General features: G+C 42.3%; 5 protein-coding genes and 1 pseudogene across 25 annotated transcripts; 4 read left to right on the top strand and 2 right to left on the bottom strand.

Moving 5' to 3' along the window:
• The first annotated feature begins 64,226 nt into the window (after nt 1-64,226).
• Nucleotides 64,227-69,565, top strand: LOC147620814 (protein PHR1-LIKE 2-like). Of its 14 annotated transcripts, none has more exons than XR_015270010.1 (10): nt 64,227-65,806; nt 66,258-66,462; nt 66,681-66,757; nt 66,895-66,952; nt 67,057-67,129; nt 67,227-67,296; nt 67,441-68,023; nt 68,150-68,365; nt 68,546-68,685; nt 68,794-69,020. XR_015270010.1 is itself a non-coding variant. In XM_086825083.1 (8 exons), exons 1-8 carry the CDS (start codon nt 65,738-65,740, stop codon nt 68,281-68,283), a joined length of 1,272 nt encoding a protein of 423 aa, XP_086681209.1. In that variant the 5' UTR covers nt 64,227-65,737; the 3' UTR covers nt 68,284-68,536. The 14 variants fall into 14 exon arrangements, 4 of the variants coding, with proteins under 4 accessions (XP_086681209.1, XP_086681206.1, XP_086681205.1 ...); XR_015270009.1 differs by having other exon boundaries at nt 67,054-67,129; nt 68,538-68,685; XR_015270006.1 differs by having other exon boundaries at nt 67,441-68,365; nt 68,794-69,565.
• A 9,494-nt stretch (nt 69,566-79,059) lies between these two features.
• On the top strand, nt 79,060-80,489 carry LOC147620813 (nuclear transcription factor Y subunit B-2 pseudogene; annotated as a pseudogene). 2 transcript variants are annotated; one of them, XR_015270059.1, is made up of 2 exons: nt 79,060-79,219; nt 79,715-80,489. The product of XR_015270059.1 is annotated as a nuclear transcription factor Y subunit B-2 pseudogene, transcript variant X1 (transcript). The 2 variants fall into 2 exon arrangements; XR_015270060.1 differs by lacking the exon at nt 79,060-79,219 and adding an exon at nt 79,272-79,443.
• An 18,907-nt stretch (nt 80,490-99,396) lies between these two features.
• On the top strand, nt 99,397-102,377 carry LOC147620812 (uncharacterized). Of its 2 annotated transcripts, XM_086825466.1 has the most exons (6): nt 99,397-99,874; nt 99,952-100,019; nt 100,108-100,599; nt 100,678-101,068; nt 101,150-101,551; nt 101,665-101,990. In XM_086825466.1, the coding sequence occupies exons 1-6, from the start codon at nt 99,415-99,417 to the stop codon at nt 101,844-101,846; spliced, it is 1,995 nt and encodes a 664-aa protein (XP_086681592.1). In that variant the 5' UTR covers nt 99,397-99,414; the 3' UTR covers nt 101,847-101,990. The 2 variants fall into 2 exon arrangements, with proteins under 2 accessions (XP_086681592.1, XP_086681591.1); XM_086825465.1 differs by having other exon boundaries at nt 101,150-102,377.
• Nucleotides 102,378-103,802: 1,425 nt separating this feature from the next.
• Nucleotides 103,803-110,341, bottom strand: LOC147620811 (uncharacterized). 2 transcript variants are annotated; one of them, XM_086825084.1, is made up of 12 exons: nt 109,680-110,341; nt 108,442-109,490; nt 106,286-106,549; nt 106,047-106,115; nt 105,857-105,958; nt 105,518-105,741; nt 105,285-105,413; nt 105,043-105,207; nt 104,735-104,872; nt 104,550-104,643; nt 104,332-104,433; nt 103,803-104,243 (listed from the first exon to the last, which is right to left on the bottom strand). In XM_086825084.1, the coding sequence occupies exons 2-12, from the start codon at nt 109,264-109,266 to the stop codon at nt 104,154-104,156; spliced, it is 2,202 nt and encodes a 733-aa protein (XP_086681210.1). In that variant the 5' UTR covers nt 109,267-109,490; nt 109,680-110,341; the 3' UTR covers nt 103,803-104,153. The 2 variants fall into 2 exon arrangements, with proteins under 2 accessions (XP_086681210.1, XP_086681211.1); XM_086825085.1 differs by having other exon boundaries at nt 106,286-106,498; nt 108,442-110,341.
• A 10-nt stretch (nt 110,342-110,351) lies between these two features.
• LOC147620810 (aspartokinase 2, chloroplastic-like) lies at nt 110,352-155,099 on the top strand. Of its 3 annotated transcripts, XM_086825086.1 has the most exons (13): nt 110,352-111,013; nt 111,540-111,622; nt 111,702-111,742; nt 112,020-112,174; nt 112,298-112,447; nt 112,552-112,647; nt 127,020-127,136; nt 127,255-127,374; nt 127,467-127,559; nt 127,685-127,801; nt 152,220-152,336; nt 152,440-152,502; nt 152,633-152,978. In XM_086825086.1, the coding sequence occupies exons 1-13, from the start codon at nt 110,432-110,434 to the stop codon at nt 152,723-152,725; spliced, it is 1,827 nt and encodes a 608-aa protein (XP_086681212.1). In that variant the 5' UTR covers nt 110,352-110,431; the 3' UTR covers nt 152,726-152,978. The 3 variants fall into 3 exon arrangements, with proteins under 3 accessions (XP_086681212.1, XP_086681214.1, XP_086681213.1); XM_086825088.1 differs by lacking the exons at nt 152,220-152,336; nt 152,440-152,502; nt 152,633-152,978 and adding an exon at nt 154,949-155,099; XM_086825087.1 differs by lacking the exons at nt 152,220-152,336; nt 152,440-152,502; nt 152,633-152,978 and adding an exon at nt 127,912-128,275.
• A 17,144-nt stretch (nt 155,100-172,243) lies between these two features.
• On the bottom strand, nt 172,244-235,053 carry LOC147620809 (protein IN CHLOROPLAST ATPASE BIOGENESIS, chloroplastic-like). Of its 2 annotated transcripts, XM_086825089.1 has the most exons (11): nt 234,731-235,046; nt 206,200-206,283; nt 188,721-188,798; nt 187,949-187,991; nt 187,772-187,829; nt 185,106-185,267; nt 175,361-175,423; nt 175,063-175,157; nt 174,305-174,386; nt 174,053-174,163; nt 172,244-172,621 (listed from the first exon to the last, which is right to left on the bottom strand). In XM_086825089.1, exons 1-11 carry the CDS (start codon nt 234,867-234,869, stop codon nt 172,475-172,477), a joined length of 1,062 nt encoding a protein of 353 aa, XP_086681215.1. In that variant the 5' UTR covers nt 234,870-235,046; the 3' UTR covers nt 172,244-172,474. The 2 variants fall into 2 exon arrangements, with proteins under 2 accessions (XP_086681215.1, XP_086681216.1); XM_086825090.1 differs by lacking the exon at nt 206,200-206,283 and having other exon boundaries at nt 234,731-235,053.
• Nucleotides 235,054-288,358: the final 53,305 nt, after the last annotated feature.

Genomic DNA, 288,358 nt, shown 5'->3' with positions numbered 1-288,358 from the left:
TTTGTAACTGTTTATAAATGCTGTTTGTAAATGACTGTTTTATGTCAAGAATGCTGGGAAAGCATTTTGACCATCTTGTGATTAAGGTCGTGGAGACCTAACTGATAAAGTTGCAACTGCTGACGGAGAGTCAATGGAGGACGTCTCGCGTAGCAAGGTCGACCGAGGTCTTGACCAGCCTCGGTGCGATTAAAATGGTGAGCTTCCGGTACGGTGGATGAGGGACCAAGGAAGCGGCCTATGAGTGAAGCGCTAAGTCACCTGCGAAGGATCCTAGAGGGTGCTGACCATACGGTGCTCGGGCTCTGGGTCACCCAGGATACCCACGCGTGCGTCGAGGAAGATATTGGAACAAGGAGTAAGAGTTGTTTTTCTGAAACCGGGCATGGATCTGGTTGATTGACCTTGCTGGTCTTCAATGGATGAGTCCATGGCTCTTTTTATGGATCTGTTGGTTGATCTTGCTGATCTTCAACAAGAGTCCATCTTGATTTTTATAAGTGATTATATTGCCGAGTATTATGGGCTAGGAACTATTGAAAAGGCCCCTGTGTGGACAGGTGGTGAGCGTTCTAGTTGCCAATGATGCCATAGATACTCTCATGAAGAAATGACGGGAAATTATGAATCAACCGGATAAATTGGAAGATTGTGATCAGTGGTACTATGGTTTCATTAAAGGATTGTTTTAAAGTTAGCTGATGCTAAGAAAAAGGCAATTTCATATTGGGTGTGTAAGTGGTGTGGCTAGTTTTATGTTTGCATGAACTTCCGGCTAGGGGGCCTTAGAACTCTTTTCCTTGGTACCCGGGACAAAACCTAACCAAATTCCAAATTGGATCCTGTCACTACAGTGGTTGGGCGGTTGGCTAACCCATGGGATTGGATGGGGTTAGGCTGGACTGATGGATCCGTAAATCGAGACTCAATTTCTGTTATTATGATAGATAAAGTAAATCCCGGATAGTAATTGTTCTATGGATAGGAATCAACGGCTGTGCCTCTTGATGGGGAAAAAAGCGTTGATCCCAATGATCCAAGTGCAAGTTTCTTCCTTGATCCGACCGAGTATCTTTATAGGTGCAGTCGGATCAGCATGATCAGTAATGATCTTGACTACGTTAGAGTAAAAAGTTATCTTGGTGGAATCGTCCGTGCTTTCCGGGTAAGGGAAGTTTTTCCGGGTTCGGTTTTGGAAAAACCGACGGATTAGTCTCTTGTCCGGATATCCGTGGACGAGGCCCCGAGTGTGGGTCCCTGCCCCGCGCATGAAGTGCTACTTCCGCTGCTAGTACCCCGAATCCGTCGCATGGTGGGGACAGGGATCTCACAAAGGTCATGTAAAAGGGTAGGAGAAGGGTGTGTGTGTGAAGGGACTTAAGGTCCACTAGCTTCACCTATTTAAAAGACTAAGGTCATGTAAAAGGGTAGGAGAAGGGTGTGTGTGTGAAGGGACTTAAGGTCCACTAGCTCACCTATTTAAAGGTGAAGCTAGTGGACCTTAAGTCCGTTCACACACACCCCCTTCTCCTACCCTTTCACATGACCTTAGTCTTTTAATAGAGAGTGTGTGTGTGTGTGGAAGGAGGAAGAGAGAGAGAGATAGAGAGAGAGAGAGAGAGTACGGTGGTGGGGGGAAGAGAGGGAGAGGGAGAGAGTGTGTGTGTGTGTTGTGTGTTGGAGAGAGATAGAGAGAGAGAGAGAGAGGATGTACGGAGAGAGAGAGAGAGAGAGAGAGAGAGAGAGAGAGGATGTATGATGATAGGGAAGAAGAGAGGGAGAGGGAGAGGAAGAGAGGGTGTGTTGTGTGTTTGAGAGAGAGTGTGTGTGTGTGTGTGAGAGAGAGAGAGAGAGAGAGAGAGAGAATGTACGGTGGTAGGGAGGAAGGGAGGGAGAGGGAGAGAGAGTGTGTGTTGTGTGTTGGAGAGAGAGAGAGGACGTATGGTGATAGGGAAGAAGAGAGGGAGAGGGAGAGAGGGTGTGTGTTGTGTGTTAGAGAGAGAGAGAGAGAGAGAGAGAGAGAGAGAGAGAGAGAGAGAGAAAGAGAGAGGGAGGGAGGGGGTGGGGCTAGGCAAATGGTTGGGGAGGTGGATGGGGAGGGGAGGATGGAGAGGGCTGAAATTGTAGAGAGAGAATAAAGAGGGAAGGCTTGAGGAAAAAAGCTCACTCAAAGAAACCCGCTCCATGCCCACATCCATGTTACTCCTAGGAAGAAAGAAGAGATCTTGCTACAACTTAACCAAATTTATGAAATAAGACTCCTGAATATTACGCATTGATGTCAAAATGCCACAAGAAATGCTCACCCCATGAATGCTTAGGTGTTTTGAATGCACATCAAGAGTGCGGAGATAAGCATTAGGCTTGTGTGTAGGTGAATCTCAAAGTTGCTATGCACCGCAAGTTGGAACCTTAATAAGGTTTTATAGCTATACAAGGTAGGAGGAGCATTAGTGGTAGAAAAAAAGCTGCGAGCTTCTTGTACAAAGGTAAGGTATACATAAGGGGAGGTGACTACATCAAGTGGTCAATGGGATTTAAAGGGGATACTAGCACAGAATTACCATGCTAAGAAGACACCCGTTTGACATCATAGATACACACTTTGATAACTCCTACATAAGGTTGGCCAAAGCTACTCTTTCCTCATAATAGAACCTGCACAACTCAAATGATACAACTCAACTTCCCTACTTGGATTATAGTTCCAAGCACTTGTGTTTTGATGGTTGTATCCTCGTTCTACTTGTATCCTCATTCTACTAGAATCCCCTCTTACCACTTTGCTTCACTTACTTCTGACCACTTCTAACCTCTACACCTATTAACATTCCTTACTAACCTTTAATGTCAATGAGCCTAAAGCATTGTTGATCCACTAGTGAGTAATTATTCAAAAACTAAGAATTTAGAAACTCATGGTCCTAAAAGAAAAAACAAAAATAATATACTCATCAATAAACTTTGTTGTAGTACGAGCATCAACTTTAACTGTGGCTTTGGCTTCCGCCCATTTTGAACAATAGTCCATTGCTATAATTATATATTGTGCCCTTGTAGATTTTTCTACTGGACTTATAGGACCAACAAAGTCCAAGCCCCATTTTTGGAACAAACCATAAAAACAAAGAGGCAAACTGATATATTTAAAAAAAGAAGGGAAAAAAATAAAAAAGAAGTTTTTTTAAAAAAAAGAACATGATTATCTAGGGAAGTGCAATCACATTTTAAGCCTTTGAAGGCTTTCTTGAAGCGCTTTCCCCTTCACTTAATTTTGAAAAGTCATATAGTGTCCCATTTATATATAAAAGCAAACTTAAAAAAAATAGCTACAGTTTTACCCTTCAAATGAAAGAGGCGTGAATGTGAGTTTGGTAACAAAGTGACTCGAGCAAAGAAAATGAAATATGAGGCATAAAAGTTCAAACTTATTTACTAGTAACCCATATTAATGATGTTCTACCACCCCCCATTAATTAAAAGTTCAAACTTATTTATTAGTAACCCATATTAATGATGTTCTACCACCCCCCATTAATTAACATTAGGGTTTAATCTTTGTCAAGGCATAAACCTTAATGGAGCAACGGTGTCTGGAGATTCCTCTTTACCTTTGTAGCCTGCTTGATCCCTCCTGATTATCATCACCTCTCACTCCACTACACTCCATTATTGCTTTCTCTCTTAATGTGTTGCCTAGTACCCCTAATCGTTACCCTCATGCAGCCATCAACTTTGGGACTTGATCATACCTTTGCGCCAATTGTTCCCTTCATCTATTGTGCCATTTTTCCCCACCCCACCACAGTTCATACATAAGTTTTTTCTCACCTTGCTCCATCTCCTCACTTAGCTCATGCTCTCCCTTCTAATCTAGAGAGAGAGAGAGAGAGAGAGAGAGAGAGAGAGAGAGAGAGAGAGAGAGAGAGGGAAACAATGAAGCATAGAGGAGTCCTCAGAGAGCGAGAGGAGATCGGGCAAAATACATCCCCCCACACTTACAGAGAGAGAGAGATACAATGGGGCATAGAGTAGATCCCGACCACACTAAGAGAGAGAGAGAGAGAGAGAGAGAGAGAGAGAGAGAGAGAGAGAGAGAGAGAGAGAGAGAGAGAGAGAGAGAGAGAGAGAGAGGGAAACAATGAAGCATAGAGGAGTCCTCAGAGAGTGAGAGGAGATCGGGCAGAATACATCCCCCCACACTTATAGAGAAAGAGAGATGCAATGTGGCATAGAGTAGATCCTGACCACACTAAGAGAGAGAGAGAGAGAGAGAGAGAGAGAGAGAGAGAGAGAGAGAGAGATCAAAATCCCTCCTAGGCCATAGACCCACCCTCCCTGCCTTTCTTATGCTAACAACCATTGCCTACTATGAGCCAATATAAGAGCACTAAAGTACAAGTTACAACACGATTTTCTTCAAAGATAAAGAGAGAGGCTCCTACATAGGTTGTAGAGAGAGGGGGGGTCATAGATGTTGCAAACATATATCTTTTGTGTAGGTGAATATAAAAGTTAATGTGCACCACAAGTTGGAACCTTGATAGGGGTTTGTAGCTATGGTACGAGGAGAACTATTGGTAGAAAAAAAGCTGCAAGCTTCTTGTGCAAAGGTAAGGTGTACATAAGGGGAGGTGACTACATCAAGTGGTCAATGGGAATTTAAGGGGGTACTTGCATAAGATTACCATGCTAAGAAAAAATCCCTGACTTGTTCAAACGTGCAAGGAGAGCTTGATAGGCACCAACTTTGTATATGCATTGATTAGTTGATTAGTTGTACCCCCATGAAACATTCTTATGGTGGAATTTGGGATACTTGTAGGACCTTCTCACAAAAGAGCATGACCCAAAGTGATATATTTGTGCATGTTAATGGAGACGAGGCCTCACAAGACATGAATATTTGTGCATGTTAATGGCGAGGAGGCTTTTGTTAGAGAGGCACAAAGGATCGATGCTTCGTTCTATAACATTAGATAAGAACTCTCTATTTATCTCTCGTAATAGTGAGGAAGCCTGGTGAGACATGAATATTGAAGTTTTTGTTGGAGAGACACAAAGGCTTCGTCTATGAGAGCTCTCTATTTATCTTTCTTAGTATACTATTATAGAAGTATAAATCTTGGCATCTCTTTAACTAGATTAATAAACACTGGCCAAGAACTCTCTATTTATATTTCTTAGCATGTTACTAAAAAAGCATAAATCTTGTCATTTCTTTAACTAGATCAATAAACAATAGATGTTTGTCTAATTCATGGCATAGTAGGAATGTGCTTGATTTTTATATAAGAAATAGAGGTTAGAAAGATGTTGAATCGGTTGATCCCGAGAATCATTAGCATTCAAGTTGAAATTGAGCAATTGTAAAGAGACCCCATGCAAGAGTTGTTATGTACTTATGGAAAACAAGATCTCTTGAGAGGCATTATAGTCTAAAACAAATTGATTTGTCTAAATATCAAATTACATAACTTTGTAAAGATTATATTAGTGAGGTGGTCCTAGGAAAGATTTTTAAATACTAGGTGAGTGCATATTTAACATTGTAGTGATCACAAGGTGGCGATCAATATTCACCCTTACTAACAGAGAGGAAACTTGAGAATGTTTAATATTAGGACTCGGACACAAGAAACATCTTTAGTAATAGGGAAGACATATGGTAATCCTAGAAAAGGTTTTTAAATGCTAGGTGAGCACATATTTAAACTTTGTAGTGATCATGAGGTGGCTATTAATATTCACCCATACTACGAAGAGAAACGAATGTTTGATATTAGGACTTGGACACAAGAAACATCATTAGGAATAGGGAACACATTTGAGGGAAATTGAATCTCTGTCTCCATATAATTATTTAAAACATTAAATATGTTACTTGGGGATGGGCATGAAGCAGGCTTCTCCGAGCGGGCTTTGGAGTGGGATTTTTTTGACAACCAATCTCTTTCTATACCCATGCCTTCTCTCTCTTCTCCCAACTCCTCCTCCCTACTCCCAACTTAGCCCAGCCCACCTCCTCCCCCCTCCAACACACTGCAACCAACTCCTCTCTCTCATGTCCACTATCTCTCTCTCTCTCTCTCTCTCTCTCTCTCTCTCTCTCTCTCTCTCTCTCTCTCTCTCTGATGCCCCCTCCGCCATGTCAAAATATATTCCTCGTCCCTTTTCCCTCTCCCTCTCCCTCCCTCTCTATCTATGTATATAAATATATCTCTTGAAGAGTTTCTTATGTACTTTTCTCTTTTTTAGCAAATCTCGTAATCCCTTCATGATTTTTGTTCCACCATGTGAGCAAAAACGTTCTTATGTCTATCCCTCTTTGGTAGGATGCATTCTATCTACTTGGCACAAAGATTACTTGTTAAGAAACAGTGTAAACTTGTCTTAGGTGGCCAATAATAATAAAGGAGTGTTGGTTTGCTTTTTATTTATTAAAGTGCATATGTGATGAGCCACTCCAGAGATTAAATGGGTTCTTAAAATTTGAAGAAATTGCTGAAGCACTATTCTTTGACAAGGGTGTAGATACAATGATGAGGGATGTCACAACTGGGAGAGTTGTTTAGCATAGTACGGGGTTGATAGTGAAAGTAGACTAGATGGTTACTTAGAGTGTGAGTTTAGATGCTTCAAGTTGGCCTTGCAATCAACCTTTAGTTTAGATTGCTATAAGATGGTTACTTAGAGTGTGAGTTTAGATGCTTCAAGTTGGCCTTGCAATCAACCTTTAGTTTAGATTGCTATAAGATGCACGTGGGATGCATGGCATCATGTCACACATGGGATTAGGTTAAAGAAGAGGGTGATCATGACCAAGGTATAGTTGATGGGAATTTATGCATAAGGATTTGGCATACACAAAAGAATGGTAGAATATGCTACCTCTTTGTCAATCCAATTGGGGATGCATGGGTTGACACTTTGGTTGATCGTTTGTTGATGCAAGAGCTAGCTCCCACTTGGGGTGGGGGAGGCTTTGAGGGTGGAAGGCTTTGGTAGGCAATGAGTTTGGGTTCTCCTCGAAAGAGGTTTTGAGTAAGACTCCAGGTCATTTTCATGCATTATCTACAAACAATCTTTTTTTTCCACCTTTCTTTCTTTCCTCTAGCACTTTTTGTTTTCTTCGATTGTTTAGTTATAGAATCTTTAGATTAGAGTAGTCCTTTTGAGGTGTGGAATAAAACCATACTACCTCAGTAAGAAAATGACTCCAAAGGTCAAAACTTGCATTGTGTGGATGTTGACAGCTTAAGGATAAATATTAGAGTAGACTTCGAGTTCAGGTTGTCAATGAAATCGAAGTGTTGCTCTGAGGGCGCGATGATTAAATGAGATGGTGGATTCTTGTGGTGATACATAACTTATGTTGTAGGTTCTTATGGTGCCTATGGATGGACTAGAGGGCTTGTTAACTCCACTTCTAGGAGTATGGAATGAGTGATACTAATTGATCTCTTGCTTTCCCTTGTGGGTTCTTGTAGGTTCTTGTGGTGCTACCTATGGATGGACTAGAGGGCTTGTTAACTCCACTTCTAGTAGTGTGGAATGATTGATACTACTTGATCTTTTGTTTTCCCTTGTTAGTGCAAGTCGGTTCTTGTGCCTTGCCAATTGTGGGAAGAGATTCTTGTGATTTTTTTCTTATGAGATTCATATGGCCACCACCACACCATTTGAGTTGAAGAAGAACAATCTCTTCCCAATTGTGGAAAGAGATTCTTGTGAGTTTTTTCTTGTGAGATTCATATGGCTGGCACACCATTCGAGTGGAAAACAATGGAGACTCCTTAGAGGAATGCTGATGGCTCTTGGGTTCCATTGTTTGAGCTTCTAAAAGATGTTTATAAATTTTTGTCGAGTAATGGGAGCTCATTATTGATGAGGTTTCTTGGATTTATTATTAACTTCATACTGGCTCGAATAAAAGGTGGTGATGTTTTCTTTGGATAACCAAGTTGGGTGTTTCCCTTATGGAAGTTTTGGGCTTCAAGCAAATGTTTGGGCTTGTAGTATTCATGGCCTTTGATGCATTATTTTAGGGGTCACTTGAGATGTTCGCACGAAGGTGCACAACTTTTGTTGACTTGGTCTTTGAAGATGACACTCTTGGTGTAAAGGGAAGCAATTGCGTTAGCATTTTAATATGCTTCCCAATAGCTTTATCACTTGAGATGGGTGCACAAAGGTGCACAACTTTTGTTGACTTGGTCTTTGAAGATGACACTCTTGGTGTAAAGGGAAGCAATTGTGTTAGCATTTTAATATGCTTCCCAATAGCTTTATCATTTAAATATTCTTCCCAATAGCTCAATCCAATTTTCTACCTCTTTTAAATTAGGTAGTGGTGTCCACTTTTTTGTTAACATGCTCACCCTCCAAGTGCTTATGTTGCAAGTTTGATAGATGTGGTTCTAGCAGTGGTGTTAGACTCTTGGACTACTATGAAGGTCCTTTAGAGTTTGGTTTCTCTTTCTAAGGTAGATGTGGCATGCATCCTAAACATGCACTAGCTTGGCCTCTCATGTAGCATTTATTGTCTATACAAATTGAGTACAGAGGCAACAATGATTACCAATCTGACAACAACCCTTTGCTTGATAAATATACATCCGAGACACAATATTGCCTAGATAAATGTATTAACTTGAGCCCAAACCCAAAAACTATGCCAAGTCAAGGAAGATGTTCAACTATGGGCTTCAGACCCTAAACTCAACTAGAGAAGACGGGTTAAAAAAGTGGGTACATGACGATCGAGTGAGATGAGTACAATTAATTCCCTCATATAAGAGGGAGACACAAAAGGCCCAAATAAGGCTTGAGCACTATAACCAAGAAATGTTAGGAAAAATAGGGAAGCTTGATTTGTGAAGTTGGTCGATGGAGAGTGTCAGCAACACCTACGCGTGTCTTACAAAACAATTGAGATTAAATATCTTCTTGTTTCATTATCATCACACCTTTGTGGTGATGAACTTCTTGTGCCAACAAGATACATATGATTCAACACAAAATAAAAAACTATATTTGTCTTTTTTAATGTTATTAATAAAGGTATCTTTCCTCAAATTTTGGCACGACAATAAAAAATGTATGTATTTGAAGGAGATATACATTGCACAATATAACCCAAAACAATGAGATAGACATTGCTCAACATTCACAAACGTTACCTAGATTCCAAAATACTGAAGGTCAACTAATTATCCTTACATTCAAATGTCTAAATTAGGGTATGTTCTCCTATGAGACAAGGCATTGTAAAGCTCAAGGTTGGATAGGATAGGTTGATGGATGAACATATTCTCACTCTGGCTTAAGCCTAGCACACGTAAATTAATAAAGTAAAAGTGTTTGCATGCAAGGTACGGCTTCTTCTTGGCGTCTCTATGTGCAAAATCTGGACATGTACAAGACGGTTCATCTTTCACATGCACATCATATTTTCCCATGTGTGTATCATCCGCGTGTGATTCCATCCTTAAAACTTCATACTTGTGCTCCACTCTCTGCACTTCTTCTACCATCATAGCTTTCATTTTCAAAGCGGCCTCTATTTTCTTGGCTGCTTCCTCTGATAATATCGACGTGTTGTACTTGACTCTTTTGCCATTTCGCATGCATGAGCCACCAACCTCTATGTTGGTAGTGGACCTATATGGTGGATATTTTGAAGTTGCAGTTGTAAAGAACCTTGAAGCCCCACTGCTACGTGATGGGGTGGGCATAACACCTTTTGCATTCTTGCTCTCCACTTGGTATCCACTTTCCCACAATGAATATACCTCCTCGTGTGTAAGGTTTGTTTCTATAGCAACTGGCCATATCTTGGGTGGTGGATTGGGCTTTGGGTCTATGTTGTTGTCCACAATGAAGCACATGGTCAGGGCAGAACCACATCCATTGTCTAATGAGACCATTAGGATGGACTTCAAAGGAAGGTGCAAGCACACCCTTAGCATATCTGACTATGTGTTGCCCACACCTCTCACCCCCACGAGGTGTTCCGCTGCATGTGACCTTGCTGCCAATGCATGTCCTTTGGATTGCCCACATTTCTTCATTCACCTTGCGCTCAATGACATTGCCCTCTGTGACTTATGCAGTTCTTTCTGGAATACTGCTTGTATTATGTTATGTGAAATTGATCTTTCGTGGCCTCCCAGAATACTTGCAGTCTCTTACATGTGTGTTATACTTTGGTCATTAGGTGGCCTCATCTTCAATATCAATTACCACCCTTGACAATCTCTTGTAACGTGCACTTTCTTTGTCACTAGTGAGAGGGGTAGGTGCCCTTTACATGGGTGTTCCTTTAGTTGCTTGATTAATTGTTCAGACCACTTGGGCAGGGCTTGTAGAGCATAGTTATTTTAGTTTCTCCAAGCTTGGGCCTCTCCCTATGTGCTTTCCTTGAGTGTAAGAGACTGCCTTTGTGCTTTGCAAAATTGCATTCACCATATCGGTAGTATATGTATCGTAAAGAGAAATCTTACGTCTATTTAAAGAGAAATCTCACGTCTATATCCTTTCCTTGCCAGCCAACTTCCATGCTTGCTTTCTGCTAGGTTTGTTCTTGGGGTATTTGTACCATCATTACTTCTCTCTATCATTGTCATGACTGAACCCCAATGTGCTATGCGCACCTCCCACTAGCTCAACCAAGAGTCCATTGCTAGCAAATTCCTATCCATCACATGACCATTGCGCCACTATTGACGTATCAATCGAGCCTCCACTGATGCAGCTTCACTGGTAGAAGCCATGCACCACTTCTCACACATTGCTTTGTGCTCACCTTGAGATGTAGCACACACATACTTTGTTGTGTGGGAAACCATGATCTACTCCCAATGAAATAGGCAAGACCTCTCCCTATCTGTCAAGACATTGTTTTTTCCACCATTGAACACATGTCGAACTGCATTCCAATTTGCCTGAGCCTTGTCTACCATGAAACTATAGAAATCCGCCCTCTCACAACCATGGTTGGCCATCACTTCATTAATGCATTTCCAGAACAGACATTGGGCCTCCATATCCTCCTCTTTCATTTCACATGTTGCAATGGTGAGAAGATCTTGCATGTTGCGTGAAAACGATAGTCATTTAAGAGGTGAGATGTTGTACAATTAGCCTGCTCTAACCACCTAAATAATCTACATTGGTAATTTGCTACCTTGGATCATATACATGACAAGCCATGGTCACCGAATCTGATATTCATTGGGTGTGATCAAACTGTATCCACGCATGTCGCAGGTCACCAGAGCTAGTCTGTCGCATTCGATTCACCAAATCCAATCATGAAGAGGGTCCAATGGTGGACATCTTGAAAACATAGCACTTCTCACCTGAGGACCCTTGACCTGGGAGCCTGTTTCTATGGAAGAAGTCGTAAGTGCACTCTCACTTTAGCTTCAGAAGTGCATCTAAGACAAAGCTCTCCTTTGAAGGCCCTAGTCGGGCTCTAGTGATTGACCTCTGAAACGTAAAAAATAAATTGTTCAAATATTACAATTTACTTATCTAGATTTTAATAACTCTTTCACACAAACCTAATTTCCCAACTAGATTAGCCTACCAGTTGTCTTCCACTAGTGGTCCCATCTCCTTTGTAATGTTGACGAACTCTTGTTCCCCAATGAAATGTGAGGAACCACCTTCTTGCACTAGTGCTGCCATTACAATTTCTTTTACCACACACATTTGTACCTTCCTTGCCCCATCATTATGATCCATCCCTAGCACCCTGGGCACCATTTGCCTTGTCCTATATTATTTAGTTCCTTTGATGTGCCTACATGTACATTATGTTGATGGGTGTTGATGTGTATCATTAATCTGATCATTGTCTCGTCGGAGGGAATCACATAATAGATGTAGCAATGCACATCGCTCTGGAAGTGAGCAGTAATTGTGGCAAAGGAGCTTCCAAGATGCATTATTGCACTCCTCTCCCCAACGGTTGGTACCTTTAGCATGCTTCCAATAAAATGTGATGTATTTGATACCTTGTGGTTCTTTAAATGCAAGCAAAGTTCATCAACACACTTCAAACTACCTAGGCAATGGCTTCGTCGGCATACTCCAAGGAAGGCGATGTTAGAGGTTTGCGGCTTTGACAACCAGTAGGGATCATACTTATGCTCCATGGAGTCTATTCCTAAGCGTGTTTCTATGGTCAGTGGGAACTCAAATGCAATATCACCATTATATTGTCTGGGAATCTCCACGGTCTTAATAAACTCTTTGATATTTCACAAAATCTTTGTTAATTTGTTTTCCTTCTTCATGCTGAAAAGGTATTCTAAAATTCTCTTACCATGTCCTCTTGCAACATTGGATAAGCGTGATGCATCGGTATCCTTGTTATCTTGAAAGGGGCTGCATAAATCTATCACATTCTTTTGAGTTGGAAGACCTCTGGGCCGGGCTATCTAAGATGGCTATTGGCTGTGGATTTGAGTTCATTGAAGAATCATTTGTTACCGAGTAATTGGCTGATACAGAGTCCTCAGGTATATAGAACTCCTCTTCCTCCTCATGATTAGAGGTTGCCTCGAGAGGGATGTGCAACTCTTGGGTCCCAATACTTACAATGGCTTGCAATCCATAAAATGAGTGGGGAGCTACTTGCTCATGCAAAAACTTTGCACTCACCACAACCCGTCCATTGTTGAAACTCAGTCTTTCTTAGAAGATGGGAATGTGATTGTACAACTCATTGTAAAGAGGAGCAAAAATGAAGTACACAAGAACAAAAAATAATGGCACAATAGGTAGGGAGTACACAAGTACTGGATGGTGATTAACACCCTTAAAAAAGTTGGCCGTTTTTAATTCGACCGTTATAATTTAATTATATTTTTAAAATAATTTTAAAAAATCTAAAAATCTAAAAATCTAAATATATATTATACATATATATAAATATATTCTGAAAATTAGCATCCGTATATCTCTCTCCCTCATTTCTCTTCTGTTTCTCTCCTATCTCTCCTTCATCATGGTTTACAAGATGAACATAAAAAAACATAACCATCATTAAGCTATAAAAAACTAGACAAATACATTAAAGAAGTTGGCACTATGAAGTAGTGTCAACATTATTACTACATCAAAGAAGTTGGCATTATGAAGTAGTGCCAACATTATTTACTACATCAAAGAAGTTGGCATTATGTAGTGCCAGCATTATTACTACATCAAAGAAGTTGGCATTATGAAGTAATGCCAACATTATTACAAACCTCGATACTTAAGAAACACACTCATTAGGCTCTATGATGCACAACCATTGATTGGGCTATATTGGTCATGACGCATAAAAGACACAGAAGTGGGTATCTGCACGCTAATGGAAAATAAAGAGAAATTCGGCCTTGATTACCTGCAGAGTGATAAGAGAGGGGGAACTTGGAGAGGGTGATAGGAAGTGGGCGTCTGCACACTAATGGAGAATAAAGAGAAATTCGACCTAAATTACTTGCAGTGATAGGAGAGGGGGTGCTTAGAGAGGGTGATAGGAGAGGGGGCGCTTGGGAGGAGGTGGAGGGGGTGCTTAAGAGAAGGTGGAGGGGGCGCTTGTAGGAGATGGCTCTTGGGCCCTCCTCCAGCAGCATGGCATGTGGCATGCATGCCATGCTATAGGCTACTTGCATGCCACCGGCCACGGCGAGTGGCTGGTGGCATGGCTGCATGGCATGCGTGCCATGTAGCCATGGTTGCCACGTGTAATGCCAGAGTGTGGGCATTAAACGTGGTGCTAGTTGGCATGTGGTTGGCGTCATGTGTTTCACAGCCACGTATGTCACCATCAGTGACACATGTGGCATGCCACGTGTAATGCCTGAGGTCGGGCATTACACGTGGAGTGGCCACATAGACTATTTAGTCCATGTGGACTCATCCATGTGGCTCATGGCTAACCAGGTGGACTTAACAGTCCATGTGGTGTCGTGGCTAGCTACATGGACTATTTAGTCCACATGGTCGTGCCACGTGTAATGCCCAAGTATGGGCATTACACATGGCAAGGCCATGTGGACTAAATAGTCCACGTGGCCACTCCGCTTTTAATGCCCTTACGCGGGCATTACATGCGGCATGTCGTGTGGCCTTTGCTGTGTGCGTGGCAAAGGCCACAGGCTACACGGTTGGCTTGCATGTCTAGCCGCATGGCCATGTGGCTGTGGCTATGCAACGGCTTTTAAAGCCGTCACACAACCAACATTGAGGGCTCACAACAACGAGCCCTCAACAATCACCTTCTCTCTTTCTCTCAACCCCTCAACAGTCGCCCTCTCTCTCTCTCCCACAAAGAGCTGCCTCTCTCTCTCTCTCCCACAAAGAGTCACCCTCTCTCTCTCTCGCTCTGTCTCTCTCCAACTCTCTTAACACTCGTGGCCTCAACGGTTGGAAGCGACCTCAATGCCCTTAAGTGGTAGCCGTCCTCACTTGCCCTCAATGCCAAAGAGTTCTCAATCATCCAAATTCTCTAGGTAAACTTGTTTTTATTAATATAAATGGCATAATAATTTCTAAAATTTTAGAGATAGTACATCACATGTAATTGGGATAAAAAAATTAATGATAATTAAAGACTAATTTAAAATAATTACATCACATCTTAATGGCAAAAGACTAATTTAAGAACTATTCTTAAATATGGATGCATATTCAAGACAAAATACTTCCACACACTCGTTTGCAAATCGAAGGGGTTCACCGGATCACAAGATGAGATCGCTCTCTCGCAAGATGTGGGCATATCACAAGTGGTCACATCAAGCGAGGTAACAAACACCTCACAATTGCAGTTGACTATGGAAGCTGGTTCTTCAATGCTCGCCGACAATCATGTGGCCAGCAATAGTGCCACAATTGTAGAAGAAGAGGAGTCTGTGAAAGAAAGTTTTGGCCAAGTGGTTGATCGACATATCTCTACGAATTGGGTGGAGGACCACTTGGTCGACAACCAAAAGCACCTTCCTAGAGTGCCACTTTGTTGTCTCCTTGCAAACCTAGCAATCCGCATGAATGAGGATTCTATCGAGGGGTTTATCAGAAGCATCAAGGAGAGCAAATATCAATTGACAATGGTGGCATTCATTGTCTCAGAGGGATTCCTAGGCAAAGCACCCATTCCATTCGACTGTCAAAGTGCAACCGGCCATGACCTATCATTGTCAGGTGAATTTGACACGATATTAGAGAAGACCGAAAGATAGCAACACATGGTTGGGAAGATATTTGTCGTTTGGGATGGCAACCATCGACTTAAAGCTTGGTAAGAATGGGTGAATACCAATCAAGTCGAAAAAGAGAGGATTCCAAAGGTGAATTGCAGAGTGGTCCGGTTTCTTGATGAGGAAGAGAAGGCATAGTTCTTGTTGGTGCTGCGCATGATCAACAAGTAAGTGCATTGTACAATGCTTTTTTTTTGTTTATAAAATGAACAAACATTGTGTATGTCATCATTTGCCTTGTTTAATATGCATGCAAATTTTTTAGGGTCACTACCATTTATGTGTCAAACACAATGGCACATGATATACTTATGATGCAGCATGTGGGTCTAGTCGATCCACAATCGTTGTTATCAAAGTTTAGTGACGCTAATCGTGCATGGGCCCAGAAAGTGCTTACTCATCGGGGACCAAACAGTTCCAAGTGGTTGAAGCTTCCCATGGCACTCTTGTCCATAATTAGTTTTCAAGGTGTGTGCACATTGCAGTATGTTTTGATTTTGAATTATGTTTCTTAATGTTTTGATTTCTGAGTATGTTTCTTAAACAAATATAAACACATTGTAGTCGGACCTCAATGCCACATTCCAGGCCAAGATCAGTGGCTTGCCTGAGCGAGGGAGTAGAGAAAACATGATGAATGTAGAAATGTTAGACAAGAACTATAGTGATGCCCTAAAGGAGACGGAGGCACTTTTCACTAAAAGGGGACATGAGCTGGCACAAATTGCCAACCCCGGCTATGGGAAACAGTTCTTTAAAAAAGTGATCTCGTACTAAGGCTGGGGTGAAAAGGCTAGCAAACTCACTACTCTGAAGCTAGCAGAGATTGCTTGAGCACATGTTTCAAATGAAAAGTAAGATCTCCAGCTCTCTTGATGCATTACATTAAAAAAAAAGTAATTAGAAACTTAATGCTTGTTTACAATGTAGGAAATGTAGACTGTTTGACATATTGGCTGGTGGCGAGTTAACTATGAGGGATGCACAGATTTCACCATTCAATAGAGCCTTCTTTATGTGGATCCATCGTCATGTGTACTGGTTCCAATTGGCTAAGTACACACTAAAATTGTACGCGAAGCTGGAAGAAGCGGGCTCACTTGTAGTAGCCGGCATGCACGAAAGAGCCACAATAGACTTAGGAGTAGGTATCACGGATGCCCTGAAATCTTACAGGAAGCCTCATTTTGAGAAGGCATTCATTAGGTTGAAAGGACAATTGCGTGCCACCTTGGATCCTAACTAGCAACAACCACACCTACCGTGCACAGCACGATGCCTCTTGTATAGGTATAAAGTACCACAACTCTCTTTTTTCTACCTTGCATGGTAGAGAAGTTGTCATGCCTTTTGTATTGGTTTCTTAGACTTCTTTAATGGTTATGTATTAGGTGGTGGAGAAGTAGTGTACATGATTGGGTCTATATTCCTGAGCACCCTTCAAACGCATGGGTGCTTTCTGGAGGTAGAGGAGACATGATTGTACCCTGAAGAGTGGATCGACGAGCTTTGGGCCAAGGACACATGGATACTTTGTCCATGGTGGTTAGACTACCCAGAGGGGGAGTTTCCTCTCGAGGAGGTAGAGCAGTTTCAAAGTATGTTTCCTTGTGTATAGTATTTAACTTGTACAAAGTATGAAGCTTGTTTTTTGAGAATTTAAAGTTCTCATGTTGGTTGAATGTAGTGGCCACCAAAAAGGGCAAGAAGCTTGTCATCGAGCAAGAATTGATCCCCAAGAAGAAAAAGGGTAAGAAATCCACGCCTCCATCGTCCTAAAAAAGGTCACGGCCAGAGTGGGAAGGGGATGACTTAGATGAGGAATTTGAGGACAACCATTCCAAGGATGATGAGGGACAGTCCCATGTGCAAGGCGAAGAGTAGGTGACCCCTTTGCACGGTCAAACCCAAGAGCAAGGGTCGAAGAGTTTAAAAGATGACGAGGTGGGCCTCATGGGATCTAGTAAGTAAACTTAATATGTTTGAGCATTCATTAGATTATTTATTCATCCACGCTCTAACATGTATTTGGTGTTGTGTAAATGAAGACTATCATCCCATTGTGGTGGACCCCCTGCACTTAGTTTTGAGCTCCAACATTGATCATCTCCATCTCGCGCTTTTGGGAAAGCAAAAACACAGGTACGATCTCTCAAGCGTGAGAGTGACTCTCTCCATTCATCGTCACTATAGTGTTTGCACTCCCCTTACATGCTTTGTTGTTCTAGGAATCTTGGTGTCATTCATGGGATCTTTGACGAGGTGGTGAAGCATGGACGCCTTCAATGGCCTTGGAGGCGTGCACTTGTGTGGGCTAATTTTCCTATAGATATGTGTCTCCACAATGGCAATTTAGTGGTTCCTTGATGGGTTGGGAGGTACTTGTGGAGTCGGCTTTTGTGCTTACTATAGAGTTCCTACATGCCGATGGCACTATGGTATGCACTCTACATGTGGAGCAACTAGGGATTGCTATGCGGGAGGTAGGAACTTGGAACTTCACATTGCGAAGAAGGACTTTGTTCTTGCGTGTCCCGTGATATTTGTATATCATGTCAGAAGATGGCCAAGAAGAGGTGAGTGCAGGATTCTTTGGTTTTTAACAAAGTGAAGCTCAATGATTTCCCTCCCTAACGTACTTACTAGTGTGTGCAAGTAGGTCTCTGCTTTGGTCATCGCTACCTTCATGCACCCCAATGAGAGTACGTCTAGTCATCTAAAGTATGATAGGCGGGGAGGCGAGGTAGCTGCAGATTGTGGAGGTTTTGAGGTGGGCGATGATATCTTCCTGGAGCTGAAAGCGTAAGAGGAAACCTCCCCATACCACTTGGATGTAGACGAGAATCCCATCCGATATACTTGAGCATAGCGAGCCTTTTGTAAGGTAATTAAAGCACAATTTGAGTTGTGAAATCGTTATATAATCATTGTCTTAAACATTGTCATCCATTTGTACATATGGTAATTGTGAGCTTCTACTATGACAAGTGGTTACTCGGGACGTTCACACTAATCGCGGGGATGTAGTCCTAGATTGCGAAATCGTTATATAATCATTGTCTTAAACATTGTCATCCATTTGTATATATGGTAATTGTGAGCTTCTACTATGACAAGTGGTTACTCGGGACGTTCACACTAATGGCGGGGATGTAGTCCTAGATTGCTTTGCTAATACTGGGACCATGGCTAGAGCATGCAGGATACTACAATGACATTGCATCACCATGGAGAGCGACGAGGTGTGCCTTAGTTCATGTCTACGACCACTTTTCACTGTGCACAATGATTTGGGTAACCAATTTTTCAGGGGTAAGGTCAGTGAGGTTGCTCAACGAGAGCAACAGATGGACGTGGGGGCACCATATTCTCTAGTCCTCCCAGTACCCACATGAGCCCCAACACAGTCTAGTGCTTCATCATGGCCACCTAAGGTTCTAATGGAGCCCCAATATCGACATTTCATGCCACATACATCCCCCCTAGGTTCATTTGCAGTTCCCTTATGGGCACCACAGCTTGATCTTGCAAGTCCACTTTTTGCACTTGCATCATTTGGTAGAGCTAACTACCCCATACCACATTCCTTCTTCCACTGGGGAGTGCGGCATCCGTAGTGATGTATTTTAGTAGCTTGTAATGCCCGAAATATATTGGTTTTAGACATTATTGTTATTCACTCATGTTATGACAATGGCTTTGTTTTTTGCTTCTTCCATGACATTGATTTTTGACAGAGATGTAGCAATTGGAGTGAGATCTCAACAACACGAGAGAGAGAGAGAGAGAGAGAGAGAGAGAGAGTGTGTGTGTGTTTGATCGAGACATTAAAATAATAACAATTGTGCTTAAAGTAGTTATTCTTATACTTAAAATAAGATTTCTAGTGTTAAAAAAAGTAAATTTTTATTCCTTTTAAAGTTATAAAATAGTAGAGATTGCCATGTTCCAATACTCTTCTTCTAGACACATCCCACACCACTCTCCCCTTATATCTTCATATTGCAATAGAGTCCTTGTGAACTCTATGGTTATGGCTTCATCTAGTAATCCCTCTAATAGTACTATGTTTGCAACCATCTTAAGTAAAGCTCTTGAATCTTTCATGCAACTCAAAGAAAAGGAACCTAGATCGGATGCCATTTTTAGAAGCATGGACAACAATGTCTGAAGTACATGAGCTCTACAAGAAGCTCAAAACATGCCAAGCAGTAGACCTTGTAGACAAGAACATGGACAACAATGTCTGAAGTACATGAGCTCTATAAGAAGCTCAAAACATGCCATTTTTAGAAGCATGGACAACAATGTCTGAAGTACATGAGCTCTACAAGAAGCTCAAAACATGCCAAGCAGTAGACCTTGTAGACAAGAACATGGGGGGGTGAAAGAAGCTTAGGCCATTGGGATATAGAGAGCTTTCAACATGGTTGAAGAGGAAAAGGAGGATCCTCTTAGAGTTAAAGTTGCCACCTTCCTTCACAAGTTAGGGTAGATGGAAAAGGCAAAGATGATAGTTGAGGCCCAAAATGTTTTCATATGGTGTCTTTGTAAAGAAGTACAAATGATTGTTTCATGTCGTAGGTGTTTGTCATGTAATGCTATGGCTTTGTAAGTTTGCTAGGGAATATAATGGAAGTTTAAGATCATAATATGGTGACTTTGTAAACGAGTTGTAATGGTAGTTGTAAACGAGTTGCATTGATAGTTGTAAATGAGTTACAATGTGTATAGTGCTCTTGTATTCATATATTCCTCTCCTCTACTATCACCATGAGTCGCAATGTGCAAGACAATAGAGGGAAGGAAGTGTAGAGAGAGAAACTGCTCGCCTAAACACCAAAAAGTGCTCGCTAAAAAATGCTCACCAAAAAAATATACCCATGCGAAGGGTCAAAACTACATTGCACAATGAAAGCCCAATTATCATGTGCATAGTTTGTAGCTTTGTTGTTTTCTACATTAGATGTTGACGCATCAGCTATAGCCGTACTTAAGTCTTTCTTTTTCTCCTTCTCCAGCCACCTCCTACACTCATTAATGTAGCGACCAAGTTTCCTACAATAGTTGCATCTGCCCTTTTTCTTTATCTTGTCACCTTCCTTGTTTGTAGGCTTGCCTCATGACTCTGATTTCATCTTGTAACTACCCTAATGAAAATATTTGCCTTTACCTCTTTGTTAAGTGGGCATCAACACTCGCCTAACTGTTCCTTAAAATCCTTGGCTTTTGTAAGATAAATGCCCATAGAGTCTCCCTCATTTATATGCTTTGACTCTAATTGCTTGCGTAGATAAGCAACACGTGTCTCATTATGTACATGGTACAATGACGCAAGTGCATCCCAAGCATGTTTAGCAATCTTGCATGACTAAATGTGAGGAATGATACTCGTCGTTGACTGACTAGGCAAGCAACACCTATGCATCTCTTCCATCCCACTTTGTTTGCTTTTACATAGGACTAATGCTATCCTCTAGTAACGTACCATGTGAAATCGATTCCATGTCTATAGATGTGTCTTCTACAACATGTTCATAAGAGGAACTAAGATGTTTCTTAGTACCAACCACAATAGCGGTGGTCCCGTCAAGCTTATCCTCCTCAACGGATAACATCCAAAATACATTGTTGTCTGCCATTTCTAATAATACCCAAGTAAGTAATCACACAACCTACAAGTGCTAAGTGATCCTTTAATGCAACCAAGGTGGTTATTACTAATAAGGCTGCTGACACAATGGGGACTTGCAAGGTGTATGTAAGAAATGCAGAGTAAATTGAGTGGAAATTTTACTCGTAAGATGTAGAGATCGATGTCGTTGAAGTGTAGCTCATAGACAAGATCCGGTGTGATGAGTGTCTGATGATGCTTTTACGTGTATCTGCATACCTGTTTGTAGTAGATCTGATAATACTAAATCATAAGCCTGTGAAGAATAATGCAAATATGGTCCCCCAAAGATGTGTGTAGAAAGACCAAAAATCGCGTGAATGGCCCCTAAAACGTGCTCCACAAAACCTCAATATAAAGTACTCCACACTTCAAGGTCCTCTTTCTTCTCCCAGAAGGGCTCCTTAATTCGATTTAAGAAGACAAGTGACTCGAGGTGAAGGGTAGGCAACATCAGGGGTGAGGAGCATATGCTCTGATACCAAATGTTGGAAATAGGGTTGCAGGAATGCACATACACACAGTGGAGAAGCTCAAGGGAGCACATAATGAGATAATAGATAAATAATGAATGTGTGCTATATACAACGTTGATAAATATACCCCAAGATGATAGAACAGGGGAAAAAACCTCCTAAAGAGGGTAAAAGTGCCATAGCCAGTCCTAGTGTGTTCACACAAATCACTACCAAATATGGCTACAAAATCTCTACCTTGATAATGGTGTCAAACCATGGAAACAAATCACATAGTCATCGTTGTGTAGCAATGTTGACTACACTTCAATGGTGTTACCCTACTTCATAATAATGTTGAGATGTTAAACTCAACATGAGCTCACACTCACGAGGCGCTTGCATGACCGTTCGACATTTACGTCACACTGGCGGTTTTGGTAGATGGCACCGACATATCTTCTCAAGAGATTCTACAGTTGGACTACACCGACTAGTCCACACCTACCCACTCCACTTAGCGTGTTCACATTATGGACCGCTTGTATATACTCTATTATGTGTTAGTCACTTTATCTTCTTTGTAGACCTCTTGTTATGTGAAGAAGAAGAAGAACTTTCAGCCTCTCACCTTGTGTGTTCTCTTCTAGGGTTTGTGTGACTGTGTGTGTGATTGCAAGAGCTCAAGCTCTTTTATCCCCTACATCTTTTCAAATAAAACACTGGAACGATGCGATGAGATTACCCTAGAGAAGCATAGTGACCTACTTCGACTCACCAAAATTTGCACCATCCTCACGGATTGAGTAGCTATAAAGAGTTCAATAAGATGGGGTTAAGGGAGGTAGCCCAACACCTAACACCTGGCAAATACAGAGGTAGTGTGGAAACCTTCCTACCATGCCAACAAGGAGTTGATTAAGATAAGCGAACTAATGAATAACATTATGTGCCAACTCCTCATAAATAGGTTGGTACCACCCAACCTCAATGAAGTAACTAAGACCTTGAGTGAAGATTCCATGATTGATGATGATAAACAAGTGCAGATAATGTAGCTAGCATGGAATAGAGGGGAACCAAGGATGTTCACCAACATAGGATGTTATTGCATCACAAGATGCTGATGCCGAGGATGCATGCAAATGGGAAATCCGAATTAGTTTGCCTTCTCACCAACATTTACATGAAAAGTAATAATGTGACACTTCTTCAAAAAATATCCAACTACATCCAACCTACATCTAGCCTCATATATGGAACATATGGTTGTATGGATGCATCACTGTAGTCATTGGGTCAGGCAAATTTGATGTAACCCCCTACAGTCATCTTCTTCCACCTCTTGCCCGCCAGGGATACCTCTCACACATGCAATAATGGAAGGACACTGCAAAAAAATGGAGATTTCTTTCAAATATCAACATAGGTCGAGGCCACCTACATGAAGAATACCTTTACCATATGCATGAACTCATACTACTTAACACTTTTTTCATCCATATCCCATCACCATTACTCCAATCCCTTCACCTCATCTTTCGATCTTGCTTACCAAGGGCTTATGTAAGAACTCACATTAATGCTTTTTCCACAATGTCTTTAAGCAAGCAAGAAATGTAATTCCAATGCTTGAAAAAGCACAAACCCTAAGTATGCTTGTAACTAGTCATAGCCATGTACATGAAAGGCATGCTAGGGTTGCTCATAAGCAAGAAATGCTTTCCAAGTGCATGAAAGGCATGCTAGGGTTGCTCATAAGCAAGAAATGCTTTCCAAGTGCTTGAATATCTTGCCAATAGCTTCAAGGAATATGTAAATGCTTGCTAAAACTCTTAAGAAGTGCAAGGAATATGTAAATGCTTGCTAAAACTCTTAAGAAGCACAAGAAAAATGCTTGCAAGCATGAATGAAAGCATTGATCTTGCGTAAACCTTAAAATCCCTATGCTATGAAAGCTAGGGGTTTCAGAACTTGAAAGCTATAAGCTATGGAAGCTAGGGTTTCAAGAGTTTTGGAAAAAAAACAAGAAATAAGCAAGAAGTCCCTATTGCTAGGGTTTGACTAGAAACATGAGTGATGTGCAAGAAAATGAACTAAAATCACCTCAAATCAGGCCATTAAGACTTGAGCATGAAGCTTCAATGTAAAGGTAAACAATGGTCATTGGGTCCATGGAGGTTACCTTTTTTAAAACAATGCTTCCATGTGTAGAAAATGGTCATCGCCTTGCTCTCTAGGGTTGAAATGTTCTCCACAACTGCTCTTCCTAATTTTGGGTAAGCATGTGGTGAGTCTAGGTTTGCAAAACTCCAAGAAAGCTTGCTTTCTTTTGCTTCCATGTGTAGAAAATGGTCGTCGCCTTGCTCTCTAGGGTTGAAATGTTCTCCACAAATGCTCTTCCGGATGTTTGGGTAAGCTTGTGGTGAGTCTAGGGTTTGTAAAACTCCAAGAAATCTTGCTTTTTTTAAAGTGTTAAAACTTAACACAATTAGTCTTTTCATTGAGGTGGTATTGTACATGTAACATGATTTCCATGAGAGACATACTTCATGTATATGTGGATGGGATCCATGAGTCATGATTATGGACCAATTTTATGTACATAGACATAATATGGGCCTAGTCCATAGCCTTGGGCTAAGGAACTTGTAAAAATAAGTGTGATGAAAAGGCCGGGAAGTATATAAGACAATGGAAAAGGCCCTAATCATAATTAACAATTGCTAATTATTTTGATAATACATCTTGCTAAGACCAAGCTTCCATGGCAACCTTGCCCATGTGTAACTCCATCTAAACAAGTTCACTCACTCTCTCACTCTCTCACTCTCTGTCTCATCAACCTTCCTTTTAATGGTATTAGAGCCTTGTCTTTGATCCTTTTATCTTCACTATATCCATCATTTCTTTCATTTCCCATTAGGGCCAAAAATGAAAAAAAAGGGTTGTGTAATGATTGGATTAACTTTGTTAATCAAAGTGATTTAACTAAAATAGTAGAGATAAATAGCTAGATTAAATGTGTCCCTTTTACCTGTATTTAGAGGATAGTGTCCCTTTTACTTGTATTTAGAGGATAGTGTGTCCCTTTTACCTGTATTTAGAGGATAGTGTCTTTAATATGTCATCCATCACATAACTATAGTGTCTTTAATTCACCTATACTTGGCGGCTATCTTACCTACTTTAGTATACTCTTGAATGTTTTCTAAAATAAGCTTATTTTAAATATTTGAATTCATAACATATTTCTCTCTTCCATAGGGAATGATGCGAGTTTTTACCTCTCTTTTCTTTTTACTATCTTTTTCTCCCTTCTCGCCATCTCTTGCTTTCTCTTTGAATCTTCATCATTTTGTGTTGAATACTACTTTCTTTCCTCTTCTTGCTATGGCGACATAAGGGGTTGACCCACACTCAAAGAAGAGACACATATCAACTTGGTTCTTGACAAAGACTATTGCACATGGAGAAGTATTCATCACAAAGCTTTACATGATGAGGTTGAGACTACGTGTAGAAGGGAAGAAGCATGTAGATTTGTGGGTTCAAGGAGGTCTATACCCTCTTGACCTATCAACTGGTAAGCCTCCATCATTTAGCACTTTGCATGATCTTGTTCGATTCATTGGGGATGATATAGAAGGTTTATTTGGATATTGCTCAAGGTTGAACAATCAAGCTACTATTTCCCATTATTAACACACACTCATGACTAAAACTGTGCTCGGTGTGTACAAGCAATCTATTAAAGGGCTAGAAGACATTGTGATCTCACAAACTCAGCGTGTAAATGAGTTAGAAAGACTACGTCAATCATCTCAGTAAGAGATAACAGAGCTTAGACAAACTAACAAAAAATTGGAGGAACATACACTCCAAAAAACCTAACTAAAAAGCACTCCTTTTGGGTTAAGAGCGAGATCTACACAATTTAAGAGTGTTACATGCCCAACAACACATGGGGGTGCTAGGAAGAAACGGATGAGGCTTGCTCAAAGCTACATGAATAATGTGGGAGGTTTCTGCTTGGATAATTCTCTAGATAGAATTGCTATAATCAACTCTACTACTATTAGAAACAATGACTTGATTAAAATGCTCAACCTTCGGGCTTCGAAGGAGGGTAGTCAAGGAGTGTGCAAGGCTTCGAAGGAGAGGGTAGTCAAGGAAGTTTGCAATCACTTTCATGACTTGGTCAAGACTGATGAGGTGTTGGAGGCTTGTGACAAGGTTTCAATAAGAAGGAAGGGATATAGATTCATATCAAAGCTACTTATCCAAGGTATGAAGCCTCATTATCTTCGTGTGTTCGGCTTACCATGACCACTTACCCTGGATGGGGTAGGAAACTTTATAGTAGAGTGGCATATGAGTGCCAACTTGAAAGCATTGAAGTGCATGTACGGGATGTGTGGTGGTCCTAGATCAGCAAACCCATGCCTCTATTGCATGGTGGGCATGAACAGTCCGGAATGATATAACCCTACAATGGATTGTACAAAGCCTTCATTTAGAGACAAGACAAAGGAAGTAACTCGTGATGAAGACCAAACTAAGGCTAAAGGGGAAATTAAAGACCGAGATCAAGGGAAAGTCAACAAAAAAAGCTGAAGTCAAGGGTGAACCATGTATTGTGCTTAAGGATCCCAATTGGGATGTTGTCCTTCCTGTAAAGCTAGAGAGAGTTCGCATTTGTACTTTACATGCAAAAATTAGAATATTGGATAAGTTATTAAAGCTTCATCTTGACTATGCTCATTCTATTTTGCCATCAGAGCTATTGGATGAATGTTTAGAGCAATGTGAGATATTAATTTCTAGCATGGGCTTTCATGGTGGAAATGTGCAACTTAAAAAGGATGACAAACAATTAGGTACCAGTGGTGATGTTCTAGTAGATGTGTCAATGGGAGGAGCCAAAGCTGGGATGTTCTTATCAAACTATGAGAACAAACAAGTTAAAACAGTATGGGAATGTTGGAAAGCTCTATGCAAGCACACAACTAACCAAGCTAGTGATCCAAGGATGGCAAAGCTTCACATGAGAGTCTGGATAGAGCTTGATAATTTTATAAAAATATTACGTAAGCAAACGACTGAAGGTGATTACGCAAGTCAGTTTGAAACAACAATCAAGATGCTTATGAAAACAATTGTAGCCACCCTTGGGGAAATAAGGACATAACCTTCTACTTAGTAAGATATTTTGATTCATGTAAACTTTCATACATTGACTAATTAATATTACATAAATTTATTATTAGTATGTTCATTTTTCTATGTGAAGCATATTTTGTTTGCACATGGCCCATACATTGACTAATTAATATTACATAAATTTATTATTAGTATGTTCATTTTTCTATGTGAAGCATATTTTGTTTGCACATGGCCCATACTTTGTCAAGAACCGAGGTCCTTAAGGCATGGAAAAATTGTACTATGCCACTCATATCAATTATTTTTATAGAACTTGACACCATAGTGGAAATAAAAACAAATGCATTATGAGAGCTCTTCAACACATTCTAACGAAGGCAAATGCAGTGATACAATGTAATTCTTAAAAGCCAGGTTAGTTTATACCATACAAAAATATAGCCACTATTATTAACATCAATATATTATAAACGTTCATCATGTTCATATATGCATATCTTTATGTAGGATAGAGATTGAGATGGAGAAAAAGTCGTGGTGACACAAATCTTATAAAATTTTGAAGAAAGTCTTTGCTTTTAAATGAGCAGCACACATTAGTCATCAACCTTATTTGGATCTATAAAGTCTAAAGTAACTTGACAACCATCTTCTGTTAATCCAAGGCAATAGTCTTCTCTTAAGTCAAGAGCTTCTCAATATCTATGAGAAGTACAAAATTTTTATCGTCCTTGAGTGGAAGGATGGTAGGCATGGGAGAGTAATCTCCTTCTCTGAAACCTCTATAGTAACATCCTTTTCCTCTGGCACAATTAAGCTTGCCTTGAAATCAGTATAATAACATAAAAAATCCTTGTTCAATATTTCCTCCTACACCTTATCCAAAACCATTTCTACATCATTCAGTTCTTCTTGATTTTTAATATCCCCTAAAAATGCTAGACTGCACACCAAAAGTGTTAGGATTATTCTTTCCAGCATCCTCAATGCTTGCTTGTGATTGCACATAGAAAAGCAAGGCTACATTATGCTAAAGGAGTGTAGGATCCCTGTCCCTGACGCGCAACAAATTCAGGGGTGCTAGCAGCGAAAGTAGAACTTCTTGCGCGGGGCAGGGTCCCACACTCGGGGCCTCGCCCACAGATATCCGGACAAGAGACTAATCCATCGGTTTTTCCAAAACCGAACTCGAAAAAACTTCCTTTGCCCGGAAATCACGGGCGATTCTACCAAGATAACTTTTCCCTAACGTAGTCAAAAGCCTTAACTAACTGAGCTCATCTGACCGAACCCGTAAGTCCCATAGTCAGATCAGGGAAAAGGACTGTACTTGGATCATAGAGACCAACGCTTTTTTCCTCATTGAGAGGCACAGCCGTTGATTCTTTTCCATAGAACAATTTTTGTCCGGAATTTACTTCATCTATCGAACTATACAGCAATTGAGTCTCGATTTACGGATCCATCAGTCCAGCCTAACCCCATCCAGTCCCATGGGTTAGCCAACCGCCCAACCACTGTAGTGATGGGATCCAATTAGGAATTTGGTAAGGTTTTGTCCCGACAGTGCGGGTACCAGGGAAACGAGTTCCCAGGCCCCCTAGCCGGATGTTCATGCAAACATAAAACTAGTCACACCACTTACACACCCAATATGAAATTGTCTTTTTTCTCAGCATCAACTATCTTTAAAATAATCCTTTAATGAAACCATTGTGTCACTGATCCCAATCCTCAAAGTCTCTAGTTGAATCCTTATTTCCAATCATTCCTTCATCGGTGTACTTATGGCATCATTGGCAACTAGAACGCTCACCACCTCTTCACCCATCAGGCCTTTTCGATAGTTCCTAGCTCATAGTAATCGGCAATATATTCACATAACAAAATGGAATCTCCGTGGAAGATCAGCAAGATCAACCAACAGATCCATATAAAAGAGTCATGGACTCATCCGTTTTGAGGACCAGCAAGGTCAATCAACCAGCAGATCCATACCCGAATTCAGAAAACAACTCTTACTCCTTGTTCCGATATCTTCCCCGACGTACTTGTGGGTATCTTCGGTGACCCAGAGCCCGAGCACCGTATGGTCAGCACTCTCTAGGATCCTTCGCAGGTCACCTAACGCTTCACTCATAGGCCGCTTCCTTGGTCCCTCATCCACTGTACCGGCAGTTCACCATTTTAATCAAACCAAGGCTGGTCAAGACCTCGGCCGACCTTGCTACGCGAGACGTCCTCCATTGACTCTTCGTTAGTAGTTGCAACTTTAATAGATAGATCTCCACGACCTCATTCACAAGACGGTCAAAATGGTACCCCAGCATTCTTGACATAAAACAGTCATTTAAAAACAGATTTCACATACAATTACAGTCCCAATAGTATTTCCATCTTTTCTCAATCACTCCACATCCTTACATATTAGTCCCCATCTTTTCTCATCTTACCACAATTTTACTTTATCGATCCCTATCACATCACATCATTCCCACATCAATTCACATCCAATCACATCATCCACACGTCAATCCACATCATCCACACATTCATTCACATCAATCCACATCATCCATACATCCATCCACATCAACCCACATCATCCATACATCCATCCACATCAAACCACATCATCCATACATTCATCCACATCAAACCACATTATTCATACCTTCATCTACATCAATCCACATGTTAATCCACATTATTCATGCATTCATCTACATCAATCCACATTCATTTCATAAGCATTCCCTATTTTTTATCTAATCACATCTTTTTCTATTTCATCACTTATTTCTTCATTTATCCTCATCAGATCTCATCCACTTGTATCTACCCATATATCTCATCACTTCTCATACATTAACATATATTCAGTTTACATTGCATCTTATCACATTCACTTCACATCACATTTCATTCATTCACATCTCGATTCACATGCTAACACATTCATTCACATTCCTTATTGTTCATTCACATCCCGATTCACATCACATCACATCCATTCACATCCCTTTTCATTCATTCACATCCCGATTCATGTGTTATCATATTCATTCACATCTTATATCATTCATTCACATCCCTTATCATTCATATCTATCCAATTTACATCACATCTCATCGCCTCTATTCTCGTTCGTATCCATCACATTCACATCCACATATATTCTTCTACATACATCCACATCCATACTTATCACATACACATACATCTTTCCTTTCACATAGATCCTTCACATACATCCACATCCATACTTATCACATACACATACTTCTTTCCTTTCACATAAATCCTTCACATACATCCACATCTATTCTTCACATGCGTCCACATCAATCCTTCACATGTATACATTTACATCCATTCTTTTACATACATATATCTACATTCATTCTTTCACATACATACATCTCCATCCATTCTTCGTTCATTTTCATCTATCTGATTTATTTCACATCATCATATCTATTTATAGAATACAAGAGAATTCTTATTTTTGATATAAGATTTCTTTACGCATCTATTTATGCATAAATTCCATTTTAAGGAGAATAACACTTTCGAAATAAAAATCAATCTTTTCTGCATCTTCCTATGCATAAATTCATTTTAAATGAGAATGACACTTTTGAATTAAAAATCAATCTTTTATGCATCTTCCTATGCATAAAATCAAAATTGATGAAAATAACTCTTTTGAACTAAAAATAGATTTTTTTATGCATCATTCTATGCATAAAATCAAAATTGATGAAAATAACTCTTTTGAAATAAAAATAGATTTTCTTTATGCATCTTTCTATGCATAAAATCAAAATTGATGAGAATAACACTTTTGGATTAAAATAAATTCTTTATGCATCTTTCCATGCATAAATCCAATTTAGTAGGAATTACACTTTTAGAATAAAAGAATTTCTCTTATGCATCTAATTGATGCATAAAATCCATTTATGATGAAAATCACACTTTTAATATATAAAAAATCTTTTATGAATATAAATCATTTATGATGAAAATCACTCTTTTAATATAAAAGAATTTCTTTTATGCATAAAAATCATTTATGATGAAAATCACTCTTTTAATATAAAAAAATATCTTTTATGCATATGTTTATGCATACAAATCATTTATGATGAAAATCACTCTTTTAATATAAAAGAATTTCTTTTATGCATACATTTATGCAAAAAAATAATTTATGATGAAAATCACACTTTTAATATTTAAAAAAATATCTTTTATGCATATGTTTATGCATACAAATCATTTATGTGATGAAAATCACTCTTTTAATATAAAAGAATTTCTTTTATGCATCCATTTATGCATAAAATCATTTCTGATGAAAATCACACTTTTAATATAATTTTTTAATCTTTTATGCATATGTTTATGCATACAAATCATTTATGATGAAAATCACTCTTTTAATATAAAAGAATTTCTTTTATACATCCATTTATGCATAAAATCATTTCTGATGAAAATCACACTTTTAATATATAAAAATTTATCTTTTATGCATATGTTTATGCATACAAATCATTTATGATGAAAATCACTCTTTTATGATCAAAATAAAAATTTCAATATGCTTTCTTCCATAAAATATTTTTAGTAAGCATTTTTCTATACCTAGGATGAAAAATAACACTTTAAGAATACATATATGATGGGAATTACTCTTTTTGAATAAAAAAAGTAAAACTTATTTTTCACAATTTTAGAAAATTTTGCCATAACGTCCTTTGTATGGCTGACCATTTTTCAAATTTTAACTCTCTAAAATTAATTAGAAGTTCACCAAGAGTATTTAAATCATTCTAATGTAAACATTTTCTACTTATCAAAGGGAAACATTATGAAAAACTTGATTTTATCCATTAATCATTCATCTAGGATAAAGAATGGTTGGATTTACTAAAGAAGAGAGGGGAATGCCTTTTTTCAATGAGGCATAACATCATATTCATTTTAGAGAAGACAAAAATCATAAAAAAAACATAAAATGAATAGAAAAGAGAAGAATCTCCAACTTACATGGAGAATTTGAGAGCTTTTCTTTGGCTTGATGGTTTGAGGGATCTACTCTTGTTTGAAATAAGAGTGCCCACCAATCTTTAGTAGAGGGAAGGTCAAAAACTAATGAATTATGAGTAAATTCACAGTTTTTGGCTCTTGGGAGAAGTAGGGTAACAGTGTAAAAACACTATTAAGCTTTAACAAGGGGTAGGCTTCTATTTATAGGAAAAAGTGGGCCTCAAACCAAGCAAACTGATTCTAGAATTTTTCAGATCAATTTGGTCAATTTTTGACCATTTTTAGGTCAGTTTAGCTTACTTTTTGGAACTAGACTTGAATTTGGAGAGAGGAGAGATGAAATATCTCAATTTTTGATAATTTTAAAACTCCGCCACACATGTGAAGTAGGCGCCTCCTTCATGAGGGGGGATCCCCATCTTGAGGTGTCAAAAATTCATCATTTCACTAAATATCTCTTCTTTCTTAACTAATATCCTTGTCCTTAGTCAACTCTTCATCTTATGTGAGTATTTACTCATTTTTGGGAAGATTTTCTTTATTTCTTCCATTTATCTCCTCCAGACATTTGGATGAATCTGATTGGCCCCTCAAAACCTTAATTTAAAATTTTCAAAAAATCTGGACCCCCAGGATAAGGCCTTTTGAACAGATTATAATTTATTTCAAACTTCTGAAAATCTTTTTGAACTTCTGTTTCGGGGGAACTTATTTAAATACAAAGAGAGATTTTTCCATCCAAAAATATCCAAAATCTGAATAACCTCTCTCTAGAATTTTTTTCTCTCTATAGGCCAAAACAGGTAGAAACAAGATCTTTTATATTTCTGAAGAGGGATTTGACTACAGGGGAAGATACTGGACATCTTGAGAGGCTGGGGAGGAATCTTACATTCTACCCCACTTAAAAAATGCGAGATGTCCTCATCTCGTAGGTGGAGTATGATCTCTTGCATCTTCTTCTTCTTCTTCAATCACTTCCAGCGTTACTACCTTGGAAGTGGACGGTCGATTTGGGAACAACTCTCTTTGACTTCCCCTATTCTAAGGTGGAGGTCTTGCATTACTTTGGATTGAAACTGCAGGTTGGATAGAGGGTCTACCTCTGAGATTTCCCTGATTTTGGCAGATAGAACCCTGATTACTCTGGATGGAAGGGGCTGGAGTTTGGAATCTTGATCCCTGATTTTCCTGCTCTAAAAACCTTGATCCAAAAGGAGTTAGGCAATCCATGCTGCGATGTCCAAACCCTTGATAGTTATAGCATTTCACTCTCTTGTTCAAGGGTGGAACTTCTGAAGTTGAAATCCATGGGATTGAGTTTCGGAAAAAGGACATTTCTTCCATTCTGGAACTTCCCATATCCTGGGTTTGACCCTGATATCTCTTAGGCGGAGGAAGGTTGGAATCATCTTCTGGGAATAAAAACCTTTTAAAAGGTGATGGTGCTGGCTTTGGCGGGACTTTGATATCAAAGGCTTTGGCGAAATCCTTCGCCATCCGAACTGCTTCAGCCATGGAAACTGGCTTGGCATTCTTCACTAGGATACTCAAAGGTTCGTTCAGTCCCCGAATGAACCTGGCCATCAGCTGTTCTTCATCCAGCGGAGGCGAGTATCTGAGGAGGAGGGCGAATGCTTGGTGATATGCTTCAATAGTTCTACTCCCTTGGGTTAACTCTAAGGATTCGTTCATCTTTGTTTCTAAAAAGCTGGGAGGACAGAACCTCGTCCTTAGGTAAATTTTGAGATCAGTCCAGGCTTGGGTATTTCGGACGGTTTGTCTCGCAGTGGTTTCTCCATGCCACTCTAGCTGTTTCCACTATCTTCAGCCTTGCAAGAGCCATTTTGCTCTTCTCATTGTACCCGGTGACATTGAAGTATTCTTCCATTGATTTGATCCACTTCTCCACAGCCTCGCCCAAGTTTTTTCCTTCACCCTTGAAAGGTCCAGGCTACGAACTATGGAGAGTTTTTCGAACATCTAGGTCGAGCTCTTCTTCCTCGAGTTGGGGGTTAACATTTCTACCACGGCGACCTCGATCCATGTTCCTATGAATACGAAAATTCTTGTTAAGTCTCATTATTTATGATTCAATCCGATTTTTGATTCAACTGATTACGGGGTTCTCTAAATAGGTCGGCTCCCCACAGAATCAAGGGATAAAGATACTCATATAGAATGCATTATCAGTTAACAATTCATTCAGAATATCTCATTCATATCTTTAATACAATAATGGTCCATCAGACTAATTTTTTCCATCTGAACAGTCCTCCATGGGGATTTCAAATTGTCAGATTTTTAATTTGTCATCCCTTAACTTGATCCACTGGACAAAAGTTGACAGTAACAATTTGCCCCAGCACAATCCACTAATCTCATAGTGATTGGCTGAAGTTATTAACGTCATTCCAGTTAAGAACATCATCACAGGGACTCGTCCCATCATCACAGGGACTCGTCCCATTCATCCTCATTGCGGTTTCGCTCAGCTTATTTCATTTCAACCAAATTTCAGGGATCATCATTTTTCAATCAGAATCCAAATCAACTCATCAGTTCTCAACCAGAATTTAAAAATCATATCAACCACATTCGAATTCATCATATGGATAGTATTAATGCTTATAATTTCAAGTCTTAGATTTACTCGTATATACTGCCAGAGTAAAGAGCTGCAGTTATACCCTCGGTATATATAGGTAGTCAAGGTTCTTGGAACTATAAGGTAAATACCATCATGTCTAGGCCTCAAGCAAGTCAGGGATTCCATACAACTGCGGTACTTCCATCTGAAGACCCAATTACCAATTTACGAATTTCAGTTTGAATATCAAATTGTATGAATTTTATCACACAATTACAACCTTTTAGTGCTTCTTGATAAATTTTTGACGTATTTGGCTTCTCGATTGATCCTCATTAGCCAAATAGCTCTGATACCAACTGTAGGATCCCTGTCCCCGACGCGCAACAAATTCAGGGGTGCTAGCAGTGGAAGTAGCACTTCTTGTGCGGGGCAGGGTCCCACACTTGGGGCCTCGCCCACGGATATCCGGACAAGAGACTAATCCATCGATTTTTCCAAAACCGAACTCAGAAAAACTTCCTTTGCCCGGAAAGCACGGGCGATTCTACCAGGATAACTTTTCCCTAACGTAGTCAAAAGCCTTAACTAACTGAGCTCATCTGACCAAACCCGTAAGTCCCATAGTCAGATTAGGGAAAAAGATTGTACTTGGATCATAGAGACCAACACTTTTTTCCTCATTGAGAGGCATAGCCGTTGATTCTTTTCCATAGAATAATTTTTGTCCGAAATTTACTTCATCTATCGAATTAAACAGTAATTGAGTCGATTTAACGGATCCATCAATCTAGCCCAACCCCATCCAGTCCCATGGGTTAGCCAACCGCCCAACCACTGTAGTGATGGGATCCAATTAGGAATTTGGTAAGGTTTTGTCCAGGCGGGTACCAGGGAAAAGAGTTCCCAGGCCCCCTAGCCGGATGTTCATACAAACATAAAACTAGTCACACCACTTACACACCCAATATGAAATTGTCTTTTTTCTCAGCATCAACTATCTTTAAAATAATCCTTTAATGAAACCATTGTGTCACTGATCCCAATCCTCAAAGTCTCTAGTTGAATCCTTATTTCCAATAATTCCTTCATCGGTCTACTTATGGCATCATTGGGGCAACCAGAACGCTCACCACCTATTCACTCAGGGGCCTTTTCGATAGTTCCTAGCTCTAGTAACCGGCAATATATTCACATAACAAAATGGAATCTCCGTGGAAGATCGGCAAGATCAACCAATAGATCCATATAAAAGAGTCATGGACTCATCCGTTGAGGACCAGCAAGGTCAATCAACCAGATCCACACCCGAATTCAGAAAACAACTCTTACTCCTTGTTCCAACATCTTCCTTGACGTACTTGTGAGTATCTTCGGTGACCCAGAGCCCAAGCACCGTATGGTCAGCACCCTCTAGGATCCTTCAGAGGTCACCTAGCGCTTCACTCATAGGCCGCTTCCTTGGTCCCTCATCCATTGTACTGGAAGCTCACCATTTTAATCAAACTGAGGCTGGTCAAGACCTCGGCCAACCTTGCTATGTGAGACGTCCTCCATTGACTCTCCGTCAGCAGTTGCAACTTTAACAGATAGATCTCCACGACCTCATTCACAAGACGGTCAAAATGGTACCCCAGCATTCTTGATATAAAACAGTCATTTAAAAACAGATTTCACATACAATTACAGTCCCAACAGTATTTCCATCTTTTCTCAATCACTCCACATCCTTACATATTAGTCCCCATCTTTTCTCATCTTACCACAATTTTACTTTATCGATCCCTATCACATCACATCATTCCCACATCATCCACACGTCAATCCACATCATCCACACATTCATTCACATCAATCCACATCATCCATACATCTATCTACATCAACCCATATCATCCATACATACATCCACATCAAACCACATCATCCATACATTCATCCACATCAAACCACATCATTCATACCTTCATCTACATCAATCCACATGTCAATCCACATTATTCATGCATTCATCTACATCAATCCACATTCATTTCATAAGCATTCCCCATTTTTATCTTTTTCTATTTCATCACTTATTTCTTCATTTATCCTCATCAGATCTCATCCACTTGCATCTACCCATATATCTCATCACTTCTTATACATTAACATATATTCAGTTTACATTGCATCTTATCACATCCACTTCACATCACATTTCATTCATTCACATCTCGATTCACATGCTAACACATTCATTCACATTCCTTATCGTTCATTCACATCCTGATTCACATCATATCACATCCATTCACATCCCTTATCATTCATTCACATCCCGATTCATGTGTTATCATATTCATTCACATCTTATATCATTCATTCACATCCCTTATCATTCATATCTATCCAATTTACATCACATCTCATCGCCTCTATTCTCGTTCGTATCCATCACATTCACATCCACATATATTCTTCCACATACATCCACATCCATACTTATCACATACACATACATCTTTCCTTTCACATACATCCACATCCATACTTATCACATACACATACTTCTTTCCTTTCACATACATCCTTCACATACATCCACATCTATTCTTCACATGCGTCCACATCAATCCCTCACATGTATACATCTACATCCATTCTTTCACATACATATATCTACATCCATTCTTTCACATACATACATCTCCATCCATTCTTAGATTTCTTTACGCATCTATTTATGCATAAATTCTATTTTAAGGAGAATAACACTTTCGAAATAAAAGATAATCTTTTTTGCATCTTCCTATGCATAAATTCATTTTAAATGAGAATGACACTTTTGAATTAAAAATCAATCTTTTATGCATCTTCCTATGCATCAAATCAAAATTGATGAAAATAATTCTTTTGAACTAAAAATAGATTTCTTTATGCATCATTTTATGCATAAAATCAAAATTGATGAAAATAACTCCTTTGAAATAAAAATAGATTTCTTTATGCATCTTTCTATGCATAAAATCAAAATTGATGAGAATAACACTTTTGGATTAAAATAAATTCTTTATGCATCTTTCCATGCATAAATCCAATTTAGTAGGAATTACACTTTTAGAATAAAAGAATTTCTCTTATGCATCTAATTTATGCATAAAATCCATTTATGATGAAAATCACACTTTTAATATATAAAAAATATTTTATGCATACAAATCATTTATGATGAAAATCACTCTTTTAATATAAAAGAATTTCTTTTATGCATCCATTTATGCATAAAAATCATTTATGATGAAAATCACTCTTTTAATATAAAAAATATCTTTTATGCATATGTTTATGCATACAAATCATTTATGATGAAAATCACTCTTTTAATATAAAAGAACATTTATGCATAAAAAACATTTATAATATAAAAAAATATCTTTTATGCATACATATCATTTATGATAAAAATCACTCTTTTAATATAAAAGAATTTCTTTTATGCATCCATTTATGCATAAAATCATTTTTGATGAAAATCACACTTTTAATATAAATTTTTTTAATCTTTTATGCATATGTTTATGCATACAAATCATTTATGATGAAAATCACTCTTTTAATATAAAAGAATTTCTTTTATGCATCTATTTATGCATAAAATCATTTCTGATAAAAATCACACTTTTAATATATATAAAATTATCTTTTCTGCATATGTTTATGTATACAAATCATTTATGATGAAAATCACTCTTTTATGATTAAAATAAAAATTTCAATATGCTTCCTTCTATGCATAGAATTTAATTCTAAAGAAAGTAACACTTTTTTTAATAAAATATTTTTAGTAAGCATTTTTCTATACCTAGGATGAAAAATAACACTTTAAGAATACATATACGATGGGAATTACTCTTTTTGAATTAAAAAAAGTAAAACTTATTTTTTACAATTTTAGAAAATTTTGCCATAACCTCCTTTGTATGGCTGACCATTTTTTAATTTTTAACTCTTCAAAATTAATTAGAAGTTCACCACGAGTATTTAAATCATTCTAATGTAAACATTTTCTACTTATCAAAGGGAAACATTATGAAAAACTTGATTTTATCCATTAATCATTCATCTAGGATAAAGAATGGTTGGATTTACTAAAGAAGAGAGGGGAATGCCTTTTTTCAATGAGGCATGACATCATATTCATTTTTGAGAAGACAAAAATCATAAAAAACCATAAAATGAATAGAAAAGAGAAGAATCTCCAACTTACACGGAGAATTTGAGAGCTTTCCTTTGGCTTGATGGTTTGAGGGATCTACTCTTGTTTGAAACAAGAGTGGCCACCAATCTTTAGAAAAGGGAAGGTCAAAAACTAATGAATTATGAGTAAATTCACAGTTTTTGGCTCTTGGGAGAAGTAGGGTAATAGTGCAAAAACACTATTAAGCTTCAACAAAGGGGGAGGCTTCTATTTATAGGAAAAAGTGAGCCTCAAACCAAGAAAACTGATTCTAGAATTTTTCAAATCAATTTGGTCAATTTTTGACCATTTTTAGGTCAGTTTAGCTTACTTTTTGGAACTAGACTTGAATTTGGAGAGAGGAGAGATGAAATATCTCAATTTTTGATAATTTTAAAACTCCGCCACACATGTGAAGTAGGCGCCTCCTTCATGAGGTGGGATCCCCATCTTGAGGTGTCAAAAATTCATCATTTCACTAAATATCTCTTCTTTCTTAACTAATATGTTTGTCCTTAGTCAACTCTTCATCTTATGTGAGTATTTACTCATTTTTGGGAAGATTTTCTTTATTTCTTCCATTTATCTCCTCCAGACATTTGGATGAATCTGATTGGCCCCTCAAAACCTTAATTTAAAATTTTCAAAAAATCTGGACCCCCAGGATAAGGCCTTTTGAACAGATTATAATTTATTTCGAATGCACCTTCTGAAAATCTTTTTGAACTTCTGTTTCGGGGGAACTTATTTAAATACAAAGAGATATTTTTCCATCCAAAAATATCCAAAATCTGAATAACCTCTCTCTAGAAATTTTTTCTCTCTATAGGCCAAAACAGGTAAAAACAAGATCTTTTATATTTCTGAAGATGGATTTGACTACAGGGGAAGATACTGGACATCCTGAGAGGCTAGGGAGGAATCTTACAAGGAGCTTGCATTTTTTATTATGTAACCTATATTGGTCAATAGTGATTTGACATGATTAGGAAGTGCATCATACTTCTTTTACAACTTGGCATTTTCTAAAGAAATATTTGCCAAACTAGTAAGATGATAAAACCTTATACCTTTAAAATCCAAAGGATCATCATCTGTCAAGGCAAGTAAAGCTTCCATTTCTTCCTCATAGTACTCTTTGAAATGATTAATAAGTGAAGACAAGTCAAAAGCCACATTGAAGCATTCCCTATAGGAGATAAACATATCCTGTGCACCTGCTAATTGCAAAAAATCAAAGAGCTTCTCTATAAGTGTTTCCTCTACCATTGGTATCCCGTCATCACTTGAATCCATTAGACCTAATTGGGAAGATACCTACATGCTATAAGAAAGCCTCGGTAATACCTTTGTAGGGTCTGGAAGGATGGCACGATATGGTGAATTTGATGATGTCCACCACCTTTTTTTGTGTCATCTTTCTACCACACTAAACTTGTAAAATAAACACTTATTCGATGTCTTGGGATTAGCTCTATGTCATGCTCCACGAGATATAGTGACATGGATCTACTTGGACACCTTTATCTATTAATTGATGGGGGCTGCTTAGCAAAATGAGTGAATGGCTGAACAAATCTAGGTGGGGGCTTGGGGTCAGGAATTGCAAAATGAGTGGATAGCTGAACAAATCTGGGTGGGGGTTAGGGTGGGAAGATAGCTTCTTGGAATGGTAGGTAGGTGCGTGGAAGTTACAATAAAAATTATTAAAAAATGACTGGAATCAATTTATATAACCAAACAAAAATACCATTAGAGTATGGACCCACGTGGCAATCATACAATTGCCACATGGCCGTACATCCACATGTGCAAGCAATGTACATTCACACGTGTGAGCAACATACATCCACACGTATGATGCTAACGAATCGACATGTGGTAGTGCAGTCACACGTGGCAACAATGTCATTTTTTATAACTTCTTGAAGGAGAGCAAGGAAGTAAGGTTGACTCTTATGAAATAGAAGAGAAGCTACTCATTCTAAAGAAGAACCTCAAGCTAAGAAGGGAGATACAACAAGCTAATAGAGAGGTGTATAGGAAGGGATTCTTATAGCCACACTATGAAAAGCTCAAAAGATTGTTGAGATATCAAGCTCAACTAGTGCTATGATGAGACGGACATTGATGACCCGCCTGGGTGATAGCTTCCGCACTTATGCCACTGGCATGGTTGGTGAGATTATGGTTAATATGCTGCCAGTGGATGAATTGAGAGTTATACTCATAGAAAGACTTGAGAGCTTGCTTGAAAGTGACCCTTGGGTCACATCTGGTTAGCACATATTACTTGTACTAGCACATGTGACTATACATGTTGGCATGACGTGTCTCCGCGATCTATTAATACCATGCATGTGCTGATTTTTTTTCCACACATGGAAGGACGACGCGAATAGCCCATAAACGTAACGAAGAGAGAAAGGAATCGCGCCATCATTCTATTTGTCCTTAGATTCTTCCCTTTTTCATATCCTCAAATTCTTGCCTTTTTCAAATCCTTATCACCTCCTTTTCTTCCAAGAAGCACTCAACTTTTAGGATCTAACACTTAGTTTTCAATATCAGAATAATCTATGGGGGCACTATTCTGATATATGTGGGAGCACACTGTCTTTAAATATCTTCATAGTTATCTTCAAAATATCTTCATAGAAACACGCGCAAATACAAGAACCGTGTCATCTTTCCATCTGGCCACAAGGTTCATTTTTTATACCTCTTTTTGTAATTTGGACATGAAATTACTGTCTACTTACATATTCAGCATTAGATTTCTTGCCTGCTTACATATTAAGCACTTTGGAAGAATGGCACGATTTAATCGAAAGGCTTTTCCTAAATTTCTTAAATCATGCCATCCTTCTTTGACATTAAATCTACATTAACATCTAGTTTTCTTGTGTTTGATGGTGGCTAGAACAAAGAAGATAGCAAGGATGGTTGGATTAGGTTCAGGTTTGGCAGAGAAAGCAACAAGTGAAAATAAAGTAAAGTGAAAGCAACAAGGATGGTTGGACCAGGTCCAAGTTTGGCAGAGAAAGCAACAAGTGAAAGTCAAGTATCAAGAGAGAGCTGAAGAAGAGGATTAACCAACATATGAATGCCCTTAGAGAAATAAGGAAGGCCCAAAGACATGTTGATCTTCTCATCCCTAGGCTTACATTCATGAGAATTGTAAGATATATTTGTGAGATTGGAAGCTTGGAATGAGATGGGCCTCCAATGCCATATGTGCCATTCAAGAGGCTGCATAAGATGTTATTATAGACTTTTTTATTGACAGCTATATTTGTTATGTCCATGCCCATAGGGTCACACTTGTGGATACATGCACACATGTAGACTTATAAGATGTATATTTGAAAAGATCTTACATCCTATACCACTGAGTGACTATAGGGCATTTGATATTTTGAATGTGCCACCAGCTAGGAAACCCAAAGATTGAAGATATTACACATGAGCAGGGATTTCATTCACGTGATCACGTTAACCGCGAAGTGGTAATAACACTAGTTAATAACACTCTCACACACTTGTTAATATCATAGATATTCACACAACCGGGAGAAACCTGCTATCCCGGTTTTCCCGGCGGGCTACTAGCTTGGCCCGGCGGGCCACTATTTAGCCCGGCGGGCTGCTTATCTAGCCCGGCGGGCCTTTTTTTGCGCCAAAAATTTCGCCGTTTTGGAGAAACCTATATAAAGGGTTTCCCCTCACTTCCAAATGTACTTTACCAACGTACTTGGGTGGCTCACCTCCTGCTAAAAGACAGAAGAGGTGAGTATAAATATTCTGGATTTTTGTTTGAAGCTTGTTAATAATATTTTGTATTTTATAAGATTTTGACTGTAAATGGTTTATCGTATTTGTTACGTGGACTAGCAATGTCTCCTCTTGGGTGGTCTACTCGAGTGCCAATTGGTCTGGGTAGGAGCTTCCCTAGAGGAGGGTATAGGTGGTGAGATGTTCGGGACATCATCTCTATCTAGGGATGGATTGCCTCAAATGCATCTCACCAAACGTTTGGTTTCTTTAGGTCGACTAGCAATACCTCCTCTTGGGTGGTCTACTCGAGTGCCATTTGGTCTGGGTAGAAGCTTCTCTAGAGGAGGATATAGGTGGTGAGATGTTCGGGACATCATCTCTATTTAGGGATGGATTGCCTCAAATGCATCTCACCAAACGTTTGATTTCTTTAGGTCGACTAGCAATTACCTCCTCTTGGGTGGTCTACTCGAGTGCCATTTGGTCTGGGTAGGAGCTTCTCTAGAGGAGGATATAGGTGGTGAGATGTTCGGGACATCATCTCTATTTAGGGATGGATTGCCTCAAATGCATCTCACCAAACGTTCGGTTGCATTGGCAAGAAGTGGGTTTTAGACTTTATAATTGCATATTTTGGTTTTACTCAGGCTGTTTTGGATCTCAAATCGTGCATGATTGTTGTTTAGGTGTTACAATGGTTGCTTCTAATTGCGGCACATCAACCCAACGAAGCAACAGACCATTAGAAACTAGTGGAGTTTCCTTGCAACGAGATATGACAGCACAAACTTTGAATGTTGCGTCTCAAAGTGGCAAGAGGAGGAGCGGAGGAAAATCACCGGGACCTGAATGGCAATTTGCTTCCAATCTTTCTAGATTTGTCGAATGGAAGTGTAATTTTTGTGGCTTGGTAAAATCTGGGGGTGCTCCCAGAATAAGGGAGCATTTGCTTGGCACTAACACAAAAAATCCCGGAGGTAAATGCAAGGGTGCAGGAGCTGATGATGCTGCAAAGCGCCTTAGAGCTTTGATAAGTAAACAAGTATCACAAAACAAGAGGCCCAATCTCTGTGCAAGAAATCACCAATCGCCGAATTTGGCAGCATCAAGTGGAGGGATCTCCAACCAAGGAGTGACTCCAACACATACTACTTGCCAAAATGACACCCAAGGTCCAGATGTCTCAATACCGATGGATGCATCTCCTGAGTTTCAGGTGGGTATGTTTCGTACCAGACAAACTAATCTAGTTGACAGCTTTCGTGCCACTGCTTTAGAGGATGCTCAACTTGCATTAGCGAAAGCGATCTTCTTTACTGGTTCTTCATTGTCTATGGTCACGAAAGATTCATGGAAGATGGCTTGGAAGAAGATTGGAGAATATGGACCTGGGTTTTGTCCACCAACTTATCACCACATGCGAAATCAATTACTTGACAAGTGCTATGACAACACACGGGAAAGCGTTCAAAGACTCATAATTGACACCACAAATCAGTCTGGATGCACAATTGTCAGTGATGGTTGGTCGAATGCCCAAAGACGTCCATTGATAAATGTAATGTTGGTATGTCCTCGTGGGGAATGCTTTATCAAAGCTGTTGATACCTCCGGGGAAGTTAAATCTGGTCAATTTATCGCCGATATCATTGGTGATGCTATCGACCAAGTTGGGTCTGAAAATGTACTTCAAGTGATTATGGATAATGCAGCTAATTGTCGAGCAGCAGGTCATATGTTGGAATCTCGATTTTCCAATATCTATACATTTGGTTGTAACACTCATAGCCTTAACTTGGTGTTACAAGATTGGTACAAAAATGCTGATACAGAGTGGTTCAAGGAGATTATCGATAGTGCAAGTAAGATTGTCAAATTTGTGCTCAAACGGCAACGTGTTTTAGATATGTATCGTCAACGCATGGAAACTATGCTAAAGTTGCCTTGTGAAACCAGATTTTGCACTAATTTTTATATGCTTCAATCTCTCCTAAGAAATAGGAATGCAGTGATGGAAACCTTTGTGTGTGCTGGCTTCTCTGAGTGGGAGGTTGACCAGTCCGAAAAGGTTAAAGAAAAGGTGAGGTACATGCGATCTTTGATATCGGATCGTAGTTTATGGGAGGAAGCAGCAGATTGTTATCATGTTATGATGCCAGTTATGCTTGCTTTGCGCCAGTTGGATTCTAGATTGCCAAATATCGGGAAGGTTTGGATGGCGTGGTGGTCCATTCAAGAAAGCCTCGCAAACCCAGAGGAGCCCACTAAAACTGTTGTCAAGCATTGGAGTCCTCCATTCACCAGAGCAAGGAGAAATATCTTGGCCAAGTATGTAAGCGCTCGGTGGGTAGGAGCACATAGTCCATTGCATAGTGTTGCATATTGTCTTGACCCAGAATACTGGCATATGGACGTGAATGCCCTAGATGAGGAGGTAATCGATGATTTCTATGATGTTGTGGAGCGATTTTATGAAGGTTCAGATGAGCAAGCAACAGCGGTAATTGAGCTAACCAAGTATAAATTGAAAGAAGGTAGATTTGCCTTGGAGTTTGTGCAAAAGCTTGCTAAGGAACAGCCTGCTTGGAAATGGTGGATGTTGAATGGGGGAAGTGTTCCAACTTTGCGACGCTTAGCTGTGAGAGTGCTTGCGCAATGTGCTTCAAATTCTAGTTCTGAACGTAATTGGAGCAGTTACAAGTATGTGCATTCTATTAGCAGAAATCGTTTATTGAGTGATAGAGCTGAGAAGTTGGTGTATATGTATTGTAATGATAAATTGGTGAAGTCAATTGAGTCAGATGATTACAACGAAGAGATGCCTAAGTGGACATATGACATTACTCAGTATGAGTATGATGCAGTAGAGAATGGAGATGTAGAGCCTAATGTTCCACATACGAGCGATAACTTGTGCTTTATTGAAGAGATAGAAGAAAACTTGCAACCCGATTTTGGTGTTAGTAAAGCCACCCGCAGACGCTCGTCACGTTTGATGTAATCATGTTAGTTGACACACTCCAATGTAATCCGTCTTGCAACAATTGGATATCAAACATGTTGGTGAACATTTTAGAGAGAATGGTTTTTAGTCTTGTCATGTTAAACTTAGAATACGAAATCATGTTAGTTTTGACACACTCCAATGTAATCTGTCTTGCAACAACTGGATATCAAACATGTTGGTGATCAATTTAGAGAGAATGGTTTTTAGTCTTGTCATGTTAAACTTAGAATACGAAATCATGTTAGTTTTGACACACTCCAATGTAATCCGTCTTGCAACAACTGGATATCAAACATGTTGGTGATCAATTTAGAGAGTATGGTTTTTAGTCATGTCAAATTAAACTTAGAATACGAAATCATGTTAGTTTTGACACACTCCAATGTAATCCGTCTTGCAACAACTGGATATCAAACATGTTGGTGATCAATTTAGAGAGTATGGTTTTTAGTCATGTCAAATTAAACTTAGAATACGAAATCATGTTAGTTTTGACACACTCCAATGTAAACCGTCTTGCAACAACTGGATATCAAACACGTTGGTGAACATTTTAGAGAGAATGGTTTTTAGTCATGTCATGTTAAACTTAGAATACGAAATCATGTTAGTTTTGACACACTCCAATGTAAACCGTCTTGCAACAACTGGATATCAAACATGTTGGTGAACATTTTAGAGAGAATGGTTTTTAGTCATGTCATGTTAAACTTAGAATACGAAATCATGTTAGTTTTGACACACTCCAATGTAATCCGTCTTGCAACAACTGGATATCAAACATGTTAGTGTCAATTTAGAGAGTATGGTTTTTAGTCATGTCATGTTAAACTTAGAATACGAAATCATGTTAGTTTTGACACACTCCAAAGTAATCTGTGTGCATGTGTTTGTGTGTGTGCGAGAGAGAGAGAGAGAGAGAGAGAGAGAGAGAGAGAGAGCATTGGAAATCTTTTGAACAAAGTTGCCGAATCTTGTTAAATTCCAGGGTTGCATTTAAGAGAGAGATAAGTTTAAATGCGGCTCTAACTCGTCCATGTGTCGTACATTGGTCAACCGATCATGGTCGGCACCCAATTTAAAACATATATACAAATTTTTGTGAAATTCTTTGCCGCACAAAGCACACGTAGTACTGTTGACCATATGTTGCAAAAGACAGGTCAAGTGGTACATGTGCCCACATGGGACAGTGTAGTGGCCAGACCATGAGTGAAAGAAACTATAACAAATAGGGCATGGTCCGCCACTTTCGTGCCCATGTAGAGGTGGTTGCTCCAAACTATTCGGGTGTTCAAATGCCGTCATAGGAGAGTTTGCATGGCCTTGCTCCTCCATTTGCGTTATGCGTCTCTTCAAGAGCTTGTTCTCTCTTAGTATATCTCTAGCGCTTGAACTTTCAGGTGCTTGCCCGCGCTCTGGTGCTGCTTCCGTCTGTTGAGGGCCTTGGGTGCCTCTAATTTGGTTGATTTGAGTTTGAAGCTCATCAACCGTGTGATGAACTTCCATTGAGGCTCCAAGAATGGCCAGTTGCAACTCATCTCGAGGCATAGTGATTGACTCACTCCGAATGTCTTCCACATGTAGATGAGGAGGTCGAGAGCTAAAGTCTACAACTGAATTCTGCACAAATTGTGCATATAGCATTTTAGCAAACCAGAAGGGACAGTCACCGTGATGCATGGGTTGGGCCATGACATCCACAAAAATGCGCTCCGCATGCTCGATAATTAAAGGAACACTACATTGTGTCAGCTTCAAGCGCCCTTTTTTTATGGCATCATTGGAGACGTCAGGCCAGATGCTCTTGACCATCTCTTTGGACACATTCTTGTTTACTTGGGCATACTGTAATCCATGGGCCGGTGCCCATTTGGAGGTGCGTCCGGCAATACGTGCCGCATCATTCACAGTGCCACTGCTCGAGATTTGCTTTAAGCGTTCAAATGCCTTCTTTGCGGCTTCATTATTATCAGCCATCTGAGAAAAAGTATGTACACTTTAAGTTTATAGAATCAATGTTAATTAAGGAATAGCTTTAAAGTTATTTTCAGATGTTAGGTATAAGTTTATAAAATCAATGTTTATTTACTGCAAACTTGTTATTTTCAAATATTCATAGAGAGAGAGAGAGAGAGAGAGAGAGAGAGAGAGAGAGAGAGAATTGGGATCAAAACAATATTTAACAATTGGGACCAAAATAGTGTCAGTCGATTAAAGGCAGGTCATGGAATAGATAGCCAACCAAAACATATCATTTACAAGAGGCTTTATAATAAGTGTGGTGTCATCTCAGATAGTGGACGTAAGCATGCAGCAGGTGACACTTCCAAATTCTTCAATTGCTCCTCAAAATCTGCCATGGTCTTCCTATCTTCCTTTGATGGCGTCATATAGGCAGCCGTCCATTCCTTAATCAAATTTGTGTGGATGGCAGTTTTACCCACCCACGGCACTTTGGTCATTTCTGCAAACTCAGCACAAAATAATGTAAACTTTTCAATCACCCAAGCCAAGCAGAAGACATCTGATGCCTTGCTCCATGGACAAGGGGACCTTACATCTGCGAGCTCAGGGGCTCTCCAGGGGCGTTGATCGTGCTCTGCTTTGTTGGCGATATTTGTGGGTTTGAACTCAATCCCATCCCTCAATGCAAGACCCCAGTCAATGATGCCTACCCGTGGCACCCCTTCTTTGGTGAAATCTATCATTATATTCCAGGGGTGGCAATCATTGTGGATGATCCCTTCAGCGTGTGCAAAGGCCATGGTATTCACAAGGGCACAGATAAGCTCGGGAGCATGAAAAATCAAAGACTTGTATCGCTCCATTTCATGAGGAGCCACTTGTTTTTTCTTGTATCTGTTGCCTTTGTCTGCAGCAAGCATGGAACTGAGGGTCCCCTTAGGAGGCGGAACACACTCCATTATATCTCCAAGACTTCCCCCATTAAAGAGGGGGAAGAGCAGTATCCATGGCTCCTTCCTTGTGTGCCCAATGGCGCGCACTATGCCCCTGTGGGTTAGGTCGATTGAAGCCTCCTGAGCAAAAGACTTCAATTGAGCCCTTCGGCTACCAAGGAATTGCTTTGCACAATAAGAAATGCCTTCTGGAAACCAGGAGACACCTTGAATATGGCATTTATGTACAACGCCGTACGATCCAGAGCCCATCTTCTTTTCTGTGATGATGGCCTCTGCAGGCAACCCAATTGTCATGCTGCAGTTAGTATTATGCATTGTGCGCTGCAAGTGGGTGCCTTTAGAGACCTCACGTGCACTAGATGATAAATCTTCTTGTTCATCAGCAGGCCGGTCCAGCTCTTTGCGAGCTCTCTTGCTCAGGATAGCTTGGGTGTCTATGGCCTTTGCACGCTTGGACCTCTCTTTCTCTACCTTCCATTTTGTGTGGAAGTGCTCCAGCTTGGATTCATTTGTTTCCGCTGGTCTGTCGTCACCTAGGTCAACAGCGCATCTAGGCATATTGCCCACAATGCTAGTAACAAAATGCTTGATGGCTGCTCCATCAGCACCCTCATGGATATTTTTCACTGCGCGGACAACCTCACCTAATATTTGCTCAAATCGATTCCTATCAGACACAATACCCTCGATGTGATTAGGTGACAAGCAACTAATGAGGGTAACGAGTTTGATACGAATTGATTTCTTGATTTCAGGAGTAAGCGTCGCCATCAATCTGCACAATATAATTGACAAATAGTTGCAACATTTATAACCACAAAAAATGCTATTTGTAAGCTAACTAAGAGATTTCTACATCCAACACACTTATGACTCATGTCATGCAAACTAAATAATCACAGTCATCGTCAAAAACAAACACAAAACACAAGTTTACGACTTAACTTGACGTCAGCAGACCTAGTCAGTATACCGACCATCTGCAGATATCGCATTAAGATGAAAACTATGGCACAAGTTAAATGCTTTGACACATCGTCAGCAGACCTAGTCAGTATACCGACCATCTGCAGATGACTATCAAACCAAATAACAAAAACAAACTTCACCACATAGCTTGGTGTCAGCAGACCTAGTCAGTAAACCGACCATCTGCAGATACCGTACTAAGTAGCAAAGCATCACACATGTCAAATGCTACGAGCGCACATCAGCAGACCTAGCCAGTAAACCGGCCATCTGCAGCGGGCTCTCAAAGCATTTAACAAAAACAAAGCCGCATTGTAACTTGGTAACTGCAAACCTAGTCAGTAAACCGACCATTTGCAGATACCGTGCCACAACGAAAACTTCTACATAAGTTAAATATTAAGAGTGCACATCAGCAGACCTAGCCAATCGCTCGGCCATCTGCAGCGGGCCTCTTAACATTTAACGACACATGCACATGCATCACAAACAACCTTAAACTTAAGCATATGCAAAAAATTAAATGACACCAACACTTTCAACTTAAAAATTACCTCAAATAGATCACACTAGCACCACTGACACCAAGTACAAGGAAGATTCTGTGAACAGTGACCCCCTGGACCACTCTTTTATACCACAATATGGCCCGCCGGGCCGGGAGTCGGGCCCGGCGGGCTTCTGCGCGCCCGGCGGGCCCGGCGGTCCAGACTTGTAGCCCGGCGGGCCAATTGTGGGTTACCAGGTCATCCCACCCTCTAGGATTTGAGAACTGTGAATTTTGTGAACATTGAGATTTGTGAACAATAGCTGTGATTACAAGAAAAAAGGCTGTGATCACGTGAATATGAAATCCCTGCACATGAGAGGGATACTAGAATTGCAAATCATGCAAAGGCTGATAAGGGTAAAGATAAGATATCTTTTGAGGAAGATAAGAAAATTGAAGAAGAAAGAATAATGGAAGAGGAGCTGCTAGATCTTCAGAAGAAGAACCTTCAAGATTTGAAGAATGTACCTGGACAACTTATTGTTCAAGTGAAAGATTTTGCTGATGCTTTAGAGTACCTTGATATAGCACCATCAGATACATATATGTTAGTAGATAGAAATAGAGAAATAAATGATATAGTGATCCTGATATCTCTCGAGTATGCAAGCTATCTTTTTTGTGAATGTTATTATTGTAGTTTTTTTAATATAATACATTAATTTATCCAGTGATTTGTTCTTTGTAGGCTTCTTCTAGCCACCCTACCCCCAAAGGTCTATTATCCTCTTTTTTTGTTAGACCCTATGGTATCTGTTTATGTAAGACACATAAACCCTAATTTTAATACTCAAAGAATGGTTGACAAGATGCAACTTTGAAAAGGTGCAATATGTAATTGTACCTTATAATGAGAAATGAGTATTTTGTTTTAAATATGTCTTATTATACTTCTATATCAATGATCATTTTCTTCTCTTTATATTGTATAGGAGCCATTGGAGTGTGTTTATAATTAATCTAAAGAAAAGAAAGACTTCTTTCTTGAATTCCATGCTTGGTATGCATGGAGAAGAAAAATTGTATGTTTTAATATGGTGGTTGTGTTTATTTTATCCAAATGATATTAGATTGAATAATCTATGTGGTTTATTATTTTGCAGGGCATCTAAATGGATAATAAGCACATTAGAAACCCTCCATCCTCCACTCATTCTACAATAAAACTCCACATCAGTTTTTCATTTTGCCAGTACGTTATTAGAGTATCAATAACAACTTTTAAATTTGTAATAGAGCTTTTGTTGAGAGTTTTAACAGGAATTGTTACTGCTATAGGTTCCATTACAAACTAATGGAAGCTCATGTGGATGGAGAGTAGCCGAAATACATGGAGATACATACAATCAAAATTTCCAATAGACATATCAAAAAGAGTAGTTGTGAGTATACATGCAATCAAAATTTCCAACAGACATATCAAAAAGAGTAGTTGAGTAATATATACATTTTTCTTAAACTTTCATATTGTACTAATATGCACTAAGATTTATGTCATAATTCTTTGTAGTTTACAACTTCATGTTATATAGACATATACATATAGTGGGTGAGAGGAAAGACAATTAGATTAATGCTTGACAATTGTGTAGATCTTCTCGCAGATCCAGATTCACCACCACTAGCAATCCCACCTAAGATGACAAAGAAGCCATTGAAAAAGAATGGATTTCCCACAATGTCTCCATTGAAATTCGGGTCCTCTTTAAAGAACAAAACGACAGACACAGAGAAGAAGGGAAAGGCTTCTCAAAAACACAAACAGTCTAGGGAAAAAGAGGCCAAGTCAAAGAAAACTAAGTCCAAGAAGTCGGAGTCCCAACCGACCAAGGAATTTGAAGAGACTAAAGCTTCTATGGATGCTGACTAGCAAAAGCAAGAGCTTTGGGAGTAGAAAGTATTTTTGTTCTCATGATTTGTATCCAACCAACTCGTATAGATACCATTGTAAATAAATATATATATGAAATTAATATTGAGTTCACTTTCTCGTTTAACATTGGTCATCTTGTCTTATACATCCTAAATATTATTAATAATGTTGAATAACAATTTTACAAAATGAGTCCACAAGACAAGATAAATGGGTGTAAAATTATATTGTATTAAGAAAAATTCAAAGATTAAAGGGGATAGACATTTCATACAACCAAAAGTATTTTCAGATCTTCTTCTCACCATAGTACCATCTACCTTAAATTTGAAGTCTGATGGCATGGCATCTAATAGAAATCCCAAGGACGTGCGCACATCCCTTAATGTTCATTTTACATTCACATGGATAACTCTGCTTTAATCATCACTCAAGTTGATCGTTAGGTCATACTGCACAAATTTTTCCTTTAAATCCAATGGCATCCATATCCCTCTACTCTTTTTCCCTCGTTTGTACTCTAAGCTGATGTACAAGGTTTGTATGCCATCACCACACAGAATCAATGCAAGCATTACATTTGATAAAATCACCCCTATGGATGACTTTAGTCACTTTCCATTCTGTTGCTACATTATCCAAGTTAGACTCAGATATATGTGTAGACAGCCACATTGCTTTTGTCCTCTTCATGTTTCCTTCTCGAAAACATGCCACAAATACATGGAGAGGTATAAACCATGATAGCTTCATCTTCTTAGAAATCCTTCCTGCTTTCATATACTTTTGAATATCTAAGACAATCTTGGATTTAAATGCTAATAGAGTACCTTTGTAAGGAAAATCCCAATCTAAAGAATTTAGGCTTGGTATATAGGCAAACTCTCTAGTCTTCCATAAGCTTATGGTCTTGCACAACATACAATATACTTAGCGTTATATAAAAACATCTTCTTGTTGTTAATGAAAAATGAAGATGGTTGATTGAAAAATAATCTTCTCCCAAGATCAGCATGCATAGCTTCGAAAGTCCCAGTGAATGACTTGACATGTTGCCACTCAATGCTTGTTGATGGATAAACATTTATCACATATCCAATACATGTGAATATACTTAGCGTTATATAAAAACATCTTCTTGTTAATGAAAAATGAAGATGGTTGATCGAAAAATAATCTTCTCCCAAGATCAGCATGCATAGCTTCGAAAGTCCCAGTGAATGACTTGACATGTTGCCACTCAATGCTTGTTGATGGGGATAAACATTTATCACATATACAATACATGTGAATAAACCATAGAATCATAAAGAATTGTAATGTGAATAAACCATAGAATCATAAAGAACATAAATTAAATTACAAAAAATCTTACAATGAGAATGCAATGTACATGCTGGAGTAGAAGGTGTCTCTTGTCATGTACACATGTTGCACCTTTGCCTTCCACCCATCTTTTGCTATCTTGAATTCCAAGATACGCCCCTTCCAATGGTATTGTAGTAAGCCTCTTCTTTACCTTTTTATCCTATGAGGACTTTTGTATGATGGTTACATAGTCACCCAATCGTTTAACTTGAAGTTTATACTTTTCCACCACAGACACTGAACATCTTTAACATTGTGAAGGATGCATGATGAAATGGAATTATGAGTGCGCTTGGGTTAGACTATTGTCTTGACATTGTTTGATGATGAATAGAGGTGAGGTTGATGTAGAAAGATGATGACAAAGAGGTGCAACTGCGCTAGACTAGGGAATTTGAAATGTATTTACTCAAATGTACAACTCATTTTCGAGGGAACCTAATTTTCAAAATTTTATTTTCTTAGGTACTGACATTTGGTACGTGTGAGTAGGTTTTGAGGTTGAAACCCCCACAAATAGCCATGCCAGATTACATTAAGTGGTGATAACCCCCTAAAATAGCCAAAACTAGTGAAGTTAGTGAAAAGTAGATATGACACCCAATGTCATATTATTGGTTGAATGTCGCATTTCTATTGGTCCAAAGCTTAATCCAAATCCGGTACAAGTGTTTAAAATGTGGCCCTTTTTTAAACGTTTTTGGCCCTAATGCCTATTTTCTAAATTTTTGAATTTTCCACAAACCCTTCCTACTTGATCTCCTAGCTTCCATTAGGAAAAATCTAGTAGTAAAAGGGGTCTTGGTAGCATTTTGGGCAAGGTTTTAACTTCATGGAGCAAGGCTGTCTCAACACTATTCCCAACAAGAAATTTCTAGTGCAAGTGGTGACTATAGGTGGGCTAATTAATGTTGAAGTATCGAGCTCATTTAGAGATAGAGTTATAACTTATCAAATATATCCTAGCCGATGGAAAATACAAACTTAGTAGTCTAATTCTTGAGTGTTAGGGTTGCTACTGTAACACTAATACCTTTCTCCAACCATTTTTCAATAAGAAACTCCAAAGTGCAAGTAGTGAATGTAGATGGGCCAAATAAGTTTAATGCATCAAGCTTATGTAGAGACAGTTTTATATATCATAGCCTTAATATACCAACTTAGAAACAAACATCCGAATGTTGGCACTGCTGCACCCTAGTATCATGGGGTGAAAGTATTTATGCACTTGAGTGTGAAGGGCAATGGAAAAATAAGATGGACCAACTAAATAAACAATGGGGATATTTAATATTGTATGTGGAGCTATCCCAACTGTGTAAACAGCATGAGTGCTCATAAATGGGGGATATGCTAATGAATTGGCCATTGGTTTGCGCATCACGTGCACTAGGTGGGTGAAAAGGGGAAGGGGGGGCGTGGGGTGGGGTGGGGTGGGGTGGGGGGAGTTATATCTAGAATCATGTAAGATCCCCATCCCATGCTCTCTCCTTAGGGACATTATGAGAGTCGAAAGCTTTCCTATCCCATGCCACTCCAACATTACACACTCCACAAAGATAGTTATACCTTTACTAGTGCAACCATATTAAACTAAAGTGACAAGAAGAACATGGATCCAAGGTACGATGATGCAAACAATAAGTCAACATTTACTAGTAGGCTCATGTGATTATATCCTAAGAAAATAGCCTAGCACCTTCATGGGTGGGGGCTTTAAGATAGCATAAGAGTTCAAAAGAAAGGATATGTGAAACATACAAAAAGGGTTTTTTTAGGTTTCTAATATCCTTAGCACCATGAGCTTAGGGCTAATTAATTGACATGATTAAATGGAGTGAGAGTGCATGTGAAGGTTTGCTTCTTTTTCCTTTCAATTTGAAGGGTAATTTTTTTTTCATGCCTTCATTTAGCAAGGCCCCATCTACTATAACATCTTATAATACATGTAGAAGCACGCCTTAAGTTTAAAACCTAGGCGTAGGTTTTGTATTATGAGACATTTTTAATATTTTGGACGTCAATTTGCAACCTTGTGTTTTTATTCATGCTTTGTTGGCCAAAAGATCTCAATCCTACCCAAAATATGTTGTGGACATTTGTCTACTTAGAAGTTGGTGCTAGTGAACTTTCATTTACAAATATGTGTGTGTGTGTGTGTGTGTGAGCTTACTTTATTCCTCTGGTCTACATACTACTACATAGTGCTTGGTGTGTGTGTGTGTATGTGTGTGTGTGTGTGTGTGTGTGTGTGTGTGTGAGAGAGAGAGAGAGAGAGAGAGAGAGAGAGAGAGAGACTTTACGTTATTCCTTTGGTCTACATACTACTATGTAGTGCTTGATATTGCTTTCACAAGTAACATTTACGACTCTCAACTTGTAAGTTATATGTGTTAACATGCAAAGTACATTGTCATTTGCTAGACTAACATTTATGACTCTCAACTTGTAACATTGTCATTTGCTAGACTTAACATAAGTTATGTTAGCATTTACGACTCAACTTGTAACATTGTCATTTGCCAGACTAACATAAGTTATGTTAGCATTTACTACTCAACTTGTAACATTGTCATTTGCTAGACTAACATAAGTTATATGTGTTAACATTTACAACTCTCAACTTGTAAGTTATATGTGTTAACATTCAAAGTACATTATCATTTGCTAGACTAACTCACACATGACACCCATGGGCCATGGGTGCACACACACGCAGATATACCCTATCTCATGAAATGTATACTCACTTGGGCTTCATTTCAACACTTGAGCATTTTTAAAAGGTGCAACCTTTGCACTCTTTAAGCCTTAAATGAAACCCAAAATGCTTGTGAACTAGGCTTAACAAACAACCTTCAAAAATAGACCTTGTGAGTCCGATAAACCTTGTGAGCATGCCACGTCATGGTTATGGCCTTCGACACGATGGGCGTGTCTCAGTGATCTCATGCCACACCATCCACATTAGTCGTGACTCGTGGCCGTGGGCACGTCTCGTGTAAGAAAACCTAGTGCCCACCTCTCATGGTCATGGCTTCATTTTGACACTTTAGGACTTTGGAAAGGTGTAACAATGTAATGACAAACAACCTTCGAAAATAAACCTTGACCTGGGCCTTGGTGCCGTGCCACGTCATGGTCATGGCCTTGGGTATGTCTCATGATCTCATGAGCCATGTGTAGTCATGGGTCATGGCCGTGCGCAATGCGCATGTCTCCTTGAGCGAGAGAGAATCTACTGGAATGCCACGTCATGGTCATGTGGAGACATGGCCGTGGACACCGTGGACACGTGACAAGACGGGCATGTCTGTGTCCTGCCGCACGCACCGAATATTCGCCCACTCATTGACAGCTATCCCATACCGTCTCTAGCGGCAGCGAATATTCTCATCAATCGCCGTGTCCCGTCACGCCACGTGCATGACCCAGACCTGCACGAGCTTGAGCCACCAACTCTTAAATACCATAAAATTTGATGACAAAAATTGATTTTCGCTCCTCCTTTTATGTGATTGGAATCTTTTGACCCATTCCATTGTCCAAAGTCCACCTCACTCCCTTTTATCGACATAGGGTCTGTTTCCACGTCTAGTGAAGTTGCTCCCCCGAATCTTGAAGGTGAGAAAGATTTATTAAGGTCTTTTTGCGGTATGTATCCCTAGGGTCCATTTCTACACAAGCGCCGAGGCAATTAGGTGGCAACCAAATCTAGTCCCCAAGGAATGTGAGCCACTTTAAATAGTGGTGGCATGCCAAAAAAGAAAATTGAACCCTTTCTCACATTTTTGACACTCTTGAGTACCATATATATATTTCCAATGCACTTCTCCTTCTCAATAAAGTTATTGGCATGTGAACTAGTTGCCTTTGGTTGGTTGCTAGAGTGATTTTAAATAAAATCCATTGTGCCAACCTCCCTGGAAACCACTGCTAACCTCCCTGGAAACCAATGATGGGGGTTTCTTGCATGGTATATACCATTTAAGCACTCAATTGAGAAGGAACTTGACACATAAACAATCACGTGCCTGCCATCCTACAAAGGTAGTTGCAATGAGTCTCCTCATGTGGGTTTGCACAATATATTTTTCTCGTCCAAGCTCTATAGATAGCCAATATTCTCACATTTGATAAGCAAAAGGGTGATTTATAAACTCCCCCAAGGTTGGGTGCACAAATCTTCTTGGTCAAAGTACAAGTTCTATGTACACAAATCTTCTTGCCCATTTAAGCCTAGAGTGTTATTGTCCTCCCATTGCTTGATAGGTGGCATGTTTAGTAATTGCTATATGTTAAGCCGTATGTGCTAGACTTCAAACTTGAAGGCCTAGAAAGCACCTTAACTTTTGAATGAGACCCATTACTCTACTTAAGGTGATAATCTTGACAAGTAGCCCTTAAACCTATATGGGGAAAATTGCTTGTCCAAGCTCTCTAGGCAATCTACGTGAGGTTTCCTTCCTTTGAAACCCATTTTCTTCTTTTGAAAGTTAAAATGGGCTATGAATCCTAGTGGGTTTTTTAGCTCAACACAATTGATTGATGATCTAGGTACTTGACTTAAGGGCAATGTTAGAGGATGTAAGCGTGCTAAAGGGAGTGTGCTAAAATGCACAAGGGATAATGAAGTTGCATTTGTTACATGATGACAAATGAGAAAGGGTGCAAGTAATCCAAAAAGGAACCAACCTTTTCACGAGCCAGCTCTCGGAGGTATAGATTCGAGACATAAACCTCCACCAAGTGTGACATGAAGCCAAGGTCATAAAGGACATTGAAGAACTCTTTACAAATATATTCTATCTTATTATAAACTTGCACTTTTCTCATAAATTCTCTTATTATAAACTTACAGTATTCTCGAAAATTCCCTTACAAGTAATTATTATTCTCTAGCCTTTTTATTTCTTAACATCTTCTTAGCCATTTTGGGAAGGATTGTCAGCAAACTAAGTGAGCTCCATGCTCAGTCAATGGTTTTCTAAAATTAGGCTCTTTTAAAAACTTAAACTCGTGATTGAGTTTCATGAGACCAGCAAAATTTTGAGATCCATGAGACTATCAAAATTTTTCCAAATCATTATTCACCTTAGTTAACCTTTTAAGAGTTAATGACTTAAAAGGACCTCTTGTTTTAGAAAAGGACCAATTTTATGGGATGAATAAGAGGTGGGCCATGAGAGAGGGAAGAGGAGAAGGTACATTAATAACCTAATAACCTTACTTAATGATATGAGACCATGCTATAGATGCGCTCACCATCATATTGTGTCTATGTGGCTTGGATGGTGTCTAGCACAAGAAGAGAGCAAAAAGTGGTGGGTGGGTCATTTTTAAGGCTGATAGCATAATTTTTTACGTATTAGGGTCATTTTAAGGTTCAATGTGCATTTTCAAAGGAGAAAACTTGGGAGAAGCCCTCCATTACATGACATGACTTGGGAGAAGCCCTCCATTATAGCTTTTGAAATTGAAGAAGGGAGAATGAGATGAGGATAGAGTCAAAGTAATAAGAGCACGATAATTCCATTGGGTAAAAGGAAAGTCTTTTCTATAAATCTTCAATCATTCTTATAGAGATTAAACATTGAAAGAGGGCTACCAAAAGTTTTAGTTTGAGATAAACCAAGTAAAGGAGATATGCCTCTTTAATTAAGGAGATGGAATTATGATTGAATACATCTTAACTTCTCATGCTTTTCTATAATTCTTCAATTAAGGAAATGGAATTATGTTTGAATACATCTCAACTTCTCATATTAAACATTGAAAGAGGGCTACAAATTTTTTAATGTTTGAATACTTCTCAACTTCTCATATTAAACATTGAAAGAGGGCTACAAAATTTTTTAGTTTGAAATAAACCAAGGAAAGGAGATATGGACTCACAAGAACAATTAATTAGAGGAAGCAAATTTGTCATGCTTTCTTTAGAACGGGCCATAAAGGTTCTTTATGGTGACTATATCAACACAAATTCATCCCACATGATGAAGTAATAAAATTGACAATAGGTGTTAAGGCATGCATGGTTTTATAGAAATTCGGCTTGGAGGGCTTTATTGAAGTCTTGTGTATAGGCCCTAAAAGTAGGTTATGCAGACCCTCAAGCAACCTATATGTGTAGGTTCTAAATAATCAACTTTATTTAAAAATATACATGCATAAACAAAGGAGATCAATAGCCCTTGAATCTGCATTTTTCTTCAAGAATTCTTTCCATATCATTGATATATACTTATGTAAAGAAAAGTTTGTTGTGTTTTTTTTGTTGAGTTTGTCATCATTGAAAATAATAAGAACCTTCAAGGCAAACATGTGTAGGGATGTTGGTGAAGGAGATCAATAGCCCTTGAGTTTCTTCAAGTATTCTTTCCATATCATTGATATATACTCATGTAAAGAAAAGTTTGTCGTGTTTTTTTAGAGTTTGTCATCATTGAAAACAATAAGAACCTTCAAGGACAAACGTGTGTAGGGATGTTTGTGTTATCCAACTTCCAATTTTTGGTATGCCCACAACATCAAAAGCGTTTTTTTTCAAACCGCCCTATAGAAATTTGATAGCCAACTATGGTGATCCCTCGGATTTTCAACCTCAAGGTAACCTATAACAATTCTTTGCTTGAATTTTTATGACTTAGAGAAAATCCTTAAAAAGATGCTCACTTGGTTAGGCACTTTACTCTTGTAAATTAGTATAGTTTATACACTATAACATCATATACGTTCAAAAATTTGTATACTTCTATATACCAAAAAAAAAAAGGTTTTGCAAACCCATATGGTCAAAATTACTAGGTGATAATGACCCTAGGCAACCAAGTATCATTTTGGGAGAAATTTTATGATGTCATTATCTATTGCCTATTACATGTTATAATTTTTTTCCAAAAAAAATCACCAAAATTTGTTGGTGTTATTGACAATTGGGCATGAAAGGTCAAGGTTACAGCCCAAATCCAATGAGGTTCATATCTTTAGCCATATTTCCTTGCCCAAAGTTGTCTTTTATTTGGGTTCACTTTGTAAGGATCTATCATCTTGATAAACTCTAAATTCTCTTGCAAAACACCAATTATATGAAGAAAGTATAGTGTACAAAAAACTTGGAATTAATGAGGGTAGATAGTAGTGTTGTTGAGATAGACCTATTTCTCCACCATAGCATAAGCACTCCAAGGATAATGCCTTGGAATACCCTTATACATATTTTGTGGACCTCCTTAATCAAATTCTTTCATGTATACTTGCCTACTTGATATTAATTGATCAATGGAATCAAAAAATCTTGGTTGGTAAAAAATGTTTGACCTCCTATCAATATTTGCACCCAAGATTTGAATTCTATATGGGCAAGGCCTAGATTATAATATTGGTTATTAATTCTCACGTACTACCTATTGAAATAACCATGTGCTTCTTTTTTTTATTTTTGATTTTTTTTGGTAGAAAAATATTACAATTTAGTAGTAATAGTGCACTAGATGCACTATCACAACCTTTACATACTTTCAATTGGAAATTTACAAGTAGTTCTAGGGAGTGGTCTCCCATTCCCACTAGGGTTGGTATGGCACTTGACATTTTTAGTACATGTGGTGGAAGGAGATACCTAAAATTGGTGGATGCACCTCTATCAACATGGTGTCCAAGCTTTGAAAAGAATAGTAAAACCATGTCAAAAAAATGTAAGACCATGGTGTGTCTAAGCCTTGAACAATGTTAAAAAATAGTAAAACGATGTCAAAAAATGAGTGATGGATGTCTTTATAGGAGGCAAAAGAATAGTAAAACCATGGTGTCCAAGCCTAGAACAATGTAAAAGAATAGTAAAACCCTGTTAAAAAATGAGTGATGTTAGTTTGAGGAGGCAAAAGGAGCATCAATGATCCATTGGGATTTCCATTTTCCAAACTACTTGAAGGAGCAAAAGCTTTCAAAAACTCAGAACTCACTTTAGGGCATGCAAAACCCTACTACTTTGAAATTGCCTTGATTCACCATAAAACTAGATGCAAATGCAAGGAGATTGAGTGGATTTTCTATGTGCTTTTGTTGTACCTCATCTATGTGCATTTACTCCTCCACAACCTTAGTGATTAATTCAAAATAGAGTCCTCATCGCACTTGGAATTTGGATATTTGCATGGCTTCTTCCCTTGCACAAATAACTCCATGGAGTTACGTGCAAAATAGCTTCCACGAGTGTACTAAATACTATGCCACCTTTCATCACCAAGGAGCTAATTCATTCATTGACTTTGCTGCATGGTTCTAAGCTTAGGCAACTCTCATAATTCATGCATTTTTTACTAGCATGAGCATGATCTTATAGGCTCTCCATGGTATAATATCACCAATACAAACTCTAGTGTATAATGAGTGTAAACTATATAACTTCCCTAAGATCGTCTCTACTTTGCATACATCTCCCACTACCTTTTTCCACCCACCCCATTACCATTGCTTGCACGCTTCTAGATGCACACATGAGAGAGAGAGAGAGAGAGAGAGAGAGAGAGAGAGAGAGAGAGAGAGAGAGAGAGAAGAGAAGACGAAGAAGAAGAACAAGAAGAACAAGAAGAAGGTGGGGGGTGGTGGGAAAGATCTACGGGCACCATATAATAGTGAAAAAGTTGGGTAGAGGAAGGAGGATATAGTTAAAAGCTAGGTGGTAAGTCACCTTACTTAGACTTGTTTATTTATTTAAGGCAAGAATTTTGAGTTAATTTTGGTGACTGCAATAGACTTTTTAAACAGCTCTAGGATTAGATGTGTTAGGAATGTATAATTTAGCTATATATTTAATCTAAATCGACTTTCAAATACACTCTTTAAGATGCTAATTCTGTGTGTCACATAATTTTTCTCAAAATTATACACATTAAAAAAAAGGTCATGCTTTCTTGAAGCAAGGAAAGCCAAATGTCTTAACATTTTCATAGAGTTTGGGCATAAGCTTACCTATTTCATATCTAGTGGAAAGGAAAGCAAAACATGTCACTTAACATTTTTTATAGAGTTTGGGCATAAGCTCACCTTTTTCATATCTAGTAAAAAAGGAAAGCCAAATGTGCCACTTAACATTTTTATAGGGTTTGGGCATAAGCTCACCTTTTTCATATCCAGTAAAAAAGTTGGGTGGAGGAAGGCTCGATATAATGGATAAAGCTAGGTGGACAAAAGCTAGGTGGACGCCGCCTTGCTTAGACTTGTTTATTCATTTGAGACAAGAATTGTGAATCGTTTTTTGCAATTATGAGATAGACTTTCTAAATAACTCTAGGCTTAGATATATTAGGAATGTAGAATTTATTGTAACATACTTACTCCACATCTCCTTTTGAAGTCATTCACTATAAATTTGCTCCAAATTGACTTTCAAAAATACAATCTTTTTTGAAATCAAATGTGAGCTTGTAGCACATTTTTTCTAAAAATTATATACATTCTAAAAAAAGGTTATGATTTCTTGTAACAAGGAAAGAAATGTGTCATTTAACATTTCATAGAGTTTGGGCATAAGCTCACCTTTTTCAATCTCAAGAAAGGAATGCCTCTTTATTCTCTTGTTAATTGTAGTTCTCCTTTTCTTGTTGGTTTGATGAATGAAAGTGGTCCTTTTGGGCAATGAAGGCCAAGAACATGTTTAAAGAATGTGGCCTGTCAAATTTTAATGTTTTTTTAAGTATCTCTTGATTCTTAGTACTGTGAGGTGTTAATAATCATAATTATTATTACTTCAAAGTAGTAGAACATTGACTCAACACTCAAGGCCTACTCTTGATAACAAGAACAATTAATACAAGAAGAACAAGTATTATGATAATTCTTTATGTCATGAATTGTATCTATCATAAAGTACTATCATACAAAATCTCTTTTTAAGATTTCAAGTTTATTCTATGCTCATCTAGATCATCTAAAATATCATGAGAAGTACCTACTATGCATGCAAATCATCAACATATAGGAAGAAGGCATGTTACAAAATCATGGTTTATAAGTAGCAATATTGTGATAAGTAAAGTCTCTTATACTTTTTTTCATAGGCTTAACAAAAGAAAACTAAATGTTTTCATTTAGACACATCTACAAACCCATTTCTTTAATTTTATGTCTAACATGCTTAAACATAACTATCATGATAAAAATATGAAATCTTTAATAATATTACTAAAAAAGATCTTCTGTCTTTTGATTATCTTATGACATGTATCTTGTGATTCTCTTAGTTTGTGATCACACAATCTCATCTACTTTTGAAGATACCAATTAACCATAAAGGTTGGTTGACCATGAATTATATGTCTCTCCAGTGTGATCATCATAATAAAAGAAGATTCGATGAGATACAATCTTACCTTTTTATGTGGTTGCTCATTATTCTATATTCTAATCTATCATTTGACATACACAATTTCTATGCATTTTTCAATGCAAGTGCAAGCTAGTAGGAGAAAGTGTGTGCTTTAAACATATACCTAAAGTATATTGTGGTGTTACCCAGAACCATTACCTATTGATGCACTATCTCCTACATATAAGCGATCATCAAACATCAACTTTGTGCTCATGGTATAGTGCTTCCTTATGTAGGGTTTCTTGAACTTTGCACAACCATATGCACTCATTAAAAGCACAGCTTGGCATCCATCATTGTTGATGGTAATGCCACAAACTTTACAATTCGTATGTTATTGTAACAATGCACAAGAATATCATTGTTTCTAAACCAAGTCTTTAGGTCCTTGTTTCCACAAACACATAAAGATTACAAAATGTGCCTACCTTGAAAAACTTCAATTTGTATTTGTAATTTATATTAAAACACATGTAGCATTGGTGTGTGCTATGAGTGGAATCTTGAAAAATCATGCTAAGCGAGTACAACACATCCATGACAAAGGCATTCACTAATGGAGGAAAAGTACAAGGGATGCATAGCTTCATTGCAACATTTGGGTAAAGATTCCTTGGGGGGGTGATCAAACAACTTTTGAACGAATCTAAGGACAATGCCCCCACATAGAGAAAGAACATTAAAAGGTGGGTGCTCTTGGGCAATAAGGGAGCTAAGGGGCATGAAAGAGGGGTAGAATACCCACATTGAATTGTCTCTCAAGCACGAAAAGCTTTTTAAAAAAGTGAGGGAATATTCTAACAAGATAAAGCCAAGAAGTATGTGGGACGTACACAAACATGTGAAAATACATAGGATGTATGTACAAGAATCTAGATTCTAAGGTGTGAGAGGAGAATCTTTTTTTGTTGTTGGTGGAGTGAGGGGGACTAAGGTATCTTAGTACAAAGAACCGCCCGAAGGAGGGGGGGTGTAAAGGCCATTCATTATGTAAAGCATTATATGTGTATAAAGTGCTGAGAGGCATCATGGTATTAAGGTTGGTTAATTTTGAGATGTATGTGTAGTGATTGTTTAAGTAGTTTAACCATCTATCCTTCTACATTTTTATACTTAGGCATACTTGAAGAGGTATGCATGGTCAAGTGTAAAGGACTACATAGGCTCTAGGCCCCAGGGTGTTAACAAGGGTTAGGTGATAGGGTGGTTCACCCCCCAAGGGTTGATTGCTCCAAAAAAGCATATTTTTCAACTAGACGTTACTTTAAAGTTGAAGGTGATTAGTTAGACTATCTTTAAAAAGGTAGAATATTATAATGATATAAAATTATATAAGATGTTTATCTTTGTAAAATTCAAAAATAAAGATAACTTCAAATTTCAATGGGGATTTTGTAGTTTTATCAAAAAGAAAATACACTAACCGTGAAGTGCAGCACATAGAGGGGGAGGGTGGTTAAGGGGACGATTAGGTTGTAAAGGTTATGATAACGAGGATTATTAAGGGCTCCATTGAGAGGTGATTATGATAATGATGGTGGTTTGAGGATATGATTAAAAGATTAGTTATGATAAGGAGGATAGTTAAGGGGTCCATTAAGAGGGTGATAAAGGGGTGGGGACAATTGTCAGGTGGTTAAGGTGACGCCCTTCTCCTCCCAAGACACATGCTCAATTTTGGCCACTCCTCTTCCACTCCACAAAGGGGTGTGAAAGAGAGTGTGTATGTGTTCCTCTTGAGGAAAAAAGAGAGAGGAGCAAGCTTATATGAGGTGGTTAACTATTCAATTAAGAGAAATAAGGATATGATTAAGGACTAGATTTTAAGAGAAATGTGAAGGGATTAGCTATGGTAATGAGGGTGGTGAAGGATGGATGGAGGGATTAGTCATGATATTTTTTTCGTTAAACCTAGTCCTGAGACTAGTAAAGAGAAACTGAGACTAGAACATAGAAACGCTTTTGTCGTTAGTTATGATAATAAGTGTGGTTAATGAGTTTGTGTCATTAAAATACCACGCACACATAGTGAAGTGCCAATGGTATAGTTAACGAGGTGATTAAGAAGGTGGTTACAGTTAATTAAGAGGGATTATGGATTAATTGAGCATTGTGTCTTGAATTGCGCAAGAGCATATTCCGAGCTTGCGGGATACAAATTTGCCCACTCTGGACTCTATCCGTCGCCTCTCTTCTTGTACCTGTCTTTTTTCGCCCCCTCTCTCTTCGTGTGCTCTGTCTGTATAGTTTAATCCGTTTGATGAACTTTGATTCTTGTTGGCCTGGCGTGGTTGTCTATGTGTATGGTCGGGGGAGAGGCTGTTTAGGGTTTCTCTTTTAGGATTAGGGTGAAGGTTTCTGAGCGAGAGAGAGAGAGAGAGAGAGAGAGAGAGCGCATCATCGTCCTTGGCTACAATGCTTCTCACCTCTTGGCCGCCATCTCCATTACGCTTACCACCATTGCTTGCTCTATGTACCTGAGCTTCCGCCATATCCAGCTTCTTGCAGAGAAAATTCAGAAGCCTTCCCTCTCCAGCAAGGTATATACTTGGATTGCAGGTCATTTTACATCAGGGCTCTGAATTTTTATGCGTATTCTGATTTTAGGTCTTTTAGTGTGAGTTCTACTCTTCTGGTTAGGGTTTCCATTGGATTTTAAGTCTGATTAGGTATCTGACTATGGTTTTCAATGAAACTCTAGGGTTTACTGATCTCATAGCTCTATTTATAGGGTTACCTGATGATGTTGTCAGGCTTAAGAGCCTGAAATGTGTATTTTAGGGCTGTCTGGTCAAGGTTTTGTATATAATTTAACACCTTTTATCTTGTTTTGGGTTTTACAGTGTAGTGTTTAGGGTTTCTGATTCACTGGTAGTTAGTTTCTCTGTTCAATTCGCCGGAGGCTTGCGATGGTAGGTCAGGGTTTGAGTGTAAGGGGCCACTTTGTGTGCTCACTAGTCTTGAATGCAAACAGTTTTTGGTTTTCTGCAGAATATGTATCAGAGCGAGAAATGCATAGCTATGGCGGGTGGTTTTCCGCATCAAAAGCAACCCTTTGCTGGGAAAATTCAGGGAGGTAATCTCTCTGGGGATGGTGCAGTGGTCCTTTCAACAGATCCGAGGCCACGGCTCCGCTGGACAGCAGAGCTTCATGAGAGATTTGTTGATGCCGTTACTCAGCTAGGAGGAGCTGATAGTAAGCCTCCTGCAATCGTTTCCGGCTTGTATACAATCAATTTCAGTGACTCTTACATGCTTAATCACTCATATCAGCATATCAGAATGCTTAAAACATTAGGATTTTTTGCTGTGGCCACGCCTAAATTGGTGTTAGATAAATAATTTGATGTTTATCACATGATTAATTTCATAAACTGGTTTTTGGGGTGGCTAACAAGTGAGGGTTTTGTGCAGAGGCCACACCGAAAACTGTAATGAGGGTAATGAATGTCAAGGGCCTGACATTATTTCATCTCAAGAGCCATCTTCAGGTGAGCATTTGGGTTTAGAGTCGTGGCTTTGCATCCCTTTTGAGTTTATAAAGGTAGTTAAAAGATGCCCTAAAGGGGCCTCAAATGCCTGGATATACAACCTTTCTAACCTAATGATGGGTTGGCTTTTCTGATAGAAATATCGCCTTGGGAAGCAGCCGCCCAGAGAAGCTACCCCTGAGGTGGGGAAGCCTGGTAACAATACATACTAGCCATCATTCCAGTAGTTTGAATCTTGTAGAATTATAGGAAGGCTTGTGTGTCCTGCCTAACTTGCTCCAACTTGATGAGATCAGCAGATGTGGGCGCTTCTGAAGGTCCTGTATCTGCTGCTTCTACATCTGCACACATGCCAAGCCAAGATAGCTCTGAGTAAGCACATGTTTCTTCACATCAATACGCTGTTTTTTTACTTGTTGCAACAACTACGGCAACCCTCTGAGCTAATACATCTTCAGGTTTTCATCAGGAATGTGCAGATTACTGAAGCATTAGGACTCCAAATGGAGGTACAGCGAAAGCTTCACGAGCAATTGGAGGTAAGCAATATCTTCTACACAATGATGTAACTGACATGCGCACGCACAGCTTTTATCTTTACATGTACCCATGGTTCCATACCTCATCTTTACAAGTAACCTGTGGTCCTGCACCTTATCTCCTGGTCCTGGAATACTTTTCAGGTGCAAAGACTCTTGCAAGTGCGCATTGAGGCACAAGGCAGGTACTTACAGTCCATCCTTGAAAAGGCACAGCAAACCCTTGCTGGCCAGACAGTCGCAAGCATTGGACTCGAAGCAGCCCGGGCAGAACTCTCGGACTTGGCCACCAAGGTGTCGAACGAATGCTTGAACTCTAACTACTCTTTGGTGGTGGCCGATTTATCTGACGGTGGTGCAGAAGAGTGCACTGTTCAACGTGCTCAAGAAATAGCGGAATGTTCTCCTGAGAGCTGCCTTACACACCTTGCTTCTAATGAGAGATCTGAGACTAATGGCAATGGAGACTTTCACCTTAGCGGTAAGAAGAGACCAAGGTTGTTTTTTGGGGATTTTGATGGACAGCTGGACCAGAGTGGTGATGAAGAGGATGTGAAGCTGAATGAGGGTACTATCAAAATGGATGGATGCTCATTAGATGAGAGATTATCGAGCAGTTCATGCGTTTGGAATGCGACGGACAGAGAGATGGCTATGCATGCAATGCATCAGAGGCGATGTGGTGAAAATTACAGAGGGGATGAACAAGGGAGAATTAAAGAAGAAGGTGAGAAAGCAATTAGAAGTTTTCACAGTGTGGAAAGGCCAGCACCCAGGAGAGCCGGCTTGTCTGCAGAACAGGTCATCAGTTTGGTTTCCTCACATGAAAATGGTTTGACTGTTGAGATGGCAGGACTTGTGAATGGGCTGCCTACCTGCACTTCACACTACAAGATCAGAAAGGGGCTGGACCTAAATATCAACGGTGATGGGAGCGTAATTCAGCAAAGGGAGTTTGATCTGAATGGCTATGGAGGGAGCAGATGAGCTGGAACAACCGGATTCTCTTTTTTTCTGCTGCTGGCTTCCCAACTGCTGTATTTTTTTACTCGGGCAGTGCCAATGGAAGGTGCAGATAACTGTTTTTGTCTGGATTTTGTAGCTTGTGTTACAGGCAAAGCTCTAGTGATGAATGCCATATTTTACTTTTTCCTGTAATTTGATATAGGGAATAGTTTAGGGGAAAAGACCTAGACATTGTACTTCTTTGCTTTTGAATGTAAACTTCAGTGTTACATTAGCTTTGCAGCCATCAGGTCTTGTCCAGTGGTCTGGAAGCATAGCTTGTTTGAGCTCGTAAGGCACCACTTTGTTTACTTGGAAGCTGTATCAACATGAAGGGATGGATACAGAAGGGGTGGGACAATTACATCAGGGGATCGGCAGCTGGTGGGCAGCCTTTTTTGTTTCGAGAATGTGTTGTTGTTGTTGTAGCTCCACAATTTGCATGCTGTTCTTTTACCCTTGTCTTCTCGCTCTCTTATTGTCATCTACCAGTTGCTAGTTGCTGTATGCAAGGAGGCGGCCCGCTCATTACGTGGAGTAGACAACATGAGTGTTGATCATCATCCTAGTTCTCGGTCTCTTATTGTCATCTACCAGTTGCTAGTTGCTGTATTCAAGGAGGAGGCCCGCTCATTACGTGGAGAAGCTCATGATGGATTCTTGTGCCATACGCATCAAGGTAATGTGTATTCATAAAAGATATCAAATGGTTCCTTTACGACTATGAGCCATTGTCTTATTATATACCTTGGTCCATTTCACACTCAATTATTATGTCCATGCCCGTAAGTCTAGTCCCCAAAGCCCAACATATGAACATGCCCATGAACCCAGGGCCACCACCGCATTACAAACCATATTGCGTCCTCAAAACATCTGCGGCTTCATTGGTATGAGGATGTCCACCATATACATGTAGATGCACCATGTAGCAAAATTGTCCAAAAGTGTCCAAGAGAGCATAGCCATGCTTGAGAGCTTCATAATCTCATGTAATGCTCTCCGAACAACCACCAAAACATAGCATTATGTGATATACACTCTCCATGAAGTGTATATATCAATAGCATCCCAATTGAGCATCATATTAGCCTCCAAATAGAGAATCTCAGAGAATTACATCAAGCATATTCATTGTTACATGGCTCAATTCTCCCCATCGGATGTATTCAACAAGTGCTCATGTCCTTCCAATAGGTGGGCGGGTTGCCATGTAGCTTCCTCTTGAGGTAATCCCTTCCATTTAACAACGTATTCGTGCAAAGAACGATTGCAAAGTACCCTTTCTCTCATGTCCAACACTCTTTCGAGAATATATTCCACCACGCCATTCTCATTCATAGGAGGTTGCTCATCCAACACTTGCATGTCCGGTCCAATATATGCCTTCAAATAAGATGCATGAAACACATTATGAATTCTTGTAGTAGATGGAAGTAGCAATTGATAGCTCACTTCACCAACCCTTCTCACCATCTTGTATGGACCATAGAAATGGTGTGCAAGCTTTGTGTTAGTGGTGCCCTTGAGAGAATCATAGCGTGTCTTAAGAATCCTCAAGAATATATAATCTCCCTCCTTGAATTCCAATGGTCTCCGATGTGCATTTGTATAATGCTTCATCTTCTCTTAAGACTTCTTGATATTCTCTTTGCATGTTTGCAAGAGAGCTTGCATTCTTTCCACTTCATTCTTTGCATTGGGATTCACATTGTCATTCTTGAATGCTACAATTGGCACTAACTGGCAATGGCTCAACTACACGCCCACCAGCACCATGTTTAAACCTGGTTGACAAAGCTGACTCTCTTCTCTTTACGAGCCAGCTCGTGCCTCTGCATTCTCTTCTTCCACTGTTCCGTTGCCAGTCTGACTGCGTCAACATAGGAGTTCGGGTGTTTTTAGTTCAACTTTATCCTTTATGACTCCATGCAACAACTCTATAAACCCATCTTTCTTTAGAAAATCAGGAGGTACTAGATTTTCTCCCATTACCCTTTATCCTTTATGACTCTATGAAGCAACCCTATAAACTTGTCTTTCTTTAGAAAATTAGGAGGTACCTGATATTCTCCCAACACCCTCACTACTTTCCTCCAAACTCCCTCAAATCTGTTAACAAAAGCAACAATTTAATCTTCCTCCCCTTGGTATAACCTGCTGAGCTCCTTCCATAGCTCCTTTGGATTCTCAATCCTCCCATACTTCCTCCTTAGTGCATTCCTCAAATAATCCCAACTACCCCTTTGCTCCTCTGTCAGCACATCTTCATACCACTCCGTGGCTGCCCCTTCTAGAAGCAACCCCATCATCCTAGCCTTATACACATCATCATCCTTGTTATTTCTCAAGGCTGTCAACTTAACCCTTCTTAAGAATAGAGAGACATCTTCACCTCTCTCACCTCTAAAGACATGATATGTAGAATTAGCCATTTGTATTGAGTTGATCTACTAGTGATCTCTAACCTACAAATTAAAGCTTTAAACAAGAGCTTTCTGGTCGTCAGTGGACACCAAAGCATGTGTGGTGGCTAGGTGATGGCCTCTATGACACCACCAACAGCAAACACTTAAGAGGAAAATGTGTAAGGATTAGAACTTGGGGACTCTAGAATCCTAGCTCAAATGATAGCAAACAGCTCAACTCTATTCCTTGACCTTTGGTGGGGGCTGACACAAATGGGCACCTCTACACCTTTCTGTTCAACTTGGTTGCTACCTCCAACTATCCTCCACCGTTAGACCTAACCTCCAAGACTTCATACCTACTGACCTAAATCTCTTCCAACTGCCCCAGACAGATTAGATAATGACTATTTCCTGAATTAGACATCAACTGATGACTATTCACCAATATCAGAACGCTTCAAAAACTTGTTTCAGAACTCCATCGCACTCATTAGCATCCTTCTGCTAACTCGAATTCACTTCAACTGATGTAGAAATGAGAGAAAACCGCCTTTGAAATCCTCCTTTATGTTTCCAGTCCAAAATGAGTCTTTCTGGATCCTCTGCGATTCTCCCGCTTTAGCAAACTTTACCCCCTTCTGATCCTGTGCCGATAGAAAAACTGCCTCACATGACTAACGCAGGAATGATTGAGCATAATTTAGGACAGATGACTGTAGGAGATTCTAGACAGATTCACGTCCGCCTGTCTTCTAGAGTGTCCTCCAATGATAGTCGATCATAAACACTTTATCCTAAACTTCTTAAACCTTGTCGGCTCCCTTCTGCTATCGCCCTATCGACACTATTCTGCCCTAGATGCCTGTAAACTAGTTCGAATTCCTGACGTAGAATCCAACCCCAATATTCATCCTCTTGGATCTCTTATTGTCCTCTCCAATCAGCTAGCATCAATCTATCATCCTTAGAGCCACTCTAGATATTCCCCTATGTTTTGGTGACCTCCGTGATGACGCTGATCCAACTGGTCTTTACTGTTACCAATTATACTCTCGAAGGAAGCTCGAAGGAAGAACCAACCAACTAAAAATCCCTATCTGGAATAGAAACTCTCTCTTTTATGTCCGTCATATCCTCCTAGTCCTTAGTCCGCCCTAGTTTCATGAAGATATGGCTTCAAAAACACTTTGCTGTCAACAACCGACTACTTTCTTATACTCTTCCAAAATAACTTTGCCATGCCATCATGTGTGACTTTGCCTTCATTGCCAATGTCATCGTCCTTGCAAAGCTGTAGCACATATACCATACTTAACTTCTTGAGTTCCCATTTGAATTAAGTGCAATTGATAATGTTTAGCTTTGGTTTATGATTACCCCACAAAGTGATGCTTCTTCCTTCATGCATAAACTCCATGTAACCACGTTGCAAGTTCATGGTTATGCATCCAAGAGTAGATAACCAATCACACCCCAAGATTATATAATTGGGACCAATTTCAAGCATCAAGAAATCCACTTTGCAAGTGTAATCATGTGAAAGCACCAATGCCACATCATGGCATACGATTTTGCAATCCATTTTACTCCCATTTGCCACTTGTACTTTATGCAAATTTGTCAAACACATGGGCTGTAATTTGAGATTGTATATGGATTTTGTATTCACAAAGCTATGTGTACTTCCACTATCCACCAACACATGAGAAATTCATCCATTGATATACGCCTTAATCCTCAAAGTGTTTGCTCCTTGCGGCATACGAATCATGAGACAATGTGCATAAGGTTGGTTCCATACAAGTATCCTCCAAAGTACACATAGGTAAGCCATCATCATAATCAACTTGTGACCAATGTTTAGTGCCACCAGGATCAAAAGGAAATTCACCATCCAGCTCATATTCATGGTCACTCTCCTCAAATTCTTGGTGATCATTGAAGATCTCAGCCTCTTTCTCATTATCATCTTCTAAGACTTTGGAGTACAACATATTAAGCTCGACATTCCTTGCTTTGAAAACTTTGTAATTCTCCTTGTTTCATTTCTCTCCACATTTGAAGCACAAGTTTTTACTCCTTAATTCATTCATGCAGTTCTCCCTTATGAACTTGCTCTTGGTAGCATTATTAGGAGGCTTCCCATCAACATTTGTAGACTTTTGAGAAGCATGAGAAGCATTATTAGGAGGCTTCCCATCAACATTTGTAGACTTTTGAGAAGCATGAGAAGAATTGCCAAATTTGTAATTTGATTTTCCTCCACTTCCATACATCGTTGGAAACTTTGGCACAAAAGAAGTGGATTTGGCATCTCTCATAGACTTCCCGTAAGTGTTAGGAGTTGAATCATTACGGAAACTACCTTGATTTAACCATGCATTTGAATACTTCTCCTTATATATCTCTGCCAAAAGCATGGCTTCCTTGAGAGTACTTGGCCTAACTGCCTTGACATCTACACCGATGTTGGTCCTCAAACCCTTGATGTACTTTACCTTCTTGAATTCCTCACTAAACCCATGCGCATGTAGCATAAACTTCATGAGCTTGTGGGCGTAGTCTTTGACACTACTTTGCCTTTGTTGCAAGTTATCCCAATCACACATAAGCTTGTCTTGATGCCATTGAGAGATAAAGGTGTCTCTCATTTCATGCTTGAAAGAATTGCACGAGGTAACTTCATAAGCTTGAGATTGTAAATACCTCCACCAAGCATGTGCATACCCTTCTAAATGAAATGTTGCAAAGTAAACCATAGCCTTCTCACTTCTAGGATTCATTTTGAATTAGAAGTCCATCTTGTTGAGCCACTCTTCAAAGTCTTCATTGGAAGTATTCTCTCCATTGAACTTTGACAACACTATTTTATCTTTAACATTTTTGAACACATCATGCCTTCTTGCATGCCCATGATCAAGACTACCTTGCCAATCATCATGCAAATCATCTTGCATGTGCCAATCATCATCATCATGCAGCTCTTTCCTTTGCATCTTCCAACATTATTGGAGCCCGAATGATAAGTAGTGCCATGTGCCAATTCTTTTCCTTTTGTAGATGTATGAGGGGTGGAACCACGAAATGTATTCGACATAGCATGTTGCAAATTCCTTTGAGAAGAAGGAACATTCTCCTTATTGCCAAAACACGTCATTCCCATCTCTAATGCTTACTCCTTTTGTTGGCCTTGGCATTCGTTTAGAGCATCATTGATGAAGATCATTAAAAAAACCACTTTCCCTCTACTGAAAATCACCGTCAGGTCATGTAGGGGTTTTCTCCACTTCTTGTTTGCTAATGAGATGATATTGGAGCTCTCTCATGAGCTTGGGTACTTGCCATGAGTATGGACTAGAAACTTGAAGCAAAAGACAAGGTATTTCTAGGGTTTGAAGGCTTATAATGAGGGCAAGAAAAATAGGGTTTTCAAGGCTCTAAACACCCCAAAAATGGACATCTACTTGAAGAAAATGATCCCCCCAATGCATTCCCCAAGCTTAGGCTTATAAATGGGCTAAGAAACAAGCAGATTTGTCTATGGAGAGCTCCCAAAATATGAGGATTAATAAAAACGTGGTGATTAGCAAAAACTAAATAGGATTAGTGAAATTTCCCAAATTTGGTCTTGCAAATTTCAAAATTTGGTGCGGTGCTCCCAAATTCTGGTCCACAGCACGTCCAAAGTCCAAAAGCTTTAGGAATTAAAGGAATGGGACTCTCACCTTTCAATGTCAACTTAGTCATTTTCTTAATCAAGAAAATGCAGAAAGTGATGAGCAATGATAGAAAATAGAATGAGCTCTAATACCAGTGCAAGAAGGAGGCACACTCATTACGTGGAGTAGACAACATGAGTGTTGGTCACCATCCTAGATCTCATATGGAAGAAGCTCGCCACATGGATTCTTGTGCCATAGGCATCAAGGTAATCTGTATTCATAAAAGATATCAAAAGGTTCCTTTACAACTATGAGCCATTGTCTTATATATCTGGGCTCATTTCACTCTCAATTATTATGTCCATGCCCGTAAGCCTAGGTGCCAAAGCCCATCATATGAACATGTCCATGAACCCATGGCCACCACCACATTACATTGTAACTCAACCTCCTACTTTTTGATCCCTTGCCTTACATCTTTTGTTTGTACTCTCTTGGGTAGACATAATGCCATCCAGAAGTTATGATCACATGGAGTTTGTATATGATCAATGGATGCCTCAACCAGGGCCTATGAATTTCTAGCTTCTCCTAGGCCTTTTAGAAGCTCAAGCACATTCACTGGCTACTCATATGTGGCATCACGAAGAAATGCATACTTGGACACTGTAACACCAAACTCTAGGTATATGTTAACGATAATTGAGATTAATATGTGCTTGATTTCATGTGTTGATATTTAATGTTTACACACTTTACAGTTTTCATTTTAAGAATTATGTTATTCGAGACTTAAACCCCTTCTCAAGCTTTAAGTGAGCAATGTACGCTATTAAATGCCATTAACCACAATAAGAATTTGGAAATTTTCTAAAAACCTTAAGATGATATATGTATTTTATATTTCTTCACAATATAAATAATAAAATAAACATGTCATCATGTTAAGTGAAAACAAATGATTCAAGCCATTTTCTATTGCATGTACCCCCCCCATGAGATGTGGAACCTCAAGAACATAGATATCCTTGAGAACCCTGACCAATCACCTTTGTTAATCATTAGATGTGGACTTTGGTAATCTATAAACAATCTCAATAATCAATAGCTTAGCTATTTTTAAAAATGACAGCCATAAAAAGAGTAATTGCATCAATGATACTACCAAAAATCATGTATTACGAAGATTGATTTTTAGTATAAATAATTTGTTTGCGTCTTTTTCTTTATTATTGTTTAAAATAAAACATGTTAAGTTAAAGAAAAAGATTCAAATCATTTTCTATTGCATGTACCCCATGAGATGTCGAACCTCAAAAACATAGATTTCCTTAACATGTTAAGTTAAAGAAAAAGATTCAAATCATTTTCTATTGCATGTACCCCATGAGATGTCGAACCTCAAAAACATAGATTTCCTTGATAACCTCAACCAATCACCTTTGTAATCATGAGATGTGGACTTTGGTAATCTAGAAAATCAATAGCTTAGCTATTTTTAAAAAAAGGCATAGCCATAAAAAAGTAATTGCATCAACGAAACTACCAAAAATTATGTGTTAAGAAGATTGATCTTTAGTATAAAATAATTTTCTTGTGTCTTTTTCTTTATTATTATTTAAAATAAAACATGTATACCTTATGTCATGTGAAGAAAGTTAAAATGTCTCCATTTTTGTATTATGTAAGTATGGGATTAACAACTTTATGTAATATTCTAAGACGCTCAAATTTTCACATGCAAGTTTTCATCTAGAACCCTGCTAGTGGACATGCTAATGGCATGAAAGATGTGGTCTTTATCTAAATTTTGTTGAATAGAAACGAGGTTATTAATCTTAGATTTTGTTCACTTAGATTTTTATAATATTATTATGTATGATGATTTACCCCATAACTTTTTAATCTTAAAATTTGTTCTCTTATATATATTTTTAGTTATAATCTATGTTGATTTACCCCACAATTTGAGTTAATCTTCTTGTACTTTTTGTGTGTTTGTGTGTAATCTATGTAGTAATTTAATCACTTTATTAGTATACATTAGTTTAATATTTTAATATAAAAATGTTTAAGTATATTTTTTATTTAAAGTGTCATATAATCTATATAATTGATAAAATTAATTGGTTACTATGTATTATTTATATTATATTATTTTTTATTTCTAATTTATTATTTATAACTTGTTTTCTCTTTTAAAAAATGCTTCTCATATATATACTATGATTATATCCACCCTAAAATTTAGGCTCAGTTTTTTTTATTTTTTTGGTTGCATTTATTTTAACTCTATAAACCGTTATTTGCATTACCAACTATACTATAGTTATGCTACTATTCTAGTGTAGTTACTATTCATACTCCATTCTGTTAGTAGTTATGCTAATATTCTAGTGTAGTTACTATTCATACTCCATTCTATTATTAGTTATGCTAATATTCTAGTGTAGTTACTATTCATACTCTATTCTACTATTGTTACTACCTAACTACCTAACCCCTTACATTGTAATTACTATTCATACTCTATTCTATTAGTGTTACTACCTAACTACCTAAACCCTTACATTGTTATATCATCCCTACCTTACAAATCTACAACCAATCCTATTTATGCCCAACCTATGTAACCTACCCAAGGTATTACAAACCATCATCCTCCCCCGTAGCAATATACCCCTTCTAATACTTTAGTAATAAATCTTGATACATAAAATTGGATTGCTTCTACTATGGTTAACCTTTAATGGAAATACAAACCTACAACCTACCCTACACAACCTAAAGCATAATAATTCCCATTTACGCTTGTCAACCTACATATTTTATCAACCTTTACTACTATTAACCTAATAGAATGCCTACACTAGTATTAGCCTGCATATATTATTAACCTACCCTTACTTGTACACTATAATATATATTAACCTACCCTTACTACTACTATAATTTATCCTATCAATCTATATTAGCATGCTAATATTATCAACCTATAAGCTAACAACTCACCATTTCATACTAACATTCTTGCATGTGGGGATGCAAAACACATATGCAAATGCAAAACATACAAACAAAGTCAAATATGATACCCTAAAACCTCATTAAACAGTTAGGTTCTATCTTTTACCTTTGCAAAATCTTCAAAGCTCCAAACTCATTCAAATACACCAAGCATGAAAAAAATAATTGCTACTAAACCCAAAAATCAATCGTTCATCTCTTGATACACTTCAACATATTTTTACTCATGGACCAATAACAAGAATAGAAAAAATTTACTTACAAAGATAGAACATGATTAAATTCATAAAAGTATTGAATATTTTGTGCATGACACTTGAATTTTGTTAAAAGGCATATGTATGACGTGAATTAAAGGCAATTTAATACTTGTTGCCTAGAGTACAAAAGTATCATAACAAATACTTTGACACAACTAGAAGAAGAAGCCAGCTCTAGCCACTTTAAGAGCATAAGTAGAAGTTTGAAAGTTGAAGCCATAGTGGGCCCTAAGGTTGTATGCAAACATTGAAGTTTATGATTTGACATAGTCCTTACATGTACACAAACCACATGCAACCAATTTCCTTTAATCAAGCCAAGCTTTTCACGTGTTTATGTACATGTGAACAAGTCAAGCAATTTACTTTCACATGGGCGAGATTCCCAATGAGAAGAGAGTGTACAAAAGTTACACAACTTATTGAAGAGGGCCCATAAATGAGGAAATGGGTGATAAGATGTATGTGGTATAATGGGTCGTTATGGTTGTACATGTGAAAAGGGGCTTCAGACAAGACACTCTTAATGGATAAAAAAGAAGAAAACATTAGTAGAAGATACTATAGCACCATCCCAAGAGCTCTCCAGGCACAATGAGTTTATTGTGAAGCAGTAAAACATGCAATGCACTTACCAACAAGAGACACACTATACATTAAGAACACATTGCACAATTTTCTTTCTTAAAGGCGCACGCCAAGATTTAACTAAAGAATTAAGAAAGTGTCTACTAATGGATATCCACAAAGCGCCTCTACCAATGGGTACATGAGAGACACATTCACATGATGTTGAGAGAGGATTAACTCAGGGTGGTGTATTACACACTGTGAGTTAGCATAGCAATCATACTAAATCATTGAATGGCTTCGAAGATAGACATTTGGGCATGATGCTAAGAGTTTTAGGTGATGGTGGTGTATTAACATGTCGTGAATTTGTGTAGACACAAAATCGTTGAATGAACTGCCTCTGAGAGTGGTAGGGTAATGGTGCTTTTGCTAATAATAATGGGGACGAACAAATGAAGGCGATGAGAATGGATTCAATGGGGATGGGATGGTTGATAGGTTGAATGAGTTCTTGAGAGTTGTGTGTAGAGCTTTCTCTAATGGCATGGAGTGTATCCTTCATGATAGAATTAAGGCTTAAATTTGTATGTATAAATGAATGCTATTTAGATGATATATCTAACTATAGGAGTGTAGGATTAAGAGAAATTAGCCTAAAATGGTCTTTATTATTGAAAAGCAATTTGTGTAGGGATATTATTATTATTATTAAGGAAAGTTATTGAAATGTGATGCGGTAGGAGGAGAGGATCCTGTCTAATGGGAGGAGTTTTGGCTACGTGTAAAACATGTGGAGACGATTTTTAGTTGGCACCCAAACCTTAGGTTTTTTTTTAAAAAAACCAAGATCAACCAAAAAATAATTGAACTGTCTCATAAACTCCAACATTAACCATGCATTCGAGGGGGTGTTTTAAAATGCCCCCATTTTGCACCCTTTTTATCACCTCTTGATTTCTTACCTCCTCTCTCTTCAATTGCCAAGGTTTGCGCATCTATCTGCTAGATGGGCTTTTTTTCCCTTCTTAATGGTGCTTTAATTACCAGTCATTAACGCTAATTCCATTCATTAATCCTTCATTATTTAGCTTTGCCTTGTAACCCGTGGTTTTGTGGAAAACCCAATTTCTCTTTCCTAATCCTACACCATTTGGATGGTGTAGAATTACCCCAATTTGTATGCTTTTTTCACAGACCCCTTCCAAATTTGTATGCTTTTTTTCCATGTTTTTTTGTATAGCCTGTTTTGGCATGATTAAGAAGCCCTAATTATGGTGTTTCTGGTGGTTTTGCTCAGTTTAATCAAATGATCAGAAGGTTGCAATAGCTCACATTTACAAATCAATGCATGCTCACTTGTTTGAAAGATTAGGAATCCCATTTTATATTGTGTTGTGATCAAATATTTTTCCATTTTGCTCATGTCTCTGCAGTGCATGATTTAGCAATGCCCAATGACATTGATTTTCACTTCATGCAGGCTTGATGGCAGAACCAGGCAGCTCATCCACCAAGAGGCATGATTATCAACAGAGTGCTGCTGCAGCAGATGCTGGTGGGGGTGGGGATCCCGGGGCGGCGCCGCCGCCGCCGCTGCCGAGGAGGATCGACGGCAGCATGGGCATGTGCAATGCCATGGGCATGAGCAACAGCAATGTGCGCGAGCAGGACCGGCTGATGCCGATAGCCAATGTGATAAGGGTGATGAGGAGGGTGCTACCATCACATGCCAAGATTGCAGATGATGCCAAGGAGACCATACAAGAATGTGTGTCAGAGTTCATAAGCTTCATAACAAGTGAGGCAAATGACAGGTGCCAGAGGGAGCAGAGGAAGACGATCACGGCCGAGGATCTTCTATGGGCGATGAGCAAGCTGGGGTTCGACGACTACTTGGAGCCACTCTCCCTCTTTCTTCACAAGTACAGAGAGATTGAAGGTGACCACAGAGGGTCCATCAGGGGGGAGCCCTTGCCCACATGCAGCACCATGAACAAGAAGGATCTACCACACCCTTTTGCCATGCTGCCCCCATCATCATCATCATCATCAAATAATAATGCCACTAATTCAAGCTTCCCTGGCTTATATAACTCCATGGGGTTCTACAAAGATGTTGCCAATGGTGCTGCACCCATGCCCTTTGATCCATATTTTGAGTTTAATCAACTCAATTAGGAGACTGGTTAGGCTATATGGAGCTTATTTAATGAAGGCTTTAATAAAGCCTTAGCTTTTAGTTTGTGCAAAAAATGCCCCCCAAATCCCCCCCCCCCCACACACACACACATCACCACCACCACCACCTATATCTGCTCACTTGTATAGATGCCAAAACAAACAACAAAGGCTCAAAAAGCCTCCCTTTTTGTTAAGTTGCTCGTTTCCAGTAAATTGCTAAGTATACTTATATTTCATTTTTTTTATTTTTTATTTTTTAAAATGTTTGCTTATTTCCTTATTTCCCCCTTTTTCCTTTTTTAATTGTATGCTGAGATTTTATCAATGTTATATGAGCAAGATTTCTAGCTTTTTTTAATGCTTATAATTCATCAAAAATGAAATGCAATGCTTAAATTTCATCAATGCAATGAACAAATTGCTAGCTTTTTTTTAAAATTTTTTTCTTTAAAGCTTATTTTGGAGGTTTTTAAATTGCTAGCTATTTTTTTTAATTTTCTTTAAAGTTTTTTTTTGGAGGTTTTTCCCCGGGAAGTTGTTATTAAATCTTCGAAATAAATAGGTGTTTTTTTTTTCTAGGTTTTTAAATTGCTAGCTATTTTTTTTATTTTCTTTAAAGCTTTTTTTTTTGGAGGTTTTTCCCCGGAAAGTTGTTATTCAATCTTGTAAATGGTGGTTTTTCCTACACCTTGAATTAAATTAAGTGGTGATATAATAAACTTAATTGTAAATTGAAGATTTCTTGTAAATTGAAGGTTTCGGTAGGCATCCTTATATATGCTGTTAACGGATGTAATGAAGAAAAAAAGCTCATGAAGCAGTAATTCAGATTTGGGCTACGTTTAATGATGTTAGTCGTATGTAATTTAATTCAGATTTGGGGTACGTTTAATGATGTTAGAGATATAATCATGCAATTATGATTCCTGATCATGATCATGATCAAGTGCTTAATGCTGACAAGGCAGTCTAAGAAATGCTTTTCATATCTTTGATTAATTACAAAGATAAAAGGTGATTGTTATTTAGTCAATTTATGAAACAAAACACACACACACACACACACCATGCATGTTAAAACCCAATTTATGTACAAACCCAAAAAACCTAAGTTCAACCAAAACACACACACACACACACACCCCATGCATGTCAAAAATAAAAATATTATATCCTAGGGTGGATTTAGAAGTTTAGAAAGTTGTCGTCTTAGTATATCATATTCTTTTAACTATATTAAGTATCAACTTATATAAGTTTTGCTCTCTTTTATTGTGAAACTCCCTCCCATGGCTCTTGAAACTAAGTATAGTTTCTTTGATGGCAAATCAAGCATTATGTTCCTTCTCTAGAGGCTATGCATAATCCTCTTCTAATGTTGTGCTTGAGAGTTTCTAATGTTGTGTCGGGCAATGAGCAAGCTGGGGTACTACTTGGAACCATTATCCCTTTTTCTTCACAAGCATAGAAAGATTGAGTCCATCAGAGGGGAGCCCTTGCCCACATGCAGCACCATGAGCAAGAAGGATCTACCACACCCTTTTGCCATGGTGCCCCCATCATCATCATCATCAAATAATACCACTAACTCAAGCTTCACTAGCTTATATAACTCCATGGGGTTCCACAAAGATGTTGCCAATGGTGTTGCACCCATGCCCTTTGATCCATTTTTTGGGTTTAATCAACTCCCTCCCAAAAAATCTGGACATGAGCATGATACATGCATTTTGATATGCACATCATAACTTCCCACATGAGAACCTTCTCCAAACGTCTCAATGGTGAAAGCCTCATGTTTGGAGAATTGAAACACCTGCACTTGTGTAACTTGTGCATTTATATCTAGTGCTTTCTTGATCCTTTTTGCAGCTTCTTCTGAAATGCGTATTCTATATCTTGTGTGATCATGACATATCATTTCTAAATATGTTTGTCTCTCCTCTAGGCACTTCTGGTTGACTTGAGCTTAATGGAGTTTGTTGCTCCTTTCCCAATGTCTTACTCTGTAAGTTGTAGCCTGCAACAAGCACCTTTGCGTCTACCTCCTCAACTGTCAGATTTGTGCCTCTGGCTATATAGTAGACACATTGTGTGGGGGATGGTGAATGTTCTTGTCCATAGCCCATGTATGCATGATGTCATTATTGCAAAACCACATCATTTGACTAGTCTTCCCCAGCATAAGACCTTGTTGAAAAAAATGATGGTACAAGTACTCCGTTTGCCCATCCTACAATCATGCGACCACATTTACTACTACCTATATAACCCAAACACTTTACTTTGATGCCCTTTGGAGTTCTCCTAATTGCCCAAAATGTCTTGTGTATGGGTGCTTCCATTATGATTTTGTCACTCAATTCATTTCTTGTGTCCACATCTTCATCCATCAATTGTTTTTTCCTGCAATGTCCAATAGACTTCATATCTCTCACGTGCACATTGTACTCAAGTCTATGACTAGCATCATCATCCACATCAATTACATTATATTGTCGTCTCTTGTGTCGGGCTGATTCTCGATCACCCACCAAAGGAGTTAGGGCCTTGTACATGGGTGTACCTAAAGTGGTACTCTTTACTGTCCTCAGAACTTGTGCTGGGCTTGGAGTATGCACAGTATCCCTCTCAATTAGTTTTTCAATTAGTTTTTCAACACTTGGACCTGCTCCGATATGCTTGCCCATCATGTATGAATTTTTCTTTGCACTTTGTAATAAAGCATTAGTCATGTTTGATACACATGCATTGTAGAGTGTTATTTTTTGTTTAAAACCCTCCCGATTAACCAGCTTCCATGTTTAGACTCTGACAAGTTTGTTTGTGGTATACATGACTAATCACCACTCTTCTCCACCTATGCAATAGTTAGAGACATATTAGAAACATCATTAAAGACAATGATTCTTTTACATACCGAAATCATTACATTGCCCCAATGTGCAATGAACACTTCCCACCAACTTAGCCAAAGGTCCATGGAAGGTATATCTGAATTTGTTACATTTCCACTTGCCACCATTATCGGATAAGTCGCCCTTGAGCTAGTGCAGCCTTTTTGTTGACTCTGTCCACCACTTCTTGCACATGGTCTTATGCACACCTTGGAAGGGCTTTATAAAATACTTTGTGGTATATATATTTCGGCTTTGTGCTGCCTAATGAAATAAACCTGACCATTCCCGACCTTTCATTTCTTGTCCTTCATTGTAGACTTCTCTAATGGCATTCCAATTCGCTTGGGCTTCATTTGCCATGAAACCAAAGAAGTTTGCCTTTTCAAATCCATGTGTCACCATGACATTATTTATGCACTCCCAAAACAATACTTGGGAGGTCTTGTCCTCCTCTTTCATCTCGCAAGTTGCAATAGCTAGAACCTCCTGCAGGTTGCAACTAAAAGTCAATATGCTAAAAGAGGTAATAACAAAAAAGAACTACTTTTTTCCAAAGCCATTATTACTAGCGACAAGCCATTGTTACTACCTTGGATCATAAACATGACAAGCCATTGTTACTACCTTGGATCATAAACATGACAAGCCATTGTTACCCAATCCAAGATGCATCTAGTGTGGTCAAATTGGATCCAAGCTCTTCTTAAATCACCATTCCTTGAACGCCTCATTCTATCCAACGAGTTCAACACCTGAGGCTGGTCCTTTAGGAGACATCTTGAAAACAAAACAACTTTTAGTTTCATTACCTTGACCTAGAAATCGGCTTCCATGAAAGAAGTCATAATTGCAATCCCTCTTTAAACGTAGCAAGTCATCATAGCCAAATGATGACTTGGGTGGTCCTTGGAATGCATGAGCTACTGACCTTCAAAACCTACAAGAAAGAAAATTTTAATCTCTTTGTATATATGGCCTTAACAAATGCTTCTCTAATTTAACTCACCACTTATTCTCAACTAGTGGGATGAGCTCTTCTAGCACATTATTGAATTCTGTATCTCCAAGCTCATTTGCTTGATCTCCTTTGGACCAATCGCTTATGCCCATATGCCTGGCATACTTCACAGCTTCTACACCACTCATAGACATCTTTGCTGAGTCGAGGCCAATAATAACCTATGTTAAGGATCCTCCGAGTTGTGCTGGCTGAGGCAAAGTGACCTGAACATTCATGACATAATTCTATAATCCTTTTAGATTCTTCTAGGCTCACTACCCTCCTAAGAATCTTATCCTTACCTTACTTGACATCCCCTAGAATTGTGTAAGGATGAGCTTTCCTTGTAAGCCTTTGCTTCTGTTGAGGATTCAATCCAAGAGGGAAGTATCCTGTATCTAAATAGTGTTGAACATCTTGGAGCTCAGGCCAACTTGTATCCATTAATGCAAGAATAGCTACTTTGAAAGAAGCCAAAGTTTTAGTAGCCAATTCATCAGCCTTTTGATTATCCTTCCTGTAACATGCACAAATTTACAAAACTCAAAAGCTTCTTTTAACTCCATTGCCCTTTTATACAATTCTTGGAGATTAGGACTCCTTGCCTTATATTCTCCTTTCATTTGTCAGATGACCAATTGCGAATCCCCTTTAATCTCTACCTCTTTAATTCCATCTTTTATGCAATCTTCTAATCCCCAAATTAATGCATTGTACTCAGCCACATAATTTGATATAGCCTTTGGAAATTCCCTACCCTTGGCCCATACCTCTTTTCTTTCTGGATTAAATAAAACTATCTCCCCAGCCCCACATTGCCTGGAAGGGCTAAAGGCTCCATCAAAATGCATAGTGAAAGCAGTTGGTGGTGTCTCCAAATCTTCATGTACTTCTTCCTTTGTTCATGTTCCTTCTTCCTCTTCCTTCCTTTTATAAGCAAATCTGCAAGAGAGGCCCTAGTGGTGTTTTCTGTAATAAAAGTGAAAGAGAATTCTTGAAGCTCACAAATCCACTTTGTAAACTTTCCTCCTGCAGGATTGGGTTTGCAGACCAAGAATTGTAAAGAAGGTTGAGATGTGAGAAAGAAAAAAGGGCGAGGTAACAAGTATGACCTGAACTTCTTTACTGCAAAAACAAGAGACAAACCACCTTTCTCCATTTCACCATACCTCTCCTCGGGCATCAGTGAGTTGTCGGCTTGCGTAATACACTGGTTGCATACGCCCTTGCTCTCCCTTTTGTAAGAGTATAGCACCCACCACCCACTGAATATGATGAGACACTTGGGTTCACATAGAAGTCCTCCCCCCACCTAGGAGGCTGCACAATTGGACTTTGATTTATGTATTCCTTGAGCAAACAAAAAAGATTGAATTTGATCGGGCCCCCATTGGAAAGAAACATTCTTCTTTGTCAACAGATTTATAGGATACATCTTCTTAGAGAACATGTCAACAAAGCGTTGGTAATACTTTGTTTTACCCAAAATCCTCCTTACCTCCCTTACATTGATAGGTGGTGGGAGGGCCACAATTGCCTGCACCTTCTGAGGATCCATCTGTTTGCCTTCTTCTGAGATAACATGTCCCAAGAGAACCACCTTCCTTCGTGCCAAGCGGCATTTTCCAGGATTAAGACACCCTTTTGCATCATCAATACTTTGCAAGGCCAACCTTAACTTTTCTAAGTGTCCATGTAGCTTGAATAAATGCAAAAATCATCCAAAAAGACCCTTATAAACTTTCCCAAGTAAGGTGCAAATACCTGACTCATGAAGCGTTGAAAAGTTGCTGGTGCATTGGTCAAGCCAAATGGCATCACCCTATAGGCATACACTCCCCAAGGGGTGATAAATGAGGTTTTTCTTTTATCTTCTTCACAAATCCAATCCGGATTTGAAAGTATCCAGAGTATCCTACAACTCTCATGACCTGCAACTTGATCCAAAATCTCATCCTGAAAGGGTAGAGGATAATAATCCCTCTTTTGTGCATGCATTCAGAGGATGAAAGTCCACACACACACGCCATTTTCCACCCTTTTTAGGAGTGACTACAACTGGGAATTCTCTACCGAAAAAATAAATCCAGCTTCAAGTAAATTAGTTACCTCATTCTTAAGCACCTCCGCTTGCACTACTCCCAAATGCCTTAGCCGCTGTACCACTGGCTTACTTTGGGGCTTGAGATCAATCTTATGCTCTACTAGGATGACTTGGCGTACTTGTGAGTAGCTATTTGCAAAAAGGTTAGGAAATCCATCCAACATTTTTAAGTAATTCTCCCTTTCAGTACCTGCTATATGGACTCATCAAGAAGAAGTTCATTCTATTGGTGAAGACTAGTGAGGTCCACATCTCCTTTCTTAAACATGGTTGAAGAAGCTTCCCCTTCCAAGGCCTCGTTGTTTTTAGCATTCCCTCGATCCCTTCCCAGGGAAAGACGAAATGCAATTCCCTCCACCTCCCCTTCTGAGATGAAATCCTCGGAGCTACCACTTGTCTCCTCTTCATTGGATGACTCTGACTCTGAACTTTTGGAAGTTGAAGGTTCACCTCTTACCACTTTCTTGATGTTGTAGTGGACCTTCTTATTCTCACCTGTAGAATAAGATCACCTCTTACCACTTTCTTGATGTTGTAGTGGACCTTCTTATTCTCACCTGTAGAATAAGATCACCTCTTACCACTTTCTTGATGTTGTAGTGGACCTTCTTATTCTCACCTATAGAATAAGATCACTTGTCTCCCACTTTTTAAGTGCCTTCACTTGGCGAAGCCATGGCCTACCCAATATCAATGGGGGTAAGCCCTAGCATCAGGCTTTGTAGGAATGACTTGGAAAGTTGTAGGCCCAGAAATACCACATACATCCACTCCCAAATTTCTGACAATTCCTAAGGTTTTCACCCTAGTATTATCAGCAAGTTTGATGCGATAGGGAGAGTTAGTAGAAAACTTTAAATTGGCATCTTTCATTGTTTTTTCACTCATGACATTGATTGACGCACCTCCATCAATGTATGCATTAGAAATTGTTTGCCCCTCAATGATGACATCAATCTCACAGGCACATCATCTCCTACATCAATATCCACCTTTTGAGCCATAGGAGTCCCATTATCCCGCTTCTTCTTTTTCTTAGATTCCCTTGTGCTAGCCAGCTTACCCCATTCCTTTCTGAGCTTTGGAGAGAGTGCCAAAAGCTGCCCAAATGTGATTTGTGCTGTTTTCTCCCTAAGATCTATTAAGAGGTCATAACTAAGAGATCCTTGTCCTTGTCTAAGAGGAAAGTCAGATTGTCCAATTTTTCTCCTAGACGACGTCTTCTTCTTATTATTTTTCTCCTCTTCTTCAGATTTATCTTCTTTTCTTGTTCTTCTTGGCTCCTAGTTTTACGACCCCCTTTTTACCATTAATGGCATCAATGTTTCCTCTTCTTCTTCTGAGCATGTTTCCTCTAAAAGTGCTAAACTTTTATCCTCTCTTTTCCTCAATTTTGGACACTCAGTGGTGCGATAGTGTCCCTTCTCTTGACATTCATAGCATGTGAAACTACTTCTATCCCTAGGTTTATCCTCAACTCGTGGAACCCTAGGTGGCCTTGCGTTGACTAAGTGTAACTTCAAATCAGCAAATTCTACCATAAGTTGTGCAATGTTATGATCCAAGGATGGAGCTTGTACCTGAGATGTTGAGGCTATCTCTACTCATGGTGGGGTCGGCACACTCGGAGAAGATTGGAATGTGGACTCAATATGAAGAGTGGCCTCCTTTAAAGCAATATGAAGAGTGGCCTCCTTTAAAGCAATACGAAGAGCCTCTTTAATATTAGTGGGATCTTTGCTAAGAACTTTTCCATGCAAGCGGGGATCCAAAGCCATGATAAACTTGCTCATCTTAAGGTGCTCCATTGCTAAAGAACTCTTTGAATCTCCCATAGAAGGTGAAAAAGAAGAAGCAACATGTAAAGCAGCTTGTTGATATTTGACGTATATGACAACCTTGAAAGGAAGGACCCTCCCACTTAATCTAGAACTTGGCTTGGAAGGTGTTGTCCAGCTTGTTGTTGTATCTGAGCACCAGATCTCCTTCTTTGATACCTTTATCCTTGACAATCTCATTGAAATGCTCAGCCATCTTATTACTTAACTAGATATAGTGGTCCAAGGTTTCTTCTCTAGTGAACTACAACTCTTGAAGATCCAGCAATCTCTCTTTATACACATCCAAATCACTATCTTGATACTTTAGAAGAAATTGTAACCTAGGAATCTCAACTTTAATGGGCATCATAGCCTCTTTCCCAAAAACAAGATGGTAAAGTGAAAACTCGGGAGGAGCTGATTTAACAACAACTGTCCTGTAAGCCCAAAGTGCTGAGGAAACAATCAAATCCCATTGCTTTGGGATACTCCTCCTCCCTCCAGACACTTAGTCAGCATAGTACATAACTCTCCATTGAATCTTTCTACTAACCCATTGCACTGTGGATAGTAAGGAGTAGAGAACCTATGTGTGATATGTAACTTCTGCATGAGCTTTTGTACAACCTCTCCTCTAAATCCAGGCTCTTGGTCTATCAACAGCTCCAATGGCATGCCAAATCTAGTACATATGTATTCAAATACAAATACATATGTATTCAAATACAAATACATATGTATTCAAATACAAATTTGGCCACTTCTTTGGCAGTAATATTCTTCACACATCTAGCTTTAGTCCATCTGGTCACATAGTCGACTCTCCAGTCAATATGTAGGTCTTGCCCCTAGCAGTAGTGGGCAGAGGACCAATTGCATCGAATCCCCATTTCTCAAAAGCCCATATGATACAATACTCTTTCTCAAATCATATTGCAAAACCTTCTTGCCTTTTTTTTTTAATAGGGTTCATAGCTCCTACATCAATGATACACATCTCTTCTTAAACTGGGCTATATATACCCAGCTGGCAAAATTTTTCTCATTGTCAACTTCAGGGAAAAATGCCCTCCACATACCCCTTAATGGTAGGAGGCCATAAGGGCTAAATATCCTACCTGTTTGGAACTCTCCTCATAATCGCAAAGGTGAGAGGGTCTTGTGGGGTGGGTTCCTAAGACCTCTGAGGCTACAAGCTGGTTGAACTTGGACCAGTTCAAAGTCTTGGTCAACAATTCTCTACAATAGTTGTTGGTGGTTATCTGCAGAGTGTAGCTACAGCTCTGGTTATTTTCTAGTTCTTTGTGGAGTTGAAATACAACGTTTTGTTTGGATCATTGTGTGGTTTCTCTCTTTTTTGTTCTATCCTCAAATCTTAGAGGTGTTGAGATTTGCTCAGTTGTATATATACACAGGGAATCTGTTTGTGTTGGATTGATGAAATCTTATGCTTTGGTTTTATATGTGTTGTTTTGATAGAGTTTGTTGAGAAGAAACAACTGTGAGTGAAGATCTAACCTGTGTTGAATAAGATTTGTGTCAATTAGCTTGCTTTTGAGACGGCAAATTCTTACAGAGGCAACTTGGTCAGCCATGTATCATGATAAGTCAACTGAGGTTGTTGAAGTATTGGTATGGTCCCATTTAACACTTGTGAGGTCTAGGCTAACAATCAGAACCAGTAAGAAGTCAGTCTAATGGGTTGGGCATTGCTACATGTCAAGTTGTTAATTAAAGACTGTGTCTCATGAGAGAAGAGAGGCAGTTGTGTGTCAGCAAGGAGTCCAAAAAGCTTAGAGGGTTGGGGATATAAGGTTAGCTGATGGTGGAGGATTGTAGATGATCTTGGAGGACACATTTTGGAAAAAGTGAGCGTCACCATTCGGAAGCAGGTATTTTGTCAACATCTAATCTGTCTATGGTAGTAGATGAGTGTATTTTTGGTTAGTTAGTAGTCAGTTGAGGTTTGTTGAAGGGTTATAAGGGAAGATCAGGGCCATTAGAAATTAGAGCTGACCTTGGAGGACATCTAGAAGAGGAAACTATACAGTTTCAGGAGTTTAGAGTGTACTCAAGTGTCTGCCTGTATTAGCTCGAGACCAAGGAACATCAGTTGAGTGTACTGGTGCCTTGATTTGGTGTTGTGGTGATGGTGGTAGTTCTCTCCTCAACGATCTTGTGTTTCGGATGGGCTATAGGGGCAGGTCTCCTTGACACATCATTGTTTTGGTGCCCCCACTGAGGAGGGCTTTGAAGCACCCTTCAGGTTGGTTGCAGGTCTGAGAGTTGTCAGTAGAACACTTGGCAGCCATGATAACATATCCGGTGTTCCATGGGCATGCTAGAGAGGATCCAGAGGAATTGTTGGTGGGGATGGAGTTGGCAGCATTTACCTTTGGGAAGGATATAGATGAGGATACGTTAACATTGTTGTCAATGTTATCAAAGGGAGATGCCAAAAGGTGGCTTCATTTGCCTTTGGAAAGGATAGAGATGAGGATAAGTTAACATTGTTGTCAATGTTATTAAAGGGCAATGCCAAAAGGTGGCTCTGCAAACATGGAGAGTTCAGCTAGGGTCAAGCTTATGAAGACGTCAAAGTGGCCTTGGTGCAGCATTATAAATAGGGGGAATCTCCAGATGCTCTATGGCAGGAGATTCAGAAGTTGAAGCATAATGTGTCAGATTTGTGGACCATTTTGAAGACTTGTGGTGCAGATGGGATATTTCCTTGGGAATAGAGCACCCACATGTCCTTCTAAAGAAAGATATGTTTCCTTGTGGACCATTTTGAAGACTTGTGGTGCAGATGGGATATTTCCTTGGGAATAGAGCACCCACATGTCCTTCTAAAGATATGTTTATTCAGTCCCTTCATGCTAATCTAACGGAGAAAGTGGAGCTGAAGAGACATGGAACCTTTAAAGAGGCCTTGAGGATAGCCAGATAGAAGGAGTGGAAACTACAGAGGTTAGCTCAAAATCAGAGAGAAGTTAAGACTGAAGGAAGGTTAGCTGTGCTTAGGGAGAGAAGAGCAGAAGGAGCTGCTCCATGTGCCCCGATGGTTTCTGATTAGTTAATGCAGGGTATTAACCATTTGACTGCCCCTAGGGTAGGAGTTAGAGATGTTATGAGAGGCAGGGGAAGGGGAGGCCCAAACATGAATGTGCAGTGTTTTAATTGTATGGAAAGGGGGGGAATGTATCTCCTCAGTGCCCATATCCCATAAGATTGGGAGGTGATGTGTATCCTCTGGCACCTAGGAGGGATTAAAGGTAAGATGTCAGGAGGGTAGAGGAGATGCCCAACCAATCTGTACCACAAGCTCAACAACAGGTAGTCAATAGACCTAGACAAGAAGTGAATTTGATTAGAGTTGATGAGGAATCAGATATTTTAGCTAACAAAAGAACTAGAGGGGTAGAAATGTAAATAGACACTTGTAAATAGGATAGTCATTGCTATCCACCACTACAATAGATTAAGAGAATGATAACTACATTTCCCATCAATCATGTAACTACTACTTGGATTTAGTGCACCACATGGACCATGAACATTACACTGCCTAATAATCTCATGTAATGCAATAAAAACTACCCTATTAGGCAGCTGCATATATACTAATCGTCAATCATAGTGACTAATCTTAGTTGGATTAAATTCATCTTCCCAAATCAACATACACCAAAACCTCTCTTTTGGAACTCAATTAAACAAGCGTACCACCCTACCACTTTTCCAAACACATGATCCTTTATAATTGACCTCATTATATCCTTATGCTTTTAATAGAACATGCGGGTTGTCAGATTTGGCCAATCCTATGCACTTTGCCATGGTAGCAATGCTTCGGACATTTTACCCTTCTTCCTTATAATTGCCATTATATCTTGGTATAGTTGATACATATAAATGTTGTCATTGCATCTTGGTATGTAATGAACAAATCTAACTTACCCTTATTTCCTATAATTGCCATTACATCTTGGTATGTAATGAACAGATCTGACTTACCCTTCTTCCTTATAATTGCCATTACATCTTGGTATAGCTGATACATATACCGTGACCCTCCTATAAAAGAATATGGCAACACAACCAACTCTATGCCTTGTCGTATTGCGTAGTACAATCCTTGTACAATTAGCTGCATTAACCATGTTAATCCTTGATACACTCGTGTAAAAGAAGATGGCAACACAACTCTATGCCTTGTATTACCTAATACAATTAGCTGCATTAATCATGTTAATCGTTGATACACTCGTGTAAAAGAAGATGGCAACACAACTCTATTCCTTGTATTTCCTGGTACAATCCTTGCACAATTAGCGGCATTAACCATGTTAATCCTTGATACACTACTGCAAGCAAAGTTGTTTGATTATTACATATCCATACCAGCCTTGATTCCCCCATGCTACTGTATGTATCAATAATGTATTGTTGTAGTAGTCTTCCCCATGTAGAAGCAAGCATAATATTATCTTTGAGTAACACATTTCCAAATCTTAATCTCATGCACTGACACATAGGTAGGAACATCACCATACATGATTATGGATATATACATGCCAACTATCTTCCCCTCTTGGAAACAGAATAACATATAGGAGTGGCATGTATGATTGATATGTAAATTAGATATCTTCTCACAAACCCATTGGGACTCAAAATTTGGATATCTCGATAGTAGCCAACCTTGAAGTCATCCCCTTGCCCGACTCTCGAAAATTATCATCTTTAAGTCTACATGCAGATTGCTTCTCAATACTTTCTCCATAGCCTCGCAATGCATGGGCATATGAATTGCATGCATGCATCATCCTTTGTAATAATCTCAAAATACCAAGATCCAAACTAGGCATGCCATCCAAACAGTTTTGTAGTTCATACTTTGTGTCATACACATATAATTATGTAAAACGTGGGCCCTTTCTTGTGCCCCATTAGGCAATATAGTTCCAACATGAGGATATACATTGCATGAACTCAAAAGTTACTCCATTGCTAGAAACGATTTCATCATCCTTTGTAATAATCTCAAAATACCAAGATCCAAACTAGGCATGCCATCCAAACAGTTTTGTAGTTCATACTTTGTGTCATACACATATAATTATGTAAAATGTGGGCCCTTTCTTGTGCCCCATTAGGCAATATAGTTCCAACATGAGGATATACATTGCATGAACTCAAAAGTTACTCCATTGCTAGAAACGATTTCATCAATATAGGCACTATTGTAAGCTCAAATGTTTTTCCTAAACAATTTTCTTCTGGCATCATTGCCATGTAATATAATCTTCTTATAGCATCATTGCCATGCAATCAAATTTTCTAGTCAAATATAATTTATTGGTATATATTTACATCTACTTATATTAATCTCAATCTCAATCTCTCTCTCTCTCTCTCTCTCTCTCTCTCTTCACACACACACACACACACACGCACGCACCGATTTATAACTTTATACATTATTCTAGTTAAATACAAATTTATCGGTGTAATTTACACAACCATATTTTTTTTAATATCAAATTTACATATATTTACATTAAATATTCTCTCTATCTCTCTCTCAATATATATATACTTTATAGTAGATATACATTATATTTACATAAATTTACATTATACTGAATCTTAATATATATATATACACATACACACACACACATTATATATAAATTTAGATTATATATAAATTTACATTATAAATATACTTTATAGTAAATACATTATATTTACATAAATTTACATTATATATATAATACACATACACCCCACTTTATTTATTTATTTAAATCCCATAAACCAACCATTGTATAGGTTTATTGGCATATGTATATATTTACAATTACACACACACACACACACCCCAATTTAAAATTATATACATTATACTGAATATACGTTATATTTACATAAATACATTTGACATATATGTACATTATATTGAATACACACACACACACACACATGCATCCGTGCGTGCACGTGCGCATGCGAACACACACACATATCAATTTAAAAATCTCAAATGAACCATTGTTTAGGTTCTCTCTCTCTTTCTCTCTCTCACTCACACACACACACACACACACACACACACACAAAACAAAAAAATATATAATTCTACTCTCCCCCCCTCTCTCTCTCTCTCTCTCTCTCTCTCTCTCTCTCTCTCTCTCTCTCTCTCTCTCTCTTAAAATAAAACAAGAAAAGTTTTAATAAAACTAATTTTACTCTCTCTCTCTCTCTCTCTCTCTCTCTCTCTCTCTCTCTCTCTCTCTCTCTCTCTTTGTGGTACGTTCATGCTCACCTTGTCGCTATCTGCGCCATTTTCAAGCAAGGCACTCGGTCTTCACAAGCGGGGCACACGATCTCTCTCTCTCTCTCTCTCTTAATTTAATCTCAGACTGTTATATGCTGATGATATTGTTCTAATCTCAGACTCTCCGGAGGGATTATAGAGACACCTGGATGCATTACAGGCTTTCTGTGCGGATAGAGATCTGACAGTGAACTTTGGGAAAACTAAGGTTATGGTGTTTAACACCACACTGGCATGGGTGACGAGATCAGAGCCTCAGTTCACTTTTCGAGGGGAGTCAGTTGAGTACGTCAGGTCATATGTCTACTTGGGAGTTACTTTCACAGGATCGCGTTTCTCCCTGAAGGAGGCAACAACAGCTAGATTAGCTCGAGGGCATGTAGCGTTGGAGGCACTTGAGAGGCAGTGTGCACACATACAGTTTTAGGAGCCGTGCACCAAATTATGGCTATTTGATATGCTTGTCACACCGACCCTCCTGTACAGAGCTCCAATTTGGGGGCCCAGCATACACCACATATCTCAGAGAGGGACAGATGAGGGATGGAGGCAAATGGAGAGCCAACTGATTATGATGATTGCCCGCATGATTCGGAGCAAATCATCAGTACCACATGAGATTGTTTGGGCTGAGCTGGGTGCCGCACCATTAGTGACCGATGCCCTATTCGAGGCAGTTACCTTTTTACAGCGGCTATGGGAGCTCCCTCAACAGAGGTACTCCCGATTGGCATTGACCTCATCCATGCAGTTTTGGCAGAGGATGGAGATACTCATTGCTGGTACACTCAAATGAGGTCATGGTTTGACCTACATGGTTTGCGGATAGAGGCACTACCACCCTTTCAGTACAGTCTGGATTGTCCATTTTTTGGATCTCACCCGCTCAGAGCAAAATCGCGTGATCAAGATGGATATCATCAGAGTGGACACAGAGAGGACATGGACTAGTCCCCCCTTGAGCCCTTAGGCACGAAAATGGCTCATTACAAGAGCCATTTTCTACACCTCTCACCAGATGATTTTATCACCCGCCCGACGTACATGGATGTACACCTATCACATGGGATACGTTCAGATCCGGACCTCATCACACCAGCTGCAGATTGAGACAGGGCGATATGTGCATCAGATCTTGGATGACCGCATTTGTCAGCTATGCTACCAGAGACAGAGGGAGGGGGTTGCCATGTGGCCAAACGAGGAGGTGCCACATGGCAACTCTTCGATAATGTATTAAAGACGCTCGTGTTAAGGAACATAAAAAAATACTAGATCAAATTTCAGTGAAATATGTAGAGAGAGCTTCAAAATAGTAATATGTGTCAGTAGGCTAGTGGCCAAATGAGGAGGTGCCACATGGCAACTCTTCGATTAAAGATGCTCGTGTTAAGGAACATAAAAAAATACTAGATCAAATTTCAGTGAAATATGTAGAGAGAGCTTCAAAATAGTAATATGTGTCAGTAGGCTAGTGGATAAGACTTTAGACTTTCTACACGAGGTTCAATTCCTCTTGGGGACACCTTCTACTCCGCTTGCTTCAACCTTCCTCTTTGATGATCCTGCATGCAATGCTTACCCTTCAAGCTCATGCTCTGGATCAGGGACGATGGTTGCCATGGACATCAAAGATCACGCTTTCCTCTTCGGCAACCTTGTGTGCAATGTTTACCCTTCAAGCTGACGTTGTGGATGAGGGATGATGGTTGCCATGGACATGAAAGATCGTCATGGCACTTACTTCCACCTTCCTCTTTGGCGATCCTACGTGCAATGCTTACCCTTCAAGCTGACGCTCTAGATCAGGGACAATGGTTGCCATGGATATCAAAGATCGTGATTCAACTTGGGACGACTAGTTCTACCAAAATTATGCAGGGTGTTCATGGTCACTTGTGGGATTTGTCCCGCAAGTTGTCCGCTGCCTACAAATTGACCAATATTTGGAAAGGTGGTACCCCTTATGTGTGAAATACCACTGTGTGACTAGAAATGGAAGAAAACCTCATAAAAAATAGTATCATACTATACTATAGCTGCGCCTTACAAGCCTTCCGTATAAAAATCTTGCGGCGTTGGATGGACTTTCCTCTTGTCTAAGTCCCACGCTTTTTAAAAAAGCGTGGAGCATGGGATCTACGGCTGGGAAGTGGGGTGGGCTTTTCACGGGAATCTGGGCCGTCCAAAGTACGAAACTAGGCCAAAAATATTGAACTCGGGCATCGGGCTGATGTGGAAGATTTTTGCACGCGTGGCAAGTGAGGTGTGTGACATGGATGTATGCGTGGCTGCAGGGACACGAGGGGGGCACAAGGCAAATGATTGCGCTAAATTTGAATTACATGTGCATCTCTCTCTCTCTCTCTCTCTCTCTCTCTCTCTCACACACACACACACACACACACACACATTCACATACACTGTACACCTTATCGATTGGTCTTGCTCTCTTGCAAAATTTTAGTGTATTTGAAATCAGCTGATAGCTCATGCATCCACAGAGAGAGAGGTGAAAAGGATCTAGGAATACTCCATGGCATCTACATATCTTCAATAAAAGAGAGAGAGGAGGGGTGCAGCCGGCTATAGAAGTAGAATCTCCAATCTGCCACCACCAAGCTAGGAAGAGGGACGTGTATTCAATCTGGTAAGGTTCTTTAACGCTCTATCTCTCCAATCTATTTTCTTGTTTTCATGACATTGTTTTATTGTTTTCCTATTGATTAAGAAGGAGCTTGAAGGGAAAAAAATGTTATCCGTAGCTTGTGTTAGCTTGCAAATCAAGAGCCAATCACTAAGTGCTTGATAAAGCACAATGCAATACATTTTATCATTGAGGCTTTTTTAATAATGTCTTGTATCCCTGACTTCGTAATGACCTTGCTGCATGGTGCCATAACTTCTTTTTTGATGATGCATTGCTTCATGAAGTCCTCCACACCCAATTCAAGCCTCTTATGTTTTGAGTAAGCCCGACAATGCATTCCTTTTGCCATAATTTGATCCACAAAAAACCCATTGCATGATGAAGTCTTCAGTGGATACTTCATGTTGTCAAAGCTTTATTCAATCCAATGGAAGCTTGTATACAAAGCTTCAATATCCAAAACTAAAGCTCATTGCGTTCTTTCATTCTCTTATGTCTACACATTTGTCGTCGAGGTGATAAAGGTGCAACATGAGGAGGAGATGATTGTGCTAGAAGTAGTCCAATGGAGGAGGGAGAGAAGGAGGGCATACACAATGTGCTAGAAGCTTTGAATTTAAATCCAAATCCATGTGGAGAGAGCAACCCTCAAGGGTACCTCACTTCTATGAACTTTGAGCTACTATATGACAAATTACCATCTTGTGCATATGATGCAAGAATCCACCCTTCCATATCAACACAACCATCCCCTCATAGATAGCCATCCCCTTCCATATCAACACATGATGTTGTTATGGTTGGTGTAATTCCAACTACATATGGGGAGCTTCTAGGCCTTTTTCAGCTTAGTTATTCCATAATGACTCAAATATGAAGCTCTATTACTTTGTGCCTGTCTAGATGGACATGCCATCTTCTATTAGGAGTTACATGCAAGTTGGGCTTTTTATGGCTGGAAGGTATGGGGAGGAGGGGCAGCCCTTGCTTCTATTGTATGGGCTGGTTATGAAGGCAGCTGTGGGTACCAATTTACCACTCGAGCTATTCTATTTGCAAGGTTCTCTATGTCCATAAGCCATCAATTTACCACTAGAGCTGAATTAAATCTAATGGCCCTATTTTGGATTGATGGACAGATGAAACATAGGAGCTCATCATAGAGGACTTGATCATGAATTGGATTCCAGATCTAAATGAGGTAAGTTGTGTGTGTGTATGTGTTTGTGTGTGTGTGTGTGTGTGTGTGTGTGTTTTAATGAATTGGGTTTTTTTGTAGGTTGTACATGATATCAACTTGCCAACGGGTGAAACCAATGCATGCAAGGTCCCCATCCCCAATCTCAATGAGGTATGCATGGTCAAAAGCTAGATTTTTTGGGATAGTACAAGCATTGTTTTCCACATCAACAAAAGAATGGTAATGAGGAGTTGCTTTTCGTAGGTTGATTGGGACACAGCAAATGCTACGAATGAATTTGAAATGGAGGCTTTCTCAGAGGATGCAATGTGTGGCGATACATCGAGTGATGACATTGATCAAGATGATTTCATTCAAGATGAGGAAGAACATCTATGTCCCATAGCTTGTGACATCATGGATGATGCTCAACAAAGCCCATGCCCCAAATCAAGGGATACCTTGGACCCATATTTATATGTCTCAAGTACATTTTTCTCCTTTGACAAGCAAAGCTACAGTTTAATGAAATCGGATCTTCAAGGGGAAATCAATGTGACACTCGATACCTTAAAGACACATGATTGTCGAGGTTTGCTTAATTTGAAAAGGTGGAAGAGGATGAAGGAGGGTTTGTGTGTTGCTCCTATCCATGATGGCGGTCAATACATCTGCTTGAAATTAGCACCCAACCTAAAGATCGCAGCCATTGAAGATTGGGAATGCATCATACAAGCATCTCATCTCCTTCGAGATCGTGCAATACACCAAGGCGAGAAAGACACTATAAATTCAATCAAGACACAATGGTGCACAGATATTCAAAGCCATGGAATTCCAATAAGCTATATCAAAGATTGGATCGTTCTTTGTGGATGCCAGTTGCATGAAAGACATCAGCAAGATGTTCATAAGGTGCGTGCAAGTGAGAAAGAACACAAAAAACCCTCTTTGATTATAGTCACAGTTCAGCCTCATGTTCAAGAATGTTTGGTTGACATCATGATTCAGCACAAGGTAAGACTAGTGTCACTTCGGTCCAAGCACAATGGGCCACATAAGCGGGTGGAAGAGTTTGCTTGCCATCGAGGGGGAAAGCCTTCTCGAAGTGGTGGTAAAAAGCGAAGATTGCGAAAATCAAAGCGGTGTGGCTGCCCCTTTAAGGTGGTATTGGAGTATGCAAATGACTCTGATAAGGTTAACATTCTCCTACACAATGTCCATGAAGGGCATGTTCCGGGGTCTAGGGATGATCTTTATTATTTGCCTATTCACCCGCGTGTGATAGCATGCTGCATGGATGACTTATTTGACGTCGGAACATGTCGTCATGTAGCTAAGATGTCAAAATCAAAAGAGCGATTCCATATGGAGAGCTCCTCTCCCCTTGATTGTGTGGTTTTTCGCTTCTTTATGATTCCCAAGGAGGTACAGATGATCGCCTACCAAATGCACACTCAAGGTAACATGCTATACATTGATTGTTTGTTTGCATGTCATGGGGCAATATGATTTAGTCAGCTGTCCTTGTTGATGCAGGGAAAAATTCAGATGATGCTTGGGAGGCAATGTACATGGAAGCACTCCGTTTGAAGGAGCAAAACAAGGTAGCCCACAAAATGGAGGTTATGCAATTCTTTTATGCCTTTTCGTATGGTAGAATTTAGCACCTATGTGACCATTTTCTTATTTTAGGTGATCTATGTTCAACCCTATAATCCAAATGCTATCGATGAATACAAAAGACCATTCATCCTTATCATTCAAGATGCGTGGATGTTGGAGATGGCAATGCGTTTCTCTCCCCATAATGCTTGGGCTGTGGATAGCACATTTAAGACGAATGTTTTTGGTCTACCTCTCTATGCAGCTGTGTTGCCCAACCAAAACGGTGTCGGTATTCCAATTTGGCTAATGATGTGCACAAGTGACGTTGCCACTAATCAAGAGAGCATAGCTTTAGAGCTTACCTTCAAGTTGATCTTCTCAAGAATGTCTCAAACCCGCCCTACTGCCATTGTAATCGACAAATGCCCAATAGAGCTACAAGCCATTCAGAAGGTGGTTAATGCAGATTCTTGTTGCTGGTTTGAAGATAACCAAGGACAACGTCAACAAATCGCCGCGCATGTCTTACTATGTTGGTTTCATGCCAAGAAAGCATGGGTGGAAAACCTTTTGCCACAGGTCTTCTCATACCCTTGTCTATTATGAGTGACAACTAGAGTGCTGGACATGGTTCTGAGTTGTTTTGCTACTTTGCAGGTTTCAAAAGACAAGCAAAATGATGTTTATAATCAGCTATCAAACCTCATGCAAGCAGATTCTGAACAGGCATTTGAAGGAAGATTCCAAGTGTTCTTGCAGCAGTACTCATCACATGTGAATGTATGCCGCTATGTTTCTAATGGTTGGTGTGGGCAGACATGTGTGTGGCGGACACGTTGGCCCAAGTTTGGTCGTCTTTTTCCACATGGAAACGTCGACACAACAAACCTAGTGGAGAGGTTATGGCAGTACATCAAGTACACCCTCTTGGATGCAAAAATCAATAGATCGATATTGGTCCTCTTGCATGCTCTCGTAGGCGACTCTCAGACAGGCACACACATGGGGGGTACTTTACTAGAGTTTTTCAAACAAAAACAAGAGTTAGGTAAATTGCCATTTTTCTTTATGCCATAGTATTTCAGTGGTAGGATTTGCTGCTCTGAATGGATTCTTGTTTTCTTCTCAGCCGATTCTGGACGCTTTAGTATCCAAGGTTCAAGCAAGAGTCACACTGCAAGACTCGCAGGAGGCGAGAGCATCCTTACAAGGTACAAAGATGATTCAACAACGTTGGAAGTGATTGATGAATCAACAATGCTTTTCAAGATCCAAAGCATGTCTAAGCCCACACGATGGTACCATGTAAGCATGCAATGTAGCTACTGTGATTGTCCGGATTGGACATCCAACTGCAAACATCTATATGGGATTCGATTGATATTACAGCATCATTTTCCAAGTCTGTATGCTATTTTGCCTATTGTTGACAATGCACGTTCTTTGGGGCAGCTGCAACATAATGTTGATGTTGGACAAAATGATGAGGGTACCCCATGGCTGAATTTAGAAGGGCAAGATCTTGACATTGGTGAGAATGACCAAGGAATAGGGCTCAACATTGAGCATGGGCAGCATAAAGTAGCAACTAATATTGATGAACAACTAGATCTTTGCATTCAGGACTTCAAAAATATTTTGCAGGGTCTCGAGGAGAGTCTCTCTACATGCGACTCCACACGAAAGGAGTTGATCTTTCAACGGTTGAGGGTTTCAAAAGAGAGTCTTCTTGCATTGGTGGTTCCAAAGGAGGTAGACTTACCTTTGCGAGGCTCCATTCGCCAAATCCAAGCTCATGTGACTCTTACTCGGCTTGGTCATGGTAAGAAACATGAAGGAAGTACTGTTGCTCTTGAGGAGGGGACAACCCCATTACAGCCAACAAAGCGTAATTTCACGGGTACGCTAAGACGTAAGCATCAGCATGGAAGGAGTCGAGTGAGGTTTGAAAAGAGGAATCGTATATTTTGCCCCCATTGCTACAGCAAGACCTTGATGATTGATCCTTTGCAAACACACTCTTGCCATACATGTCATGCATTACTCCCCTTGTCAAGGAGACATGCCCCAGTCGGTTCTGAAGTTGATCTTCTCAACAAAGTTTTCAACTTATGTGATGATTCATCTGTTCAGAATGGAGTGATTATATCTTGTGCATATGGTTTGCACGAAGATGATGAGAGACACTTCAACTTATGCCTCAACAACGGGATTGTGCTTGAAAAGATCCATGCATCTCAACATAGGATCATGCTTGTGTACAGTGGTTGATCGGTAGTACTATCATTGTTGTTGAGAAGACATGTCACAACCAATCAACTAAGATATTTTTTGAAGATTTAAATGCTTCTCTTGTCATGGAAGTACTCTTTATAATGAGATGGTTTCATTTCTCATGCATTGGAATCCATGAGTAAAACTTGAAATTGTCTCTTTTATGTCTATAATTTTTTGTCGCGTTTCAAGAATGCAATCAAACTTGTAACCTTTTTTTGTAGTATATAATAGAGTTTTAGTGTTGCTTGGAATGTCATGTGTTATGGAATGTTTGATTGGAAGGCTCTTGAAGTGTAGAGAAGCTCAAATAAGGTAAGCATATTTTGTTCACTACAAGCTCAACTCTGGTCATTTTTCACGTCCGAGGGTAGCTTTAATGTAGGATTGATGGTAATAAGAGGTCACAAACAACTCCCATCAGTTTTCATAGAGGTTTGAGCATGTCCTATTTTGGCAGCATGCCCAAAACTGGAAATTTCAGGTTTCCCAAATAGGCAGTTTTTGCCAAAGTATAGAGTTTATGCAAAGCAAGAGGTACAAGCAAGCATTGGGGATGCTAGATCATGAAAGAAAGTTGTGGTTTAGTAGCATGCATAAAAAATGCTGATTTGGAAACATTTATGCCTTGTTTAAGTGGATGCATAAACGGCATGTAAGCCGGTTTGACACGTGTGTTGGTGTGGGAAATATATGCCTTGTATTGGTCAAAACACAAGAGTTGAAATCGACTTGGAAATGCATGAGCATTAGTGTTATGTCCGTGTTGGAAATATTATGATATTTGGCTATAGCTATACATCAAAGCTATGTTGGATTAGTAAATGCATGTGTTGCACACTGATTTGGTACAATAAGGGATTTCCAGCTATCTAGTACAATAAAAAAAGCACGCTCTAAACATTCTTCATGATATGAGCGGCATCATCAAGCATTCAAGGTTTTTTGTTGGTCTCTTAGGTATAATGCTAAAGGCTCGTAGTTGAAGCTTGTGGTTTTACATTTTCTATTAAAATTTTGCAGAATGGAATTGGGAAAAACAACCTTACTGCTCACTCGTGTTGGGAAGCTTCTAATCTCAGAGTATGTGTGAAGCTAGAGTATGTGTGAAGCTTAGGTGCTACGCACACACACACACACACATGGATACTTGAATAGGCACCCATTTATGAGCATACATATTACAACTTGTATTTATTTATTTATAGACGTGTATGTATGTATACATGTGTGTGTGTATGTGTGTGTGTGTGAGATAGTCACATGGCACGAGCAAATCAACGCTTCAAGACTAAATAATTGGGCAAATTTGGAAATGACTAAATACATTAAATATGCAAAGAGAGTGGCCTTTGCACCAGAGGGCAATAATCCTACTGCCAAAACATTGACAAGCATAATAAAAACCTAGATTGTACACACTTTACTAAGGATAGAGGTAGACATTCAATGCATCCATAAGAGGATGAACCCATTGTCCAAAACAATATTTAAAAGAGGCAGCAAGGTATAATTAATCATTTGATCGTAGAATGTCATTACAAAAGTAGAATGTCATTACAAAAGTGGGCAAGATATAATTGTTTTAGAATGTAATTACAGCAGATATTGAAAAATGGAGAATTTAATCCCAAAATACTCGCAAAATGCTGCACTAAAACTGTATTGATGGCCCAAAAAACTGAAATTGCTTCAAAACTGAACTGCTCCAAAACTGAACTGATGGCTGCCCAAAAAACTGAACTGATGGCTGCCCAAAAAACTGAGTATGGCTGCCAAGCGTCAAATGTAGTGTGCCGCCTCAAAAGTATGTTTCGCCGATCCAAAAAGTGCCGATGCATTGCACCAAACATGCTTCTTCAGGGTTCACCTAAGCATTTCATGCACCATTGGTGTAGCTCCGTCCTTAGCTTGCACACCTCTTCGTGCTGGAACCAATCCTTTGTAAGCTGCAAACAAATGCCAACAAGCCAAGGATATAACATTGAGCTTCCAATACCTTACCCAATCAAGCCATGCTAAGCTCATTGGACTTACCCATGTCTTGCCTATGCCATCTTGCAGTATGCCGGCAATGAGATACCTCACAAATGTCATCACATAGAAGCCACAATCTGTGCCGTTGGGCTGCTTTGGTACCTGTTCCAAAATTACATATAGGATGTAGACAACAAAAAATCATGCACAAATAGCATATGGACACATAATTCAACATTGATATACCAACGAATGGGACGAAGAAAACTAGCCTCCACCTCAACAATCTTTAGGTCTAGCTCTTTTGCAGGATCATAAAGAGCACATTGGACAACTGAATCAGCCACATGCGGCGCCAAGCACTTAAGAGCGCTGCATAAAATACAAAGCTTAGATTGTGTTATGCTTTGTGAGAGAATATGTGACCTACATATTCACAAAGACACTAGTTTTGTACGTATACCTGTATAAGCTTTCCAAACACTCCTTTGGGTCTGTAAGTCCCAAAGAGTCCAAGTACAACAGATAGTTTTTCTTCCCCCGTAAACGAAGCACCCTTTTGTCCTTGTTGACATAAAGCACGAAGAGAGACCAATGGCTCCTATTGCACACAAGACAACCAGCAAAAGTGAAAAGCAGACTCCTATTTGCAATAAATAATTGAGTACTATTCCATTGCCATATGCACACCAGCAAAAGTGAAAAGCAGACTGCTAAATGCAATAAATAAATAAAAATCAGCTGATTACTATTCCGTTGCCATGTGCACACCTGCAAATAATAGGAAAGAAACACAACTCAAGTTTGGACATGTCGATGCCAGCAAAGAAACCCGAAAGGTGTGTGACACGGAGCTCCAACGTCATGGAATACCACATGGAGTCAACGAACAACACCTTCTCAAGAACGGTGCATGGCAACATATTCTCCATCCATCTGTGCATGAAAGGGGGCAAATAAACGCTCATCCATACAACATGACATAGAACACATGACAAGTCTATCAAACTTACATTCCAAATAGATTCATAGTTCTAGTTGATGCCTCATCAACAAAGATTGCCTTCAAAAGTGGCTCATCTATTGCTGCATACAGCTTATACCTCGTGGAATTGAACTCAATCTCAACCCCTGAATTCAACCTGCAATGGAAATCCCAATATCAAAAGAGAAAATAAAAAACAAATGCTGATCTTACAATACAACAAGGGCACACAAAACTGCCAATTAGTTGTGACCCACTAACCTAGATCTTGCAACATTACGTTTTGCTATTCGTAGCCATCCTTCCCCTTTCTTTACCACGGCAACATGCGAGTTAGAGATCTCAAATGTGAGCTTGATATTGTTGCTCGCCTCAGACAAAGTTGGAGAAGATATATTAATTGGCACCGTGGTATTGTGATTTTGCATTGCACGAGAAGATCGAGAAGATCTAACAGGCAACTTCTTCCTTGTAGCTCCACATGCCTACAAAAATAAAAGAAAAGAGACCTTACGAAGACTTTAATGTTGCACCCATGCAATCTCAAGAAAGCATATAACACATAGTAGAGTAGAGTTCATTATATTTATGTCTATCTACCTTGTCTACCTCCAAACCTTCTTGCATTGGTTTGCTAATCTTCATAAATTGAAATGACCAGTCAAGTGCCTCGTCCACTGTGCTTCCTTTTAGATCATCCATCTACAACGAATGACAAGGCAACATAAATAATATCATAAATAGACTAAAGAAATAGCTCTAAACAAAAGAGAGAAAAAGGAGCACTTACTAGCTTCTTGACACCCATAATTTTTTCCATGTCTACATGTTGCGCAACATTCTCACCAATTTTCAAATCCTACAAACAAGATTGTATAATTACGCAATGCATGATATGGAATGTAAACCGTGATAGTGAACTTAGGCCATATCAATGTAAACCATCACCACTAAGCATGCATGACAATATACCAAAAAGAGAGCAAAGAAATAGTACAAACAAAGATAGTGATAAAGAGCAACACTTACCGTCTTGGTGCTGGCCTTTGAACCCATCCCTCCTTTTGTAAGCTTTTGCTCATCGTCACTCTCAATCTTTTTCTCCCCATCATTTTGACCATGGTGCTCATCGTCACTCTCAAACTTTTGCTCCCGGTGCTCATCGTCACTCTCAAGATTTTGCTCCCCATCATTCTGACCATGATGCTCCTCGTCACTCTCAAGATTTTGCATCTCTTCTTGCTGGTCAAGGTCATCCATAACAATGTGTAACCATGCAGGTAAAGGTTTGACCTACACACATATCTAGTAGCTAAGCCAGTGTACTTATTATATATAACACACACACACATACGACATACAAAACACACACATATGACATGTACGTATAACACATTCATACACACACCTTAAAACAACACCCATGATTTTGCAAACTATAGTAATCAAGACCAAGACACTAAACTAGGGCAGATTTAGTAAACTATGACCATGTCTAGACATCAAGACCGGGACACTAAACTAAGGCAGTTTTGGTAAAAACTATGGTCATGCCATATTTTGCTAAACCATGACATGACATGACACACATTGCATATGCACACATACTCATATGCATGCACACACATGCATATGATATGACATAGAAGTAAGATCTTGTGTAAATATGTTTGTGTATGCATGTATGTGTGTGTGTGTGTTCTCGAGACTCATTTGATTATACACAAGGATGTACACACATATGCATATACACACATACTCATATGCATGCACACACATACATATTCATTTGCATGCACACACATGCATGCACACAAGCATAGTCACTCACAAGGGAACGAGAATGTGAACTTGTTTTGAGAAGAGAGGACTATTTGGAACGAGAACATGAAGCTTAAATCAAATGGAATGGGACGTTATTTGCATGAGTGCAATGCATCCACTTGACAATGGACACTCACTCACATGCATGCGCACATGCATTTACATTTACTCACACACATACCCATGCACACACCTTAAAAGTACAAGCACACATATGACATATACATACAACACATATATGGCATATACGTATAACACATACACACACATGCACACACATACATGCCTTCAAAGAATACCTATAATTTGCAACTATGGCCACGTCTAGTAATCAAGACCGAAACACTGAACTAAGGCAGTTCTGGTAAACTATGGTCATGCTACATCCATGTTTTAAATAAAGGTCAATGGTACTAAACAATGGTAATGTCTATTAACAAGGGCATGTGTGTGTGTGTGTTCTTGAGGCTCATTTGATTACACACAAGCATAGTCACAAGGGAAGGAGGAGAACAGGAACGGTTCAGAGAAGAGAGAACTATTTGGAACAGAAACATGAAGCTTAAATATAAGAGAATGGGATGTGATTAACATGTGTGCAATGCATGCACACACACTTGATAATGGCAATTTCAAATTACCCAAGGATGCAAAACAAACACATGCTTTGTAGACATACATGGCCTAATCAAAACCACGTATGTTTGAGAGGCTTATTTGAATTAAAAAGATTATGCAATGCAATAGCATATCGGCTCGAACGTGTTGTAAAATCATATGCTCCAATGCGTTGCAACATGCATCAGAACTGGAAGGTGAAAATTCTCATTTTTTGCAAGCCTTACTAAATGTAAGAAATGCAAGAAGTACATGGCATGCACGGATGGGAAATTACACACATACTCCAAAGTCATAATATGTACAACAAACACATATGGCATGTACGTATAACACACACACATATACATGCATGCACACACTTGACACACACAACATATACATATAGCACACATAGATGGCATATACACACATGCCTCAAAAGGACAACCATGATTTTGCAACTAGGGTGATGTCTAGTAATCAAGACCGGGACAATGAACTAAGGCAGTTTTGGTAAACTATGGTCATGCTATAGACATGCCTTAAATATAGGTCAATGATGCTTGTCTACAAAATTTGTTTTTACCTTAGTTTAATGTTAAGTCATCCTAACTCAACAAGATGCATCAAGATTCAACTGCATGTGACTATATGCTTTACATATGTGTAGCACACACATGATCCAAAACAAAAGACTAAACAATCATGATATTTATGAAAACAAGAGACTATAAACTTCTTTTCGGAGCATGTAGACTTACTTTTGTATGTCCATGAGCTGCGATTCGACTCTCAATTTTGGCCAAGCGATTTGCAGCCGTCGACATGTAGGATGTCATCGCGTCTTTCACCCACGAAGCAATGTAGTCCTCCTTTGTGCCTGTCCTAAACACCTCTTCAAGATCGTTCCATGCTTGCTCCGCTTTCAAAGTCTGCGCATGCTCATATGTCAGCCGATTCCTCTCAAATTTTCTATCCTTGTCATGAAATCTTTTTTCTGCTTGTCTTTTCCAACTGCTTGCATTAGGATGAGGGAATATGCGGCTTGGGCGAGATGCCATTTGCTTGTTGGTTGGACGACCAATAACACGCTTAGGGATTTTAACTTGTAAGCCATGCTTTTTTCGGAGGTGCTCCTCCATCCGAACCCTCTTTTCAATGAAGGCTTCGCTCGTCGGACATACATTGCTTGCACGACATTGACGAACGAGCCTCCCATCTGGGAGTTTAACTTCCACATATGGTAGGGGGATGCTTGATATTGCCTCTTTTCCATGCGGAGCTTGGACTACATCTACCGGCGGCTCCAAATTTTCATGCACATTTGATGCAGCCATACCCATTCTAACCTCCAACTTTTTTCGTGGCCTTTTGTTAAGGCTATCAGGGGCAGCCCCTTCTTCAAATGTTCCACCTAAATTTGGTGATTTGGGCAGAGTCGAGGCTTGCTTCTCCAATTTTGGATCCAACCCATCGTCGTCTCTACCCTTGCTGCTTCCTTGCCCTGCAACGACCTTCTTTCCCAGCTTGCAATCTTGTTGTGCAAGAGCCTTCTTGCCCTTGCCCTGTTGGTTTCTAGGTGCCATTCCCAAAAAACCCTGCTCTGCTGCACCTTACAAATCTCTATGAAGAGCCACTCTCCAATTGCAAGCCAACCTTAGTGCAAAAAATCAGCTTTGAATCTAGCCTGTATAAATATGATCCTGGCCCAGTTCACAACCGTGGATCCCATGCTCCACGCTTTTTTAAAAAGCGTGGGACTTAGTCAAGAGGAAGGGCAGCAACATAACTAAAGCATTAGAGTCACCATCTGCATGCATGCACATGAAAAAGACACAAGCGAAGATATGCCATCTGAGCAGCTAAGCATATGCACCTTCATCAATCTATGCAGCCGACCCTCAAACATCGATGAATTGTATTTTTCTTGGAAACTAAGCATTCAAGATGAAAACCCAAATCCAAGCAAACTGGAAAGAAAATGGGAAAATAGACTCACCTTCCATGGCTTGCATGTTCGCAATATCAAGATGATGTAAGAGAGACAAAGCACATTGACATACACAGGGACCTTGCTGTACCCTCCATCTTCCAATCACTCCTTAATTACATAATGCGGAGCTTGCTTGCATTCGTGTATCTCCATACTAGTCCCACGCTTTCTGCCTGTACATGAAAACACCTTCCAATGCAAGCTGTGCTTCTTAAGAAGATCCAGTAGAGCCAGCTATGGCAGAAGTTTTGTATCTTTGGTGGCAGCTCCTCTGCGTAAAGAGGATGGAGCCGGGCCGGGAAAGAACAAGAACCAAATGAAGCAGGAGAGATGGTTTTGGGGGGGCAGGGGGGGAGAGAGAGACGGCTAACAGAGAGAGAGAGAGAGAGAGAGCTAACAGAGGGAAGGGGGAGAGAGAGAGAGAGAGAGATGCAACCGTGCTGGTTTTAGGATTAGGGTCTGCCGCGTCAGGTCCGCCAGATGCCAGAGTGAGAAGGACAAGAAGAGCCACGCGTGCAAAAATCTTCCACATCAGCCCGATGCCCGAGTTCAATATTTTTGGCCTAGTTTCGTACTTTGGACGGCCCAGATTCCCGTGAAAAGCCCACCCCACTTCCCAGCCGTAGATCCCATGCTCCGCGCTTTTTTAAAAAGCGTGGGACTTAGACAAGAGGATGGACTTTAAGAGAATTTTAAAGACCACTGTCTGATGTTGGATACCTCCAAGACTTTGAAAACTTGCCGATTCCCAAGCTCGCATGGCGGAGGCTTTTCGTGCAGCAGCTTGTGCCTCTGCCTCCTTGCAAACCTTACTGCGCCCGAACCTTAATTCTGTGGAAAATCCACGGTGCCCCCCAAACCCAAACCCTAATCCTAATTTGCCAAAATTACACTGCCTCCTACACACGAATCCTACTCCTAACACGCTTGAATCACAGTGTATCCTGCACGAAAACCCTAATTTTTCCACAGTCAAGCCATGCCTCCACATCGATGGCGTGAAATCTTCCCATTTCGGTTCCCTTTCCAGCCACTCCAGCATTTGCAGGTCCCCCGGGCTTCCGTTACTAAGCTGCAGGAAGCCAGGTCTGCTCTTTTACACAGGATCAAACCCCAGCCGATGCGAAGGGGGCATTGCAAATATAGCAGACAACAAGCGTGATGGCGCTCTGCAGAAAACTACTTCTCATCATTTCACCAGCGTGATGAAGTTTGGGGGCTCTTCTGTGGCTTCTGCCGCAAGAATGCGTGAAGTAGCTGACCTTATTCTGATTTTTCCTGAGGAAAGGCCCATCATCGTCCTCTCTGCCATGGGCAAGACCACCAACAACCTGCTGCAGGTAAGGTTCCCTTTTAATCGTTGCTCGCAACGGCTTTAAAAAATAATTTTATGCTATACTTAAAAATTAATCATCAATTTTTAAACAACATAATCGCTAAGCTTTTTATACAAATTAACCAGTCTCAAACATGATTAGGGAGTGATTAATCTTTTATTAGTGTTGTTGCATGCGTTGGGCAGATCACCCAATTATTGCTAACATTCTCCATCAATTAACCGCCCTTTACTTAGAGGGCTGTTGGAGAAATCAGACATTTAATTAGCAACATAATTGCTAAGCTATTCCATCAACTTACTGCCTTTAAACATGTACTGGGGGTCGTAGCACAGTCGATAGGGGGTCGAAGTGTTTGGGCTGGGGTCCCAGGTTAGATCCTCCTGCATTGACTCTGTAGTGCTGCAATGATTATATAAGGGGGCGGGGGAAAGGCCTGTTGTATGGTTGTGTTCAAAATCTTAAAAACTAAACCACCCTTAAAATATGATCAGGGAATTATTAATCTTTTACCAGTGTTGTGGCACAGGCTGGAGAAATTGCTGTGAGTTGTGGAGTTGGGATGTGTTGTGCCACCAAGGAGTTCAATGTTGTGAAAGAGCTTCACTTAAGGTCTGGCTTTGTACACCCTCTATTATATAATTGTAAGAGAACTTCAAATCTATACTCATGCTTCTGAACTTAATTACAGTACGGCAGATGGTCTTAGGGTGAATCGAGGAGTGATCACAGGCAAGTGGGTTTCTGATCATATTGATTCAGCTGGTTTACACACATGGGGATGATGGAATGAATACAAGATGGGTAGGCAACATTGCTCGTCCATTTGTTCCTATCCTGCCCACCATTAGATTCTCTGACACAGCTATGGGCACTGTCATATGTGTTAAGTCCCTCGTATTGTAGATGATTAAAAAGCATAGTCAGCTGCTTGCCTGCATTAAAAGCAAGCAAGGAAGGCAGATGATGGATGAATATTCTAATTTGGTTCATGCACAACCGATTGCAGAGCTTTTGGAGGAATTAAGCCAGCTGCTCACTGGCATTGCTTTGATGAAAGAGTTGACGAATCGGACAAGAGACTATCTCGTGTCGTTTGGTGAGCGTCTCTCCACTAGAATATTTGCAGAGTATCTACAACAGCGAGGTGTGAAATCCAGACAGGCATGTTGGAACCTTTGATGGTTTGAAAGCTTTTGTGCACTGCAAAAGAAGAGGCCATGTTGTTTGGTTGCGAGCACTTCATGCTGTTCTCCATCGTCACTTGCAGCAGTTTTTGTGTTACAGTATGATGCCTTCGACATTGGCTTCATCACTACCGACGAGTTCACCAATGCTGACATCTTGGAGGCAACATATCCTGCAGTGGCCAAGCGACTCTCTAGTGACTTGCTAAAGGATCCTGCCATTCCGATAGTCACTGGTTTTCTAGGGAAGGTGCAATTGCTCTCTATATGGCATGTTTCTGTAAGCATTCACAATTTTGGTATTGGAAAATGTAAGCTGATCCAGAGGATTTATTCTCAAGCTTGGATTGGCAGGGGCAGAGAACAGGTGCTATTACAACATTAGGAAGGGGTGGAAGTGACTTGACTGCAACTGCTATTGGCAAGGCTCTGGGATTAAGAGAAATACAGGTTTGTTGGGAAGTATTTCTTAGTGGACGTTATCTTGTCTAAGTCAAAAAGTTTAAGAGTGTTATGAGAACAGACTCGTGTTATCTCAGGCTATGTTAGGCCCCGAGGCATTCATGTCTTACATTATTCCATGTTAATCCTCCACTGTATTTTTCATCTTGAGCAATTTTAGACCTTTGCAGGCTTTCAACCTTTGTATTGTTTGCTTTTTGCACTTTACATGCTTCCACACAATGCTAGATGAATTGTCTGGGATTAGCTGAGGCTGCACTAAAGCTTTAGAAGACAAAGGAGAATGGTATCAGAGCTGCTGATTGTGACCCAGCTTGATTACCTATAGTGAGAGCATTCTGTGAATGGTAAAACTGAGGTCGGGAAAAACCACCCAGCCATTCACCATGTCACGAGAAGAAGAAAGAAGCTTCAAAAAAGGCATCACCGCAGAAGAAAGTGTCCACGAAGACACCACTAGAGAAGAAAATTTCCATGAAGACAACAAAAGAAGAAACGCTTCTGCAAAGCACTAATATTTTCTTTCAAGAGCTGATGGAACAAATCAGGCTACTCAAGTTACAACTACAGCAGGCAAAAGAAGCAAAAAAACATATAACATGGAAACTTGCTGAGGAACGACAGATAGAGGAAGCCAAACAGATAGAGGAAGCCAAACGCAGGGATGCTGAAGATTGAGGCTAGGCAGAACGCATGCCGTTGGACTATCAAAATAAGCTTGATTGGGAGGCCATGCAACTCCAGCATCAACCGCCGCTGGCAACCTTCCAAGCTAGTCTGATGGCAACACTTCCCAAGTAGGCACCTGGTCCTAGTTCCTCCACCATCGCATCCACCACCGTCATTTGAGCTCAACCGAACTTCAGTAAGTATGATGGTAAGTGCGATCATTCTGTAGTCATGCAATTTATAAATCAATCTATTGCATATTTTCCGTTGGCTAAAGTTGCAAGTCCATTTGGTGGCTCCACACCTCATTGGGGAAGCCGTTACTTGGTGGCAGCATTGGTTGGGTCTTCATACATATCCAACCGCAGGAACGACTCATTATGTATGGAATACTTTTGTGTCCGACCTCAAAGCTAGGTTCCTTCCACCCCAGTATTCGACCAATTTGGAGGATGAGTTTTAGAAACGCTCCTAGTATGGGTCTCCCGTGGTGACATATTCAAACAAGGTCATAACCATGGCACATTAGTTGGGGACGAGAAGCTGAAACAATTTCTCAAGGGGTTGGATACGAACATTTGGTTTCCTGTACGGAGTTTTAAGCCTCAGTCATATGACCTTGCTCTGATTCTGACTCAGAATCTAGAAACGATCCAGTCACGTCTTAAACCCCAGCAGCTAGCAACAACTCCAGTCCAAAGCCCAAGCAGGCTCAATCAAGCCCCAAACCCCAACAACAGTAGTAGTAGTCTTCATCCCAGCTAGGTAAGGGAACTCAAAATAGTAAAGACACTAAGGACACTAAGTCTCAAAAGTAACTCAGGCAGCAAGAAAAACACAAAGGCTAAGCCTGAAAAGACGCATGAGGAGAGAAGGCCAAGGAGGCATAGTCACATGGGTTAGGGGACGGGAACAGGGACGGGGAGGTGGGATGGTGACGGGATGTGTCTGTGGGCATTCACCACTTCCCACCAAGACCAAGTTGAACCCTTTCCCCCAACACGGGCTGCTGGTGCTCGCGAGGAAGAGGCCATTGAAGGCTGATGGCAGCTTAGATGGAGCTTTGGCACGCTCATTGCTCAAGCCTCAAGAACTTGTGCAGTGTGCATTGTGCACGCTCCAGAGGAGAGATGGAGGAGAGCAAGTGTGCATAGCAAAGATGGAGGAGAGCAAAGATCACTCAGCAAACTTCGCACTTCAGCCTTTAGATAGGTTTTTTTTTTTAAAAACATTAAAACTTAAAACTTTAAACCTAAGAGTCAAAGCCTTCCAAAAATTACTTCATGTCCCCAAACACCCCCCCGTCCCACAAATTAAAGATGTCCCCTGATAGGGGACGGCCGTCCCCTTGTGAGGGACGGCACATGGGACGTCCCCCCTGCAGAGGGACGCATCCCCGTGTGAAAGGGAGGCTGAGACGGCGTTCCCCCGTCCCCTGGGCCTAGGACGGGCGTCCCCTGTGACTATGCAAGGAGGGACTTATTGGAGGTTATCTCCAGCTGGACGAGCAAAAGCGGTACCAAGTAGAGAACCGTTGTTTCTTCTGATATCAAGTAGGCCATGGTAAGAAGGATTGCACCAAGTGACAGGCTGAGAAAGCCAACAAAGCATCGTTCTCTACAGTGGTTGCCACTGAAGCTACTTCCACCCCTCCACCGTACGAATACCGTTTAGCTATTACCCTCTTTGAATCTAGTACCTCTAGTGGTATTTGACGATAAGCAAAAGGGCAAGGCTGAAGGGCGGACGAAAGCTCTAATCTGTGTCTATGATGGCATAGCAAAGGGACAATAGTTGATTGTCCTATTTGACATGGGCAGCTCTGAGGAAGCCATCTCTCCGCACAATTGGCTATGAAGATGAGTTGTACCTTAGTGTCACACAATTTAGCCATGTAGTACGAGTTCACACCTAGTCTCTGCACAGAGCTCACTCATAAATCTCAATAGTTTAGAGTTTTTTAATGTTCAAAAGGAAACATTTAAGCGAGATTTCATTGTTTCACCACTTTTAGGGTGTGACATCTTTCTTAGCATCCAGTGGTTGTGAGAGCTGCACCCATTCTTGATTGGTGATATGACACCTTCACAATTGTTCACGGTTTATCTGAGCCCGACATAATTCATGGGGATAGGAGCATTCTTGGAATCCCACTCATTTCACATGTCCATGCCCAACTAGCTATGAGAAAAAGATTGACTTATGTCCGTGCCCAACAGTCTGTTGTTCAACTAGCAACAGGCTTAGAAAAAAAGTTGGGAGGTCTCCTTCCAAAGTTTCAAGACATCATGTTGAGAGATGACCTCCCACCCATTCGTCTCGTGAGGATCATCACATTGAGTTGGTCCCTGGGACCATAGTCACAAGGGAACGGGAACGTTTTGGGGAACGGATGACTGTTTGGAACGGGAACGAAAAGCTTGAATAAAAGGGAACGGAATCGGGAACGCCACATCATTGCATAAATGTGTTTATAAATTTACTTTATATATCTGTAAATGCTTTGGAAAGAGGCATAGTAAAGAAAGAACCTCAAACCATCTCAGTAGTGGCCATGATAATGCATAGATGTGTTCTACATGATACATAGTTCACTTATATTTCTTACATGGTCTGCGGTGCCATTTTGGAACGGGAACGGGAACGGCTATCTCTATGGAACGCGTTCCCCCGTTCCAAGAGCTTGGAACGACGTTCCCTTGTGACTATGCCTGGGACAGAGCCACCCTGTAAATTCCCCTATCGCCTATCTAAGGCGCTGGAGGGTGAACTGTTATCTCAGTTACTCTGGGCTTGATTTATCTACCAATCATCCTCGCCTTGCACTACACCCATCTTATTCGTGCAAAAAAAGACAAGACCACACATTTATGTGTAGACTACATGACAATCAATAAGCATTAAGCTTGCGATAAAAAATAAGTTCCCACTGTCCAGAATCGCAAGGATCTTATATTGGTCCCTAGCTAAGAGTGGGAAAGAGTTGGTCCCTCAGTTGTGAGTGAGCAAGAGTACGATTGAGTGGAGAGAGAGAGAGTGATGTTGATGACCAACAAGATAATCATCATATTAACATGGGATTAATGAGATGATTAAGGAGGAAGACACAAGAGTCATGGAAAGCATATTTGTATTGTGATAATTGGTCCTTTTTATAGGAGAGGTCCCCTTTACAAGGTGTTGGCATATGTTGCTACCACACATGCCACACGTCAAGGCATGATGCCAAGTGTCCCTAAGAGGTGTCACCTTTACACATTATTGCTGACATAAGATCCTTCTAATGGAATCTGTTCTGGAGTCTTACGACCTCACTGATTTCGTCGTTGTTGGTGTTCCACGGCCGGAAGTAGAGGAAGGGGAGTTACCGTCGATCCGAAAGGACCGGGAGGCTCAGACATAGATGTGGGATCGTGTCAACGCCAGGGTCCGTTCGTTTATCTTTCTCAACTGCACACCGCAGGTAATCAATCATGTAAGCATATGATGCTGGCCAGAGGTATATAGCAGCATTTGGCCTCTCTTTACAACAGGGTATCGCCCATGAAGAGGATTTCCTTGGAAGTACAGATGCGGGTTATGAACCCTGCAAAGTCGTCGACGATGCGGGAGCATATTAACAAGCTGCAGGCTCTGCAACAGGAAGTGCTTCAGGCTGGGAAGGAGATATCGTCAGAGGACATGGCCATAACGTTGTTGTCGCACCTGCCCTCTCAGTACTCAGCATTTTACTCATCTTTGATTACCAGTGGGGCAGGCTCAGCACCATCACGTGGGAGGAGCTTGTGCCCATGGTTCTGGACCACGAGGAACGATTCACGAACCCTCCTCAGGGTGGAGGTTCGGAGGCCTTAACTGGCCAACGGTCGAAAGGCCGTAACACGGGTAAAGGGAAGGCTTCGTTGGAGAAGTCTTTTGAGAAGAAGTCCGTTACTGACCGCGAGAAACTAAAGGCAGAGAGGACCTGTAATGATTGTGGTGAGAAAGGCCACTATTGGAGGCAGTGTCCAAAGCGGAAGACCGAGAAGGGTGAAGATTCCTCAGCAGCAATCATGCAGACTCCGGCTTTTGTGCACCTGGAGGTGGTGGACACTGCTGTTTCATTTTCTTCAGGTAGGGAGGAGATTGGAGGACTCTCTGCAACGGATACTCGGGAGTGGATTCTAGATAGTGGTGCTTCCAGGCACATGACTCCTTCCCGCTCTGGTTTACAGGATCTCTGCAAGTATTCTGGTCACATTCTTATTGGGGATACATCCACTATCCAAGTTCATAGTGAGGGCAACATGGAGATAGTTCCCGATGGCAGAGGGGGAAAGCATTCCTCCCAGGTGTTGTATGTTCCGGCACTTGGTTTTCATCTGTTGTCAGTGCATCAGGTTTGCAAGACTGGCGTCCGGGTGGAGTTTGATGAGCATTTTGTTGCTCTCCGGGACAAAGCAACAGGCCAAGTGGTTTGGGAAGGCGGAGTGGAGAATGGAGTTTACAAGCTTTCAGCACTCTCTCTCCCAGGTCCTCAGGTTTGTGATGAGTGGCAGTCTGGTAATGGCCACTTAAGTGTGGATACGCTGCAGGTGCAGGCTTTCCGGGACCAGATGGTGGATAGCTTGCCAGTAGATGGCAGCAGTTGGCAGGAACTCTCCAGTACTGATGGATAGCTTGCCAGTAGATGGCAGCAGTTGGCAGGAACTCTCCAGTACTGATGTTGGTAGTTCTTGTGTTTGTCAGTCAGAGGAAACTGAACAGGTAACTTATGCTCTGATGTCTCGTAGTATTCGGGACAAAGAACCTCCTATAGATGAGGATGTTCTTTCCACGGGGACCTTTCGGAAAGCCAGGCAGGTGGCAGTTGATTACTTGCAGAAGGAGGTGCATACTCCAGGCTTTGTGGTTCCGGATTCAGAGGGGGTGGTTGACAGGTTTCAGAAGGCCTTGCGTGGTCTTCATTAGGTTTCCAAGACTTGTTTTTGCACCGTAACAGGTGTTGATCCTTGTGAGCAGTGTGATGCCTCTTTGACTCAGAAGCAGAATGGTTCATTGATTTGGTTGATGGACACCAGATTGGACAGGAGCTTCCTGATGAGGCAGTTGAGCTCATGGTTGCAGATGACTCTTTGGGAGGCAGGATTGCGTATCCTGTGGTTTCTGTGGCATGCGAAGGATCATGGACTCTTTTACACAGGAGGGGGATTGATTGATGGAGTCCGACTCCACGGTTGGAGTGACTCAGTGTGGGGAGGAGATCCGGACACGAGGGGATCTACTTCAGGCCCAGGAGCAGTTTTATGGAGCAGTAAGAGGCAGTCATCTTTTGCCTTGTCGTCGACAGAGGCAGAGTACCGAGCTGCTTGTGATGCTGCTTGTGAGGTGGTGAGGTTGCAGAGGTTGCATTGCAGGATTGGGCTTCCACTGGAGGAACCCATGGTCATCCAGAGGCACTTTGTTCGTGAACAGATCGTTGTTGATGACATCTTGCTAGAGTTCTGTTTGACAGAGGACAGTACGGTGGACCTCTTCACGAAGTCGCTATCTCACAATTTGCTCAGGCGGCACCCCAGCTCCCTGTGGTTGGTTTCACAGTCAGGAGCTGAGAGGGGGTGTTAGAAGTCATCTCCTTTCTATTTTTATACACCAGGGCCTTTGTTGTGGGTGTGCCCGCCCTTATGAGGTATTTTCTCATTTTTTCCCACTCTTTGTATTTTTCCCCTATTTTTCCCATTTCTTCTGTGGCTTGGGAGGCAGTCCTGAGGTGGCAGGAGGACCCAGTAGCTGGCCGACTGATGGCACTAGTCCACGACTCCATTTCTGAGATGGCCGACTGTTGACACCTGGCCGACTGGCTGTTTTTTGCTGGTCGTGGAGATTCGGGACCTGTCGGCTGTCTGTAGCATAGGCCGACTGGTATATGGGGCCATATAAATAGGCCCCCAGCCCCCCATTCCATTTTGTATCATACTCCGGGATCTTCTTGTGTATATAGAGCAGAGTTACACGCCTCTTATCTCTCTCTCTTGTGCTGTATTTTTTCTGCATGCGTTTTTTGCTCTTGTGTTCCCAGATCTGGTCATCATCTCAGTTGCGTATTCTGACAAAATCTCCCGAGGGTACGTGTGGGCGAGCCCCTCACACGTGACCACTGATAAAGTTGCACATGCGGAAGCAAAACATAGGAGAGAGGGAGAGCAAAGGAGAGAGAGACATCAGACAATGAACATCATGTTATGTAGCAAGAGGCTTTTACAATGGCAATATTAGCCAACAAATGGTGTAGAACGTGTGCCTGTGAATAGGTTAGATGATTAACAAGTGAATATGGGAGGGCCCCTTTTATCGTGATGCTTGGATGTTGGCTGACAGCCCACGACCTACTAAAAAGGAGATAAATGGATAAAACCTCATAAATAGGCATTCCCCAAATACACTGAGATGCACAATTTCTAACACCCCCTTTGCAGCTCATAGTGTGCAAAGTCTGAAGAAGATAAGCTAATGAAGATGCAACCATGGACACTCCAGTATTGCGCAGCACTAGATACACCTCGGAAAGAGCATATGCCAACCTGACTCCTTGAAACAAAGTGCCACCCTGAACAACAAGGAACTTTGCTTGGCTCCGAATTCCCACCAAGTGTGTAGTGAACTCCAAATAAAATGATGAGTTACTGGACACACCGCGCCCATAATCCCCAACAATGGACTGTGACCGCGCCCATAATCCCCAACAATGGACTGTGAACACATCACGTCCCAAAAACCTCGAACAATGAACTTAGAATACATCCAGTCCATAATCTTTGCTACACCAAGCAATAGACGAGGAACACATCCAGTCCATAGCTCCAAAATGAACTTGTCTCGTCAAATTTTTTTAATGCTTGGAACTTTGACTCACGGATCCCATGCACTAGAAATGGAGCTACTAACAGCCCCCTCTCCCGTCCACAAGCCTCCTCTGGCTGGAAGCACATGGGGGAGAACTATCTGTATAAGAAGTTGACCATCCAAGTCCTCCCTAGCTTGTGTAGCCTTGGGGACACTAGAAGTATCAGAGTCATCCTCTTGTATATGATCATTGCCCGTCTTTGAAAACTTGGTCCTAGCCTGGGGTGTACCTTTGGTCTTGCAATCCTTGGCCAAATGAACCTGCTTTCCAGAAGAATAGCAATGACACCGTCCTGTCTGTTGCATTGTAGCAAGTGCTTGATCTTGTCCACTAGGAGGGAACGTTACCTGCTCTTGAGAAACAAGGATAGATGGCTCCTCCAAGAGGAAACCTATATCCACGGCAATAGCACATCTCTGCAAACAAGCATTTGTGTCACTGATGATCTGAACACTCCACAACCAATCTCCAACACTTCTCCAACGGAATGAGGCATGAGGAACAAGGCTACAAGCGGCCCCCTCTCAAAACTGAGAGAGGAAGGGGCTGGACAGTAGCAAACGGTCCACCAAAACTTACCGGAAAACACCCACAAAGCATGTAGATCCATCAAAGAAGAGGCAGGCTGAAGATGCCACAAGTCTGTTGTCACGACCCTGTGTTTTTCTCTGGACAGTATGTAGGTGTGCACAGGGACATGTGGACAGTGTGAATGGCACTAGTTTGGGGCCAAGTGATCAAAGTCCCTTCACATAACCCAAGGGGACAAAGGTTTAAAAGCCTTAAAAATAAAAGAACACCTCCTTTTTGAAAGGAATCGTGGCCCATATGCTATTATTGGGGCCTATGCTCTTTTTGGGGGAGTGGGTTGCATCTGCACGCAAGTGTGTGTTCTTTTTGGAGAAGAGGAGGCTGGCGGGCTGCACCCACATGTTTGCTCTTTCTCTGGGCGACTAGTGGGCTGCTGGAAGCGCAGGTGGGACTGCCTCTATCTCTCCCATGCAAACAGTCGGGCCAGCACATGTGGGCGTTTTGCTTTTTGGCGACTGGGGGCTGCAAGCACAAGGTGGGACTGATCTCTCTCACGCGTGGAAGGCAGCACAGTGCTGGACTGTGCGCCCACTCTGGCTGGCTAGGAATCGGGCAGCATATACATGTGCTTTGGCTCTTAGAAAAGGGGGCTGGACAGCAGGTTGGAAGGAGGCGCAGGGCTGTAGGCGGCTGCAGGAAGCGTACAGCTGTGTGGGTTTCTCTCTCTCGCCTACACACTTGTGGGGCATCAGCTTGGTGTTTGGTGGTTCCGAACACATGAACACAGACATCATGTCGATGGCGTTCAACTGATGGAACTTTCAGCTTCTCTTTGCTTTGGTTCAGGACTGTTTTGGAAAGGGTTTATGAACTGTTTCGTGGCAGTGCATGTGGCTACAAGCATGAGCAATTCCGGGACTGTTTTGAGATCAGTTCGAAGGCTGTTTTGAGACTGTTTATGGGCTGTTTTGCGTGGCTGCAAGTACACTGTGTACATGGGTTATTGGCTGCAAGTACAAGGTCACCTGGATGCGTTTCTTGGCATGGTAGCGACGCAAGCTCTCATGGGTGCATACCCATGGAGCAGATTGCTTTCTTCCTGCTTGGAAGGAACAGAGGGACCTGCAGTTTTGGGCATACCTATGTAACATAGTTGTGGGGCAGAAATACAGCCACACATATTCAGTAAGAGCTCTCTCTTTTGTTTGTGTGTTGTGTTGGCACTACATTTGAGTATGTGCCGAGAACGTTTTCACGTGGAAACAGGACATGGGTTTCATGTTGGGCCAGACTAGATGTTTAATGGGGAAACAGGTCACCCGATGTTTGCTGAAATAGGTCCGTGGTTTCTTGAGGAAACGTGTTTTTGGGTTTCTCCAGGAGATAGGTCACATGCAGGCAGCAGTCACAGGAGTGGACACTGTTAGAATGCGCAGCGGAGATGATGACCAGATCTGGGAACACGAGCAAAATGCAATGCAGAAAATAACAACACGAGAGAGAGAGAGAGATAGAGGCGTGTAACTCTGCTCTATATACACAAGGAAGATCCCGGAAATGATACAACCTGTGGCAAGGGACTGGGGGCCATTTTATATGGCCCCCCTACAGCAGTCGGCCTGCTGTAGGGTAGCCGACAGAGCCTGAACCTCCACGACCAGCCATGAGGACCAGTCGGCCAGCAGCAAGGAGTCGGCCAGCTCATCGGGGGGGGGGGGGGTCGTGGACCTGAAGCAACACAAACAGCCAGCATCAGTATGTCCAGATGTAGTTGGCCAGCTTTAGAGGTCCTCCTTCCACAACGAGGCTGCCACCCAAGCCACAGAAAAATAGGGGAAAATGGGAAAAAAATACGGGGAGTGAGGAAAAATGAGAAAACACCTACAAGGGTGGGCACACCCACAACAAAGGCCCTAGTGTCTACAGAAAGACAGGAGATGACTTCTAACACCCCCTCTCAGCTCCTGGCTGTGAAACCAACCACAGGGAGCTGGGGTGCCGCCTGAGCAAATTGTGAGATAGCGACTTCGTGAAGAGGTCCACCGTACTGTCCTCTGTCGAACAGAACTCTAGCAAGATGTCATCAGCAACGATCTGTTCACGAACAAAGTGCCTCTGGATGACCATGGGTTCCTCCAGTGGAAGCCCAATCCTGCAATGCAACCTCTGCAACCTCACCACCTCACAAGCAGCATCACAAGCAGCTCGGTACTCTGCCTCTGTCGACGACAAGGCAAAAGATGACTGCCTCTTACTGCTCCATAAAACTGCTCCTGGGCCTGAAGTAGATCCCCTCGTGTTCGGATCTCCTCCCCACACTGAGTCACTCCAACCGTGGAGTCGGACTCCATCAATCAATCCCCCTCTTGTGTAAAAGAGTCCATGATCCTTTGCATGCCGCCGCAGAAACCACAAGATACGCAATCTTGCCTCCCAAAGAGTCATCTGCAACCATGAGCTCAAATGCTTCATCAGGAAGCTCCCGTCCAATCTGGTGTCCATCAACCAGATCAATGAACCATTGTGCTTTTGAGTCAAAGAGGCATCACACTGCTGACAAGGATCAACACCTGTTACGGTGCAAAGCCAAGTTCTGGAAACCTGATGAAGACCACGCAAGGCCTTCTGAAACCTATCAACCACCCCCTCTGAATCCGGAACCACAAAGCCTGGAGAATGCACCTCCTTTTGCAAGTAATCAACTGCCACTTGCCTGGCTTTCTGAAAGGTCCCCGTGGAAAGAACATCCTCATCTACAAGAGTTTCTTTGTCCCGAATACTACGAGACATCAGAGCATAAGTTACCTGTTCAGTTTCCTCTGACTGACGAACACAAGAACTACCAACATCAGTACTGGAAAGTTCTTGCCAACTGCTGCCATCAACTGCTGCTAACTGCTGCCATCAACTGGCAAGCTATCCACCATCTAGTCTTGGAAAGCCTGCACCTGGAGCGTATCCACACTTAAGTGGCCATTACCAGACTGCCACTCATCACAAACCTGAGGACTTGGGAGAGAGAGTGCTGAAAGCTTGTAAACTCCATTCTCCACTCCGCCTTCCCAAACCACTTGGCCTGTTGCTTTGTCCTGGAGAGCAACAAAATGCTCATCAAACTCCACCCGTACGCCAGTCTTGCAAACCTGATGCACTGACAACAGATGAAAACCAAGTGATGGAACATACAACACTTGGGAGGAATGCTTTCCCCCTCTGCCATCGGGAACTATCTCCAACCTGCCCTCACTGCTGTGAACTGGGATAGTGGATGTATCCCCAGTAAGAATGTGACCGGAATACCTACAGAGATCTTGTGAATCTGAACGGGAAGGAGTCATGTGCCTGGAAGCACCACTGTCTAGAATCCACTCCCGAGTATCCGTTGCGGAGAATCCTCCAATCTCCTCCCTGCCTGAAGAAAATGAAACATCGGTGTCCATCACCTCCAGGTGCACAAAAGCCGGAGACTTCATGATTGCTGTTGTGGAATCTTCACCCTTCTCGGTCTTCCGCTTGGGACACTGTCTCCAATAGTGGCCTTTCTCGCCACAATCATTACAGGTCCTCTACAAGCTATGGGCGGCGGCAAGAGCCCTGCGCAAGGGGAGAGGTGGAAGAGATGGGTGCAGAGCAAGCTGGGGGGGCGGGGGGGGGGGGGCTTGCTCACGATTCGATCCTTTCAAGACCTCCGAGTTATCCCCAGTGACCCTATCTCCTGCCTGCATCCAAAAGGAAGCTCTGACATGGTATCTATACTCCACCCTCCGCTCGTGCGCTTAGTACGGGCGGCAGCCAACGGAGGGTGGAGTATAGATACCATGCTAGAGCTTCCTTTTGGACGCAAGCGGGAGATAGGGTCGTTGGGGATTTCTTTGAGATTGGAGGTGCCCACAGGCGGTGAGATGTTATCCGCAGGTTACCCATTGGGGTGGAATGTATTTGTTTCTAATGCCACAGACTGTGTCTTTCATAAGATGAAAGAAAAATTGGATTACTGGCAATTGCTTACCTGGACTTTACATGTGCGACTAAGGATAGTACAGTCCATCTTGATGGCTTATGCTTGCCTCTATTGGTATGGACAAAGAAAGATATTACTGCTTTCATGTCTCACACCATGGAAGTACTAAGGAAAACCAAACCTCAGAAGAAAGCTCTTTGGCTCTTGAGATATGAATGGATTTGTTCGCCAAAGATGCATGGAAGGCTTAATATTCATTATCATGTTTTGGCAAGAATTGTGTTGTCCATCTTCTTTGCCTAGGATCAGCCTTGGATAGTCATGATTGTAGTTATGCGTACTTCACTTAAAACATATTCTTTTAGGAGATGGTTTGTATGCATTGGGATTTGCTTCTTGGTAAGTTGCGAGGGAAGATACCAGGTTGTCCTTTCACTACTAGACTGATTGCTGACTGGAAAAAGTCCTCCAGTATTTGCATTGGTCTGGAAAACCTTTAAAGTAGGTAACTCACTGAGATTGGTGGACATTCGCTGGAGTAGAGTTTTTCTAGAACCTCTAGTAGTTCAAGAGCCAAGGAAAGCCTATTTTCTTTCCACTAAAAATATACGTCTAATCCAGGATGGCAGAATTCTTACATTCCTGCAGGCACAAAGAAAATGGAATTTGGGTAAGCATTACAGGCATGATTGGTGGAAAATTAGATCGTTATTGCACCAATTTGAAGTGATTCCAATTGTTTCACAAGAGAACAAATTGTTAGATTGAACATGGTTTTCCCAAAGTACCCATGTTATAGCTCATTGCTGCTCACACATACAAATTGATAATTCTTGAGCTGTGGATTATTGTTCATTCTAATAAGCTTTGGAATATGGATAATACAACTAAATGGTGGAAACAAAACCTTCAATAGATGTGGACTAATAAATTGCCATTAAAGCAAAGAGTTTTCCTATGGCGATGTTTGGTTGGAGTGCTATGTGTTGGTGAAACTCTGGCCAAAAGAAGGATAACTTCTGCTTCCTGTGTTAGATGCTGAGAACGCAATGATACTTTGGTCTTGTTTGGATACCAAAGATTTTTTGCTGAGATTATCTGTTTCTTTGGCTGTCACATTTCCAGGATGCTATTTCTCCAAGCATTTCGGGATCTTTGGAAGAAAGACTGGCTAATTATGCAAGTTTCCTTGCTTGGACACGTTTTTGGGCACTTTGGACACTTTGGATTAGCTGCAATCATCTGATTTTCACTCTACATAGATTGACAAGTACTCATACTTCGGCCAGTCTTTGCGCCAATCTTTATATGATTGCCATAGACTACAAGAGCTGGACCAGCTGCAAATTACACTTGTTTGCTCAATGTTTCTGACCTTCGAGAAGTTTCCCTTGCTTTGGAGAGGAGCTCTCTTTGTACAGTGAAGCAATAGAACAAAGCTTTTACAAAAAAAAGCATACATTTGTTCAGCCAAGCACTCTTGTGTCACAGTCCCAAGGCAGCCCGAAGCTATCTTCAGCATTCAGCCTTCATATTGCATCTCCCTTAGCAAATGAAGGCTCTTCAAAGTGGCTTCACTTGTCTTCAACATGTTTGATGGTTCAGCAGACGTTTGGTCTACATCGTCCTTGCGTTCCGTCAATCATGTTTAGTAAGTTTTTTGCATTGCAACAGAAGTTCTCCAAAGTAATAAAGCAAATACTCCTGCTTGTGGGAGGGGGCCCTTAAGTGGGTAGATTGGGGCCCAATCTGGTGTCGTCTGCATTCTCTCTTTCTTCAGCTCTATCTCTTGTGAATAGAAGATTAAAGCCATATCCAGTTGTTGGTTAGTGCACAATGAGGGTTCTACACAGCATCCAGCAGTGCAAATCTTCAATGCGTTAAGCGAGTAGTTGGGAATAGCAGGCCATGGTAATGGTGCATGTACTGTCGTCTCTATGTATTCTTGATTCAGCCAGTTTAAAAGATACATGTCTCCCATATCCAGTCGTGGTTAGTGCACAATGAGGGTTCTACACAGCATCCAGCAGTGCAAATCTTCAATGAGTTAAGTGAGTAGTTGGGAATAGCAGGCCATAGTAATGATGCATTCAGCTAGTTTAAAAGGCACACGTCTCCTCTATTGCAATTGGTATGTGAGTCATGCATTGCTTCATTTCAGTCTTTGCAGAAAATCATGCTCATATATTCAAATATTGAGCATAAGTTGGAAGTTCTAGGGTGTAGAGAAATATAAATTTAACGGAATTTTTGAACCAGACTAAATGCCCATTAGAAGGAGCTGCATTTTTAACGTGATTCATTTTCCATTGATAGGTGTGGAAGGATGTGGATGGTGTCTTAACTTGCGATCCTAATATTCATCCAGCTGCAGCTCCTGTGCCCTTTTTGACCTTCGATGAAGCAGCAGAATTGGCTTACTTTGGCGCCCAGGTGCTTGTGTGATGCCTGCAGCTAGTTTTCTGTTGAAGGCTGGTCCAAATATTCCCAGAGGCTTAACTATTTGCAAGTGAGTGCCTATTTTCTTCTGCCTTATTTTGGTGGCTCTCAGGTGCTTCATCCTCAATCCATGAGACCTGCTCAGGAGGGAAACATACCTGTTCGTGTCAAGAACTCTTACAATGCACAGGCTCCTGGCACTCTCATCAAGAAGTCAAGAGACTTGAGCAAGGTTTACTTTTTGAAATGCTCACAGTAATCTTTGGCTTTGTCTTCTCCCCAAAATTTTCCTCATAGAGACATTTTACTGAACTTTGGTGTCAGACTTTTCTTACAAGTATCGTGGTGAAGCGAAACGTCACCATGTTGGATATTGTCAGCACTCGCATGTTAGGCCAGTTTGGCTTTCTTGCAACGGTAATCTTGTCAATTCTTACGTAGCAGAGCAACCTCTGATACCATCCCTCATTTAATACAAGATGTGAACAGTACCTATTTCTTTGGTTGTACTCAAAGGGTAAGCTTATGTGGACAAGTTGCAGGTTTTTTCCATTTTTGAGAAGCTTGGTATCTCTGTGGATGTTGTTGCCACGAGTGAAGTCAGTATCTCACTGACTCTTGATCCATCAAAATTATGGAGCAGAGAGCTGATTCAGCAGGTAAGTGTAGGTCTTTTGAACGTCTTAACTACTATAGTGCAAGCTTTGCTACAAAGAATCTCTTCCATCCCACTCTCACATCTACTTTTGTCATCCTCTTTCTTTGTCAGGGTAATTCTTTAAAGAAGATATGGACATGGCTTCTTTCCGTTATACATGTTTCTAGACATTTACATTAATTTAGTCCGAGGCAATTAGGCCTAGACCGGACATTATTCGTGTGTGCACGGGCAAGGGCCTAGTGAATGTTAGACATTTACATTAATTTAGTCCGAGGCAATTAGGCCTAGACCGGACATTATTAATGTAAATGTCTAACACATGTGTTAAATAATGTCGAATAGTTTGAATTTCCTTACTGATACAAGTTAAAACAGTCTGAAAGCTATTAAAAAAAAATCGCATTAGTAAACTCATATGTAACAAGTGTTTCGTCTGTTTTGGAACACTAAATAGGGTTTTGTAGCTACAAAATGGGTTTTTATACGATTATGCATTTCAGTTTTCAGAGAGTTCATTTCAAGTGGCTGTAATGGTAGCTCCCTAGGGGAGGGTAAATGAATGTGAGTCTGGTTTGGTTCGGGTTTGACGTGTATCGATTCTTCTTGCTTCTCTATGAATAAGAGAGAGTTCTAGAGAGAGAGAAATTGGTGCCGCTGTTGTGGAGGTAATCTTGCTTCCGCCACTCTTTTTAGAGCCTCTACCATTCCGTAATGCAAGGCTTAGCCATTGTTCTTGTCTATGAACAATTTTGTGCTAGGTTGAGAAGTGTGCTGAGTGAAAAAGAAGAAAAAAATGGTTGTTTTTTGTGTTTTTGTTGATGTTTTGGTTTGTGAGTACTCGGTAGACCTTGAGGAAAGGAAATCTGTTGTTTTGCTTTCATTTACATGTTTTTTGCACGACGCCGTGAAAGTGCTGGTTGCCTCAAGATTGACTCTATAGCTAATGGGTGGTCACAGAGCTGGCTGCTTTATAGGAAGTATGTGGACATGATTCCCATCATGGGATATCCTGATCCTCTGTCCTAAATTGAGGGCCTTTCCAGCCCGCTTCCTGTAATCCTCAGTAAGCTTGAAGAGTCTCTATTTCCCACTCCCCCAAAGATGTAGTGTCTTTCCCAAAGTTGTAGTTCAAATGGAGGATGAGGTATGGTGATGTCAAGGATATTCGGGACAAAGGCTAAGGATCCCATGAGGTAGTCCACTATGCTGGGAGCTGCAAATGGTCTCGTTATCTATAATGGGATGTCTCGATGGCCCTCCTCCGACGCCCTCACCTCCTTCCCTCACTGTGCCCCTATTAGCCTACATGTTCAATAGATCCCTTTGTAAAGGATTTCCACCCTCTTGGTCCACCAACACCATCACCCCCATCCTCAAAGCTGGAGATCCACTTGATCCTAATAATTACAGGATGATCATGACTGGCCACACATTGGCCAAACTCTATGGATCAATGCTAGAGGCGGAGCCTAGTTCATTTGCAGAGAGCCAGGGATGCAGAGCCGTAGGAGAGGCTGGCTTTCGGAGGAGCTACTCTACCCTTGACCACATCTTCACCCTCCTTGCCATCATCGAGGAGGGTAGAGCACGACATCAGAAGATTTACTGCTGCTTTGTGGATTTCCGTAAAGCTTTTGATATTGTATCCCGAGCTTGCCTTCTACACCGTCTACATGAGATAGGAATCCCATCTGACATGGTTTGGAGCATCATCGCCCTCTATGAGTCCGTCACACGTCACACCGGATGAGTGAGAGCCCCAAGAGGTACATCACAAGCGATCTCTAGCACTAGTGGGTGAAACAGGGCTGCCCTCTATCACCCACTCTTTTCGGCCTCTACATTGATGAGATCTCAAGCTTCATTGACGGATTAGGCGGGGTTGGTCCCACACTGGCAGGCATATTGATCCCCATACTACTTTATGCAGATGACATCGTCCTCCTCTCAGACTTAGCCGAGGGGCTTCAAAGATAGTTGGATGCCTTACAGGACTTTTGCACTTAGTGGGACCTCTCGGTTAACCTTGGTGAAACCAAGGTAATGGTCTTCAATACCTCTCGCCCCTTCACATCCAGATTGAGCTTCACATATAGAGGGGATCTTGTGGAGATTGTCTCATCCTATGTCTACCTTGGTGTCACTTTCAGTGGCCCACGCTTCACCATGCTTCTTGCAGCACATGCCAGAGTGACACGGGGTTATGCAGCCTTGAGCTTACTTGAGCAGCAGTGCTTCCAGGCACATTTCCAAGAGCCCAGGATGAAGGGCTGGCTTTTTGACACCCTCGTCACACCAGCCTTGATGTATGGAGCAGCCTTCTGGGGGCAGATTTATCCGATGAGGATTGGCAGCGAGTTGAGAGGCCCCAAGTCATGATATTCTCTTGTATGATCCGTAGCAAACCATCAGTCCCACACCAGATTATCCAGGCAGAGTTTGTTGTAGCCCCGATGGTAGTGGATGCACTCTTCCAGACAGTCACATACCTCCATCGCATCAGTCACATGGATCCCCAAAGGTACCCGAGGCTTGCCCTGGAGTCCTCAAGACAGCTAGCACTTGAGGGTCACTCTGGAGTATGGTATGCACTAGTTTCCACTTGGTTCTCAGTAGATGGGCTCCGCATGGACCGCCTAACCCCCCCTTACAGTACAGTTTGGACTCCCCTTTTCTTCGGCTCTCTCACGAGGATACCAACCGGGTTATCCGGTTAGATCTTCTCAGCCTCTACACCCATTGCACATGGATCACACCCTCGGAGCTCCTCACGAAGATGCACTTCTACAGAGATCACTTCCTCACACTCTTTGAGGATGGATTCATCTAGCAGCCGGGCTACTTGAGTGTTCACATGTCACATGCTATGCGGATTGCAATTGGCCATATACGGGTTTCATCCCATCGCCTCAGAGTGGAGACAGGTAGAGCTGGGCGCATCTTCAGAGCTGGGAAGCTCATCATACGGAGACCCTGAGAGGAGAGGATATGCTGATTATGCCACACTGAGGTTGAGATGGAGGAGCATTACATATGCTATTGCCGAGTATACTATGAGATCCGCGGGAGGTTACACTGTCTATTTCGTGAGGGATTTGGTCCACTCTCCAGGATCATTGACTTCCAGGACCAGCATTGCCTAGGCCTCTTCCTGCTTGAGCTCCGTGGACACAAGGACACCTTCTTGAGAGAGCTTCGGCTCCAACCACCCCGCCCCCTCCCACGCCACCAACCATCACCAGTTTCTTCTGGACCCAGGAGGTGGAGGACACCGATATATTGGATCTTGTGGACCGTCCATGAGCTGCTCTGGACCTACCTCGCCCGAGAGGAGCTACCTCGGACCGAGCCTTCGCACTCCAGCGTGCCCGACACCCCCCCCCCCCCCCCCCCCCCCCCGCGACCATGATCATGATCACCTCATCAGCTCCAGATCCAGGAAATGCTCCACCGCCATTGAGCTACCTTTCCAGGTGACATAGCTGAGGGAGACCTCTCGGCCATACTCATTAGCCCCATGCTTGATATTTTGGAGAGTGGTATACGATCTACTCGGAGCTGATGCTGCTCTCATGTTTCTATGTTCTTAGTATTTCCTTGATGAGTTTCCATGGACAGTTTTGTATCCCCAAGTGAGATAGCTATGTTTATGTTTTCTTTCTGTTTTATTTTCCATTCCATGATGAGATATGCCATGGACATTATTGTATCACTTTGGTCTCATAGGCCCATTGGGTCTTTAGTAGACGCTTAATATATCTTTCTTTCTTTCTCTCTCTCACTTGCGTTTGTTGTGGTTCGCTGCCCCACCTTCGTTCTCACCTGTGGTTCGTGGTTCGCTGCCCCACCTTCCTTCTTTGCCTTCGTTCACTGCCATCCTCAGCCGAGTGTAGTCTCTCTCTCTCTAGTGCCAAGGGAGTCGGCTTCTAGAGGTGAGAGGATACAGATGGGAATCTGTCCACCACCCACAGCCAAACACAATAGGGGGTACACGGGGGTCGGGAGGGGTGGCTTTACTATACAAGGAGGAGCTTCAACATGTGATACAGGTGGTCGGGCGGGATGAGGCTGCACGGTTTTTGTGGGTGAGGATCCAGACAGAGAGGGCCCAGGACATCTACCTTGCAATGTGCTACTTTCCACCCTCCGCTACCCATGGAGAGTCCCCGTACTTGCCCCTTTATGATGACATTATGAAGTTTTCCAGTGTAGGGGACATCCTCGTAGCTGGAGACTTCAATGCCTGCACTGCATGGGCATAGGTACCCTTCTTTGAGACAGATGATCCCATGTACCAGGAGATTGACATGGTGGGTACGGATTTGGAGCGGACATCATAGGATACAACAGCCCGCACAGACTATGGAGAGTATCTCTCAGCCCTCGGGAGGGCTCATAGGCTAGCCATTTATAATGGCCTAGCCAGATGGCCTGGATCCAACTCCTTCACCTCCTGCCCCTTCGGACATGGAGCCAGTACAGTGGACTATCTAATGGGATCCCTCTTTTTGATCCCACTCATTCCGGAGTTTACCATCTCGCCTTGTCCCATCGGTGTTGCAGCTGACCATGCATACCTAGCCTTCTTCCTCACGTGCCGATACACCACCCAACCACCTGCTTTACCCCATCACCGCCTTAGATACCACTTCACCAGAGAGAACTCTTCCATCTATTCTAATCACGTCTACCGCATCCTCTTTGATCTCGACCCCCACATCCCACTTGATGAGCTTACCACACAGCTTGCAACCACCCTCCATACGTCCGCTGCTGCCGCCTTCCCGCACTCTAGAGCATCACCAGGAGCGACTGTCCCACAGAATAGCTGGTATGATGAGGAATGTTGTGATACCCGAGCCCGTCTACATCGAGAAGTGGCGCTAGGATCCACCACTCACCAGTAGGTGCGAGTGATCTTCTGATGCCTCACACGGAGGAAAAAGAGAGCCTACATAGGCTCTAGACAGGCTTGAGCAGGAGCTATACCAACTATTTCTTGGGAGGGATTGTAAAGAGGCTTGGAGGATCTTCTAGGATCATCGCATGCCGACTCCGATTACTTCACCCGGCACTTGGCACACCTATGCCACCTCTCTCTACCATACCCGTGAGCAGCCACCTCTCCCCCATCTACCCGAACCTTGCCCCCACACTCTTCCTGTCACCAGGAGGTGAAACTTTTTGCAGTTGTTTTCCTTATTTACATTTCTTTATAAATATATATATATTTCTTTTCTTTCTCTTTGGTTGCTGTTGTTTTCCCCCGGGATCTCTTGGAAGGGCTTGGGCCATTGCAATGTCAGAATGGGTCAGCCAGTGGGACTTTGGACCAGTGGCTGGCTAAGCCTGAGAATTGCACTGAAAGATGAATGACAGTGTCTAGGACATGGGCACTGAATGAGGGCATAGGCTGGTTTACACTAGTAAGTGGTCGCCACCGAAATGTGAATGTATCTTGAGCAAATTCTAAAGTGATCGTAGTGGTCAAAGATGGTCAGGAGACCAGAAGGAATGCAGATGACATCATCCCTAAAATCCAGGGAACTGCTATTTTGGGCAGTGTCGGAATTGAAAAGTGTTTGCGTCAGTTTGTGCAGAATGTCAAGGGGACCAAAAGCTGGCAAAGGACTATTGTGAGAGTGTGAACCAGTCAGGAGATTTTTAGCTTGGAAGATTGCATGTGGAAAAGGCTTAAAAATGTGCCAAGTGTCAAATTTATGTGCATTTTTCACATTGAGAAGGGGGAAGCGTGGGATTTTGGGCTGAATGAGGCTCATTTGCAGCCATCATGGTGGATTGTTGCAGACTATGGTTAGCTGAATTGTGATGTTTTGGACTCCATTGGGTAGTCTGATGCCTATGGAAGTGAGCCTGTCAGTTGGGATTCATTCTGAGATGTTATGGAACAGTTTTAGTGTAGTTATGCTGGCAAATTTCTCCCAAAATTTGTAAAACTCAGCTGGTGCAAGTAGAGTGCTCTGTTGCACTCGTGCTTTGTATTTTCCAACTTTTTAACAATAAAGAAATACCGCAAGGGGCGCCGGACTTCGGGGCCAATGTGTTGTTGAGCGAGGGAGCGAGGATTCTGTGATTGTGTGTCTGAGTAAGTCCAGGTTATTTGTGAATGAATTACCGCTTTATGTGTCCATAGACCGGTTTTACTTCCTTTCACCTGAGCATGGTGAGAGATGCTATTGATAGGATGCAGACTGGGAGAGCACATGATCATGATGGACTCCTCACCGAGCATTTCTCTCATGCTAGGGACACACTAGCCCCTTTATTGGTTCACATGTTTAACAAGGCTCTATGTGAGGGCTTCCCCATCAGTTGGTCATCGAATACTATTGTACCTATCTTGAAAGCAGGTGACCACATGGACCCTCGGCAACTACATGACTATCATGATTGGTCACACCTTAGCCAAGATTTATGGTTCGATTTTGGAGCATGAGCTTAGTAGATGGTCCAAGGAGCAAGCTTCAAGAGAGGGCACTCTACACTAGATCATATCTTTACACTACGGGGGATCATTGAGGGGAGAGCTCACGGGCATTGGATATACTGCTGCTTTGTGGATTTCCGCAAAGCTTTTGATACTATCCCATGGGTAAGACTGATGAGGAGACTGCAGGATATGGGAGTGCCAGCAGAGATGCTTTGGGGGATCACTACACTCTATGAGTCAGTCACATAGGCAGAGTACGGGCTCTAGGAGGTGACTCAGAGATCATACACATCACTATCGGGGTGAAGCAGGGCTGTCCCTCGTCTCCTACTCTATTTGGTCTATACATTGACGAGATCTCGGATTACATAGATAGATAGGGAGGACTAGGAGCACATTTAGCAGGAGTCCTGATACTGATCCTCTTGTAGCCAAATGATATTGTTCTTATTTCTGATTCACTAGAGGGGCTGCAGAGGCATTTGGATGCATTACGGGCCTTTTGCGAGGACTAGGACCTCACTCTAAACCTTGGAAAGACCAAGGTCATGATCTTTAACACCTCCCCACAGCGGATAGGTAGATCTGCAGTCTTCGAGACAGTTGACACTCCAGGGAGATACAGAGTGCTGGTATGCCAGGTAGGCACTTGGTTTGGCATGCATGGCATGCAGATGGAGGCCCTCCCCCCATTCTAGTACAGCATAGAGGCCCCGTCATTTGCTCTTAGCTGCACAGAGAGGAACAGGGTTACAAGGAAGGACATTGTTAGACTGGATACTCAGAGGACATGGAGCTCACCTAGTCGTCCATTGGGGATGAAGATGGCCTTCTATAGAGATCACCTCCTATGCCTGAGAGAGGATGGTTTCATCATCCGCCCACGCCACATGGACACACCCCTATCTTTTGGGGTGAGATGTGCGATCGGTTAGATCCGCACCTTGTCCCACCAGCTGAGAGTGGAGACTGCTAGATATGGGCCCAGGGTGGCCGCACTAGAGGACAGGCTATGCCAGCTTTGTCACATAGAGCCCGAGACAGAGAATCATTACATACTATGAGGTTCGGGGGAAGTTCCATTGCCTCTTCCGAGTGGGGTTGGACCACTTTCCAGGATCATGGACTTCTTGGATCAGAGATGCCTGGGACTTTTTGTTCTAGAGCTCCACAGACACAGGGAGTCCGTAGTGAGATCTAGGTCAACTCACTTGCTCGAGGACCAGCATATAGAGCTCTCACCGACTTCTTCCATACCCGCACTCCGAGGGTCGATCCACCCACCATACCCAGACCACACGCTAGTGTAGGAGCTCAGCCGAGAGGTGTGACACTCAATAGAGCCACCGAGTTATGAGAGCTCAACGCCCCAAACCCCATGGCCCTCGCCCACGGCCACGCCACCACAAGAGGATCCGGGCCATCATCTCCCATCATCGCTAGACCTTCTTGCGCCAACTCAGTTTTACCACCTTGAGCACCATGTCACAACGGTCCATGAGGGATGTATTAGGGTGATATGAGAGCTCTCTACTCATGTACCTAGATCAGATTTTATAGTCCTAGATTTTTGTTGCTACAGCTTGAGGAGTACGGGAGCACCATCAACAATCCCATCCATAAACTTCTTGGTAAATTGCCTTCTTCCTTTGATTTTTGTAAGGATAATATTTATTTCCGTGATCATCTCCTCCCTTTTGAGGAAGTCGTGAGTTATCTCCACGAAAAGTGCATGCTTTGCGGAAAAGGCAAGTGCATGCTTCGCAGAAAAGGCAAGTGAGAGTCTTCTTCATAGTGAATTATGCTCTCATGAGTTCTCTCTAGGAGATCAGTGAGCCTGAGAGTCGAGAGAAGACTCTTTCATAGCCGCAGTGGCGGCAAGCCAAGGAAGCAGAGATGTCCTCTATTGAGAGGAATCACACTTGGACTTTGATGCCACGGCCTTTACATCGTCGTGTGATTGGTGTGAAATGGATTTTCAAAGTCAAGTTTCATGCAGATGGTACTTTGGACAAGTACAAAGCCTGCCTTGTTGCTCGAGGATATGCTTAGAAGGCAGGTGAAGACTTTGATGAGACGTTTGCTCCTACAACTAGCTATACCACCATCAGGATTGTTTTGGCTCTGGCTGCAGACTTTAGATGGCCCTTGTTCCAGATGGATGTCAAATCCGCTTTTTTTGAATGGAGATTTAGAGGAGGAAGTTTATGTTAAACAGCCTCCTAGTTTTGTGATTCAGGGACAGGACACCCATGTGTATCTTCAGAAGAAGGCTCTTTATGGTCTCAAACAGGCACCTTGTGCCTGGTATCATAAGATTGATGCCTTCTTGTTATCTCTTGGCTTTGAGAGGACATATGCTGACAGCAATCTCTATGTGCTTCTTTCTGATGGGGATATTTGTGTCATTGTTTTGTATGTTGATGACCTCATCCTTTTTGGCTCAAATACTGAGTTGGTCACAAAGGTTCAGTCCAAGCTTTCAATGACATTTGAGATGACTGATCTTGGCCTTCTTCATTATTTTCTTGGGTTGGAAGTTTGACAGAAAGATGACTTTCTCAGCAGAAAGATGTGAAGAAGGCTGCTCTCACTTTATGGGTTGTCAGATTGTACTCCTCCCTCGTCCCATGGATCCCAATACCAAGTTATCCAAGGAAGATGACACACCCTTGGTGGATTCCACAGAGTACCAGCAGATTGTTGGCTCATTGCTTTACCTTGCCAACACCCGTCCATATATCTCCTATGCTATGAGTGTTCTCAGTTAGTTCTCATTAGCCACTCGAAGGTCTCGTTGGCTGGCAGCCTTGAGACTTCTTTGTTGTCTTTGAGGTACTTCAGATTATGGCATCACCTATTCCAGTGGTGGTGAGTTGGTTGGTTTCATAGATTCCGATTGGGCAGGGTGCATTGATACTTGGAGGTCTACATCTGGATATTACTTTATGCTTGGTACTGGATTGGTTTCTTGGAAGTCTCAAAAGCAGAGAACTGTTTCTGCTTCTTCCATCGAGGCTGAGTATAAATCCTACCTTCTCTCCTCCACTGAGGCACTTTGGATTCATCAGATTTTGGAGCATTTGTGTTGTGCCGACACTTCCCCAGTTACCATATTCTCGGATTCTCAGAGAATATGGTAACTGGGGACGACACTTCCCGAGTTACCTGTGATACGAGGACGATTCAAGCATATTGAGATGCATTATCATTTTGTACGTGACTGGATTGAGTTGGAACTTATTTGGCTGGCCTATTGTTCTACGAAGGACAATGTGGCTGATCTCTTCACTAAACCACTTCCAAGAGCTACTTTGGAGGTGTTACTTCAGTGTGCTGGTATTGGACCGCCCCTCTAGCGCTGAAGAGGAGGTGTTGGATTATATATCATCTCTAGAGGGTCTACACCACCTTTTTCATGCTTGTACTGGTCATTTTATGAGACCCTGCATTGGCATATTTAGCGGATATTATTTAGGCATTTTTCTACCATTTTTTGGCATTTTATAGCATTTTTATGCTACATATTAGTTGTCGGCCGACCAGCTCATAGGAGGGGTATATAAGAGTGCACACCCTTCCCCTCAGTTTTCATGTCATTCTTGCATATCTGCTGGAGGTCATTGGCCGCAGAGACAGTCTCTTATGCTTGTAAGCACCTACGGGCTTCCCTTGTGCTCATTTTCAGCAATAATCAACTGTTTCCAGCTGTGCTTTGGGCCTACAACTTGGGATGCTCTTTCTTTCATGACTGAGATACAATACCCCGTGGCAATAGCAAGTGCCCAACAACTCAATTTGATGCCCACTGGCAATAGCAAGTGTCCAATGGCTGTCCATATATAACCAATTAAAAAGACAAATGCCCAATGGCTGAAAATCATAATTCAATGATCTATACTATTGCCTTCAATATTTCTTCTAGATGGAAGCCTTCAGAACAATTGCCACCAACAGCTAGTATACTTCATGGGCAACGAGAGAGAGAGAGAGAGACAGAGAGCAACCAACATTAGGGCAGCCTGTAGCGGTGGGAGCCATAACGTTGGAGTACAGAGCCACCAAGAATAGAGAAGAGTTGCCAACTTGGTAGAGGCTAGTTTTAAGTAATAGAGCATTCTTAAATTAAGAGAGTGCTCCAATTTATAGATTTGGGGCTCTCATGAGGTGCCTTGCAATGTGTATAACTTATGCAAGTCCATGCGATTGTATGTGTCAGTGGGATTCATGTGCAGGATCATTGTTACTGCCTGGCATGCCTTTTCTAACTTTTTGTCTGTAATATAAGCGCACCCTGTCCCATTGTTGTTGACCTTATCTGGTTGGGAAATGTCCTTGCAATCCATGTGCTTCTTAGTGAGATGTCCCCCTTTGGTAACTGCAAGGCATCACAAGAGATGGTGATTTCATCAATCCCATAAGTTATAATCATGTCCCAAATAAATGGGCGAGACAAAACAATTCCATAAGTCCAGATATCATAAGTGGATTCTAGTCTAGTGACCCTTGGCATAGACATAAGTTCCTTGCCAACAAGGTGTCAGTCCACATGACCCTTGGCGTAGACATAAGTCCCCCATCATGTCCACTCTACCACTTGCACTCCGTGTTGGTCCTCTGAGCACACACCTTGGAGGAGAGGTGGGCTCAAGTATGCCCTACCACTTACACTCCGTGTTTGTACTCTGACCTCACACCTCGGAGGAGAGGTGGACTCAAGTCCACTGTACCACGTTCGTGTTGGTACTCTGACCACACACCCTAGAGGAGGTGGGCTTAAGTTTGCTCTACCACTTACACTTTGTGTGGGTACTCTTGATCACACACCTGGGAGGGGAGAGGTGGGCTCAAGTTCACTCTACCATTTACACTCCGTGTTGGTACTCTAACCACACACATTGGAGGAGAGGTGGGCTCAAGTGTGTAACATAAGATAAGAATACCTCACAAGCATAGTCTTGGTGCTCCATAAACATTTTTGTTACACATAGTTTATAGGCATTTCGAGTCTCGACCACCAATAGTTTTACATGCATTTCGGCTGCCAATAGAAATCCATAGAAACATCCTCAATCCATGAGTTGTCTTGCGCTCCATGAATCCAATACGTCCGAGTGAAGGGAGCCATAAATTCATATGATAATCATGTATACCATACATACCAAGCTTTTCAAATGTTGAAAATGTTTTCCTGAAACAACTCAAGGCAAACAGTTCACCCTTCTCCTTGTATACACATACAAGGGTAAGCACTTATCCAAAATGCATATTTGGTAAACACAAAACAAACAAGGATAAGCACTTATCCAAAATGCATATTTCCAAAGTAGATTGCATGAACTCATATATCCATAAGCAAGACATTCTTTTGTTCATGCTCATGATGCGTGTCTGCTTCCATAAGTGAATAGGCTCGTAGTGATTATATCCCCATAGGATCGTCTTCACACAAGAGTGTGAGAGAGCCAAGCTCTGTTAGCAATCTAACTCCGAGTGGGCCGGCATGGATTTCACAAAACACTTGACCATTAATGCAATCAAACACTTAAATTGGCCACAGTCTTAAACATATGCCACTTAGTTCCACAATACTGTAAAAGAGAGATGTGCACATTTGACACCACGTAGAGGCCGGAATGGGTCTCCTCAGGCCTGAAACGTTGAGAAGAAGGGGATCTATGAGATATGCTGATCTGCGATGCTGATTATGATGCGATGGCTTATGTATGGTTGAATGCTGCTGGTTGGGCAGTTTACTGCTGTCGGCCAGCCTGTCTGATGTTCCACGATTGGTAAATATTCATTACTGACCAGGCTGTCGGCTGGTTCCACTAATAAATGCCCTTAATGCTTATGATGCCTCATATACTGATGTTGGTGCTGAAACAGCCCCATACACATGCTTATGCTGATATATGCCTGAATAATACTTGGATTAATGCTTAAATGTCCTGCTTAATGTTTATGGGTGCTTGATGATGCCATGTCACTTGTACACCTGATGGGTGTGCACGTGACATTCCCCGATGGGTGTGCACGTGACATTCCCCTTTGCTAAATTGTTGCTGGGTGGTACACTTGGCAACCTTTCGACTCCTTTGTTGATCCTTCTCCACTGAAACCATTGCCCCCTTCTGACTTCTTCTGTCGGGACTGAGGTCGATTGTAGGAGTTGAATCCTTTGAACCAAAGACTTGTCTACTGTGGGAATTGAATGGCAAATGCTGCTAAAAGCGTTTGGAAATAACTGAGTCACTCCTGACCTGTATGCGGAATCCTTTCACACACCATCTTCATTGTTCCTGAACCTCTAAATCTCCTGCGGCGATGTTGGAGCCACTGCCATCTTCTTATGTGGAAGAGAACCTCCTAGTGCCAATTAAAGAAGCCCAAAACTCCGTTTACTCCTTTGATGATGGTTGTCATTCTTACCTAGAGAACTCATGGGTAAAACATGTACGCCTTGCAGATGCAAGACACTAGACTGAGTGTTAGGATGACTACTATGCTGATGCAAGCCTTGTGCAACCCTATATGCTGTGCAAGAATGCAGATGGATGGGTTACTAATGCATGCCTAAGGGAAAAACCCTAAGAGTGGCTTGCAAGATCTTGAGAACTGGATTTGACTAAGCGGAAGCGACTAACATGACGACTTATTGAATGACTTTTGGAATGAAAATGATCTAAGGTTGGTTATCCAATAACGCTTTGATACCAATGTGACATGTGAGGGATTGATCGTAATAATCACAACCTTAGGCTAAGCTAAACTTCACTTAATGAAGCTTAAGAGATAGACAATTAGTGTCAATGCTATGCAATGCAGCTATATTAGATGAATGGGTTACAATGAGATCTAAATAGATCTATGATGCTGTCCTAGATGAAGATCCTTCTCGGGATGAGAGGGGTAAGCTGAATTCTGATGATGAGGATTGTTCCTTGCTCCAATGCTGAGGTCCACCCTTCAATGCCGGCTTCCCTCTATGTAGGAGGTGGGAATGGTGAACTATGTGCTGAATATGAGGTCCACCCTTCGATGCCGGCTTCCCTCTATGTAGGAGGTAGGAGTGATGAACTATGTGCTGAATATGCTGGCTAAACTGCTGATCTGCTTCTCCCTTGCTCCATGGATGAGAAACGCTGAGGAGAGATGAGATGGATCTGATGCTGTCTTTATGCTGAATACGCTGATGGAAGATGACGAACTGATGCTCTCCTTGTTTCCTAAGAAGGAAATGCTGAGGAGAATATGCTGAAAACTGAGATGGTGTGACAGAAAACTGAGAGCACACGCAATAGAACTCTACGCTGAAGACGAGCACATGCAGGAGAGAACCACCAACCTGAATCTAAACGCAGAACTGAGTGTAGAAAAGCAACCGCAAAAGAGAGAGAGAGAGAGAGAAGCTGTATAAACTTTGCTATATACAAGATGTCAAAACCCCATGGATCTCCTCGTAGAGCAATCCTGAAACACAACTTGAAACCTGCAAAACAAAGCCATGAAATGTGAAGGGGGTGCAAGCCTGACTCACCACCCAACCATGATAGCCGTGAGCAAAACCCACAAGTCTTGGCTATCCCCACCGAGCCACGAGCTGAGCTAACTAGCAAGATGCACCGACCAATCTCTACTGCATGACGTCCCATACCGCCACGGAGCTACCCTTGCGGGCCTCAAGATTACTGCCGGCCTCGACAGCATGAAGCAAGTGCACGTCTGTCATGTGCACACCCATCAGGTGTACAAGTGACATGGCATCATCAAGCATCCATAAACATTAAGCAAGACATTTAAGCATTAGTCTATCCGCTACGTATTCTGACATGGTATCAGAGCCCCAGGTGACTTGAAGTTTGGAGATATTGGAGAGCTTGCGGGATTCTTGATTTCTTGAAGACCTTGGAGAACTTGCGGGAGATTTGAAGAGCTCGCAGGACTGCTGGTTTTTGGTGCTGATTGGAGATCTCTTGGGCTGTTCGGGACTTGGAGATCGGGTAGAGGGCGGCCATCACCGTTGGACAGCCACCTTGCATATTACTTGCAGCCTCTTCTTCATTTTTTCCCCATCCACTCTCCCTTCACAAGACGAAAGTATCGCCCCCCCCCCCCCCCCCCCCCCCCCCCCCCCCCCCCCCCCCCCCCCCCCGAGATGGTAAACTTGGTTGAGATGGCTGAGAAGCACATGAAGATCCCTACTCTCCCCACATTCCCAGTGGATCGACAGTTGGACGGGACCAACTATGGCATCTGGAAGGTTATAATGGAGTTTGTATTGGAGTCTTATGACTCTGTTGATTTCATAATTGTTGGTGTTCCATGGCTGAAGTTGGAGGACGGGAAGCTTTTACCCTCTACTCGAAAAGAACGGGAGACTCAGGCACAATTGTGGGATCGTGTCTATACGCATGTGCGTTCTTTGATCTTCCTTAGTTACACACCACATGTGATTAATCATATCAAACATATGACGCTAGCCAGAGAGATTTGGCAGCATTTGGCTTCTCTGTATAACAAGGTATCATCCATGAAGCGGATCTCCTTGGAAGTGTAGATGCGGGTGATGGATCCTACAAAGTCTTCGACGATGTGGGAGCACATCAACAAGTTGCAGGCTCTTCAACAGGAGGTTCTTCAGGCTAGGAAGGAGATATCTTCAGAGAACATGGGCATCACTTTGCTGTCTCATCTGACCTCTCAGTACTTAGCTTTCTACACCTCTTTGATCACCAGTGGCAGGCTCAACACCATCACTTGGGAGGAGCTTGTGCCTATGGTCTTGGACCAAGAAGAGCGTTTTACGAACCCTCCATAGGGCGGAGGTTTCGAGACCTTGACTGGTCAGCGGTCACAAGGCCGCAGTAAGGGCAAAGGGAAGTCTTCACAGGAGAAGTCTTCCGAGTAGGAGCTTGACTTGGATCGTGGGGCCTTAAAGGCAAAGAGGACCTGTAACAATTGTGGTGAGAAAGGCCATTATTGAAGGAAATGTCCTAAGCAGAGCACCAAGAAGGGTGTAAATTTCTCAGCAGTAACCGTAAAGACTCCAGCTTTCGTACACTTGGAGATTATGGACACCAGCGTTTCATCTTCTTCGAGCAGGGAGGCGGTTGGACTCACCGCTACGGACACTCGGGACTGGATTCTCGACAGTGGTGCTTTTAGGCACATGACTCCTTCTCGAGAGTTACATTCTGATTGGTGATGAGTCCACTATCCCTATTCACAGTAAGGGCAGGTTAGAGATCGTTCCTGATGGTAGAGGGGGGTGATGGGGAGAAACAGTTAGGGTTTGAGTTCATTCATGGGAGACATACACAGAGAAGCAAGGGAGAGAGAGAGAGAGAGAGAGTTGTGGGGATAAGTCAACTCACCAAGTGAGTGTGTGACTCCCCTATCACACATGTATATTGCACTAGTACACATAGTGCACTTAGTACATTAAAAGTACTAAGTGTACTATGTACTATAACTTATGGGCTTGTACACACTATAAGGGTGGGCATAACGCCTTTACCCCAACAACCTCCCACTTAAAGGCAAAGTGCCCTTAAGTAAAGGAAAAGAAAAAATCAGCATGTACATGATAATATACAAGGCCATATCAAGGCTGAAACTGGCCTCATCCAATGCCCATCAAGTGTCTGCAATGAGCAAACCGCTCCGGAGACAAACTCTTCGTCAACAGATCAGCCGGGTTGTCATCCGTATGAATCTTAACAAGCTGAATTTGCTTGTTCTCTATCACCTCTCTGATGAAGTGATACTTCACATCCACATGCTTCGTCTTTGCATGAAAAACAGGGTTCTTTGCCAACTGAATGGCACTCTGACTGTCACAATGCAACAATGGAATATCCCCTGTATAGCCCAAATCAACCACTAACCGAGATAGCCATAATGCCTCCTTGCAAGCCTCTGTGGCTGCAATATACTCGGCCTCTGTAGTAGATAAGGCAGTGCACTTCTGCATCCTGGATATCCATGACACAGCACCTCCTGTGAATGTAAATACATAACCGGTAGTAGACTTCCGGTTATCTGGATGACCGGCATAATCCGAATCCGTGTAACCATGCACTAATGCATCCTGTTTGCCAAAGCAAATGCACAAATCCTGTGTGCCCTTCAGGTATCTCATGACACCTTTCACTGCTTCCCAATGCTTCTTGCCAGGGTTGGCCATGTATCTAGAAACCACTCCCACTGCAAATGCAATGTCCGGCCTAGTAGCAACCATGGCATACATGAGACTGCCACAAGCTGAAGCATACGGAATCTTGGCCATATCCCTGTCTCTATCTGACTGTGGGCTGTCCATAGCACTGAGTTTCACATATGGAGGCAAAGGAGTACTAGCTTTCTTCCCCCCGTCCATATTGAACCTCTGCAAAACTTTGCCAATATATTCCTTCTGAGACAAATACAACACATGCTGATTTCTGTCCCGAAGTATCCGCATACCCAAGATGTGATTTGCATCACCCAGATCCTTCATATCAAAGGTCTCATGCAGCCTCTTTTTCAATGCATCCATCTCTTTACGAGATTTCCCGGCAATCAACATATCATCAACATACAAAATGAGAATCAAGAGACTGCCATCCAAAGCTTTCTTGGTGTACAAGCAGTGATCTATGTCAGTTCTCCTGAATTTTTGAGATTTCATGAATGTATCAAATTTATGATACCATTCTCTTGGTGCCTGTTTGAGCCCATAAAGACTCTTTTTCAGCTTGCATACAAGCTTCTCCTTTCCACTTACTGCATAACCCTCTGGCTGCTGCATATATATCTCCTCATGGAGATCACCATGAAGAAAAGCAGTCTTCACATCCATCTGAATCAAGTCCAGATCATCATGCGCAACCAAAGCCAACACAGCTCTAAGTGTGGTCATTTTGACCACTGGAGAGAAGATCTCATCAAAGTCCACACCATATTCCTGCTTGAAGCCCTTAGCCACTAACCTGGCTTTGTATCTTGGCTTTGCATCTGGTGCAACTTTGAGCCTGTATACCCACTTGCAAGGCAAAACCTTCTTGCCTGCAGGCAAAGGCACCAACTTCCAAGTTCCATTTTTATGCAGAGAATCCATCTCTGACTTCATGGCACGCTCCCATAGAGCTTTGTCTGCCCTCTGTAAAGCCTCTTTATAACATGAGGGCTCCCCACAGTCAGTAAGCATCAAATAGTCAACCCCTGGAACAAACCTGTCAGGGGCTCTGGAGGGTCTAGTGGACCTCCGTACCCAATGACCATCATTTGCAGGTTGCTGTCCAGCCTGCATATCACCCATTGGTGGCTCCTGTTCCATGCCATAAGGCTGAAAAATCATGCCCGGTATCTCCTCTAACTGTGGTATATCCATAGGGATATCTTCTGCCATCTCTGGCTGTCCATTTGGACCATTTTCAGCACCATTTAAGGGCTGGTTTTCCTGCTGTAATGGCTGATTTACAGCCCTTTGTTGTTGTCCATGATGTCCATCATCATCAAAGATGACTCTGCCAGGCTCCTGTTGCCTTGCAGGCTCCTTATACATGCATGTTTCATCAAAAATGACATCATTGCTGCGTATGATCTTTCTATTCATGGGATCCCTAAGTCTATACCCCATTTCACCTCTGTCACCATATCCTAGGAATATGCATTTGTGAGACTTAGGATCAAGTTTGGTGCGCATTTCCCTGCGTATGTGCACGTACGCAACGCAACCAAACACTCTCAAGTGCTTGTATGACGGAGGCTTCCCTGTCCATACTTCTTCTGGCACTTTCCCACCAAGCCTCGTGTTAGGTGACCTGTTTATAAGGTGAACGGCTGTCATAACAGCTTCAGCCCAAAAACCATGAGGTAATGCAGCATGTGACAACATAGAACGGACCTTCTCCTGTATGGTCCTGTTCATCCTCTCTGCTGTCCCGTTTTGTGGAGGATCATAAGGAGTAGAGAGCTCCCTCTTGATGCCTTTAGCATCACAAAAGTCCTGAAACTGTTTGGACGTATACTCTCCACCATTGTCGGAACGCAAAGCCTTCAGTGTTTTGCCAGTTTGATTCTCAACAAGAGCAACAAACTTCTGAAACACTGAGAATGTATCACTCTTCAAGCGAAGAGGATAGACCCACACCTTGCGTGTGGCATCATCAATAAAAGACACAAAATATTTTGCCCCTCCCAAAGAAAGCTGAGGCATCTCACATACATCTGTATGCACAAGCTCTAACTGAGCATCTTTCTGTCCAAGAGCTTTCTTATGGGGGCACTGTAGTTGCCTACCATATATACAATGCTCACAAAACTGAAAACTTGAAAACTTTAGAGAAGGCAAGTAACCCAAACGAGACAATTGCTCCATTCCCTTGACACTCATGTGTCCCAACCGGCTATGCCACATAGAGATTTCCGGCAGCTCGGTTGCATTTACATTAGCATGGTGACAAACACCTGCATGCATAAAGTAAAGAGTGTCCACCTTAGAGCCTCTGGCAACAACCAGTGAGCCCTTACAAATCTTCCACTTTCCACTACCAAATGTGGTAACATAATCAGCATCATCAAGCTGTCCAGTAGAAAGCAGATTCTTCTTGATCTCAGGCACATGCCTGACATCATGGAGCATAAGCTGTGAGCCATCTGAAAATACAAGCCTCACATCACCTCTGCCAAGAATTTTGCATGCATGGTTATCACCCAAATAAACCACTCCTTCATTGCCAGCAGTGTACCTGACAAACAAGTCTCTGCAACCTGTGACATGAAAGGAGGCACCTGAATCAATGATCCATGAGTGCATACCATGACCACCTGTAAGAAGTGAATGGGCATCAAGTGAAGACGTAAAGAGGACCTCATCCTCACTGCCACCTGCATGTGACACATTGATTTCTTCAATCTTGACTCCACTTTTGCCCTTTGGCTTTACATCTTTGGCTTCATCCTTGTCTTTGTCTTTGCCTTTTCCCTTTTCTTTTTGATCATTTTTCCATTTGTAGCATTGCTTTTTAATGTGTCCCTTCTTGCCACAATAATGGCATTCCAAATTCTTTTTGGAGCGAGACTTGCTCCTTCCCCTTTCTTGGCTTTTTCCCCTTTGCTGGGATCTCCCACGTGCATTCATTGCATTGGACTTTCCAACAGAGTTGTTCTTCCTGTTCATCTCTTCTTGAAGAAGAGCACCCTCAACATCTGCATATGACAGCATAGCATTCGAATTGCTAGTGGCTGTCCTGAATGTGTCCCAACTCTCTGGCAAAGTGCATAACAAAAAAGTGGCTTTGAACTCATCGTCCATTGCCAACTTTTGATTGATGACTTGGCTGACAATACCATTAAACTCATTGAGATGGGCTGTCATAGAAGCCCCTTCCTTCATCTGAAGACCTATGAGTTTCTTCAACCAATACACTTTGCTTGAGGCACTTTGTTGGGCATACAAGTCCTGCAATCTCTGCCACATTCCCCAAGCTGTCTTCTCTTCACGAATGCTGAAAAGTAATGAGTCTGACACAGACAACATGATAGTAGATCTTGCCAACTCATCCATATCTTCCCACTCTTCAGCAGTAAGAGAAGCGGGCATTACACCCCTTTCTTTGATAGGCTTGTGCTGCTTTTTCTGGAGCAACACATTGTAGCACTGGGTTTGCCAAATATCATAATTATGCGAGCCTTCAAGCTTCTTGATGTGAAGCAATGAAGAGCTCTCACCTGTGGTTGCCATAGCAATATGCAACCTTTAATGCCTGACTCCCTGCAAATGTGCAAACACTGCACCCAAAGCACACAAAGTGCTTACAAATGTTCTCCCAAGCTTTATCTCCCACTGCGGAAGCAAGAATGCAACTTTTCTCCCACTTTTTGTGATGAAAACACCAAAATCTGGTTGCTGCAGATTTTGGACAGCACCTTAAATGTGCTCTTTTGCCCTTCCAAAGTACTGTACAACAGTACCAAGTGCTCACCAATGATGTACCAAACCTGTACCGGCAATTTCAGCAGCTGAAATTGAACCTTTTGGTCACTCAAAACAGTGTACAGCCATGACAAAACATGCACAAAGCTGTGCCAAATCTGTACCAGCAGGTACAATAGCAATAAATGCTCTCCTGGCTGTCCAAATGAGTGAAAATCAGATTTTTACAGTCACGAACACTGCATAAAACAGTCCCGAACAGAAATTGGGCAAAAGCCCCTTGACTGCAAGCTGATTTCTGAGGATTCAAGGCATAAATGTCTTGCCTGCTGCTTTGCCAAGCTCAACAAGCATACAAACTTGAAAAGCCCCTTGATTTGAGATCAATTTCTGATCATGCATGGTACATTGACGCACATGAAGGCATCCAGAGTGTTCACGATGCTTCCCCCTGGCCACATATACATCAAATACATGAAAGCCCCTTGATTTACAGGCACATTGAGTGCTTGTAAGGCATCAGCACATTAACCACAGCATCAAATGCGATTGCCTGCATGCAAATCAACCAAATCGGCACAAAAGCCCCTTGATTTGCACTGCAATTTGCTGCAATTTTGCCCAAATGTGCGATTTTTCACATCATACAGCATGTATGAGTGCTTAATTGCACAATTACATCAAAAGCCCCAAATTTCGACATCCAATTTCCTGCAAATTGATCCTGATTTGACCAATTTCCTGCAAATTTATCCTGATTGTGACCAATTTCCTGCAAATTGATCCTGATTGTGACCAATGTCACCCAATTTTGCCAATTTTGCTCAAAAAATTGAGCAATTGGGCACCTGTACCTGCTCAATTGATTAAATTGATAAGAAATTCGCAAAAAATTAGAGGCAAAAATACCTCTGAAATTTCTGATTTTTCTTGCAGGAAAGGAGAGCGTCGATTTTGCTGTTGATGCTGCTGCTTGCAGGCTTCTGTGCAGGTGGACACAAGAGAGTCTTGCCAAGCCTTGTGCAGAAGGCTGTGGCTTCTTTGACAACCGAGTCAGAGGCTTATGCGCCTGCCTGTTGACGCCTTGTGACTGAGTCTGACCACCACCACGTAGGTGTGTTGCCTGACGTGGAGCTGATGATTGTGCGCCTCCCGCCTTTGCCTGTGTTGCTTTCGCCTAGCGCATCTACGCCTAGTGCCAAGCTGCAAGACGGGCTCCGCCCAACGATTCTTCGCTCGTTGTTTCAGCCACGCTACACGCTGTTCGCACTGCTCAAGCGATTCGCATAGCTGTCGCCGACGCTTAACGGCCGCCTTGTGTTTGCCTGGTTCGCTTGCTGCTGAGCGCCTGGCGCCAAGTGCGTGCGCTGGAACTCCACGCTTCACCCGCCTAGCGCCTATACGCCCGATTGGATTACGTCTATGCCTGGCTATGCGCAGTCGACGGGCTCCCTTCGCTATGCTGCCTTACGTATCTGACACGCCTCACACGCCTTGGTTGCAGTAGGCGCCTGACACGCCTTGTGGCCACCAACTCGCCCAGCCTGCGAATGCTGCCTTGTGCCACGAGCTCGCCCAGCCTGTAAATGCTGCCTTGTGCCACGAGCTCGCCCAGCCTGTCTGGTCGCTTCTAGCTTGACTGGAGACTCTGAAGACAACAAAGGACCAGGGAAGAATCTGCTTGCACCGAATGGCTCTGATACCAGTTGATGGGGAGAAACAGTTAGGGTTTGAGTTCATTCATGGGAGACATACACAGAGAAGCAAGGGAGAGAGAGAGAGAGAGAGAGTTGTGGGGATAAGTCAACTCACCAAATGAGTGTGTGACTCCCCTATCACACATGTATATTGCACTAGTACACATAGTGCACTTAGTACATTAAAAGTACTAAGTGTACTATGTACTATAACTTATGGGCTTGTACACACTATAAGGGTGGGCATAACGCCTTTACCCCAACAGGGGGGAGCATTCCTAGGTTCACTTTGTTCGTGAGAAGTTTTTTGCTGATGACATCTTGCTAGAGTTTTGTTCGACGGAGGACAATGCGGTGGACCTCTTCACGAAGTCTCTACCTCACACTATGCTCCGGCAGCACTCCAGCTCACTGGGGTTGGTTCCACATCCAGGAGCTGAGAGAGGGTGTTAGCAGTCATCTCCTGTCTGTATAGTACACACTAGGGCCATTGTTGTGGGTGTGTCCGCCCATTTAGATGTTTGTCCATTTTTCCCTATTTTTCCATGTATTTTTCCCTATTTTTATGGTCGTGGGGTAGTAGTGTGCTGGCCGATTGTTTTATGTCCTAGCCGACTGGATTATACAGGCCGACTTGCTGTTTTTGGAAGTCATGGACGTCAAGTGTGCTGTCGGTTGCTTTTAGGCTGGCCGACCAGCACTGAGGGGTGATATAAATATCACCCTTGGCCCCCCACACCTTTTATACCGGATCTTGTATATAGTAGAGTTTATACAGCATCTCTCTCTCTCTTCTGCGGTTGCTTTTCTACACTTAGTTCTGCGTTTAGATTCAGGCTGGTGGTTCTCTCCTGCATGCGCTCGTCTTCAGCGTAGAGTCCTGTTGCGTGTGCTCTCAGTTTTCTGTCTCATATCCGCTATGTATTCTGATAGAAACGGCCATGGAAACAGATGGGGTCTTGAAACAGAGAAACGCGTTTTTAGGGACTGAAACGGCCATTTCCAGTGACTATGATGTCCCTCCATTGGCCTAGCTTACAAACACAATGACACTAATGGAATTTTTGTTGGGGTTGTCCGAAAATAGTAACCTTCCTAGATTTTAGCAGTGTGATCCTTTGTAATCCACCTTATTAGAAATGTATGTGAGCACCATGTAGAACCATGTTTCAATACTAGATCTCTCTCAAATCCTTGGGAGCTCGCCATACATGCTTTCCACATGACACTTAGCTCCAAAGCCCATTTTTGTGTCCAAGAAGCCACTCGAGCGCCTAAACCAAGCTTCAGGCACTAGAGCTTTTGTATTAGATAATCTCTCACTCCCAAAGCTTGTACTTTCCAAATATTTAGACGCCTTGGAGTCCACCATGTTCAGGCTGGTGACATTTGGTAGGCCGACACGAGAAGTTTGGAAAACATATTCAATAATTGCTTTTTTCCTCTTTTTATGGGGCTCCTTCCTATGTCCAGCTCTCTGCCCCTTTTTGTTTGGGTAAAAGGGCACCCACTGGGTGCCTATAGGTTGTCCACAGCCAAGATCCCGTAAATGCATCAAACAATGGCCAAATGTTACCTTGCTAGAGTCTTGGATGGGAAACAGGTTGTCACACAAATTCCTAAATGACTTGATTGGTATTCCGGGCACCCAACCATGGGTCTAATAAGTGCCTAGAACCCATGTACAACATTACAGATTGCAAGCATGTTACATACGACCTTTCGTCAGTGACGAGACTCCTAGACCTAAATGGTGCCTAGTGGAGTGTCCCTGGACAAGGGCTCACAACATGCCCAATGCCCATCACAAAGGTATGCTAGATTACGTAGAATGTCCACGTGGTACCCTAGTATAATAGGTGCACGTGACAATTATTCTTCAAGTCAGTTGTCTTGCGAGTCTCTCCATATGCGTACGAATTGGTTTGTCAAGTAGAGAGCCACACCTCTCCTTCTACTTGATTGAGGTCACACATCTCGAACCCTGCATAAAGGCCTCAACCTTTTTTGAAGTTTAAATAGACAATGGTAGCACCTTTGGTACTTGTAGTGTGCTTTTAAGTGGAGTATAACATGTCCCTTCATCTCACCACTGGTGTCTAAAAACCTTTGATACCGGGAGCTCTTTGTGATCCATCCACATCCTGTCCCAAATAACATGCATATTAGGAGCTCATTTGTCAGCCCTTTGCCGTGCACTTGTTTGTCAAAATACCATTTATTCTTGTCCAAACAATTTGTCTTGGCTAGTCTTGTCATTGTTCTCCTGATTTTGGGTGGAGTCTGTAGGGGAAAAACATGTGCCAAACTGCGATAAGAAAACTGCAGTATATTGTGTATGTCACAGGAATTGGACAATATGGTAGAGGAGCTTGAGAAGGTTTCAGTTGTTAAACTTCTCCAGCAAAGATCCATCATATCCTTGATTGGAAATGTTGAACGGTCATCTCTTATTCTGGAAAAGGTTTATATATCTAGCACTTCAGTTTTGTGATGTCTGTAAATCAAAATTGGCAGAGATTGTTAGTAGAGTGATCAGCTCATTTGTGGCACTTGCTTTCTCCTAGGTATTCTCTGTCTTCAGGAAGCAGGGAGTGAATGTGCAAATGATCTCACAAGGAGCCTCAAAGGTTAGATTTGTTTTGGTTCTTTTGAGACTTGTTTCTTATCTGTGATAATATCTCCTCTCTATGCATCTCACAGCTCAAGCAAATATATTATAGTAAGTTGACCTTAGTCCTGCCATTTCACTGTGTCTAGGTTAATATCTCACTGATTGTTAACAATGACGAAGCAGAGCAATGTGTGAAGGCCCTTCATGCTCTTTTCTTTGAAAGTTCCGGAGCCTTATAGAGCGAAGAGACTTCTACTGGGTGTTCACGTGACGCCCTTGCTCCTTGCTCGGCTGAACAGTAATAATTTTTTGACTTCATCAAGGGGCGGCGGTACAACTTGGGTAAGGTATATGTAAACCGCTATACGTTGCTATGAGAAAGAAAGAAAGAAAGTTGTAATAACGTCTTCGAAAGTCCAAAATGACCTATGAGACCAAAAGGTTACATCATATCCATGAGGTACATCATCCTGGGTACAAAATATTAATAAAGAGAGAGAGAGAGAGAGAGAGAGAGAGAGAGAGGCACCTGTACCCAGAGTTAAAGTCTATGCAACCCCAATTAGGGATGAGACAGGTTGCCTCAAGTGATGGACAAGTTTGGATGGGGGGACAATAGGCAGTGGGTGCCCATGTGTGGACCAGTTGAGTAGGCGAGCAAATGTGAACATGGCGGCTTAGTGAGGTAGTTGGTTGATTAGTCGATCTGCATAAAAGGGGGTTGAGGACTTATAAATAGGGGCTTGTTTTTCCCACTTTAATCTTGAATCATCAAGTTCTGTTCTTCGGTACTTCAGCAACGTCAACTTGGGCACGTGAGTGTACAGATGTCAACCTGGACACGTGAGCTTGTAGACGAACAACCAAAAAAAAAAAAACTTGTCTGAAACTAGTTCTAGGCTTGCACTAGAGATACCAAGGACCTTTGATGCCAACTTGATTGGACGAAGTTGGAAACAATAGTCCAGTCAATTGCAGCAGATCAAACTCAAATCTACCAAGCCTTCAATTTGAGCGAACTACTAGCACTCAACAAAGTGCTTCTCTATTAGGAAGGCTACACTTCTTTAGATCCACCTCAAGCGAGGCACTTTTTGAGGAAATGGACCAATGAAACATAGACGTAAGTGGAGGAACAACGAAACCTCGGGAAACAAGAGCCACCAACACAAGTCTCAAAGCTCTGGATTCACCAATTGACTCTGTTAATGCCTTAAATTTTATGAAGAAGGCATTCAACCGCCCTATCTTTAGGTACAACTCTAGTGAAGGAGCATGAGCAAAACTTGGAATCTCAAGGCTCGCTCCCACAGGAAGTGGTCAAACCATGTCCGATACCAAAATATTCAAACATTTGGTGTCGATCTTGAGTTGGGTTATCCCAAGTAGACCATGACCGACAATCAATCCAACAACAACAATTACGGCAATCTAGACATGTCTCTTTTGTTGTACCACCAAGGACGAGTGCTCCACAGTACATGCATGCAACAACAAGCGCGCAGTGTAAGCAGGAGTCCCACTCTCCACATGAACCCATTCTAGAAGCGCCTCTACCATAGAACCGAGTTCCAGTTCTTCTTCGTTTGGACGAGGAATAGGGAAGATTTCCATTTGAGTACATTAGAGAAATCACATTTTGATGGCCTTGCTTATAATGTAGATTGAGATTTGGTAGCGTTGTTTGTCCCATCACTACCTTGACCTACTCATATTCTTGAATCCTTTAAAGTGAACACCAAGGTCATCCATAGAACCTTTTTAGTTGCTTTTTGAGGGCCACAAAGTTATCCTTTGGAAGGAGGCCTTGGAGTATGCCAATGTGTTCTCACAATCCAAAAAGCATGAGTTTTTGTACATAGTTCTTTCATTGTATCAAAAAAGTTTATTTAATGTTCGTTGGTTCAATGAGTACTTATGTGTGTCCCTACTAAATCCATTTAAAAAATAACATTTTAGATTCCAATAATATTTCAACATAATGGACAACATGTAATGGTCTCTTTCTTTACATGCAAAAAGCTTTTTGACGTTAACACAAAACCTTAGTCTTTAGGCATAGTCACAATTGGTGGAACTAACTTTCTACTTCATCATTTTGACATATTTAGGATTTGTCTTATAGGCTCATGAGTAATTTGCTTGATACAATCCACCTATGCAAGACCTTCTTTTTTGGGAACTTACTTTTGGTCCTTGTAGCTCTAAGCAAAAGAATCATCATAATCCATGAATATTGCCTTGAATACTACCATTTTTAAACTAGGGGGTTTCCCTTGACATAAATTAGCTATGGAATCATCTCTCATGTTCCCCACATTTTATGTTTTATTTTCTTTGTCTTTTCCCTCCTTTTCTTGAAAACCTTTGCTATAATAAGAAACACACTAACGATGCATCTCTCTTGTTTATCCATGTGTTAATCTCCATTTGCATCTCATGTGTATGGAATTTTTGTACAGGTTGGACCCTCTTGGGAAAGAGCTTAAATTAAATTATATGAACATTAGCTAGGTGCTTCAATCTCTACAGGCTCTCTACTACCATTTATTGGTCTCCACTCTTTCCTGTGAGTTTGTGTGTGTGTGTGTGAGAGAAATGAAATGTTATATTAACGTCTTCAAAAGGCCATAATGACCTATGAGACCAAAAGTTACATCATGGTGGATCTGATACAATGTCTGGATAAAAAAACCCAGAAAATGAAAAATAAAGATGATACTACTGGCACCTAGAAAATGAAACTGGAACTGGAATATAGCGAGGGGGGGGGGTCCGCTATGGAGGTGAGTGGAATATAGTGAGGGGATACAATATCATGTGGGACGGAGGGGTACACTATGGAGAGAGAGAGAGAGAGAGAGAGAGATTACCATAGTTAATTTTAAAGTGCATGTGAGTTCTGAAGGCGCAGGTTATGATAAGCAATTAAAGAAACAATCTCACAATGCCCTATGCAGTCACTCCTTTCTTTGCAAGCAATTAATGTTGTTTTGGCAGTTTTTCTTAATACCAAGAGATGGAAATGGTTGAGAAAAGTCTTTGCTAGTCTCCTTTGGGTGTTCTTATAACCTGTAAGTTGTCCTTTGAGCAGAGATAGTAATTAATGGATTGTTTTTATCTACTTAGTCACTAATTACTAATACAAAAAAAAAGCGTAGCAAAATAGACATGAATTATATAATTCGAATAGGCAAACAAGGTCTTGACGATTTCACTTTGGAATTATGTGAATTTATGATTAATTATTAAATTAAGCCTTAATTAAGGGCTAATTATTCGCCTTTATTAGTATTTATTGCCTTGTTTTGTAATCAAGATAATTAAGAATTAGTCACCTTTATTAGTTAGGAATTCTATCAATGTTTTACAAGCAATTAGGCTAAATCACTTAACTGTAAAATAATTACTTTGATTTGTAATCAAATAGGGAATTCTATCAATGTTTTACAAGCAATTAGGTAAATCACTTAATTGTAAAACAACTATGGGGAAATCCCTTGAATAATGTTTGATTGGTTGTGTGAATGGATTCGTAATTATGGGATTAGAGTACTAATTCTATTGTTGAATCAATAGTTGTACATGTAATTAACTAGGTGATTGAAAAGCTAAATTGAGATATAGGGCTTTTCATTGAAAATGTGGATCAACTCTTAGTAAATTCTTAATTAGTGATAGTTATAAGATGCACAATCAATTTCTAACCATACGTAGAAACATGCGATTTTCCCAATACTTGTTGCCTACAACACGTTGTGATATCTCAAGGGACCCTTTCTTCCTTGATCACACATCAAATAATGCTAGTTTGGGGCTAAAAATGTGCATGATCATCCATCAAATCTTAGCCATTCGATAAAAATAATCTCAAACCTCCATTCTCATCCCATTGGGATCACTTCAAGTGTGCAACCCTTGTGCCTTCACATCAATTGGCCATCTTAACATGGCACCTCATCATGTCATTGCATCTACCAACACATCCTATCCAAATTAGCCATTCACATCATGTCCACCACCTCAACTTTGAGAGCTTGCATCTTTCAATCAAGACCTTAGATTGATGTAGTAAAAAGAAAAGATGAAGATCTTCCCGAGTTCTACACATACATGATGCTACCCAATCTTAGCAAGTTTTTTTTGTGGCAAGTAGAAACTCCTACAAATCTCAAAGAGCACATCATATTGGAAAAGCCTATAAGGAAAAAAGTACACCATTTGGGAGAGCTATCCATGTATCAACCTAGGTACAAGGCCAATACTACTATGCTTAAAAGGATCAACTATAGGTTTAGGTGATGGCTATAGAGAAGCTACAAGTGCGTAAGGGCTTTAGCTGTTGCTGACTAATCACCCTCATGTTTGTAAGCTCTTAGCCATGTGGAAAGGCAAGACCACCATAGACATAATAATACCACATCTAAACACACGTCTAAGTCAAAAGCATATGTTAAAAGATGCTCAAAAGTAGACTCTAGCATCAAGCAAGAGAGATACAAATCCAAGAACAAAAACATGGAAGATGGCACTCTAAGTTGAGGTGCAAGATAGCATGTTGGCAAAGCAAGGACGTTTTTCGAATCTATAATGCTTTGCAAACTCCATGCATGGGAACACACTCATCACAAGAATGTTGAGAGGTTTAAAGGACAAAGTAGAGCCTCATGTCAATATGTTTAATATAAATTTATTGGCATAAGATTAGTCTTCTAAATTGTATAGTTGCATATACTTACATAGCTATGCTTCATGAATTTTTACATATATTAGCATTATTTCCATATCTTCGACTTTCTTCTTCCTCGTCGCTATACTCATTGTGAAAATTGAAGGTGTATGAGTGGGTTAATAGCCACCTTCAAGAGGCTTTTTGGAAGGATTGAGTTGTTTTATTTAAGTAATTGCCACAAAACTGCTGTCATAGCTTGCTATCAACCATTTGCAATTCATCTTAATGCAACAAAGCTTGTCATTAAGTTTGGCACCACAACTACTATGGAAGTTTCCTTTTATAGATACAAAGCTTACTATCAGGCCCATTTGTGATTCAGCTTAATGCAATGCTTTGGCATCCCAAATACTATGAAACTTTCCTTTTAAAGATATCGAACTTGCTAAAGCTCTCCAATCCCTTCTCTATAGGAAGTGGCTATGGGCGTTGCTCTTTATTCTAGATTCTTAGGGGCATGTTGAAGGATAGCCTTCAAGCAGTGGAATTCAACAAATATAAGGAGCCCAAAGGGTGGGGAGTTTTCCATCTAGCAAACTTTTCCCTTAACCGCTTCTTGTTTGTATTGCAGGCCATGATAAAATTTTCCTCTCTGTACCTTGTGTCTGTGGGCTATATGGGCTAAGGCGATGTGTTTTTTCTCTGTGTATTGTGTATGTGGGCTGTATGGGCTTTAAGGCGATGCTGTGTGTATAGACTTACTTTGTGTATGTGGGCTGTATGGGTCAACAGATCGCCTCCTTCAAGCTCCCCAAAAGAATCTAGATGTGGGCACTTGTCTACCACTTGAGAGCATGCTATTACTAGTGACATTGCCTTTGGGATTGTTGAAAATTCTTATCAATCTACTTTGAGTGTTGTGCTTCTCTTATGAGTGTGTGAAGTGCCCTTATCAAATCACTTCACTTGTACTTTATACATTCTCATAAATCTGCGTTGAGTGTTGTGCTTCTCTCTTTGCTTGCTTGTTGCATTTGTGTGTGTGAATTGTTACCTTTGTCTCCACTCCAACAATTGGTGTCACAGTAGGTTCTCTTGGTCCTCATCTCCTCCTCGAGCTGCTCTTTTGATTGTCGTTGATTGAGCGATCCTCTTAGGTGGAGAAGGTTGCTCCTTCTCTGACATGGGATTGGGATACTTATTTTCTTTGGAAGGTTTGTGTAGTCAATGGGTTTCTTCTCTTTGGGAAGAGTTGTTTTGAGCAAGAGATCACCCATTGTCTCTATGAGGGAGGCAGCTTCAAAGCTATCATTCGGACCAATTTCAATGGTCCGAATAATTGAGCGATCCTCTTAGGTGGAGAAGGTTGCTCCTTCTCTGACATGGGATTGGGATACTTATTGAGTTTCTTTGGAAGGTTTGTGTAGTCAATGGGTTTCTTCTATTTGGGAAGAGTTGTTTTGAGCAAGAGATCACAACATCAATACCCTTGATAACTGGCATTGCGTTTTTGCATCCTCTTGGAGGTTTTCTTCTTTTGGACCTCAAGTTCGGGTTCTTTAGCATTTTCAGCGAAGGGCTACTATAGCCTTTAGGGCTTGCACCTCAAGATTTTTAGCTACTAACTTCGAGATTGAAGCCTTAGCTTTCTATTTCTTGGATGCCTTGGCAACTTCCCTCGACTTGGTTTTTGGAGCCTTGTGATAGCATTAAGGGGGACTATATGAATAAGTCCACCTTGTACACTTAACAAGTTAAGGCTCGTTGGAGTGGCTAACGCTTCGACCACTAAGGTGATTGTCACTCTGTTGGGAAAATCCTTGAAATCATGTTTAAATCCACACTTGTAACATGTGCCTCCATATAGGATTTGGCATTGGATTTGAAGATGGAGTGGGGTTACTTGGTGAGACGGCTCTATGAGGATACTTGGCAACACGGTGCAGGCACTTACAACAATGACAACATTGAAGAGGTGGCCTACATGACATACTATTGAAGTCTTTTGCTTTTTGTTACACCATAGCTTTGAACAAGAAGGCATAGTCAGGGGGGTGGATATCCATATGAATCGGAATGCTCATATGACTTGTAGCTCCCTAGTTTTGGACTCATGGCATAGTCACCGAGTACTATTGTACACTAGTGCGGTTCTAAGAAGAACCGTAAGGTGCTAATACTAGGTTTGTTTATACCTCTTGTTATAGGGTTTTGAAAAACGGGCAATGGATTATGCATCGAGTTGAGAAGCGTTTAGTGTGGGAAACAGTAGGACTAGTTGTTACTTTGGCACTAGGAGGATAAGTTGTGGTGCCAGGTATCCCTGGTACTGACAATGGGTTGTACTGTGGTTCCCATGATGGCGCTAGCAATGAACATAATACTGTTGTTATCTAGGCCTCAACATATCGCTCGGACACTCTGTACTGTGGTTTCCATGATGGCGCTAGCAATGAACATAATACTGTTGTTATCTAGGCCTCAACATATCGGACACTCTGTACTGTGGTTCCCATGATGGCACTAGCAAATGAGCACAATACCGTTGCTGTTTAGGCCTTAGCGTATCGACACTATGTACTTGTATGATCTCGGTGGCACATCAGGCCATATCTCTCCCTGGAAATAAGTGTGGATGTCTAGCTTGAGAAACTTTCTAGGGTTGTCCTTGAGGTTTCCCTTGTGGTTGGCCCTACTACCATTATTGGCCTAAACGATTGAGCAGATTTTCTACCAACTCGTCCATGCTGCTCGTGTCCTTGACTAGGACTCTAGCTCGTGCTGGTTGTAGGGCCCCCTTAGCCATTGAGGTTTTGAATGGGGTTTATTTTGGATATCCATATGAATCCGTTTTGGTGTGGGCAATAGGGCTAGTGGTTGTTTTAGCATCGGCGGGAGCATAGGTTATGGTGTCGGGTTTCCCTAGTACCAACAATGGATTATATTGTGGTTCCAATAGCACTAGCAATTAGCACAATATTAATGTTGTCTAAGCCTCAACATGGACACTTCGTACTTGATTTCGGTGGTAAATTACACACCATACCATATCTCTCATTGGAAATAAGTGTGGGTGACTAGCTTAAGGAACTAGTTAAAGTGTGGGTTAGCCTTGAGGTTGCAAACTGTTGAGCAAATTTTTTGCCAAACTCGTCCATGCTCATAGCCTTGACTAGGACTCTAGCTTGTGCTGGTTGGATACCCTTAGCTATTGAGGCTTTGGATGACGCATTCCCTATCTCTCTTGAATCAGGTGGATGACTTCTATTGCTCTACTGCTAGGTCTATTGCCTTGTGGCAATGCTCATCAAAGATGTAGTGTCTAGATCTATAGTGATGGTCATGAATCCTCTTGCTCTTGATACCAAACATAAATCGATCAATGACCAATAAGTCATCTAGTCTCTCACGCGGGGGCTACATCTCATGTGGAGATACTTGGTTCTAGTGACTTAGTCTCAACATTGTTTCACTCTCCTCTTGCTTGAGGTTATAGATATATGCAATGCAGCTCCACCTGGCTCCGTTGGGTGAGAATCCCACAATAAATGTGTGTCTCAAGACTTCCTAGCTTTCCTTTTCATGTGGGTTTAGAGACCTAAACGATTGGCCTACTTTGCCTTTAAGGCGAAGTCTAAATGAACAGATCTTGGTGGGGTCATCAATCCTTTCCATGACCTCACAAATTTGATCAAAGTTCTCTATATACTAAGTGGGATCTCTAGTTCCATAAAATTTGGTCATCATCTTTGAGATATTGATTGGCTTAGTTTTGCCTAGCTTTGAGCCTCTAGGTATTATGTTTGTGGCAAATCCCTTCCCATTGCAAATGACAGGCATCCTAAGCATGTCTTTTGCATATTCATGTGGCGGTGTAACGTAAGGGAGTAGTTGCACAAAATCCTATGTTTTAGGGTTTGGGAATTCTTGCCCCATGGAGTTGGGTTATGACACTGTCCTATACTATCGTCCTGGCTTTGAGGTTGTAGGCTTGCTTTGTGGCCAAGGACATGTGGATTCCTTTCATTTGTGGTAGTCTCGAACATTAGCTCTTTACCTTTGTGGATTCCTTTAGTTTGAGGTAGTCTTAGACGTGATCACTTTACCCTTCCTCACGTTCAATGTCCTCGTCTATATGGAGAAGAACTAGAACTTGGTTTCGTGGGGGTGAAGGCACTTCTATAATTAGTTCTTATGGATAGTGGGAGTCCTGCATTGCACCGTGTGTGGTTGTTGCTGTGTGTTTTGAGGAACACTTATCCTTAGTGGTACAACAAAGAAGGAGACATGTCCCGATTGGCGTAATTGCGGTTGCTAAGCTTCTTGGTGGTCGTGGTCAACTTGGGATAATCCCAGCTCATGAGCAACACCAAATGTTTGAAACATTGTGGTGCCCAACATAGTTTGACCACTTCTTAAGAGAGCAAGACTTGAGATTCTTGGCTCCTTCACTAGAGCTTTGTCTAAAGATATGATGGTTTAGTGCCCTCGAACATTAGCTCTTTACCTTTGTGGATTCCTTTAGTTTGAGGTAGTCTTAGACGTGATCACTTTACCCTTCCTCACGTTCAATGTCCTCGTCTATATGGAGAAGAACTAGAACTTGGTTTCGTGGGGGTGAAGGCACTTCTATAATTAGTTCTTATGGATAGTGGGAGTCCTGCATTGCACCGTGTGTGGTTGTTGCTGTGTGTTTTGAGGAACACTTATCCTTAGTGGTACAACAAAGAAGGAGACATGTCCCGATTGGCGTAATTGCGGTTGCTAAGCTTCTTGGTGGTCGTGGTCAACTTGGGATAATCCCAGCTCATGAGCAACACCAAATGTTTGAAACATTGTGGTGCCCAACATAGTTTGACCACTTCTTAAGAGAGCAAGACTTGAGATTCTTGGCTCCTTCACTAGAGCTTTGTCTAAAGATATGATGGTTTAGTGCCCGTCTCATGAAGTAAATGACTTTTACAAAACTAGTTTGTTGAACCTGGGTCTCCCACACGAGTGGCAGCACCTGTTTCTAGATGTTTCATTGTTCCTCTCTGTTGTTCCTAAAGGTGTTTTGTCTTCTTAACAACGGAGCGCTCTGTTGAGTGTCGGTCATTTGTTGGGACCTAAGTTTGAGTTGGTTCGAGGAAGTGTTGTTGGATGCACTATAGTTGACTATATTGTTGTTTCTAAAATTTAGTCCAAATCGTGTTTGCATTAAAGATTTTACTTTAGTGAAACATTCTAGTGCTTCCTAAATCAAGTCTGAAACTCATTTCAAACACATATATTCTACTCAAGCTACAAAATTTTAAAAATTTTCTTAAAAGACTCACGTCTTTAGATTCACATGTATTGACTCACATTTATTGACTCACGCCTCGAGACTTACGTCTCGACTCACGTGTGTTGACTTGCGCCTATAAATATATGTAAGCTCACGTCTATAAACTCACACCTTTTTTGTATGGACTAGACTCATGTACTTTATTTTTATGAAGTATACCCATTTAAGATAATTTTTTATGTACTAGACCTATGATAGATTAGTGTGCAATTATTTTGGCATTACTTTAATGCTCCAATAATTACAAAGGATATGAATTTTCATTCAAAATTGTAGCTGGTACAAATCGTATAACAAGAAAATCCTTGAAGTACATGACTAGGTATGTTCTTAAAAGTCTTTAGGACAAAAATAATTCATTGCAATAATATTAGATATGCCTACCTCTAAACTTACATCTGGTTGACTCACGTCCGTTGACTCATGGCTTCAAGTTTATGTCTCACGTCTCTTGGCTCACAATTCAAGCGTCCAAGCTCATGTCTATTGACTCGTATCTTTTTTCACGGGACCATGGACCCACATTTCCTAACTCGAGAATTTTTTGACATGCTTGAAACTTAATCAAGAGTGATTAGATATCATAATCCTAGTTAATGATTGTTACAAGTAATTAAGTTATTTTTTTGGTTGTTTTTTGTTGGTTTTGTATGCTTTAAAGCTACCAATTCAAAATATGTATGAAAGAGTATGAAATGCATGATTTTTTTTTTTTGGGGGGGGGGGGGGTATTTTGCATGTTTCTAAGCTACTAATTCGAACAATGCATGAAAAAATATGAAATGCATGAATAAAAATTAACCATCCCACTCTAATGGACACCTAATGGAGCTTAATACTCATATTTTTGGAGTGAATTTCACTCCTAATCACAATTACTAAGCTATTTCTTAGCTCAATGCAACAAGATCAACACTGTATGGGCTCCAAAATCATGCAAATCACCAAGAAACCACGGCTTTTCTATGCCAAGATATGAAAATAGAATGTCCTAATATAAAAAAACTTCAAAACAAAATCAAAAGCACTCCAAAATTCTATCTTTTTTGAAGTGTAACCTCCTAATCCACATCGGGCAATATTAGGTGATCCTAATAGCTTGGAATGGATCCCCATCACTGACGAAATATATGTTCGAGTCAATATCTGTGAGCAAAGAGATAAAAAACGAATCGAGCGAGCGAGTGAGCTGCGCTCCCCCCTCCTACACTGCTTCGCTACTGCCAGCGCCGTCCCCGCTTGCGCTTGCTCCCTCTCCCCCCCCGTTTTGCGCCTGTGCTTGCCCAACTACAGTAGCCCCCCCCCTTCTTGCGCCTGCCCCCCCTCCATTCGCCTTTCTGCACCCCCTCCCTTTTTGCACCCCCCCTCTCCCTTCGCCACCTATGACCCCCCCTCCGCCCTTCCTTTCCTTTCTACGCTCCCTCCTTCCTTTCCTTTCTACGCCCCCCCTCCTTTCGCCGCCTGTGACCCCCCCTCCTTCCGCTGGCCCCTTTCTCCCTTTGCCCGTTTCTATCTTTTTTCTTTTTCTAGCCTCGCCTCCCCCTCACCTTCGCTCTCTAGCCCTTCCGCTTCCCTTCTTCGTCTCATCCTTGTTCCTCCGACAGTGCCCTTAGGTTGTGGGCAATTCTTTATTTTTTCGGCAAGTTTCGGCCTCTTTTGGTCTTCGCTCCCAAGAGGACTCCATGGCAACTGCTCCGTCTCCCCCGACCAAGGCCGCCGCCGTTACTTGCCTTTTGATTTTCTGAAGTGGACCTGCAGCTTCTTGCTACGACTGTCGCATCCCTAGAGGCCTCCACTTTGGTATGCAAGATTGTCGGTAGCCGCCCCGTCGCGCGTGGCCAACTCAGAGATCTTCTTTAGGCTAGCCTCCTAGGTGCGCCTGCAAAGATCGTAGATTTTCATCCTTTGGGGCAAAGCTACTACTAGGTTGAGTTTGACTCACCACCGGCATAGCTGCGCCCCGTTGTGGCCCAGGCCTTCTTTGCACGGTGGCAACACAGCTTCGACCCGGCATATCCGACACATTACTTGGAGTTTCAAGCTTTCCCATGACAGTCTGCTTTCTAGGCCTCAGGAAGAAATACCTTTCTCTTCTCCCGATGATTAGTGGTGCCATCGAGAGAGTGATGGAATCCCCCCCACCGTTGCCTTGGCCCTCGCATGAGCAGCCGTGATTCCATCTCTCTTGCATCTGTGTTGCCTCGCCGGACTTTGTGCCTCACATGACATCCATTCCCCATTATGCAACGAGTGGAGTATTCCGGCCTTCTAGGACAATGCTTCATTTGCATACAAATGGGTCATCTGGCCAGAGCTTGTTGCCCTCGACGTCAGACTAGGAGACCACCCTTGGTGGTTCCCCGTCCTACTTTCCGCTCAGATCCTCACCAGGGGACCGAGGGAGGAGCAGGTTCCCAAGCCGTAGAGCACCGGGTTTCAACCATGGATGACCCATCAGCCGAAGAGTAGAGGACAGTTGGCCCCCGCCCCGATCGCCCGACTGAGCACTAGAGCTGAGCGTCGCCGCCATGCGCGCCAGGCTGACAGCATGCAGGAGGACTCAGTTCTGTTAGAGAACCGTTTCGAGCACTTATCACAGCACCCGCCCATTGACGATGGCCCCCTCCAATCATGGAGAGGGTCCCCCCCCACCTGATGTGGCGACCGATTTCTCGTCTCGCGACTTCTCCTTTGGCCCTCAATGCCTAGTCGAGCAGGTTGACCCCACCGTCTCTTCGTCGAGCCTTCCCCAGCAGCCTTCCTCTCTGATGGATACCTCGCAGCAGCAGCGCCCCTCTCCAGCCTCTCCGCCTTCCCGCTCCCCCTCGCCTCCTCCCCCCCTCCCCCACCCTCGCTTCTAACTCTACCCGCAGTCGCTGCATTTTCCCATTCCTCTTCCTTCGTGCCTACCATCTCCCCCCCTCCTCTGCCTCTCCAGAGCGTTCTCGTCAGCCCCTTGCAGCCCCTGATCCAGAGAGGAGACAACCGGCAAGTTCCGTTCGTTGCTTGATGCATCGTTTCTCAGAGCCAATAGAGATAACCATTGCGGCCTCACCAGTGAGGGCTCTCCCACCCTAAGTCTCCAGGCAGGCTCCCCAGGATCTTGGGGTAGCTTGTGGATTATAGTTTCTTCCGGTGGCTTCCAATGGAAGGGACAAACAGATTCGACGAGGCCGTAGCCCCTATTCGGGTATGTGTGGTCTTCCACCACTCTAGACCCTCTACGCAAAAGAATGGCGCGAGGATCTTCTCTGTCCTCTTGAGCGCAGCCCCCGAGAGACAAAGTGGGATCCAAAGTCCGTGGGCGCTACTATTCAGGATCAGGAAATTGAGCTATCGCATCATCTGCAGGACCTCCGCATCACCAACGTTCTTACTCATCTATGGCCTCTGGCCAAGATGGATCTTGGTAGATCAACCCACAGAGAACAAGGAGGGGAGATGGTGATGTCTAGCCTGGAGGTGCTGCTTTTCGTGTTTATGCATACCTCTCTCATAGTACAGACTCTTCGAGTGTGGAGGGTAGTTCCGGTAGTTCCGCCTCACACAGAGATTGATATGAGGATTGTCTCATGGAACATTCAAGGCTTAGGGGGGCCTTAGTGCTTTCAGGGGACGAGGCTTCTTTAGAGGAGAGCTGCAGCGATTTATGTTGGGGGGACCTATCGACATTCTTTTCCTCCAGGAGCACCATCTTATTGAGGCGCGTACCCGTCGCTGCGAGAATATTCTACCAAGCAAGAGTCATACTTTTTGGTCTCCATCCTTCGGCCCTTCAGGGATGCAAGGAGGAGTGTCTCTCTATGTCAGTGAGCAACTTCTGTCGTCTGTGACAGGATCATGAGTCATAGTTCCAAGTCGTGCTCTGTGGGTTACCATTCTAATTGGAGAGGACAATGTTGGCTTCCTATACATTTATGCCCGAATGCGATTGCAGGTAAAGCTATCTTTTTTTGGAGCACTGTCCAACAAGCCCTGCCCTAGGTTGATTTTTGGTGCATGAGCAGTGACTTCAACATGATAGAGGCAGTAGAGGACAGACTTGGAGGTGGCACGGCCACAGTCTCAAGAGCGGAGTACTCTACATGGGAGGAGATGATACTGATTCTTAGGGAACAAGACCCTTGGCAACAGTTTGTGTAGCCCTGGGAGTCTTAGTTTCTCTCAATCGGATTGGCGGAGCACTGGCCCCAACCTCTCTCGACTGGACAGGTTTTATGTCGACGAGTGGGCTTGCAACCGTGGAGGCATGGTTGCTATTCTGGTAGGCACTACATTTTCAGATCATGCCTCAGTTATTCTGTCCCTAGAGGACCCATGGAGACATGACAGACATGCGAGCTCCAGGATTCTAGACAACCTCATTCAGGATCCCGAGATCTGTAGCTGGATCGAGGACCCATGGAGGCATGACAGACATGCGAGTTCCAGGATTCTAGACAACCTCATTCAGGACCCCGAGATCTGTAGCCGGATCGAGCAGATATGGGGGCAGGACTGGACTTTATCTCAGGCTTTGTAGCGTGCCCTTTGGATGATATCCTTGGGGAGATCAGTATTTTCTTACAGGAGGCAGCCCAGAGTAGATAGGAGGGATTTCGGGAGCAGGAGAGGAGTCTAAGGAGGGGCCTAGCCTCTTTTCAGTGTCTTTAGGAGAGTTCCCCAGACAGCCCATGGATTGAGAGTCAGATCGCTATCGCCCACATGGAGATTCGCTCCATTGAGGAGAGGAGGGTGGAGTATAGATACCATGCCAAGGTTCCATTCTGGACTCAGCCCAGTGACAGTTACTGGCGACTTCTATAGCTAGCCCACACAGGAGAGACGGTATTCGCAAGCTACGTGGCCAAGATGGAGCAATTGTTTCTGATCCCTTGCATGTGAGAGCCATCGCCACAGTTTTCTTCTGATCTCTCCTCACTCGTGCCCCATTATCCCCCCAGGTGATGGATGCACGCAAGAGTCTGGAGGCACACGAGAGAGGTGGTTCCCCCCTCCCTTCGGTCTTTCTTATTGACCCCTTTCACTTCAGAGGAGCTGGCAGAGGTGGTGAAGGCATTACCTAAGTGCAAATGCCCGGGGGCGGATGGGCTTCCTGTTTCTTTCTTTCTTCGCCACTGAGACCTCATGGAAGGTGGCCTTTGCGCTACCTTCAATGAGATTATGCTCACAGGTGCCATGCAAGAGGCTCACAGAGGGCTTGATACATTTGATTCCCAAGGAGGGTGGTGATAGATTGGAGATCTGGCACTGGAGACCCATCACCCTTCTAGGGACGTCCTATAAGATTTTGGCCAAGGCCATTAGCATGCGACTTCAGCCGTCTCTCCCAGACTTGATCCACGACACTCAGACTAGTTTTATTGAGGATCGGAGCATTCTCAACATCTTTACCTTTTGGGAGGCGACAACTTTGGCCAAGATGTGACAGCAGGACCTCATTGTGCTACTCCTATACTTTGAGAAAGCTTATGACAAGGTGGATTATTGGAGCTTTCTGGAGGGAACTATGAGGCGGATGGGACTCCCCATGGAGTGGATTAGTGGAGTCTCACAACTTTATTTAGCATCTCACAACCAGGTTTTCATTCAGGGAGCCCGAGGCAACAGATTCCCCCTTTCTTGCTTGGTTCGACAAGGTTGTCCTCTGGCACCATACCTCTTTCTATTTGTCGCCAAGGCCATGAGTAGTTTTCTCTCCACCCAAGAGACTGGACTTCAGGGATTGCACCTTCCCCTCCGCAGGCAGGACGAGCTACTGGACTCAGAGTTTGCAGATGACACAACACTCTACCTTGCTGGAGATGTTGGGAATCTCCAGAGATTCGCGGAGGCGTGAGATTTTTTGCCGTGCATCGGGAGCGTAGATCAACTCGCACAAGTCATGTGGTTTTTGGGTAGGCTCAAAACCCACCCCGACTTGGGACCAATTGAGGCTTTCCAATGGATCCCAAGGGGCACTCCAGTCCGATACCTCGGTTGCCAGGTTGGCATGGATCTCTCCCCCGAGCAGCAGCTCGCTCCGCTTCTTCTAAGTATTCGAAATTTCCAATGGATCCCAAGGGGCACTCCAGTCCGATACCTCGGTTGCCAGGTTGGCATGGATCTCTCCCCCGAGCATCAGCTCGCTCCGCTTCTTCTAAGTATTCGAAAGAAGCTTTTATACTGGAGCTCGACCAGGTTATCCCTAGTAGGTAGAGTGGTGGTGGCGAACCAGGTACTGCTTGCCACCATGTGGTACAGCACCTCGTGGTGGGCCTTTTCTTGGGCTTGTATTAGCTAGGTACAATGTTTGATCCGGAACTTCTTGTGGGCCGGAAGTGATGGGAGGCCAGTCAAGGCCAAGGTGGCATGGAGAGTGGTCATTCAGCCATGTAGCAGAGGGGGGCTTGGCCTCATTGATCCAGCTATACAGAGCCGTGCCCTGCTGGGCAAGTTGATTGTCAGAGGACTCCTACTTGGTGGTGAGGATTTCCTCTTGGCCCAGATTTTAGCCTGCACTCTGAGCCTTGGAGGCTTGTGGCCGCAAAGTACTAGATGGATCTTTACAGAGATGCAAGCCCGTGGTTTTAGTCCTACCTTTGAGGACAAATTTGCAGCTAGTCTACTTCGTGCTTGGGATCATCTCAAGCCAGCCCTCAAACAGATTGTTCCAGTGGCCTCAGAGGAGCAGCTTTGACAGCCTTTGATCTGGAACCCGCTGATCCGTTTACCTAGTGGCCACATGCTAGGGGCTTGACCGCACATATCCCGGGGCACCTTGAGCATGGGACTAGCCAGGTCTCTTGGAGATTGGATTGCACACAGGAAGTTACCTCAAGAGGAGCAGGAGAGAGGCCTGACAAGGATCCAGGTGGAGATAGGCTCAACATTGACATCGACTCAGCTATTCCTCGAGTGGCTGACTCCTAGTCCAGACCCAACCCCCCAGTGTGGCTAGGCGTGTTCACCGGACACGATATCCTCGTGGTGGTCCATGGAGCAAATGAGGATAGTGGTCTGCTTAGTTTTTCTATTGGATTACATGGCAGATTAGAGAGATCAAAGCACCCTTTGGAGGATTTCAAAGGCTGCACCTTGTAGAGGGTGAGGATGCTTGGTTTTTGGGCACAAGCATGGCACATAGATCCAACATCGGCCAAGGTGGCCAGGGAGAGACTTTGGCGGTTATGGATTTGGGAGTGCCGACCTCTCACGCAGTTGCAGTGGGACGCTGGAGAGTGGACTTGGCATGATCCCACAGATTGGGTGGAGACTCTGGATGCCCCTTTCTTTGCATATACAGCGCGGCTCAGCTGCAAGATCCAAATGCCGGAGATATAGATGGCACGCCGGCAGCAGCAGCACACTAGCAGTCTTAGGGCCTATCACAACGCTTCCTTTCAGATTTCTGGAAGAGGCTTTGGGACAGCTTTCGGCCGAGGATGACACTCTTCCTTTGGCTGTCAGCACACAGGAGTCTAGCAGTTGGTACTTGGCTGGCAGTTGTAGGTCGGTCAACAGCTTGCCCGAGGTGGAACCACCCTTAGAAGTCTCAGCAACATTGCCTTTGGGATTCTCCGCATCTTTGCTATTGACAGGGCATCGACCCGGATCATCACTTGGGGTTTTGTCGCTTGGGCCACTGTGGCTAGAGTGGTCAGAACTTACAAGGAGGATGGGGGAGGACTAGCCCTTCAAGTCTCTCACTATCGTATTGCAGTAGTACCAGTAATAGCCCCATCGACAGGTGTCTAGCGACTAGGCTCATGCCAGCAATGGGAGATTTACAGTAGCAAAGCAACCTGGCACATCTGACGTGCTAGATGAAGCGAGGTTATCGAGGGTACCCACACTCCGCTAACTGAGACCATCAGGAGCATATGGCTCGATATCATTCACACCCTCCACGATAAGTGGGGGAAGTTGCAGGGAGGTTCTGACCGCATGCGGAAGCGACGGGAAGTCTTCTTGAGACTTTGGAAGCCTGGCCCTTTCCTCACAGATAGAGGCGGTGACCCCATTTGGCATTACAGACTCCCTGTATGGTTGTTCCCCCCACCTCCCCTTGTATGAGATAGCCCCTCCTCCTGTATGAGATAGCCTTCTCCTCACAGAGCGGCCAACCGGAGGAGAAGCATGTGATCATTTGTCTCCCGCCCTTATATGAGGTGAGGTTGTATTTAGCCCATCGTGGTTGTAGTTAGCACTTTGCACATATTTTTCTTTAACTAATTGAAGGATCTTTTTCCCGAGAAAAAAAAAATATATGTTCAAGTCAAGAGCTTACCTTAGCCTTGTTGAAGAATGTGTCGGTGAGTCTTGCCTTAAAGCCAAAAATGTAACTTCTCGATGTGGGTGCGCTTGCTGATAGGATTAAGGGAGAGCTCTCTATGTCTAGAGGGAGACAACAAGAGACGGTCCTTCTTCCATGGTTCACTCCCACAAAGGCGGGGAATGAAAGGGAAACCGATGCAAGAAGACAACCTCCAATCAATCCTATCTAACAAGCATCCATCAAACAAGCAAGATTCAATAGCATACATGCAAGCAAGAAGAGGGAAAAGGAGAGCTCACAAGCACACTATTGCAAGACGGAAAAAATTATGTATTGTTTCTCACAATAGGCCGGCCCAACTTAAAAATGGCCCAACCTCTATTACTAGTCATATGCAAGTATGTACACGAAGTCCTTAGACTTTCCCTATTTGTGCCATTAAGCATGAGGTAAGACTTCTTTATATGCTCTAGCGCCATCTTACAAAAGATAAGTGTTTGATCAAGCGGGTAACATGGCAAAGCGCCTTATGGTAGGTTGAGCAATGGTTAACAAGGAGCAAACCAAAAGCTAACCCAATGGCCTCTAGCATCGGCCAATATGCGCGTTGAATACCTTGGAATTTGAGTGTATGAGGAAAGCGGTTCTAGTCTTCTTCACCAAGATCAAAATAGCTAGTGTAGGGTAGGAAGAACATCTTCCTCGATCCCAATGGGAATGGGCTGCCCTTCAACACCTCTGAGGCAGCTTCTTCAAAGTCCACTGGGAAGAAACCTCTTCCAAGTAATCTCACATCTTTGAAGTGGAGTGTGAAGTTGGAAGGCAACACTACAAGTACCGAATCACAGGCCTCGAGACAGGACAGATGTGACCTGAAGATTTTGGCAATGAGAGTCACCTTGGCATCTTTTTTGATCTCAGTGAAAAGGATCAGCACTTCGCTTCTGTGAAATTAATGGTTCGCCTGGCCGAGAGAGGATGATTAGCCATGATGCTAATCCCATGGTAAAAAGGCTGACTTGAACCCTGTTGGAAACTGTTCCTCACTGAAAAACTGCAGGGGAGGAGGGATAGAGGCAAGGAAGGTAAGAAGGAAAGGACAGGCAGCAGGGCAAGCAGCAGAAGGCGACATTGGCGGAAGAGGAGGGCAAGTAGCAGTGGAAAGGGCAATGTGGGCAGCACGAGCAGGAGAGAAGCGTGGGCAGCAGCAGGGAAGGGGGGGACCGCGGGCAGCAAAGAGAAGCAGTGTGAGCAGTAGAGATGGGGGCAGTGAAATGGCAGAGAGGGCAGTGAGAGAGGAGAGGGGCGGGCAGCTAAGGGTGCAGGTGTGTGCAACAGTGTATGGGGAGCTCTTGACATTTTTCGCCATCTTTTTGTGTTGTTTAAACCCTTTATTGGTCTTAAGTTTTGTGCTTAATTAAGAATGGGCTTGATCGTTTACACCAGCTCTCACAATGTACGTATCAAAGTGGGGAAAAAATCATTTAGTGCTTAAGTTGTTTATTACAGCAAAAAGAAAAACAATTATAAATAGGGTAAAATGGGCTTTTACAATTTAGTGTGTAACAAAGCATGTGTGTGCATCATATCTTCCCAAGTAAATGATGTGCACTTTCTGCTGTTAATAAATAATGTACTTGTGTACAAGTCTAATAAACAGGGGATGCTTTTGAGAGATATTACAAGGGCTCTACTTCCAATCAAGGAGAAGAAGTTCAACAAAAGAAAGCTTAGTTGGAATCTGTGAGTAGTATGAAATCCGACAATTGGCCTAATCCAGCCTCCCTGTAAAAACCCGCCAATTGGTCTCGAATCTTGTCCCAACTTCCATCTACTGCTGCAAGGTCCAATAAAAATGCAGCTTGATCGAGTGCCACCTGCAAAACATAGCAATTAAAGATGCTAAACGCAGATTATAAATGTCATCCAGGGGTTTCTACGCTTAAAAAAATGCATGAGAGAGAGAGAGAGAGAGAGAGAGAGAGAGAGAGAGAGATGATCTATGCACAAAAACAGCTAACTAAATGTCAAATAATACATGCTAGAGAGAGAGAGAGAGAGATGATCTATGCACAAAAACAGCTAATTAAATGTGAAGAAGATGCCAAACTTCATAGATTAACCACCACACTGAGTTTCTATCACTTGGAGTTAAAGGCAGACTCATCATGATGAAGGCTCGCACTATAGAGAAAACACACACGCATGCACTGGGTGGCTGGTTGGGCAACAAGAAACCAGAAAGCAATGTATCTTCTGATTTGGTGCTCAAGACTCACAAAACATTTCGCATGGGTCTTTTGAAGAAATAAGTCATAAGCCACAGGCAACCAAATATCTAGATTTACCATAGGGTGGAGGATGCCAAGGAGAAGACCTTGCAGCCAGAAGAAAGCTGAAATGGAAATCTTGACAAGGACTTCTCACTTAATGGTTTGTTTGGGCAATAACTGCTGTTGATCAAATGGCATGGACACAAATGCTGGCTGCTGGCTCTGATTTTTCCCAAGAAAAGATCCTTCAATTAGTAAAAAAAGAAAACCCCCACTCAAGAATGACTACAGCCCTCATGGAAGTAGCATATACAAAACATCACAAGAGGGGGGCTCTCTCCATAGCCACTCTGTAAGGAAAGCATGCTGCCGATGCCGATGCTGCTGCTACTGCTCAGCAAAGATTATAAAAGTGAAGAGAGGGCCCTTAATATGGGGCAAGGCAACCGCCTCTAACTGGTTGCCTAATCAGCTAAATGGTGAATCGGTAAGAAAGCGGGCATGTTTGGAAGCATCTTGACAAGCTGCCAAGGATTTCTCTATGTACTCAATATTTGCAGCACTTATCCTACTAAGACCATATTAGGGAGTTTGGGAAAATCCTATTACTTAAAGAATTTTCTTTTCAATCTACTTTTTGGTGTATCTTGAGGATACCAATTCCAAATTTGTCGGAGAATGTGAATTTAGAACCTACTCTTCAAGACCTTTCCAGTGATATGTTGCATGAGGGGGTTTTGACAAAACCTTAAAAAGATTCACCATGCCCCCCATTTTTTGACCTTGCAAAATGGGAATTGGGATTTTCCAAACCTCCCTAATATGGTCTTTACTGTTGAATAGAACGTTGGAAACCAAAGAAGAAAGGTGATTATGCTTTATGTTTCAGGTGAAGTGCATAGCTGTGTATGTAGCGGCAGGCCCTTGCCGGAGTGGTTATTGTACTGTGCTGCCCAAAGGGGGGCCTGAGTTTAAATCCTACACCTGTAGTATAGATTCACAACCCAAAAAAAGGGTGCATGTCTGTATACAAACCTGAGCAGGCAGTTTTCCCTTGTTCACCTCTTCCTGCCTGCCCTCTTCTGTTATCTTCTCTTTCATGTACTCTATTTGCTCATCTCCCCATCCTGCTATCTTAGCTATTTCCTGGAAAATACAAGCATCCATCTTCATTAGTCTGTGAAGAGATTTCATTTCGGGTTGGTTAAATATGATAAATTTGCACTAAGGCGACAAGGTTAAATGGGCTTTCAGCACTGTTTTTCAATATGATAACATAACATATACCTCATATTGACATCCTAATGTCCACCAGGGAGATTTTAATGCTACTTTTGCTGCATCCTTCGCTTCCAATTGGCGACCCACTCTACATATAATCCACATATACCATAAGACTAGACAACATCACAACAAACAATGCGGGATATATGTTTTTGTTTAGTTATAGTGTGTTCAGCAGGTTTCAAATCCAGATGGAGGCAAGCCCCTTCAACCGGCTACATGCCCGTGGGCCAGCCCTTGTACAGCTTAAAGTTTCCTCTATTAAAAAAGAGGCTCTTTTTTTAGGGTGGATTCAGACGGGACAGCAGAAAGGGTGGATTCTGAGATGGCAGCTACCACCTTGCAGTTCACACAAATCGGAGATAACATCAGAAGTATTATGACACCAGCTTCATCAGCAAAGGAGCATAGCTCAAGTGGTTAGAGCTCTTGGCATTTTCTGGCAGGTCCTGGGTTCAAACCCGCAGCATTTTGTTGTCCTTTTGTGAGATGGCCTCTGCTTGGTTGACCCATTGAGGTCGGAACCTTTTTGTGAGTGTGTACATCTCTGACCCCCCCAGCGAACCACCGGCTGCCACCTCAGATGCTCTACTTTTCCGCCACCCTCGTCTGAACCTAGCCTTAAGACACACACCTGTGAGCTGGCCCTCCCCTCGCCCCCCTATGCTAGGGTGTCTGCAGCTGCAGACAGCAATGATCAACCAGCATCTCTGCCGGGCTACATGCCTTACACAAAAAAAAGCAGCTCCCATCACACTTACTTGAGCATGAGTTCCGCATTGAAAACAAAAGGTCGAGCAAACCCTGGAAAATGTTTTTTGTTTGCATAAAACTCTCCAGTCACCAAAGCTGACACCTTAGCATGCACACAAAAAACATCATGCATGGTAAGTCAACATACTTGGAAGCTTCATCAACAAGCACATTTACATACTCGAAATCATCCAACAATTGCAACTCCTGAATAGACCGTGTTCATATAGCTTGCCAACGACAGACTTCAAGAGAGGCGCAATCCATATGGGAAGGAATGGATAAGTCTGTTTACGTGGACAATACCTCATCTCCTCGTTTTAGATGCTGAAATGCCAGGTGTTCGAATACATCTGGAAACATGCCGACCTGAAAAAACCCACATACATATTGTGAGCATTGTGACTGAAAGTGCATCTACAAGGAGACTAAGGGGAAGAGAACTTATAAGCAAAGCTAGCAATCAGTCTTCATAATGAACTCGTGCAGGTGCATCAACATGACATGATCAAGATTCCTGATAGCTTATTTTTGTATACCATACCCAAAAGCATCTCATGATGCCAGGGAGAGCTTGGTAGACTTGGGATCAGTAACAGATAAGCAGCCCACAAACATCACAGTGTAACAGTGCATGAGGAGACCTAGACCTCATCCTTTGGCAATGGTGAGACAGGCAAGGTGTTCACCATGGGAAAATCCTGGCCCCAATCTTCACTCCAAACAGGAACTTCATCCAGATGATGCAGACAATGCAAGACATGATGGCCCCTCAGCTCCAGCGAACTGGCACACCTGAGAGGCCGAATGAAGAGGCCATGAAGCCTGACTAGACTGGCATGTTAGCAGTCATCTCCTGTTTGTAAATATTACTTAGTGAGGGCCTTCGTTGTGGGTGTGCCCACCTAGGAGTTTTTCCCATTTTTTCCGTGTTTTTTTATCCATGTTTTTGGTCCAGGGGGCTGTCCTGTGCTGGCCGACTTTCTCTGTCCTGGCCGACTTGATGTCCTGTGCTGGCCGACTGTACATATACTGGCCGACTGCTTATTCTCAGTTGTGGACATCATCTGCACCCTGTCGGCTGTTTTAGACCTGGCCAACCAGCACTGTGGGGTGGTATAAATACCACCCTTGCCCCCACACCTGTTTTGTATCAGATCTTCGTGTATATAGCAGAGTTTATACAGCTTCTCTCTCTCTACACTTTTGTGTTTTGTTTTCCAGAGCACTTGTCTCGTTTTCCGCTGTGCATTTCAACATGGTATAAGAGCCTGAGGTGGCTTGAAACTTGGAGACGATGGGAGCTTGAGGGTTTGCTGATTGGAGATTTCTTGGGCAGTTCGGGACTTGGAGATCGGGTAGAAGGCGGCCATCACCATTGGACAGCCACCTTCCATAGTGTTTGCAGCCTCTTCTTCATTTTTTTCCTACCCACCCTCCCTTCACAAGACCTTGTGAACCCTTGAGATGGCTGAGAAGCATGTGAAGATCCCCACTCTCCCCACATTCCTGATGGATCGACAATTGGATGGGACCAACTATGGCATATGGAAGGCAATGACGGAGTTTGTCTTGGAGTCTTATGACTTGGCTGAGTTCCTTGTGGTTGGTGTTCCACAGCCCGAGTTGGAGGACGGGGAGCTTTTACCCTCTACTAGGAAAGAACGGGAGGCTCAGGCATAGTTATGGAATCGTATCAATGCCCGTGTGCGTTCTTTCATCTTCCTTAATTGCACACCACAGGTGATTAATCATATCAAACACATGATGCTGGCCAGAGGGATTTGGCAGCACTTGGCTTCTCTGTATAACAGGGTATCAACCATGAAGCGGATTTCCTTGGAAGTGTAGATACGAGTAATGAATCCTGCAAAGTCTTCGACGATGCGGAGCACATCAACAAGCTACATGCTCTTCAGCAAGAGATTCTTCACGCTGGGAAGGACATATCTTCACAGGACATGACCTCTCAGTATTCAACTTTCTACTCCTCTTTGATCACCAGTGGGAAGCTCAACACCATCACATGGGAGGAGCTTGTGCCTATGGTTTTGGACCAAGAAGAGCGTTTTATGAACCCTCCACAGGGCGGAGGTTCTGAGGTCTTGACTCGCCAGCGGTTGAAAGGTCGTAACAACAATAATAAGGGCAAAGAGAAGTCATCATCGGAGAAGTCTTCTGAGAAGATGTTAGCAGTCATCTCCTATATGTATATTTACACCAGGGCCTCTGTTGTGGGTGTGCCCGCCCGATTAGGTGTTTTCTCATTTTTTCCCTATGTTTACCAGGTGTGGGAGGCTGTCTTGTGGTCCTGGGATTGATCCAGTTGATAGCCGACTCCTCCTGCTGCTCTCCGTCTCTCTCTGTAGTAGCTGGCCGACTGTACGTGTGCTAGCTGACTGACGGGAGCTGGCCAACTAGGATCATAGGGGCCATATAAAATGGCCCCTTGCCCACACACATGTAGTATTTAGATTTCGGGATTTTCTTGTGTATATATAGCAGAGTTACATGCCTCTCTCTCTCTCCTTCTCTATTGCTGTGTTTTTCTGCAGTGCACTTTCCGCTGCATATTCTGACATGGTATCAGAGCTCTAGGCTCTTGATAAATCTTGGGAACTGTATGAGCAAGAGGGGGGCTGTTTTGTTGCTGATTGGTGGACTGTTTTGGACCATTCGGGAAGAGGAGAAGCAAGAGGAAGGTGGGCTGATTTGCTGGACAGCCACTTGCAGGTTCAAGTTCTTCTTTTTTGCCACCCGCCCACCCTTTTCAGTTACACACCCACAATGGCAGATTTACTTGAGATGGCTGAGAAGCATGTGAAGATCCCGACACTCCCCACGTTCCCAGTGGACCGTCAGTTGGACGGGAACAACTACAGCATATGGAAGGTAATGATGGAATCCGTTTTGGAGTCTTACAACCTTGCTAATTTCATTGTTGTTGGGGTTCCACGGCCGGAGTTAGAGGAAGGGGAGTTACCCTCGATTTGGAAGGAACGCAAGGCACAGGCACAGTTGTGGGATTGTGTCAATGCCAGGGTCCGTTCCTTCATTTTCCTCAATTGCACACCGCAGGTAATCAATCATATCAAGCATATGACGCTGGCCAGAGGTATATGGCAGCATTTGGCTTCTCTCTATAACAGGGTATCGCCCATGAAGAGGATCTTGGAAGTACAGATGCGGGTGATGAATCCTGCAACGTCGTTGACGATGCGGGAGCACATCAACAAGCTACAGGCTCTTCAGCAGGAAGTTCTCCATGCTGGGAAAGATATATTGTCGGAGGATATAGCCATAACGTTGCTGTCACATGTGAATCCTCAACAGCAACCGTGAAAACTCCAGCTTTTGTGCACCTGGAGGTGATGGACACTAATGTTTCATTTTCTTCGTGCAGGGAGGAGGTTGGAGGATTCTCCGTTACGGATACTCGGGAGTGGATTCTAGACAGTGGTGCTTCTAGGCACATGACTCCTTCCTGTTCGGCTTTACAGGATCTTTGCAGGTATTTTGGTCACATCCTTACTGGGGATACATCCACTATCCCAGTTCATAGTGAGGGCAGGTTGGAGATAGTTCCCGATGGCGGAGGGGGGAAGCATTCCTCCGAGGTGTTGTATGTTCCATCACTTGGTTTTCATCTGTTGTCAGTGCATCAAGTTTGCAAGACTGGTGTACGGGTGGTGTTTGATGAGCATTTTGTTGCTCTTCGGGACAAGGCAACAGGCCAGGTAGTTTGGGAAGGCGGAGTGGAGAATGGAGTTTACAAACTTTCAGCACTCTCTCTCCCAAGTCCTTAATTTTGTGATGAGTGGCAGTCTGGTAATGGCCACTTAAGTGTGGATACGCTGCAGGTGTGCAGGCTTTCTCAGACCAAATGGTGGGTGTCTTGCCAGTTGATGGACAGCAATTGGCAGGAACTTTCCAGTACAGATGTTGGTAGTTCTTGTGTTCGTCAGTCAGAAGAAACTTTACAGGTAACCTATGCTCTGATGTCTCGTAGTATTCGGGACAAAGAAACTCTTGTAGATGAGGAAGTTCTTTCCACGGGGACCTATTGGAAAGCCAGGCAAGTGGCAGTTGATTACTTGTAGAAGGAGGTGGATGTTGCACATTCTCCATGCTTTGTGGTTCCGGATTCAAAGGGGGTGGTTTACAGGTTTTCGAAGGCCTTGAGTGGTCTTCAACAGGTTTCCAGGACTGGGCATCCCACCGTAATAGGTGTTGATCCTTGTGAGCAGTATGATGCCTCCTTGACTCGGAAGCAGAATGGTTCATTGATTTGGTTGATGCATACCAGATTGGACGGGAGCTTCCTGCTGAGGCTGTTGAGCTCATGTTTGCATAGGACTCTTTGGGAGGTAGGATTGCGTATCTTGTGGTTTTTGCAGCATGCGAAGGATCTTGGACACTTTTACACAGGAGGGGGGTTGATGGATGGAGTCAGACTCCACGGTCGGCGTGACTCAGATTGGGGAGGAGAGCCAGACACGAGGACCTTGACATCAGGCTACAGTTTTTTCCTTGGCTCAGGAGCAGTTTTATGGAGCAGTAAGAGGCAGCCATCTATTGCCTTGTCGTCGACAGAGGCAGAGTACCGGGTTGCTTGTGGTGCTCCTTGCGAGGTGGTGAGGTTGCAGAGGTTACCTGGCAGGATTGGGTTTCCACTGGTGGAACCCACGATCATCCGGAGGCATTTTATTCGTGAAAAGATCGTTGCTGATGACATCTTGCTAGAGTTCTGTTCGACGGAGGACAGTGCGGTGGACCTCTTCACGAAGTCTCTATCTCAGGCTTTGCTCCGGCAGCACTCCAGCTCCATGGGGTTGGTTTCACATCCAGGAGCTGAGAGGGGGTGTTCGTAGTCATCTCCTGTCTGTATATTTACACCAAGGCCTCTGTTGTGGGTGTGCCCGCCCGATTAAGGTGTTTTCTCATTTTTCCCCACTCTCCATATTTTTTTCCTATTTTTACCAGGTGTGGGAGGCTGTCCTGTGGTTCTTGAATTGATCCAGTTGATAGTCGACTGCTCCTACTGCTCCCCGTCTCCCTCTCTGTAGTAGCTGGCCGACTGCACACGCGTGCTAGCCGACTGACAGGAGCTGGCCGACTAGGATTTTTGTAGATCGGGTGTCTTTTTGATGCTATCGGCTGTCCTTGTTGCTGGCCGACTGGATCATAGGGACCATATAAAATGGCCCCTTGCCCCCACACATGTAGTATTCAGATTTCAGGATTTTCTTGTGTATATATAGCAGAGTTACACGCCTCTCTCTCTCCTTCTCTATTGCTGTTGAGTTTTCAGGTTTTGTCTTCATCTCTGCTGCATATTCTAACCGTGTCCTCAGCGGAGTACCGAGAAGAGTGCTAATTATTCCGCTGCAGCTGCCAAGACTCCAACTTTTGTGCACTTGGAGATTATAGACACAGATGCTTCATCTTCTTCAAGCAGGGAGGTAGTTGGTTTCCCCGCCTCGGATACTCGGGAATGGATTCTCGATAGTGGTGCTTCTAGGCACATGACTCCTTCCTAAGAGTTATTACAAGATCTTCGACGGTAGTCAGGTCGCATTTTCATTGGTGACAATTCCACAATCCCGATCCACAGTGAGGGCAAGATGGAGATTATTCGCGATGGCAAAGGGGGAAAGCATTCCTCCCGTGTTCTTTATGTCCCAGCACTTGGTTTTCATCTTTTGTCAGTGCATGAGGTTTGCAAGACTGGCATACGGGTGGAGTTTGATGAGCATTTTGTTGCTCTACAGGACAAAGCACCAAGCTAGGTTGTATGGGAAGGCGGAGTGGAGAATGGGATCTACAAACTCTAAGCACTCTCTTCTCTGACAGACACTCAGATCAGTGATTTGTGGCATTTTCGTTTTGGCCACTTGAATGTGGATGCGCTACGGCAAGCTTTCTGGGACCAGATGGTGGATGGCTTGCTAGATGTTGGTAGCAGGCACGGAGAATGTAGTTCTTGCATTCGTGGTAAGCAGCACAAGGAATCTTTTCCGAAGGAGGCTACCAAGCAGGCTTCGAAAACTTTGGAGTTGGTACACACTGACTTGTGTAGACCTACGCAGACCCTATCCTTGGGAGGTTCTTTGTACTTTATGCTGCTTGTTGATGATTGTAGCAGATTTACATGGGTTTATTTTCTTTCCCAAGAGGACCAAGCTTTTGCTCGGTTCAAGGAGTGGCATGTGATGGTGGAGGAGTAGTCTGGATTGCAAGTGAAGACTCTTCGGGTTGACAAAGGAGGGGAGTTCTCTTCTAATGCTTTTGTGCGGAACATGCCATCAAGCGGGAGCTAACCAATATAGGTTCACCTTCAAAGAATGGAGTAGTTGAGTGTAAGAACCGGACTGTGGTGGAGATGGCGAGGACGATGCTGGAGCATCGTGATCTTCCTCGTCCACTTTGGGGAGGCTACGAGCCTACGGCTGTCCATATCCTCAACCGATCTCCGACGACTTCAGTACCAAAGATGATTCCATTTGAGACTTATTTTGGCAGGAAACCAGATATCTCCCATTTTCGTGTTTGGGAGTGATGCCTATGTTCACATTCCAAAGATGCAGAGGGGGAAGCTTGACTTGAAGTCCGAGAAACTTCTATTTATGGGATATAACTCTCTTTCCAAAGGCTACAGGTTATATGACCCAGAGTGGAACGAGGTTGTTGTCAGCAGAGACGACGTCTTTGATGAACATGTTCCAGCTTCCACTGTTGAGGAGCCGCCACTTCTTGGAGAACCATATGAGTATGAGGATAATTCCTTGTATATTGCTCCAGCTAGACAGCCTCAGTTAATTGTAGAGGTTGAGCCCGAGGCTGGAGATGAGTCCTAGCAGCAGCAGGAGACTCCACGTTCTGTTCGAGTACCAAAGTGGTTGTTTACTCGGGAATCAGGTGTTACGAAGCTTCCCTCCGAGTGGACCATAGAGGATGGACCTCGAAGATCGCACAGAGTTTGTGACAAAAGTCATTCAGAGGAGCTGTTACAGGTGAACTATGCTTTGATGTCTCGTATCATTCGGGACAAAGAGCCCACCTCCGTTAAGGAAGCTCTTTCCCAGGAGACTTGGAGGAAAGCCATGCAAGTGGAATTGGATGCCATAGAGGAATAAATCTTGGGAGTTGGTTCCGAGGCCGTCAAAATGGTCAGTCATTGGTGTCAAGTGGGTCTTTAAGACCAAGTATACATCTGTTCGGTTGATGGACAAGCACAAGGCCAGACTTGTGGATAAGGGCTATGCACAAGGAGGTGTATGTTGAGCAGCCTCCAGGCTTTGAGGTTCCGGGGTCAAAGGGGATGGTTTACAGGTTGCGGAAGGCCCTGTACGGTCTTAAGCAGGCTCCCATGACTTGGAATCAGAAGATTGATTCCTTCTTTCTATGGACAGGTTTTCAGAGATCAGTTGCAAATCCTAACTTGTATCTCTTTCGGAAACGCGGTTTGGTCACGTTGATTATCCTTTATGTGGATGATCTCATTCTCACTGGCAGTCGTGTGGAGCACATAGCAGTGACGAAGGCTGCCTTGTCAAAGGAGTTTGAGATGACCGACTTAGGCTTACTCCATTTCTTCTTGGGATTGGAGATTTGGTAGACCCAGAGGGGGTTCTTTGTTTCTGAGCAGCAGTATGTTCATGAGTTGCTAGAGACCTTTAGATGGAGAACTGCAAGCCTATTACTTCACCGATGGATCCGAACACCAAACTTACAGTGAATGATCCTTGTGAGCAAGTTGATGCCTCCTTGTACCGGGAGCTTGTTGGTTCATTGATTTGGTTTCTAAATACCAGGCTTTCCAGTGGGGCTCTTGAGCTCATTCATGGAGACGCCTTTGAAGATTCATTGGGACGCAGAATTGCGGATCTTGCGGTATCTGCAGGGTATGAAGGATCTTGGACTCTTCTATGACATTAAAGGGGGAACGACGGATGGAGTTAGACTCCAAGGTTGGAGTGACTCAGGTTAGGGAGGAGATCCAGACACCAGGAGATCTACATGAGGCTACGGATTTACCCTTGGCTCAAGAGCTATTTCATGGAGCAGTAAGAGGCATCCAACTATTGCCTTGTCTTCTACAGAGGAAGAGCACCAAGTTGCTTGTGGTGCTGCTTGTGAGGTTGTGTGGCTGCGGAGGTTACTTGGCGAGATTGGGTTTCGACAGAAGGAACCCACGGTCATCCAGTGTGACTAGCTATTGCTCGGAACCTCATCTTCCATGCCCGAACCAAGCACATAGAGATACAATATCACTTTGTTCGTGAGAAGATTTTGGCTGTTGACATCTTGCTTGTTTATTGTTCGGCGGATGACAATGCGGTGGACCTCTTTACGAAGTCTCTACCTCAGGCTATGCTCCGACAGCATTCCCGCTCACTGGGGTTGGTTCCACATCCAAGAGCCGAGAGGGGGTGTTAGCAATCATCTCTTGTCTGCACATATTACTCAATGAGGGCCTTTGTTGTGGGTGCAAGGTCACCGCGAAACGTTTCACTATCCAAATGCAACGATGCTGAAACGATTTATTTTGGAACAAAACGTTTCAACACCACGTAGGTGAAAAATGAAACGTTGGACCAAAACGATCATATACATAAAATGTGAAGGTACTGGCCAATAGTTATAAGATGATATTTAGCATATTTATCATCAGTAAACAAAGAAGACATACAAAAGAGAGGAGAAAAGAACAAATAGGATGAAAGGAGGAAAGAGAAAGAATTATAAAAGCTAAAAAGCACACAAAATCACAACCTTTTTCCCCACATGAAACGATTTGGTTTCAATGTGCACATGAAACGTTTCAACACTGAAACGTGAAATGGGTTTCAAAGCCACTGAAACGAGTTTCATGGTGACCATGTGTGGGTGTGCCCGCCCAGGAATTTTTCCCATTTTTCCGTGTTTTTTCTCCCTGTTTTTTGTCGTGGGGGCTGTCCTATGCTGGCCGCCTTTTCTCTCTCCTAACCGACTTGATGTCCTGTGCTGGCCGACTGTACATATGCTGGCCGACTGCTTATTCTCAGTCGTGGACATCATCTGCCCCCTGTCGGCTGTTTTAGACCTGGCCGACCAGCACTGTAGGGTGGTACAAATGCCACCCTTGCCGCCACACCTGTTTTGTAATGGATCTTCGTGTATATAACAGAGTTTATACAGCTTATCTCTCTCTACACTTCTGTGTTTTGTTTTCCAGAGCACTTCTCATTTTCCGCTATGCATTCCGACATGGCAGCCAGCCATACCACCTCTGTTAGTTCCAGCATGGTGTTCACAAAGTTTTTTTCTGAGAGTTTGCTTTGCGAGCAGATTTGGACCCAACCCTGGTGAAAGCTTACCTCAGTTGTCAAGAGAGAAAGGCCTGGCATACCAGACAGAGGGCCCACTTGCGTCCTCCAGCCATACCATCTCTGCTAGTTCTATTCAGCTTGGTGTTCAGAGAATTTTTCTCTGACAGTTTGCAATTTGGGCCAGATTCACAAAAAAGTTGTTCGAAATCTGTTGAAGCCTTGCCTTTTGAGAGAGAGAATGCCTTGCAGCACTCATCATAGACGCCCAGAGGCAGCTCGAAGGGGCAACGGCAACAGATGATGTAAAGATTGAGAAGCTGCTAGAAGTGGCAAGCATAAGGTTTTCTAAGGTTGCAGTTCGGATCCACTAAATATGTCTTGGAAGAGCAAACCTGAGACATTTGAAGATGTACTAGATCTAGATGGTGCGTCAACTTCGACACTCCCTCGTCCTGTTTGAAGGTAATAAGTGCACGAGGGGATGCCACATGCATCAAGCCTCGGATCCATGTGCTACGACTAGTCGAGGATATGTATATCATTTCTTCATATTTGAAGACATGTGTCTCCTTTATAGTGCATCTCTTATTGATAGCCTCTTGTGAACTTTGAACCTTACAAGTCTTCACGTCACACTTCATATACTTACTTGCCAAACAAAAATAGATGTGGACGTGCAAATGAAGTTTGAAAATAGTGACATCTCGAACAAATTATAAGGGCTGATATAGAGTGCATACCTTCTTCATGAGGTACACTTGAACATTTGGCACTTTTGAATCTACAAATTCACCTCTTTTGTACAATGAGACTCCAGCATTTTCACATTTCTTCAAGAGGCTTCCAGTCGAGTCTTTGTTAGCATCCTCCTCCACTAAAAGTCTATGAATATATTGATCTATCTGCAAAAAATGAATGCCCTTTTTTTAAAGCAAATTTATTTGAAAAAATATTACAACTCTTTAAAAATCTGCTTCCTTCCTCTCACATGGATCATTAAGTCAAGTCAAAACATCTAAATTCATGCCTACAACATGCACAGCATCCTTTGAGATCCGGAGGTACATGAAGATCCACATGTCACATGCTATGCACATCACGATTGGTCAGCTCATAGTATCCTCTCATTGCCTCCGAGTAGAGACTGGGAGAGCCGAGAACATCCCACGAGAGGAGCGGTTATACACGATATGCACCATAGGGGATGTTGGGATCAAGGTCTTGTCTATGTATGTGTGTGTGAAAACTTCCTATAAGTGTTAGTATGTATGTGTGAACACTTCCTATGATCTGTTCGACAAGGTTGCCCTCTCAGTGCCTTGCTCTATGCTATTGCTACTCATCCCTTCTTGACATATATGGATAAGCTCACCGAGACTGGCAGATTACATGGGCTTTGTCTCCTTGATGGTCGGCATTTGGTTGCTCAGGCATATGCTGATGACTCTTTCTTTTTTCCTCAAAATATGCAATTAGATCTACAATGTCTTCATGAACACTTCGCATATGTTTGGATTGGCAGGAAATCTTTTTATCAATTTTAAAAAATCAAAACTGTTGCCTCTTAATGAAGTTCAATGGCACAACATTCTATGGCCTAGGCAAATCATATCACCTACACAACAAATTGGGTGCTACAAAAACTTATGATTAAATTGGAATATTGGAAATTCTCTACTTGGCCACTTTATGTCAGATTAAGAATAGTTCAATTGATTTTGATGGCATATATTCAGTTTTTTCTCCCTCTTCTGGCATGGTCTAAAAACCAAATCTCTAGTTTTATGACAAAAAGCATTGAGCTCTTTTAGCAAAATTCTCAATATAAGAAGGCCTTGCGACTCCTTAAGTATGAGTTCATATGCTCACCGAAAATGCATGGAGGGCTTAATATTCTGAATATCCATTATCATGTGTTGGCACGCAAAGCCACTCTGCTTCCCACTTTTATTGCGCAGCATCAACCCTGGACGCTTATGATCGCACCTCTTTGCTTTGACGTGAATGCAGATGCATTTGGTAAGTGGCAGCTAACTCATTGGGAACTTTTATTTGGCTATGTGGAGGGTAGGATTGCTCAATGCCCTTATGTCTCTCATCTCCTTGCAGACTCAAAGCTTGTTCTGCAATGTATTTAGTGGTCGGGTAGACCTCTTGAGATTGGCAATACTTTGAGACAAGAAAACATCTTTTGTAGCCGTGCATTCCCTACTCCTTTAGTTCCCTGTTCCCTCGGCAAGCTTTCTTTCTTTCTACAGAAGGCATTCGGGTTTGCCAAGATGATGTTGATGCTGAAGGAAATGTTTTGTCCTTTCCTCACGCTCAAAGCCGTTGGCATGCAGGACCATTACGATAGGCCATACGATGGCCTAGAATTATGGGGCAGTTTTGGAGGCTGAGATCGGTCTTTTGGCAAAGAGACAGGGACAGAGAGCCATAGGCCATACAATGGCCAACATCTATGGAGCAGTTTTGGAGGCTGAGATCAGTCTTTTGGCAAAGAAACAGGGCAGAGAGCCATAGGCAGGGTAGGCTTAAAGAGAAACTACCCTACTTTGGATCACATCTTTACTCTCAGAGCCACCATTGAGGAGGCGAGGACGTGTAAGCAACATATACATTGCTGTTTTGTGAATTTTCGGAAGGCCTTTCACTCAGTCTTGACTTTTGGACCGCCTAGTGATGGCTTTATCTTGACAAAGTCCGGGCACTAGGAGGGCTCTCAGCAGACATCCACAGTACTAATGGGGTCTCCTACACTGATTGGGTTGTATATAGATGAGATCACATGATTTGTGAACAGATTTGGAGGGGCAGGCTCACAGTTGGCTCAGGAGGTGGTGCCCATCTTGCTAGACATACTCATAATTTCTGATTCTGCAAAGGGGTTACAGAGACATCTAGATGCATTGCAGAGATTTTGTGATGAGAGAGACCTCAAGGTCAACCTTGGCAAAAGCAAGGTCATGGTCTTTAACACCTCCTACCAAGTGCGGATTGGCTGGTCCTTCCTCTATACAGGAGCCCAGGTGGAAATCATCTCATTTTATGTCTACCTCGGAGTGGTCCTCATAGGCCCGACCTTCTCCATGATTGCAGCTGTCCACGCACACCTTGTGAGGGGATACGCATCCCTAGCACGCCTAGAGAGACTGTTTCCAATCCCACTTTCTCACGAGCCTCGCACCAATTGTTGGTTTTTTGACACTTAGGTAGCACCCCACAGCAATGTACGATGCATTGGGTCTTTTGTAGACGTTAATAAAATCTCTCTCTCTCTCTCTCTCTCTCTCTCTCTCACACACACACACACACAAGCACTGATGTAAGTTATATTACTTCATAGAATTTTTGTTCATTCCAAATCAAATCATGCTCAAGAAAATGAAGAGAGCGGTTACCATACAGTTTTTGCTAGTAGCACAACTCCATACTTCTGAACTTGAATCACGGGCATTTCCATTCTGCCAAAAAGAGAATATATCTAAGCTTGATTTTTGCACACTCAACAAACAAACAAACTCAACAGCTTGAATGACATCATTCATAGAATAAAATCAGAATTAAGAGAACATGAACTCACCCTTCCGGTGGTGTTGGCCATCTCAATAAAGCTGTAAGATAACCTAGTTCAAAAGAAATAATATATGTCGTTCATTACTTTGCTATATTTGTCTTACAAAGTTTATCTCTAGCCCACATTATCTAGAAAGGAAAGTTTCTTTGTTCTTTTTTCTTTTTCCCTTTGAGTAGATCATTCTCTAGTCACAATTTGGTACTCGCCGGCATTACAACTTGTAGTTGCTAAGTGGCGGCCTGCGGGAATTTGAATTCAGGACCTCTCCTCCCCGAGTCACAAGCTCCTCACCATTGGGTTATGAGTTCACACTGATGAGGATCTTACATTGTTGTAGGAATAGAGATTGAACGAAAGTGATGAAAATCACCATAAATCCATGAATAAGGACACGCTACCTCCTGCTACTATGACGAAAGGGCAAGGCTTGCTAGGAAGCTTATGAAGACACCAAGATCCTTTCCATGGCAGTTTGAGATTGTAATGCTTCTCATTGGTCACCTGCTCATCCACATCGTAGATTGTATATGCAAGCCTTAATTCTTGGAATAATACCTTGCTCCAACCCAGCCGACAAAATCAGGCCATTCAAGTTCTGCTTTTGTGGCACAAGCTCAGTGCTAGCACTGGACCTAACAATCATACAGGGCAATCCTCATAATACCAAACAATTATTCTTACAAGTCATAAAGTGAAAGGGCTTAACGTTAGGTAGCGCATGTGTAAATTTTTAACATTGTTGCATGACCATACAACTATCTTCTACTAGAGTGCTTACCTGTCGAAGTATCTTTTGCGAGAGGTATTGCCAAAGGAAGGATGCCCTTCTTACTCATGGGAGAAACAATTTTTCCACCTGCCAAGCCAATCACAAAATCAAAACCAAGGCCACAGTATTAAAGAATTTGCACCAGCTACAAGGACCCAAAGTGAGTTCCCAAAAAAAAAGGCCTTGCATAGGTGGATTATATCAAGCAAATTACTCCTGAGCCTATAAGACAAATCCTAAATATGTCAAAATGATGAAGTAGAAAGTTAGTTCCACCAATTGTGACTATGCCTAAAGACTAAGGTTTTGTGTTAACGTCAAAAAGCTTTTTGCATGTGAAGAAAGAGACCATTACATGTTATCCTTTATGTTGAAATATTATTGGAATCTAAAATGTTATTTTTTAAATGGATTTAGTAGGGACACACAGAAGTACTCATTGAACCAACGAACATTAAATAAACTTTTTTAATACAATGAAAGAACTATGTACAAAAACTCATGCTTTTTAGTATGTACCGGCAATAATACGCTAGACTACTTTAGTTCTCAAACTGAAAAAACAAAGATATGAAACATGCCAATTGTAAGAGGATACTATATAGGATCTTTCAAAGCAGAAAATTTAAATAGTAACAGAGATGAAGAACAATACTGTATTCCTGATCGAATACCATCGATGATTAAGCCCCACACCCAGACCCATGTGCTACTGTGAAGGAATCTTCAATGGCTGATCTGAAACTCATAAATGAGAGGCTAGTAGAAGCTAGCATGGAGTAGACAATAAGACAGATAACACATTAGTAGATGGATTGGAGGGTGACTATGTAAATAGATGGACAGAGTGCAACAAAGATGCAACAAATAACACGTAAATAGAAGGACTGAAATGTGCTATGTAAATAGTATGTATTAACCAGATTCAGTCCCCATTGCCTTTCGTGCACAGACTAGGTGGATATATCCGTTCACCACCATCAGCCAAAACTGCTAGTTAGAAGAGACCTATGGTTCTTGCCACAACTTTACAACCTATCCACAACCATATTGGTATCCGTTCAGGCTCCGCAACCAATGGCCAAGCTGTCCAAGAGTAAACTCTACCAATCCCATGAGTGGACAGTTATAAAGATAACAGCCCAATCCAACATATAGCCTATTTGGCAGTGTGCCAAATCTATCTAAGCCATCTGTAAACAATCCCACCTCCTAGGCCACCATTGTGTGTGAATATGGGACATCAAGTGCACGGGCCGCTCAACCATAAAATCATACTCATAATGGGGGCTGTACATACATGAGCTAGCCAAGTCCCAAACATAAAACATGACGGCGGAGCATTAATATCCAACACTTTCCCTCAATGTCCACCCGAAGCTAAACTACCTTTGTAGCTCAATGCCCAATTGATTAAGATGCATCTCCATTTGGTCCGTGCTAAGAGCCTTCGTGAAGATATTTACACAAATCTATGTCATCATGCAATAGACCATCTCGACCTCTATAAAAATGAGGAGCTCACATGCTAAGTGATGGTGAATTTCAATGTGTTTCAAGCAAGCATGAAACACAAGATTCTGACTAGTGGCCATGGGCTGCTTCTGCATGACTCCCAAATCTTGTAGAATCCTCAGTTATAATGCATCACATAGAAGGCTCAAATTTTTAAGCATATAAACGTTCACATCAATTGCAAGAAAAGCCCCAATTATAATCAATAGAAAACTCTAAATTGTAAGCATTATTCACTTACATGATTGTAAGAAGGGACGCAACAAGCCAATGAGGTGATAGCCCACGTAGTGAAGGTGTTTGCCTAGGACCAAGAGGTCTTGGGTTGAAAACTCCACAAGGTGCTTCCTCAGCGGCATCACCTACGGGCGGATAAAAAGCGTCTACACGTGATGAAAAACAGTAATTACGGGAGGATCTTGGGCCTAACAAATCTCAACTAAAATAACAAACTCGAGATGACTTGTATATGCTTCAGGCCAAGCAAGACGCTATTTATCGATCTGAGAGCTGGGTGGCTGTGCCTGGGCTTTATTTGACTTGCATGGCTACCTGCGGACTCCAGTACTTTTGACACAAGCATAATTCACAAGGCTCTCCTGAGCCTTGTTTTGCTCCTCTAACCTTCTCGATCTATGAACATGTGTTGTCACACTCCATTTCATATTTATGTGCAAATGTGTCACAATGGTTGCTCACTTCCACAATAAAATACATGAAAAATATGGGCGGATAAAAAGCGCTTATGGGCGATGAAAAACAGTAACTATGGAAGGATCTTGGGCCTAACAAATCTCAACAAAAATAACAAACTCGAGATGACTTGTATAGCTTCAGGCCAAGCGAGACGCTATTCATCGAGCTAAGAGCTGGGTGGCTGTGCCTCGGCTTTATTTGACTTGCATGGTTACCTGTGGATTTATGAATCTTAAGTACTTTTGGCATAAGAGCATAATTCACAAGGCTCTCCCGAGCCTTGTTTTGCTCCTCTAACCTTCTTGATCTATGAACATCTTGTGTCACACTCCATTTCACATTTATGAGCATTGTAGATATGTGTCACAGTGGTTGCTCACTTCCACAATGAAATACATGAAAAATATCAACAATATGCCAACATAACAATTCTCACTCATCAAGCCTTATCTACTCATTCACTTCATTATAGTGCAATACTCCATGAACATACAATGAAATGACTTCCAAAGTATAAGAGTTCTTGATGATCCCAGCATGTATACAGTATGTATATAATAAATCCCAAAAGACAGTAAGGCGCTTCCGCAAAAGTTCATACCACCCGATCACCCCCGAGCTCCAATAGTCCTACCTAGGTCTACCTCTACAGAGGATGATCTGTCTCACTCTCACTCTTATATGGACTCCGTAAAGTTACTAAAAAGTTTCCACAAAAAGTAACATTATTCCGCAGAAGGCATGCCAAACCATCTACCGCAGCGGAGCGAGTCTCATTCTCACTCTAAATTCATGATCCATTTACAACGCTTAATAATACACCATTTACAATAATTGATCCATACAAAAAAGGATATAATAATAAAAAGAGCTTCAAACTAAAAGCACAAGGTCCATGAAGATTTGTGACCACTCCTTAGACCACTGCAGCGGAGAGAGTCTCACTCTCACTCTCAATTCATGATCCATTTACAATGCTTAATAATATGCCATTTACAATAATTGATCCACACAAGAAAGAAAGAGCTTCAAAATAAGAGCACAAGGTCCATGAAGATTTGTGACCACACCTTAGACTAACCCTTCTTAGAATCACATTTCAATCATGGTGACGCTCTCTTGATTAGATGCTGAGATGAGGTTACTTTCTTCTTGGGTACGGAAGTAGAATCTTCCAATGTGTCTTCTAATCTCCATTCATCTTGGGTGGAGTTATGAGAGAGAGTGAGACCTTTTTGGGTTGACTCTAGCTATGCAATAGTCCATGTTCACATGCACATGTGTTATGCAAGCCAAAATGATTCTCACACATTTACACACACTTTTTTAGTGAAACCACTGTCTCATTAGAAAAAACAATGTACATTCATAGTTGTCCAGAGTGGGACAGCTTTTACTTAGTTCAAAAACAATGGAAAAACACTTCTAGTTGCTGAAAGGAAAGCCCTACGATTTCATGAGAATCTCGAAGGGATTGTAAAAGGGCTCTTTGGAAGAAAGCAAAGAGCTGAAATGAATCTCCAGAGAAAAGCAGCTGATTTCAAGCATGGCAGATAGTCCACAATGCCCAAAATCTAGTCCAGTCAAGAAGTTTGTATAAGTTGGTAGTGGAGGAGAAAGACAACCCGAAAGCCAAAACAATCACCTGAAAGGCCTCCCAAGAAAAAGAGCCCAAAGGTGTCTGAACAAGTCATCAAGAAAATCCCGAGAGCATAGTTGTCAGGTACGAAAAGTTCGATTCGGTACGGTACATTCAAATACGGTCTCGGAACGCACTGCTAAATTTTGAAAATAAAAATACGGTGGAGGTATGGTCCATTAAAAAATACTTAAAAATCCAACAAACGGCTCTCCAAATGATAAAAAATGGCCAAAAAAACGGCGAACAAAACGGCAAAAAAAAAACGGGCATTAAAATAAACGAGCAAAAAAAAAACGATCGCCTGAGATCCGTATCGAACCGCCAGCACACCGTCCGTTTCAAACCGTACCGAACCGTTCGTATCGAACTTGACGGGCGGTGCGCGAACCGGGTGCAACTATGCCCGAGAGTGCAAGCAATACCAAAGAAGGTGAGGCACTGTCTCTCTAGGATGGGAGCACCGTCTACAAGATGCAGTCACAATATGCCTCCGTGCCAAAAGAGTTCCCATTGGGAATACCCCAACCACACATCTCCAAAGAAACAATCGTTGATTGAGGGGCAATCCGCTCTTCCAAATTCTTTATTTCAACATATGCCAGAGGCGATTTGCGTGATCCTCAATCCATGGGGGCGGTTAGAGCAACCTGTTAGCCCCGGCCACAGACAATTGGTAAAAAGGGACACGAGTATATCCTGGAAATTTCCTATCAAAACGCTAATCTCAGAGTCACCCTGCCTCCTCAAGCATTGGGACCGACTGGCTGAAAAGGTTGCATCATTTCCGAAAGGACTCCCCAAATTGGCCTGTGATGCATCCCCAAATAACATTGCCTAAACATGACCATTTTCATCCACGATGTCACGTACGTGACGAATCCCCAATGTAGGCCCTTCTTGGATGAGACAAAGCAAGTGGTCTATCAAATAACCTGCTCCAATGAATAATCAACAACATTGAGTTACCCCGATTCAGAGGCCCACCGGACCATTGTAGATGGCATAGGATAGCTTGCCAATCTTGACTAAGAGCAGTCGCATATGGAGAGCCCGGAATATGGCCAGTGAAACACCCAAAGACTATATCACCATAATTGATAATCCAATGCCTAAATGCATCTGTACGCATGTTAGTGCACATAGCTCCCAACATACATGCTCATGGCTTCACTTGCTCTATAAAATCAAGTAGAAGAGTGGCCTTCCTTACCAATATATGATAATGAATATTAAGGACATTGAGCATACCATGCATTTTGGGCGAACATAAAAGCTCTTGCCTCAACAAACGTAGCCCTTTTCTATCCACTTTGGTTTTCCATAGGCATTCCATTGCTTTAGACATGAAATTGTCAATTTGTCTATGCGACCAAGGTAGTAGCGGAAGATAAAACTGCACATATGCCATTACAATTGATTGCACTATCCGCAATCACACATGTAGAGGCCACGTAGATTATTTCCAATATTCAATTTCACAATGCAATTTGCCCATCACCCATTGAGTCTCATCCTTCAAGGACAACTCCCAACCAATGGGGTAACCCAAATGCCTGACTATCTCATTAGGTGGCAAGATCTGACCCGGCCACAAAATTTGATGCCAATCATAATTTTTCAAAGGAAGCAACTTGGATTTTTCAAAATTCACATGCAATATTGTAGCCAAACCATAGAGAGACGGTGCTTTCTTGAGAGCCCTTACATCAGCCTTGTATTCTTAAGAGTCATCAGCATATGCATGTGTCACAAACTGTGTACCATCTACCATGGAAAGACCATGAAGCCACCCATCTTGTGTCGGTTTGTCCATGTAGAGGAGCATTGGGTGAATCGTGATTGTGTACAGTAGCACACTGAGCGAACAACCCTGCTGGATAGATTTCCCAAGACACTAAGAGGCTGAAAGATCTCCGCCTAAAATGCATTTAGTTGTTCCCTCTTGGTAAAGCCAAAAAATGACATTTTTCATTCTAGGCCCAAAGCCCATTCTACCCATTACCTGAGCTATAAAGTCCCAATGCACTGTGTCAAAGACCTTGCCTATGTCTACCTGCATCATGAGAATATCTTGCTGCGTATACTTGGTGTATTCAATGTCTATGAATGCATTTGCTATATTGTTAGTGATTTGTCTTCTAGGGACAAATCCATACTACACTAGATGTAAACCTGCAATAGGACATACAAGACTCCGAACTATGCAGCCCGATAGAGCAGATATGGGAGGGCCTGGATTTTCTCTCAGGTTCTGCCACCACAAGCACCTTGGATGCAAGCCTTGGTGAGATTAACAGTTTACTGCAGTAGGTAGCACAGAGTAGATTGGCTGGATTCCGTGAGCAGGAGAGGAGCATTTGTCGGGGCCTTGCTTCTCTCCAGCGACTTCAGGAGAGTTCCCCAAATAGCCCGGTCAGTTGGTTGCCACCCATACAAAGCTCAGATCCATAGAGGAGAGGAGGGTGGAGCACAGATACCATGCCAGAGCTTCCTTTTGGACCCAGGCTGGAGATAGAGTCACTGGGGATTTCTTTGAGATTGTAGGCCCCCACATGCGGAGACATGGTATTTGAAGGTTGTGAGGCCAAGATGGATCTATCGTTTTGGGTCCCCCCCATGTGAGAGACAGCCACATATTTTTTCAGATCAGTGCCCCATTACCCCACAAGTGGTGGATGCGCGATAGAGGGTTTGGCGGCACACACGCGAGGTGGTTTCCCCCGCGCTCCGGACTCCCCTATTGACTGAGGAGTTGCGGGAGGCCTTGACAGCTCTTCCTAGGGGCAAATGCCCGGGAGCTGATGGGCTTCTAGTTTCCTTTTTTCTTTGTCATGGGGATCTCATGGAAGGCGGCCTTCGAGCAGCCTTCAACAAAATTATGACCATATGCACCATGCCAGAGAGGCTTTTAGAGGGTCAAATTCACTTCATTCCTAAGGAGGGTGGTGATGGATTGGAGATTCACCACTGGAGACCCATCACCCTCCTTGGGACCACCTACAAGATTTTGGCCAAGCCCATCATCCGGACACTTTAGCACTTCCTCCTAAATTTGATCCACAATACTCAGACAAGTTTTGTTCAGGATCAGAGCATTCTCGATAACATCTTCACTTTTTGGGAGGCGAAAGCTTCGACCAAGATGCGGCAACAAGATCTCATTGTGCTCCTTCTGGATTTTGAAAAAGCCTATGATAGAGTTGACAGGGCTTTCTGGAGGGCACAATGCCTTGGATGGGTTCTCCGGAGGAGTGGATCTGCGGTGTTTTCAGACTTTATTCGGCCTCTCACTATCAGGTTCTCATTCAAGGAGCCAAAGATAATAGATTTCCCCTTTCTTGCTCGGTCCGGCAAGGCTGCTCTCTAGCACCCTACCTCTTTCTATTTGTCGTCGAGGCCATGAGCAGTTTTCTCTCAGCTCAGAAGACTGGGCTCCAGGGATTGCGTCTCCCCATCCGTACTAAGGAGGAGCTGCTAGACTAAGAGTTCATAGACAACATAGCAGCATACTTATCCGGAGATGTGGGGAATCTTCAAAGATTTGTAGACATGATTAAGATCTTGTCGCACATCAAGAGCACAGATCAACTAGCACAAGTCATGTGGTTTTTGGGTTGGCTCTCCACCCGCCCCCACTTGGTGTCTAGTTGGGGCTTTCCAGTGGATCCCGAGGGGCATGCCTCCGTTATCTTGGGTGCCAGGTGGGCATCGATTTCTCCCTAGAGCAGCAGCTAGCCCCTCTTCTTCTAAGCATTCGGAAGAAGCTTCTGTGCCGGCCGGGTGGTGGCAACAAACCAGGTTCTTCTTGCCACCATGATGTATATTACTTCTTGCTCGGCCTTCTCTCGGGCGTGCATTGGTTAGGTTCAGCAGTTGATCCACAAGTTTCTGTGGGCAGGTAGCAATGGAAGGCCTGCCCATGCCAAGGTGGCCTAAAAAGTGGTAGGACACCCTTTATTCTATTAACAAGCATCTTGGTGACCAATTTGTATATGATAGGCATTAAGTAGTTAGGGCATCCGAGCCTCGAGACTTCCATTTGCGTAGACCTTTTATAGCATCATCCAATTCTCCATCTGTGAAAGGCTCATTCATGTTGTTAGCCTCTTTCTGTGTGATGACAGGATTAACTTGTTGTAAGAAAAGTTCTCGCGCATCAAGAGCCTCCCTCGAAAGAGGTAGAGGGGCAGCAAACATGACAGAAAACTATTCATTGCAAGCGTCCGCAAGCTAAGCTTTAATGCATGTCCAAGTACCATATGTTCTTTTGACCCGTGCAATGCATTGTTTTTCTCTGGAAGTATGCAAGCCTTCGAAAGAAGTTTTTGACGAGCAGCTTTTATCAAGTAATGGCTTCTCTCTCACCCTAGTTTGCCATTTATTAAGTTTACGATTTTATGGCGGAGGCAATTTTCAGCTTGTGTTAACAGTTGCTATTCATCATTATTCAGCTCTCTAAGCTGGCTAATTTCAGTGTACTCTTACACTGCAATTTTGGCTTGTTCTACTTGTCTTCTATTCTCCCCCATATACCATACACCATCTACCATAGTCCTGGATCACAGCCTGCATTTGCTGTACAAAACTGAACCAACCAATATCTATATCCTCTTGCCTATGCATCACAAGGGGATGTGCAGCTGTATGTACCAAATCACCGAAATGAGCATGTGACAAGTAACTGTTGTTAATCATAAGTAGCCTTGTGTCAGGTAATGGACAGTCATTGTCAACCATGCCAAAGTACAAAGTAGAGGCCAAGCCATACCGGCGAATGATCAGAGATGCGCAATGTGTGATCAATCCACATTTTATGTGTGTATGCATCATACTAAGCAACATTGAGAAGAGGCCGATTGGACATTTGCTACCCAACCTGTTTTCAATACTAGCCGACTGAGCTTTTCCTCGGGTAGAAGGCGGCCATCACCGTTGGACAGTCACCTTGCATATTATTTGCAGCCTCTTCTTCATTTTTTTTGCCACCCACCCTCCCTTCCAAGGTTGTTAGAGGCGTCAGAGGCGTTTGGTACGAGGCGGGTATGGTACATGCCTCGAAAGACTCGTATTTTTTAGAGACGTTAGAGGCGTGTTAGAGGCGTCTGTTATATATATATATATATATATATATATAGTGATAGATAGATATAATATATATAGTGAAAGTTGAGAGAGAGAGAGACTAGAGTGTGTATGTATGAACCTTGAGGGAGGGAGAGAGAGGGTGTGTATGAGAGGGGGGGAGAGACTGTGTGTGTGAAAGAAAGAAAGTTGTATTAAACGTCTGCAAAAGGCCAAAATGACCTATGAGACCAAAATAGTCCATCCTCATCATCTGCATACATCATCAAGATTCAAGGGTACAAAGTAAAATGAAATGAAATGAAATGAACCGGTAGATTATAGAGAGAGCTCCAAAAGTGGGTATAAAAAACATCATCATCCTAGTGTGTTTGAAGTTTGAACTTTGAACTTTGGGTCTTGAGAAAGGCTTAAGGGAGGGAGGGAGAGAATGAGGGAGAGAGAGTGTGTGAGAGGGGCTGCCTTGGGCCCTTAAAGCCCTCGTCTAAAGACTCAAACTAGCAATATATATATATATATATATATATATTAATTTTTTTTGGTGGACGCCTCGATCAGCAGTCGTATGCCTCGAACTGTTAGAGGTGCGCCTCGTAACAACTATGCTCCCTTCACAAGACCTTGTGAACCCTTGAGATGGCAGACTTGCGTGAGATGGCTCAAAAGCACTTGAAGATCCCTACTCTCCCCACATTCCCGGTGGATTGACAGTTGGACGGGATGATGGAGTTTGTCTTGCAGTCTTATGACTTGGATGATTTCATTGTGGTTGGTGTTCCACGGCCGAAGTTGGAGGATGGGGAGCTTTTACCCTCTACTCGGAAAGAACGGGAGGCTTAGGCACAGTTATGGGATCGTGTCAATGCCCATGTGCATTCTTTCATCTTCCTTAATTGCACACCACAGGTGATTAATTATATCAAACATATGACGCTAGCGGCTAGCCAAAGGAATTTGGCAGCACTTGGCTTCTTTGTATAACAGGGTATCACCCATGAAGCAAATCTCCTTGCAAGTGCAGATGCGGGTGATGAATCCTGCAGAGTCTTCGACGATGCAGGAGCACATCAACAAGTTGCAGGCTCTTCAACAGGAGGTTCTTCAGGCTGGGAAGGAGATATCTTCAGAGGACATGGCTTTCAGCTTTCTACTCCTCTTTGATCACCAATGGCAGGCTTAGCACCATCACATGGGAGGAGCTTGTGCCTATGGTCTTGGACCAGTAAGAGCGTTTTACGAACCCTCCACAGGGCGGAGGTTTTGAGACCTTGACTGGCCAGCAGTCGAAAGGCCGTAACAACAACAACAATAAGGGTAAATGGAAGTCTTCATCAGAGAAGTCTTCTGAGAAGAAGCTCGATTCAGAGCGTGATAATTTGAAGGCCGAGCGGACCTCTAACAATTGTAGCGAGAAAGGCCACTATTGGAGGAAATGTCCTAAGTGGAGTACTGAGAAGAATGTTGATTCTTCAACCTCAACTGCCAAGACTCTAGCCTTTGTGCGTTTGGAGATTTTGGACATAGATGCTTCATCTTCTTCGAGTAGGGAGGCAGTTGGTTAGACCGCCCCACGGATACTCGAGAGTGGATTCTCGATAGTTTGTATCTCTTTCGAGAACGAGGTTTGGTCACGTTGATTATCCTTTATGTGGATGATCTCATTCTCACTGGTGGTCATGTGGAGCACAAGCAGTGACTAAGGCTGCCTTGTCAAAGGAGTTTGAGATGACCGACTTAGGCTTACTCCACTTCTTCTTGGGATTGGAGATTTGGCAAACCCAGAGGGGGTTCTTTGTTTCTCAACAGCGGTATGTTCATGAATTGCTTGAGGCCTTTGGAATGGAGAACTGCAAGCCTATCACTTCACCAATGGACCCGAACACTAAGCTTACAGTGAATGATCCTTGTGAGCAGGTTGATGCCTCTTGGTATCGAAGGCTCGTTGGTTCGTTGATTTGGTTTCTGAACACCAGATTGGACTTGAGCTTTCCCGTAGGGCTGTTGAACTCATTCATGCAAACGCCTCTGAAGACTCATTGCGACGCAAGATTGTGGATCTTGCGGTATCTGTAGGGTATGAAGGATCTTGGACTCTTCTATGACACTAGAGGGGGAACGACGGATGGAGTCAAACTCCAAGGTTGGAGTGACTCGGATTGGGGAGGAGATCCAGATACGAGGAGATCTACATCAAGTTATGGATTTACCCTTGGCTCACGAGCTGTTTCATGGAGCAGCAAGAGGCATCCAACTATTGTCTTGTCGTCTACAAAGGCAGAGTACCGGGCTGCTTGTGGTGCTGCTTGCGAGGTTATGTGGCTACGGAGGTTGCTCGGCGAGATTGGGTTTCCACAAAAGGAGCCAACGGTCATCCATCGCGATAACCAGAGCTGTATAGCTATTGCTAGGAATCCAGTCTTCCATGCCCAGACCAAGCACATAGAGATACAATATCACTTTGTTCATGAGAAGATTTTGGCTGGTGACATCTTGCTTGTTTATTGTTCGACGGAGGACAATGCGGCAGACCTCTTCATGAAGTCTCTACCTGAGGCTATGCTCCGGCAGCACTCCAGCTCACTGGGATTGGTTCTACATCCAAGAGCTGAGAGGGGGTGTTAGCAGTCATCTCCTATCTGTACATTACACACTAGGGCCTCTATTCTGGGTGTGCCCGCCCAGTTAGGTGTCTCCATTTTTCCCCACTTTCCATGGTGTTTTCCCAGTTTTGCTGGATGTGGGGGGGGCTGTCTTTTTGCTGTCGGTTGTTGTCTTCTGCTGGCCGACTGGACATTTGCTACCCAACTTGTTTTCAGTACTGGCCGACTGAGCTTTCCTGGCCGACTGATGTTTTTTTTGGTCGTGAACATATGGGGCTGCTGCCGGCCTGTTTTGGGCTGGCCGACCAGCAGCCTAGGGCCATATATATTGGCCCTCCCCCCCCCCCCCCCCCCCCACACTCCATTGTACCGGATCTTGTGTATAGAGCAGAGTTTATATAGCTTCTCTCTCCTCTCTCTTCTGTGTTTTGTTCTCTACAACAGTTCTCTCTTATTTCCGCTGTGCATTCTGACACCTTCTATTAGTTAACAGAAAACAACCTCAAAGGCTAGATACAAACGCGCCTCCATGTACGGAGCGAGGATCAAGGAACAAAATAAGGGGGAAGGATGCACTTCTCCTCCGGCTAGCTGCTCTATGAGGAGAAGGCTATCTTATACAAGGGGTGGGGGAGGGAATAACCACACAGGTGGTTTGTAGTGCCAAGTGGGCTCACCACCACTATGTGTGAGAAAAGGACCATGTCGCCAGAGCCTCAAGAAGGCTTCCCAATGCTTCCGCATACGGTTAGAACCACCCTGAAGCTTCCCCCACTATCCGCGGAGGGTATGAATGATGTCAAGCCAAATGCTCCTGATGGACTCCACAAGCAAAGTGTGGGTGCCTTCAATGGCTTCATTGCATCGAGCTCTCCAGATGTGCCATGCGGCAATGCTTTGCAGATCTCCCATCTCTAGCCCAGTGACCAGTAGATGGGTCTCTGACTGGCACTATCGAGATGCGGAGGTGAGACAACTCAAGGACTAGCCCCCCACCTTCATCCTCATACGCCATGACCACCTCGGCCTCAATGGCCCAAGCAACAGTATCCAATGTAATAGCACGGGCGGAGGCCCTGTCCATAGTGAAGATACAGAGAATCCGCTGCCAAACCTACTGAGCCTTCGGACAATCCCAAAGACAATGTCGGTGAGACTCCTAGGAATGGCCACATCTTGGACAAGCTGTTGGTCTACTACCACAACCATGTGTCAACCGCCAAACTACGATGGGCGAGCAACCACATAAAGAGGATGATCTTTCGAGGTCGAAAATTGTCCTAGAGTCTCTTCCATAAATGTGAGAAAACGCGTTGAGAGGCCCTAAGACTACCACTGTCCTATTGCTACCAGGGTGCCCTTGACCTTGGGCATCTGGATCCTACGGCCTAGCCGTGCAGTGTATGCAATGAACGGGGTACCCGGAGTCTCCTCCCTATTTGTAGGATCGCACCAAGTCCACTCCCCCGGGTCCCACTAGAGGCGGGTGATGGGGCGGCTCTCCCAAATCCATAAACACCAGAGTCTCTCCCTGGCCACCATGGCCGGAGATGGTCTTTGTGCCACTCATGTGCATGGAATCCGATCACCCTCACCCTCTGTACAGGCATCCCCTGAGGGACTCTGATCTCTCTAGTATGCCATGAGGTCCAATCGAAAAAGTGAGCAATGTGGAGCTCTCATCCGCGCCATGGAGTACAGGAGAATATCATCTCTACTAAACACTCCCAGCCACTACGGGGGATGTCCACCCTCCTCTCCTCTATAGATCTAAGCTCTGCACAGCAGCAAAGTAGTGCTTGATACCAATCATGCCCCCATGACCGCAAGCCCACTCCAGAAAGATTGGGCCCGGTGCTCCTTCTGTCAAACCTCGAGAAGCATAGACTCGTGGGGCTGCATCCGAACTCTTGCAAGTGCCAAGGGTCCTGTCCCATAAGTGCTAAGGGTCCTGTCCCATAAGTGCTAGGGTCAACTCCTCCCAAGCAGAGTACTCTAAGCCAGAAACTGTAGCCATGCCTCCTCCGAGCCTATCCTCTGCTGACTCTATCATGTTAAAGTCCCATGCACCAAAAGTCAGCCTGAGGAAGGGACTAGCAAACTGTACTCCAGAAGGTGGCTCTGCCTGCAGCAACGTTCAAAGCATATACATTTAGAAAGCCCACACAATCCTCGCCAATCTTGATGGTAATCCACAGAGCCCGACTAGTGTCAATGACGGCTGAGCCAACTACTGCAAGCGAAAGAGCTCCTCGCTATGACAGAAATACAAACTCCCCCTTGCGTCCCGTAGAGGCCAAAAGAGGGAGACCAAAAGTGTGACTCCTTCCTAGTAAAATTTTCCTGCAACGGACAGGTACGCCCCTCGAAAAGATAGCACTTTTGAAGGAAGAGAATATCAATGGGTCCCCCAACTACTGGTCTATGGAGCTCTCCTCTAAGGATGTCACACCTCTAAAAACACTGAGGCCCCCCAAACCCTAGATGTTCCATGAGGCAATCCGCATATCTAATCTCTGTGGGAAGCAGAACTATTGAAACTGCCCTCCACTCAAAGAGTCTCGGGCGTGGGTTTCAACGGGGAGTAGTCACAGTCAATCCTAGAACGAAGGCGCGCCAGGTGGGCGTGGATCCTGTCCTCCATGTGGGATTGTTTTATCATCCTCTTTTAGCGGTGAGAGGGGTTATCATAAAAGACATGCGAATTATTGAAATCCCCTGTAGTAAAAGCATTTGAAATCCATGGATATGTTCGTAAGGAGCGCCACATGGCAGCTCTATGTGTAGAAGTTTGCGATGTATAAACACTTGCAAATTCATACAACTCTCCTGTAATCATACATTGCACCACAAGCCAACGGCCATTTGGATCATTGTAAGCCACTATAGGCTACAACTCATGCTTAACCATCATAAGAGTGCCAGAAAAAGCTTGGGATCCCACATAGAAAATACGATATCCAGAGAAGACCCCTTGTCTTCCAACAAAACTGTGCTCATTATGTTCTTGCAAACAAACCACATGGGGATGCATAGTATTTACATATGACCAAAAAAGCCTCCATTTATTTACATCATAGAGGCCTTGTATATTTTAAGTAAAGCACTTGATTGATATGAATATATTTACAATACGAATGAAAAGAGAGGCTACACCTTAACTTGCATGGCAGCCTGACTGCCTATGTCACCATGTAAAGAGCGTTTGGTGGCTTGAACATCAACCGTATTTGTATGTAGTGGGGTCTCTGCGCCATGACCAAACAAATAATCACCTCTCACTATTGCATCCCACATCCTACCTAGCCCTGTAATATTGCCTTAAGTGTCAGGCACTCCACTAGTCGATCCAAATGCAGAAGCTCCCTCTGTCCAATTGCGAGACTAGAGGCCTCTATCTAGGGGATACTAATCTTTTGTGAGTCTGCCATGCATCAGAATCAAGTCTGCCTTAATCTTTTCCATTTACCACATGAGAGTTTGCTGTGGCAACTTTTGCTTTCCCTATATCCAAGCCTACATGCTGTAACTGAGTAACATTCTTCCCCTTTTGAGTTTGCACTGAAGCCACAAGAGCAGCTTGTGGAGGGGGCATGGCCGCAACAGGCAGCCACAATAGGGGTGATGAGCATTCCAATTGCATGTGCCCAAACTTTGCAAGTGAAACAGGAACTTCCCATTTAAGCTTAAAGGAAACTTCTTGTGTCGGGATTCCTTGCATTTCAACATCCATTGCTACCCTATCGGGGGTTTGTTTGTCTGTGTCCCAAAGGATACAGAATCTGTTACGCTGCCAGAAGATCTCGGAGGGCATACAACCTTACCCAATGATTCAGCCATCTACACACGCGCACGCACGCATGTATGGACCCTTACACAATGATGCCCTTGCCTGAGCACAATGAGTGCAACTTAAGCCCGCCATGTCGGTTGGCGAAGTCCGAGCACGCAACCAACTTGACTACATCGGGTGATCAAGGCATTTCAATCGAACATAGTCTTTGCCCTCTAATCTTAATTAAGAGGAGAACCAAATTCTTCAATGTCATGACAATCCTCCCCTTTGGAAGAAAGTCGTCCTCAACTTTAAGTTCGTGATATCTGCAAAAAAAGTGAGAAAACCAAATATCTATACTCCCTTTTGACAATCAAGCATTTGATTTCCAAGCTTCGTGGATTTGTTTTCCATTCATAGTAATTCAAAATCATTCTTTAGTTCTCAAATTCATCTTTCAATGATTTTGGAGTTTGGGCCATCTTGTGAATACCTTCGGGATTTCTTTTTCCATCTTTGTTGAAGTCATTTTCCGCACAAAGAAACATCTAAATGATCTTAAGTTTGGTATGCGAGTAAAAATCCAAATCTTTGCAAATCAATGAACGATCAATCAATTTCATGGTATTTCTGAGATTCTTATATTAAGATCTAATTAAGGTTAACTGCGTGTATTATTTATATACAAGAGGAAGTCACTAAAAGGTTAACTAGCTGTGTTTATTTGTCATTAGTTTCTATCTTTGGAGAAGAGTAATAGAGTGCAGAAACTATCCAAATGCTGTGCTAGTGGAAAATATCAGCAGCCAGCAAGATAAAGGCTGATTTGCAGCATGAAAGCTTGTGAAAAATGAAACATGAGAGCTGCAATTTATAGATTTTGAGCTTCAAAGGGCTAAAATGGAAAGAATGGGCTGAAAATAACAAGCAAAGAAAGAAAGAGAAACAGTAATATTAGCATCTTCAAAAGACCCAATGGGTCTATGAGACCACCCACAACTGGTCAATTGAATAAAAATTGAACCAATTGGTGAGTGAAATCGGACAAGATTGAGTAAAAGTTCATTCCAAGGGAAAAAAATCAATAAATTAGAGAAAAAAATAATTGTAAGCACAAATTGGTAAAATGGATATAATCAAACAAATTGAACTCAATTGGCATAATTTGAAAGATAATCAGGCATAATAGAGCAATTGAGATGAAAATCAAACCAATTGAGTTAATGAACAGCCCACCGTCTTGTATGCTTCCTTTCCCCAGGAAATTTAAACTTGCTTTGAACATTGAAACAGCCCAATACTATTATAGGCTCCATAATCAACATCATTGGGCTTTTCAACAAGCTTTGATTTTGATTAATAAATTCACCAATCAAAAATCACAATACAAAGCTTGAAAATAGTTATGCACATAGGCCAAGGCTTAGCCATAAGACTCCACACTAGGGCCCAAGGGATATGTCACCACCCCTCCCTCCCCAAACCACACACACGCACACAAGCACACAAACAATCAAGCCCGGGTTTCATTAACCTTGCCAGAATGAGTACAAGGCTTATTCTCTTACACAAGTGTCCCCCATGCTAATTTTAGCATCTAGTCTAACTTTGAAAACTCTCTTCTGGGAAGGTAGTTTTCTTCTTTGGTCACTTCTAGGCAAAAGTTTACAAAAAGTAGCTTTGCATGTTTCTCATTTGAAAGATTGCACAAAAGACTTCTAATTTTCCAAGGGTATTTCAATCTAACGTACCCTCGCCCTCTTATCTCGATTTAGAGGGAAAACCCAATCCAATTCTTCAATGTCTTGATAGCTGAGAGGGCATTTGACAAAATAAGAATGGTTGTCAAAGGAGTAGGGTAGAAATCAAGGGAGGAAAGCCTCTTGACCTGTGGGGAAGGCCCTTTGATTGAAGGGCAAAAGCACACAACCAGATCAAAGGGATATGACCAGAGGGTCTTAGGTCATAAGTATTTGCAGTCTTGAGGGTAAAGACCCTCAAGACTGCAAATACTTATTCCCTACTCTTAAATAATTAAGCGATGAAAACATGCCATGAGGGTTGGAAGGGAGCCTGTAATAAAGTTTAACAAATATTAATAACATCAAACTCCACAAGGTGTACAGAAAGAGAAGGTTAACACCTACAAAATCTACATTGTAAGTAAGAAATATTAACCTCTTTCTTGCAAAACCTCGAGCATTAATTGAAGATTGGCTGGAGGATCCAAGAAAGCCACTTCTCTTATGAAAGCAACATGATCTGCAGAAATACTACCATGAACTTTTTCTCAAGGAAAACAACTACTCACATGCATAGAAGGTTGAAATTCTATAGTTAATGATAAACCAACAAATGATACACACTACCTGCATGTAGCAGAATCCTTTCTTTTGGATCCCCACAGTACAATATGACAAAAAAATGTTTATAAGCTGAGGCTTGAGAGCTAGCAAGAGGTAAGGCTGACTTCACAACCAACAAATGCAGACAGCAATAATTACATCTAAAGCATTGCTCCATAAAAATAAAGAGCAGATTTGAGATGTTGATGGTACAATGCATTCAGCTAAATATCTTATGTTGTATATACAGGGCTCACGTAATATTTCCTTCGACAGATTGTTTTTTTCATCCTTTTTTGACATCCAATTCACTCATAGATTGCATGTATCACTTGCTGGTCTCATAGACAATTTCGGTCCTATTATCATCTACAAAAGACCAAAGGATCTATGAGACTAAAAGTGTTACAATGTGTACATGAAGTGACAAAATCATGGGAAAATTTTTATTTACAAAATAAAATAAAAACCCAGCTAGAGAGAGTGTGAAAGAAACAAAGAAAGACATATATTAAGCGTCTACTAAAGACCCAATGGGACTATGAGACCAAAGTGATACAATAATGTTCATGGTATATCTCATCACGGAATGGAAACTAAAATAGAACAAATCAAAACTCTCACTGGAGTGATACAAAACTGTCCATGGAAATCTCATCATAGAATACAAGGAACATGAAACATGAGAGAAGCATCAGACCCCTATAGATGGGCTAATGAGCATGGCCGAGAGGTCTCCCTTGGCTACGTCACCCAGATGTTGGAATATATATCATCTCCAGAGGGTCTACATGTACCTTTTCATGCTTGTACTAGTCATTTTATGAGACCCTGCATTAGCATATTTTAGCATATATTATTTAGGATTTTTTCTACCATTTTTAGGCTTTTTATAGCATTTTTATGCTACATGATAGTTGTCGGCCTGCTACAACTGGCCGACCAGCTCATCGGAGGGATATATAAGGGTGCACACCCTTCCCCTCATATTCCATCTCATTCTTGCATATCTGCTCGAGGTCATTGGCAGTTGCAACAATCTCTTATGCTTGTAAGCACCTACGGGCTTCCCTCGTGCTCATTTTCAACAATAATCAATTGTTCCCAGCCTTCTATAGTTTGTGCTTTGGGCCTACAACCTGTTTTTGCTCTCTCTTTCATGATATCAGAGCCAAACGCTGATCTTCAGGTAAGGAATTGCTGCGTTTTTCTGATTGGAGCAAAGGCTTCATCAATTTGCTGAGTTTTCTGCATCTATACTGTTGGACTGCTGCATTTTTGCTGTTGGAGGCTGAAGCTCTCTTCTAGGTGCTGAGGACAAGGTTCTTGAGAGATTTGCTTTCTCTATTTCTCTTTTCCCACCCACCCTCCCTTTCTTCTTTCTCTCCTCTTGCTGTGCACAGCTTGAGAGGAGGCTATTTGCTGCTTTTTAGAGCCCTCTTGCTTCAAAGAAAGTTTCTTGTTAGAGGACATAGCTTCAGGAGATTTCTCTGATGCTGCTCCTTCTCCCGTTGATACTCCACCACCTTCACTACCTAGATCCCCTGCTCCCGCTCCACAAGTGGTTCCTCTTCCTAATCTTTCTTCTCTGAGTTTCTCTCATCCTGGTCTTGCTCCCATCCCTACCCATATACCATCCTAAAATCCTCCCCAAGTCAGTGACTCCATGAAGCTTACAGCAACCAACTATCATACAAGGTCTTTCTACACTCAGTGATTGCTGGAAGGAGCCGGTGTGTGGATGGCTATCTCCACACCTCACTGGGTGGACCTTGCTTTGAGAAGCATATTGGATGCTCGGGCTCGTCTTATCATCATCCATTGCATGACTCCATCTATACAGGCACAGTTTGTCTCTACCCAGAGTAATGCTCATCGAATGTGGACGGAGATCCAAAGGAGGTATGGGAGAGTTTCAACAATGAAGATTGCCAAATTGGAGTCAAATCTAGAGAAGCTTACAATCAATGAGTCAAATAACTTGATTGAGAAGATTGGAGAGTTCACCCGTATCACGTTGCGGCTTGAGGAGTATAGAAGCACCATCAACAATCCCATCCATAAACTTCTTGGTAAATTACCTACTTCCTTTGATTCTTTTAGAGATAATATTTATTTCCGTGATCCTCTCCCCCCTTTTGAGAAAGTTGTGAGTTATCTCCACGACAAGTGCATGCTTCGCGGAAAAGGCAAGTCGGAGTCTGCTTTTGTTGCCTCTGACAAGGGCAAAGGCAAAGGCAGAAAAGGAAACTCCAACAACAACAACAAAAACAAAGGCAAAGGCAAGGGTAAACAAGATTCAAAGGACAAAAGCAATGAATGTGATTACTGTGGCAAGACAAGTCATACTGAGGCTCACTGCTTTACTCGTCGTGATGACTCTTGAGCAGCGAAAGCCAAGCATAAAGCCCAGGATGCTTCTAAAGCATCTGACAAGGACAACACCAAAGGTAAGGGCAAGGATAACGTTTCAGAGAAGGATCTTCCAAAGTTGCATACATGGTAGTCACAGATACATCCTCTTCTTGAATCTTCACAAGATTCACTCCTCGTGGATCACAGAGATGACTTCTCCAAAAGAGGTCAGTGACTCACCTGAAGCGGTGGAATGAGTTGGTGATAGTGGTGCTCCTCCCCACATGACCAATCAAGCCCGTATCTTGGAGAACTACCAGACTTTCTCTTCTTCAGTTCGTATCGGCGACAACTCCTTGCTTCCTGTCATCAGTGTTGGTAATGTTTCTTTGGGTTCCTCTGCCACATTACATGATGTTTTACATGTACTACGGATTTTCAAAAATCTGTTTTCAGTGTACAAAGCTTCTCAACAGGGACTTGGTGTGTACTTTGATGATGAGGTCATTGAAGTGATTGACAGAAAGACTCTCTCGGTTGTTGCCAATGGAGTCCATGATGGGGGTCTCTACAAGATCACCAACTTTTCTCCCCCTTGATGGCTTCGGTTTCTGAGGCAGATACTCAACTATGGCATTCTCGCTTCGGTCATGTTCCCATTGCTGCCTTACAGAAGTTCCATTCTCAACACGTTGTCAGCGGACTACCTCAGCTCAGGTCCCTTTCACACATTTGCTCATCTTGCATGATGGGCAAGCATCATCAAGATGCATAGCACTTTTAGGCTACATGATAGTTGTTGCCCTGCTACAGCTGGCCGACCAGCTCATAGGAGGGATATATATGGGTGCACACCCTTCCCCTCATATTCCATCTCATTCTTGCATATCTGCTGGAGGTCATTCACTGTTGCAACAAACAGTCTCTTATGCTTGTAAGCACCTACGGGCTTCCCTCGTGCACATTTTCAGCAATAATCAACTGTTCTCAGCCTTCTATAGTTTGTGCTTTGGGCCTACAACCTATGTTTGCTCTTTCTTTCACTAGCAAGGTAGCTCAATGGCGATGGAGCGTATTTTGGATCTAGAACTGAAGAGGGGATCGTGGCAGACATGCAGGGACATCAGGCACGCTGGAATGCGGAGGCCCACTCTGAGGTAACTCCTATAAGCCTAACGGAGCGTGCAGTGACAGATGCAACCACGTGTACGAGAGATAAAGATAGAGAGAGAGAAGGGGGAGAGAGAGAGGTGGGAATAGGGGTTTCACACAGTATACCATGCTGAGCGGGGAATAGGCCCCGCTCCCTCTTTAGGAATTTATTTCATGAACAATCCACAGGCTTTTCCAAGCCAGGACCATACAACAAATGAATACAATATCAAAAAAAGGTGTCGATGTCGAGGTCAGGCCGAGTCAATGTCGGGCACAAGATAACTGATGCCGAGCTCACCACAAGGATGACCCACAAGAGACATACAGGCTAGTACAAAAATCCAATGAATCAAATTGATGTCCCCAAATATCCACAAAGCTCTCTATATTCAGTCTAGACAAAATCAATCCCAAGAAAGCAAACACCAGGGTGGTGAATATGTGATCCTGAAAGGCAACCTCTACTTCTTGGGTGTTTGGAGAAGCTGGCGGTGGCGCTCTAAGGTGGTGCAGTCAACGCTATTGCAGGCACAAGCAGTGATTCCCTTGAGAGCAACGCAGGTGGCGACTTTTCTTGCAGGTGGCGTCTTCAGCGCTGGAGACTCTGCAGTGGTGGCAAGGGGCACTTTTATTAGCACTACTAGCTAGTACCGACGGCGACTGGGGGTGGCAGCAAAAGCGACTGCAATAAGCACAGTGGTGGCACAGCCTAGTTAGTCAAGGCGCACAGGAGTGGCAGCTGGAGGCGCAGGTGCACAGAAGCGGCAGCCGGAGACGCAGGCACACAGAAGCGGAGACACAGACACACAAAAGCAACAGGCAGAGGCACGGTCGACGCTAGTCATTGGGCGGTGTAGAGGCGGTGACAGGAGGCAGAAAACTAGCTCTAGGCAACAGAGCACTAGCAAAGGCTAGCTCTAGGCGACGGAGCACCGGCGGAAGTTGCGGCGACGTTGGCAGAACGGGCGGCGATGCCAACGGCGGTGGCTTTACAACAGTGGTTGGGGAGGAGATGGGTGCTGCTGGGGTGGCTGCCGCCGGTTGAGGTGGAGTAGATAGGTAGTGTGTGGAGAGAGGGTAGTGGATGATGAATCTTCACGAGATCCCTTTCAAGAATCTCCACGAGTACTTGTCTATGCCTCACCAAGAGAATATTGGCCCCTTATATACTTGATGGGGAACCACGCTTTGCCACACTTTGCTTTTCTTTTAAATATTATTTTAATAATAGCCAAAGTTCTTGATTTGCTTTTACAATCTTCAGGGTCTTGCTTTTGGCCCTGGAGCAGCTTTTTGAAAAAGCGGCTTTTAGCTTTTTGATCCAGTTCGATGTCCTCTTTCCAACGGTGCCCTCAGCTTTTTGGTCAACAAAGTTTGACTTTTGCTTTTTCTTGCTTTTTGACCAAGACGGGTGCTTTTTTCAATTCCAGCTGTTAGGAACCTATTCCAATGTGTCAATTATCATGTCCATGTGTACGGTCATGAGTTCTATCATGTGAAAAGAGCTTGGAGGACCAAATAGTTACATTCCCTTCCTCTTACGTCACAGTTGTCTTCAGCTGTGGTATGCATATGATCGTGATACTAGCCCCATCTAGTGCTCTTGTGCGTCTAGTCTTTCCTCATATACGTGGTGCCTTCTGCTCCTCTGGCAACATCTTTATGTTTTTTTGACCAATGTCCTTGTTCTTGATTGTACATACATACTCACCTTCCGCAAAAACTAGACACAAGCTAGTCAACAAACAAGTATACATCATTCGCATCTCCTCGATATTCCAGGTACTAGCCAGGTAAGTCTAGAGCCCAGTGGACTATCACATGCCATAAATCCAAGAATTGTCCACGCATCAAAAATAGCACACAAAGTCAAAGAAATTCAAACATACATCAATATGCAATGCACAAGTAATGATCCTCCTGTTCATGGATTGTCCTGTCTGGTTTCATTGAAACCGTGCTAAGCCATCTGGTCACTAGGACTGCTCAGTCTACCCTCGAGGCCATCTGGTCACTATGACTGTCCGAGAGTTCATCAATAGTCATCTCAACCATCTGGTCGCATTGACCACCCGACTATGAAATCCAATACAATCATCTGGGCCATCTGATCGCAATGACTGCCCAATTGCGAAATCCAATATATCTGGCATTGTTGCCGTCCAATGGATCTTCTGGCATCGTTGCCTCCCATATACAAATCTTGCAATTCCATTTCAGTATAAATATATACAATAAAGAGGGCTAAAGGTACAATCCCTCCCTCTTTAATCTGTCTTGATCACAAGAAGTTTCAAGCTTGTACTTCAAATACATCTGGACCAACTACTTCCTCATAAGCTCGAAGAATATCTGGGCAGTCCTTGAAGCACTCTTCTGGCATCCATTTCGCATCCATAGGTGAATAGTTCTTAAACTTCAACAGGAATTTCCTGACCACTGTCCTTCCTCTTTTTCTCACAGAATGGAATACAATCTGTTCCAGCTGTAAGATTTCTTCTTGTTCTTCCACTTCTGGTGGATTCTCCAGTACAAGCTCCTCTAGGGGTAGTCCTGTATATGGCTTCAATAAACTAACATGGAAGGCATTATGTATCCTCCAATGGTCTAGAAGGTCCAAACAATAGCATACATCGTTGATCTTCTTGGTAACCTGAAAAGGTCCATAATATCTGGAGAAAATCTTGGGTTCCTTGAGCTCCTTAGCTTTTAACTTTCTAAGTTTTGCTTTTTCAAATCGCAATAACACCCAATCCCCTTCTTCAAAAGTGACCTTCCTTCTGTGCTTATCTACAGCTTTCTTTTGCTTGGCTTAAGATGTCTCAATAGCCTTCCGGACCTGTGCAAAGGCCGTATCCAAATCTCAAACAAACTCATCCGCATGGAAGATCTCTTCCTTGGTCTTCAAAATAGGCAACAACAATGGTTTGCCATAGATAATCTCAAAAGGAGCTTTGCCTGTCAAAGAGTAAAGAGTGTTGTTATTATAGGCAAACTCAACCAATGACAAGTACTTCTCCCATTGATCCTTTTGCTTCAAGAGCATAACACTTTAGCATATCCAAAATAGTATGGTTTGCAATCTCACTTTGTCCATCTGTTTGAGGATGATAAGCCGAAGAAAAACTCAGCTTTGTCCCCATATTGTCAAAAAGTGCTCTCCAAAAGAAACTGGTAGTCTGAGGATCTCTATCCCCTACAATGGATTTGGGTAATCCATGATGCTTAAAAATCTATTGAATAAACAATCTTGCCATATGATCAACGTGGATGGTCTTCTTTACTCGAATGAAGTGGGCTTGCTTATTACTGAACCTGTCAATAATAGTCCATATTCCATCATTCACAAATCCTGACTTTGGTAACCCAAAAATGAAATCCATAGCAATACTTTCTCATGGAATATTCGGAATTGGCAAAGGTTGTAGCAATCGTGTGAACTTTTGTCCATCAAACTTGACCTTCTGACAAACCAAACATTTTCGAACATATTGCTCAATATCCCTTCTTATGCTAGGCCAAAAGAAATAACTTTCCAAGGCCTAAGTTGTTGTCATGATACCCCTATGTCCCATATAAGGTGGGGCATGGCATTCTTCCATTACTTTTAGTCTCAAATCCTTGGTCACACATAAACGGGTTTGCATCATAAGAAACCCTTCCTTGATGACGTAAGAAGTCACCAAGTCTCCATTCTGCAACCTGTCCCAAATGTCCTTGAAATCTTCAGCTGTAGCATAAAGATCTTTCATCATAGTGAAGTCCAAATGATATCCCATAGAAACTGCATGGGTCATGGGTCTTCGAGATAGAGCATCTGTTACTTTGTTGTCTTTCCCATGAGTATGTATAATCTGAAAATGAAATTGGGCCAAATAGCTAGCCCATCTTATATGCTCTTCTGATATCTTAGGTTGAGACATAAAATACCTAAGACTTTGATGATCTGTCTTAATAACAAACTCAACACCCATAAGATAGTGCTTCCAATCTTCAAGGCATGAATGATAGCCATCAATTCTTTCTCGTATGTGAGTGTGGTCTTTTCGGTTCCTTGAAGTTTTCGACTCTCATAGGCCACAGCATGGCCCTCTTGGTTCAAGACTACCTCCTGAAGCATCACACTCTACCATGAATGGCTTTGACAAATCTAGAATAATCAATACTAGTCCTTTGCTAACATAAAACTTTAGTGCTTCAAAGGATTCTTTTTCAGCTTTGGCCCACCGAAATCCCACAGCTTTCTTTGTCAAATCATGTAGTGGACTTGCTACCATAGCAAACCATCCTGTAATAAGAGCATAAGCCAAGGAAACTTCAAACTACATGAACACTAGTCAACTCTGGCCATTCCACAATAGCCTTGACCTTTTCTAGGTCCATCCTGACCCCTTCCTTGGACACTATATGGCCCAAGTAGTGATTCTCTGACAAAAAGAACTCAATGTTCTTGCAATTCACATACACTTGTGCTTCCGCAATTCCTAAAATACCATATCCAAGTGCTTCCGATGCTCTCCTTCATTCTTTGAATGTACAATAATGTCATCAAAGAAAGTAGCTACAAACTTTCTATGTGCTCGAAATATTCTTTCCATCAGTCACTTGAAGGTATCCGGGGCATTGGTAAAGACCAAAAGGCATCACCAAATACTCAGAGTCCAAAGGTAGTCCTGAATGCGGTCTTATGAATATCCTCTCGAACAATCCTAACTTGATGGTAATCACTCTTCAAGTTGATCCTGCTAACGATAGTGGCTCCATCCAATCTATCCAAGATATCATCAATCCTAGGAATAGGAAACCTATTCTTTACAGTGATCTTGTTAAGAGCCCTGTAATCAATACACATATGCCAAGAACCATCCTTTTTCTGAACCAATAAGACTAGGGAGCAAAAAGGTGACGAGCTAGGTCGAATCAAACCCTTTTCCAAAAGCTCGGTCACTTGCTTCATAATCTCCTCTTGTTGAGCCTGACTCACTCGATAAGGAGGTCTGTTAGGAGGTGAGCTTCCTGGCATGATGTCAAGCTTATGATCTTCCGGTCTCTTTGGAGGTAGCTCTCCTGGAAGAGTATCTGCAAAACAATCCTTATACTTCTTTAGGAAATCTTTCCTTTCATGATCAAGAGTTGAGAGTGACTCATCACCCTCAGAGTCCTTTGGATCTCTTATATATATCAAGTACGAGGAAATAGATTGCTTTATTGCTCTAGGAACTTGTACATGACTAATGAGTGGAATAGAATTCCCCTCAACTCCTACATCAAAAGTTACATTCTTGCCTTTAAAAGGAAACCTAATCTTATTTCCAACCCAATCAATGGCCGGATCTATCTTCTTATGCCGCGGCTTGCAAGGTTTTAGGTTCCATCATATAGACTGCTTGCAAAAGCTTTGGTTGCAATCCATTGACAAACTTTCGCATTTCCATCAATGGTGGGATAGGAGTATATGAGGTAAACTTCAATGAGACAGTTGAAAAGTTATTAAGATATGTTGCCACACTTTCTCCCGCTTTTTTCTTTACTTCATCCCATTCCTTTTGTACATCTGCCTCGAAGGTTGCGGGAAGGAACTTCTTGTTGAACATGGTTTTGAAATCAGCCCATGAAGTAGGCTTGGTCCCATCTTGGACCACTTTTAGCCACCAATTCAAGGCAGCATCTTTTAAGAGCATACGAACCGTGCGGAGTTTGGACTTTTCGGAGAGATCCTCTCCTCCAAAGGTGGCATCAAACTGTTTGATGAAGGATAGAGCTTTTTGGGTGTCCCACTTTCCATAAAAGGTATCAAACTTTATGCTTTTCTCTCCCGGCTTGAAGTCCACTTTGCCGGTTGAAGGCTCCTTTGTCTTCTTCTCTTTTGCTAGGCCTGAAGAAGCTGCATCCGATAACGCAGATCTAGGGGTAGCTTCTCTCTGTCCTCCATGAGTGATGGATCGGGTGACTTTGGGTTCTTCTCTAATGGTAACCCCTTTACCTCGTAAGTATGCTTTGGCGGCTTCCACACCTTCAACTTCGGTGGTCTGGTCTTTGATAAAGTCTTCGAGCATCTGAGCTCTTCTATAGTCTTGTTCCTTCTTGGCTCTCCAAGCTAGGAACTCTTCTTCTTGAAGATAATTTTTAAACTTTTGAAAGTTTCGATATTCAGCTGATGTCATGATTGCAGTCTCATGAGAACCAGATAGGTGACCTTGGATCCCTCCTTGATGCTCTAGGTTGGCTTTATAGTTGTTCCCTTCTTGAGGCCCTTGGTCTCCCTCGACTCTTGACATGGTTTTGTCACCCCAGAAAAGATTTCTTCAAGAGAAATCCTTGCTCTGACATCACTGTAAGCCGAACGGAGCGTGCAGTGACAAATGCAACCACGTGTACAAGAGATAAAGAGAGAGAGAGAGAGAGATGGGAATAGGGGTTTCACACAGTACACGCTTAGCGGGGAACAAGCCCTGCCCCCTCTTCAAGAATTTATTTCAGGAACAATCCACGGGCTTTTCCAAGCCAAGACCAATACAACAAATGAATACAATATCAAAAAAAAGTGCCGATGTCAAGGTCGAGCCGAGTCGATGTCCAAGCACAAGATAACTGATGCCAAGCTCACCACGAGGATGACCCACAAGAGACATACACCGGGCTAGTACCAAAATCCAATGAATCAAACTGATGTCCCCCCAAATATCCACACAGCTCTCTATATTCAGTCCGGACAAAATCAATCCCGAGAAAGCAAACACCGAGGTGGTGAATATGTGATCCCAAAGGCAACCTCTCCTTCTTGGGTGTTTGGAGAAGCTGGCGGCGGCGCTCTAAGGTGGCGCAGTCGGCGCTGCTGAAGGCGCAAGCGGCGATTCCCTTGAGGGCAGCGCAGGTGGCAACTTTTCCTGCAAGCGGCATCTTCAGTGCTCGAGACTCTGCAGTGGTGGGACAAGGGGTGCTTTTATTAGCACTGCTGGCTAGTACCAGCGGGCGACTGGGGGCAACAGCAAAAGCGGCTGCAATAAGCACATTGGTGACGCAACCTAGTTCGTCAAGGCGCATAGGAGCGACAGTGAGGCGCAAGCGCACAGAAGCGGCAGCCGGAGGCGTAGGCGCGCAGAAGCAGCTGCTGGAGACGCAGCTGGCACTCGTCAATGGGCGGTACAGAGGCAATGACGAGGCGAAAATTGACTATAGGCGGTGGAGCACCGGCGGAAGTGGCAGCGACGCTGGCAAAACGGGTAGCAACGCCGGCGACAATGGCTTTGCAACAGTGGTTGGAGAGGAGATGGGCGCTACTCGGATGGTTGCCGCCGGCTAAGGTGGAGTAGATAGGTAGTGTGTGGAGAGAGGGTAGTGGATGATGAATCTTCACCAGATCTCTTTCAAGAATCTCCACGAGTACTTGTCTATGCCTCACCAAGAGGAAATTGGCCCCTTATATACTTGAGTCTCCCTCTCGACACTCTGAGACAATGAAATGAAACACGTATCTTGCAGACCTCTCCTCCCTAAGTCTCCGTATGAGCTCCCTAGCTCTGAAGACGCGCTCAGCTCTCCCTCTCGACACTCTGAGGACAGTGGGATGAAACACGTATCTGGCCAACCACAATCCACATGGCATGGGACATGTGAACATTCAAGTAGCCTGGCTACTGTCCATGTGCAGTGGGTGTAGAGGCCGGAAGATCTAATCGGATAACCTGGTTGGTGTCCTCATGATAGAGCTAGAGAAAAGGGGAGTCTAAACTATACTAAAAAGGTGGGAGGCGGTCCATGCGGACCCATGTCCTGAGAACCAAGTGGAAACTCGGGCATAACATACTCTAGGATGGCCCTCGAGTGCTAGTTGTCTCGAGGACTCCGGCGCAAGCCTCAAGTACCTATGGGGATCCATGTTTGATGCGATGGAGGTATGTGACTGTTTGGAAGAGTGCATCCACTACCATCACGGCTACAACAAACTCTGCCTGCATAATTTGGTTTTGGATTGATGGCCTGCTCTGTGGATCATATGGGAGAACATCATGACAGGGGGCCTCTCAATTCGCTGGCAATCCTCAACGGATAAACATGGCCCCCCCAGAAGGTTGCTCTATACATCAACGCTGGTGTGGCGAGGGTGTCAAAATGCCAACTTTCGTCCTAGACTCTTGGAAGTGTGACTGGAAGCACACTCAAGTAAGCTCAAGGCTGCATATCCCACTGTCACACTGGCATGTGCTGCAAAAACCATGGTAGCGTGGGCCATTGAAAGTGACACCAAGGTAGACATAGGATGAGACAATCGCCACAGGAATGAGGCAGATTCATCACAAAATCTATAGATATATCCTCGAAAGGTCCTTCCACAATCGGCAATGGTTGTAACAATCGTACTTTCTTCCCACGGGGAGCTTTCACCTTCTGTTAAATCAAACAGTGTTGCACAGGTGTGAACATGTCTCGCCGCATCCTTGGCCAACAAAACTGCCTTTCTAACTTCTCCAAAGTCAAGTTCATGCCCCTATGACCCCCAGTAATGACATTGTGACCTCAAAAGTCGCCCATAGAGGAAGGGCTTCCAATCCTTAAGGGCCTGTATCACCGCGACGAGCTCCAATCGAGTAGTTCTTTTCAGCAGGAATCAGCTTACGGGACATGTAAGACCGCTCCTATAGCAATGTTACATCGGTGATCACCTGAAATGGGTCATCCCAAGAGGCTAGTGCTAAGCAAGGAGCCTCAGATAATGCAACCTTAAGGTCCTCGAAAGCCTATAATTCACGAGGGGTCGTGTGAATACGTTGCCTCCGAGTCTTGACACCTTTAAGCAGATCACTGAGAGCTATCGAGACATTTGAAAATTTGTCGATGTGGGTGGAATATGCCTGGCAAATGCCCACAAACGACTGTCAATCTTCAAAAACACCTTAGCTTGATCAAGCTCTCTAATATGTAGTCAATCCGAGGAATTAAAAACTTGCTTTTGACTGTCACCTTATTGAGAGCACGATAGTCTACGCAAAGTCGAGAGGATCCATCTCCTTTTTGACAAAAGGATCGGGGCTACGAAAACGGAGACACTAGAGCGTATGAAACCAGATTGCAGCAACTCATGGAGCTGACGGTCCAACTCTGTTTCGATGGCCTTGCTAAGGCGACATGGAAACTTGCTTAGGAGTTCAATTTTGTGGTCCTCCGGTCTAGATGGTGAGAGCTTAGGGGGAAGATTGTCTCGAAGAAAGATCTTCTAGAACCAGTCATGCAAGGCCTTGTACTTCTGAGAAGCATTAGCAACTGTTTAGGTGGTTTGAATATAGATCACTGCACATTGTGCACCTTTCTGAATCTCTCGTTTTGCTTGGATATGGCTAATGACCAAAAAGTTAGGTATCCCGGGGCCTTGGACCATAGTGGCACCCGGTTTGCGCACCGCCTAGGCGGTCCGGTTCGATACGGACGGTACGATGGAGGTGCGGTCATATCTAGTCAACTATTTTATTATTATTATTTTTTGACCATTTTTTTGGCCGTTTCTTGGGCTTTTTGGGGACTGTTTTAGGCTTTTAGCCTTTGCTTGCATCCTATATAATAGCCCCTCCCCCAACCCCATCCTCACAACTTCAAGTGCTCAACCCTCCCCTCACAAGTGCTCATTGCTCAAGAGTCAATCGACTCAACCCTCTCCCTCAAGCTCTCCTTCAAGCCTTTCTCCCCTCTAGGCTCTCTCAAGCATCTCCCTCTTCTTCACGCCTCCCCCTCAAGCCTCTCACTCTTCCTCAAGCCCCTCCCTCCCTCTCCCTCTCTCTCTCTCCATCCCCTGCACACCCAGATTCAGCTTTTTTATTCAGTACTTTTTCATTTTGTTGGGATGACAGAGGATACCCCATACAGGTACTCCGATTTGTCTCATAGGCCGAGTTCGGTCTTTTGGAAGACGTTAATAAAATCTTTCTTTCTTTCTCTCCCTCTTGCTCAAGCCTCTCCCTCCCTCTCCCTTTCCTTCTCCCAGGACCCCTCTCTCCTCTTTCACCATGAGAGCAAAGCACGAAGCCTGTACTTTGCATGCCATTATCCATGAGAAGAATGAGGGGAAGTCAGGGGCATGAAAGTGGACTTGCAAGTATTGTGGCAAGGTCTACACTGTAGTGCCACTAGGCTTCTTGCACCTCTCTCCAAGATAGGGGGCAAATTGCACCTTGCAAGATGATCCCTCAAGACATTGCCGATGGCAATGTGAAGAAGTATGTAACATGCGGAAGCTTCGGGGAAGATCAGTAACTTCAATGCTTAGAAATCAGCACACTTCGCGACGGAATTAACGCACAAAACTGAATGAAGATGTGCAGAAAATAGAGAGATAGGGAGGGAGAGAAGAGAGGACGCAGTATTGGGTCCCAAATACCCTCTGTAGGGCCCCCACCACGGATGGTGTATTTGCTTTATTAGAATGATGTAAATCTGAAAGAAAATACAAGAAAACTTGACCTCTCTTGGCTGAGAAATCTCTGTCCTTGACCTGCACTCCTTCACCCCTTTGCGTTAGCAAGCCCTTGGCTGTCCTGGCCTACTTGAGCACTTGGTGAATTATGAGATAACACAAATGGATTGTGGCTCTCCTATTTATACTACTCCCAATAAGCAGTCGGCCAGTTCTAAACCAGGCGGCCAGTATATATTCTGCCCCATGACTTAATATAAGCATTAAATGCTAGAAAAATCCTATAAAAAGCTGCGCTTCTTTCCCTTGTTGGCTGGGCATCAGGCACCTGATTTAAGACAGGTTTGGGCACTGTTTCTAGGCTGTTTGGGGACTGGGCAGCCTGTATGGGCTGCCCCATACTTGCCCTTACAGCCATAATTAGGCTGTACAGCCTGTAGGATTCCCCTAGCTACCCTTAGGGCTGTCCTACAGCCACTCCATGGCTGGTGGGTTCAGCCAAGGCCTTCCTGGCCTTCATGGGGGTGGTTTTACACCATCCCCATGCCCACACAAAGACTCGGGGTAGCCCTATGGGCTGGCCCCTTTTCCTAAAAGCAAACCCTAACTACCTACACAATGATCTGGCATCCAGTACCATACCAGATACACAGAATCACTGACATCATTCCAGAGGAAGACTCACAGCGCAGGCTGGCACTGTTTCATGTGCAAGACAGTGCACACTTGACCTTGGACTCATGTGCAGGATAATGCACACCTGACCTCGGATGACTGGGATGGATCCTTGGATGACTCGTCCCGGACTGGGCTCACATGGGACCAGTTTACCATCCGAGGTCCTGCACCTTTTGTACAGATATGTCTACGTGGCATCCAAGTGCGGGATGCACGTGACATCCCCTTCTGCTTAACTTGACGGAAGCTGCATAGCCTCCAAATAATCCGTCAATAATGCCGGATAGTCTTCGAAAAACTTTGTCAAGCCATACCGCTTCGTAGGTCCCTCGATCCTGAAACTACGTGCGGAACTGTCTTTGCCTTCGGCCGGAGCCATGCTTGAAACGGTACAGAAGGATCTGTTCTGGAACCATAACTTCTGCTTCATCAATAATAGCTGGTTCCGCCTCGTCTTTAACTTCTGAAGGGATAGGATCTACATATGGCTTTAACTAATTGACGTGAAACACATCGTGCATAGTCCAACTTGGAGGTAGCTTTAATTGCATAGACACCTCATTAATCTTCTTCTGGATGGGAAAAGGTCCGAAGCTCCTAAAAGACAACTTTGGGCATCGCTTGCCCACATGTTTCAACCTTTGCTTCATAATCCGAAGATAAACCCAATCCCCTTCCGAAAACTTCATATCCTTTCGGTCTTTATTGGCCTGTCGACGCCTCTTGCGCTTTAGCCAATCTGTCTTTTACTGACTCTAGAATCTACTGGTAAGACTCCGTCACTCTGTTCGCTTCAGGTACAGGAGACGAGGTCCTGGTCAAAAACGACTGGAAAGGTCTTCCAAACGCTACCTCATATGGAGTCCTGCCAATAGCTGAAGAAAAAGAATCATTCAAAACAGCTTGAACTAAAGGCAAATAAGATTCCCACTTACCTTGCTGATCGTGGACATAACAGTTCAGCACATCAAAGGTCAACTGGTTGTATATCTCTGTCTTGCCATCCGTCTGTGGATGGAATGCACTGGAAAAATTCAATTTAGTACCAAAGTTATCAAACAATGCCCTCCAAAAATGACTGGTAAACTTGGCATCTCAGTTTGACACTATGGTCCTGGGAATCTCGCCAATCAGGTACCAATGCCGAATGAACAACTGGCAACATCCTCGGTGGTCACATTGGCCCTGCAAGGAATAAGCATAACAAATTTGCTAAATCTATCAACTATAGTTAAGCACCGAGTATTATGCTTACTCGGATTGGGAGGCAGATTCGTGACAAAGTCCATTGAAATATCTTGGAAAGGACCCTCAGGAATTGGCAAGGGCTGTAATAACCCTATCTTCTTTCCGCGAGGAGCTTTCACCTTTTGACAAATATCTCAGCGTTGTACATATGTAAACACATCTCACCTCATCTTTAGCCAATAATATTGCCGTTCCAATTTCTCCAGAGTCGAATTCATGCCCCCATGACCACCAGTAATGGCGTCATGGGCATCATGGAGAAGAGCTGCCCTGAACGACTTCATGACACACAATCAACCTTTGTAGAAAAGCCAACCATCGCGTATCAAAAAGTGGCATGGTCCTGTGGCATCCAATGCCTGTTTCCACTATGTACCGAATTCCTCGAAATCTGCGTACGTGTGCTTCATGTCATCTAATCCTGTACCAACAAGATCGAGTCTAGTGGTCTGAATCGAAGTCACTTGTCCCTTCCTACTCAAGGCATCGGCCACTAGATTGGCCTTTCCTGGAAGGTACTCAATCATACCACCGAATTGCTGGAATATCTAGCTCCAGCGGTGTTGTCGATCACTCCACTGTGCACTTGGCATTGTCTGAATCCAGCGTAATGCCTGATGGTCAGTGCGAACCTCAAAGTCACCGCCATAAAGAAAATGTTTCCAATGTTTCAAGGCTTGTATAATTGCTAGGAGTTCACGATCATAGATTGAGTAATTTTTCTCTGCGGGCAATAACCTACGAGACATGTAAGCTACTAGATGACCATTCTGTTGTAGCACACCTCCAATTGCGATGTTACTCGTATCTGTGATCACCTGAAATGGCTCGTCCCACGAGGCAAGTGCTAAAGAAGGCGCTTCTGATAAAGCCACCTTGAGGTTCTTGAATGCCTCCAACGCTCGTGGAGTCATTCGAATCTGTTGCCTTCTTGTCTTCACTCCCTTTAGCAAATCGGTGAAATCTGCCGAGAGGTCAGAAAACTTGTCTATGTGGATGGAGTATGCCTGGCATATACCCACAAAGGATCTGATGTCATAGGCTGTCAGAGGTATTTCCCAATTGACAATCTCGGCCACTTTAGCCAAATCAAGTCGAATGCCTTTGACACTAATTATGTATCCCAAGTAATGCACCTAGAACAGATAAAATTCCGACTTCTTTTCATTGACGTAGAGCTCATTGCTTTCTTGCAACTTAAGGACTTTCTCCACATCAATGTCATGCTGCTCAACCGTAGCTGAAAATACCAGTATGTCGTCCAAAAATATAAACATACTTTTTCTAATCAAATCCCGGAAAACACGCATCATCATGCGGTTAAATGTAGCTGGGGCGTTCGTCAAGCCAAATGGCATGACCACAAATTCATAGTGGGCCCGTTCCATACGAAAGGCTGTCTTGGGGATGTCCCCCTCCACAATCCTCACCTGGTGGTACCAACTTTTTAAATCAAGTTTCGAGAACACCTTTACTCCATTCAGCCTCTTGAGAATATAATCAATTCGAGGCATCGGGAATCTACTCTTGATAGTCAGCTTATTGAGTGCACGATAATCGACACACAATCGAGAAGACCCATCTTTCTTCTTGACAAATAAGATCGGTGCTACAAATGGTGACACGTTTGGGCGGATGAAGCCAAATTGCAACAATTCTTGGAGTTGGCGGTCCAACTTCCATTCCATTCCATTGCCTTGGAAAGGCGATACGGAAACTTGCTCGGAGGTTCCGAGCCTGGGAGGAGGTCAATCTTGTGGTCCTCCGGTCTGGACAGGGGAAGCTAGGAAGCGAGACTGTCCCGAAGAAAAATCTTCTGGAACTTTTCATGGAGAGCCGAGTACTTCTCGAAAGCACTGGCCATCGTCTGGGCTGTCTAAATGTATATCATCGCACAATGTGCGCCTTTCCTGACTGCTCGCTTAGCCTGTAAGTGGCTTATGAGCGGAAAGTTCGTAATTCCTGGCTCACACTTAATGGTCACTGGGGCGTTTGACATATTCCGATTGATCTGGAACGTGTGCTTGTCCCACTTGACATCGGGAAGAAACTTGTCAAACCACTGAATACCCAAAATTATGTCTGCTCCTACAAGAGAGGCAACCATAAAATCACGCACAAACTCTATGCCCTGAATAACTAATTTAGCACCTAGAGCTTCATATTTGACGCTCGTTGTCATGCCTGTGCTAAAACTTTCAACCTGTTTGTCCACCGAAGTCAGGTCGAAACGGGCACACCTAGCCGCCTATTCCGTGACCACATCCTCCGTGCTGCCGCTGTCAAACAAGACAACGACTCTCTGGCCACCTATGTAGCCAAAGGACTTGAGCAATTCGTTGCGCTCATACTCCTGGTCATGGGCGCCCTTCTGCTTATCTTTGAGTTCCCGGCTAATAATTGCTCCAACTGAAGCACCGGGATTTGAAGAACTAGGGGCAGCCACTAGGGTCTATGTGGGAGCTAAGCTCACCATGGAAGCTGTGGAGACAGCAGCCGGCCTTTGGAGGCTTCTTAGGACACTCCCGAGAAGTATTGTCACGTGCACACCAGTCAGGTGTACAGTGACATGGCATCATTCTATGGCATCATTAGCATCATCAGGAGTCATCAGGCATTATTCAGGCATTTATGCAATTTTATAGGCATTTATGAGGCAGCCGACTGGCTTTATTGGTATTTTATGGGAGATATGTACTGGCCGACTGCAGCCCATCTGGCCGACCAGCCCTCTCACCCATATATATTCAGTCATTCAGGATCATCTTCAGCAACATAATCAGCAAGCGCATCCTCCTCTGGATCATCATGCGTTTCAGCCCATCATCATCAGTATCATCCATTCAGCATTCAGCACTCAGTCCCTCAGCGTTTCTACTCCAGAAGGGCTGAGAACATCATCACATATCAGTTCAGCAGTGTGTTCTCCAACGCATCTCCTCCAGGAAGCATTGGGAGCATCATATCCAGTTAACGCATCAAGCATTCAGCAAACGCATCATCATCAGCCATCAGATCTGCGTTTCATCATCAGGTCAGCATTCAGCATCTGTTCCAAAGCCTCCCTTCAGCGTTTCCTTCCCAGGAGACAAGGGAAAGAGTGGACAGCAGTTCATCCCGCATATTCAGCATATAGGCAGCATATTCAGCAGTACAGATCCATTTGGATCTCATTGTAACCGCATTCATTCATCTAATATAGCTGCATTGCATTGACACCAATTTGTCTATCTCTTAATCATCATTAAGTGCAGTTTAGTCAGACTAAGGTTGTGATTACTACGGTCATAAGCTCTCACATGTCACATTGGTATCAGAGCGTTACAGGGTAACCAGCCTTAGAGCATGTTCATTCCATCAGTCATTCAGTCAGACATCATTTTTATCGCTTCCGCACAGTTAAACCCAGTTCTCAAAATTTTGCAAGCCACCCTTAGGGATTTTCCCTTAGGTATACATCAGTAACCCATCCATCTGCATTCCTGCACAGCATATAGGGTTGCACATGGCTTGCATAGTAGCCATCTTAGCAGTCAGTCTTGCATACATGTTACCCATGAACTCTCAGGGAAGAATGACATCCATCATCAAAGGAGGACATAAGTTTTGGGCTTCAACTGGCAGCAGCAGGAGGTTTCTCTTCCATAGAAGACGGAAGTTTGCTCCAACATCGCCTCAGGAGGTTCCGAGCTTCAGGTACGACGGAGATGGTAGGTGAAAGGTTTCCAGAGGCAGGTCAGGGGTGACTCAGGTATTTGCCATTCAGTTCCCGCAGTACATGGAGTCTTGGCTCAAAGGATTTCACTCCTGCAGACGGCCTCAGTCCCAGCAAAAGACAGAAGGGGGCAGTGGTTCGGAGGAGAAGGATCACAGAGGAGTCAAAGGTTGCCAGGTATCCACCCAGCAACCGTTTAGCAGCGGGGAATGTCACGTGCACACCAGTCAGGTGTACAGTGACATGGCATCATTCTATGGCATCATTAGCATCATCAGGAGTCATCAGGCATTATTCAGGCATTTATGCAATTTTATAGGCATTTATGAGGCAGCCGACTGGCTTTATTGGTATTTTATGGGAGATATGTACTGGCCGACCAGCCCTCTCACCCATATATATTCAGTCATTCAGGATCATCTTCAGCAGCATAATCAGCAAGCGCATCCTCCTCTGGATCATCATGCGTTTCAGCCCATCATCATCAGTATCATCCATTCAGCATTCAGCACTCTGTCCCTCAGCGTTTCTACTCCAGAAGGGCTGAGAACATCATCACATATCAGTTCAGCAGTGTGTTCTCCAACGCATCTCCTCCAGGAAGCATTGGGAGCATCATATCCAGTTAACGCATCAAGCATTCAGCAAACGCATCATCATCAGCCATCAGATCTGCGTTTCATCATCAGGTCAGCATTCAGCATCTGTTCCAAAGCCTCCCTTCAGCGTTTCCTTCCCAGGAGACAAGGGAAAGAGTGGACAGCAGTTCATCCCGCATATTCAGCATATAGGCAGCATATTCAGCAGTACAGATCCATTTGGATCTCATTGTAACCGCATTCATTCATCTAATATAGCTGCATTGCATTGACACCAATTTGTCTATCTCTTAAACATTATTAAGTGCAGTTTAGTCAGACTAAGGTTGTGATTACTACGGTCATAAGCTCTCACATGTCACAAGTATGTCCTTTTGTATGACAAAAGAAACATCTACCCTCCTTGTACTGAGAAAGCTCCTCAGCACTCAACTTGCCACCTGTCTTGCCTGCCTCCGCTTTCTGGTCTAGAGTAAGCTTAGACGCATTGTTCGAGTTCTTGGAGCCAGAGGCTCCCGGGCTCTGTCCTGGGGAAGACTCTGTCTAGTTCTGGCCTTTTCCCCCTGAGGCGGTAGCCTTGGGAGTAGCCAGCTAGGAAGTATTGGGCTTGCCACCATTATGCTTCATTTCTGCACTCTACGCAAGCGAGAGTGCATCTTCAAAGGTGGCTGGCCTAAACATACGCACCTCCCACTGGATTTGCGTGTCAAGGCCATACAAAAACTGCCCTTTCTTGTCCGAATTAGATAAGCCTAATTGCAAACATAAAGACGAAATTCTATTGGCAAACTGAAGGACTGGTTACGCGTTTTGACGCGCTCCCCTGAACTCGTCTTCGAGTCGCTCAAGGTAGTGGGACGGTAGAAACCGCTTCTTAAGGTCACAGACAAACTCGTCCCACCCATAAGCTGCCATACCTAATCTGGTGTGGGCATGAGCCCACTCAGCACTGAGTCCACCAAGAAATGGCCTCACCTTCCAAGTACCAACTGGCTACGATCACTCTGTCAGTATCTGTCTTTCTAACTACGGCAAAGTAAGTTTCAAACTGATGCAACCATGAATAGAGAGTTATGGAGTCGAGTTTACCATTATACTTACTGAAGTTCATTTTCTCGGGAAAATGATTCGAGAGCGCCGCCGGTGTCAATCTGGCATCCAAAGCTGCTAGGTGACGCTCGTGTTCCACGCGTCACAAGGCTTCGTCTTCACGTTGCTTCGTCTTCACGTTGTCAGATCTCTAATGCATGCATCTGCAACTCAAGCAAAGAGCTCGGTTGCGGTCGTGACACTGCAAGGGGGTCCCTGTGTCGAGGATCTGGAATCTAGGATACAGAAGGAGAGGGAGGAGGAGATGGAAAACGCGACGCTGGAGAACGAGTACGCTCTTCCAGAGCCAAAATCTGTGCCTTCTGCTCTTCCAACTTGGTTGTCTGGTCTGCGATTGCTCGCATCATCTGCTAGAACATATCTGTAACACTCAAGCCTGGTGCCCTAGCTGGGCTGCCCGATGCACTCTGATCCCATGGTTCTTGGTCTCTCTCGTCTACGAAGCTCGCCATAGCAAGAAAACGCACTTCCTTTCCGAAGCGCAATCTGACCATCCACTGTGTGTGTGGGAGACGTCCGGAGGCTTCCGAAGGCTAAAAACCAACCGTCCTTCGAGGGACAGGAGTCACTCCGAAAGGGGTAGTCCACCGGCATCTCAAAACCAACCACATAAGCGAGAAAAAATTATGGTTTCTTTGCTGAATCTTTGCACTTGAAGTAGGCTCTGATACCACTGTTACATGCGGAAGCTTCGGGGAAGATCAGTAACTTCAATGCTCAGAAATCAGCACACTTTTTGCGACGGAATTAACGCACAAAACTGAATGAAGATGTGCAGAAAATAGAGAGAGAGAGGGAGAGAGGAGAGGACACAGTATTGGGTCCCAAATACCCTCTGAAGGACCCCCACCACGGATGGTGTATTTGCTTTATTAGAATGATGTAAATCTGAAAGAAAATACAAGAAAACTTGACCTTTCTTGGCTAAGAAATCTCTGAGCTTGACCTGCAGTCCTTCACCCCTTTGCGTTAGCAAGCCCTTGGCTATCCTGGCCCTTTGGTTGCTTGAGCACTTGGAGAATTATGAGATAACACAAATGGATTGTGGCTCTCCTATTTATACTACTCCCAATAAGCAGTCGGCCAGTTCTAAACCAAGCGGCCAGTATATATTCTGCCCCATGACTGAATATAAGCATTAAATGCTAGAAAAATCCTATAAAAAGCTGCGCTTCTTTCCCTTGTTGGCTGGGCATCAGGCGCCTGATTTAAGACAGGTTTGGGCACTGTTTCTAGGCTGTTTGGGGACTGGGCAGCCCCATACTTGCCCTTACAGCCATAATTAGGCTGTGCAGCCTGGCCCTCATGGGGGTGGTTTTACACTATCCCCATGCCCACACAAAGACTCGGGGTAGCCCTATGGGCTGGCCCCTTTTCCTAAAAGCAAACCCTAACTACCTACACAATGATCTGGCATCCAGTACCATACCAGATACACAGAATCACTGACATCATTCCAGAGGGAGACTCACAACGCGGATTGACACTGTTTCATGTGCAGGACAGTGCACACCTGACCTTGGACTCATGTGCAGGATAATGCACACCTGACCTCGGACGACTGGGATGGATCCCTCGCTGACTCGTCCCGGATTGGGCTCACATGGGACCAGTTTACCATCCCAGGTCCTACACCTTCTGTACAGATATGTCTATGTGGCATCCAAGTGCGGGATGCACGTGACAAAGTACTCCTTGCTTGGAACAACAAGTGATAGTGGAAGAGTCTCCCCAGTCGTTGCCGCCGCTCAAGACGTAGTCATCCCGCCGGAAAAGGATACATCCTCCACATCATTCTCTACATCCTTCTTCTCCTTGACCAACTCCAACCCCTCATCAAAGAGACCAAGTGAGTTTGAGGTTCCACACAAGAGGCAAGCCACTCTTGGAGGCACCATTGGAGCGAATGTGACCTCTCTCTCTTGGATTTGAGCAAAGCAACAAGAGGCAAATGTGGAGATTGCACACACGGTCATTTAGTGCAATCTCACATTTCGTGTCCTTAAAACTCCTCAATGGCAAAGGATAGTGAGGGCCATTGCCGAAGTAGGACCATGCCATGGCCCTTGGCATGGTATCACCTACAATGACATGCGCACAAAGGCACTTGATGAAGAAAAGGAGAGAATCAACAAAACCCTCAAGCCCGTCCAAGCGGGATAGGTAAAGTACGGTGTGTTCCATCCTCTCTAACGGATGGACCGATAGAAAGAAGAGGGGCATCCTCAACATTCTAGTGTCTTGCCCTCTTGGCACTTACTTCTTGCAGGCCGTGGATGCCGGAAAGGCAAGAAAGAAGACCTCTGGCGATTTCATCTATCGCCACATTCGACGAGCCATAATTGAGATGGGATACAATTTTGAGTTTGAAGCTTTAGCCTTTGCCTTTTTTTCAAGTTTGAACTTTCAAGTCTCATTTATTTTTCATATTCTCGTTCAAATTTCATGCATCCATCATCCTTGTAGGTTGTCCCCGAAAATGTGGTTCAAGTGGTTATGGACAAAGCGTCCAATTGCCGCAAGATGGACCGCTTGCTTGAGGCGGAGTTCAAGTCCATAGTGTGGACTCCTTGCGCCTCGCACTACTTTGACTTGCTTATGGAGGACATAGGCAAGTTAGAGTGGGTGAAGACTATGGTGACACAAGCCAATCATAGTCACTTTTTTCAGTCAAAAGGCCAAGGCCCTCACTATCTTCCGCCATCACAGCGACTTGGAGATGAACACGCCCTCCTCGACGCGCTTTGCCTACATGTGGCTTCTTCTAGAGCACCTTTATGATGTGATGCCTAAGCTCCACGTAACAAGGTAACAATGGTTTCGTCAGAGTGGCAAGAATGGATACAAAGTGAGATACCTTCATGTGTCGATGAGGCAAGAGTCATTCAACGGCTATGCTTGAGAAAGGAGTTCTTGCGCCAGGTCCGCGCCACATTCATTGCGATTACTCCCTTGTATAGGGTTTTACGCATGAAAAACATGGAGTCGGCTACTATAGGGCTCCTCACTCACTTTATGAGACAAGCCATTGCTGAGATTCATCCCTAGATAAGCTTGATCCAGAGTATATGCTAAGAAGGTGAATAAGAATAATTCAATAAACTAAAATAGAATGATGAATCTAAATACTAATTCTTTCTTTTTTCTCATATAATATATTCTTTCTTTATTTCAAAATTCAGTAATCCCCTTGACGCTACTCCTCCACGCGATGCTATCTTGGCAATCGTGGAGAAGAGATGGAAGTGGATGAAGAGGCCTATCCATGGCCTTGCCGCTTTGTTTCATCCTACCTACAAAGCACTCTCACTTTTCACGGATCTGTAACGCGCGGAAGCTCTGGGAGTCTTCTTTCAGCCCTAAACACTCTTGAGAACCTTCTGATGCAAAAACGCACCATCTGATGCAAAAACGCAGGTAGAGAGAGAGTAGAGAGAGAGAGAGAGAAGTGCTGGAAATTCAGTATATACTATGGTACAAAAAGGTACATGTCTTTGCAGCCCTTGGCTGCCCTCTTGAAAAGGTGGTAAAACACCAAAACCTTGCCCTAGACTAGGACCCTACTCATCCAAACCCCTAGTGGGCTGAATCACTAAACCTTGAACATGAGAGCCCTTTTTATATGGGACTTGGGACACTTTATGCTGGCCGACTGCTGGTCGGCCAGGTCCATGTCCAAACAAACCCTTTTTGGTGCTGCCCGACTGCTGTCCTTGTCATTGATGCGCCTGCTGCCCTACCTCTCGGCTGACTTCAGCCGACAGCTCCTCTGGCAGCCAGCATCCCTTTTCTGGCAGCCGACAGCCCCTCTCCATGATCCCACTTGGTCCTGCTCCATGCTCACCTCAGATGCTACACCTGAAGCTCCTATATTCTGGTTCTACTGGTTCATAGTCTTTATCTGCTTGCCCCTTCTGGATTTAGTCTTGAGAAGGTCCATGGCATTGCTGATGCACATGACAGGATCCTACAGGAGTTAGGGATGCTTTCTTACCGAAAGCATTACCCGATGATGAGAATGGACAATTTCAGTTCTTACTGGAGCGCATCAACTATAACGATCAAAGGGACCCCACATTCGCTAATGTGGTATGTTGGAGGAGGGATTCTATGGTGAAGTCTCTCTTTCGGTGGGATAGCATGACAAGCTTCAAACTTCATGCTCGTTGTCATGCCTGTGCTAAATCCATCCACTTACTTATCTACCAAGGTGAATGGGAAATGAGCTCGCCGAGCGGCCTATTCCGTGACCACGTCTTCCGTACTACCGCGCTCAAATAGGGCGACGACTCTTTGGCCACCTATATAGTCAAATATCTTGAGCAATTCATTGCGCTCATACTCCTAGTCACAGTTTCCCTTCTCCTTATCTTCGAGCTCCCGGCTGACAATGACACCAACCAACCGTAGGATTGGGAACTGGAGGACTAGCGAGACTAGCTCAACACACAAGCTGTTGAGATGGGAGTGGCGGTCTGTGAATAAGTCCTATTAGGGCATGCCCTATAAGTATGTCCTTTTGTATGACAAAAGAAACATTGTCCCTCCTTATTCTATTCGTGCTCCTCGGGGCTAAGCTTGCCACTTGTCTTACCAGCCTGAGCCTTCTGGTCTGGAGTAAGGTGAGGTGCATTGTTCGAGTTCTTGGAGCCAAAGGCTTACAAGGTAGACCAATATTGGGGCTAGTTATGGCCCTTGCCATTGACAATTATTGCCTTGGCTACTCCAGGTTGGGAGGTCTTCAGTTTTCCACCATTGTATTTCATCTCAGCACTTTGTGCAAGCAGAATTGCTCGATCAAAAGTCTGTGGCTCAAACATACACACATCCCGCTGGATTTGCATGCCTAAACCATACAAAAAGTGACCTTTCTTATCATCTTCTGATTTTTGCAACTATAAAGCCAAATGAGTGACTTTATTGGCAAATTGGAAGACTGTCTACGCTTTCTGGCGCAATCCTCGGTACTCATCCTCAAGCTTCTCAAGATAGTGAGGCGGTAGAAACCGCTTCTTGAGGTCCATGACAAGCTAGTCCCATTCATAAGCAGCAACCCCAAAGTGGGAATTCGCTTGGGCCTAATGTGTACCAAGAGATAGCTTTCCATTCTATGTAGCAGCTACCTGACACAAATTTTTCCACATCTTACTTCCAACCAATGGTAAAATAAGCCTCAAACTAATGAATCCATGAGTAGAAAGTTGTGGGGTTGAATTTACCATTATACTTACTAAAATTCACCCTTTCGTGAAGGTGAGTCAAGGAAGTTATCGATATCGTCCTTACATCGAGAGCTGCAAGGAACCACTTGTGCTCCACGTGCTGTCTTTGTTGCTCCTATGCGGTAGCACGAGCTGCCACCTGCATTCGAAGCTCTAACTCCCGTACCTATAAATCATGTAAAGCACGGGGCTGCTATGTTAACTCCGCAATGGAGGTAGCCGAAGCAGAGATCTGGGAAGGGATCTCGGTGATAACTGGCGGAGGAGAGGGGGTAGAAATGGGTGTCGAGATATCTTGAAAACATATCTGCTTCTTGAAGGCCTGTATCGAAGCCTTGCACCCCAGCATCTGTACGCTACAATGCACATAAACTCCTGGAACATGGCGTTTGTAGTATCACCAATGGCAACTTGGCTTCTTGATACAGTCACTATAGAAGAAACATTTTCTCCAGGGGTATGGTGTTCTCTCTCATCATCAGATTTCGCCATAATGGGAGTGGTCAAGTTTTTCCCTGACCATAAATAAACCATCCACTATGTGTGTGGGAGACATTTTCGGTCGCTTCCAGAGGCTATAAACCAACCGTCCTTCGAGGGACAGGAGTCACACCAGAATGGGAGTGCTACTGGTGTCTAAAAACCAAAAACACAAGAGAAAAAAAATAACTCTTTTTTTCTTGGCTAAATCTCTTCACCAAAACACAAAGCTTTGATACCACTAACATGCGAAGGTTTACAGACACGATTATACTTTGATAAGGAATATTCAACACCTTGGTTCTTGATGATTGCGCAATGTAGAAGAGAGAGAGAGAGAGAGAGAGAGAGAGAGAGAGAGAGAAGTACACCCGATTGGGTCCCAAATACCCTCTAAAGGGCCCCCCAACAATGGTGTATTTGCTTTATTGAAAGATGTAAAAGACTGACTTCTTGGAGACCTTCCTTGGCGAGAAAACAACAGCCTAAAGAAGACCTATTCTTGACCTTCAAGTTCACATTTGCTTTAGCCTCCTCTTGGTTGTCCTAGCCCTTGGAGTCTTCAGTACTTTGTGAATAATGAGATAGCTAAATCCCTATGCTGCCTATTCACCTTCCTAAAAAATACTTATAAAACCCCAGCCAATGCAATAAGCCATGGCTGACTAGACCAATGAGGGATGCTGTGGTTCCAAACTATGTTAGAACCAGCATTGGTCAAAAAGGGGCCATCTCCCCAAGCATGCATGAATGTTTTATGATTGTACTTTGTAGAAAATCCCTTGCCCCAAATGGTGGCAAGAGTGTGAGTAGCATCAGCCCATACAACTGATAAAGACTGCGAGTGAAATGCCCACAATGCCTCAACACATCGAGATCTCCAAACATGCCAAGCCATTAGAAATAATCTCCCAATTGTGGAAAGCCATCAGTGGAACTCACCCAAAGAAATTATTTGAACCATATCTCGTTCGGCATATAAAGCAAAACCATAAGGAGTGGCCTCATAGAAAACCTGCAGCCCAGCCTCCATGAGCCATCATGCCCATGAGAGATAGAATGGCTCCCTCCTAACAAGAGACATAAGCAGGACAATCCTGTGCCACACGCTGCTAGCCTCTTTACAACTCCAGATGTAAAGGCTTCACAGATTCTCTAGAGTCCATAAAACCAGATAAGCTGACCATACTGCATACATACTAACACATGGTCCTGGCTAGCAGAACCAAAAATAGAATTTAATGACTATGAAACACAGATTTGGCCATTAATGTTGAACCCGGAGCTCTTTTTTGACACCTTCTTAACCCAAATATGTACCCTTGTATCCTCTTATGAGAAAATCTATGTATGTATTTAAAACAACAGAAAGAGAAATGATGGGGAGGGTGACAAACCCGGAGCCGCCACAAGGCATCTGATGGCGCGCACCGATACTCTTCTGCTACCTGATGATGGAGCTCCTCCATTTCGACAGGTGAGAGGAGATACCAGTTGGGCAAAGCTTGGATTGAGAGCATGCAACACACTTGCCATCCACAAAAATCAGTTACACAGTCGAAGTGACTGAACGCTTCGGCTTCAATTCTAGCTGCATGTTATTGCCAGTACCTTATCAGCGTTGGGTGGCACAAGCATAATGGATGAATGTGGGCGTTTATACGTATGGGATCTACATGGCCAAAATAACACCTAAGGATCTCTAAATGACTATGATAGAGAGAATGTGTGAAAACCTACTAAAGTTGTTTGGAAGTCCACGGAGTCCACCCATATCCTAGAAGCATTGTGCCTGTGCCTCGTACCCCTAGTTTCACAAACAAGAGATCTACCAGCGGCTTTATGTTTTCTTTTGGAAGTGTTAATGTGAGTTGTAGTTGCAAGAAATATAGACCCCACCAATGGATAACCATAGCATTTTTTATACGTATAAAGAGATTGGGCATGTCATGTGGCGAACGATGGTGCCATTGCCTAAAACATCGAGATCCACAATGAGAACAATGCTGCTGCATTCATCCTACGAGCTATGATTCCCTCCACGCAATCTATGGTTTGCACCAACCATGTGTGCATTCTTCGAATTCTGGTATAGTTTTATATGCCTCACTTCTTCCTCAACGGCTTCAACCACACTAGCATGTGTGCATGCATCCATGCATGCCCCCTTCAGGCTCATACCCTATCGTGCTCAATATGGATCTGTAAGTAACATAAGGCTTACCATTGGATTGATTTGGCATCTACCTAAAGGAGGGTTCACCAAAGGCCTAACAAGAAAAACTTTTAAAGCTTCTCTAATCAATACGTATTACGTATGTAGACTCTCAACTATTAGTTTTCGATAGGATAAGCAATGTGTATCCTACCATTCGGGTGATCCTTATAGTTGCTTACCATTTTTGCACTTGCCCACCATGGTTGTGAGCCAAGCTAAAGACTTAAGAACAAGAGGATAATAAGAGTCCTACCTTGGTCTTTTTGAGAAATGTTATATTCATCATTGATAAGAATCTTACCTTGGTCTTTTTTAGAAATGTTATATTTGATAACGGGGAGAGAGAGAGAGAGAGAGAGAGAGAGAGATGATCTTAAAGTGAGAGAGAGTACATGACAGAAGCCCCTACCTTGGGTGTAATAACTTAACCTTTTTTGTAATAATGGCATGCATCCCTTCAACAAGTTAGAGAGAGAATACATGACATAAGCCCCTACCTTTTGCATAATGACTTAACCTTTTTTGTAACGACATGCATCACTTTAATAAGCTAGCATCACTTTAATAAGCTAGCATCACTTTTATTTTTTACTTCGAAGTCCCTTGAAGTTAAAGGCTTAGTACTCAAAACATACGAAACATTCAAAGCAATGGAACATCAACTAGCAGTCACTAGTGTGTTTTGAAGGGTTAGTACCTTAAAGTTAAAGGCTTAGTACTCAAAACATACAAAGCAATGGGACATCAACTAGCAGTCATTACCGGGTCCAAAAAATTAGAGTCCTCGGTGTGGCTGAGTTGCAATAGCACAACAACCCAAAATAAAAAATGATGTCCTTAATATTATGTCCAATGGATGCAATGCAACCCGAGCATTGAACCATGGCACACATCCACATCCAGGAATATCATTTTATCTTGTCTACCTTATCAATCTTGGATTGTAGGCACTTTCTTTCTCTCTCATACTAGGGATTACTTCTAGTTGGGCTTTCCTCTAGGCATTGGAGCACATTCTACAATGCTCCAGTCCCCAAAAGAAACTAGTATCAACTCTTCTTCTGAGCTAGTGGAGGTTGGGGAGGTGCTCCTATAAGGCATTAGGATTTTTTAGATTTTGTGTATGCAAGTGATGATAGCAAGTTAGTGGGGCCATCTCTTGGTTTTATAAGAAACAATATATTGTTTCTATATCATTTATAGAAGATGAATACAAAGCCTTAATTGTAGCAGTATGCCAAACCACTCTACTTAATTATAGCAACATGCCAAGCCACTTTGCTTAGAAGATTATCGTCTAGTCCTGGTGGATTTCTTGATGTCACTCAACTTGCAACTATTTTTTGTGATAACATGTTTGCATAGGCATCGAAAAAAAAAGATTGTAGTTGATATGGCACCGGTGGTGGATGACACACTATGTGACAACCATATTTGGATTACTAAAGTATGGTAGAGTTATAATACTTGCTTATATAGTCGCACTCACACTATGGATCGACCATTGTATGTTATAGTAGAAGAGTACTTTTCCTTATAGTTTGTACTCTTGTCTCTTTAGTTTATGGTTGTAGAGAAGAGAAGAAGATATAATAAAACTCAGCCATTCATCTCTCTCTTGTGTCTTGATCTCTCTCTTGTGTGTGTGTGTGTGTGTTTGCTTGAAAGGAACTCAAGCTCTCTCTCTTGTGTGTGTGTGTGTGTGTTTGCTTGAAAGGAACTCAAGCTCTCTCTCCCCCGCATTCTCTTTATGGTATTAGAGCTCCAGTTTCTATGAGAGCTAAGAGCAAAAAAAAGCAAATGGCAAGAACAAGGCAAGCAAGGAAGCAGTACATGGGTAAATCTCTTTCCCTTCTTGATTTTGGAGCAACACCTTTGGTAGCTGTGGAAGAGCTACGGGGCAGACATGGAAGTCACTATCTGGGTGGAGGAAGAAGATTATATTGTGTTTAGTTAACTATGTTTTAGCACAACTCGGGCATGTTTCGGGGCCCATTTTAGGTCTGCAAGTTTTCCTCAAGCATTCTATGAAGTGTCAATTTTGACTATGTATGCCCAATTTCTAGTTTAGTGTAAAGTTACACTATAAATTTGGTTGCAGGATAGTATGTGCGGAGAATCTAAGTGTTGCAGGTATTGGTAGACGTATGTTTATGTAACTAGTTCACATATAATTACAGTATAACAGGTTTACAATACCACTATGTTGGAGATTATAGATTTGTTGCTGTAAGTGTAGAAGTTTTTTACAACACTGTTTAGTAAGTTGCAGGTAATCATGTTTGAGAGTCTATCCCAGATTGTAAGCGAGAAGCTGGATAAAAATAACTTCCAAGCATGGAAGTTCAGTGAGACCAATTTCCTTCTGGTGGGAAAAGGATATTGGAAGTTCATCAAAGTGATGAAAAGAAGTCAGAGATTGCTGAAGAAAATCTGACACCACAACAAGTGCAGGAATATAAAGCATGGCATGAAAGGGCTAGAAAGGTGCTATGTTAGTCGTCTATCAGTGTGACAGATTCTATGATTATGTATATACAGGATGCATAAATACCTGTTTTTCTTTTTTTCTTCAATTTATCTCCTCCCTACATTTGGATTAATCTTATTGGTTCATAGGAACCTTAATTGGACCATAATCTAAAAATTTCTGAAAAATCTAGACCCTTAGGCTAAATTCCTTTATACCTAATTAATTCCAATTGCACATTGGAAAGTTCTTTTTGAATTTCTATTTCAGGGGAAATTATTTTAGACACTAGGAGAATTTTTATATCCAAAAATATCTCAAATTTGAATTACCTCCCTCTAGACATTTTCTCTCTCCATGCCAAAATAAGGTAAAACTGGATCTTTCTTTTATTTCAGAGAGGGGAATAATTATAAGATCAGAAGGGGAGGTTCTTACACCTGCACACCTCAAAAGATGGAGGGAGGAATCTTACATCCTACCCTACTTAAAAAACGCGAGATGTCCTCATCTCGCAAACTAGAGGACAACTCTTTCCCTTAAGATCCAAATGATTCTGGGGTTCCTTATAGTTTGGTGAACCCAACAAAATCCTGGGATAAAGATCCCTTATATAGAACTCATCATCAGATAATAATTCTTTCAGATCATATTATTCATATCCTTAACACAATAATGGTCCATTAGACCGAAATTTCCATCTCAACATTCCTCCTCCATGGGAATTTCAATTATACAAGTTTTTTGGAAGCCGTTTTGGAAATAAAAACATGGGCAGCAACAGTAACATGAATTAAATGTATAAACAAGTGAAGAGGCCACTCTAGATATAGGTTGAGCCAGAGAGATGGAGGTGGTTGATAAAGAAATCAGAGTGCAAACAGCATAGAGTGCTATTACTGTGGTAAACTAAGGCACATGGCAAAGGACTATGCTATAAAATGTAGAATGATATCAAAACTGGAAAGTTGTAGTAGCAAGGCAACTATGCATCATCAAGTAAACATGGTGGTGAAGGGGTAAAAGCTATGTCTTAGAAGTCAACACACACACAGCCAGGTAGTTCAAACATTAAGATGGTTTGACCCTAGACCTAAGACAATTGTATTCCAAGGTTAACTAAAGACTGCATGCATTCTCAAGAATATATCCAATAAGGTTAAACTCATTAATGATTTACACTAACACATCAGGCAACTTCAAAAACTAAGTAGTGCTTTGACAATTTCCATGTGGTCATGCATTATAGTTCATGCAATTAATCGAACAGTAAAAATTAAAGAGAGTGGGCATGGAAGAATTACACCTAAAATTGGAGATCTCCTTGATTTGATGAGATAGCTTGCAATTTGATGAAGATATTTATGATGAACCTTGCGGCGGTCTCAGGACTTGGAAGCGAACCCACCTCAAACTTTTCAACCTGTACAATCAAGTAACAAGCACTATACCTCGAGAGGCACATCAGTGTGAAAAATTAAAGACTCGTTTAAGGACTCCAAACTAGAAACAACTTGAAAACACTAACCTACCTACCAGTCACCACACTACTACTGAGGATATGGTAAGAGGATGTTGTAGAGTCCTGGCTCTAGCCCTAAGGCTAAGCCTCTATCCGCATCATCCAAATAAATAAAGTCAGCCTCAGTAGTGCCATGAGTTTCATCCGTCCATTCATCGTCATCAGATATATCATTTTCGTTTTCCCATCCACATAAACTCATCAAGAATGTAACCATGCGAGGATAGTCATCTTGTGGAAAAGGAAAGTCTTGGGCTATCGGGGATACGTCCTCGACGGAGTAGGGTTCAGTCATGGTCAATAGGCGTATTAGCCATTCTAATTCCTTAACATTTTCCTCTCTGGCTAGTACATCTATATGATCCAATTCGGTTTTAATTATAGGATAGCACATGTGAAATATCTGAGAAAGGTACAGATGATACCTCTCACCAAAGGTGGGAGTGGATGAAGTGTGTGATGATCGTGCATCTGCCATATCTGCAAACACAGATATAGCATCAGTAGGTTTATGACAGGTCAATCTAGTTCCTGATTGTATATACGGATATTTCTCCTCTTAATGTGCTCTTGCTCTTTTTACTATTTTTTCTTTTTCTTTTCTTTTCTTTTCTGTGTATGAAGCTATATATATACATCCCCTTGAATTTGGCAATTACATGGTTAGGGGAGGAGGCAAGAGAATGTCGAACGTGAGTACATGCTCCCCCCTTCCTTGGGTAGATCATATTTTTTGCAATGATGTTGCAGCCTCTTGGAACCAATTTGTCCAGTGGGTCATAGGTGGTGATGTGGGCAGATAGCTTTTTATGACCCTTGTGGCCACATCAAATTGCAGAGATGGTATTGTACGCTCCCATGAACGAATGGAGGAAATGGTTTCTGACGATACTTTTACAAGGGGAGACATAGACTCATCGGTCTCTTGTTGGGTGTTGACAAGAGTAGGTGTAGAGCATGAAGAAACTTCTATATCAACGTGTGCCTGGCATGAGGAGCTAGAAACTTCATGTGGCTCCCCCTTCCTGAGCTTGGTGGTATTGATCGATATCGTTTGGGAATCCAAACTAGCTCTGGAAGAAGTGGTGCGGAGTACTATGTTACCTTTCCCTTACCACGGTCTTGAATTGTCATTGGGGTGGCAACATTTGGTTTGCAAGGTTTTATAGGTGATGTAGAGGGATTCAGCTTATGTTAAGGGACCCAAATCTGGTCATTCCCTTCGTAGTACCCTTGGGCTACTAATAATTTTTTAGGGATCCATCGTGATGTTACATTGCCCTTTCTCGGGTGGGTAGCTACTTTCCTTCTACGAGGCTTCTTGTCTGAACGAGATTGAGCAGGGGAAGTAACTGTTAACGAAGCTTTTGGGACCCATTTGTATGTACTCTTTGGCATAGTAAGCGAAGACTTGGAGACCACACTGCCTGTTTCCACTCTTGGCGTTGAAGCGTTAGAGGGGTGGCAAACAATCAAAGATGGTTTTGCCACTGGACTTTGTGATTTTTCGTTATCTAGCATTTTGTCCAGAGTTGATGACTTAGGTGCGGGATTTTGAGCGGTCAGACCGAGAGCGGATTCTTGCGTTGTAACTCGCCTGGTTTCCCAATCAATATTACACTTGGTGGCTAACATCCATTTGTGCCCTAAGTTTACAATCCCCTCCATGGTACCAGCAGGCATAACCAAAAAGCTTTGAATTACGGTCCCCTTGTATAAGCAACCGGAGTGTGCAAAATTCCTAAGACAGGGGTTTTCTTCTTGTTGATTCCTTTAACTTGGATAGCACTCTTGGATAAAGGTGGTTTTCCAAGTTGACACCACACGCCATATGATAGCAAATTGTGTTGAGCTCCTGTATCCAATAATGCATTATACAACACCTCCCCGTAAGGACTCTGTAACTCAATTGGGTATCTTAGAGGTAGGTCAGATTTCAGTGAATCCTCCTCTGCCTCCTCGAAAAATGCTTGCGTAATCCCCAAGTTGGCTTCTCGTTGGCGCCTAGCATGCTGTTGACGTTCTTTGGCTTCAATTCTTGCTTGTATCTTCTTAAGCTCAGCTTGTTCTTTAGCTGCCTTCTTCTGATGGATTGCATGTAACTCCTCTTGGCTCAGGGGGTCATAGTATCTTTTGAATTTACTCCCATTGAGGAATCCAATAGTTTCAACTCCGTCTCGTCGAGAGTCTCCACTCGGATGGTACCTTGCGGGGTAATTTCACATACTCTATACGGTCCCTTACCAGCATATTTGAGCTTCTTCTTTTCGTTACGCACTCCATACATCAGGACTTTATCCTCAACCTTGATGTCTTTGTCTTTCAGGTGGTGATCAAACCATTTTTTCCTTCTATCCTTCTCCACAAGGGCATTGTACACAGCCAATTGTCTTTCTTCATTTAGCCGCTCAAGGATATACAGACGCTCTACTAAGGGATTACCATCGCAACCCTCTTGAGTAGCAACACGAAGACTAGGAATTATAAATTCCCACGGCATGACTGCTTCTTGGCCATATACCATTTTGAATGGTGTGCAATTAATAGCCACTTTGTACACGCAGTACGATAGGCCCATAGAGCTGTCGTAAGCTTTAGATCCCAATCCGTGCGATGAGCCTCAACAGTTTTTGTCAGAACAGATATTAAGGTCTTATTGGTACTCTCGGCTTGGCCATTCACTTGCGGATAATACGGAGTAGATTTATAATGGGATATCATGAAATTTATTGTGAGCTCCTTAATCACTTCATTTATAAAATGCATACCATTATCGCTCACAAGTTCAAAAGGACAACCGAAGCGTGTGATTTTTTCAAAGAGGAACTTGGTTGTTGTCCTTGCATCTGCCTTACGTGTCGCTTTCGCTTCAGCCCATTTGGTTATATAGTCAATGGCCACAATAATATAGAGAGATTGTGTGTTGCGGGCCGCTGGGCTAATCGGACCTACAAAGTCTAAACCCCACTTTTCAAATGGTTGGTTTACTTTAATTGGGTGTAGGGACATCTGATCTTTCCACTGGGGTTTCTTGTAACGTTGGCATTCATCGCAACCCTTCACAAAAAGTGATGCATCTTGGAACATAATGGGCCACCAATACCCTGATTGTAAGATCTTTCGTGCAGTTAAGTCTCCTGAGAAGTGACCACTGGCTATGCCCATATGTGCCTCTTGTAAAATGTATAGATACTCATCCTCTCGCGCACAATGTCTAAGAACGTCATCCTTTCCTCTTTTATAAAGAGTCCCGGCCATCAGGAAATAGGGTTCGCATTCCTTGATCAGCTTTCGAGCTAGATCTTTACGAAGCTCCTTGGGTGGAAAGCCATTAACCAAAAAGTTAACAATCTTCTCACTCCATTCAGGCATTGTCTCCACCATGAACAGGGAATTGTCAGGCAAGTCATCATCAACTCCCGTAGGAGCTTCACCATTAGGTATGCGAGACAAATGATCAGCCATGACATGTTTTTTGCTAGGTCTCATAACAACAGTGAAATCAAACTCAAGAAGAATCAATAGCCATCGTGTGATTCTTCCTGTGGAGCATGGTTTGTTTACCAGATACAACAATGCTTGATGATCAACATAGAAAACAAACTTGGTGGCAAGGAGGTAATAACTAAATTTCCTTACTGCATATATCATTGCCAACCCTTCTCGCTCCGTAGTGATGTAGTTCATTTCAACATCGTTCAACTGACGACTCGCAAAGCTAATGGGGTAGTCTAATTTATGTTCTCCCGGTTGAGTTAGTACACACTCAATAGCAAAGTTTGATGCATCAATATGCACATGGAAGATTAAATCCCAGTTAGGCATTCTCAAGATTGGAGCACTCGCCAAGGCCTTCTTTAGTAGCTCATAGGCACGGTCACAGTCTTCGGTCCAAATAAACTCAATGAGAAGCTTGTACAATGGTCGAGCTATCTCAGCGAAGAATAAAATAAACCTTCGATAATAACCAACATGGCCCATAAAGCGTTGGACTCCCTTATAGTTGGTGGGTGGGGGCAATTCGAGAATGACCTTGATTTTACTCTCGTCGGTGGAAATCCCATTTTTGGACACTATATGCCCTAAGATAACTCCGTGTTTAACCCAGAATTGGCATTTGAAAGGATTCAAGGAGATGCGATATAATCTACACCTTTCAAATATTTTTCGTAAACACATCAGTGCATAACACCTATCATGTTTACTAGAACTAATGGTGCCATCTCTTGCCCCTCAGGCATTACCCAACTTGTGCCTCTATTTTCCCATGTGTTTATGGTTGCCGCTAGTAGGTGTACCCAATCCACGTTATCCGACTCAGTCATACCCGATATAGGACATCCATATAAGGAGAATCTTTCCCATCATCAGTCTCTTTTTTGCATGTATAGCAATACTTTAATGGGGCTGAGTGAATAGTGGTATCCGATCGATTATCAATGATAACCTTGCTTCCTAAAGGATGCGCGTGACCATTCTCAAGATCAACTCGAATGACAGAGTCCTGGAATTGTAGGTAGACATGATTTTTCGACCAGTCATGCACCATTTGTGCTTCCCCCATGAAAGGATGTCCTAAGATCATTTGATATGACATAGGATGCTTAGAGAAATCCATTACGATGAAGGTATGTCTTACCTTGTATCCCAGAATCTTGATCTTAAGGTTCCTTAACATTCCAATAGGTTGAGCAATAGTTCCATTTGCCATCTTAACCACTATGTTTGTGACTTCAAGGTGAGGTCTTCCCATAGATTCCCAACAGTTTTTAGTCACAATGCTCACTCCAGCACCACCATCAAGGATTTCCTTTAGAGTTAATCCCTTGGTAGTAATGGGGAGGGTTACATTATATTCGTCACCTTCAAAGTACTGTCCCAACTTGTTAACAGGTATTTCCACGACCGAGTCTTCATCTAGGTTGGGTTGTAGATCCCAATGTTCCCCTTCATCTTGAAGCATGTTGGGTCTATCCATATTTACAAATTGCGATAACCCCGCCTTCAGTTCTCCATTGAGAAATGCCCGAAGAGCTACGAATAGCTCAGGATCTCCGTATAACTTGGATATGATCGTGGTTTTGATTTCAGAGGACATGAAATCCATTAGCTTGGACACATTCAATGGTACTTTTCGAGATATCGGCCCCTAGCTAGGGAGTGGTGAAGATGGAATCACTTCCTCTTCGATGGGGTCAGGCATTCCCTCACTAAACATTCTTTCAAGCAAGAAAGGTGTTTGCCCACTTCCTGATATCCTATCCTCACTTTCTTCCCGAATAATACTAGGTATAGCTAACGGTTTATGGCTCCTGTGAGGCTGAACTTGTGTAGGAAACACTGTCTGGAATTTTGATTCTTCTAGGGTCTGCTGGCTCCAGTTCTCTTTGTGTTTCTTCCACCAAACCCCTTAAGTGTTGCACTTGTTCAATCTCCTCAACGGGATTTGGGTAAGTTCCAATCTTTTTCTTGAGGGATTTTGGCCCACGTGGCTTGTCTTGGGGAGTCTCAGTCAGTTTGGGTGGCCGAGAGGGCATTAGCTGACTTGGTTGTGGGGCCGGGGGGGTTTCCTTTTGTTTCCCCTTATTTATGTATTCGCTTGATTCTCCTTCGTTGAGCTCCCGAGTGGGTTTCTCCCTTAAGGTAGTGGCTTTGGTCCCCATGGTTTCTATTGAATCCGAACCATCTTCAGGATCATTCATATACACGGGGTCGTCTCCTGTTCCTATGTTAGTCTTTGAACTAGGCTTGGAGCTCGTGGCATTAAGCGATCTCTTCCATCGTGTTTTCTTTTTCTTTGCTCGAGCAATTGATGCAGTATCCCTCTCTTCAAGAATCTAGTTTTGATTTTGAAGCATTGACCGTGTGACTACATTCGCGGGTACAATAGGTGTGGTTCCTCGTGCCTCGTTATTTAGTGACCTCAACCAAATTCAATGGCATAATCTTGGGTGCACTAGGATTATGTGGACATTGAGCAATCAAATGATCTATGCCACAATAATTACATGTAAGTACCGGCATTCCCGTTGTGCTCCCTTGATTTGGTTGCATTTGAATAGCAATCTTCTGTAGTCTATTAGGGCACTCCACTACACGATGCAGTCCACCACAATCGTAGCATTGAAGAGGTGGTCTCCTCGCCAAGGTATTAAGGTTTTGCACTCTTGTGGTGAGAGCAGCCGCTTGATATACAGGCTTCACTTGCCCGAAATGATCCTCCACGTAGTACTGGGGAGTCATTTTAAACGTATCAATCCCATATGAAACAGTGGGGTCTATCTCCTCTTCATAATCCTCACACGCACTATGTGACTCACAACCCATCTGGTTTATAGGGGTAATCCTTGGATATGGAGGTTGTGGTCCTAGCACTGGCGGTGGTAACGGCACAGACTGGCTCACATTTGGGTTCCTTGGAACTATGTGTTGTGATAGTTGTTCGGAATCAAAAGACAGTTCACATGTAGGTACACTCTATAATAGAATAGTGTTGCATAAAGGAAAAATAGACACATTACAAAAGTAACATGTGCCTTGATGTCTAAAAAGAATATGCCATATTATTTTTGGGCAAAAGTAGCAACAGTAGTAGCAACTACTATTTACATTCTGAATAGGATCCACACTGTAGTTGTGTTTATGGTGTGACACTTGAACATAATTTTATAAGCATAAAACTTGATGTGCCTCACTTGAGAGTGTTTGGATGAATTGCATATGTGTATATTCCCAACAAAGTGAGAACAAAATTAGATCTAAAGGTAGAGAAATGCATCTTTATTGGTTATGCTTTAGAGCAAAAAGGTTATGCGAGTAAGTAGAGATGTTGCATTTGATGAGATGAGTATGCACCAGTAAAAGGCAATAGATGCAATTATAAGAACTAATAATGTTGCCCCACATGTAGCGCAGTAATCACAGATGCTTAGTGGACCTTGGGAGTTCTCTATTAGTGGATCCAATGATAGGCCATGGTCGAAGGTACACACGTATCACACAAAGGGAAGAAAAAGGTAAATCAACCTTTTGTGCCTGATCTATTAGCAAGTCACTCATATGTGGATGGTGATTCTAGTGGCTCTGAGCAGAGCCTTGATAAGGGGCTTAGCATTCTATCAATGGTTACTCATGATGCAAGGAGAACTAAGGTTGTTTTGATGACACCTAGCCGTGATCCAGGTGCACGCATGTTTACAAGGGTTAGATACTCTATTAATAGATTGAGATATGATGGATATACAACCCATCCTTATGATTACATGGTTACATGTATACACTTGGCAATGATCCAAGTGGATGCATGTCTACAAGGGTTAGATACCCTATTAATAGGTTAAGATATGATGGATATATAGCCCATCATTATGCTTACATGGTTAAGGCAATATGGGAGTTGGAGCTCACTTGTTTTAAGCAGGCACTTGGAAATAAAAAATGGAAAGATGCCATGAATGAGGAGATGGCAAATTGGATGTAAATGCAACATGGGAATTAGTGTCTTTGCCTAAGGAAAAGAAGGCAATTGAATGTAAGTCGGTGTATAAGGTCAAGCATAACTAGATGGATTAGTGATGAGCATGTATAAGGCAAGATTAGTTGCCAAGGGCTATATATAAACTTATAGCATTGACTATAAGGAGATATTTACTATGGTTGCTGCCAAAGAAGGGTTGGTCTTTATCAGATGGATGTAAAGAATGCTTGCTTGCCAAAGAAGGGTTGGTCTTTATCAGATGGATGTAAAGAATGCTTGCTTGCATGGCCATTTATATATGATGTAGCCCATCAGGTTATAAGAGTGATGCACACCCAGATTTGGTGTGCAGGTTATGAAAAGCCTTGTATAGCTTGAAGCAGACATCCAAAGCATGGTCAAACAAGATCAGGGCGTATCTTGTTACCATTGGATTTCAGATATCTAATATGTAGATTTTTCACTTTATGTGAAAAAGACAGATAGAGGATTGTCCTCTCTGGCTTTGTTTCATAATCTTTCATCTAAAAATTAAAAACTTGAAGGGATCATTTGCTTCATCTTGCACTTTGGCTGATGCTCATCATCTCCCTCCATGAGGATGTATTGATAGTGAAATCCCCCATCAAATCTTCTTTTAGCTAATCAAGATGTGGTAGCTATTTAAAATTATCTCCTTTACAGCCTTGTAATAGGTAATAAATTTAATGCTAGTACGTTGTGTGGTGGGGGCTAGGTGATGGCCTCCATACACCACCATCAGACACACAAGAAGAAAAAGAAAAGGCATCAGAACTGGGGGACACTAAGATCCATGTTCTAAGGGCACCAATCAGCTCTACACCTATCCTCATTCCTTCAGCGCCACCTTTGGACACCTCAACACTCACTAAATTCACCGATGATTCTATAGCTAGACTACCCCTGCCTAGTCTAATTGAGTTATGGCATCCTTATCTTGCTAGCTTATCTACTTAGCGTGTTCACATTATGGACCGCTTGTATATAGTACTTTATTACCTATGTTAGTTTTCACTTATCTTTTGTAGACCTCTTTTGAGAGAAACAACAACAAGAAGATTTTTGCCTTCTATCTTTGTGTATCTTATCCCCATTGTCGTCTGAGTGTGTGTGTGCTTGCAAGAGCTCAAGCTCTCTCTCCTCCCCCAATCTCTTTAGCAAGTAAGCATGGCTCAGAGGTCAGTGAGAGCATGGCTCAAAAGGCTCAGAGGCTCAACAACATGGCTCAGAGGCTTAATAAGCATGGCCTTAATGAAAGACTCAACCTACCCGGGGGACAAAGATAACCTACATCAGCAGACCAAAACAACCCCCCTTGTCTAAAGTAGGGGAAAAAGGGAATGATGGAGAGGAGCCTTTTATAGAAACAAGGGGTTACAAAATTTGTAGGAAAATCCGAGTAGGGAACCCATGACTCAACATAAAATAGAAACTAAAAATTGAGGAAAATTCTCCCATCCTCGATGTCGATATATGAAGATCCTTTTTTGTCATTGTTTCCAAGACTCTGACACTTGATGGGTAAGTGTGGGATGTGTACTTGCAAGAAGTACATTCTTGATGAAGGTGCCCAGGACAAAGGACCTGAGGGAAGAAAATACTTCTTCCATGATACTTTATGGCAAAAAGTTAATGATATGGGCACTGAATACCTTATGAGACAAATGTAAGTGGTTGCAAAGGACAGTGGAATCATTGAGTACAAAAAGAAGGAGGTGGGATGATATAGAAGGAAGACCACTAGAGGAGGTAGGATTTGCAAGAGCACTCAAGACAACCCCAAGGGAGGTGGTGCTTGTCATAGCAATAGAGAGGCTTAGAAAAATGCTAGGAGTGATATGGAAGGGCAGTAGCCACCATAGAGGAGGAAGAGTAGACAGTGGTAGTGGGTAAATTACACAAGCTAGAAGCCCAAAAATGAAGGTAGGGTGGCAGCAAAGAAGTGATGGAACATGGTTGTAAGAGCTGTAGTTTAGAAAATGCAGATGGTGTAATAGTCTAATCAACAGTCAATGAAGATGGTGGTTGTAGAAATTTATTGAAGATTGTGATGATGATGGTAGCTCAGACTAGGGAACATCAGCGGGCAACAATAAAAGCACACCCTTTTATTGCTGGCTAAAAGTGATGATTTGTGCTAAAAATGCTGACTTGTGCTGCTTATGGTTGGGCAAAAACATGAAAAGGTTCACACAATAGTAGTAAGAAATAGCCAACAGTGAGATGATGATGCCCTCATTCATGTGAGTGATAGCTCAACACAAGGATCAAAGAAAAATAAAAACACAAGGTGGAGATAAGATCAGGAAAAAAAATGTAGCACAGGCATGAGAAAAAAATACTGGGATGAATGGATGGCACTGGCAACCTTCACACGCAGAAAACATTGGAACTTTAAAGGTGTAGAAACCCAAAAAATGTAGAAACCTTAAAAGTGTAAAAACCCTAAAACACAGAGATGCCAACATGAGGAGGAGAAAGATTCATGGCGTGCTTGAGCTGTGATACCATATTGGATATCACAAAAGAGATCACACATGGAGCTATGGAGGATGAAATATCATCATCATGGTAGAGTGTGTAGAAGAGATAATAAGAGAAAGAGAAGTAGTAGAGCTCATGTATGAGAGAGAGATTGCACAACTTGAATGGTACTCATAATGTGTGAATGAAGGACTTAAGTACATGCTTTTATGGCACCAAGGTCTTATATTTTGACCCTAAATTAGAGTGTCTTCACACCACTAAGGACACTCTGACTAGACTCCAGACTAACTCAAAAATTTCGAACAAAAACAAAGAGCAAGTGGAGGAGATGATTGTATCTTCTCCAATAAGATCCAATAGTCTCTTAAACTATACCAAACAATGAGAGGTTGAATAAGAGGATCAATCATCTGACTATGGTCAATAAATGAGCAACAGATTAACAAACATGGAGGAAAGAACAATAACTTTACCATTCCTCCCCCAATAGTATTAGTGCAATGGAAGGCTCTTCCAAGTACCTCAATAAATAAACACATTATTTCACTCGGATTAAGAGGAGTGAATAGTATAGGTGCAATGACAAACTCTTACGAGTACGTCTATGAACAAACACATTTCACCCCTCGGATTAGGAGGGATGATGCCAGTGCTCTTAGGGCTAGGGAAGCATTCTTCCCTACCATGGAGGAAATAAAACTAGAAGATAAAATCAGAGGCATAACTATGAATACAAATGCTTACTTAGAGAAAGGAAGGCTTTGATGTACAATGAACCAATGTTGAATGGAGAAACAATATGAGATTATGATCTCTACAACTAATAGAGTTCTAGCTAAAGCTTTAAGAAGATGTTGCTAAAACAGCCTAGGAACTTGCCCAAGCCTTAGAAAGGATATGACGAGCTAATTTTAAAAGGCTCTAGGGAAGGTTGGAAGATAGATATGCAACTTGACATTAACACTAACCTTGACACAATAATGAGGGGGAACTGATTGACCAATTATACGCAAAATAAGACATTAACAACCTATTGTTTGATCCATAATTTCTTGCATACATGTAGATAACATTGTCACAAAAGCATGCTAGAACTCTAGTAAAGGAAATCCAAGATCCCATAGACCACACCCCCATAGATTGTTTTCGAGGACGAAAACTCTTCTTAAGGGGGGAGTAATGTCACGTAAGCTGTAACGCCTGTGACCGACGGCGGCAGACCGGATGGCCAAGGACGTGGCCATCCGGGGTTCAGTGGGAGAGGACGCCCGTGCAGAGTCATGGGCGGCCAGGCTAGTGTGGATGGCAGACTGGATGGCCAAGGACGTGGCCATCCGGGGTTCAGTGGGAGAGGACGCCCGTGCAGAGTCATGGGCAGCCAGGCTAGTGTGGATGGCAGGCCACACACTATATAGCCTGGGGGATGAGGGGCAATCCTCATTCTTCCTCTATGGTGGCTGAGTGGTGAGCCAGAGGCCGTCCCCTCTCGTGGTAACACCCGTAGTGGCGTTACGAGTATCTAACATCTACCCACCTAGAAGAGGTGCCTTTAATGCTAGTCAATAACCATGGGTTACAAGATAACCCATGGTTTACACCTTTGCCTATACCTGATTAGGGCTCACCCTAACCCTCCTTGAAACACATCTAAAAAGAGATTACCTGGCGAACCGCAAGTATCGTGAGGATCTTTCCAATGGCCAAGCTCGTAACCCTCAAGGTTTCCAAGCTCTACAACTCCTTGAAAGAAGCAATTCCAATGCGTCTCCTGCGAGCGTTGTCACATCGCTGCATTGCACTACGGGTCCTCGTCCCTCCTCTCACCTCATTTCACTCACACACACTCACACACACTCACCAGTATGCATTAGGAAGAGAGATTAGCAAGAGGATTAGCAAGAGGAAGACTCAATTGCACAATGGGATAGTATGTTCTAATATAAGAGAAATTGACTTATATACATGGCCATAAGTGTTCACACTCAAACTATGGTTGGCTGGGTACTTTAGGATCATAAGAGGCCGGGCACTTTAGGATCATAAGAGGCCTAATGCTATTACAATGACTACTCTCATAATATATCCATGAAGTACATCACTTAGGACTTCATCCTGACTTGCTACCACACGCTCTTAAAGCGGGAATCACCATAAATACTCCGTCACACCATTACGGGTGCCTGTCCAAGTTGTAGCTTTGGACACTATTGCTTTATATCTTGAATGTATGACCCTTTGGTGTATCTACCATGACTCCTTGATGTAAGATAATGGCGGTAGCTCTTGTTAATCCTAGAATATGATTAACATTCCCCCCTTCCTGAGATGACGATCGCGTCCTCATGATCGCGTTGAAGACCTTTGTGTGGGGAGAATGAACACACAAGGCATTTCGCTCCTCACTTTTATAGGCATTAAGGATGTTTAGTGTTAAAGGTTTTCATCCTATCTTATAGGTATCTGCTATAGTATTTTAAGCAAGGCTACATGAAATTCTGGGAATGTCAATTCCGAGATTGTCGATCTTTCTTTTGCCATTGCTTCACTTGGTTTAGATGAGGAACATCTCGTAGCATGATCATCTTCTAGCATGTTGTCATCTAAATGTATTGCTTCTTTACAACATTGATCGAATGTTTCCGGATTGGATACAATGATCAAGTTGTGTAAGCTGTTATTCTGTAAACCCATCATGAAACATCTCCTCAATTGAACATCGTTAATTTTTTTCCCATGACTCACAATGTGAGTCCAAGAGTTTTATCCGAAGGATAAAATCTCTAAGGATTCATTGGGTTGGCGTTCAATTGAATAGAGTTCTATTGTTGCACTCCACCGATCACCTTGTCTAGAAAAGCCATGTATAAAGGCTGATTTCAAGGTTTTGAAGTAGGTCTTGATCGCCGACATCAATGTGATGAACCATCGACTAGCTTTTCCCTCTAAGCATAAGTTCAATGCATGTACCTTAGTGGGACAGTTTGGATTTCCAAAGGCTTCACATCTCTGTTCAAACATTTCAATGAATTGAACAGGGTTTGTTGTTCCATCGTATTTGCCCATAATTTTGGAAATTTGAACGGCCATATTTCTATATGATTCATTGAGGCTGTATGTAAGTGCTCTTGTTGGAAGAGACTCAGTGAGTCCTTGGACCACCCCCCGGGCCTAGACTATTCAGTATGTCCAGGATGTGGGCATCCAGGAAAGGGTTGGTACTTATAGGATTTGCGGGAATGTTAGGCAAGGGACCAAAGCCCGATTGAACGAAGTGATAGGGGGTGGAAAACCCGATGACACGCTTGTTATAGACATGGCCAATGGCATGGGGAGTTGAATTGGTGGCATAGATCTCAATGGCTTGAAGATGTCACCCATTGGGTTGAGTCCTTGTGTGATCCCTGGCAGTCCCTCTATTGTGGCCATGTCAGAGTGCCTAATGAGCAATCACAATTTTTTTTTTTGCTTTTTATACTTTCCCACAGCCCGTTACAGCCTCAAGAGGCTTGGCGTACTCTTTGTTAGATCAAACGGGTGTCCGTTTCTTAATTAGCTTAGGTGCTATACGCACATGAACGACCTGAGATATTTTTCTGGAAAAAGCGTATGCTAAGAACTTCCTAGACGGAAGAGGAGGTCCTAAAACCTATTCTCCATCATTGTCTCAAGACTAAAAAATATATATATATATATATGAATTTTTTCCCTGTTTCGCAGCACGTTTTTGAGGGTGTTTCAAAAGGAATTTTGAAAAACTCTGTATGAGAGAGTTGTACTTTTGGAGTACTACAACTTTGTTTGCCTGAGTCATCCGTGATTTTGTCGTCTAGACCCTCAAAAAGTAGCCCGAATATGGCTCGTAGTTATTTTCACATTGTTTTTTGTGATTTTTCGTGGTTTTTGGACTGTTTTTTACCTCGATTTTCGGGTCGAATTGTGAGGCTATTGGTCGGAGGCCAAAATGATCGATTTTGATTTTGGACGACCACATCCAAAGTCGAAGAGCTCGATATCAGCTTTCCAATGAGCCCTAGAGTGCCTTGGATATACGGTTTAGGAGATACGGGCCTCTAAACAGGGGTGGTTTCCAGAGTGAACTGGTTTTACGCTGTGAAACCACGCATGAACCGAACTTCACGTGGATATTAAATTTCATTTTTTCCCCGTGTGAACTGGTTTTTCATGCCGTGAAACATGTTTCATGCATGAACTCCGCGGACTTCATGTGGATATTAAATTTCATTTTTTTTCGTGAATTGGTTTTTCACGCCGTGAACACGCGTGAACCGAACTTCACGTGGAAATTAAATTTTGTTTTTTTTTTGCAAAGTGGTTTTTCACGTGTAAACCAGACTTCACGTCGTGGAAATTAAATTTCAAAAAAAAATTTACGTGAGATTTTCGTTCATATCAGATTTTTTTATTTTTTATTTTTTTGGAGTCAAGTGAAAAATATGAATTTTCCTTTTGGAGGGAAATATTTTTTGAATTTAAAATAAAAGGGATATGGGTATTTTTCTAACAAAGGTAAGTGGAATCAAAAAAGTCAACCCTTTAATGACACACCTTACACCCTTCATAAATTACCTCCAAAATGGACAAATTTACAACTCATGAGCATCTTCTCATTGAATGCTCATTAGCCTTAATGAGTTATGTAAAAAAGTGATTGAAGATTAATCCAAGATTAATCCATTCACTAATCTTTTACACTAATCAAGGACTTTAGCTCTCTTTTTTTGGTGAAAAGAATGCTTTTTGCTTAATTTTTAGATTAATTTATTGTTTTAGCGATTTTTCATGTTCTTAGGGCTTGATCATAGTTTGTATTAGGCTTAGTTTGCATCCATTGCATCAAACAATGCAAAAGAATGCATTTCTTAGTGAATGTTAGCTCTCTTTAGTTTAAACATAGATCTAAGATCATTAATTCTAGTTTAATTGTGTGTTTTTTGTTGAAATTGTTTGGATTAGAGTGTTAGCAAGTATTAGAAGTAGCTTAATCTTTTAAAAAATTTCTTAAAACCATCAAAAAATCCTTGAATTTGATTAATTTCTCTTAATGGACTGGTTTTTATCATTGAGGGTGAATAATCTTGTTCAAGAGGCTAAAAATTTAGAAAATGTGTTAATTGGGGTCTAAATTGATCATATGAGTAGTCGAAATTAGGATTTTTTGAGTGTTTTGAGGGCATCTAGATGCATCAAAACACTTAATCACATCAATTTTTTGATCAATTGGAGAACTTTGACTCTCTTTGCTTAATTTTGCCTTAAAAGGAGACTATAATTAAGAGTCTAATTAATCTCCTAATTTAGATTAATTTACACAATGGTTGATGCACAAAGATTAGTTTTTCCTTGCTCTATCCAATGGTGTGCTCAATTGTGTGAATTAATTATTCTACACCAAATCTCACACAAATCACCTAAACCACTAATCAAGATAATAGGCAATGGGTTATACGTAGATTAGAGACAAAACAATGGAAAAAGCTAAGCGGTAGCTTCCCACAGTGGCGCCAAAAATGTTAAAACTCACTCTAATCCTCCTTGAAACACATCCAAAAAGAGATTACTTGGCGAACCACAACTGTCGTGAGTGAGGATCTTTCCAATGGTCGAGCTCGTAACCCTTGAGGTCTCCAAGCTCTACAACTCCTTGAGAAGCAATTCCACCACGTCTCCCACAAGCGTTGTCACACCGCCGCGTTGCACTATGGGTCCTCGTTCCTTCTCTCACCTCACTTCACTCACACACAATCACTAACAATACCCTTAACATAAATGTATTAAATCCAATGACACACACTAAGTGGTGGATGTAGATCAACCTATTCTCAACACTCTCTCTTGATCTATATACATACCATATGCAAGGTGTGTAGATCAAGGACTCACATAGTATCACAAAGGAACTGAAAAGCCCAATCGGATGCGACGCTCATGTTAGCCTCCTCCATAGATTTGGCTTTGCCTTTGTTCTTGTATTTGTCTTTGTCGATGGAGATTCCCTTCTCTTCGTCCTTCTTCTTCTTTCTACAATCCTTGATCATGTGCCCATTTTTCTATAATAATAGCAAATTCTTGGAGGGTTTTTTTTTTGTCTTGATTTGCATTGAAAGCTTGGTCTCCCAAGAGATGTGGTGCGGTTTGAGATGATGAGCGTGCCTCTATTCTCCTTTCTTCCAAAATTAGAGATGACGCTGTTGAGACAAGTGTGAGATCGGGTTGATTGAAAATGACTGACACACATTGTTTAAATGTTGGAGGCGTGCTAGATAAGAGTATAAAAATAGCTTCTTCTTCTTCTTAAATGGAAACACCTTCTACAGAGAGCTAGTCAATTAGGCACCACCTAAGATCATTCATATGTGTTATAATTGTTGTCTTGTCAACTTTCTCTAACCTATAAAGATTCTTTCTGAGAAATAGACGTGCTGCAATATGGTTTGGCCAAACATAGCTTTCAATCTTAGCCAAGATTTATGTGCACTAGAAGTTGAGCTAACCTGATGTATTTGATTGTCACTAATCCCATTGATGATGAATGACAAAGCTTTGGCATCACTGACTTCCCATTAAGAACTTCCTCTGGGTTCCCTTGCTATGGGTTTCCTTTCAGTCCCACTTGCAATACTCCATAGATCTTTGTCTATGAGGGCCATTTGCATTTTGATAGCCCAATTTTTGAGTCATCAAAATGGTCATTTCTATCAAAGAAACGTCCATTGTGACTTGACATTATTTCAAGATATTACCACAAAGTCCCTCTCTTATGTATGCAAAACCCTATATAGCTAAAAGGTTTACAAAAATGTGTAAGATTCCTCCTCCTCAGCAGCCTGAATATCAAATAAGCCTCTACTTCAATCCCTTGTAATCATTCTATGATTCTGAATACAAGAAAATATCATTTTTCCTTGTTTTGCCTAGTGAGATAAAAAAATTCTAGAGAGTGGTAAATCAAAATTGAGATATTTTTGGATAAATAAACTCTTCAAATATCAAAAAAAAGTTTTCTTGAAACAGAAAATCAAAATAGATTTTCCAAGGTGCAATTGGAATTAGTTAAAATTGATTCAGAAGACCTTAGCCTAAGGGTCCAGATTTTCGAAATTTTTTTATTATGGTCCAATTAAGATTCCTATGGACCAATAAGATTAATCCAAGTGTTGGGACAAGATAAATCCAAAGAATAAAAGAAAATACCCAAAAATGAGTAAATGCCCACATAAGATGAAGAGTTGACCAAGTACTAGGTTTATTAGTTAAAAATTATGGTGTATTAATAAAAAAAATGAGATATTTTAGAGTAATCATTCATTTTTGACACATGTGTAAGGAAAAGGGAGACCTTTAAGGAGGCGCCTATTTCACATGCTTGGATGAGTTTAAAACTCAAAAATAATAGGATATTTTTATCTCTCCTCTCTCCTAAATCAAACCAAATAAAAAAGGGAGCCAAACTGGTCCAAAACTTGTCCAAATTCAGCCAAACTGAAGCTAGAAAATTCTAGAACTCAGTTGGACTCGGTTAGTGGTCTCCCTCTCCTATAAATAAACCCTCATTTCTTTGTATTATTATCTGTGAACTAAACTATGCCGGTATTACTCTAAACTAAGCTTAATTTCTATTTTCCTCTAAAAACCTCTACAAAATTGAAGAGATTGGAGCTTCTCTCTCTCTTCAATCTTCCTTAAGCCTGAGAAGCTTTAATTTGAATGGCTTTTGAATATTATTGAAATGTTTTAATGTATTGTAATAAAGAAACACATAAATTTTTATTTATGCTTAATTTTAATGGTTTTTAAGCATTTCTCTCTCTCCTCCCAAAGAAAGGTCATTCCTATGACCTATTCTCAATCCAAATGAAGCTTCTCATGAAGCATTTCTCTATTCTAAAAGTAATTTTTATGCTTGTCTAATTGGAGGCCAAAATAATAGCTTTTTAATACTCTTATGATATTTATTTCATAGAGAAATTATGAATCAATCCATAATTGGATAATGATCCAATTAGTGGTCATTCTAATCATACTAATAATATTAAACTTCATTCTCTCAATTAAATTGAGAATTATCAGTAATAGTAGCAGAGCTATGGTAAAATTTTTGTAAAATAATCACATAAAACATTTTCATTCACTTCCTACCATATTCTAGGAATTATCATCCTAGATTAATTGAATGATTCTCATTGTAATCATGAAAAAATTTATTTTTATGATTATGCATAAATAGTAAATTAGAAAAAAGAGAAATTTTTGGTAATTTATTTTTATGTTAAAAGAGTAATCCCCAAGACATTGGAAATCCATGTATTCCAATGATTTAGAGAATAAAATTGGAATGCTAAAATAATATATAATTTATGAAAGATTTTAGTTAAATTTATCTTTTTGTATAGATAAATTTTATGATGAAAGAAGAATTCCCACCATATTGGAATCCAATTAATTAAATGAAGAAAGTGTAATTCCTAGTACAAAGTAATTAATGGAGATTTTTATTTAAATTTTAAGAGAAAAATTTAATTAAATTTATCTTTTTGCATAGATAAGTTTAAATGATAAAAGAGGAATTCCTACTATATTGGAATTCAAATGTTTAGATGAGAAAAGTGGAATTTTTAGCTTAAAGGAATTAATGGTTATTTTTTATGTAATTTTTAAGAAGAATTTTAATAGATTTAATTTAGGAAAAAGAGGAATTTCCATGATAATTGGATTGCACTCATTGAAATGAAAAAAAGAAGGATTTCAAGTTTATTAAAAAAAATAGGTATTGATATTTTAGTTAAAAGATAAATTTCCATGATAATTGAGAAAAGATAGATTTGAATTAAATTCTAATGTCAAAAGATGAATTTCCATCATAATTCTACTTAATGAATTAAGGTTGAGAATTTATGTGGAAAAAAGAAAATCTTGGATAATTAAAATGGGAAAAGTCGCTAAATGGATATTTACCCAAAAACTAGATGTTTAGCTGAAAGTAACCTTGGTAGAACTAAACTGAATGAATTTAGTTAGACTACGTGAGGTCGGACAGAAAGCCTAATTGTCCTTCCCTCGAACTAAATCAGACAAATTCTTCGTGACCAATTCCAGTTACTAAATCCGAAGAATAGACTACCGGAACTAATCTAGTTTTTCCTTGACCAATCTCACCAAGAATCTAGTTGGATAATTGGATAAAATGACGGGTAGATTACCCTCGTGAGAGATCAAGGATCCTCATTATGAAACTGGGAATTATTGAAAAAAAGGTCTTTGGAACCAATCTCAAACTGGAATCTCACTTGCAGTGGAAACTCTGTTTTTTATTCAAAGGATTGTTTTACTCCAGAATGCTGGAGGAAGCATTTGGCTTATGTTTTTCTAAAGGAGGTTCGTTGGAACAGCTGGCGGGGAGTCATCAAGGGATGTCGCCCGCGGCAAAGCCTGCCGAGGTCTTAACCAGCCTCGATACGGTTAAAATGGTGCGCTTCCGGTACGATGAGCGAGGGCCAATGAAGCGGTCCCTGAGTGAAGTGCTAGGACACCTAAGGAGGATCCTAGAGGGTTCTGACCAGGCGATGCACGGGCTCGTGGTTGCTAGGACACCCAGGCGTACGTCGAGAAAGATATCTAATGGACAAAAAGGAAAGGTTTTTGGGAACAAAAATTTGATACTGGATCTCGTTGATTGGCCGGCTGGTCTTCAATGGAGAGTTCAAATGATGCATTTTTGTAATACAATGGACTTGGAATTTTGGAAAATGATGATCGGAAATATTATGATTTTATTCAAGGTTTGTCTTAAAGCCAGTCGAATCTGTTATAAATGGCAATTTCATATTGAGTGTGTATGTGGTGTGCCTATTTGATTTTTGTATGAATCGCCGGCTAGGGGGCCTGGCAACTCTTTTCCTCGGTACCCAAGCAAAAACCCAATCAAATCTTTATAAAGGAATCCTACCAATTTAGTGTGGTTGGGTGGTTGGCTAACCCATGGGCCAGATGGGGTTAGGCTGGATCAGAGGATTCCTGAGAAACAACTAGATATGATTAGTTACGTTAATCATTTTAAATCCTGAGAAGACCTTGTTCTGTGTGGGAAGGGATCATCGGCTATGCCTCGGAAATGAGGAAAAAAGCAGTGATTCCAGGGACCAAGTGCAAGTCTCTTCTTGATATGACCATGTGACTTCAGGCTTGGTCAGATCAGTTTAATTTAGTTAAGACTTGACTCGTTAGAGTAATCTCCTAGTTAAAAGATTTTTCACCTTCCTAACGAAATCGCCCGTGTCTTCCGGGGACAAGGGGAGTCTTCCGGGCCCGGTCTCGTAGGGATCGCCCTCCGGGCCTAGCCTCTCGTCCCGGACATCCGCGGTGGGCGAGGCCCCGAGTGTGCAGGACCCCCGCCCCATGCGGGAGGCCGACGCCGCTTCCGCCGCCGAGCAGGAGCCCCGGAGCGGGGGTGGGCAAGGACCTCACAAAAATGTGACTCACTCAGCTTCACCAAGTTCCCTCATCATACAAATGCATATTTCTACTCAAGAATTCTTAAAATCCCAGGCTCTTAGCTAAGTGATAGTAGTGGCATTTGGATGATGCTTTCTTCTTGAGTTCCACCTTAGATTTATAGTTAGGTTTTATTTCCACTTTAGGATTGCTTGAATCACAAGAATTTGATGGTGTCATGCATGTTCACCTTTCACACATAGGCTGAAGTTATGTCCTTTATACACACAAGACTTTTACAAAGGTTTTCACACCACTAGGATGTATAGAGTGAGGAGTGCTTCATGTGCTTTGAGGTGTAAAGATGTGCTTAATCACTTAGCATAAAAATTATCACATAAATGAGTTTTAACACAGGAGCATGTGAACCACCTCTTGTTAGACTGTAAGGTTATTAAACCTTTGGTGCCCAAAATAGTAAGTCGCCGCTTACTATCTATCTAGAGTGTGTATTGAAGAAGATTTAGTGATGACGACTGTAATATGCTGAGTGCCAATTGATTCACAGGAGATTGTTGAGGCTGCGTGGAGGAACGTTGATGCTGAGTGCTTTATCTTGGCCGCTATGCAAGCTCGTTAAAGGCCCCAGTAGCTGGGGTGGTCCACAGAGATGCCAGCATTGGTATGATGCAGTGGTCACATCACAAAGATTATGTGAGCTCAAGCCATGACCTCTGCTCCAACTCTCTCATTTGCAGCACAGTAGCCCCCAGCTCCTTATCGTGGCATCAGTCTGCCTGCCGCCATTAGAAGTCCAAGCAAAGTTGCCTCAGTAAAGCAGCCTGGTCTCCTCTTCCCATTATTCTATGATGAGCACAGTGATAAGATACCCACGAGTTGCTCCAGTTTGCACCATAGAGATGCCAGGGTATTAATGATGAGATGCCGACTTCTCCTTATTGCCCATAGTGTTGGTGATGACTGTTGATATTATCTTCTACACTTGTCTTCTACCACTGATACGGAGTTGAATACTCAGTCAAATGTAACTTCACATAGAGCTACTCTCTTTGCCACTAAGAGAATTATCTCTCACAATCGCTTGCTTACTACTAACAAGATGTGGTGATAGGAAACACTTGATCACAAAGGCTCACCAACAAAGAGTTATCTCTCAATAAAGAACTTCACTCTCTACCACAATGTAGAGTCCACTCACATAGAGTATGCTATGAAGATGCCCTCTCTAAACCCTAACTTAAGCCACCCAATCTAGGGTTTTGGATTCACCAATTTCAACCTTACAAGTGCTATTCAAGGGAAATGGAAATGAGAGGTAATTATGCTAATCAAATATTAACACGCACTTAGCAATACAAGGACAATACTAAATTAATCACTCACAAAGCAACTCACAAACTCACAATGCCCTCTCTCAACATATGAAAGGAGAGGGATCCCATGGGAAGGAGCTCTGATACTCAAAACCTCATGGAGAGGGGATGTGGATGTAGCCAAGCTAGAATCTACACCACTCACACATACAATGTCTTGGCTAGTCTAGAAGTGTCGATGGTATTGGTTTTACTATAACTTAGATAATTATAGTAACTTAGATTTTAGAGATGCTCTTTTTGTGAAAAAAAGAATGTCTTGGCTAGTCTAGAAGTGTCGATGGTATTGGTTTTACTATAACTTAGATAATTATAGTAACTTAGATTTTAGAGATGTTCTTTTTGTGAAAAAAAAAGAACTAGATGCACCATGACTCATGAGAGTGATTCTGTACTCTCCTTTTTTTCTATTTCAGAGATACTATAATTGCTCTCTTACACGTGTGATATCACAAATTGAACTACCAGACATAAAATATGAACATCTTACTCCACTAAGCGGGCAACATGCATTCTTTTACACGTGTGATATCACAAATTGAACTAATACTAATTTCTTGGCATGTGCAAAAAATACAAACATCTTATCAGCTAGACCGTAGAATCAAGCACTCCGACTTTCCATTGAAGCGTGCTATTTCAAAATAACCATGGTGCATATCCACAGTCCTTCATACGCTATGTTACTGCTTAAATACTCACACATGAAGATGAGAAAGAGAGGGAGAGAGATATAGAGTGTAGAGGGAGCAAGAGAGAGAGGGAAAGAAAGGGAGAGCATGGAGAGAGAGAGAGAGAGAGAGAGAGAGAGGGAGAGGACTAGATAGGGGGAGAGAGCATACGGTTAATGAGAGAGAGGGGGAGAGGGATAGATAGAGGTGGAGAGAGCATAAGGGTGCATGTTAGAGGTGTTGAAATTAGGGCATTGTGATGAGCTATGGTGGATCAAACACTAGAATCAACATCATTAACAAAGTGATTAGCAAATAATTAAGATGTAATTAGTGGGTAATTAACAAATAGATTAATGTAGGCATGGATACTCAAAAACCAGCAAATTCTCATTAGGGCAATGCCTTAATTTATAGAGTTTACATCAAGCATCAAATCCCACTGATTTCTCCATGATTCACTCCACCTCCTTTCCCTGATTCTCTCCACCTCTTCACTTTTCCCTGAATATCTCCCACAATATCTCCACACTTCCTAGAATATCTCCACACTTCCTAAATCTTCTCATGCTACCTTTTATTCTCTCCCAATAGATTCTTCTCACCTTTTCACAGGTTCTTTCACATTTACACATCCTCTTTTACAGCCTCTAACCAAGGGCTTGTTCCCGCACACACCCTATTCACTTGTATTTTCAACACCTCCCCTCAAGTGAATACTCCTAGTACACCTAGACCCTATACCAAGTTTGCCTCCCCTTACTTGATAGTCTGCAACTAGTGCCTACACCTCCCCTCAAGTTATCTTAGCACACCTGGACCCTATATCAAGTTTCTCTCTTACTTGATAGCCTACGACCAGTGCCTCGAGTCCCTAAACTCCATAGTCCTTGACACTCTCTCTCTCTATGTGTCCAAGGCTACACCTCCCCTCAAGTTATCTTAGCACACCTGGACCCTATATCAAGTTTCTCTCTTACTTGATAGCCTACGACCAGTGCCTCGAGTCCCTAAACTCCATAGTCCTTGACACTCTCTCTCTCTCTATGTGTCCAAGGCTACTATAAGTGCCCGCGACCTTGACTAAAGTGCTCACACATACATCTACCACGTGGCCTACATCATCGGTGGCTCAGAGGTGTGTATGGATACACTAGTATAGATTTAGCTGGTAGCATCTTAGATAAAAGACCTACTAGCAGGTTTACGTTTTCCTTTGGGAGTGGTGCTATTATTTGGATAGTGTTGTGAGGTGCATATGTAGCATAGTGTGAGGTGCACAACACTACGCTACGCGAGGTCCACAATGGATTTGACCTCTTCTAAGAGGCTGGTATATATAGTTGCAGGTGTATGGATACACTAATACAAATTGAGCTGGTAGTATCTTAGACAGAAGACCTACTACAGGTTTATGTTTTCCTTTGGGAGTGGTGCTATTAGTAGTAAGAAGCAGCTAACAGTTACCTTATCGAGTACAAAGGCAGAGTATAGGGGTGCTATGAGATGGCGGCATCATGTGAGGTAGCTTAGTTACGTAAGCTACTTTTTAGAGATGTGGGACTGCATGTGGATAGACTGGTTATCACCTTAACAATAGCCTTAGTAGTATACGGTTGGCAAGGAACCCAGTGTTTCATGGAGCTGCATGTGGATAGACAAGTTGTCATCTATTGCGACAACCTTAGTCACATACAATTAGCGAGGAACCCAGTGCTTCATGTGAAGACCAAACACATAAAGGTCCGTTATCACTTCATTAGAGAGAAGATCTTGGCAAAAGGGATGTTGATCTTATGTACATCAGCAGAGAGGAATAGGTAGCTGACATTTTCACCAAGGCCTTGGGAGTAGCTTTATAGATTCTGCACTATGCTTAGAGTCTTGGAGATGGAGTTAAGCTTGAGGGGGAGTGTTGAGATGTGTTGACCACCTCTGACACCTAGTTGACCAGAATCCTTCCTAACTGACACACAACTGACCGTAAACCGATTCCGATGTGGCTGATGCTGACCACTATGAGCACTCAACTAACAGTAGCTGACACTGGATCACTCATCAAATCACTAACTTGTCTGACTATTGCTGATTGCTGACTGCTGACAAACCTCTAACAATCAGACGTGATCCAAAACCACTTCCTTCCAGCTTAGACAAAGCAAACCAGGTCCTCTACACCTTTAGCTGATGATATCTGATGCTCAGCTAACACATAGCTGACTCTGTCTGAGTCAAAATTAGTTGAGTCAGCATAGACTCAGCAGCAACTTACCAAACTTCAAACTTATACACACTAGCGCTTCATCACAAACTCAGTCAAATCCTCTCAATCACCAAAACCAAAGCATCAAAATAAATGAATATATATCCATTCACCAACTGACGCAAACCAAACTCGCATACTTCATCAACCAGAGAAAAACATAATTACAAAGTTGAGCCCCCCTCTAGATGGATCATATTAAGCCCAATTCTCACAATAAGTAGGCTTTGGAAGAAAATCGCTTAACCTTTTTTATTCATCTATTTATGGCTCCATCTTTTTAAGATCAATGTTTAGGTCTTCATTGATAAATCTTTCTTTTTTCTCAAAGATCTGATTCTTTATATTCGAGATCTTACATTGGCACACATCATATAAACATTTATCTTCAATGAATTACATGAGTCAGTGTGAAGTGTCATTTTACTCAAGGTCAATAGTAGTTAAGGTCAATTTTACTCAAGGTCAATAGTAGTTAAGCTTATCTTCAATGAATTACATGAGTGAATTACATGAGTGGGTGTGAAGTGTCATTTTACTCAAGGTCAATAGTAGTTAAGCTTACAAGATGATCCCTATGATTTGCCAAAAATCACCTTCAACAACACTTGCTCATTTTGTTGAGAATGTGGTGCCTTGACACACACTAAGGGAGTGAGTATGAGATGAGATACCTTGGCATCAAGCCATGTGGCATCTTCTACATTGTCCCCCATAAGGCATGTGAAATCCAAGCCCCAAGGATGTACCCAACTCCTATATAACGAGATCATTTCAAGCAATGAAGCAGTGCATTTAATGGCAAACCACTCCAACATCTATAGGCAATGCAACACTTCCATTTGATGTGGCCATCGCGTGAAGATTCTCACATCGTCGCACCCATCTTTCACAACTTTTGAGGACAAAAGCAAGTCTAGGCAGGGGGAGTTATGTCTTTTTTGTACACTAAAAATCCATACCGCTAACCTAAGATGTATTCCCATTATATATAGGCGGTGGGCCATTGATATATCAAAGCTGGCCATAGCCACAAGCCTTGTATATATGGGTAGAGATATGAATTGGGCACCCACTTAAGTTGGGCTTTAGGACAAAGCCCTTTTGATAATGTGAATGGGGAAATTCTATCATTTCTCAAATGTAAAGCTTTCTTCTTCTCTTGAGCTCTTTTGATAACGTGAATGGGGAAATTCTATCATTTCTTAAATGTAAAGCATTCTTCTTCTCTTGAGCCCTTCTCTTGAGCCCTTTTGATAATGTGAATGGGGAAATTCTATCATTTCTTAAATGTAAAGCATTCTTCTTCTCTTGAGCCCTTTTGATAATGTGAATGATAATGTGAATGGGGAAATTCTATCATTTCTCAAATGTAAAAGCTTTCTTCTTCTCTTGAGCTCTTGCCTTCTTGCTTACTTGATTATAGCATGCATGATTGTGTGTGTTGATGGAGTGCATTGAGTGTGCATGCTTGCTTGCTTGGAGAGAGTGTGATTGAGCATGATTAGAGAAGAGGTGGTTCAAGGTTTCTAGCTTAACTTTTGGAAGGACTAATTAGTTCATTAAAGAGTAAAGGAAGGGCTTAAACAAGAGGGATTGACATACCTCTTGGCTTCTTTACCCTCTCCAAAGAGACTTGCATGTTCCAAGATAGTTGGTCTAACCACTAGCACTATGGTTCTTGACATAAACAATGATTGGGGTAAGAGTGAGTTCGGGTGTACAACCATAAGAGTATTATCAAGGTTTATCCATACATTTGGGTAATAGATCTTGTGATGCTTTGGGATCTTTATTTAGCCTAGACCCAACAAAATACCGAGGACTTTAAAGATGACATTCACAATGAGGATCACATTTAATGGATACACCTTGTGAGGGGAATCATGAGACCATCCTAAACATGATGTGTAGATAGAAGATATGTATATATGAAGGTGTGTAGAGAATCCCAAGTGGCAAAAGAGGCATGGAAGCCAAATGTATAAGAGTAGGTGCGTAAATAAAAAAAGAAACAGCATGGGCCAACATAAGAGGCAGCCAACGCAACGTTCTAAAAGAAATCAAGGCGACGATGGGGAAGAAGAGGGAGAACTGCGGTTGATCGAGTGTGGTTTTTTGAGAGCATGGCTAGAGAGACCACCAAAGAGGGAGAGTGATTGCAGTGGAGAGTGACTGCAATGGAGACGTGACCTGCATGACAACTTTCTTTGTGGAGGCTAGAGTTCCTGCAGTTTTTTCAAGTTAGCAAAAGAGAATGATAGTGCAATGTGAGAGGTTAGAGGGAGAGCTAAAGACCAGAGGATCCGCTAGGAAGTGTGTCCCCTAGGATCTCTTTGCAGTACCTCTGTTAGAGACCTTGTTTAGTCTAGTACTCCTCAACTTAGCTATTGATAGTCAGCTGAGTGCTGATTTATATGTGAATGTGAAGACAGTTCAGTGCAAAATTCTTGATGTGGTCTACCTATGGAGGACCCTATGTTTTTTTTATGTTTTCTTCTAATATGTATCAGGGATGTTGAGACACCGATATGTTTTTATCTGGTTGATGAAGTCTGCGAGTTTGGTTTGCGTCAGTTTTGTGAATGGATATATAGTCTTTTATTTTGATGTTTTGGTTCTGGTGAGTGACAAGATTTGACTAAGCTAGTGTGTATCAATCTGAAGTTTTATAAGCTACTGCTAAGTCAATGCTGACTCAACTAATTCTAGCTCAGTCAGAATTAGTTGAGAGAGGATACAGAGTCAGCTGTGTGTCGCCCTTGGAGCAGGGATCTTGGAGTCCCCCAGTTTTGATCCCTTTTCTTTTTCTTCTTGTGTGTCTGATGGTGGTGTATAGAGGCCATTACCTAGTTACCACCCATGCTTTGGTGCCTCCACTAAGGATCAAAAGGTTCTTATCTAGGGCTTTTAGGTAAGTAGGTTGGAACCCAGAGGATCAGCTACTAGGAGCTGTGTCCCCTAGGATCTCTGTGCAGTACCTCTGTTAGAGACTTGGTTCAACCTGGCACTCCTCAACTTAGCTGCTAAGAGTCAGCTGAGTGCTGATTTACATGTGAAGGTGCTTGCCATTTGCACAAGAGCTTATGGTTTTGCTGGCATACTTACCTTGAGCAGACATTCTATAGTGGCAGAGGCATTTTTCCTCTATGGTGTCCTTGATAATAAAAACATCGCATTGGGAAACCTCCTCATTATTGAATTAATGTCTCACCCTTTCCAATGAATAATGGTTTAGAACACTAGTACTGGTGTGGCTCCTTACATAATGTAGAAGCCACACACAATATCATGCGTCTCCTCATGTAGTTGTTTAACTTCAACTCACATGGATATTCACTTTCTTCTAAATAGGGTTGCATGCGAGCACTCAGTGCTCTATGATTATGTCTGCTAGATTAGCTCTCTTCTTGGGTAGAGGTGCACATTAACCGGCCGCTCTCTTACCTCTTTTAAGTTTAGCTTTTCTAGTATGATCATGCTTAGTTCATCAATCATCATTGGACGACTCAAGATTTGAGAAGGTGAAGACTTTCCAACACGTTATCTTCAAACTCTATGGCCATCTTGCAACCCATATCCAAAGAATCTAGTATGGATAAAAGGAAATAATCATGCATCTTTGGGTATCGTATTCCTTTACAAAACCATGGCTACAAGGTTAAGCTCACTCGAAGTTTACACTAAGATTTTATATGTTTTATGTTAAGAGACATAATCCCTCATTGACTCATAATCTTGTTGCTTGATAATATGGATTCGTGCATCACCACTTCTTGCAAAACTTGGCATGAAAATATGTTTTAAGTGGAGTGAAGTCAACTTTAACCTCAGGCTTCAAGGTTTTGTACCATTAGTGGGCCTTCTCATCTAACATTAAGGAAAATAAATGAATCTTCATTAGGTCATCTATCAGCCCACATGTCTTATAGGTTGCCTCAAATATTTCTATATATTGAAATGGGTCTCAGTCGCCTGTAAACTTTGTATAAGCTTTGCTTATGATTTGGCTTCATCTATGTTAGCCTTGGTGATGCATGAGTTGTTCTCAATCCCCTAGCCATCCTTCCTATTTTAGCAACCATAATAGATCAAATGAGGTAGTTATGGCCATTGGCAGGGTTAGTACTAAAAGACTAGCTATGTTTGGTCTTTGACTATGCCTTACCATATTAAAAACTCCTCTTTCTCATTGTTTGCCTCGTCTTGGGTCATCAGGCACACATGGAGGTGTAGGGCCCCACCAAAATCTCTGAAGAAACTGCGTTCTCTAACCCGTGAACTGATTTCTTCAGTTCACTGACATCATGGAAGATAGGATGAACTTGAGAACTCTCCGGTAACTTAAGTTTATATGCTACGTCCCTAATCTTCTTAAGGATTTTAAAAGGACCACAATATCTCGGAGAAAGTTTATCACACTTTCCCGTTTTCATGGTTTCTGACTGCGCAGGAACCTTGAGGAATACAAAGTCACCTTCTGCAAAGGTCACCTTTCTACATCCTTTATCCACATAAGTTTTAGCGCGATCCTGAGCGCTACGAATGCTCTCACGTGCGGCTCTGAGCATATCATTCATATCTTCAAGGAAATCCTTGACAGATCGAATCTTCTTCTTTTCTAGGCCTACAGCCATCGGAGATCTCGGCTGGAATCCATACATTAACATGAATGGTGTAAATTCAGTCGTTCGCTGAGTGTTTGGAGCTGTTATAGGCAAACTCCAATAAGGGCAAGTACTCTTCCCAATTAGATTGCTTCTTACTAACATAAGAACGCAACATATCCTCTAGAATTTGGTTAACTCTTTCAGTTTGACCATCAGACTCCGGATGATCCGCCGTACTCATACTGAGAGTAGTATCCAACTTTTTGAAGACTTCCCTCCAAAAATGATTGTTGAACTTTCTATCTCTATCCGACATTATATCTGCGGGCAGGCCATATAGCTTGTAGAGATGTTCAGTAAAGAGTTTTGCCAACTCTGGCGTTTTAACAGTTTTCTTCGTGGCAATAAACTTTGCCATTTTAGTTAACCTGTCCACTACCACCCACACCGAGTCATTCCCTCGACTCGTCTTGGGTAAACCGGTAATGAAATCCATGGAAATGCTTTCCCATTTCCCCTGAGGAATCTCCAGCAGATGGAGTAGTCCTCCAACCTTAAGACGTTCATGTTTATTGACCTAGCACTTATTGCATTTCAGCACATAAGTCTGGACCTCCTTAAACAAACTAGGCCAATAAAACTATCTTTTTACTAGTGCATAGGCCTTTTAAATCCCGGGATGACCCGCACTTGGACTATCATGACTTTCTTTAAGAATTTGGGCCCGAAAGTCACCAATAGTTGGTACACATACTCTACCCTTGTAGAGTAAGTAACTTCATCAATGGAGTAGTTTGCATATTTCTCCCCCTGACGAAGTTTATCACTCCCCTTTGAAGCCGTGGCAGTCAAAGGTGATGAAGGGCCTACGTCAAAGCTCTCTTGCTCCAAACTATACCCAGAAGACACGGCTAGTCTCTCCGGACTAACTCTCCCCTCCCTACTATACCCGAAAGACATGGCTAGTCTCTCCGGACTAACTCTCCTTCCCATTGCACCTTCGGCCAGTCTCTCCGGACTAGCAATACATGCCAAAGAGGGAGGTGGTAGCGTCTGTGAAGAAGTGCGTACGCGTACAGCGTGCCAGACCTCTGTAAAAGATGGATCATGCTCACATAAACCACGTAGTGAGTCCAAGAAATTATTCTTGAAGACTGTGAAACTAAGTTCATTAATTTGTGGCATGCGACTAAGTGCATCTGCCACCACGTTATACTTACCTTTCTGGTAACGTATCTGAAGGTCAAACTCCTGTAGAATCTCCGCCCACTGAGCTTTTCTACCCTTCAGTTCATTTTGACTTGAAAGCCATTTCAGACTTTCATGGTCCGTCCGGACCTCAAAAGTAGCACCATATAAATAGTGTCTCCACTTTTTTAGTGTATGAACTATCGCTAGTAACTCTCGCTCGTAAGCTGAGTAGTTACGCTGCGCACGATCTAGCTTTTTACTCTCAAATGCAATTGGGCGTCCCCTTTGCATAAGTACGGCCCCAATGGCCTCATTACTAGCGTCTGTTTTCAAAACAAACGGCTCATTTGGATCGACAATAGTCAACATAGGTGCAGCTACGGTCACCTTGAGCTTATCAAAGCTCTTCTGTTGGGCTTCCCCCCAACTAATGTTTTTAGTTTTTGACCGTAACTGGTCAGTCAACAGGACTGCGATCTTCGTGTAGTCCTTCACATACTGTCGGTAGAACCCCAACATGCCAAGAAAAATCTGCAGTTCCTCGAGATTCTTCGGCGCTGGCCATTTAAGAATAGCCTCTACTTTTTCTGGCTCCATCCACATACCATCGGCGGATATAATATGGCCAAGGTAGTGAATTTTTGTTTCAAAAAATTCACATTTGCTCTTCTTTGCAAATAGTTTATGCTCTCGTAACAACTCGAACACTAGACGCAAATGCTTTATGTGTTCTTTCTGTGTCTTACTGTACACAAGAATATCATCTAGGAAAACTACTACGAATTTTCCCAGATATGGACGTAAAATGCTGTCCATCAGCCTCATAACCATCACTGGAGCATTGGTTAGCCCAAATGGCATAACCAAAAAACTCAAAATGCCCGAAAAAACGGGTCCTAAATGCTGTCTTCGCAACATCTTCTGCTTTAATTCTATCCTGATGATACTCAGATCTCATGTCTATTTTTGTGAAGTATCTCGATCCATAGAGTTGATCAAACAACTCATCCATGCATGGCATCGGATACTTGTTCTTAATCGTTATCTGATTAAGAGCCCTATAGTCTATGCACATCCGTATAGATCCGTCTTTCTTCTTTACCAGAAGAATAGGCGATGCCCACGGACTTGAACTAGGCCGAATGAAGCCTTTGTTCAAATATTCCGTCAATTGTTTTTCCACTTCCTGTGCCTCGGAGTGGCTTAATCTATAAGCAGGTTTGCTTAGGTTTTGATCCTGGCATAACTTTGAATCCATGGTCTACTTCTCTAGATGGTGGTAAACCATATGGTAAATCATCAGGAAAACCATCCTGAAATTCCTCTAATAAATTCATTAAAGTATCTACGTACTTTTTCTTTAATGTCTCTTTCACCTTGGATTTTTTCTTGTTTGAATCGCATGCATGCCAAATAGGGTTTTCAAACAGTGGGTCTCGTCCAAGGCTATTTTGTTTTCCTTGTTTGTCTACACAAACATCAATTACAGTTTCATCTACGGAAATAGAATTCAAAAGAGGGTAACAAGCATATACCTCTGCTATCTGGTCTCTGCGGACCGCTGTGCACAACTCCATGGAGAAAATAAGTGGTGTGACGAGGACAGTACGGTCGCCCTGCAGGGTAATGACTCTACCTCCATGCTCAAAACATAGCGTATTATGTAAGTAATTTTTCGAGCTAGACTAGGGCCATACAGCCACTCCCTGCCTAGATATACGTCTGCTCTGGCTAAGTGCATGACCTGAAAGTCAAGCGGAGCCTCGTAGTCCTACATAGATAATGGGACCCCCAATATTACGGTATTCCATACCGTTTTATCATACCCGTTAGCTAGGCCAACAGTATATTCATGATCGCTCCGACAACCCCAACTTATTGACTAACGAGTAGTTTAAGAAGTTGTGGCTAGCTCCATCATCAATAAAAAGTGACTCTATGGCCACCTATGGTGCCATACATGCACACCATGTCATGCGAACTTACAGTAGGCTGCCACATCGCTGGTGTCACTGAACAAGCGTGATGCTCATCACAATGACACACTATCACCTCTCTGAACTCTGTGGAACTGAGAGGGAGTCTCTACACTGTATGCAACTGCCTAGAGGATTTACCATCTTTTTTGGGCTCGTTGCCACTCGTGCTGGCTTTAGGCTTTGGACACTTAGCCTTCGTGTGCCCTACATCATTGTAATTAAAGTAGCGATTCTCCTTTCGCGCTTTAATATACTGCTCTTTCTTTTGGATTTCGATGTCTCTTTTCTTCTTGGATGGTCGCGGCTTGTTTATCACTTCGAAACCCTTTTCTTTTAAGGCCTGACCTCCTCTTTTCACTACCCTCGGCCCTGCTCGAACCACCATGCACACTACGGCGCTTGATGTCATCAAATATCTGTGCATACTTAATTACCTCTGCTAAGTCTTTAGGCTGTAAGGGCTCTACGTACTCAAGGTAATCATCTTTGAGGCCTCTTTTAAAGCCTCGCAATGTCTGGAATGCATCGATCCCCTTTAGCTTGAGTACTATCTCCCTATAGTCTGAGATGTATTGAGTCAGGGATTTGTTCTCCATCGAGCACTTGTCCCATAACTCCCAGCTTCTCTCCGTCTCATTAACAGGCAAAAACTCTTTTCGAAACATCGTTTCAAACTCTGCCCAAGTGGCAGGACGAGTTATTAAACTCATCCACCACTTGTACGCTTTACTGGTTAATGAGAGGCTAGCCTCTACGGGCTGTATACGGCTAGGCTGTTGTCGTAGCGCGTGCAAATCTGACCACTTCACTAGAAACATGTTGACCGAGTCCTTGTTTCTCTCCTTCTCCTCGCCACCAAAACTAGGCGGCTTTAAGTCTTTCAATAACGACGAAGCTGTCTCTACGGACGGCCTGTACTCTTGCAACCACTGGCGAAGCTACGCTCACCCGTGGCGCAGGAGCTCAGCTACCACGAGGAGTCGGAGACTAGCCGAGGCGGCTGTCTCAGTGCATCTAACCGTGTGGAGATGCTCTGTAGTAGCATCGTGACTAAGTCAGCCTGGACTTTACCCATATTGTTCAATTTGGCATTAAGATATTTAAAAAATCCACTAGAGAGCTCCGTCTCTGTCAGGACGTCGGCAGGGTCCAATAGGTTATAATCATCGTCGGCAGGGTCCAATAGGTCATAATCATCGTCGTCATAATCCAAGAGGTCCTCCTCGGTCCCCTTGACGACGTCGGTGTTTATGTCATCTGGCTCATCGACCAAAAAGGGGTCATCTGCTAATGCGACCGCTGCGGGCTCGCTGAGTCCTAAAGCGGGGTCAACAGACGAGGAGGGCGCTGGCGGATCACGCGTGATCGACGAGCGCACTCCAGAGATCGGACAACGGTCGGGCGTATACGGCCTGATAATTCGGTCGGGGGGTCAAACCCGCGACGACCGAGGACAAGAGACCTGAAAAACCTAGGGGACACACTACGCCTAGCAGACATCTTTAATTCTTGCACAAAAGACAATGCGAGAACTCGAAAATTACAAAAAAAAAATGCTAATAAAATAAGCAGTGGTGGAGAGAGAATAGTCACCCCCTTATGGTCGCCTGCGACAACTATCGTCGACTGTCGATTTGTGTTGTGCTACGAGTCTCTACAAGCATCGCTACTCCGGGATGCTCCGATCCAAGAGAAAAGTGCCTACAACTCATTAAAATAAATAAATAAATTTAATCTCCGCGCGGGATCCGTGCCCGAAACACCCTGGATTATCCTTTGCCGAGATTATCCCTCCACAGCCGGGAGAGAGGGTCCTTTTGATTAACAAAAATAAACAAAAATAAAAAAATTATTTTTTGTGTTGGTGGCATTTGTTGGCTCGCTGTGGGCTGGCCGCCCACTGTTAAAAAAAAGGGACGGCTGGCCGTCGCCCGCTGTGTGCTGGGCAGGCCGCCCGCCCGTTAGAGCTGGTTGTGGCTGACCTTGGCCGTCGCCCGCTGTGCGCTGGTGGGCAGGCTGCCCGCTGGGCCAGGCCGCCCGCTAGTTAGAGATGGTCGTGGCTGGCCGCCGCCCGTTGTGCGCTGGGCAGGCCGCCCGCCCGTCAAGGCTGGTCGCCCGCCCCGTTAGAGCTGGCGGGCGACCAGCCGTTAGAGCTGGCAGTGGCGTGGCTGGTTTTCGGTCGCTCTACACATGGCTGGTTCGTCCATTCACAGTCGATGGCCGTGTGGGTGGTCTTCGCCCCCCCTTCTGCACAACATCGTTTTACAGCCGGGTCGTGTTTAGGCTGGCCGTCGGCAGCACCACCAGGCAGCTGTTTGTTATTTTTCATAGCCGCACTCACCCGACGCCATGCTCCAGTGGCATCTCTCTCTCTTCACAGCCACTTGCTCTACACCAGGCGACCTCTCTCTCTACACCAAAACGAAAACGTTTTCTGCAGACAAGCTTCAACGCCAAAAGAAAAACGTTTTCTGCAGACAAGCTTCAACGCCAAAAGAAAAACGAAAAATGCTTACCTGCAGATTCGCTTTGGTGTGTGCGACGGAGAGAGAGAGAGAGAGAGAGAGAGAGAGAGAGAGAGAGAGAGAGAGAGAATTCTTCCTTTCAATTCAGGCCGCCTCCCTCCACACAGTCGATTGTGGAGATAAGGATGAGATTTTGAATGGTTGAAAACCATTGAGTGGACTCCGGTCCCCCGGTCACGCGCACAGACCTTGACGACCCACCAATCGAATCGATGCTCTGATACCAGTGTTAGATACTCGTAACGCCACTACGGGCGTTACCACGAGAGGGGACGGCCTCTGGCTCACCACCCAGCCATAGAGGAAGAATGAGGATTGCCCCTCATCCCCCAGGCTATATAGTGTGTGGCCTGCTATCCACACTAGCCTGGCCGCCCATGACTCCACACTGGCGTCCTCTCCCACTGAACCCCGGATGGCCACGTCCTTGGCCATCCGGTTTGCCGCCGCCGTCGGTTACAGGCGTTACAGCCTACGTGACAGTAGAGAGGGGCAACTAGATGAGAGCTAGGCACCTCCCTTCCTTAAGCCTATAAAAGCAGGGCCTCAACACCTTCTCACGTGTATGAGAGCTCTAGCATCTTTGTAAGTACTTTGTGCTACTTTGTGAAACCCTTCATCTTATCACTATTTGGCTCCTCTTTGAGTACACCATTCTATGTGTTAAGTAGCTCTAATGATATGTGTGAGATCTTTATCATTGTTACTCACACCATACACTGTTGCTATGGGGGTTCTATTCATAATGTAAATTATAGTCGTTAAATCCTTCAGCCCAATAATGGTGAGGCATGCTCTTGTAAGCCCTATCAATGTACGAGCAACCTCTTCAATGGAAGATACATAGTAACGACATCCTCCGATTGATGTTGTCTTTACATCTGACAGCACCACATCAAGTGCTCTCTTATTTACATTTCTATCATCTGGAAATACATTCTTACTTTTCTTTCCAAACTAACATGCTTCACATTCTTTATGCATTCCATCTACCTTAAACTTTAGCAAACCTGTAACAATTTCTAAATTTTGCATAGAGTTCAATCGCTCATTCACATGACCAATACATTTGTGCTAGATATCTATATCGGCTTTGCCACCACAAATCCTACACCTTGTGGAAACATGGTAGCTTTCACTTTAGGCATGCTTATATCCAAAGTAAAGATTATGCCACCCAATCTTTTGCCCTTTACCAACAAACGACATTTGTTGTTGAAGTCCAATATCATAGCAACCCTTAGGGTTAAAGTGTAACTTATGCTTAAGGAGGAGTATGCGGCTCGGCATTCGTCATCGTTATAATGAATAGTTCTTGGGCATGGAACCACAAGGTGGCTTGGTAATAGACCACCACACATGTAGATAAAATAAGTGCCAAATGTGTGGAGAATAAGAACGGATCATGTGGCTTGGCATTCATCATCATACCAATAGCGCTGAGCATGGAACTGCAAGGTGGCTTGGTGGTAGACCACCACATGTAGATGAAAGAAGTGGTGTGGCACATCTGTGGATAAATGGTGGTGAGTTGTGATTAGATGGGGGATAGGGGGACAGTAGGATCCACATTGTGAGTTGTGATGTCAAGGCGGGTAGGGGGGCTGTAAGGTCCACATAATGGAGGTGGCATAGTAGAGATGTGGTCGGAGTAAATAAGATCAAGCTCGTGATCAAAATGGACCTAGATGTAATGTGAGATGGTGGGGGTGGTGGTGGTGGGGAGATGGGTGGTGTGCAAGTAAGAGTGAAAGAGATATTGGCACGGTCTACTTCAAAGGGAGGTGTTAAGGTGGAGAAGTTGGGGAGGTGTGCCAAAGCTAGAGATCCCATCAAGTAGTCCACGATGTTGGTACCTTTCTGTTAACCCATTCCTAGGCTTAACAAGATCTACTGCCATTATCTTACATCAAGGAGTCATGATAGATACATCAAATGGTCATACATTTAAGATATAAAGCAATAGTGTCCAAAGCTACAACTTGGACGGCCACCCATAATGGTGTGACAGAGTATTTATAGCAATTCCCGCTTCAAGAGCATGTGGTAGCATGCAGAATGAAGTCCCAAGTGATGTACTTCATGGATATATTATGAGAGTAGTTATTGTAATGGCACTAGGCCTCTTATGAGCTTAAAGTGCTCGGATGGCCACAGTTTAAGTGAGTGTGAACACTTATGGCCATGTATATAAGTGAATTTCTCTCATAATACAACATACTCTCCCATTGTGCAAATTGAGTCTTGCTCTTGCTAATCCACTTGCTAATCTCTCTCCCTAATGCATGCTAGTGATAAGTGTGTGTGAGTGAAGTGAGGTGGTGAGAGGAGGGACGAGTACCGGTAGTGCAACGTGGGGCGGTGTGACAACGCTCGTGGGAGGCCTGGTGAAATTTCTTCTCAAGGAGTTGTAAAGCTTGGAGACCTCAAGGGTTACGAGCTCGGCCACTGGAAAGATCCTCATGACAATTACGGTTCACCAGATAATCTCTTATTAGATGTGTTTCAAGGGGGGTAAGGGTGAGCCTTAACATTTCTGATGTCGTTGTCGGGTTGCCATCCCTTGGCTTTTTCCACCGTTTTTCCTCTAATCTACGCATTACCCATTGCCCATTACCTTGATTAATGGTGTCCCATGAAAAAGATGTGGATTTGATGGTGATTTATGTGTCATTTGGTGTAGAATAGCTCTCTTTTTTGTTGGTGTAGAATAGCTCTCTTTTTTGTTTTTGTAAAGAATGCTTTTTGCTTAATTTTTAGCTTAATTTGTTGTTGTTATTGTGGTTTTTCATGTTCTTAGGGCTTGTACATAGTTTGTATTAGGCTTAGTTTGCATCCATTGCATCAAACAATGTAATAGAATGCAATTTTTAGTGAATGTTAGCTCTTTTTAGTGTTAACATAGAACTAAAATCATTAATTTTAACTTAGTTGTGTGTCTTTTATTTGAATTGTTTTCATTAGAGTGTTAGCAAGCATTAGGAGTAGCTTAATCTTTCAAAAATTTTCTCAAAACCATAAAAAAAACCCTTGAATTTGACTAATTTCTCTTTATGGACTAGTTTTTGTCATTAAGGGTGATTAATCTTATTCAAGGGGCTCAAAAAATTAGAAACTATATTAATTGGGGTCTAAATTAATCATGTGAGTAGTCAAAATTAGTGTTTTAAAGTGTTTTAAGAGCATCTAGATGCATCAAAACACCTAATTATACTAATTTCTTCATCAATTGGAGGAATTTGACTTTCTTTGCTTAATTTTGCCTTAAAAGAAGAGACCAAAATTAAGCGTCTAATTACTCTCCTATTTTACATTAATTTACACAATTGTTGATGCACATAGCTTAGCATTCCCTTGCTCTATCCAATGATGTGCTCCATTGTGTGAATTAATTAGAGATTAGTGGTTAATTAGAGTCTTTGATTAGTGTAATTGATTAGTGTAAAAGAAAAAGATTAAAGAAAGGATTAATCTTTGATTAATTTTTAATCACTTTTTTACATAACTCATTAAGGCTAAATGAGTATTCAATGAGTAGCTGCTCATGAGTTGTCAAATTATCCATTTTGGGGGTCATTTATGAGAAGGGTGTAAGGGGTGTCATAAAAAGGTTGACGTTTTTTATTTTCACTTACCTTTTTGGGAAAATGCCCATATCTCCTTAATTTCAAATTCAAAAAATATTCCCCCCAAACAAGGAAATTCGTATTTCCCACTAGACTCCAAAAAAAATAATCAAAAAATGGTTCACGTGAACCATTTTCTGCACTTTCATGCCTTAAGGTTTCACGGCGTGAAACAAGGTTCACGCCCAAAAAAAAACGAATTTAATTTTTCCATGAAGTCCGGTTCACGTCGTTGAACACTAGCAGTGCACGACCTGAAAAAAACTTTTTTGAAATCGATACAATTCGTGACATCCGCTTCACATTGTGAACTGCACCCTATTAGTTGACGTGAAAGGGGGTCCGTGAGCCAAAAAAAGTACCCCTGTTTGGAGGCTCGTATCTCTTAAGCTGTGACTCCGATGAAGGCACTCTAGGGCTCATCGAAAAGCTGACATTGAGCTCTTCAACTTTGGTCTTGGCCGTCCGAAGTCAAAATCGATTGTTTTGGCCTTTGCCAAGTAGTCTCAAAATTTGACCCAAAAATCAAGGCAAAAAACAACCCAAAAAGCATGAAAAATTATTAAAAATAGCACGAAAACGACTTCAAACCATGTTCGGACTACTTTTTGAGAGTCTAAACAACAAGATCACGAATGACTTAGGGAGACAAAGTTGTAATACTCAAAAAATACTACAACTCTCTCATATAGAGTTTTTTAAAATTCCTTTTGGAACATCCTCAAAAACGTGCTGCAAAATATGGAAAAAATTCTCGAATCTTTTTTTCATCTTGAGACAGTGATGGAAAATAGGTTTTAGGACTTCCTCTTCCATTTGGGAAGTTACTAGCATGCACTTTTTCCAGAAAAATATCTCTCAGGTTCACGTGCGTATAGCGCCTAAGCTAATTAGGGTGAACGGACACTCGTTTGACCCAACAAAGAGAACACCAGGCCTCTTGAGGATGCAACGGGCTGTGAGAAAATATAAAAAGCACAAAAGAAAAAATTTTAAAAAACGTGTGCTTGCTCATTAAGGAGCAATCAGGCAATCAAACATGGAAATGATAGTGGGATTGCCAGTGATCACACAAGGACTAAACCCAATGGCTAACATCTTCGAGCCATTGAGATCTATGCCCCAAATGCACCTCTCAATACCATTGGCCATGCCTATAACAAGTGCGTCATCGGGTTTTACACCCCCTGTCATTTCGATCCCACCGGGCTTTGGTCCCTTATCTAACATTCCCACCAATCTTATATGTACCAACCCTTTTCAACCCCTAGATGCCCACACCTTAGATATACTAACTAGTCTAAGAAAGGGGGGTTACCCAAGGACTGAGTGAGTCCCTACCATCAAGAGCACTCACATACAGCCTCATTGACTCATACAAACATACGGTCGTATAGATTTTTAAAATTATAGGCAAATATGAGACGGCACAACAGATCCTGTTCAATTCATTCAAATGTTTGAACAACGATGCGAGGCCTTTGGAAACCCAAACTGCCCCACCAAGGTACATGCGTTGAACTTATGCTTAGAGGGAAAAGCTAGTCGATGGTTCATCACATTGATGTTAGCGATCAAGACCAACTTCAAAACCTTAAAGTCAGCCTTTATCCACAGTTTTTCAAGACAAGGTGATTGGTGGAGTGTAGCAAAAGAACTCTATTCAATTGAGCATAAACCAAATGAATCTATTAGAGACTTTATCCTTCGGATAAAACTCTTGGACTCACGATGTGAGTCATGGAAGAAATTAAACGATTTTCAATTGAAGAGATGCTTCATGATGGACTAAAAGAATAACAGCTTACATAACTTGATCATTGTATCCAACCTAGAAACATTCGATCAATGTTGTAAAGAAGCAGTCCGTTTAGATGACATGCTGGAAGATGATCATGCTACGAGGTGTTCCTCATCTAAACCAAGTGAAGCAATGGCAAAGAAAGATTGATCTCAAAATTCTCATTCCCAAAATTCTATACAGCCTTGCTTAAAAGCTTTCAATCAATATCTCTAAGAGAAGATGAGCTCCTTCATCAAAACCAACCATCCTTAATGCCTCTACAAGTTAGGAGTGAAATGCCTTGTGTTTGCAATCACTACAACCATCCCAATCCCCATTTTGCAAAGAAGGGACCTATTTTTCTCTGTACTGCATATATTGTAAATCCTATGATCATATCATGATGATACTAAAAAGTGTCCCTATTCATCATCAATAATAGACTCAAAACCTCCATCTCCCATGCACCAAATAGAAACAGTCCAAATAGTAGCTGATTCACAAGTTTCCAAAAAGAACTCAGTTAGAATTCTCAGAGGACCAAGTGTGCTAGTGTACACATTGGCTACTCTTGAAAAAGTTGAGAGCCAAAATTAGGATGAAAGTTTATGTGAATATGAAACAAAAATGGGATCTGAAGCTGAAACAAAAACTGAAACATCCATGGTTCCTTTGGAAGATTCTATCATGGTATGGTTAGATTTTCCTACATGCAATGATGTTAAGTGCAAACACGCATTGATTAGCCCTCAAGTTAGTCATAACATCATGACAATAGACACTTGGGTGTCATTGTTGGGACAACCTAAACTCATCCTTACAGAGACAATGGTCTTGCAAGAGGAGCTAATGGACAAAACATTGAAGTTCCTAGTTACTTTAGCTATGTTAAAATAGCCATTCCATTTTTGTTAAGCATATAGCTTACTATTCTTTTGGCTATGATAATGTACCATCTACTCCATGAGTACATATCCATATTCATGCACTGGAAGACATTTGAACCAAAGCCTCAGCTCAACAACTTCCACGTACATCTCTGGGGGGATAGGGGGGCCATGGTGGGTGAAAGCCTAGTCAATGGTACAACCCATCGCCTGGAATTTTCCTTCAAGCCTCTCCAAATGACGCTACCATCTTCATAAATCAATGATCTTCAATCCTTAGTGAAGACATCTATATTAGCCTTGCAAGTCGATGTAATTCTTTTAATCCTTTTCCAACAAGTGGCTACTTCAACACAAAGCAATTCAATAAGAGTCTATATGACTCACTTCTTGTACTTCATGTATATCTATATGACTCACTTCTTGTACTTCATGTATATCTACTTCATAAGAGCACTTAAATATACATAAATACATAAAAAGCACATGGGAAGAAGCATGCAGGAACATGTCCTTCTTAATAGCATTTAACAAGAATCCTGCCATACAAAGGGACATCATCAAAGGCTAATTTCTTCAAATGATGAATGTTGCTTATGAATCAAATAAGGAACTGAGAATCACCATCTCGTTCTGATGATTATGTCTACGTTCCTCTGGATCCTTCCCTCTCTTCTCTCCCATTATTAACATCTCTTAGCATCCCCACTAACACAGATCACATGTAACATTACTTATGATTCCCAAAAACAAAGTGAGCAACCCCCCCACCCAAAAAAAAAACATTCTCACACAAATGCAATCACTCGCAAAAACCCCACCCTCCCCACCCAGTTAGGAATAAACCCCGTTAGGAATTCCCAATAAACCACTAACCTCCCCACCCAGTTAGAAATTCCCAATAAACCACTAACCTTTTCATTCACTAACTAGCTTTTCTTATTCCTTTTGGAGGGACAAAGACCATTGAGTGTCAATCAACATCAAAGCCATCGACAAAGCTTGTCCATTCTCCCCACACAAAGGTCTTTAACACGATCACGAAGAGGACGCGATCGCCATCAAAAAGGGAGGGATGTTAACAAGATCTACCGCCATTATCTTACATCAAGGAGTCACGATAGATATACCAAAGGGTCATACATTCAAGATATGAAGTAATAGTGTCCAAAGCTACAACTTGGACGGGCGCTCGTAATGGTGTGATAGAGTATTTATAGCAATTCCCGCTTCAAGAGCATGTGGTAGCATGTAGAATGAAGTCCCAAGTGATGTACTTCATGGATATATTACGAGAGTAGTCATTATAATGGCATTAGGCCTCTTATAAGCCTAAAGTACCTGTTTGGCCACAATTTAAGTGAGCGTGAACACTTATGGCCATGTATATAAGTGAATTTCTCTCATAATACAACATACTCTCCCATTGTGCAATTGAGTCTTGCTCTTGCTAATCTCTCTCCCTAATGCATGCTAGTGTGTGTGTGTGAGTGAAGTGAGGTGTGAGAGGAGGGATGAGTACCCGTAGTGCAACGCAGCGGCGGTGTGACAACGCTCGTGGGAGGCGTGGTGGAATTGCTTCTCAAGGAGTTGTAGAGCTTGGAGAACTCAAGGGTTACGAGCTCGGCCATTGGAAAGATTCTCAAAACAGTTGTAGTTCACCAAGTAATCTCTTGTTAGATGTGTTTCAAGGGAGTTTATAACACTCTCCTGTGAGTATTTGAAGCTAGTGAGGGCATCAGAGGAGGAGGACCATAGGATCATCCTGTTATAGATAACAAGGCCATGTGCAACTCCTAGCTCTAGAATTGGCCTCCCATAAACCATCTCATGGCTTGTGAGACGATCTCTACAAACCTAGGTCAATGATGTCCAGCTCTTGTGGTTTGATAGGGGCTTCTAAATCAAGTAGTGGGACATGCTGAATGATTGTAATTTTCCCAAGTAGACTATGAGAACTCCATAATTTTCCCATATAATGGTAAATATGGTGACTAGGCATGATGTGTGGCATAAGGGGAATGGCTTGGTGCAAAATAACACATAACAATGCAGAGGACGTTGTACCCATTAAGCTATAGCCATAGCCAAAGATACCATGCATCCTCATCCTTCTAGACAATGCTGAGAATCTAGAGGTGGGGTCTAAAAAGGATGCTACCCCTTATGAGCCACATCCTACTCCTGTGTGTAGGTCTTGCCTCAAAAAGATGACTCCCACTCAAACCCAGCTATGTAAAACCCTCTCACGACTTCGATAAGTCTCTGTTTAGAGAATGACATCCTTGCCTATGAGAGTCTCTTTCCTATGAGAGTCTATGTATAGAGAATGACATGCTTGCCTGTGGATTCACCCACATGGTGCCATTTACTGTTCCATACCATGAACCTCAAGTTTTTGGTCTTATAGATCTTGCATCCCTATTTGAGACAGTGATCAATAATAATGACCCTACTATCTTTGTAGATAGCCCACTTGCCCACTCTACGAGCCTCATGAACACTGTCACCACACCAGAGTGCCACCTATGTTGAGGTAGATCATACCCCATGTACACCTATTTGCCCTTGCAGCAGCAGAGCAGCAGCAGGTAGCCTATCTATCTAAGAAGGCATGTTAGATGATGGGGGGCCACTCTCATTTCATATGCTTCCCTATCCTCCATGTATCTACCTCAGGGGGGGTCGTGTCCACCTATTATCCAGCAAAGCATTAGGCATTTGCCTTGGGGGAAGGGGAAGCCCCCATTTGTAGCCCTTGCACTTGCACATGGAGGCCCCTATCGTTCCTACGTTTCTCCTCCTCTCGAGTCTCGTGATGATGCTCTGTGGGGGTTTGTGCTTCTTCTCCACCTCCATTGAATCTTTCTTAGTGGTATGTAGTTCTTTTTCCAACTTATCACTCGCAGGCTTTAGTTGCTCCCTTTGTCCTTAGACCCTTTTGTATATTTGATTCCCCTTCCTCTAGTACATCGTCCTTGAGAGTGGCCTTTGGGGATTCCAATTTTGCATGAAGTTTCTTAATCATTTGGGCATCCTCTAGCATTACTTGTTGTTGCATCTTGTTCTCTTTCGATGTCAGAATCTCCTCCTATTTTAATGGTTCAATTTTGCCTCTAGTGCTTTAATCTTGTAATTCTTGCCTTATATCTTGTTAGGGAGGCCTTATATCTTGTTAGGGAGGCCTTCCAACTATTTTTTGTGTTGGGTCAGGACCCTATCCAACACTTTCTTCTGCTTGATCATCTTGGTGTTCCTCTAGCATTGCCTATTGTTGCATATGGGTCTCTTTTAATGTCAGAATCTCCTCCTCTTGATGGTTTAACTTTGCCTCTAGTTCTTTAATCTTGTCATTCTTGCCCTATATCTCCTTGTGGAGGCCTTTCAACTATTTTTCGTGTTGGGTAAGAACCCTATCCAACACCTTCTTCTGCTCAATCATCTTGGTGTATTTACACCTATCCTCATATATCAAAACTTAGTGTAAGTACACCAAATAAAATTTTCAATTTGTTAGTTCTAAAACAAGCTTGTCTCCCATTTTGAATAAGTAGTTATACTCTCTCTCTCTCTCTCTCTCTCTCTCTCTCTCTCTCTCTCTCTCTCTCTTCTTAAACCTAAAAATATAACCTTTAAACTTTGGTAACCTTATTGATTATATTTTGAGGGATATTGTAAGGTTTATTTTAAGGGATATTGTAGCATAGCTTTGCTAAAGTGAATACAGGGGGAGAGGGAGAGCTTGAGTTCCTTACAAGCAACACACACACAATAAGAGAGAGCAAGACACGAGAGAGAGAGAGACAGAGAGAGACAGAGAGAGACAGAGAGAGAGGGAGATGGCTAAATTTTCTTCTATCTTCTTCTCTTTTCTACAACCATAAACTAAAGAGATACATGAAAATAAGATGCAACATGGATTTGGAAAGGAGAATAAACTACGGGAGCTCAAAGGTAAGAAAGTTATGATATAGAGGAATGACATTCATGCACATTAAAGAAAGAGGGAATAAACAAAAGGATCTCAATGGTATTCCTACTCTTCATAAATATTATGATGCCATTCATTGGGGAACACGTTGTGTCTCTCCTCACATAACACTTCACTTTGCCCTTCACCTCTTTCCGATGCACCTTTGTCTTTGTGGAAGTCATTGAGACGTGAGGCCAGACGTTTGAAAACTATTCCTTCATCACTGGTGGGTGCCACACACACCTTAGTTGGCATGTCAATGTTAATCTTGTCCCTTGCCTTAAATTCCTAGACATTATGTTGTGTTGTTATTTTGCTACTTGAAATCCATTGCTTGAATCTAGATGATGAGGATCTTGAAAGCTTTGGGTTTGCCCAAGTCTAATAGTCAATGTAGTAACTAATTATAACACTCATGTGAGTAACCATAGCCATTGCTATCGCTGAGCCTACCCTTTTGAAGCCAACATATGTGTTGGTAATGTTTCTAAGAGCTATAAGAGAGAGCTTGTCAAATTTCGATGTGTCCTAAGAGGTCCCCAAAATGTTGATGAATTTAACAATGTCCCTACTCTTTTGATGTCCCCTTTCCCTTTTGTCACTCTCTTAATTTTTCCTTAACTTCACTATTTTTCTTTGCTTTGACATTGGTCTCTTGTCTTCTCAATCCGTCTTCGTGTTTTTCATTGCCTTTTGCTCTTTCTTCCTTCTCTTTTTTTCTCGCTTCTCTTTCTCTCATCTTCTTTCCTTATTCAATTTCTCCTCTAATATTTTGCTTCTCTCCAATGTGCTTTTTCTTTTCCTTCTTGGCTTTTATTGCTTTGTTTTGCATTTTCAACCTCCTCGCCTCTCTCGCTCCTTTTTGCTTCCTCTTTGTCTTTACTTTTCTTTCGATTTTATTATCTTGCTTTTCCCCCATCTTCTCCCTGGTCTTGTGTCTTTATGTATGGTCTTTCTTTGTTCTCTCCTCCTCGGTCCTCCTTCCCTTCTCTCTTTCTCCCTTGCTTCCACACTGTGATTGCTCATGGTTTGTCTTGTTTTGTTTTTGTTGTTGCTAAATACAGATATATGTATTTATCGATTTATGATATGTATGGTGCAAAGAGAGGTGAGATAAGTATGAAGAGAGTAAAAGGGCAAGAAGAGAGGGGGTTAATGTGAAGGGAAGTGTGTGTGTGATGAGATGTGTGGGTAGACGAGAAAATTTCGTGTGAGAGGGGATTTAAAATAAAGAGAGGTATGTGTAAAAGTTGTGTATTATGGATTATGGATTATGGCTTTATGCATTTTTTGAGAAGGGAGATGGCTTCCCTCTATGGTTAGGGTTTGCAATATACATTAGAGTTTGCTCTTGTATGTCTGTCTCCTCTCCCTCTAATGGTTTTTCATCATGGTATCAGAGCCTGGTTCTCTCTATTAGGGTTTATGAGTGAGTGAGAGAAGAGGGAGAAGAAGCTGTGAAGAAAAGTTGTGAAGCTTGCCATTGATGCTGTGAAGCTTGGAGCACACTGATTTCTATCAGATCTGAGATCTTGGCCTACCGGGTAAGGACTACTAAACACCCTTCAGCGGATTGCACGTGATTCAAGCACAAACAAGGCAAATTAGGGTTGCCCAAAGCAAAAGAAAATTCTGGTTTTTTGCAAGCTTTCCATTGAAGCTTGGAAGCGGTGATGTATGGTGAAAATAGATGCAAATCTGGCAAAGAAACATGTATGTGACAAGGATGAATGTATTGGCAACTCATGTGCAAGCCCTACACTGAATTTGGAGCAAATATGATGCATTTGAGTGATTGAAAATTACTGTTTTTGAAGCTCTCACAAAATAGAGAAAGAGAATCACTTGGTGGATGAAATTAGAGCAAGTTTTTGGCAAAAATCAGACAATTGATGGGTTACTCACATGCCTTGGTGTGTTAGGAAACTAAATACACTTTTAATTGACACTACAATCCCTCCAAATCTCCTCTACAGCAGGCGACGCAGCTCATACAGGGAAAACAGAGCATTTTTTGATATTTTTTGCTAAGTGGAGGACTCAAATCAACTGTTGTGATTGATAACTTCCAAAATTGGCTTAGCAAATTTGTGATTCACACTAGTGAGGAGGTTGCTATATGATTGGTTGGAGCAATTATGCCTTATGGTGCTGGAAATGAGCTGATTAAACAGGCTGTCTACTGTGATTAGTGAAACAGAGTGATTAATCGACTAATTACTCTCTCGTCCTAAACAATTGGTCTAATTCCTTTTACATGGAGTTAGTGGACATCATTGCTAAGCTAATGAATGCCTGGTCTCTCAATTTGGACAAGCATTGAAGAAATTAGAGCAATTCTACTATTGGTTTTTCTATTTTTTCTCAAAACAGAGAAGGGGGTTTGACAAAATTAGTATGTACACACCTTGGTTGGTGTTGATATGCAACATTGAGCTTGTTTAGGTGTCAATGCAAGTTATCCACACTTGATTGAGCCACTACATTGTAATTTGAAGCCTTGGAAAGCGTGCCAAAACAGGGTACCTTGGACTGTGTATGCCAGTTCATTTTGGATGCAATCAGTTTGATTTTGGATGCAATCAGTTTGATTTTCTACATCAAAAGTGAAGTTTGTTGACTACTTTAGAGTATCTCGAACACTCATTAGAGTGTGGTTGAGCTGAGAAAGGCTCGTTTACAAATTTGGACGTGTGTGGAAGGTGCATTTGCATTAAGCAAATATGTCAGACAACCCAGTACAAATTGTGGGTAAAAAGTTGGATAGGAAGAACTTCCAGGCATGGAAGTACAGGATTAAAAGTTTTCTGAAGGGAAAAGGTTTTTGGAACCTTATTACAGGTGTGGAGCCAGAGCCGGAACTACCCTGACAACCTACACAGCAACAACAGGTTATAGCTCATAAGCAATGGTCAGAAAGAGCAACAACAGGTTATAGCTCATAAGCAATGGTCAGAAAGAGCATACAAAGTTTTGCATTATCTGTCTATATGTATTTCGGATGCTATACTCATACATATACATGATGCTGAGAATCCCAAGGATGCATGGGATACATTGGTAAAGCTGTTTGATACAGACACGAGTGCTCGCAAGTCTCAGTGCGACAACAGATTCATAATGTGAAACGGAATAAAAGGAGCATCCATGATTATGTACAAGAGATAAAGAAGTATGCAGATGCATTGGCAACAATCAATGTCCCCTCTTTGAGTTCCAAGCTAAAAAAATCGATTTTAAGTGAGATCTTGGAATTCTTACCACGAGCTCCATAGGTATAGAGCTCCATCTGATGATGATTCTGATGATGATTCGGTAGACATTACGTTGCGTGGTCTTGGCACAAGGAGTATAAGTCTTTTGATACATCCATCTCAGTTCAGAGTACAGGTTTATCAGATTTTGATGAGGTGGTTTCACTCTTGCTTGTTGAGGAAATCAAACTCAGTGACTCCTTTCATGATGCATCTACTAGCCAT

The sequence above is a fragment of the Cibotium barometz genome, chromosome 31 (genome assembly GCF_041138505.1).
Source record: "Cibotium barometz isolate CiBa-2024 chromosome 31, ASM4113850v1, whole genome shotgun sequence".
In the NCBI taxonomy this organism is placed as follows: domain Eukaryota; kingdom Viridiplantae; phylum Streptophyta; class Polypodiopsida; order Cyatheales; family Cibotiaceae; genus Cibotium; species Cibotium barometz.
The sequence above is the reverse complement of the archived record's forward strand: the minus strand, read 5'-3'. Positions and strand labels throughout refer to the sequence as shown.

Coding starts and splice junctions, on each gene's coding strand:
- LOC147620814 (XM_086825079.1), top strand. CDS start 65,738: ATGTACCTGAGCTTCCGCCATATCCAGCTTCTTGCAGAGAAAATTCAG. Junction 66,758..66,894: donor ATCTCAAGAGCCATCTTCAG/GTGAGCATTTGG, acceptor CTTTTCTGATAG/AAATATCGCCTTGGGAAGCA. Junction 67,297..67,440: donor AGCTTCACGAGCAATTGGAG/GTAAGCAATATC, acceptor AATACTTTTCAG/GTGCAAAGACTCTTGCAAGT.
- LOC147620812 (XM_086825465.1), top strand. CDS start 99,415: ATGATTCAGCACAAGGTAAGACTAGTGTCACTTCGGTCCAAGCACAAT. Junction 100,020..100,107: donor GTTTGAAGGAGCAAAACAAG/GTAGCCCACAAA, acceptor TTCTTATTTTAG/GTGATCTATGTTCAACCCTA. Junction 101,069..101,149: donor CAAACAAAAACAAGAGTTAG/GTAAATTGCCAT, acceptor TTTTCTTCTCAG/CCGATTCTGGACGCTTTAGT.
- LOC147620811 (XM_086825084.1), bottom strand. CDS start 109,266: ATGGCACCTAGAAACCAACAGGGCAAGGGCAAGAAGGCTCTTGCACAA. Junction 105,959..106,046: donor TTATGGGTGTCAAGAAGCTA/GTAAGTGCTCCT, acceptor CATTCGTTGTAG/ATGGATGATCTAAAAGGAAG. Junction 104,873..105,042: donor TTCTTTCCTATTATTTGCAG/GTGTGCACATGG, acceptor TGTGTGCAATAG/GAGCCATTGGTCTCTCTTCG.
- LOC147620810 (XM_086825086.1), top strand. CDS start 110,432: ATGGCGGAGGCTTTTCGTGCAGCAGCTTGTGCCTCTGCCTCCTTGCAA. Junction 111,743..112,019: donor GAATCGAGGAGTGATCACAG/GCAAGTGGGTTT, acceptor AACCGATTGCAG/AGCTTTTGGAGGAATTAAGC. Junction 127,137..127,254: donor TGGCTTACTTTGGCGCCCAG/GTGCTTGTGTGA, acceptor GGTGGCTCTCAG/GTGCTTCATCCTCAATCCAT.
- LOC147620809 (XM_086825089.1), bottom strand. CDS start 234,869: ATGGCAAGTGTGTTGCATGCTCTCAATCCAAGCTTTGCCCAACTGGTA. Junction 206,284..234,730: donor ATGCCTTGTGGCGGCTCCGG/GTTTGTCACCCT, acceptor GTATTTCTGCAG/ATCATGTTGCTTTCATAAGA. Junction 174,387..175,062: donor AATGCGGAACTCATGCTCAA/GTAAGTGTGATG, acceptor GATTATATGTAG/AGTGGGTCGCCAATTGGAAG.